The sequence below is a fragment of the Peromyscus californicus genome, unplaced genomic scaffold, assembly GCF_007827085.1.
Source record: "Peromyscus californicus insignis strain IS unplaced genomic scaffold, ASM782708v3 Scaffold_19__1_contigs__length_69161282, whole genome shotgun sequence".
Taxonomy (NCBI): Eukaryota; Metazoa; Chordata; class Mammalia; order Rodentia; family Cricetidae; genus Peromyscus; species Peromyscus californicus.
In genome coordinates this window covers 24,979,141-25,248,530 of record NW_026294491.1, presented here as the reverse complement: position 1 = coordinate 25,248,530, position 269,390 = coordinate 24,979,141, and the positions used below count along the sequence as shown (strand labels likewise).

Genomic DNA, 269,390 nt, shown 5'->3' with positions numbered 1-269,390 from the left:
CTGTCAGGCCTGGTAAGTCTGGAGACATAGAACACAGAGGATGAAGTCAACCTGTCCTTGCTCTTGGTGACCACAGTACTGTCACAGTACTCCAGAGCAGGTATCAGCGGCTCCCCCCAAGCTTGGTGATCTCTGGGACAGTTACCTGGCTCCCAACCCAAACAGTCACAGGCTGCTATGGCTACCCCGGCAGGCCCTTTGCTCTGTCTCAGGATCCCTCCCATAGTTGACTGAGTTCTGCTGTGTACAGTCCACGTGTAAAGGACACTGGCTTTGAACCAGGAAGACACAGGCCTGGAGAGAGTCTTGGGCTCACCCTCCACATTAACTAATGCGCCTCCCAGTCACCACAGGTCTCCAGCAGTTCTTGCTTCCTGGGACCACCTGGAGGATGAAAGGGGTGCCAGCACTTACTGGTGACATCTGTCACTCTCATTGCCACCAGAGCTCACACTGAGAACCTAGCCCTGAAACTGCCAGAGCAGAAGACATCTCCTGGCTGAGTTCAGAAGCCTGATCCTGTAGCTGGAAGGTTTATTCGGTCCCACCCAGCCCCGAGGCCCCACCTAGCCCCATGGTCCAATAGCCACTTATAAAATAATCATTCAGAGGCTTAATATTATTTATAAACTGTGTGGCCTATGGCAGGCTTCTCGCTAGCTAGCTCTTTCATCTTAAATTAACCCACTTCTATTAATCTATGTTTTGCCACATGGCCGTGGCATTACCAGTCTGCTGGAATCTTGCTTCTCCTTTGGCAGTGGCTGGCGTCTCTCCCCTCTCCTTTCTTCTCTCCCTGTATCTGCTTGGATTTCCCCCCTGCCTCTAAGCTGCCTTGCCATAGGCCAATGCAGCTTTATTTATCAACCAATCAGAGCAATGCATATTCACAGCGTACAGAAAGACATCCCACAGCACGATCTCCCTTGGATTCCAACCTTGGTGCACCCACTAGATCTGTGGGGCTTTGGACTCCTCTGCATGCTGGCCCTGCAAGCCTGTGGGACCCAAGCACATCCCCTAGACCAAAGCACATCCCCCAGACTAGGTAGGTACTGGTAACTGACAGCCTTAGAATCACCAGGATTTACACTCACACCACAACCCACTGGCTAATTCAAATTATTCAAAGTTTAAATTCAAGCATTTTTTTTCTTTTTTTGATGCTGGGGCTGGAGCCCAGGGCCTTGAGTGAGGCAAGGCTCTACTACTGAGGTACAGCCCCCAAACCCTCAGAATGCTTAAAACCAAGACCCAAAGTAAATACTTTCGTCTGGGTGTTTCTTTTTTGTTTTCTTTTTGGTTAGGCTTTTGTTTTTGAGACAGGGTCTGGCTGTCTCCAAGTCCCTGTATTGCTGAGGGTGCCGTTGAAGCCCAGATTCTCTAGCATCTTCTTCCAGATTGCTAAAATTACAGGTGAGTGTCACCACACCTGTTTATTCGGTACTGAGGATGGAGCCTACAGCTCCCGCCATGTTGGCCCTACAGCATGGTTCCTCAAGAACCTTCTCCCTGCCTAGCCCTGAGCACCTGTGGGAGAGACCAACAAGCTGATTGGTCATCTCTAAGCATTTTGTGCCTGCAAGCGAGGGATGGGACCTGAGTCATGCATGGAAAAGCAAGAAGAATGGCCCTGCATCAAGCAAGGATACCCAGCTTCCAAGGCCAGCTTGGGCTGAAGTAGATGCTTGCAACGACCCTGCCGGCTCCAGCAATGTGGGGGTGGTTTGTTGAGTCGTCTGCCCGAAACAGATCTGAGTTTTCAGTCTGTTTCTGCCCTTTCTCTGAGTTACCATTTCCACATCTATAAAGGAGCCATACCTACCCTGGTATCATTCTGAGATTAAGCAAATATAAATCCCTTAATCAACAGGGACCCCAGGTGAAGTTCTGAACAGAAAAATAGTTGTGGTTATCCTCAGCACTAGAGGGTTCTCTGACATGTGATTCACCCTCCTCCCCTCCAGTGTTCCCTAGCCAGAACTTATTCCAAACCCCTTCAGAACATGCAAAATTGCCTGGCCCCTGCTGCCGTGAGGCAGGATTCCAAGTGGCTTTCTGCTGGGCCTCAGTGAGAATCCCCAGGCTCTGGACACTGGGAATAATGGGCACAGGGAGGGGCCACGCCCCTGCAGCAGAGAGACCATCCATCCCTGAATAAACCGCTGTCACCCGTTCCCTCCCACCCATTCTCTCCCCTAAATAATCCAGCTCTGTTGCCTGGTTGTCTCCAAGCAGCCCCGTCCAGGCTTCCAAGGATGTCTCATAATGGCAGTGCCATTTATGAAGATACCACAGGGGAAGTAGGGAACAGGAGGAGGTCACAGGATCCAGGGGGGCCTGACATAGCCTCCCAGGAGCCTCTTGTGACAGAGTCCCTGTCCCTAGAAACAGAACTCCTGGGGGTGGTGACATCTCCCTAAGTCAAAGGCAGGATGAATGACTGCTTGCCCAAAAAATGCCAGGGAGGTAGAGGGCCACCGACTTACTGGGAAGGTCCTGAACATTGGGAACTTGAGACATGCAGGAACCCAGACAGAAGCTTAAGAGGGTCACCTGGGTTCGGCCCCCTGCCACCTAGCCTCATTACCAACACTGGGGGCTGGTTATTCCAGCAGGGCTCCGAGCCTCGAAGAACCCCAGTGCTAGAAGACGGCAGCCATAAGGGGTTAGACGAGACCCTGTCATACCCTTCGTCAGTGTGTGTCCAAATGACACAGGGAGAGACCCTCGGCCCTCACACTTCCATGCAGAAATGGGCCCAAAGCTGTGCTCCTGTGCCTGCAAATTGCCCATGAGCGAGGCTGGTCATAGTATTTTCAGTGGTGTAAGTTTGGAAAATGAAAGGTTCTATGGACAGAGAGCTGATGGGCTGGCTAACTGGAGCATGGAACATTTTATTTTATTTTATTTTATTATTATTTTATGTGCATGAGTGTTTTGTCTGCATGTGTGTCTGTGCACCATGGACATGCCTGGTGCCAGAAGAGGCCAGAAAAGGACCCTGAGTGCCCTGAAACTGGAGTTACAGGCAGTTGTGAACCACCATGTGGGTGCTGGAAATGGATCTTGGGTCCTCTGGAAGAGCAGTCTATGCTCTTAACCACTGAGTGATCTCTCCAGCCCAGCTATTTTATTTTTTAAGGGGTGTGTGTGTGTGTGTGTGTGTGTGTGTGTGTGTGTGTGTGTGTGCCTGTATTCAGGTATCTGAGGAGGCCAGAAGAGGGTATCAGATCCCCAGGAGCAGAGTTACAGGAGGCTGTGAGCCACCTGATATGGGTTCAGGAACCGAACTCTGGAAGAGCAAAAAGAACTCTTAAGCACTGAGCCTTCTCCAGCCCACACACAACTATTTTAGAACAGGAGACAGATGGATGTAGGCTGAGAGGGGAGTATCTCTAGAGTGGGAATGAGGCCTGGAAGTGGACAGGGACGAGGACAGCCAGGGTGGTGTGGGCTGTGGTGGTGGCATCCTGGAAATCAGTTAAGGTCTTGTCTCTAGAGGGACTGATCCCAACTACAGGTCATGCCCAGCTCACCCAGGCAGCTAAACACACAGACCAGAGACTGGAATGAGCTTGGAAATACTGTATCCAGGGATAAGGGCCAGGAGGGAACAGATACTATGCAACACCACTGATGGACAGTATCACGGGTGTAGATAGACTGCCCCTGTGGGGGGGGGGGGGGGGCGCTGGGCATTCACCTAACATATGTATGTGTGTGTATGTATGTGTGTGTGTTTTATTTTTAAATTAATTAAATCAGTCTCTCACCTTGTTGCTCAGCCTGGTCTTAAACTCCTGTATGAAAATTATCTTCTTGCTTTAGCCTCCCAAATACTGAGACTACAGTCATATACCACCATGTCCAGCCCCATAATTTTTATTTTTTTTATTATTTTTTAGTTCTGTTTATGTATTTTTATTTTGGGGGGCGGGGACAGAGTTTCTCTGTGTAACAGCCCTGGCTGTCCTGAAACTCAATTCGTAGACCAGGCTGGCCTTGAACTCATAGAGATCTGACTGCTTTTGCCTCTGCCTCCTGAGTGCTGGGATTAAAGGTGTACGCCAAGGTCAGCCTTTGGAAGGCTCTAGAAGTGGATGCCATGACAGCTTAGCCCTAGAAGGGGAGCTGCGTGTGGGGCCAGGGTCAGGATTTGCTGCTACCATCCTTTCATGCAGATGGATTATTTTTACCTCATGCATTTATGCCAAATTCTAATTATTAAGTCATTTTAAATTTTGATCATTTCCATATATGCACAAATACAAAGCAACATAACTAATTCTCCAGCCCATTGTCCAAATATGATACTATCAAGCTTTCACCTCTGAGTGCTGGAGAGATGCTCAGTGGTTAAGAGTACTACTGCTCAAAAGACCCAGATTTGATTCCCAGCACCCACATGATAGCTCACAACTGCCTGTAACCCCATGCCTAGGGGACACTTTCTTCTGACCTCCTACACACACACAGTGCACAGATATACACTCAGGCACATACACATTCCCATAAAAAATAAAATATATTTTTTCAATTTCATCTCTGAGCTGGAGAGATGGCTCAATGATTAAGAGCACTGACTGCTCTTCCAGAGGTCCTGAGTTCAATTCCCAGCAACCACGTGGTGTCTCACAACCATCTATAATGAGACCTGGTGCCCTATTCTGGCGTGCAGGCATACATGCAGACAAAACACTGTATACATAGTAAATAAATAAATCTTTAAAAAAAAAAAAAAAAAGAGCACTGGCTGCTCTTCCTGAGTTCAATTCCCAGCAACCACATGGTGGCTCACAACCATCTAGAGTGGGATCTGATGCATTCTTCTGGCATTACATGCATTTAGAGCATATATATATACACATACAAACAAAAATTTCATCTCTTAGCTGGGCATGATGGCACCAATCTAATCCGAGCACTTGGGGAGGCAGAGACAGGTGGATTTCTGAATTCAACTCCATGTTGATCTACAGTGAGAGTTCCAGGACTACGTATGTATGTATGTATGTAATTTCATCTTTCATGATTTCTTCGCAATCTTTCTTTTTCACTTCCTATTGGTTTGAAGTGTGTATGTGTGTGTGTTTTGTTGTTTAGGTTTTTTGGGTTTTATTTTTGTTTTTGTTTTGTTTCTGTTTTGTCTGTTTGCTTGTTTGTTTGTTTGTTTTTGGAGTCAGCTCAAGCTTGCAGCAATCCGCTTGTCCCCGTCCCCCACCCCCCCAGCCTAGTGCTAGGATTACAGACTTGCACCGCCACACCCAGTTCCCACTGGGGTTTCTATTGGAATGTTTGAAAGCAACCACAGACCTCACACCAGCTCACAGACCCCACATCAGACTGTGAGGGATGTGACACACACCATTCCAGAAGCAAAGTGTAAAAAGAACAGCCACCGTGTCCCACTAGACCTGACCTTGACCCTGGACTAAGTTCCCTAGAGTAGCATCGCCTGCCCTCTTCTTGACTGTTCCCAGAAACTCACTACCAGAAATCTCAATCTCTTCCTCTCTCTCTCTCTCTCTCTCTCTCTCTCTCTCTCTCTCTCTCTCTCTCTCCCTCTCCCTTTCTCTCTCCCTCTCTCCCTTCTTCCCTCCTTTTGAGACAGAGTCTCATGCAGCCCAAACCAACCCTTGAACTCCTGATCCCCCTGCCTCCACCTCCCAAGTGCTGGGATTATAGACGTGCCCCAGTACACCTGGCTCGCCCAAGTCAATGTCTTCAGTCCAGTGGCTGGCAGCGATGTTTTTGAAGAGACGCCCCGATGCTTCCTGCTGCTTTGCCAGCTTGCAGACACCTAGCAGAGGCAGTGACAACTCCCAGGCTGTTCCTCCCTCCAACAACCTCAGATGTACTGCAGTCCCCTACATTCGCACTCACTGGACTCAGGGCTCTGTTGGAAAGCAGACCTTCCTCCATAGGCACTCAAAATCCTGCAGGAAGGCTCCAGCAGGAGCAGGCACCAGACTATTCTTCCCAGGTCCTCAGTCATTAGCAGAAGCCATGGACGACACCTTTCCAGGGTGGGTGGGGACGATGTTGACTGTTTGGGAACCCCTGGGCCAAAGGACATTGAGCCCTCTTCTGGCTATCCCCAGCTAACACAATTTAGTTACAGCACCCCCACCCCCACCCCAGTGTGTTAGTCAGAATTCACCGACAGGGATACTGGGCTGCCCTGGCCAAGGCTCAGAGAGCTTCCCAGGTCTGAACCAGCTTGGCTTATGATTGCACCTCCCCGCACCTCCAGCAGGGAGCAGGAACTGTGAAGCAAGGCCAGATACCCTGGAGCAGGTTAGTTTACCTCCCAAACCTCAGTTTCCTTGTCTACTCAAAGAAGAGAATGGAATTCCTGCCTCATGGGGCCCCCCGTGAAGGACCGTGGGGAAATGTGGCACAGTGAGCTCCCGTGCCTCTGCCCTCTCCTCTACCTGCCCCCAACACACAGCCTACTATACCCTGTCCCCTCTTCATCCGTGACGGTCCTGGGCAGGGGCTCCTCTAGGGACAATGTCAGGGGAGGGAGCTCCATGGCTGGGTTCCAGAGGAACAGAGTCCATCCTGCCTTCCTTTCCTGTCAAGCAATCAGCCCTCCTCCACTGAGGGGAAAATGGGGCCAGGCTTGAAAGAGCCGTGATCAGGCTTCTAGAGACCCAAGTTCCAGCCCAATCCCTACCTCCCTGGGACTAGACTGGGCAGATTAGGGGACCCAGCCTCAGTCTGCTCATCTGTACAATGGGCAGAATCATTCTTGCCTTGTGCTCTTCTCAGCTCCATCTGTGAAGGGGGGGGGTAGATGCCTACTTGGTGGCAGGTGACAAACTTCAGGTGACTTAGAGGCATTGTTGGAATGGGCCCATGGGTCCACTTCCATGGAACCTTGGGCCAAGAGGACAGTTGGAGAGGATCTCCCCACCTCACCCCAGAACTCCCAGACCCCGCCTTGAGACGCTGCTCCTTCCTTCCCTGGGTGGCAGATCTACTTCATAGTGGCCATTTCCATCCTAAGGCCGACTCTGTTACTGCCTTCATTATCCAAATGCATAAATTGAGATAATGGGCAGTTGAGGAATTTGCCCCGCATCCCCCAGTCCACCGGTGCCCTTGTGTTCAGCCACACAAATGCTGCCTGATTGGATTCCTCTTAGTGGCTAGAGCTGCCCTTGAAGGCAGTCAGTCCTCTTTGCTGCAGGACTGAGGTGTCAGGGTGTCCTTCATCCTTCCTCTCAATGAATCTGACAGCCACTTCCAGCTGGCACTATCTGTCTATCTATCTATCTGCCTATCTGTCTGTCTGTCTGTCTGTCTGTCTATCTGTCTATCTATCCATCTATCTGTCTATCTATCTATCTATCTGTCTATCTATCTATCTGTCTATCTGTCTGTCTGTCTGTCTATCTGTCTATCTATCTATCATCTATCTATCATCTATCTATCTATCATCTATCTATCTATCTATCTATCTATCTATCTATCTATCTAACACACACACCATCACCATCACCACTACCATCACCACTATCACCACACCACACCACACCACACCACACACACACACCACACCACCATCACCATGAGCACCAGGACTCTAAATAGTTTAGCTTTCAAATATTTGAGAAATACCATGCCATATCCGCCCTCCACCCCCAGACTCTGGCCCAGCTAAACACCCTAGCTTTCAAAGGCTGTGGGAACCTTGGAAACACAAGAGTTCTGAGTTCTTTCTCTACCTCCCCTGTGGGATTCTTTCCCAAGATGGTCAAGAAAGGAGTCTTTGTCTCTCCACCCATTCCCTCCCACACCCCTGGAAGCTGACTCTTGGCTCTAACTTCGCACCTAACTGGCACCTTAAGAAATTGTGGTCCGATCCTGAGCCCCCTTCACCTGCCTCCCAGCCTGTCACCTGTTACCTGGCCCCCGACTTCTGCTTTGGGGAGGGTGCAGCAGTGGTTTGCTGCAGGTGGGAAGCCTAGGCGTGCTGCTGTCTGAGGTCCCATGGGAGGGACAAGCCAGGCCAGGAGGGAGGGATGGAACCCCAGCAGGTCCGAGAGCTTCCTGCTCTGGGGCCTTGTAGACATGTAAAGGGAAAGTAAGTTCTCTCGCCTCCTCTCCCAGGCTACCTCCCCGCCCTGCAAAGCCTCGCCACGTTATCACATAACGCCTATGGAGTTTCCATTGGCGAGGATGGTAGGCTTCTGGACAATGGTCACCAAGGAGCCTTAGAAATGCAGTGAGTGCTATTGTATGAATCAGTTAAAAATACTGGAAGGCCTGGAGGGACGATTCAGCAGTTAGGAAGCATTGCCTACTCTTCCAGAGGACCTGGGCTCAATTTCCAGCACCCACATAGCAGTTAACAATCATCTGTAACTCCACTCTCGGGGACCTGATGCCTTCTTCTATCCTTCAAGCACACTAGGCACACACCCGGTGTCCACAGGGACCAGAAGAGGACATCAGATGCCCTGGGACTGGAATTAGAGACAGTTAGGAGCTGCCATGTGGGTGCTGGGAATTGAACCCAGGTCCTCTGGAAGAGCAGCCGGCCCTCTTAACTGCTGAGCCGTCTCCCCAGCCCCGTGGTATGTATAGTCTACGTGTACATGTGGTTGGCCAGTTTGAGCAAAGCACTCAGGACCTAGTTCATACAAAGCATGTACTCTGGGAAGAGCAAGATGGCTCAGAAGGTAAGTGTGCTTGCTGCCAAGCCTGGCGACCTGAGTTCCATTCCTGGGACCCACAGTAGAGGAAGAAAACCAACTCCCACAGAGTGCCTCTGATCCCCATATGTGCACATGTGTGCACGTGCACACACACACACACACACACACACACACACACACACAAATAAAATTTATAAATTAAAAATAAGAAAGCGTTCAGCCAGGTATGGTGGTGCACACCTTTAATCCCAGTGCTAAGGAGGCAGAGGCAGGCGGATCTCTGAGTTCAAGACTAGCCTGGTCTACAAAGTGAGTTCCAGGACAGCCAGGGCTACACGGAGAAATCCTGTCTCAACCCCTCACCCCGCCAAAAAAAAAAAAAATTTCATTCTGTCACTGAGCTACACCTCCAGCCTGTTGCACATCTTTTACCACAATTTGAAACAAACAAACACAAAAGACAACTCACAAAATGGGAGAAAATAATTTAAAAACAAAAACAACCCAACAAACACACAAAAGTCGGCCTCCCCCCCAAGAGGCCCCAGGGGTCCTGAGGTCTGGCTCTGAGTCTGGCGGACCAGCAGAGGTGGAGACCCCACACAGCGTGGGAAAGTTCTCCAGCTGCTCTCTTCCAGCTGCTCCCATAGCAACCCAGGGGCCAGGGGCAGACCATGGAAACCGAGAAACCCTAATCTCGGCACCAGCGCAGAGACCAGCCCTAGACTGTAGGGATGGTACGGAGAGCAGGCCTCAAAGCTGGTACCAGGGCCCCAGGGCTGCCCTCGGCAGGAAAGTGGGTCTGGCGGGATTCCAGCACACCTAGACCTTATCTCCTACTCTCTCCAGTCCCGCAGGCGCCCCATCCTACAGGGTCCACCTCGAACCAACCCTTCTGGCTTCTAACGCCAGGCATGTGGTCCTCAGTCCCTCCTTTGGATGCAGGGTGATATTGTGAAGGGCTGCGTGGGCTGGAGTCTGACAGGGGACTGTGGCCTGTGACTCTGCTTCTCACACTCAGTCCCTCATCTGTAGAAAGGGCACAGTGATGCCTGTTTTGAGTTACGTTGAAGATCACAGCAGATGAGTTAAGTTAATGGAGGTCAACATAGAGTACATGTCCATTAGATGGTCTTTCTCTTCCATTTCCAATCTAGGATCCAGTGGAGCCAACAGTACCCCCCTCCCCTCAGCCACTAACTCTCTGGGTAACTGGGGTGAACCCAGAGCCTTCTCATGGGCCTCAGTTTCTCCCACTGTAAAATGCATGCAACTATCCGATGCTTCAACCACCTAAAGCAAAGGCCAGCCTGGGTTGCACGAGACCCTGTCTCAAAAAAACCCAAGGCTGGGCATGAAGGTGCATACCTTTAGTACCAGCACTCAGGTGGCAGAGGCAGGTGGATCCCTGTGAATTGGAGGCCAACCTGGTCTACACAGCAAATTCCAAGACAGCCAGAGCTACACAGTGAGACCTTGTCTCCAAAAAAATCAAAGATAAATTTAAAAAATAATAATAATAAAGTTGTTGAACAGCTGCATCTGAGGCGTCGTGGAAATGTAAAATCACAGACTGGCGATAGCCAGGTGCCAGGTGCCAGATGTGGAAGAGACTCCACCGCAGTGGCTTGCTAGGATCAAGACTTTGAGAAAGGCCACCCATGGGTAAGGATGACGCTGGCTAAGGTGGCACCAGTGAACCTCAGGGGTGCTGGAATGTTCTTCGGAGTGTTCCAGGCAGGGGACTTCACAGGCCGGGAGCCTATAGCTGTAAAACTCAGGGAGCTAGAACGCTAAGATTCTATTCGTGCATTCAGCGCCCCCTGGTGGTCCAGGCCTGTCATCCCATCTACTCTCCAGGATGAGGCAGAAGGCCAGCCTGGGCTACAGAGTGAGTGGGAGGCTCAGCCTAGGCACCTTGGTGAGACTTTCCTCCTCAAAATAAACAGTAGAAAGAAGACTTGCCATACAGCTCAGTAGAGCAGCGTGTCTAGCATGTAGGAGGCCCCAGGTTCACTCAGACCCTAGTAACAGACCGGCTCTCTCCAGTCTCCTTCCCTCCCTCCCCTGCCTATGCATCATTTTGTCACCCCATTACCCACTAAGTATCATTTCTTTAAACCAGACAAGTGGGTCCCTCCCTCCAGGCCTTTGCACTCACAAGTCTTTCTTCCTAGAACGCCCTTCCTTCAGACCCCTCTTCATTTTAGTGAGGTGTTTGCTTAAATGTCCCTTCCTTAAAGAGGTCTTTCCTGCCCCTCAGTCCCTCTCTATTGCATCACGCTCTGGACCCCCAGTTGTTGCCCAGGATTATCCCCATCTGATGGGCTTCCCTGTTCTCTGTCTCTCGAGAAGGATGTGAACTTGTGAGCAAAACTTGACCATCCACGTTTCAGCATGCTTCCACACAGAGCTGATGCTACTAAAGAAACATTGTGGACGAGAAGCTCGTCACCAGAGTGCCATCAGAACTGCAGTCTCCTCAGGATGACCAGAAGGAGTTTAATTTTTGTCGTGTCTCCCCCTTCCCCCGCCACCGCCGCCCAAAATAAACATTCAAGAGAGGCCTACTACGTGCCTGGACAATCTAAAGCCTTGAGGGGTGCACCACGGGGCAGGGGAGGAAAGGGCGAGGGACCTTGCCCAGGATATACTCAGGGCTGGCTCCATCTCTGAGTTCCTAGGGTCAATGCCCCATTGTGGGCTCTGGGGTGAGGAGAGGCAGCTGGGCAGCAGGAGGCTGGACCTTGGCAGGAACCCACCCCCTCTAAAATACTAGAGAGCTCCAGCCAAGGCCAGGCACCTGTTGCCGGGGCAACTGTCCCAAGTCAATGGGCACTGGATTCGAGAGGTACAGGGCCGGGAGGTGACAGGCATCTACCATGCCCCCTTTCCTTGTGAGGGAGGCTCCTTGGTCCATCTAAGCTGCAGGCCACAGAGCTGGGTGTTGTGTATTTTGTGTGCTTGTTTTGTTCTGTTTGAAACGGCACCTCTTATGGATCAGTCTGGCTTCCAACTTGCTATGTGGCCAAGGGTGGCTTTGAACTCCCGATTCTCCTGTCTCTGCCTCCCAAGTACTGAGATTCCAGGATGTCTTGCTCAGTTTGTTTTTGCACCATTGTGTGTTTTCATGTGTGTGCATTTACCATATACAACCGTGTGCAATGGTAGCCAGTACAACAGCGGGCAGCTTCTCCTGGAGATCGGTTGGGGGTCCCAGTAGGGGGAAGGATTGTGTGATAACAAAAGACCTCCTTCACTGAGCATTGACTATGTCCATAGGTCACCCTCCATTCTTTTCAGGTATTTTGTTTTGTTTCATTGAAATAAGAGTCTTGTTATGCTTCCCAGGCTGGCCTTGAACTCACGGCATCCCTCTTGCCTTAGTGCTGGAATTCCAGGTACGAGCCACCACACCTGGCTGCCATGAATTTCTTCATCCCGTGTCACATGAGCCCTCGGACACATGTGCGGCTTCCATTTCACCGAAGAGGAAAACAAAAGAGGCCAAGGGAGAAACTTCCCGGAAGTCTCCTAACTAGGAAACTGTGGAGCCAAAATTAGAACCGAGGCAGCGGGACTCCAAAGCCTGAGCTCAGCACCAGGAGCTGTGTGTCTCTGCTGCTCATGTGGCCAGAACTCTGCACAGTAGCAGGGAAGATGGACACTGGGGACAGTGGCATAGGTTTCCCGGTCTCTGTTAGAGATGTACAGAAATAACCCCAAGGGAAGTCCCAAGAAGCAGGAATGCAGGGGGCTGTCCAGGGCAGGGGGGTAGAAAGGCTCCGCACCTGCCATTGGGCTCTCGGTTGGACCCAGGCCTGGGGGAGGACTGTTCTCTGCTAAGGACTAATGTGAGGACCAGGCCTGGGAAGCCACCTGCCAGACCACCTCAGTGGCCAGCTCCTCTCCTCTACGAAGAGTATCCCCGGGCCCACTATGAGCCTGGCACCTAAGCACAGGGGATTCTGAACTACACAGAGTGCCCTCGTGAGACCTGTGACATCGTATACTTAAGGCATGAGGGCTATTTGGCACAAGGGAAGGTAGAGGCAGGAGAATTGCCGTGAGCTCGGGGCAAGACCAGAGGTCACGATGTAGGGAAGCTTGCTGACTTGAAAGGGATGGAAGCCTGATGTACAGCCAAGTCGGGTCAGAACCAACTTGGAAACAGTTCCCCATCACCCAAGCCAGGGAAGCCTTGGGTAGATTCAGACAGGAGAATAAAACGGAGTGGATAGTAACTCTCAGGAGGGAGATGGACAGTGTGAGGAGGCAACGCCATCAGCAATTTGGCAATGAAGGGAAAATGTAGCAGCTAGCAGGGGGGGTCCGAGGGTCAGGGTGTAGAGCAGGGGGTGGTGCCAGGGCATAGTGGCGTGTCCAACAACGTGGCTGTGGGGTCAGAGGAAGTTGTAGGAAGACTTGGGCAAAGCTTTTCTAGAACTTCCTTTGGTTCCTTCCACATGCACCCCAGTTTCTGGCGTCACTCACGGAGCATCTACCCCTGCCTCAGATGAGGGAAACAGTGCCTCAGAGAGAGGCCGAAGTCACATGTCCTCTTTGCTCAAATCTGCTCCCTGCCAGACTGTTTACAACAAGGCTCCGAAGCCAAGGATTATGCCAAGATCCCAAGAGTTGAGTCCCTTGGCAGGATCTGCTCAGCCTTCCTTCCCCTACCTGGTCTTCAATATCCAGCCCAGAAATTCCCAGAGGACAAAGAAAGACCACTCCACAGGAAACAGTGCTCTGATGTGACATTTCATTTCCATTTGGTCAACATCCGTCAGAAAAGATTACATAAAACATGCCCCCCCCCCCACACACACAAAAGCAGTTTGTTAGTTTTAAATTACACATACTCTGTGTACCGTGACGGAATCTCCAGCTGTCCCATGCCCAGGATATGAACTGTCCTTTTGTCCAGAGTATCCACACAGTATTGCTAACCTTCCCTTGAGCTACCTAGCAGCCATTTCAGGTCAACTCTCATCACTGCAGTGCTGGTGTTCATGTGACTGTTGGTAGCCGTTTCCTTTTTGAGACAGGGTCTCATTATGTATCCCTGGCTGGCCTGCAGCTTGTAGGGGGCCCTCAGCCCTTTGCCTCTCAAGGCAGGGATGGTAGGCATGTAATCAGCTCCGTGGTGCGCGCGTGTGTGTGTGTGTGTGTGTGTGTGTGTGTGTGTGTGTGTGTGTGTGTGTTGACAGTCTCACTAGCTCAAGCTAGCCTCAAACTCACTATCATCCTGCCTCAGCCTCCTGGGTACTGGGCTTATAGGCACGCGCCACCACAGCTAGCTTAAGTAACACTCATCCAGCGGAGGAGGGTGTTGGCTCATGTCTCTAATCCCAGCACTAGGGATGCTGGATCAGGGGGGTCGCCATCTAGACTACACAGTGAAGTGTGTACCTCTCCAGAAACCAACCAAGCAACCACAAAACCAAAATAAATAAGTAAATAAGGGTCAGGTAATACTTATTTTACTTAAGGCAATTAACATCCTATTTTGTCATTTTTAAAATTTTTTTTTAAATATTTTGTCTTAGGAATTGCTTACTGTGCCTAATTTATACATTTTTGTTTATTTTATTTTTGTTTGTTTGTTTGTTTTGAGACAGAGTCTCACTGGCCTGGAACTTGCTATGTAGACCAGTCTAGCCTGGAACTCAGAGGTCTGCCTGCTCTGCCTTCTGAGTGCTGGGTTGAAAGGTGTGCATCACCACGCATGCCTTAATTTACAATTTTTTTTTAAATGTATTGTTATTATTTTGTGTATACGGGTATACCGCCTGAATGCAGTGCCCTTGGGGGCCAGAAGAGGGCATTAGCTCCTCGGAGACTATTTATGGCATGCTATCACCTATCCCACACTGCTCTCGAAGTTGCCGTGTAGTGGAGGATGACCTTAAACTTTGGATAACTTCTGCCTCCACCTCGTGAGTGCTGGGATCCCAGGAGTGTGCCACCACACCCAGTTTTTCATTTAGTGACCTTGGGCAGGAACGGAAGCAGTGGGATCCTCGGTGTTTTCACCTGTGAAATGGGAATAAGCAACTGTTAGTTTCTGCCGCAGCCACAGTAGCAGCAGCCGCCGCTTGCATGCGTGCATGCGTGCGTGCTTCTGCCGCCGAAGCAGTTAAACTACCTCGGCACCTGTCGCCAGGGGCCTTTCCACCCTCAGCTGTGCGCCATGTGCACCCCTTAAAAGTGCCCGCCAGGCGCAGCTCGCTCACTCTCTTGCCTCTCTTCTTCCTCGTCTCTTCCCTGTTCCGTCTCTCTGTCTGTCTGCCTGCCTCTCTCATGTCCCCAAATCCATCACAGCCTTTCGCTCTTTCCCTCTCCCTCTCCCCCAGTAATCTTCTTACACTCACTCTGTTGCACGTGCGGTGTGTTTTCTTAGTGGCCCACCTTAGCTGGGCCTGCCGGAAGGTACCCACTTCGCCTTTCTTTTTTTATCCTTTCAAGTACACCTCCAGAGAGCATGCCTTCCTTTCGCCAGGGTCAGGATGAAAAAGAGGCACGTGTCCCAAGCATCTGATGTAGCTGGCTTCATTGTTGGAGAGAATTTCATTGAGGTATGGGTCCCACACGTCTGACAGCGGGGGGCTTCATTGTTGTTGTATGAGTTTGACAACGTATAGTAACTGGCCCAGAGCTCACTCTGTAGACCAGGCTGGCCTTGAACTCGCAGAGATCCTCCTGCCTCTGCTTCCTGAGTGCTGGGTTTAAAGATGTGCACCACCACATCTGGCTTCTGACAAGCTCTTCTTTAGTCACGCTTGGAAAGGATGCAGGTTCGGCATAGCTCCATCTCACCCTAATCCCCAAATACCCAGAAGCAGATACAAGCCCTAGAATAAAGGACTCCTAGCGAGGTTGGGGTGAGAATAGATTCTCACTTCCAGGGAAGCTGTTAGCTGTTCTCAAAAGTACTTCCTGCCCCATCCAGAGTCTCTGGCTAATCGCATTAGCTCTCCTGGGTTTTCCTGCCTTCTCAGCCTGGTATGTGCACCTCTCCCATGATGCCTTTGAAGTCCGGGACCCTTTGATGTGAGTGGATGTGAGTGGGGGGATGCGGCTGCCTGGAGATCCTGGGACCCTTGTGGTCAGTGGCCCACAGAGCAAGGGTTCTGCGAGCCTGAGCTGCAGGTGTCCCCTCCCTGCCTGAGGTGAGCCAGTGTGGGCTTTGGAGTCGGGGAGCTGAACGCTAGAGCTCGCCGCCCACGTGACCTCTGCTCAGTTACCCAGCCTCTGAGCCTCCCACCCTTCCCTTTCAAAAGAGGACTAGAGAGAGAGAGAGAGACAGAGACAGAGACAGAGACAGAGACAGAGACAGAGAGAGACAGACAGAGAGAGACAGACAGACAGAGAGAGACAGAGACAGAGAGAGAGAGACAGACAGAGAGAGAGAGACAGAGAGAGAGAGAGAGAGAGAGAACAGGCTTCCATCTCACCTGGTCAAGAGCAAGACTCTCTGAAAGACAGACAAATCTTCCTGGGTTTCTGGCAGCCCCGAAATGAGACCACCTTCCAAAGAACTTAGAGAACTAAGCTTTAATCAAAATATTCTCTTAACCATAGTTTTCCTTCAGAATTATAAACAAACATACGAAGAGCATCATTCTGATTATTTCCATTTCTGACACTTAGTTTCAGGTACTTGTTTGTTTAATTTTATCTGTTCTTTTTTTTTTTTTTGCTTTTGAGAGTCCTAGATGTCCTGGGACTTGCTGTGTAAACCAGGCTGGCCTGGAACTTGTGGTGAACCCCTGCCTCTGTTTCCCAAGGGCTGGAATCATAGGCATGAGCTATTGTGTCGTCCAGCTGTATTGATTTCTTTGTTTGTTTTGTTGTTGTTGTTGTTGTTGTTTTGGTCTGTTTTGGGATAGCATCTTGCCATGTAGCCCTGGCTGGCCTCAAACTTGCAGCAATCCTCCTGCCTCTACCTCCCAAGCTGTCTTCTGACTACCACGCTTGCTCGTACCTTAGCACCCACTTGTCTTAACACATATACACACAAACATAAATAATTTAAAAACAAAATTACTGGACTGGGGTGGTAGCTCAGTGGTAATGTGCTTCAGTAGTACTTGTGAGACACTTGTTCAATCCCCAGGACCAGCTTTTTTAAAAAAAAGTCAGCTAGGCCATGGTGGTGCACCTTTAATCCCAGCACTCAGGAGACAGAGGCAGGAGGATCTCGGTGAGTTCAAGGCCAGCCTAGTTTATGAATCAAGTTCCAGGATAGCCAGGACTTTTGCACAGAGAAACCCTGTCTCAAAAAAAAAAAAAAAAAATCGATAGTAGCTGGAGCGATGGTTCAGCGGTCAAGAATACTGGCTTGGTGCTCTCCCAGAGGACTTGGTTCCTGGCCCAGCACCCATGCCAGACAGCTCACACAGCAGTCTATAATTCTATCCCAAGGGATCTGCTGCAGGCACCTGAACACACATGAACATACCCACATACAGACTCACACATTCACATAAAGAAGTAAAAATGAAACAGATCTTTTCTTTTTAATGTGTTTGACTGGGTTTTCTTGTGAACCACATGCATCCCCAGTGTCCATAGAGACCAGAAGAGGGTATCCGATTCTCTGGAACTGGAGTTATGGATGGTTGTGAGCCACCATATGGATGCTGGGAACCAAATCCGAGTCCTCTGGAAGAGCCAGGGCTCTTAACCACTGAGTCATTTCCCAGCCCCCAGAATGAAATAAATCTTTTGAAAATTTTCAGTAAAGCATTACAGGATGACTTTGTAAGTCTCTATTGTTTATTATTTTGAAGTTATTAAGGATTAAACAAATGCTTATAAAAGTAAAAGGTATTCCCCTGACTCTGATTGCCAGTACAGATTTTTTGTTTTTGTTTTTATTTTTTTAAGACAAAGTCTTGCTATATAGCTCTAGCTGGGCATGATGACATGTGCCTTTAATCCCAGCACTCTGGCAGGCAGGAGAAGGTGGATCTCTGTGAGTTTGAGGATAATCTGCTCTAGGTAGTGAGTTCCAGGACAACCAGAGCTATATAGTGAGACTCAATCTCAAAATAAATAAAATGGCCGGGCGGTGGTGGCGCATGCCTTTAATCCCAGCACTCGGGAGGCAGAGCCAGGCGGATCTCTGTGAGTTCGAGGCCAGCCTGGTCTCCAAAGCGAGTTCCAGGAAAGGCGCAAAGCTACACAGAGAAACCCTGTCTCGAAAAACCAAAATAAATAAATAAATAAATAAATAAATAAATAAATAAATAAATAAATAAATAATAAATAAATAAATAATAAATAAATAAATAAAAAATGAATGAATGAATAAATAAACAAACAAACAAACAAACAAACAGGGTCTTGCTACATAGCTCTGAGTGGCCTGGAACTCCCTACATAGTGCAGGCTAGGCTTGAACTCATGACAATCCTCCTGCCTCAGTCTCCTGAGTGCTGAGATTTTGGGCACGGGCCACCATATGGCTCTGTCTTTTCTCTTTCTGTTTGTTTTTCAGTTTGGGTTTTGAGACAAGGTCTTGTGTGGCTCAGACTAGCCCCAATCTTACTGTGTCACAAAGGATGACCTCCAATTCCCAATCCTCCAGCCTCCACTTTGAATCGCTGGAGCTGTAGGTATGGGTCACCACGCCTGGCTTGCCTTTGTTCTTAGTAAGTGCCCTCACTGATCATTGTCCTAAAGCAGTTTGAGGGACAGTCAGCACCTCTGCACCTAAGAAAACAGTTCTGATGTTATGACATCCCCAACAGAGACACACAGACACCGGAGAGACGGGGGAGGAAAGCGTTTCTCAGCCCAGGGCTCAGAGCTGAATTCTCAGCCTGCACCTCACCTTCAGCACTGTGACTTCCTCTCAGGGACAACGCGAGGCGGGAGGCAGGAGACAGAGGCTGTGGGAATCTCGGTAGCTCCAGGATGGGAGGAGAAGCCAGCCTCCTGGTGGTCTTCGTGTTTGTTTCACAAAACCTTCCCACTCCCCGGGGGTTCCCAGGCCAAGGGAGCCTTCACCTCCTGACCCTGTGGGAAGCACTCAGCTGGGCTCCTACTGGAGAGGGCCCAGGATGAGGCTTTGCAGGGCCCTGGGGCTAGACCAGCTCAATCCAGTCTCACATCAGCCCAGTTCAGGACACAGCTGCTACCAGGCTCCTGAGAGGCGGGCGCCGAATGAACTGGTGCATGTAGACGGCACAGTCATGGGCCATGAGTCCAGATACTGGCACGTCAAGACAGATGTCCCCTGCCGTGTGCCTAGAAGAGTGAGGAAGACTCAGACCAGAGGGAAGTGGTGACCTGGGGCTCCTGCCCTTTTGGCAGCCACAGCCCAGTCTTTAACCCTTCCCACTTGTATCCCCACCCCCACCCTCACCCTCAGCACAGGTATTGGGTAACATATATGCAATCAACAAACACATGCTGATTTCTTATGTGTAACAGAAATAGGCCAGGGGCCCTACTGATGAACCTGCCTTATAGCTCTAGGATGAGGCTGGGGGCCGAGGAGGGGACAGCTAAAAACAAATGAATGGCAAGCTATAAAATGAATTCATCTCTGCTGTGGAAGACGATGAAGAGAAGGCTACCATACAGGAGGTTCCTCAGCTGGAGTGAATGAGGAAAGGCCTCCTTGGGACTGTGTGGGGACATGCCAGCACCTGGCCTGCGTTTACAACTCGGGAGGACTTAGGGCCCATCCCAGCATTACCACCCATTAGGTATACTCTTCCTTAAGTGAGCTGTTCAGTCTTTTGAGCCTCAGTTTCTCTGTCTGTAATGTGGAAGTCAACAGCCCATCACTTCCTAGGACTAATCGGAGGTGTCCACACTTAGCATGCTTCTAGTTCACCCAATCAGGGCCATGTACATACAACCTAAGTGCTAATCACCATGAGGGACAGTGAGTAGTGCCATGGGTCATCCAGACCCTCCTGAGTCTGTACTTCCTGATTCCAGGTCTTTCTCAAATCTAATGTGCATCAAAGTTTATAAGTCATTTGACTTTTTTTTTTTTTTAAGATTTTTATTTATTTATTTATGTTGCTTTTTCTTTGGAGACAGGGTTCCTTTGGGTAGCCCTGGCTGTCCTGAAACTCGCTCTGGAGACCAGGCTGGACTCGAACTCACAGAGATCACCTGCCTCTGCCTCCCGAGTGCTGGGATTAAGATGTGCACCACCGCCCGGCTTATTTTTAATTTTATATGATGTGTATGCACATGTGTTTGCGTGCAGATCTGTGCGGGTGAGTGCAGTACCCTTGGAAGCCAGAAGAGTCAGGCAGATCCCTGGAGCTGGAATCACAGGGAAGCTACCTGATGTGGGTGCTTGGAACTGAACTTGGGGCCACCGTAAAAGCAACGCATGCCATTAACCACTGAGCCATCTCTCCAGCCCCAAGTCCTTTGTCTTGAGGGCCAAGCAAATAGGTTTAACAGGTTAGGAAGGGAAGGGACCTGGGCACACTGACAAAACAGACCTAGCTGCACGAAGTCAGCTCTAGGGACTGTTTGCCATGGTGAAATGAGGGCCCAGATCCTCCCATTTCTCCGATGAAGCGAGACAGAAATCGACCTTCTGCCAAACAGCAATAATTTTCAGCCGGATGCCATGGCTCACACCTAGAATCTCAGCACCTGAGGAGTTGAGGCAGGGGGATTGTGGAGGAGCTACAACCCCAGGCACACAGTGAGTTCCAGAGCAGCATGCTTTGTATTTATAGTCCCAGGCCCTGTCTCAGAAAGGAAAAGGAAGAGAGGAAGGACTTTCTACTGCTAATGACTTAAGAAAAACATTTTGAAACAGGACTGGAAAGTGGCAGAGATGGCTCTTGGCCAACTGGCTTCGGGCACAGTGTGCCATCCCCACTCACCGAGTGCCAGGCTCTCAAGTACTTACCTCCTAAACAGAGACAGGTGGGGACCAGTTCTGAAGGACAGGGTGTGTGTGGGTGGGGGCAGTGAGGGATAGTGACCCTGGAGCTGGATTCTGAGGAACAAATAATGAATTTATATATTTTACTTATCAGATGGGGTTTTTTGTTTTTTGTTTGTTTGTTTGGTTGGTTTTTTTTTTTTTTTTTGAGGCAGAATCTTGCTAGGTTTCTCAGGCTAGCTTTGAGCTCATAACAATCCTCCTGTTTCCATCTCCCAAGTACCGAAATTATGTGTGTGAACCTTCACACCTATTTATTCAACTAACTCTAATAAAGGCAGGATTTAGCAGAGCCTAGGCTGGTTTCAAACTCCCTTTGTAAGCTGAGGATGACCTTGAACTTGATTCTCCTACTTCTACCTCCTGAGTGTTGGGATTATACCAAACCGGGTCTATGTGGTCGTGGGTTTCACGTATGACAGGCAGACTCTTAGCCAGCTGAGCTGGATCCCCAGCCCTACTTCTTAATTTTGACAAGAGGTCTCTCTGTGTTACCGGGCTTGTCTCTTACCTGTGGGCTCAGATCACCTGCCGCCTTTGCCAGCCTTCTAAGTATAACTTCTTCCACTACTGCTTGGAGCCCCCTCTCACCAGATAAGAGCAATGTTTTGTGTAAATAAAGAGGCAAAAGGATTTCTGGGGGAAAAAAAAAAATAAAACCAAAAGACAAAGACGCTGTGAAAGTCAGGGAAGGACAGGTGTTCCTGAGGGGCTGCAGCACATTCAGGGAGAGGTGTGGGGGTGGGGGGCGCCGGAGGGGAGGACTGTGAGCTACAGGCTGGAGAGAAGGAGCTGTCAATACCTCAAGAACACAGAGAGCCACCTGAGCCCTGCAGAGGCCTAGATGGGACCTCTCAGCTCTGTCGGTCTCCCAGAGCAGTGGTATAGGGAACAGATGCGTGGGACATACTGAAAGGGAAGAAACAATGTTGGGGCCCCCTCCCCCTCCCCTCCCCCCACCCGCTGCCATTCATGGAGTTCCTTTAATTCAGTCACTGAAAGTAAGGAATGGGCTGGGGGCTACAGAAGGGAATCAAAAATTGTCCTGCTTCTCGAGAACTCCATCTGGTGGCTGTCCTGGATACATGGACAGCTGCTGAACAATCCTCGCTTTACTCCTTTATTTGTTAATTTTTTATCTGTATTTTATGTATGAGTGCTCTGCATGTATACCTGCACGCCAGAAGAAGGCATCAGATCCTATTACAGATGGTTGTGAGCCACCATGTGGTTGCTGGGAACCGAACTCAGGACCTCTGGAAGAGCAGCCGGTGCTCTTAACCCGTGTCATCTCTCCAGCCCATTACTCATTTATTTTTGAGATAGGGTCTTACTATGTAGACCTGGCAGGTCTGGGACTCAGATCCGCCTGCGTCAGCCTCCTGAACGCTGGGATTAAAGGCGCCTGCCACATGCTTGCTGGACGATACTTTATTTTAGGAGCTTTACGGTATAGCTGGAGACTGTATAGAGAAGAGGATTCCCATCCCACCCCCAGTATTGAGGGGAACCTGGGGCCTTACCCATGCTAAGCAAGCACTCTACTATTGATCCACATCCCCAACCCTTTTCTCATTTTAAATTTTGAGACACGGTCTCTCACTAAGTTGCCCAGGCAGGCCTTGAACTCATGGTCCTCTAGCAATTGGTGTTACAAGCTTTAAGCCCCAACTCCTGGAGGGGACTTTCAATCTGTGTTGGTAGATGAGTTGGGGTTGACTGAGGAGATGTACTGGAAACACCAGAAAGGGGGGGTTCTGGGGCCTTGCTTTCTAGGTCTGAACCCACTGAAGCAGCTGGCAAACATGGTCATTGAACGCTAGAAGCTGCCCCAGCCACTGGAGCGATGCAAGATGGCCGACGATCTCCACCTTCACAGAGAACTCGGTATTGAGTTCTTCCCCTGCGGCCTCAATGTGCTAGTACATACAGTTGTTGAGAAGTAGCCATGAAGAGTTCTAGGCTCTCCCAGGTACCAAAATCTACAGAGGCTCATCTCTTATGTCAAATAGCACAATGTCTACATATAAGCTATATACCTTCCCAGACACTCTTTTTCTTTTTTTGACAAAGCCTCATGTAGCCCAGGCTGGCCCTGAACTATGTAGCCGAGGATGGCCTTGAGCTTCTGATCCTCCTGCTTCTGCCCCCCAAGTGCTGGGATTACAGGTGTGTACCACCACACCAAGTTTCTGGGGATGGAACCTAGGGCATGCTAGGAAAGCACTGGGTAAACTGAGCTATACGCCCAGCCCTTCCCACACACTTTAGATTATCTTCCAGTAATTTACAAGATTTGGAAAAGATGGGCAAATCATTATTATACTCTATATAATGATAAATTGGTTTTCCTAGAATATTTTCTTAGCCAAAATGGTTGAATCGACAGATTAAGAACCTGCAGACACAGAGGGGCCAAGTGTGTATGAAGGTAGCCACGTAGGCCGAGTGGGGTGGGGCACACCTTTAATTCCAGAACTCTGGAGGTGGAGGCAGGTGGATCTCTGTGAGTCCGAGGCCAGCCTGGGGTAGAAGATTTCCAGGCCAGCGGGGCTACATGATGAGACCCTGTCTCAAAACAAAACAACAACAGCGACGTGGCAGGCAGGAAAAGCTCACTCATGGTTCTGTTGTTGTTATGTCCCTGCAATCCCAGCACTTGGGAGATGGAGGCAGGAGAATCAGGAATCCAAGGCCAACCTCAGCTACATAGTGAGTTTGAACCCAGCCTGGGGTAGAAGAGGCTTTGTCTCAAAAACCAAAACCAGGCCAGGAGAGTGGCTCAGGGGTTAAGAGCACTGGATGCTCTTCCGGAGGACTTGGGTTCGATCCCCAGCACCCATGTGGCAGCTCACAACTGTCAGTAACTCCAATTCCAAGGGCTCCTACTCCCTTTTTGGGCCTCTGAAGACACCAGGCACACATGTGGTACACAGATATATAAGCAGGCAAAACATCTATTGTAACACAAAATCTAAAGGTCCTATAATAAAAAACCCAGAGCCAGATATTGGGGTAAATGCTTCAAGATCCAGAGAGACAAAGGAACAAGCCACTGCCACGTCTCACCTCTCCAACTCCACAAATCCTCTGACTGAATGTCTGTGAGTCCTCAGCTGAAAGGGGTCCAGCCAAAAAGCTTTAGTTCCTGTCTCCTCATGCCTTATATACCTTTCTCTGCCCAGCCATATTACTTCCTTCCCGGTACTGGGATTAAAGGTGTGTGCCACCACTGCCTGGCTCTGTTTGTCTCCTAGACTAAATCAATCTCATGTAGTCCAAGGTGGCTTTGAACTCACAGACAGATCTCTGCCTCCCGAGTACTAGGATTAAAAGTATATGCCACCACTGCCTGGCCTCTATGTTTAATCTAGTGACTTGTTCTGTTCCCTGATCTTCAGACAGATTTTATTAGGGTACACAATATATCACCATAACCTATACTCATAAAATAAAAATAAATCTTAAAGCCTCGCAGTGGTGGCCCATGCTTTTAATCCCAGCACTTGGGAGGCAGAGGCAGGCGGATCTCAGTGAGTTTGAGGCCCGCCTGGTTGACAAACCAAGTTCCAGGACAGCCAAGACTGTTACACAGAGAAACCCTGTCTCAAAAAACCAACCAAATAAATAAATAAATAAATAAAAATTTTTTTAAAGTAATAATGTATAGTAAACATGTCTTTGACTTCCTAAGAATCATGTCTGAGTTAACAGGCTATGAACTCATGGGATGATCAAACTTATTCAATGAATTGCCAAATGCTACACACACCATGTTTATCTGCATTTACTATCTTTGGCACTATTTAGACATTATTATTTATCTTCATTTTATAGTCAGGCAGGCAGAAGCATCAAAATGGATCTGGCGAGATAGCTCAGCAGATAAAGGAACTTGTTGCCAAGCCTGAAGACCAGAAGCCATATGAAAAAATGAGAGAAAAGACAGTCCCAAGTTGCCCTTTGACCTCCACCTACATGCCAGGGCACATGTATGATCCATACACAAACACGAATAAATAAATCAGTGCTTTGTTTTTTAAAAGAGTAAACAATTAAGCCGGGTGCTGGTGGTGCACACCTTTAATCCCAGCATTTGGGAGGCAGAGGTGGGCGGATCTCCGAGTTTGAAGCCAGCCTGGTCTACTGTGTGAGTTTCAGGACAGCCAGGGTTACACTGAGAAACCCTGTCTGGAAAAACAAAACAAAGAAAGAAAGATAGTAAACAATTGACTCAGTACACTGAGGTGGTGAGAGAAGAACCCAGATTTGCTTTCTCAAGCCTGACTTCAAGGGCCTAGAACAATCACATGCCCCACGCTGGTGTTCAAGTCAGGAGACAGCAAGAGCAGCCTGCTGGAAGCCTCTGCCACCTCAAGAGACTTTGCCCGCCCCCCGCCCCCCAGCAGCTGTGTGACCTCGGAGGTTATCATTCAGGTCAGACTGTCTGGGGAAGTGAGAAAGTGTCACCCTCCGCCTTTCAGGAAACAACCCTGGGACTAACTAATGCCCTTAATTAAGGGAGAAGGGTGGCTTGATGGCTGGCCTGTGTCCTGAAGAGGCTGCAAAGACTTGGGTCCTCTTCCCGAGGAGGAGCGAGAGAATGCTGGAGATGGACAAGCTTTGTCAGACAGTCCAGGGAGAAACCCCAGATCCCCAGGCAGCTGGGGGCCAATACACACAAGAAATGAGCTCTGTCTGCAGCCCCGGTCACATGAGGGCAAGGCTTGGGAAGCCTAAAAAAAACCTTTTACTACAAGACACATGTGCACAACTGTATTAGTCAGGGGTCTCGAGAGTCACAGAACTTATGGAATGAATCTATCTATCTATCTATCTATCTATCTATCTATCTATCTATCTATCATCTATCCATATTTGGGAATATATTTATACGGAAATTTATTGCAATGATTTTTAGCAATAGCTATGGTGAATGAGAAGTCCAAGAATCTAGCAGCTGCTCAGTCCCACGAGGCTGGAATGGATGCACTAGCAAGGCAACAAGGTGAGTGCAAGCAGGTGAAGGAAGAACCCTTCCTTCCTCCATTGTCCTTACATAGGCTTCCAACAGAAGGTGTGGCCTAAACTAAAGGTGTGCCTTCCAGCCTCAAGATCTGGATCAAAGGCATGTTGTCTTCTGGCCTCAAGATCCAGATCACAAAGTGTGCCCTCCATTCCTGGATTATAGTTCATTCCAGATATAATCAAGTTGACAACCAAGAACAGTCATCACACAACTGTTTTTTTTTTTTTTTTTTTTTTTTGACACAGGGTCTCATTTAGTTTAGTTACTACGTAGCTAAAGCTAACTTTGAGCTGCAGATTTTCCTGACTCCATCTCCTGGGATTATCAGTATTGCCTGTGTTTTCTTTTTTTCCCCCCTTTAATTTATTTATTTTTTTAAAATATGGCTGGGGGTGGTAGTGCACAAACTTAGGAGGCAGAGGCAGGTGGATCTCTGTGAGTCTGAGGACAACCTGGTCTGTGTAGTGAGTTCCAGGACAGCCAGGACTACACAGAGAAACCCTCTCTCGAAAAACGAGAGAGAGAGAGAGAGAGAGAGAGAGAGAGAGAGAGAGAGAGAGAGAGAGAGAGAGAGGAAGGGAGGGGGATTTATAAACAACTTTTAAAACATTTCCTTACATATTTATGTGCTAGAGGACAACCTTCAGGTGTCAATCTCCCTTCACTGTATGAGTTACAGGAATCGAACTCAGGTCACCCGGTTAGGCAGCAAGTGCTTGTTCCCACTGAGCCATCTCGCCAGCTCTTTCTTCTCCTTCTCCTCCTTTTCTCACCTCTTTTATGGGAAAGCACCAAGAATTAAAGCATGGATGCGGGGTGACGGGCAGACCTGCCTCTCCTGCTGGCTGTTCCTCGGGTATCTTGGGGCCAGCATATCACCTTCTCCTGGGGAACTTCCACTTCGCCGTACAGTCCTGTCTTGGACATGGGGCAGATAATGAAATCCAAGGAAACTTAGCCGAATGCCCAATGCACACGATTCTCAATAATTAGCCATTGCTGTTATCATTAACTTCAACTCGATTGTTTGTTTGTTTATTTCAAGACAAGGTTTCTCTGCAGCCTTGGCTGTCCTGGAACTCTCTCTTGTAGACCAGGCTGGCCTCTAACTCACAGAAATCCGCCTTCCTCTCCCTCCCGAGTGCTGGGAGTAAAGGCATAGGCCACCACCACCCGGAACTTAACATTCTTATATTTCCTATGTGCCACATAGTGCAAGAGACACAGGATGCCAAGAGCTTAAGAGAAACTTCTAACTTAGCACCGAAGGTAGAAAAACCATAAAATTAGGGGCTGGAGAGATGGCTCAGCCATTAAGAGCACTGACTGCTCTTCCAGAGGACCCGGGTTCAATTCCCAGCAACCACATGGCAGCTCACAACTGTCTGTAACTCCAGTTTCAGGAGACCCGACAAGCTCACACACGCAGGCAAAACGCCAATGCACATAAAATGAAAATAAATTAATTAAAAAGAAAAAGAAAAACCATAAAATCATCTTCTTGACTCTTGGTACATAAATTTACCCTTAGCCACCTGAATCCTAGTAGTCCAGACTCCAGCGGTCACGGGTTCTAGAATTCTCATTTCTTCAGCACCCCTCTGCATTGCCTTACTTGGTTCTCATATTTTTGTTAGTCAGGATCTCACTATGTAGCCTTGCTGGCCTGGCATTCCAGCTGGAACTCACTGAGAGAACTTGCTATGTAGATCAGACTGGCCTCGAACTCACTGAGATCCTCCTACCTCAGAGATATTCCTGCCTCTACCTCTCAGAGTGTTGGGATTAAAAGCACCTCCCCCCATGCCTAGCAATCTGTCATTGTTTAATTTCTATCTGCTAGGATCCAGGTGCTGTCCACCTCTGGGGAGGGGTCTGCTGCAAAGGGCAGGAGCTCCTAACTCCCACCAAGTAACATTGATCAGGAACACCGATACCCATCCCGATGTATAATCCTTTCAACAGGGTTCAGAGCCTTTCAAGCACTTAGTTTTAAGTGCTTAGGAGATCTCTCCAGCTGTTTTATTTGGGACACAGCCTACAAACTGTAACCTGGCCCACCCAGGTTTCCAAAAAGCCTTCAGATAAGAACCACTGGGGAGATTGTTGAATATGCAGATCACCACACCCTCTCTCCCAATTCTAATTCTGAAGTCTAGAGGGAAGTGTGGAGCCCAGGATTTAACAAACAGCCCAGGAGACTGGCATCCGAGGGCAAGTCCAGACATGGTGCTCAGCACTATGGGTCTGCAGCTGGGACTAGAGGGGAAGCTCAGTTCCTATGGGTCCACCTAGCAGGCATGAAGTCATAGGTTCAATCCCACTACCAGGACACCTGCAATGTAAGCTGAGTACTTAGGAGGTGGAGGCAAGAGGATCAAATTTTAAGGTCATCCTCAGCTACAAAACGAGTTCAAGGCTAGCCTGGGCTACAAGAAACCCTGTTGGGGGAAAAGAAAAATGCTTGGGCCAAGCTATGATATTGAGTGGGAGGTCAGGATAAACCAGCTGGTGTGCAGGTCACCAGGACCTGTGGTAGCCTGCAACCTGAGGCTCCTTCTAGCTCCTACAAGATCATGCAGGTCACCAGGACCTGTGGTAGCCTGCAACCTGAGGCTCCTTCCAGCTCCTACAAGATCATGCAGGTCTGCAGGCCCCAGGGAGCCTCCGTTCCCTTTAACATCTGCTCACATCTCAGGCTGTGCAAAGTACCCAGCACATAGTAGGTGTTCAGTAAATGTTAGCCAGCTGCTAATGTGCTAGTTGTAGGCTTGAAAAGGACGGGGTGGGGGTGGGGAGCAGCTAAAGAGAAAGCCAGCAATAGTCGAGGAAAACAGGGGGCGGACTTCGGGACAGGAATTTACATTTCTTTAAAAGGTAATTCCAATCCTGCCTTGCCTTTTGAGAACACAAAGCCTAGGATCTTTCCAATCCCAAAATTCTCTTCTTAAGGACTCCATCCCTATGAAACAATCATTTGTACAGTGTGAAAAAAATGTTCATCCTCTTAACATAAATAACACCCCTTATGAATGTGACATTTTTATTATACTGAGTACCACACAAACAAATACGACTGATTTGAGAGTTCCTTGATTGAGAAAATAAAAGTCGTTTAATTCCGTCTGGGCAGACAAGGTCAGCATCAGGCCTCAGGGAGATGGAGCAGTCGTCTTGAGAGTAACTAAGGGCCCTGCCACTCTTGGCAGGAGATGCAGCCAGCAGGCCCCAGTTTTTCCCCCACTTTTGGAAAACTCTGGTAGCAAGCAGGGAAGGGCCTGTCACCACCCAAAACACCTGGGTGAGCTCTAGCTGGGCCTCCCTCTGCTCCCCAGGAGGGCGCTTTGGTATTTGAAGCTGACATTCGTCACCAAGGCGCTTCCTCTAGATCTCACCTTCGTTCTCCCAAATTCCCCATACCCAGTACCTGCCAAGGAAGGCTGCACCCCAAGCAGGTCTGGTGCTACCCAAGAACAGAGGATCGCCCCCTCCACCCCAGCACTCCCTACGTGATTTTGGATGAGCTGAAAAAGAGAGGATCACCAGGGGTCCAGGAGAGGAAGAGTAAGGAAGCCATTGTTGTGGTTCTGGGCTTGAAACCGGGGCTCCAACACACCTCCAGCTCAGCGGAGCACCATTCACAACAGGTTAACAGCCTGCTGGCTCAGCAGTAAGACTTTCTGAGGTAGAGGTGGCAAGGTGCGGGGGCAGCCCAGACTCAGTCTCTGTATCCAAGCCCCCCACCCCAATTTATCAGTCACATCTCATCACATCACACCTTCCCCCGGCAGGGGCTCCCCTGCCCTGCCCCGCCAGGGGAGTTCTAGGTTCTTAAAGGCCTCTCAGGAGGGAGGAAGGGAGGGGGCGGGGCGGCGGTGGCTGAGATATAAGGGACCCAGGCGCGGTTTGCGGGTCCATCTAGCCCACCATGAGTGCCCACTGCCTCCCTATCCTTCTTCTCCATGCCTGGTGGGCTCTACTCCAGCCGCGCGCCGCGACGGTGGCCGCCTTTCCTCTGTGGACACGGGGTCAGCCCTCGTCACCATCCTCTCTCGCATACATGCTGAGCCTCTACCGAGACCCGCTGCCTCGGGCGGACATCATCCGCAGCCTCCAGGCGCAAGGTAGGCTGCAAGCCTGGCCTCACCAGCACCCAAGGGCGCATGGCCCGGGAGGCGCGCGGTGGCTGCGGCGGGGACTGGGTACCAAGGGGTCATCCAGAGTCTGGTCTTTTTTTTTTTTTTTTTTTTTTTTTCTCGAGACAGGGTTTCTCTGTGTAGTTTTGATGCCTGTCCTGGATCTCCTCGCTCTGTAGACCAGGCTGGCCTCAAACTCACAGAGATCTGCCTGGCTCTGCCTCCCCAGTGCTGGGATTAAAGGCGTGCGCCACCACCGCCCGGCCAGAGTCTGGTCTTAACGATGTTTCCGAGTAGGCAGGCTCAGGGGACAGCGCTGGTGGCCGGGTTGAAGAGGAACCCAGCGCCCCGGGACCACCGCCTTTCGGGTTCTAGCTTAGGTGGCAGAGTGAGGGGGTAGGGCGAGGTCCCGATCGCGCCACTGAGCATCTGGGAGCCTCAGTTTGCCCATCTGTAATTTAGAAATCGTAGGACCTCCTTCATAGACTTATGGAGAGGACTAGGTGACATCACCGCCCCCAGAAACGCTCTGCACGAACCAGACATACACTAAAACAGGCCGTTACTGAGTTTTGTCCCGGCTGCCGCAAATGCCACCAGGAACTAGGGCTCAAGGATCCGCAATTAGGGATCGGGTGCCGGAAGTCCAGAACTCAGGTAGCTCTCGTTGCTGGGCGGTGTCAGGTGTCCTGGGTGACCCCGGGCTCAAAAACCTGTGTGGATGGAGGTGTGCGTGTGTGTAGTTCGCCCAGTGACCTGAGTGTCGCTCACCAGAGTAGACCGACAGGTGGGTGCCCAGGAGAGGGAGTCCAGATTCGGAACTCCTTTCCCGGGCGCAATCCACATCCCGCCGCCTAGGCAGCTTGGCCAGCCCGGGCCTCTGTCCTGCGGGGCCAGACGGCCCTCCGCGGGACCCGGACGCAATCCACATCTGCTAATCCGGTCTGACCCGTCGCCCGCCGGCCCTCGCGACCTGGAGGCGGAGCCCCTAGTCCTTGCCTGCGGCGTCTGGGGTGAGACTGCCGGTGACCCTTTCCTGAAGGGTCATCTAAGGACGAGGGACCAGGGCACCCTGAAGGGCGAGGCAATGGGAAATTGGTGGAGTGCTCCGCCCCTCCGCCTAGGGTGGGACGGAGGCAAAGCGGGAAAAACACACCTTTCCAGTTCACTTCCCTTTTAGAAAGTTCTTGAAGGTTTATGTAAGTGATCTGGGATTCAGGAAAACTACTCGGGTTCATCCAATTCTGTTTTCGCACTTTTTTCGAACTTTTTGTTCGCTTTTGGAAAGTCTAAAGCATTTTAACTATTAGCCAGTGGTATCAACTGCCTCCATTTCAGCGAAAGGCTCTGCCTGGAGGGACTCTAGGGGAGAGCGGCATTCCAGGTCACTTCTTCCCTCATGAGTCAGTATGTAACCTGCCCCGTCATAGCGGTATTGGGGTCTGTCAGCTGGAATCTAAGGGCTTGTCTGTACCTCACTTGTGCGGTTTATGCATGTGCAAAAATGGCAGTACCAGTGGGGGTGGGAAGACAGTTCTTGTAAAGCCTTGGCATACGGGAAGCAGAAAATGGCAAGGAGTTCTGATAGCCCCTTGCCTCCCTGGCTGAGGACTGGGACAAGCAAATGGCCTGAGTTGCAACTTTTCCCTTCAGAATCGGAGGTGGCTAACCGGACTAACGATTCTCGCCAGATCCGCATTCAGCACACAAGTGGGTTTCAGGGTGGCCGAGAGCCCCTGCCTCATGACCGCCCCATTCACACTGACAGCATCGGTTGTGTAATGAGTTCGAGCTACATCTGGAGGACCCTCTCCCCCAGGGAACCCTAGGGGTGGCTTAGGAGGAAGGCGTTTCTTCCTGCCCTGCCCGCACACTGGGCATCACAGTTACTAGCGACTTCGTCTCCATGCACTTCATTCCTAAATCTTCTATGGCACACAACATCACGTCTTTCTACTAAGAAGGCAACAGGGGCCCAGAGAAGGAAAACCACCTGCCCAAAGTCAAAGTGGAACCATGAGGGGAACTCTTCAAGTCATGGCGGCCTCAGGCTGCTGCTCTTAGCAGGAGCACCTGCTCTGAGAGATCATTCGCAGACACTTAAGATCAAAGTTTCGGATCACACCCAGGCTGCTACTACAGGAAGCAGGAGTGACTAGAGGCCCCCACCTAGCTCCCAGGGTCAGTGCTGGCTGGGGAAGAAGAGTCTCCTGATGTTGCTAATGAGGAGGGAAAGTGGAAATTAAATAAAAAAGGCAGCTAGAGATGGGTGGGGAGAAGCCCGCCAGAGGCAGAAGCTGGAAATTTCCTTGGGCAACTCACCTCACCTAAATCCCATTGTTCTCTGACTGCCCAGGGTGTGTTGAAGCTAGCTGGCTAGAACAGGGATTTCAAGCTTACTCCCTTCCTTCCTTTCGTCCCTCCTCCTCCTCCTTTTCCCTGGCCACCCCCGCCCCCACCTGCACCCCACAGTCTCAAGCCCAGGATGGCCCTGAACGCTCAATGAAGTTGAGGATGACCTTGAACTTTTGATTCTCCAATTGTACTCCGGAGGGCAGAGATTGCGGGTTAGCGGCACCACACCCAGTTTACCAGGGCTGGGGATCAAATCCGGGTCTTTGTACTTTCTAGGCAAGTGCTCAAGCAACTGAGCTACATCCCCAGCCCTTTGGTTACTTTTCAAGATAGAATCTTACACAAGCCCTTGTACCTACCTCCAAGGCCTCCATTTTCCTTCATCTCTAAAATGGACTATCTCTGAGTGCACACACACACACATACACGCACACACACACACACACACATACATACATATATGGCAGCTTAACTTGTAGTCCTAGCACTTGAGAGACTGAGACAGAGGATGGCCCAGAGTTCCAGGCCAGTCTAGGATAAATATCAGGTTCCAAGACTGACTGCCTGAGTTAGTATGAAACTCCATCTCAGAAAAAAACAAAATAAATAAAACCGATTCCATGGTTTTGCAAGCCGACAGGGGTGGGTGAGGGCCAGAGATGGGTGACAGACAGCCTACCCAGCTTGTGGTTGACAGAACTCCCTCTTACCCCGTTTCCTTCCCTGACTTCTCCCCCAGATGTGGAAGTGAGTGGGCAGAACTGGACCTTCGCTTTTGACTTCTCTTTTCTGAGCCAAGAAGAGGATCTGGCATGGGCGGAGCTCCGGTTGCAAGTGCCGGGCCCTGTGGACCTCCCCACCGAGGGCCCACTCACCATTGAAATTTTCCACCAGGCAAAGCTGGACCCAGAGCAGGACCCAAGCGACTGCCTGGAGCGAGTTCGGATGGAGCGGTTCACGATCACCCGGTCTCAGGTGACTTTTTCCTCAGATAGCACTGTCCTGGAGGTGACCAGGCCACTCTCCAAGTGGCTAAAGGACCCCAGGGCACTGGAGAAGCAGATATCCAGTCTGAAAGGAAAGTGCTGGCGTCAGCCCCACATCCCACCCGTCTCTGTCACCAGCGCCAACGTGCTCATGCTCTACTCCAACCGGCCTCAGGAGCAGAGGCAGCTGGGTGGCGCCACTTTGCTCTGGGAAGCTGAAAGTTCCTGGCGGGCCCAGGAGGGACAGCTGTCTGAAGAGAGGGGCCGATGGGCCAGAAGGCACCGGAGACATCACTTGCCAGACAGAAGTCAGCTGTGTAGGAGGGTCAAGTTCCAGGTGGACTTCAACCTGATTGGCTGGGGTTCCTGGATCATCTACCCCAAACAGTACAACGCCTATCGCTGTGAGGGCGAGTGTCCTAACCCTGTGGGGGAGGAGTTTCACCCTACCAACCACGCCTACATCCAGGTACGATGCCCGATGCCCGGAATGGAACAGGTTGCTAGACAGGGGATGGGGCTCAAGGTCTGCCATGAGACAACTGGGTGTGGTCACTAAAGCACCTCCAAACGTTTGCTCCTGTGAGGATGCAGAGATGGCTTGGGGTTACCCCCCCCCACACACACACACATGCACGAACCAAGCTAACCTCAAACTCATTACATGGCCCAGGATGGCCTCGAACTCCTGATCCCCTAGCCTTGACTCCCCTAGTGCTGGGAGTACAGGTATACACCACCACGCCCAGTTATTACAATATGGGGGATCAAACCCAGGACCTCGTGCATGCTAGGCAAACACTCTACCAACTAAGCTGCGTCCTCAGCTTTTCCTTGTTCCTATAATTAGGTGATGGGAATAGAAGGATCTCTGCTCCTTCAGCTCTGACATTCTGGGGAAGGACGTTCAAAATTGGACTTTGGGACTAAACGAGCCTTCCTACTCCTGCTCATTGCTTGTGTGACAATAAGCTGCTGCTTCTCCAAAGCCTGTCTGTTTCAAGGCCAGCAGCATATTTCACAGGCATGGAGTGGGGGTTCATGAGTTGGTTGCACACGCAGCATTCTATTATTTATGAAAAGAATTTTCTAGTTTGGTACCAGATGCTGATTTTTCACTTTAGTCAGAAATACTAAGTCTGCCTTTGCCCCAGTGGTCCGAACTGACTGACCCTCCTTCCTGTCTTCCAGAGCCTGCTGAAACGCTACCAGCCCCACCGGGTCCCTTCCACATGCTGTGCCCCTGTGAAGACCAAGCCACTGAGCATGCTCTATGTGGACAATGGTAGGGTGCTCCTGGAGCACCACAAGGACATGATTGTGGAGGAGTGTGGGTGCCTCTGACAGAGCCAGGGGAGTGCTGAATCAGCTTGCCCTCCACAATGCTGAACTCCGGGGAGACCCCATAGTGTCTATCGGGGAGCAGAAATGGAAGGGCTCTGCCAGCCAGAGCGGAAGAGGAAGGCCTGCCCCCTGTGCATACGGGGCTCTGAGACCTGCCAGGCCAGAGGCTACTGCAGGGAGGCAGGAATGGGGGCTGGCTGGGCTCCCTGGAAATAGGGGTTATGAACTGAGCGAGTGCTTTTTAAACTTTGAAGCCCTTGAAATGGTGTGCAAAGGCTGGGGTATATATATGTATTTATTTTTGAGGCCATCTGTAGCTTTCCTGTATTCTTAAAAGCGGTCTGTGACCCACTGTCCCTCCCTAAAGATCAGTATAATTTTATTAGATTAAAACTAGCCATTTGAGCCGGGCGGTGGTGGCGCACGCCTTTAATCCCAGCACTCGGGAGGCAGAGCCAGGCGGATCTCTGTGAGTTCGAGGCCAGCCTGGGCTACCAAGTGAGTTCCAGGAGAGGCACAAAGCTACACAGAGAAACCCTGTCTCGAAAAACCAAAAAAAAAAAAAAAAAAAAAAAAAAACAAAAAAAAAAAAACTAGCCATTTGGCTCTCCCTGCTTCAAGCTGGGCTGGGGAACCCCACAACTTTCTGGCTGGGGCTAATGTAGTGGCCTTCCTCAGCGGCTCCCTGATCTCTGCTAATGAATTGCCTAAACAATAAAGCCACTGTCCAGCTCTCCCAGGGCCAGCGGGTGCCTTTGACCAGAGAGGTGGGCACTTGTCCAAGAGGGCCTGGCCAAGGTGGACTATATAGAAGCCAGAGCCATCAGATGTCTGCTTGGCAGACATAACCCAAGTCTATTAAAAGTCAGTAACAATTCACTTCAGGCTTTCAAGGTGTGTTTTGGGGTCCTGAGGTTCCAATCCAGCAGGGGATGGGGGTTGTGGTCATAGCTTTCGCAGGGAGGCTGTGTGATGTGGGAGAACATTCACTGCCTGGCCTCTTCTTGTGAAAAGAAGCGGCGGAGCCGGATTCATTTGTAGGAAGTACTCCTGAGGGCTAGGGAGTGATTGTGATTCAGTGGCAGCTACTTGCTTAGTATATGAAAGACTCAGGGCTAAACCCCCGCATAACAAAGCTGGGCCTGGTGGAGCACACCTTTATAGTGCAAAGGCAAGAAGAGCTCTGTGAACTCAAAGCCAGCCTGGTCTACAGGTGAGCTCCAGGACAGTCAGACTCCACAGGGAGCCCCTGTCTCAAAAACAATTAAAGCCAGCATGAAAGGGAGGACCATGGGTCTCCAACTAGACTGTCCTCTGGGCCTTCTCCCTTCTCTGCGCCTTTAAGCCTTAAAGTATAAGACTTGCTAAGCACTTGGGGGGGGGGGCGGCGCTAACTCCTGATTCTGCATAGCACAAGGAAGCTCAGCTTTCTCTCTTTTCTTTCCTTTTTTTTTTTTTTTTTAAAGATTCATTAATTTATTATGTATACAGTATTCTGTCTGCATGTGTCCCTGCAGGCCAGAAGAGGGCACCAGATCTCATTACAGATGGTTCTGAGCCACCATGTGGTTGCTAGGAATTGAACTCAGGAGCTCTGGAAGAGCAGTCCGTGCTCTTAACCACTGAGCCATCTCTCCAGCCCCCTTCCTTTCTTATGTATACAACATTCTGCCTCCAAGTAGTATGCCTGCATGCCACAAGAGGGCACCAGATCTCATAGATGGTGTGAGCCACCATGTGGTTGCTGGGAATTGAACTCAGGACCTCTGAAAGAGCAGTCGGTGCTCTTAACCTCTGAGCCCTCTCTCCAGCTCCTGAAGCTCAGCTATCTAAAGAAAGTTCTATCACAACCCCCGGCCCCAAACAAAAACAAACAAACAAAACCTTCAATCCCAGCCCTGGGGAGGCAGACACAGGCGAATCTCTGAGTTCCAGACCAGCCTGGTCTACAAAGTGAGTTCCAGGATAGCCAGGGCTATTACACAGAAAAATCCAGTCGGGGGTGAGGGAATGCGTGTGGGAGTGGGGAGTAAATTCCACCACTAAAATATCTGAGCAGCTGCTTGTTCTTTTGGCTGGGGGATGGGGCTTTGGGGGACACACAAGTCCACAGGAGCTCTCCCCTCCCCCTTGCTCCCCGGGATGCCCATCCACTTTGCTCCAGCTTTGGCTCAATCAAGGCAGTTAGACTGGTCCAAGCAGGGACTGGGTTGGCGACAACCTAGCCTGGGCTCGACAAAGCTGAAGGCCCAGGACTCAGCAGCAGAGATGGGTCTAAGCAAGCTCCAAGCTGAGCAGTTCAGTCACCAGGGTTCTGCGCTGGGGTTTGAGTCGGGATCTTGCTTTTTAGCCCCGACAGGCCTCAAACTCAAGGCAATCCTCCTGCTTCAGATTCTCAAATGTTAGGATCACTCACCTCTACCACCATGCCAAGCCAAATTTTACTTTCGAAAACAGCCTTATGAGGTCCACTTGTCCCAACTGCTTTCCTAAGTGTTACCCCAGAAAGGCCACACGGACGTCACAGCAGTGCTGAGAGATTGAGGGCACCTGGATGGCACCTAGAGGACTAGGCTAACCCAGCTTAGACCAAAGGCTTCATCTCCAGGACACAAGCCCACCATGGAGCTGAAGTTCTTGGAATGAAGTGGCGTCTTGGGGCTTTAGGAAGCAGGTGCCTGTCGTTCTTACACAGCCAGACAGCAGGGCCAGCAGAGCCAAAGGCCAAGCTATTTGTGGCTCCAGCTTGTGGGAGTGTTTACAGTTGGCTGTTTGTGAAGTTGTGACAACGCTCCCTGGTGACATGTCCTGCCTATGTCAAACTAGGGATGTGGGCACAAAGTGATCAACTACATGTACTGGTCATGCCCGTCATGTTAGCTGCAGGACCACTGTGCTGCCCTGGCTGGGGGTATCTGGGTACCAGTGTCTAACAACAGCTCTGGATCTGGTCCATGGGTTGGCAGGATGCCTTGGACTGCCTGCCTCTGAGAACTGTCCTGAATGTGAGGCTTTAATAGTTATTTGCTCTCAAGGCAAAGGTCTGGTGTTCCACAACTGCAAAGCAGAAACAGTTGCTACCTACCTACCTACACACACACACCACACCCCCGTCACTTGACAAGCAGGTGGGTCTGGCAGTAGCAGAGATAGGACAGTATGGAGAAGAGGGGCACACAGCTGTGACCCTCTGCACCACAACCTGAGTTTATCTCCACCTTAAGAATCCTTTCACAGCAGGAAGATCCCATCCCTCCATCCCCAGGAAAGGCTCTGCAGGTTATCCCAGCTCCAATGTCCCTTTAGCCCTAGGTCCATACAGTTGCATCTGCTCTAACCCACACCTGCACGAGGGTCTCCACAGGCTGGTGAATCAAACACAGCTGAGCTTCCTGTTGTTTTGAGAGGGTCCCACAGTATAGCCCATGCTGGTCTGGAACTCAACAGTAATCCTGCCTCAGCCTAGCAAGTGACGTGTACCACCTGAGTTCTTTTACAAGAACTGGCTGTACCAGCATTAGGCACAGATTGTTCTGGTCTTACAACCACCTATAAAATGATTTCTTCACCCTGATAAGAGATCGGAGGTTGAGAGATCTAAGAATCTTCCCACGGAACTGAGGCTGCCCCACCCAAGGTCCAGCACCAAACCTCTACTCTATACACTGTCTTGATAAGGTAAGCCTCATTTTCTCTGTGAACCTGTCCACAGCCACTGAAAGAACTAAGCCAAGCCAGGCTCATGCAGCACAGCGTAGAGCAGTGGTTCTCAACCTGAGGGTTGAGTGGATCAGATAGCATGCATATCAGCTATTTACAGTTCATAACAGCAGTAAAACCGCCGTTATGAAAGTGATGAAATCATTTTACGGTTGGGTCACCACAACGTGAAGAACTGTATTAGAGATACAGCATTAGGAAAGTTGAGAACCACTGGCCTAGAACAAGACACATATGCCAGGGCAGCCCTCTCACAGCAGGGAGAGGCCATCAAGCTCCTGTGTTTACACTTACAGGAACAGAATGACAGTGAGCCATTAGATCATTAGCTGATTCCACAGAAAGCAGCTGGCCTATTCTGCCTGGCTCCTCCAGGCAGAGACTTGCCAAATGTGAATAACCCACAACAGTACCCTGGAAACTGGTGTGTGTGTGTGTGTATAGCCCAGACTGGCCTTTAACTTTGTTTTTCAAGACAGGGCTTCTCTGTGTAATAGCCCTGACTGTCCTGGAACTCTTTGTAGAACAGACTGGCCTTGAACTCACAGAGATCCACCTGCCTCTGCCTACCAAGTGCTGGGACTAAAGGCATGCACCACCACTGCTCAGCTTGGCCTCCAACTTTTAGCAATCTTTCTGCCTCTGCCTCCTGAGCACTGGGGTTACAGGTGGGAACCAAGCATGATATCGGAATTAAAAAATAAATAAAGAAAAGAAAAGAAGAAAAGCTAGGTGGTGACGGGCACACCTTTAATCCTAGCATGTGGGAGGCTGAGGCTTGTGGATCTCTTTGCATTCAAGGCCAGTCTGGTCTATATGAGAAGTTCTAGGTCATTTAAGAGCTACACAGTGAGACTGTCTCAAAAACAAAAAATTTAACATAGCAAGTTTAGGATGGCCAGTCGGTGGTGGCACACGCCTTTCATCCCTGCACTCAGGAGGCAGAGCTAGGCCGATCTCTGTGAGTTCAAGGCCAGCCTGGTCTACAGAGTGAGATCCAGGACAGCCAGGACTACACAGTGAAACCCTGTCTCGAGAGAAGGAAAAAAAACAAAGTTCAGGCCGGCTCCGTGGTAGAGTGTGCCCGTAGCAAGACAAAACATCACCAAGTCAATATTCAAGGTCTTTATTTAACTGTAACAGCAACCGTTGGTGGGAATTTTTCCCTAGTTCCAAACACCTGCTAGCTTGGCAGGACATAAGAAGACAAACTGGTCATGGACTCCCACAGGACTGTCTTAGGGTTGCATGGAACCTCCCACTAACCATGGCTGACAGTGAATGAAGGGAGGGGAGGGGACAGCACACCAGGGGGACAAAGTGAAGGACCAAGGAAAGAGTCCATTCCACATGGTTAAGACTGCAGCAGGGAACAGGGGCGGGTCTATCCGCAAGCACAGATTCTGAAAACGGACAACAGGGAATCGGAGTCCTTGGGGCTCTTCAAGTTGCCTTCTTTAAGGCTTACTGGAGCTGGCCCAGGTGCCATGACGTGGGGCAAAGGCTTGGCGTGAGCCAGTGTGGTCCCGCTGGCCCTTACCTCCTGCTGGTGTCCCCACTGTCCTACCCTCCAGTCAGAACCCCCAGGCCTGGGTTGGGCAGTTCTTAAGACTGAAATGGAAAGGAAGGGGGTATAGAGGCAAAAATGGGCATTCTGTGCTGGATTCATGGAATTCTCTAAGTTTGCAATGCCCTGGATTTGGGTCTGAAGCCCTGGCAGGAGCTCCTTTGGCAGTATCTGCACAGCCAAGTGTCTAGCAAGCATTCAGCCTCTGTCACCCTTCCACCGCCGAAAGGTAAACTGGAGTTTCTATCGGCTGGGAACTGTTTCAGCTCAGTAGACTCTTCTACTGGGCACACAGGATGGCCACTAGGGCTGCAGGAAGAACTGAGCAGAGACCACAGACCACCCCAAGACTTTGAGAGTTAAGCTCTGCCAATAGGCAGCAGCAGCTTCCAGGACCTGCCTAAGAGACAGCTACAGTTTCAGAGGGTGGGGAAGGGTCTTGATTGATCAACTGGAAAAACGAGGACCTGTCAGTCATCCTTACAGACTTCAGTCAAGTTTCCGTGAGCGAGCTTCAACAAAGTTCACCACTGACGTGGAGACCCATCCCCAAAGCCAGAAGCACGCCTGAGTGGTAAGCACAGGACCACCTCAACTACAGGAACCTGAATCCCGCCCCTAAAAGCTGAGAGGCAAGGAGACGGAGGTAACCGTGCCCTACTCAAAAGTTCAGACAGAACCCTCCACCCCAGGAAGAAATGATATGCCTCCACTACAAATCCCACCTTCCATGGTAAGGATGGGTCAGTGATTGGGTTTTCGCAGATTAATAAATAGCTGCCGTGGGCATGGAGTCCAGAAAACACACTAAAGAACTTGAACTACAGAAGACAGTGGTGCCTTTCCTCTAGAGGGACTGAAAAGGGTTACACCACACACACACCCACCTCAAGCAGCTAGCACCCAAGATGGAGATGGGAAGGAGGTTCCATCCCCGATATGTGGCTGCCAACACCTGAGCCTTGTACACTCGTGCCCCAACTCACAGTGGCAGTCTGTACAAGCAGGCCGGGTGGACTTTCAGTGGAAGCCAACTGAACTGCCAAGGTCTGAGAGGCCCAGGGAGACAGTAACACGAAGCTCCCATGCCCCACCCTCCTCAGATCAGAAGGAAACTCACCACCGGTACCTGAAGTACATACTGAAGCAAGCATGGCTACAGGAAAGAGACGCTAGAGAAGACAGAGCACCAGTTCAAACAAGAGCCTCCATCTAAGGACGGGAGAAAGGCTGGCGGGAACGAGTAGCCACTCCACGAGCCCCGAGGCTCGGGTGAGCTACCGCTTAAGCTTCCCCCACAGGTGAAAACAAGACTGCCTCTTTTCAAGAGCACACTTGTAGCCAAGTGCCCAGGAGGCGGCAGGTTACCCTGCATGCTGCACTGACAAGGCAATCAAGTTCATAGACACGCGCATTCTCAGGTGCTCCTGGCTTATGGAGAAGCTGCTCCGGGTAGGTGGGCGGGACACCTTGACCAATGCACGGACTCAGTCAGGGGGACCTGGCTTCGAAACCACCACTAGGAACCTGACCTACTTTCTGTTCTGCAGCTCTAGAGCCTAACATCTAGAGCCCTTTGCGTCCTCTGACAAGCCCTGCTCCAGTTAAGAAAGCCTGTGTGGCTGCACAGGAAGGCCCCCAGTCCCTTTTGTCAACTCTTGGCTAAAGGAAGACAGAAGTGGTACATGATGCTTAAAGAGGCCACCGCAGAACCTTGCAAAAGCAAGCATTCTTGAGAAGACAGGCAGACAGACAAGGATGCAACGGATCTGGGAATCTTCATTTCCTGCAGCCTCTCTTAAGACACATAGGCAGCTTTGGGGAAAGAGAAGTCTGTCTTTTACCCCAGTTTGGTCCTACCTTAGGGGCTGTTTGGAAGGCAATGTGCACCCAGCTTATGGCTGTGAGTATCCCCACCTTCCCGAGAACTGTTTTCCTCCTGTTAGGGTATGGTGGTTTAAAGGCACTGCGACTTTCTTCTTACCCACCTCTTCCTTCTCTGGGATCAGTCACTCAGGAGGAAGGCAGATGCTAGGGCAGGATGGCTACAGACCCATGTGGGGAGTGACCAAGGACGGCTCCCTGCTGACAACCACAAAAACAAAGTATGGAAGTGGGATTCTCCAGCTCCAGAGGAGAGCAGCCCCCAACCTAGTTCAGAGACAGTGAAACACTGAGCTGCAGGCGATCTGTTACACAGCAACAGACGACTCAGACAGGCAGGACAGACTCTTGCAGGTGATGTTACACAGCAATCGATAACTCAGACAGGCAGGACAGACTCTCGCCTAGAAGTCAGCTTTTCCACTCCAGTGCCCCGTAGAAGGCAAGGAAACGCCTATTTTAGCAGAACACAAGGGCTGGGAACTCGGAAGGAAGGGCACTGCCGGTGTGTCTCCTGCTATGGAGGTTCTTCCTCATGTAGGTTGATTGTCCCAAGTGCAGAAACACATCCTTCATAGAAACAGCACAGATGGTTACTATGATTTCAATAAGTCTCACTCACGTGGGAGGCTGGCAGATTAGGACTCTATGTCCTCCATTTGGGGCTCCAGCTGTGAGGCTTTTTGACCACCCAGAGGTGAAGCCCCACAGGGCCCTGCTTACTAGAAAATGGCTCATGAGGCACGGCACAAAGATGGCATCTGTTGGGAGCTTATTTCTTGTCTTGTGCAAGTCTCCTACAATGCTGATTTATGCTGATTTACGGGGGTCAAAGAACGAGCAATGGCGGCCTTCATACAAGGCCTGCACCAAGCAGTGAGGGGTCCCGGCAGAGGACATAAGGCTGAGAGGCTCCTGCACCACGCAGGTGACACTCCAAGGAATACGAGACATGTCTTCTGATTGAGGGGGATGACAAGAAAAGGGGAAGTGTCTTGATCCTACTCAATTCCCATGTCTCAACTCCCTCCCCAGGTGTGAGTCCAGGAAGGCACTCTGCTGCAGGAAGCGGATCTTCTTCTGAACACTCACACCTCCTCCCTTCAGCTGGAGTGAGTCCAGAGTGCCCTCACCAGTGTGCAAGGACCATGAGCCTTGCTCCCGAAGAATGAAGCTCCAGGGTCCTGAGCAAGCTGCTTATACAAGCCAATGGCAGCACAACTTAAGTTTTCCCAAGACTCCATAAAATGAAAGTTGGAGTTTAATTAAAAACACAACAGATACATTTAACAAAGAAATAAAACTCTTCTGATTATCAACTTGGAGACTCCAAGAATCCCCAAACATTGGAGACCCAGCTTATTCCTGAGACAGCGACCGTCACAGAGGGTTGCAGTCCGAGCTATTCACATTGTGTAGCAGAAACTAGAACCAAGTTCTGCAGATGTCCTTCCTTCCTTTTTCCTAAAGTCTTCACAAAACAGGGTCTTTCCATGGTTCAAAGGAAAAACACACAGCTTTCTTTCCCAGCCAACGGGGGATCTGAAATCTTACTAAGAGGGCTTAGACAGGCATTCAATACAACCAGAAACAACCAGGACACCAGTGGCCTGCTTCCCTGTCTTTCTTTAGGACGCATCAGCCTGTCTGGGGGCGGGGGTGGGGATGGGGAGCCTCTCTCCTGGGATCTCCACATGGGTCCACAGTACCAGGAGAGCAGGACGGGAGGAGCAAGAGAGCAAAAAGGTAAAAGAAAGGATGAAGTTTTCGTCAACAACTCATAGCAAGGCAGACTGGTCCAGTTTCACAAACCACCCACTCTACACTCCAACAGCCCCCCAAACTTGAGAGCACAGGGAAGCGCTCAGAAGGAACTATGAGAGACAAAGGACAGTGAAGACAGCAGACTTGCCTAGGAACATTTTTTTTTTAATAACCTTCCTAATACTGGAAGATGTTTTTGTTAAAAAAGTTGCAGTTCAAAATTGTACTGAAAACTTATCTAAAAATAGGTCTGTAGTCATCTTAAAAATAAAAGGTCCCTCCTCTGATAAGAGAAGAGACAGATATTCTCAGATACCAACATGGGAGGTATCTTTGACGCAGATTTGGAAAATGCCCGGTGGATGAACCAGAAGGAGAGTGAGGGAACAGGGAAGGAGAGAAGAGGAGGGGGAGAAGGAAGGATGGACTAGGATGAGGAGGGTATAGAAGTGGGGAGGAATGCATTTTTTTAGCCCATACTCCTCTCTTGGCAGCCAAGCACAAAGCAGACTCAAAGGAGGGGGGAACGTACAGGGGCGGGAAGGGTCAACTTTAAACTCAAAATATAATAAACTGCAGGACAGCAACGCTGCTAAGGTCTACCAGGTTTAAACCGTGACTGCTGAGGCTGGCCACAGTTGGGCATTCTCAGGCAGACCGCTATGACCGGCTGTCCCCAGCAGGCGGGGGCCAAAGCACTTCAAATGACTGCTTGGGAGCAGACAGAAGTCACGGGTGTCTCAGCGAGAAGACGACTCTGCCTGCACGGTGCAGATAGGAAGAATGGCAGACACAAAGACCAGCTGATCACCCAGGGGTCTCTCCAAGAAGAGGGCTTAAAAATACCCGTGCCAATGAATTAGGTAAAGGGCTGGGGAGATGAGCCATCACGCTCAGGACAGAAGCCTTCCTCCCAGAGGAAAGGGAGGCTGATGCCACATGCCCCCAAAATGCAGTCGGGGGGTGCAGGAGGTATAGAGCTGTGCTCCACTACTGAGGACAAACATCTCCCGGGACAGGACAAGCAGCTCATTTTGTCTGACCATCCCCCAACGGTTTAAAGATTTCACATCCAGCACTGAACCACCAATGGGAGACTGCACAGGAGCAATGGGCACCCAACCTCCTTCCCTCTCCAGACACCCCGAGCAGAGGTGCTTCGGAGAGAGTCCCTGGACGTGGGGCAATCTGAAGGGGGCAGGAAGACTCTTGGGAAATGACCAGGGAAGCTACAGGGATTGCTTTCCTCTATGGACCAACCGCTCAGCTCCAGACTAATCAAGGGCTTTCATCCTAACCTTAACTGGGCAGGGGCAGGGGAGATGTGGTCAGACTGAGCTGGTCTCCCATCATTTGGCACCCAGAGGGAGGGGACGGGGAAGTGCTGCTTCTCGGTTCACTGCGTTCCTACTGGCCCGGTCAGGTCACAGGGGCTGCTGCCCCCGCAGCCTCCTTCGACTCTGCTGCGCTCAGATGTCCATCTCAAACTGCGCCTCATCCCCTGGTTAGAAGGAAACAAATGAGAAGTTCAGTACAAAAAGAAATGGCAAAGCTGTTTTCAACGTCCTTCTCTACCTGCAAAGGGCAAAACTAATCCAAACTGTCCCACTCTCTGTGACCTCACAATACCTGCCTGAGTGTAATGCTAGCCCTCAAATTCAATCTTTCCATTTGAGGTGAGCCTGGCCTGCACAGCGGGACCCTGTCTTAGCAAACCCCATGTATTTTGTTCTGGCTGACTGAGCTCATCTGGGGGTGGGGGTGGACAGGAGAGTGGCACTCCAGGAAAGGTCCTGGTCACTCCAGTGGGCACTCTCCTGGAGGTTTGACCTGACCCCTGCAGTGGGGATGACAGCTCACCCCCAGAATCCAGGCACTCGGAAGCTGAGGCAGGGAGAGCGCTGCAAGTCTGAGGCCAATCTGGGCTTTATGGTGAATTCTTTTAGCCTTGGCTAAGAACGAGATCTTGTTTCCCCACCCCCCAAAAAAAGCCAACGAACAAACAAAACCCTCAGTTGGACCTGCAGAGAACATGAAGCCCAAAGCCTGAGGTGAGCGCAAGGCCACCTCACCTCTTCCTGCTCTGAAGGAGCCGGCAGCCTCCTAACAGTCGTTCTATTCAGAAAGCAGGTCTGGTGCTTTTCTGTTTTTTTGTTTTGTTTTTTTTTTTTTTTTTGAGACAGGAGTTCTCTGTGTAGCTTTGGCTGTCTTGGAGTTGCTCTGTAGACCAGGCTGGCCTTGAACTCAGAGATCCACCTGGGATTAAAGGTGTATGCCACCACCACCTGGTCGGGTTTATTTTCTGAGGTTGATGGAAACAGTGGCCTAAGATTCTGTTTTGGGGTGTATGTGTGCATGTGAACACTTGTTCATGCAAGGAGGTCTCAGGGGCAGCATGTCTGCAACTGTGTCTATATGAGGGTGATCCCTACCTATAGGAGGGTAATTGAAGACTCCTGCACCTATGTAGCCCTGGCTGGCCTCCAACTCACAGAGATCTGCCTGTCTCTGCCTCCCGAGTGCTGGGACTGAAGACATAAACCACTCCATCTGGCTCCCATCCTCTGATCTGTTTTTCCCCAAGCAACTAGGTGAAAACAGACAGCATTTTAGTAGCTGTCTAGGAGAGGAAACATCAGCCACATAACCGAACTCAGCTGTGCTTTGGAAGCCACACTTCCTAGTCTACAGTAAAGTGACAATCCACCCCAGAGCCGCTCCCAGCCCAGCCCCTCACCAACTGCATGCTTCCTGTCATGATTGTTCAGGTTGTTCAAGTTGTTCACTTCTACTTTGGAGTCTTCAATTAAGGTGCCAGGGCTGGTGACTCCAGGGATATTGGGCAGATGGCAAGGCGGGGTCTGTGCCATGGGAGAATTGCGACGATCCAACAGAAACTTTCGGTCATAAATGATTCGTGTTCCTAAAACACAGGGTTGAAGAGTTTCAGATAAATTAAGGCACCACCAATGCAATGACTACTGAGGCTGGCAACTTGTGTGGCTGTCCTCTAGAGGACACACAGGCAGACCGCTGTGACCGGCTGTACCCACCAGGTAGAGGCCAAAGCACTGGCACTTCAAATGACTGCTCTGGGAGCAGACAAAAGTCATGGGTGTCTCAGAGTGAAGAAGACTGCCGGCATGATGCAGACAAGAATGGCAGACTGGCAAACACCACCCGGAATCCCTTCAAATGCCACCTAATCCTTAAAGATGTCAATTCAGCCAAGAGGAGAGTCTACCCTCTCCCCGTGACCAGGGTGAGGTGCTCTGCCCCAGAAAACTCCTGTTGGTTCTTCAACACTCAGCTCCAATGTACTCCCTGTAGGAAGCCGCCCCTCCTCCCCTTCACCCACATCACTCAACACATCCCCTTGTACAGGACTCCTGCTTACACACAACGTGCCTGTCCACAGACTTCAAGCTCTGCATGCTAGCTGTGTCTTATTTGTTTACAACCGATATCCAAACATTCCAATTTTCAAAACTAATTTCTTCCCTGGCCCCCTTCTTTTCTTTCTCCTCCCCTTCAAGAAATTTAACCTGGGCTGGGGTTTTAGACCTCAATCTTGCTTCAGCCACTTACCTACTAAACCAACAACTCCCAAACAGTTTATTTTTATGTTACATGCATTGGTATTTTGCCTGAATATATGTCTGTGTGAGGGTGTTGGACCCCTGGAACTGGAGTTACAGACAGTTGTGAGCTGCCATGTGGGTGCTGGGAATTGAACCCGGGGCCTCTGAAGAGCAGCCAATGCTCTTAACCACTGATCCATCTCTCCAGCCCCTATCACAATAAATTTCTTAATGAAAGAATAAGCGAATATAAACAAGTATATGAAAAAGTAGATAACCACCGTCTATTGAAGACTACCCAAAGAAGCTTGGAGGCTGACCTCCTCCCTAGAGAGACAGAACACCGTATTTCTTCAAACATGGACCTAAGGATGCCTTAGTAGATAGAGGCACTTGCTCCAAGCTGACCAGGCTTGGTGGAAGGAGATGGGTGACTCCCAAAGTTGGCCTTTTTAAAAACAAGATTTATTCTTGTTAATTTACCTGAGTATTTGACCAGTATGTATGTGTGTGGACTGATGTACTGAGAGGCCAGGAAGCAGTTTCCCCTGCAACTGCAGTTACTGATGGATGAGCCACCATGTGGGTGCTGGGGGCAGACCCAGCTTCCAGTGCTCTTAAACACTGAGCCCATCTCTCCAGCCCCCCAAAATGTCCTTTGACCTCTGCACACACTGTGGCAAATAGAAGCCCATGACACACACATTAAACAAACAGAGAGACGCACACCCCCCACCCCCAACACTGCTTCCAGTCAGAGTCAGCTGAGGTTTTGTCAACTAGAGTATGCGTTACTTGGAAGAATCAGGAAAGCCTGTTGCTTACAAGCTCTCTTACAAGCACAGTGCTTCTAACCTGTGAACTTGAGACTCGGCAGGGGACTGCTAAGAGTTCCAGGCCAATCTGGACTGTAGCATGAGACTCTACCTCAATGTCCCCTGCTAAGGGAAAAAAGAAAAGAAATGCACACCTGAAGCTGGAGAGATGGCTCAGCGGTTAAGAGCATTGGCTGCTCTTCCAGAGGTCCTGAGTTCAATTCCCAGCAACCACATGGCGGCTCACAGCCATGTATAGTGGAATATGATGCCCTCTTCTGGCGTGCAGGCATACATGCAGAGCTCTCATAAACATAAAATAAATACATCTTTAAAAAAAAAAAAAAGGTACATAACATCACCAAATCTTCACAGAAACAGAAATCAAAACCACAAGAAGAGCCACCGTATACCTGGCGGAATGGCCATTATCAAAACCCCAAGAGGTAAGTGCTGACCAGGATAAGGAAAGGGCTATAGTGATGGTGCAGTGTATAGGGCACAGGCACTCTGCTAAATGGGATGGATGGATGGATTCCCAGAAATGAAAAACACCATTTCTATGGAGTCTACCAATCCCACCTGGGGTATAGCTCCAAGGAAATGAAACTGGCGACGCAAAGACAGAGTTACTCACAATGGCAAGTTCACTGTCTGTCAGAAGAGTGGGGGGAGGGGCAGAACGGCTCCGAGCATGAGGTCAACCTGGGCTATAGCAGTGAGACCTTGTTTCAAAAAGCCAATAAAACAAGCCAGGTGTAGTGGCTCATGCTTTTAATCCCAGCACTTGGGAGGCAAAACAATAAACAAATAAACAAAGCAAGCCAGCAGACTAAAAAGACAACAACAAAAACAGGACAGGGAGAGGTAAAATCCTTCATCCCCTGCTTCAAAAAGAAACTCGAGTCATAAGTGACAGACATCTGAATTATGAGCACTAGGGCATTCTAGATAGAAGACTTAGTATGACCATGAAGTTGAGAGCAGCTGACATGGGACCTATCTGTCACCCCTGCACCCAGCATGGTTACATGCCGAGTTTGATGCCAGCTAGGAATACATCAAACGCAGCAGTAAGAGCAACAGACCCTCAGGCCCAATTCAGGCACGCTGTGCAGCTGACATCGCCACCCCACTTCACAGTGCCACGGTTGGCCATGCTGCTCCAGGTTCCTCTCAGCTGTTCCCGGGATACAATACCACAGACGGGTGGACTGACAGGGAGGGCAGGCGGGAGAGAAGCGAGCTTGCAGCATCCCTTCTTATGAGGATGCTAATCTCACCACTGGAGCCCAACCCCTCATGGTCTCACCTGTACTAAAGCTCGCCTCCATTTAGTCTAATCATACGCGCACCAGAGCTTCTACACTGGACTGTGGTCATAACGTAGTCTTTCCTAGTCATCCCACCTTGATACTTCTAACCTGTTTGGAAATCCATGATCTGCTTATTACCATGCTATGTAGATTAGGGGCCAAAGGCTGAAAGGGGGCACAATGGCCTTTTGTAACAAAGGGGAAGAGCTTTAGTGGACTGACTCTACACATTTGTCTGACACCCCTGTTTTTGATAACATTTATGGGATAAGTAATGTTCTAATTCATATGTACATTATATAATTATATGTATATTATATACTTAGCACATCTACCTTAAACTTTTGTCATTTTCTTTTGTTTTTTGAAGTTATTTATGTGTATGAATGTTTTGTCTACCTGTATGTATGTGCACATGTGTGTGCTTATAAATGGTTGTGAGTCACCACGTGGGTGCTAGGTATCGAACTTGGGTCCTCTGCAAGAACAGCCAAGTGCTCTTAACTGCTGAGCCATCTCTCTAGCCCCATACTGTTGTTTTTAGACAGAGTCTCCCTATGCAGCCCTGCTGGCCTTGAACTTGGTATCCTCCTGCCTCAGTCTTCTAAATGCTGGGACTGTAGCACTCTATACCCAGCAGAAATGTTTTGTTTTGTTTTTTTCATGACAGTATCTATGTATGTACATGAAGAGGCATGTATGTATCACAGTGTGCACATGGTTGTCAGAGGACCACTTTCAGGAATCTGGTCTGTTCTCTCCTACCATGTGGGTCTCAGGGATTGAACTCAGGTCACCAGGTTTGGCAGAGAGCACCAAGATTTTGACAGTGCATTAAAGTGCTGTCTTTTAACTAGTTACACAATAATCTAATGTGCTGTTATAATTGAATTTATACATTACACGATAGTATCCTCTCTTTTCAGAGGTTTTGCTGTGTTTTCAAAGTGGTAGGCAGAGAATTAAAGATTTCTGAAGTTTCAAGTAACTTTCATTACAATGGCATAGTTTCAATTATTTTATCACCAGTTACTACTGATCTCTTGCTGTGCCTAACTTACAAATGAGGCTCATCACAGGGACAGAGAGAGGAAATGGGCAGCCAGGGCCTACTGCTACCTGTAGTCTCGAGCACCTGGAGGATGTTCGGAAACCCACCCCCATGGTCAGGGGAGATGCCAGTAATGTGCATAGCACATTTGTTAATCTCTTCATCAGCTGACGGACATGTGGCTGCTGCAATGCCTTGACTATTAGGAACAACACTATTTAAGATCTAGATATCCATGTAGGTTATAGTGTGGACAGCCATTCCCTGGAGCATGTCCCCATATGGAATGGCTATGTCACATGCTAACTGTCTGAGGAACTGCTGTTTTCCAATTCACATCAGACTTCACACTCCTGTCAGCAGTGTGAGGCTCCAATTTCACACAATGCAATTCACACTGCTACGTCCCTAACTGACATGAAGTGATTTCCCCCTGTACTGACTTACATTCTCTGATGGCTAATTATGCAGGCTTTGCTCTTCACAAGCTTACTGGCTTTTCCAATATACATCACCTTTGGAGAAAGGTGTCAGGATCTCTGACCTTTCACTGTGTTTTAATTATCCTCTCAACACACACACACACACACACACACACACACACACACACACACACACACACACACACACACAGCTGAGGACTGAACCCACAGACCTGCATATCTGAGGCAAGTGCTCTACCACTGAAATCTCCAGCATTATTTTTTACAGTCTGGAAATAGTCTGGATATACATAATTTGTAATTTTTTTCTGCGTATGTATTTTCTCCCTTGATGGTTTTCTCTCTTCTCCCCTCTCCCTCCCTCCCCCAGTCCTGAGGATTGAACCCAGGGGCATGCGTTAAGTGATGTCATTCTTCGAAGCATTAAAAGAAAACAATTTTTTTAAATCCCGGCTGGCCTAGAACTTGCAGCAACCCTCCCTCCCTCACACACACACACACACACACACACACACACACACACACACACACACACAGGAGTTCTAAATGTGCCGCCACTTCAGGCCATAGTGTTTCACTGTGATGAGATCCAATATGTTGGTTGTTACTGATTGTGTTTTTCATGCCAAACCTAAGAAATTACTTAATCCAAGGTTATGAGGTCTGTTACCTGTTCCTCTAGGAACTATAGCTGTGAATTGTAGGTCCAAATTCCTTTTCTGTGTGTGGACACACAGCACTGTCTGCTGAAAAGAGGTTCAATCTGAATTCCTATGGCACCTCTACTGAAGGTGTGTGTGTGTGTGTGTGTGTGTGTGTGTGTGTGTGTGTGTGTGTGTGTAGTTCCCAGTGCACAAGTTTTGACATTTGACTAATTCTACTCAGTTGTACCTACTGAGCCAAATTATTACCTTTCCAGACCAATTTATTGAATTTTGAGTCACTGCAGGTTAAAGAATCTACTAATTTGGGATGGGCAGTGGTGGCACACACCTTTAATCCCAGCACTTGGGAGGCAGAGGCAGGCGGTTCTCTGTGAGTTCGAGGCCAGCCTGGTCTAGAGTGAGTTCCAGGACAGCCAGAGCTACACAGTGAAACCCTATTTCAAAAGACAAACAAACAAACAAAAAATTACTATTTGGTAGTTACATCCCACATGAGACCCCAAAAATAGCAACAGCAATCAACATGTTAGTGATTAACAAGCACCTGACCATTCCAAAGAACCAAACTATTCAAAGAAATGTTAATTACCAGGAAAAATTCCTTTAATTCCTAAATGGATATCTGTGCTTACAGTAAAGAATCAAAGACTATTAAAAATTAAAATATTCCACTGGGCAGTGGTGGTGCACACCTTTAATCCTAGCACTCGGGAGGCAGAGCCAGGCAGATTTCTGTGAGTTGGAAGCCAGCCTGGTCTACGGAGTGAGATCCAGGACAGGCACCAAAACTACACAGAGAAACCCTGTCTCGAGAAAAAACAAACAAACAAAATATTCCAGTCCTTGATAGGAATGAACTTGTAGACATACTTTTTTGTTTTTTTGGGAAACAGGGTCTCCTCCTGTAGCTCAGGCTGGCCTTGAACTCCCAGCAATCTGCCTCTCACCCTTAGGAGAGCAGTGTATGGACTGCAGATGAACTGGTAGAGAGTACTTGCCTAGCATGTGTGAGGCTCTGAGTTTGAACTCCAGCACAACAGAAACACACAGAGAAAGGCACTCATGTTCCTATCTATACAGAAAAGGCCTAACAGGGCCAGGGCAGCAGAGAGCCTGAGAAAGGGGTCCTTCAAACACTGAACTGAAACGGTGGGGGTTAGGGAGTGAAGTCCGAAGGACCTGAAGGCATGGTCACAGCCCTCATACAGTGCTGGAAAGCAGGCAGGCAGGCAAATTGAATTTAAAAAGAGATAAGAGCCAACCAGATGGTTCAGTGGGTAAAAGCACTTGGTGCACCAACCTGAAGCCCGGGAGTTCAATCCCTGGATCCCACAGTAGGAGAACTGACTTGGCAAGCAACCGTGGCAGTCTATAGGTATTCTTTTTACATTTTATTTTTAGCCAGGCAGTGGTGGCATCTTTAATCCCAGCAGAGGCAGGCAGATCTTGAGGTCAGCCTGGTCTATAAAGTGAGTTCCAAGACAGCCAGAGCTGTTACCCGGAGAAACTCTGTCTCAAAAAACCAAAGCTGGAGTTACAGGAAGCTGTAGGGGCCTGATGTGGGTGCTGGCAACCAAACTCCAGTTCTCTCCAAGAGCAGTACATGCTCTGAACCACTGAGCCCTCCCTCCAGCCCTGACATATCTTTAGCTAAGTTCTGTGGCTAATAATCCAAAGAAAACTAAAAGCTGCCGAAGCCAGAGGCTCCCCCAGGAGACTGGTGGTGGCCAAACTACATTTACTTTGCTTAGCCACTAAATCCCTGAAGTACTAACAAAACCAAAAATGAGACTTTTTTTTTTTTTTTTGGTTTTTCGAGACAGGGTTTCTCTGTGTAGCTTTGCGCCTTTCCTGGAACTCGCTTTGGAGACCAGGCTGGCCTCGAACTCACAGAGATCCACCTGGCTCTGCCTCCCGAGTGCTGGGATTAAAGGCGTGCGCCACCACCGCCCGGCCAAAATGAGACTATTTTATGACAACTAAAGGCATAACTGGAGTTTGAGGCCTTCTATCAGAATGTGACTATACGTTATGCAGAATGGAGACCTCCGAAGTTCTGTGGATGATCTATCAAATCCTTTAAGTCCATGCCCCAGTAACAGGGAGCAAAGGTTATCAAATGCAAGTACTCAAGGATGGACCCCATCTGATCACTGCTTGGCCATAGAGGAATGGCTGTGTCCTACCAGGAAGGTCCATTGTTGGGGAGACCTTGAAAAGCAGCTAACAGAAGCCCTCTTTACAGACAAAGATATCAACCTAAATCATATGACCCAGGAGACACGGGACAACACAATTAAGCCAGGCACTCGGGCAAATCAGGCAAAGTCTGGGCTGCATAATGAGTTGAATCAGGTGTTCTTTAATGCTAATAACGGGGGCTGGGGATGTAGCTCAGTTGGTAGAAAACTTGCCTAGCATGCACAAAGCCTCAGTGCAATCGCTGCATAAACATAAACAGGGCATGGTAGTACATGCCTGTAATCCTAGCACTCAGGAAGTTGAGGCAGGATCTTAAATTCAAGGTCATCAACGGCTACTTAGTTCTGGCCAGACTAGGCTATAAGAAACCTTGTCTCAAATTAAAAAGAAAAAACAAAACCAGCTAATACTAAGTCCAAAATGTTGCATGACCTTGAAATCCAACCGACCCCATCTATTAAGTCTCTGGAAATCTGAGTCAAAATGAAGCATCCCCACTACTGTTTGGATTTGAACACTCACCTGGAAATTTCACTCCACAGAAATACCTGAAAGAAAGTACAGGGTGGTTCTCTCAGGCTGCTGACTGCATCCTGGATCAAGTCTCTGGATCAAATCTCACGTCCTATGCTGTCAAATCTTGGTAATGCTAATGATTAACTACCCATCATTGCAAGTGGTGTGGGGAAACCACAAATTCAACTGAGGCTCCCAACCCAACTATTTCCTTCTCAAGTTCACTTCTTTTGGCACTTCTAAAAACAACCTGTACCTATTATCACCCTCCACTTTTCTTCACAATGAGGAGTGTGGACTTATCCCCTGAATACACCCACCTATGCTACTGTAACCTGCTGCTTATTTGAAAAGTTTTATGAGTCGAGCATGATCGATGGTGGCACAAAAATTTAATCAAGCAGGATCAAGCAGGATCTTTTTGAGTTTCAGGCCAGTATGGTCTACATAGCTAGTTTCAGACCAGCCAGGGACATATTGAGACTCTGCCTCAAAATCCAGACACAAGAGCCACTTCATTTCAATGCAGAAGTAGCACAAGACCTAAGAGCTCCTAACATCTAAGTTGCAAACGAGCCCGCCACGCTTCCTGCTAAATATCTGAATCCACAGAACAACATCTACCCTCTATACAGTCAGCATGCCCACTATAAACAGAAAGACACTGCCAAAGGAATTAAAATGGAATGAGATGTTATTACCTTCATTCCAAAACCTGGCAAAGACCACACAAGAAAAACAGACTAACGTCCCTCCTAAGTAAACAAAAGTCCTCAACCAGAACCAACATATTCAGCAACATCTAAAGAGGATTATTACCAGAACCCAGGGAGATTTAGCTGACTTGACTTCTAAAAAGTCAATTAATAGAATGTATCCTTTCTTTTTTGTCTGTTTTTGGAGACAGGGTTTCTCTGTGTAACAGCCTGGCTGTCCTGGAATTCTTTGTCGATCAGGCTGGCTTCAATCTATCTGCCTCTTGTTCTCAAGTGCTGGAATTAAAGGTGTGCACATCACCACCAGGCTATGAATATATCTTGCATTCTTTCATGATGATTATATCCAAAAAACTAGGAAGAGAGGTGCACTTCTTCAACTTCTAGTAAACGGCACCTGTAAGAACCCACAGCTAAGACTTTACTTAATGGTGAAGACTGTCTGTTTCTCCCCAAAGATCAGCGTGCCACATCACCATAATAAAGGATCTACCCAGGAGGATTGGTCAAGAAAACCAGCCTGGCAGTGGTGGCACACACCTTTAATCCCAGCACTCGGGAGGCAGAGGCAGGCGGATCTCTGGGAGTTCGAGGCCAGCCTGGTCTACAGAGTGAGTTCCAGGACAGCCAGGGCTACACAGATAGAAACACCCTGTCTCAAAAAGCCAAATAAAGAAAGAAAGAAAACCAAATAAGCATCCAGATAAGGATGGAGACCTTCATCTGACCTTCATAAGGAAGCCACAGGATCAGAAATGTACTTCCCAGGTTCTTTTTGCCCGTTGAGAGTTTCACCTCAATCTACTCCATGAAATGAACAGATTCTATTTGTCACGGCATCTGTCGCAGAAATCTACATGATCATTTATTGAAATGGAAACATGCAAAGAATTCTGAGCGTTTGGTTTCAAGCTGTGGCCTAGGAATCACGATGAGGTGGTCTTTAAAAACTAGGCTATTGGCCAGGGCTGGTGACAAAGACCTGAAATCCCAACTACCTTGGTGGCTGAGTCAAGGGAGAAAGAAAGCTCAAAAGTCAGCCTGGGCTAAAGAGTGCCTTCAAGGCTGACCTGGATAACTTAGCAAGATCCTGTCTCAAAACAAAATGAAGTACCTCCCACCACCACCCCAAAAGGTAACAACCTAGACAGAAAGTCATCAAAGAACTCTAAAAAATTGTGGTAAGGATACTGAAGTGTAGCTCTCCATGATTGATGGCTTCTGTGGAGGGTGTGGGTGGGGAAGAACTCAGTTTTCTTTAAGGGGCTGGCCACTGGGAGTGTAGCAATGCTCCAGTGAGTGTACGTGAAACAAAGTGGATTTTCTTCTTCTTTTCTGGGAGGAGGTTGTTACCTGGGTGGACTGGGAGGACTGGGAAGTAACTGTGATTGGGATACATAATGTGAAATTCCCAAATAATGAATAAAAATATTATGTTAGTGGGGGGAAGAAAAGAACCTTAAAAAAAAAATCAAAAGGTCAATTAGTGAGCTCCATTCAGTGAGAGACCAAAACTAAGGCAGAGCACATCAAAAGAACAGTGATGCAGGCATACACATACACATACACACACACACACACACACACACACAAAACCAAACTAGGAACATGCAGGATGGACAGCTGTTGACAGCTGATAAAAACCAAACTAGGCCTTTGCTTCATTGTTTGTGATCTACCAACCCCAGACCACAAGTGCTGGAGTTACAAGAAAGCACCACTGCATGAAAGCTTTTAAGGAGCTTCAAAAAACAAAGGAAGGTCAGGTACGGCAGCACATACCTTTAATTCCAGCACTCAGGAGGCAAGGGCAGGAACATCTCTGAGTTTGAGGCCAGCCTAGAATATTTAGTGAGCTCCAGGCCAGCCAGGGCTACATAACAAGACCTTGCCTCAAAAACAAAAAAACAAACAAAAAACAAGCCCTGCAACTCACCAACAAACTCACCAAGGGCCCCAGGCCCCTTCCCTCCTCCTGCTGGCTCACCAGATGGAGCACTTCCCACACAAAACTGTCCTGTCTCACCTGGAACTCTTCACATATACAAAGCACTAAGCCTACAGAATCCACAAGCGCACAACATCCCTGTGAAACTAACTGCCTGTAAGATTCCAGTTCTGGGGCTGGAGAGATGGCTCAGTGGTTAAGAGCACTGACTGCTCTTCCAGAGGTCCTGAGTTCAATTCCTAGCAACCACCCATAATGAAATCTGGTGCCCTCTTCCGGCCTGCAAGGACACATGTAGGCAGAACACTGTATATATAATAAATTAAAAAAAAAAGATTCCAGTTCTGGAAAGGTCTCTGCTGAGGGGCAGGTGTCAGTTTCTTGATTCCCTCTGAGGGATGGTGGACGGAGGAGGGGCTGTCCTGCATCAGGAACAGCGACACTACCTTCCCTGTCACCTCTCATCTGATCTGCTCCTCTCTCAGTGCTGCCTTGACAAGAAATGACCTCAGCCCTCCCTCACCAGGCTTGCAAAGCCAGTCCCTCCAAAAGCTGAAGGACAGAGACCCTGGCAGAATGCATTCTCAGTGAATGAAAGTGTTCGGCACATAATCAGGGGATCTGAGTTCAGATGCCCAGCACCCATGTAAAAGCTGAGTTTGGCTCTGGGTGGCCTGTATTCCCAGGTCGAGCGAATGTGTGTGTGTGTGTTGGGGGGGGGGGGGGCAGGGTTGCTGGAACCTGCTGGCTAGAACCTCTAGGTTCAGCGAACCCAGGCTCAGTGACAGACCCTGTCTAAAGGATGAGTAAGCAAGCAGTGTTTTCCTCGGCCTCTGCATGGGTCCACAGGGGCACACAAGAAACAGGAGAGAACGGAATGAAGTTAAAGAAAGACATTGTTGGCTCAGAACAAACAGGCCAAAGTCACCGAGACACTAGACCATAGCTCATTCCTCCAAGAAAGGATCAACTGAGAAAGCAGGTTCCCCCAATATATCTTCAAGCCTTCTCATTTATTTCCATTCTTCCAACAGCCCACAGGTAACTCTACCCTAGGAGACCAATAGCAGCAGAAAGGCAGGAGACGGCTGGCAGAGAAGACACAGAGAACACACAGATTTCAGGCCATAGTGATTAGTGGCCCTCTGCCGCTCCTGTGTGCAGTGTTCTTTTCTATACCTGAGAGTGTGACAAGGAGAGGAGCAAAGAGGAGGCTAAAATAGGTCACTCTACTTCTGCTCATTCCGAGCATTTGTCTCTCAGGAAGACTGTGGAGAAAGACACTGCTAGCTAACATTCCAGAGGTAGAAATGTCTTCAAAGGCCTGCCAACTTCCTTTCCCAGGAAGGTAAGCATCTAAGATGGCAGAGGGAGAACCTGGGTAATGCTAAGACTACTGAATGTGACATTAATTGGCTATACAGTACTAATAAGTTCATTTCTTTGGGTCTCAGAGTTGTTCAAGTCTAAAGTGAACAACTCACTAGGGTCCTCCAGCTAACAGGACTGGTATATTAGAAAGCTCAACTACTGGAACAAGCTCCCCTTCCATGAAGGCAGCAGCAGCTGCTTCGACTGGAAGAAGCGACTACCACCCATTGCTCCGTAGACAGGAGAACACGCAACAAGCTTTCCTGTCCCTCAGTAATGAGCAGAATCCCCTTGTATCAGCAAAAGCCACTCAAGATGTCACAGCAAGTGTGCTTTTAGCTCAGCTCTCATTTTCAAACCACAGAGGGGTGTTTTAAGAAACCCTCCAGCTAGGCTTGCTTACTCTGGGTCTCCCAACAAATGAAGGGTTCTTGCCCCACCAAGGCCAATCTTACAGGGCAAATAGAATGGGATCCTGCAATGGTCCCCAAGGGTGTGGCACTTCAGATTTCCAGAAGCTTGAGGCAGGAAACCCACTCCCTTCCCTTCTCACTGAGCAGAAATCCCCAATGCAAGCCTGCTGTTTTCAGGTCTCAAGTATGTAAGTCGGCCATTTGACTATATTGTTCCAAGTCTTACCGGCAGCCTCCATCCCTTCTAAATGGATGTGAAGCCCACGAAGAGCAAGGACTACACTCAACACTTTCTTTTTTGAAGACAGACTGTCATGTAGCTCAGGTTGGCCTAACTCCTTCTGGCCTAAGTTGGCTGTGATCTTGATCCTGTCTCCTCGTCGAGAGTGCTGGCTTTACAGGCCTGCACCACCTGCCTAGGTCAGCTGTCCTTGTTTCCTGCAAAGTGCTGACCACAAAACTCACTAGAGACCTTATCTACCATGGAGATAAGATAACAAAGGAAGAGGAAGAGAGAGAAAGCAGCAGAGGGCAGAATTTTCCAAAGCAGGAGGCAGCAGGATAGCTCAGAGGTAAAGGTGCTCACCACACAAGCCTGATGACCTGAATTTGATCCCAGAGACCCCAGTGGAAGGAGAGATCAAAAGTTGCTCTCGCTCTGCATCACCACTGCATGCCTTTAATCCCAGCAATCGGAGGCAGAGGCAGGTCGATCTCTGTGAGTTTGAGGCCAGAATGGTCTACAGAGAGTTCCAGGACATCCAGGGCTACACAGAGAAACCCGTCTCAAAAAACAAAACAAAACAAAAAAGTTGCTCTCTGACCTTCACTGGCAAGCCAACCCCCCCCCCCCCAAGTAATAAAGGTTTTGGGTTTTTTGTTTTTGTTTTTAAATGAGTATGTGTCTATGAGACGTATGCCATGTGTGCACATGCCAGCGAAGGCCAGATGAGGTATGAGATCTCCGGAAGCTGGAGTTACAGGCAGCCCAGTGTGGAAGCTGGGAAGTGAACTCAGGTTCTCTTCAAGATTGGCAGGCACACTCTTAACTGCTGAGCCCTCTCTCTAGCCCCACTAAAGACCACCACAAAAATCATTCCAGCCAGGCAATGGTGGCACATGCCTTTAATCCCAGCACTTGGGAGGCAGAGAGGCAGGCAGATTTTGGTTGAGTTCATGGTTAGCCTGGTCTACAAATCCAAGTTCTAGGATGGCTAGAGCTGAAACAGAGAAACCCTGTCTTGAGCGCCGCCCCCACATCATTCTAAAAGGGAAAAAGTCAATAAGCATTGTATACCTAAACACCACTGAGCTAACTGCTATAAAAGACTGCTTAGCCAGTCATGGTGGCGCATACTTTTAATCCCAGCATTAGAGGCAGAGGCAGGTGGATTGCTGCTGAGTTTGAAGCTGGCGTGGTCTATCAGCCAGAGTTATACAATGAGACCCTGTCTCAAAAAATAAAAGTGCAGGGGTGGGGGGTGGGGTGGGGAGTGGGGGTGGGGTTCAGCTCCAATCTCTATAGTGCTATCTCCTTACAAACAGGAAGCAAACCCTCCTGCATCCAATTCCAAAGACTGCCAGGCGTAGCGGCCATCAACGAGACAGAGGCAGGCGAATCTGAGCTCCAGGCCAGCCAGGGATATATGGTGAGACCCTGTCCCCAAACAAACAAATAACCCTGTGCAGAAGCTCTGGAGACGCAGGCTGAGTGGTGACTGTTGTGGATGGGCAGATGAATGAGTACTTCCGGCAGACCTTCCCAAGCAGTTCAGAACTAATCCAAACTGCGAGACAGCTTCTGTCTTTAAAGCACGGCTTAAAGACTATGTGCCTTTTCTTTTGAAGGCACAGCAGCTTGGTGTTTGAAATATGACCACAGGGCTTTCCCTGTCTGGATCTTCCCTCAGTACAGCAAGATTAACATACAGCTAAAAGTATGGTGCCTCCCCAAGTAAATTAGAGCTAAATGCACCTGTCACTGCGACATGTGCTCTGAACTGCGAGAAGCATACATTTTACTGACCAATACCACAAAGAACTCTGGAGTAAATTACAGCGCTCTCTCCACCACCTTGGAAAGAATCTTTTTGTTTTGTTCTGTTCTGGAAACAGGTTCTTACTATGCAGTCTTGGCTGTCCTGGAAACCATTATGTAGAATGGGCTAGCTTTGAACTCAAGAGATCAACCTGCCTCTGTCTGCCAAGTGCTGGCCGCTAATCTCTGTTTCTTAAAAGTTATCAGTTCAATTTAAGACAATTCCATCTGGGGCTGACCAAGACCTTTCCTGATTTTTGGTTCCACCGGTGTGGAGGGACACACACCAATAATCCCAGCCCTCGGGAGGCTAAGGCAAGATCATGGGTTTGAGGTCAGCCTGGATCACATAGAGGTCCAAGGTAGGATGAACCATATGGTGAAACACTGTCATTTAAAAAAAGAAGAAAAGAAAAGAAAAACAAAAACCTGCTGGTCTTGAATAGACTAAATCAGGAAGGTTTCTTCAGCAACGTAAGCCATTGCCCCCTCACCAGGAGTTCCACTGTTGACAGTCTTACTCACTCTTAAACCTGGCTATCCCTAAGGAATGACTTCCTCTGTCTGGTCATTTTGAAGGTCTTTCAGGGCATTCATCCCTTTCTCTAGACTGACTGGCCTGGCTGGATCCTCTGCCAGCCTTTCTCCTAAATTTGTTTGCTTTGCTCCCGCCCCTCTTCCTTGTCTGGCTGTTTTTTTTTTTTTTTAGAGACAGGGTCTGACACTGTAGCACAGGCTGTCCTGGAACTCACTGTGTAGAGCCGGGGGTGGCCTTAAATTGCAAGTCTCCTGCCTCTTCTTCCCAGAATAATAGGACCACAGCCCCAAACTACCACACACACAGTCTCTGGATCACTATGTCTTGGTGTTGGCAAGGCGGTCCCTTACTCTGTGCCTTCCTATTGCACAAGAGCCCAGGAGGGCCAGGCACAATTGCAAGTGATTGGCTGGAGTGAACTTGGGAGCCCTGCCCCATGGTCAAGACTACCAACCAAATTGTCACCCGCTAGTCAAAGCCCTGGGTCACCAAAAGAAGGCAAAGTTCTGAGATTAGAAAAGGAAAGCCAGTTCCCTTCATTACCGCCCTGAAGATCCCTTTCCAAGCTCCTCCCTCTAGAGAACTGCCCAGAAAGGGGACAAACAACCTTTGCGCTTCCTTCTCCCGTGACCAATTCAGCATGTGTCACCTCTTCTCTAGTGTTGCTGGTAAACAGTTCTCGGCCATCTTTTGAAAAGCAACCCCAGGACTGCCTCCCTCCACAAGCCCCTTCCCTAGGATCAGGCAACCTAAGCCGACTAGTGTGTGCTGTCTGGCAAAGCCCCCTTCCACAATCTCAAAGCCGCTCCCCCAAAAGCTCTGGGCTTGAAAGCTGACAGCGCCTCTACCAGAGCCAACATCTTCTGGGCTACTACTACAGGAGGCGTTTCACCCCCCCAGTTCTCCCAACCTGGGGCTCCCCAGACCTGTGATGACTCCTCCAACAAAACAAACAATTCTGTCAAAGGAGGATAACACTGGGCGAGGCATGCACAGTGCATGCCAGCCTCGTCCCGTGGCTCTAAGCACGGCCCGATAAGTCATCGTACCGTTCCGCGCCGGATCCCCCTGTCCGACTTCCCTCCCCCCAAACCCATAGGGCAGCTCCAGAGATGAGCCCCGCCTCGCAGAGTGCACGGTCTGCAGCACACAGCCCGAGCAGGCGGACCTGCCCGGGAAAGGATGAGAGGAAGCTGTAGGTCGAGCATACAGCGCCACGCGCCAGCCGCGATGGCGGGCAGGCCCGGACGGCTCACCTCCCGGCGTGGTGGAGAACAGAGTCCCCCCGGGCGTGGTACAGTAGTCCTGAGGTAGCTGCGCGGCGTCGCTGATGGCCACGGTACGCGTGGGGATGGCGCGGCTCTGGCTGGGCTGGTGGCCGCCGCCTGCCGACGCGGACATGGCTCAGGCGCGGGCTCGCGGCTTTGTGCAGCGGCGGCGGCGGCGGGGCCCGGGAGGCTCTGGCTCCTCGAGCGGGCGGAAGAGCGCGCTCGGCTCTCAACTCGGCCGGCTCTCGCTCGGTCGTCCCGCTGCGCTCCCGCTCCCGCCGCCGCCGCCGCCGCTGCCCGGTCCTCCGGCCTCCGCCCGCAGCCTCAGCAGCAGCACAGCAGCAGCGGCAGCAGCGGCAACGGTGACTACCGGAAGCGAGCGAAGGCGGGAGCAAGAGGGAGGGGAGGGCAATATGGATGCCGGACGTGACGTTGGCAGAGGCGTGCCGTGTGGGGGGGGGGCGGGACCTGAGGGCGGGGCTGAGCCCACGAAGGGCTGGAGCCAGAGTGTGATCCCGGAAATCCGAAAACAGGAAGTGGGCGGGAAGGGCGGGGCCTTCAGGGCGTGCGGGGCGGGGCTTGGAGGGGCGGGACTGAGCGCGGTGGAGCCGAATCGAGGTGAAGCTGAGTGTGGGTGGCGAACGCAGGCGAGGAAAGCTTTTGTTTGTGGTGTGGTGTGTAGGGGTCAACTAACAGTACTTTCCGGCTACCTACTTCAGTTTCCCATCTATATGTAATAATTAAAAGTATAATTCGGGGGAAGCGGTCCCCCGCGGATGGTTCCGCGTATAAAGAATGGCGTTTGCCACCAAGCCTGCCGACCTGAGTTCCATCCCCAGAAACCACTAGGTGGAAAGGTGGGTCGGGAGGGACCGACTCCTGCAAGCTGTTCTCTGACCTCCTCTAGCCGCAGGACGCAACCGGTGGGCACACACACATATATAAATAAATGAATGAATGAATGAATGAATGACACACAAATAAATAAATAAATGTAATAAGAAGTGTTCTTAAAAGTATAATTTTAGTTTTAATTGTTCGTTATTAAAGGCAATGCGTGCATGATGAACTAAGGGTTAAAAATAAACAGCTAGAGAAATGGCTCAGCGTTTAAGAGCAGCAAAACCACCAGGGTTCAGTTCCTAGCTCAGAACTATCCATGACTGCAGTTCCGGGTACCCGACCTCCTCTTCCGACCTCTGCAACACCAGGCACACACACATCTAAGGCACGCACATACATGCAGACAAAGCATTCATACAATGAAACAGAAGCCGAGCTTAAGGCCCATCTATGCTACATAGCTAGTTTGAGGCCAGCCAGGGATCCAAGAGACTGTCTGAAAAAGTAATGAAAAATGGGGTGTGAGGAGATGGGTCCACCTGTAAGATTGCTTACTGTGCAAACATCAGGACTTCAGTTCAAACCCCATCATCCACATTTAAAAAAAAAAAAAATTTTTAAGGCCAGACGTGAGCCTGGCAGTGATGGTACATGTCTTTAATTCTAGCACTCAGGAGGCAGAGGCAGGCAGATCTATGAGTTCCAGGACAGCCTCGTCTACAGATCGAGTCCCAGGACAGTCAGGACTATATAGTGAAACCCTGGCTCAAAAAAAAAAAAAAAAAAGAGAAGGCTAGACATGAAGTAGCTCTTATGCTGTGGAGAGCAGAGGCCAGGGTTACAGCTGGGGCTTGCAGGTTTCCATCCTAGCTCAAAGCTCAATGAGACCCTGTCTCAACATGTCCTGGTAAGTTTTTTATGAACTTGACACAAGCTAGAGTCATCTGGGATAGGGAACCTCAATTGAGAAGGTGTCTTCATCAGATTGGGGCCTGTAGACAATCCTGTGAGGCATTTCTTGATTAATGATTTATACGGGAGGGCCCAGACCACGGTGGGCAGTGCCACCCCATTCATGTTGTCCTAGATGATGTAAGAAAGGAGGCCACGAGAGCCAGGGAGAACAAGCCAGTAGGCAGCACTACTCCACGGCCTCTGTTTCACTTCCTGCTTCCAGTTCCTGCCTTGAATTCCTGCGGTGACTTTCATTTATGACGGACTATAAACTTTAAGGCAAAATAAACCATTTCCTCCTCAAGTTGCCTTTGGTCATGACCTTTATTACAGCGATAAAAAGCGAAGTAATACACAAAGCAGCAAGGGGAGAACGGTGAACCCCAGAATCCTCCTTTCAGCTCTGAGCCCAAGGAAACATGTATGCACATAACACACACATACATAGACACACGCACACCCTCTCTTTGTTAGGGTTTCTTGTGGAATATTATTTCAGCAGGCAAAGATGTGTTGCATTTGTTCATGCTGCATTTGTTTAATTATGTAAAGATGTGTTGCATTTGTTTCACCTTGCCTGCCTAAGGCGCCTGATGGGTCTAATAAAGAGCTGAACGGACAACAACTAGGCAGGGGAGGGATAGGCAGGGCTGACGGGCAGAGAGAATAAATAGGAGGAGAACTCTAGAAAGAGAGAGAAGAAAGACGAGAGAAGGAGGAGAGAAGGAGAGAGACACCTGGGGCCCCATGCAGCTGCCAGCCAGCCAGACACAAGAAGCAATAAAAGTAAGATATACAGAAGGAAAGAAAAGTAAAAAGCCCTGAGGCAAAACGTAGATAAAGAAAACAGGCTAATTTAAGTTAAAAGAGGTAGCCAGAAAAAGAGCCTAAGCTACGCTGAGCATTTATAACCAATAAGAAGTCTATGTGTCATGATTTGGGAGCTGGCTGGTGGCCTAAAGGAAAGAGCCTGATACATTTTGGCATTCCAACATGAGGCCTGAATTTCCACATAGGGCCTGAGAAAGCTAAAAAAGAAAGAAAGAAAGAAAGAAAGAAAGAAAGAAAGAAAGAAAGAAAGAAAGAAAGAAAGAAAGAAAAAGAAAGAAAGAGAAGGATACAGTTCCTTTAAGAAGCTCTGCCACAAGAGCCGGAGTGGTGGTGGTGCACACCTTTAATCCCAGCACTTGGGAGACAGAGGCAGGCAGATCTCTGTGAGTTCCAGGTCAACCTGGTCTACAGAGAAAGTTCCAGGACAACCAGGACTGTTTCCACAGAGAAACTCTGTCTGGAAAAACCTAAAAGAAGGAGGAGGAGGAGGAGGGGGAGAAGGAGGGGAAGGAGGAGGAGGCAGAGGAGGAGGAGGAGGAGGAGGAGGAGGAGGAGGAGGAGGAGGAGGAGAAGAAGAAGAAGAAGAAGAAGAAGAAGAAGAAGAAGAAGAAGAAGAAGAAGAAAGAGGAAGCTCTGTCATATAGCAGAGCACTCAAACAGCTAGTACGTTAAGTAGAAACAAAAAGCTAAATAAAAATGCCTGCCATGGTGTGGGACACCCACTTTTTAGAGCTGAGGGGTTGAAGGCAGTTCATGGTCACACACTTCTGGACTGGGCCTGTAAGCTTAAGGCTCAGCTCTTACAGACCCAAGCAGGGTGGAGTCAGCTGCCAAAGCTGCATCAGAGGACCCAAGTGCTGTGGGATGGTCTGTATGTCAAATTGCTCTGATTGGTCAATAAATAAAACACTGATTAAGCCGGGCGGTGGTGGCACACGCCTTTAATCCCAGCACTCGGGAGGCAGAGCCAGGCAGATCTCTGTGAGTTCGAGGCCAGCCTGGTCTCCAAAGCGAGTTCCAGGAAAGGCGCAAAGCTACACAGAGAAACCCTGTCTCGAAAAACCAAAAACAAAAAAAACAAAAAATAAGTAAATGAATAAAATACTGATTGGCCAGTGGCCAGGCAGGAAGTATAGGCAGGACTAACAGAGAGGAGAATTGAGAGAACAGGAAGTGGAAGGCTGAGTGAAGGAGACACTGCCAGCCGCCACCATGACAAGCAGCATGTGAAGATGCCGGTAAGCCATGAGCTACGTGGCAAGGTATAGATTTCTAGAAATGAATTAATATAAGATATAAGAACAGTTAGCAAGAAGCCTGCTACAGCCATACAGTCTGTAAGCAATATAAGTCTCTGTGTGTTTACTTGATTGGGTCTGAGCTGCTGTGGGACTGGCGGGTTAGAGAGATTTGTCCTGACTGTGGGCCAGGCAGGACCAGAAAAACTCTAGTTACAAATGGTAGCTTAGCAGTTTAAGATTTTGCTCATGCAGACAGAAAAGGCTAGAGATATGCAGTAAAGACATATCCAGACAGAAATAAACCTCTAAATAGCTTACAGTGTGTTTAAAAATGTGCATAGGCAGCGGGCAGCGGCAGTGCATGCCTTTAATCCCAGCACTCCAGAGGCAGAGCCAGGCAGATCTCTGTGAGTTTAAGGCTAGCCTGCTCTACAGAGTGAGATCCAGGACAGGCACCAAAACTACACAGAGAAACTCTGTCTCAAAAAACAAAACAAAACAAAAATGTGCATAAGCTTAAGAAAGAAAAGAAAATGGGTATACAAGTCATAGAAAAAAGTAAATAGTTTATTAATAATAATAATAATAATAATAATAATAAATAAGCCACATAGAGATGGAAATGCACAGGGAGTCTGGATCCTGTACGGTATTGTGTTGTCTTTGAAATTTTTTTGTTTTTGTTTTTCGAGACAGGGTTTCTCTGTAAAGCTTTGGTGCCTGTCCTGGATCTCGCTGTGTAGACCAGGCTAGCCTCAAACTTAAACAGAGATCCTCCTGGCTCTGCTTCCCAAATGCTGGGATTAAAGGAATGTGCCACCACCACCACCCGGCTTTTTGAATTTTTTTTTTTTTAATTGCTGACAAGCAAACAACAGCTACTGGGAGACATGAAATTGTGAAAAAGTCCTGGGGAATTACACCAGCCTGTGTACTTTAGGAATGCCTTAACTTTAAAATGGAAGTAAAAAGTGTACTGCTTTGGGGAAGAGGTTATGCTTTTGTTTTCACAGGAAATGAAAGGGTATGGATTTATTTAAGGTTGATAGAGATCAGGATTGATTGGGGAAGATCTGAGCTACAGATAGAAAGAAATAAACCCAGAAAAACTATGAGACAAGTGATGTATATTTTACCTGCTTAAACATAAAACACACACACAAATCATCTTTGGCTGGCTTGTGTGTAATGGACATTTCATACTTGTGTTAATGCAGATGTGTATGTTACCTTTGAAAGTTTGTGTGTTTTTAGAGCAAGGGATCCAGACACCGATGAAAACAGGTGGCCCAGGTGATCCGGCTTCTCAGAGTTCTGCATCCAGAATGGCTTCAAGGCTGCTGGCTGAGATGGTCTAGCCTCACAGACTATTCTAGCCAGGACTACAGATAAGCCTTGCACTTTCCCATTGCACAGAGACTGGACAACAAACGTTATAGCTAATTTCCTTAGGACTTGACCTCTTTCTCCATTTTCTCAGGTTCACTAAAGATGCCTTTGTCCACAGACAACAGGAAGCAGTCTAGAGAGCACAATGCCCACATTCCCAAGAAGTGGAGTGGTTGGTTTTGGTCATTTGATGGGTTATGAATGTTTATCATCATTTAGTGGGGATATAAGAATATAGGATAAAAGACAACTATTAAAATAAAATATTTTGCATTGGTATAGATTTTGGTATATTGATACAAACTTAAAGTTATTTTTGTTATACTGTATATATGTTTCTACTCTTGTTTGGGGTATTGTGCTTATGCAGCTCATTTAAGAATGTAATTTATAATTAAGAAATGCAGCCAGGCAGTGGTGGTGCACGCCTTTCATCCCAGCACTCTGGAGGCAGAGCCAGGTGGATCTTTGTGAGTTCAAGGCCAGCCTGGTCTACAGAGCGAGATCCAGGACAGGTACCAAAGCTACACAGAGAAACCCTGTCTCAACAAAACAAAACAAAACAAAACAAAACAAAAAAAGAAATGCAGGTTAGTGGTCATCTATAATAATCAAACTTACAGTCATGTTAGGTATGTTTTCAAGGTTAAATAAATATATTTTAGATAGATAGATGGTCTTCAAACACTTCAAAGACCTATAGAATATGGTGTTTGATAACCCAAGGCTTTTCATGACAGTGAGGCATGTCTGCTCCTGGCAGTACCAATTTACATCAGAGAAGATGTTTGAACAAACTCCATATGGCTAAATTAGTCACTGGGCAAAGAAACTAATCTTGCCTTGACTGCTGACAGTATGCTGTACAAACTGGACAAGCAGGACAGAAAGGAAAAAGACTATCAAACTTTCCCAAAACAGGCAGGACAGTCCTTCAAAATTTCTGCTTCATGGAAAAGTCTGCCAGATATTCAAGGCCTGTAGGTCAAAGATTGGATGCCCCAACACTGCAGAGGAACCTTGGGTGACTGTCCGGGCAGCCAGATGTCTGTCATTTCTATAGTTTTGGAAGTGGCTTTCACTGCACTTCCTGTTCACTCAGGTAGTAGTATATCCTTCTGTGATCTTTAATGGAGTTGAAGATGAGATAGATATAGTTTTCCTTAGTTATGATAGAAAGTAAATTAGATACAGAGCTATAGACTCATCAAGATAGAATAAATAATAGAGCGATTTCTCCAAATTTGCCAAGTGCAAATGGACTGGATATTGTAAATGTAATCCTTATCTGATAATTCTTTTTGTTATATGTAGCTTTGCTATGTTAAAATTGAAACCCTTCCTTTTTAGACAAAAAGGGGGAAATGTTGTAGAATATTATTTTACAGTTTCTATTGCTGTGAAGAGACACCATGTCCATGGCAACTCTCGTAAAAGAAAACATTTAATTGGGTGGCTTACAGTTTCAGAGATGTAGTCCATTATCGTCATGGCAGGACATGGCAGCTGGGAGTATGGCAGTGTGCAGGCAGACATGGTGCTAGAGAAGGAGCTGAGGGTGGAGGAGGTTCATCTTGATCCCAAAGGCAACAGGAAGTGATCTGAGTGTCACACTGAGCAAAGCTTGAGCAAAGGAGATCTCAAAGCCCACCCCTATGATGACACACTTCCGCCGACAAGACCACACCTACTCCAACAAAGCCACACCTCCAAATAATGCCACACCCTATGAGCTTATGGGTGTTCATTACATTCAAATGAGCATACGCCCCAAAACCAAAGTAAAGAAAAGACAAAAGGGGGAGGGGGGCTAGTAGGAATGTAACTCAGTGGGTGGTGTTTGCCTACCAGGTGTGAAGACCTGGGCTCAGTCTCCAGTACTACGTCAAATTGGGTTTGGTGGCACACAACTGTAATCTCAGCACTAGGGAGGTAGAGGAAGGAGGATTCGAAGTTCAGAGTCATTCTTTTTTTTTTTTTTTTTTTTCTTTTCGTTTTTCGAGACAGGGTTTCTCTGTGTAGCTTTGCGCCTTTCCTGGGACTCACTTGGTAGTCCAGGCTGGCCTCGAACTCACAGAGATCCACCTGGCTCTGCCTCCCGAGTGCTGGGATTAAAGGCGTGCGCCACCACCGCCCGGCTCAGAGTCATTCTTAACTGCATAGTGAGTCTGAGGCTAGCCTGACATACAGGAAACCTTATCTCCTTATCTCAAAACTAATAAATTATAGAGAATCCCCTAGAGCTTTTTTTTTTTGTGGTTTTTTTGAGACAAGGTTTCTCTGTGTAGTTTTGGTGCCTATCCTGGATCTCGCTCTGTAGAGCAGGCTGGCCTCAAACTCACAGAGATCCACCTGGCTCTGCCTCCCGAGTGCTGGGATTAAAGGCGTGCACCACCGCTGCCTGGCTCAAATATCTTTTCACTTTTGCCAGTTTCTAACACGCCTATTAAGGCTTTCTTACTTGGCGCTTGGGATTCTTTTTTTTTTTTTGGCCCCAAAGCTTTTGTTAGTGCGGATTACCAGTATTGCTAATTACTATATGGCAAATTAAAACCGTGATGGCTTTAACATTACTATTAATGCATTAAACAATAACCCGTTATATGCTGTTTCACAGCAATTAGAGTCATTGGAGCTGTAATTTTATTTTTTTTTTCAAGACAGGGTTTTTCTGTGTTGCCCTGGCTCTCCTGGAACTCACTCTGTAGACTGGGCTAGCAGAATTCTGCCTTTTGTTTCTGGTGTCAGTGACTGAACCATTTCATGTTCCCTCCAGCGGAGTATAAAGCTTTTATTTCTAGGTTCTTTGCTAACACCGATTCTGCCTATCTTTCGATTTTAGCCACCCTAGACAGCAAAGTGACAGCTCATTGAACTTTTAATTTGTGTTTCTGTAATGGTTAGTTATGAATGTTGTGCGTCTCTGTATTCCTATTAGCTATTATTCTCTTTGGAAAAAGGTCTGTACAAATCACTTGTCCATTCTTCGTTTGAGTTATTGGACTTGGTGAATCTTAAAAGCTCTTTATATATTCAGAACCTTGAGGCTTCACCAGACAGAGAGAACACTTAAATTTTTTCTTCTCAGACTGTAGAGCTTTGAGTGAGGGCCTGCTTCAGGGTGAGGTTTTCTGTAGGGTAATCAAATCCAAGCCATCCACTTCTCTGGGGACCATAAATGACACTATCTATAGGTATTATAACTTTTGTTGTGTGTGTATGAGTTTGTGGCATATGTGAGGGTGGGGGTGTATGCACGTGCATGTGGAAGTCAGAGGTTGATAACAGTGTCTTCCTGGCCAATCTCCGTTTCTTTGACATTTTCTTTTATATTTTGGGTTTTTTTTTTTTAAGACAGCATTTTTCTGTGTAGCCCTGGCTGTCCTGGAACTCGCTCTGTAGACCAGGCTGCAACTTATAGATCTGCCTGCCTCTGCCTCCCAAATGCTGGGATTAAAGTATGTACCACCTCCATTTCTTTATGTGTGTGTGTGTGTGTGTGTGTGTGTGTGTGTGTGTGTGTGTATGAATGTTTTGCCAATACACTTCATGCATGCCTGGTGCACTCAGTGGCCAGGAGAAAGCACTGGATCCAATGGGACTGGACTTACAGACAGTGGACTTACAGATAGTGGTAAACCACTGTCTGCCCACTGGGAATCGAACCCCAGTCTTCTGCAAAAGCAGCCAGTGCTCTTAACTGCCAACCCATCTTTTCAGCACCTCATCTGATTTTTTGAGACAGGGTCTCTTACTGAACCCGAAATTTGCTGACTCAGGTAGACTGCCTAGCCAGTAAATCCTAGGGCACCTCCTGCCTTTACCTCCCCAGAAATGGGATTATAAGTGTCTGACATTTTTCATGGGTTCTGGGGATTTGAACTCAGGTCTTTGAGCTTGCACAGTAAACACTTTACTGACTAAGTCATTTTCTCAGACCCAGGTGCTTTTTCTTTTGCTTACCATTTCCTCCAGGAAGGATCTCCAGTCTCCTGTCTGGGCAGCTGGGGCCGAGTACCAGAGCTTTCAAGCCACGCTGGAGTTGGACCAGGGAAGAGGACCCTCGCCATTCTGAATGGGGACTTTCATAGACCCTTTGCTTAGAGTGTAGCTTCCCCAGGGCACAGCTAAGACTCCAAAGACACATGTGTCTCCTAGGCTAATTGTAACTATTGCTTAGTCTCTGTCGAGGGAAACCTCCTAGCCCTTGTGGCTCTGGGGATGGAGCGATGCCTCTGGGAAAGATGACAAGAAAAGTCCGCTCCTCTCGGCCACCCTAGCCACACAGGACAGCTCCTCTTCCTCTCTCCGGAGCCCTACCTTGCTCTCCTGACTACAGACACACCTGCAGGGGGTAGGGTGTGGCTCAGTGGTGGAGGGCTTTGCTTACTAGCGTGAACTAGGCTGCCCTGAGATTTCACCCATATACACACACACACACACTCTCTCTCTCTCTCTCTCTCTCTCTCTCTCTCACACACACACACACACACACACACACACACACACACACACACACACACGCTGGGCATCAAGCCTGGGACCTGGGCAATGCTAGATAGGGCCTCTCCCACCTACCCACACCCAGTCCTGATACCTAGTTCTTGAAATGGTATGTCTTCTCCCCTTCCTCCCTTTTTTTCTTTTCTTTTTCGTTTGTTGTTGTTTGTTTGACTGTAACTTTTTAAAAGATTTACTTATTTATTATGTATACAGTGTTTTATATATATATATATATATATGTTATACATAATATACATGTATATAGGTGTTCGAGTCAGAAGAGGGCGCCAGATCTCATTACAGATGGTTGTGAGCCACCTTGTGGTTGCTGGGAATTGAACTCAGGACCTCTGGAAGAGTGGACAGTACTTTTAATGTCTGAGCCATCTCTCCAGCCCACATCCCACCCCTGTTTGACGGTAACTTTAAGATGAGTCTTTCGGTGGTAGAGGCACAGGCCTTTAATCCTAGCACTCCCTTGCTGCCCGGTCTACAGAGTGAGTTCCAGGACAGCCAGAGCTACATAATAAAACCCTGTGTCTTGGACGTTTGAAATGTTATTCATATAACTAAAGTTTTGTTAACTGGAAGTGGCTGAGTTGTCCCCAAGGTAGTGGTTTGACAGTTTGGCCTCTGCAAACTCACCCCTTCACACATACTTGCTCCCCTGTCCCCTCTGTGTCTGGCTTCCTGAGGGCAGAGGAGAATCAGCCGCCCACACCAGATCTGTATCACTGAAGGATGATGGTCCCTCATCCTGGAAAACACTTTTCCCCTTTACAAAGCACTTTTGCAATCATTATCTCAGGAGCCACAGTCTGGTGATGGAGGCAGACTGTTTGCTATTTTTATCTGTCCTTCGCAGGGGGAGAAACTGAGGCTCAAAGAACCTAACTGGCTTCTCAGAGGGGTGCAGGGATGGCCTGGTGGAGCTGGACCAGGAGCTCTGTTCCCATCAGATCCTGATGCTCCCATCAGATGGACCTCTGCACTCCCTCCCCCTGCACTCTCCCCTGCACTCTCTCCCCCTGCACTCTCTCCCCCTGCACTCTCTCCCCCTGCACTCTCTCCCCCTGTACTCTCTCCCCCTGCACTCTCTCCCCCTGCACTCTCCCCCTGCACTCTCCCCCTGCACTCTCTCCTCCTGCACTCTCTCCTCCTGTACTCCCATCCCCTGCACTCTCCCCTGCACTCTCCCCTACACTCTCCCCCTGTACTCTCTCCCCTGCACTCTCCCCCTGCACTCTCTCCCCCTGCACCCCCCTGCACTCCCCCTCTGCCCCTGGCCTGTCTGCTGCTGGACTGCAGTCTTAGGGGGATCATGGTGTCCTGAGCATCCGTCCCTCCCCAGCACTCCTGCAGAACTCACTGGCCTTGAGCAGAGGCCAAGAGCTACTGAGAAGTTGATCCTGATGTCACTGTGTCCAGGCACTGAGGGGCTGCATGGCTTTCAGGATCATTGCTGACACCCCAGGGGCTGCCTAGTTTTCTGTTTCTTGTTTCTTTTTTGGTTTTTCAAGACAGGTTTCTCTGTGTAGCCCCGGCTGTCCTGGAACTCGCTCTGTAGCCCAGGCTGGCCTGGAACTCGCTCTGTAGCCCAGGCTGGCCTGGAACTCACAGAGATCTATCTGAGCCATCACCGCCCAACTGCTGGCTAGTTTTTATGTCAACTTGACACAGGCTAGACTCCTTTTGGAAGAGGAAGCCTCCATTGAAAAAAATGTCCCCACCATCTTGGTCTGTGGGCAAGTCTGCAGTGTATTTTTCTTCAGCAGTGATTGATATGGGAGGGCCCAGTGGTGTCGCCCCTGGACAGGAGCTCCTGGCTGATTAAGAAGGCAAGCTGTCGTCAGGTGTGGTGGACCCCGAGGCAAAGGCAGGGTCTCTGTGAGTTCAAGGCCAGCCTGGTCTACAGAACTAGTTCCAGGACAGCCGGGACTGTTACACAGAGAAACTCTTTCTGGGGGGGAGTGGGGGGGAGGCTGAGCAAGCCCTGAAGAGTTGGCCAGTAAGCAGCACTCCTCCACAGCCTCCATCAGCTCCAGCCTCCATCTTCTTATCTTTAGTTCCTGTCCCGGCTTCCCTTCAGGATGGACTCCAAGCTGTAGGATGAAGTAGACACTTTCCTCCCCAAGGTCCGTTTGATCATGGTGTTTTAGCACAGCAATGGAAACCCTAACCAGGACACCCGCCTGCCTTCCCTAGGAGGAATTAACATTCCTATTTTACCAACGAGGAAGCGGCTCCAAGTTAGTAGCTTGCCAACATGACCTGGCCCCTCTAAAAAATTTCTCGTGCTTGTGTGTGTGTGTGTGTGTGTGTGTGTGTGTGTGTGTGTGTAGGCTAGAAGTCAGTGTTGGGGGGCCTCTTTCTCAAAATTGATCTCTACCTTTTTTAAATTTTTATTTTGTTGCTGTTTCTGTTGGAAATTTTTATTTTCTTTATTGTTACTATTAGTGCATGTATGTGTGTGCGCATTCAAATCCCACAGCGTGCACGGAGAAGTCAGAAGATAACTTCGTAGAGTTATTTTTTCCTCTTCCACCCTCCTGTGAGTTCTGGGGTTGAGCTCAGGTCACCAAAACTCCTGGCAAGTACCTTTAGCAGCTGAGCCATCTCGCCAGCCCCTTCGTTCACCCTCAGGGAACCCAGAGCTTCCTGATTCGGCATGGCTAGCTGGCCAAGGAGACCCAGGGACTCTCCTGTCTCCACTTCTCTGGTGCTGGGATTCCAAGGCTGCACCACCAGACCAAGCTTTTTATGTGGGTTCTGAGAGATCAAACTCAGGTCTTAAACTTGGAATTCAAATGCTATTTGTTTATTTATTTATTTATTTTCTGTACATTAGTGTTGTCTTAGTTAGGGCTTTTATTGCTGTGAAGAGACACCATGACCACCGCAACTCTTTTTTTTTTTTTTTAAAGAATATTTTTTAAACTTTATTTTATGTGCATTGGTGTGAAGGTGTCAGATCCCCTGGAACTGGAGTTACAGACAGTTGTGAGCTGCCATGTGGGTGCTGGGAATTGAACCCGGATCCTCTGGAAGAGCAGCCAGTGCTCTTAACCACTGGGCCATCTCTCCAGCACCCCACCCCCCCAGCAACTCTTATTAAAGAAAACATTGAATTGGGGTGGCTAGCTTACAGTTTCAGAGGTTCAGTCCATTATCATCATAAGGGCCAGCATGGCGGTGGCGTGCAGGCAGACATGGTGGCGGAGCTGAGAATGCTACATCTTGACCAGAAGGCAGCAGGAAGTCGACTGACTGTCACACTCGTGAAGCTTGAGAAAAGAGACCTCAAAGACTGTTCCCACAGTGACACACTCCCTCCAGCAAGGCCACACCTCCCAATAGTGCCACTCCCTTTGGGGCCATTGTTTTTCAAACCGCCACAGATGTTTTGTCCTCATGCATGTCTATGTGAGGGTGTCAGTTCCCCTGGAACAAGAGGTACAGACAGTTGTGAGCTGCCATTGGTTGCCGGGAATCGAACCTGGGTCCTCTGGAAGAGCAACCCAGTGCTCTTAACCACTCAGCCATCTCTCCAACCCATCAAATGCTTTATTGACTGCATCACCTCTCCAGCCCTAAAAATGTCCCACAGTTGTTGGGAATGGTTCATGGTGCCCAGGTGCTGGCTCTCCCCACCAGCTTGTGATATATATAACTATGAGCTGCGAGCCTGGAGTCTGAAAATCCTGGGGAGGAGAACCCCTTCCTCATGGAGCACACTTCTGAGAGTTTATATCAGGGCCAGCCAAGGTTTGACTGACAGGGATGGTCCTCAGGCCTCCAACAGATCCAGGAAGTTTCTAGAAGGTACCAAAGCTGGAGAGGAGTAGGCAGAACGAACCTCTCTGTCTCTCTGTCCCGCTTGGCCACAGGAAGCCATGCTTTCCTCCCAGCAGTCACCCCTTTGGAGGCCTTGGCGGACGATGCTCACTCTCTCTCATGACAGACTTCAGAAAATGGGGTTAGAGACCGGGAAGGTGGCCCATTCGGTAAAATGCCCGCCATGCGACCATGAGGACCTGAGTTCAGATTCTACACACCTCTGTAAGAGCCAAGTTGGCTCTAATTCCAGCACCGAGGAGGTGCAGAGACAGAAGGATCCCTGGAGCTAGCTAGACCACTGGTCAAGCCAGGTGGTGGGCTCCAGGTCCAGGGAGAGACTCAGCCTCAAAAACTATCATGGAGGGGCTGGAGAGGTGGAGGGGCTGGAGGGATGGAGGGGCTGGAGGGATGGAGGGGCTGGAGGGATGGAGGGGCTGGAGGGATGGAGGGACTGGAGGGGCTGGAGAGATGGAGGGGCTGGAGAGATGGAGGGGATGGAGGGATGGAGGGGATGGAGGGGATGGAGGAGATGGAGGGGCTGGAGAGATGGAGGGGATGGAGGGATGGAGGGATGGAGAGATGGAGGGGATGGAGAGATGGAGGGGATGGAGAGATGGAGGGGATGGAGAGATGGAGGGGATGGAGGGATGGAGGGATGGAGGGGATGGAGAGATGGAGGGGATGGAGAGATGGAGGGGATGGAGAGATGGAGGGGATGGAGAGATGGAGGGGATGGAGGGAGGGAGGGGATGGAGGAGATGGAGAGATGGAGGGGCTGGAGGGATGGAGGGGATGGAGGGGATGGAGGGATGGAGGGGCTGGAGGGATGGAGGGGCTGGAGGGATGGAGGGGATGGAGGGGATGGAGGGATGGAGGGGATGGAGAGATGGAGGGGCTGGAGGGATGGAGGGGATGGAGGGATGGAGGGGCTGGAGGGATGGAGGGGATGGAGAGATGGAGGGGATGGAGAGATGGAGGGGATGGAGAGATGGCTCAGCAATTAGGAGCACTTGCTGCTCTTCCAGAGGACCTGAGTTCGGTTTCCAGGACCTGTGTCAGGGAGCTCACAACAACATATAACTCCGCTCCTGGGGATTAACCCTCTTCTGGGCTCTGCTGGCACACACACACACACACACACACACACACACACACACACACACACACACAATTTAAAAAATTGTAGCATCTTTGGCCTCCTCCATGCACACATATCCCCCCCCCCCACTCACACGTATGCCCATCCCCACATGAGCATGTACAGTGTACATACATGGAAAGAAGGAAGGCAGGCAGGCAGCGGAGAAGGAAAGGGTACAGCTTGCTTAAGGTTACATAGTCCTGGTAAAGGGGGCTCTTGAAGTCAGTTTTGAATCTGCTGGCTACAAGTCAACCTGTCCTGTCTTTCTTCGTCTCCATCCCGACATTCACTAGAGGGTTCTACAGACCCAACTCTGATTCTCCAGATCAACAGAAGCCCCGGGTCTGCAGGGTGAGTGCAAGGTTAGAGCCAACAGCAGCCACACTGCATCTGGTGGAATGTGCTGGATATGAGAGATTCAGCTCCAACTAGAGAAAGCACAGTTGGACTGGAAATGCACAGTCATCCAAATAGTGAGTATTGGGCCACACCCTGCTCCCGCCTCAGCCCACAGGCAGGGCACACTGTGTACCCAGCCTTCTAGCCAAGGCCGGTGCTTGCCAAGTTGAGGCAAGGGTTGCTATCCCCAGGAACTTATGCCATCTCCTGGGTGGATCTCAAGGTTGTCAAGGAGAATTCTGTGTGGGTGGGCATAGTGGGACTCGCAGCAGAAGACAGACCAGATTGTCAGGGATCTGGTTCTTGGAGCAGGGTGTGGACAAGCCACCTGGCTTTTTATTGATCCGTCAAGTAATTTATTCTCATGTTTCCCCCTCGGTGCCTACTGCAGCCCCGGCTCCAGGTTCAGTGCTGAATCAAGCTTACTCTCACAGAACTCCCAGCTGGCCGTGGGGCCCACCTGCCTTGGCATCAACTCCTCGTCTTCTGGATGGTTCTGGATGGGGCCATTCACCTCTGGTGTCCGTGACTGTCAATGTATGTCGGATTGTGTCACCCCTCTCTCTCTTCCGTAGCTCTCCATTCCTCTTGGAAGTTTTGAGAAGCCCTGTGGAGGTGCTGGAGAAATGACTCAGCAGTGAAGAGTGCTTGTTGCTCACATCACGGATCCGGGTTTGATGCTCAGCACCCATGTGACAGTTCACAACTCTCTGTAACTCCAGTTTCAAAGGATCAGATGCCCTCTTCTGGCCTCCCTGGATACTGCATGCATGTGATGCACGGACATGCAGGCAAAACATCAGTACACATAAAATAAATCTTAAGAATAAAAGAGAGAGAGAGAGAGAGAGAGAGAGAGAGAGAGAGAGAGAGAGAGAGAGAGAGAGAGAGAGAGAGAGAGACCAGCGGAGTGTCCTTCTCATTCACCCTGCTCCCTCTCACTTTCTTCCTGTTTCTGATTGCCATGGTTCCTCCTGTCCCAGGGCCTTTGCACATACCTCTCTTTTCCTGATTGTTGCTTTATGGCAAACAGATATCAATCGAGGTGAAGCTCATGATCCCTCCCCCTGATGTTACACCCTTCGTGTGGGTGGGACCCCAGGCTTCCTCCTAACCAATTGAATGCAGCAAAAGTGCAGGAGGCCATTCCTGTCCATGAGGTACGTTAGACCTTTTCTGTGGTCAGTCTGCACTCTGCTTATCGGGGTGCATAGATGTTTCCTTTATATCTTCCCTAGAAAACTCACACCAGCAGCTCAGGAGCAGAGCATTTACCTAGAAATGCTGTAGTCCCAGGTCGGGGTCCAGTCCCCGCCTCCCCGGTCTCTGGCTTGGAAGAAGGATGCTGCAGGTTGAATAGAGTTGTAGCACTGGCCTTGCGTCCTGGCTGGAGTAGGACACCACTTGGCTGTTCTATGTGCCAGACTGCAGCAAAGAGGCTGCCCGTCCCACTACTGGACACCCTCTCCCAAGCCCCGCCCCTCACCACCACCACCACCACCACCACCACCACCACCACCACCACCACCACCACCACCACCACCACCACCACCACCACCACCACTACCACCACCACCACCACCACCCGGGTGTTCTTACAAAAAACACCTCACCTGGTCTGAGTCTGGAGTCACCTCTGCTACTTTAACACCAGGGGGCGCTCTGAATTGGGAGTTTTCAGAGAAACAGCTGCTCTGAATGGCCCGTGGTCCTGCAAGTCACCGGGATAAACTCATACAATCTCACAAGGTTTGAATGATCAGAATATTTCTTTGAGCTGTACCTTCCTCATTGAGGGGCAAATAGATCTCTCTGTCTCTGTCTGTCTCTCCTTCCCTCCCTTTCTGTTTCTGTCTCTGTCTCTGAAAAGAATTCACAGAGCCCCGACTAGCTTCTAACTCCCCCTGTGGCTCAGGCAGGCCTTTACCTCCAGGTCCCCTGGCATCCACCTCCTCAGTGCTAAGAACACTATGGCTGCGGCCGGTTTCCTTGTTTGTTGTTTTCTGTTTTGGAGACAGGGTCTTACCGGAGCACAGAAAATTGTCCTGGAAATTCCCAGTCCTGCCTCAGCTTTTCGAGCACTGGAATTTTAGGTGTGAGCCATCAAGCCCAGCTGAACAAATGTTTTTTGTTTTTAATGTTTCCTCAGGGGGGGAAAAAAATCATGAAACAAGTTCAGCGGCAGAGCACTTACCTAGCAGGGACATGGCTCTGAGTTCGATGGTGGTGTGTGTGGCATGAACCCAGCAGCAAGACGCTTGACTCCGTGAGTCCTTCATCCACAGAGACGTAGAATTCTGCCAGCACCCGGAGTGATCGTGGAAATCATCCCTGCTCAGTCGGGCCTCCATGTGAGCGCTCAGCCCTGACTCACACCTTCCCCGAAGCCTTGCAGAGGACCCTCTGTGCAGAAATAGCTGGAGGGTAACTGCTCTGTGTTAAACTGCTAACTGTATCGTCCTCTCACCTTCAGAGAGCCGTGTGAACTTGGCGCTGTGCCCGACAGGCAGCTCAGGAAATGCTCCTCTTTCTCCCCTGTTCCTACCCCAGTCGGAGTCCTTCCGAGGACAGCGCCAAGGTCCAGTGTTTCCTGGCAAGCTCTCGGGGCACAGGGGCCTCTCCCCAACGTGACCAGTTCTGATTGTATCACTGTTTATCCACCCTCTGCCCTGTCACCAAAAGTAGATCCTGTGAGAGTAAGCCATGTGCCCTCTGCACTGCTGGGGCCCAGCACAGTGCCTGGCATGTGTGGCTACTCACCTTCTCTTTTGTTCTTTTAAAATTACACTTTTCTTTCTATCTATCTATCTATCTATCTATCTATCTATCTATCTATCTATCTATCTATCAATCATCTATCTATCTATCCATCTATCCATCATCTATCCATCCATCTATACATATCTATCTATCTATCCATCTATCCATCCATCCATATCTATCTATCTATCTATCTATCTATCTATCTATCTATCTATCAATCATCTATCTATCTATTCTGGCATGTGTGGCATCCATTCACTATCTATCTATCTATCTATCTATCTATCTATCTATCTATCCATCCATCTATTCACCATCTATCCATCCATCATCTATCCATCATCTATCTATCTATCTATCTATCTATCTATCTATCTATCTATCTATCTATCTATCTATCTGGAAGGAGGTGTACATGCCACGGTAAATATGTGAAGTCCAAAGGACAACTGTTTTGAGTCAGTTCTCTCCTTCTACCCTGTGGGTCCAAGGATCAAATTCAGGTTTGGCAGTAAGAACCTACTGAGCCATTTCATCCACCCCAATTACCTCCTTTTGTTTTGTTTTGAGACAGGGTCTCACCGGGTATACCTGGCTGGCTTGGGGACTCCCTATGTAGATCAGGTTGGCTTCAACTCACAGAAATCCACCCACCTCTGCCTCCAGAGTGCTAGGATTAAAGGTGCATGCCCCCCACACCTGGCCTAACAGCTGCTTTTGAGTAGATATGTGTTCATCACGCAAGGCATTCTGGGAGAGATGTGGGGGTGGTGATTGACTGGGGGTGGCAGTTCCGAGGTTAGAGGCTCAAATGGTCTGAGGAGAGGCTAGACCACCGCATCCTCAAATTTGCTTTTACCGTGGCACAGGTGAATAAGCCGAGTGTGCTTGGAGATGCGCACTGGTCGTGAGAATATACTTTGGTAGAGCAGTGCTCCTAAGCCACCTCCCGGGCTTGGCGGGAGCGTGCTTCCATCGGAAGGTCCAGGCCTTTTCCTCTCACACAGGAACATCTTGTCTTTGGATCTTCAGGCAATACACTTGGGAATCCTCTCATTATTGTGCCTGCAAAGTCAGAGGTTGGAAAACGTGGAGGGAGAAGGCAGGGTGCGGGGAGGAGGAGATAGTTCCTGTGTGGCCATCTTAATGAAGGCCCATGGAGTCAGACCGGGGGCCTATACCTGAATCCTAGCTACTGGAAATGTTGTGGCTAGAGGCTGACTGAAGCCCAGAAGTTCCAGCCAACCTAGGCAAGAGGGAGAACCCATAGAAAAAGCGGGGAAAAAGGTCCAGAAAATGCCTGTATATTAGAGAGTTCAACGCATGGGTGGCGTGGACTGGCCCATGTCTCTTCAGAACTCTTCTTTGTGTGTGTTTGGTTGGTATGTGGGTGCACTGGTGTGCACACATGTGGTGGCCACAGGTCAACCCCCCTGTGGGTTTCCTCAGCCCCCTCCCCCACCTTTCTAGCGTGAAGGCCTTTTCAACATCCTGGAGCTCACCGATTTGGTGAGGCTGCCTAACCAATAAATCCCAATGATCTTTCTGCCTCTGCCTCCCCAGTGTTGGAATTCTAGGCCTGAGCCATGAATTCTAGGTGTCTTAGTTAGGGTTCTATTTCTATGAAGAGACACCATGAACATGGCAACTCTTATAAAGGAAAACATTATTTTAAATGATTTATTTATTTTTATTTTCTGTACATTGGTGTTTTGCCTGCATGGATGTCTGTGTGAGGGTGTCAGATCTTGGAATTATGGACAGTTGTGAGTTGCCCTGTGGATGCTGGGAATTGAACCCGGGTCCCTTGGAAGAGCAGCCAGTGCTCCCAACTCCTAGCTATCTCTCCAGCCCCATAAAGAAAAATGTTTAATTGAGGCTAGTTTATGGTTTTAGGGGTTTAATCTTTTATCATCATGGCAGGACACAAGGCAGCCTGCAGGCAGGACATGGTGCTGGAGAAGGAGCTGAGAGTTCTACATCTTGATCTGTAGGCAGCAGAAGGAATCTGTGTGTCACACTGGATGTAGCTTAAGCATATAAAACCTCAAGCTGGGTGGTGGTGGTGGTGGTGGTCGTCGTGCACGCCTTTAATCCCAGCACTCGGGAGGCAGAAGCAGGCAGATCTCTGTGAGTTGGAGTCCAGCCTGGTCTACAAAAGTGAGATCCAGGACAGGCTCCAAAGCTACACAGAGAAACCCTGTCTTGAAAACAAACAAACAAACAAACAACCCCCGCAAAAAACCTCAAAGCCCACCCCCACATTGACACACTTCCTCCAACAAAGCCACACCTCCTAATAGTGCCACTCCCTGTGGGCCAAACATTCAAACATATGAGTCTATGGAGGCCATTCCTATTCAAAGCACCACACTAAGCATTAACACGCTCGACTCCTTGAGATTCTTATGCTGAAGTCTAGTCTGGTGTCTTTGGAGAAATCTATAGGGATGTGATCATGGACAAATGGACTCCTAGGGAAAGACTCTAGTTGAAGGCAGGTGCTCTGAGATCAGGAAGATGCCAGACTTCTCTGCTCCAGGTAAGGACACAGCCAGAATGCAGCTTGGCTACAGCCAGGAAGAGGGCTTCCACCAGGGCCTCCATCAGCTCGAACTGACCATGGTCTTTCAGGCCCCCGAACTGTGAGAAAATGACTCCTACTGTCTAACTCACAGTCTGTGGTTTTTGTTATGACCGCCAAGTAGACGATGACAGGAATGTCCAAAATCTCTATTTTACCAACACTTTTGTCCGTTTGTTTCCTGAGACAAACTCATGCTGTAGTCCAGGTTGGTGTGGAGCTTACTATATAGACCAGATTGGCTTGAACTCATAACAATCATTATTCCTCTCTCTCAGTGCTGGAATTATAAGCGTGAGCCGCCATGTGCATGCTGGGGAAGTGAACCCTGGTTCTCTGGAAGAACATATATGTAGCTAGAGTTTTTCTATTTGCCCACAGTCAGGACAAATCTCTCTCACCTGCCAGTCCCACAGCCGCTCAGACCCGACCAAGTAAACACAGAGACTTATATTGCTTACAAACTGTATGGCCGTGGCAGGCTTCTTGCTAACTGTTCTTACAGCTTAAATTAATCCATTTCCATTAATCTATACCTTGTCACATGGCTCATGGCTTACCGGTATCTTCACATGCTGTTTGTCATCGTGGCGGCTGGCAGTGTCTCTCTGACTCAGCCTTCCACTTCCCAGCTTTATTCTCCTCCTTGTCCCGCCTATACTTCCTGCCTAGCCAATGGCCAATCAGTGTTTTATTTATTGACCAATCAGAGCAACACATTTGCCATACAGAACATCCCACAGCACATACATGGTCTTTTTGTTGGTTGGTTGGTTGGTTGGTTTGGTTTTTGGTTTTTGAACACAGGGTTTCTCTGTGTAGCCCTGCCTGTCCTGGAACTCACTTTGTAAACCAGGCTGGCCTTGAACTCACAGAGATCTGCCCGCTTCTGCCTCCCAAGTGCTGGGATTAAAGGTGTGCACCACCATGCCTTGCATCCAGTGTTCTTAACCTCTGAGCCATCTCTCCAGCTCCCACTTGTTAGAGTTCTTGCCTCCAAAAAAATGAGAGAGAGAGAAAGAGAGGGAGGGAGGGAGGGAGGGAGGGAGGGAGGGAGGGAGAGAGAGAGAGAGAGCGAGCAATGTGAGGTGCAGACCTTTATCAGGTAACAGTAGCCCTGGCCGATTCTCTGGTGTTTGATGACCCCACCCCACCAGGAGGTTTTAAGTCCACCGAGTTCTCTGAGCCCGCGTGTGCAACTCAGGCTCACCGCTGGGTGGCGCTAATACAGCAAAAATCAGGAAGGCGGCCGGCTGGGAGGGGGAAACAAACGGTTTTCAATGGTCCGTTTTGTTTTTGTTTGTGTGTTTGTTGTTTGTTTTGTATGAGTAAATCGAGTGAATCTCAATTCATTTATTTATTTTGAAACAAGATCTTTCTCCATAGCTCTGGCTGTCCTATCTAGAACTAAGGCATGCGCCACCACCCCAGGCTGAATCTTAATTTCTATGGTAATTGAGAGGGGAGACCAACCGCTTCTGCTCAGGTTTGGGTGCTGGGGGGGGGGGGGGGGGGGGGGGCGGGGGAGGGCGGAACACACACACACACACACACACACACACACACACACACACACACACACACACACACACACACACACACACACAACGGGACCTCTCACCAGGATGAACTCTTTGGAAGATGGATAAGAGAAGCGGCCTCGGCTGTCGGCAGTGGCATCAAACCCTGCCCGTTGGGAGTCAGCCCCAGGTGGAGGGGCACACCCGGAGGCCCAGGGCGGGAGGGGCACTTCACATCTTGCTCCCGTCAAACATAGTTTTCTTTCAGCAGGTGCGAGATAATGGCATCCTGGGAAGAGAGGAGAATGGGAAAGGAAAAACGTTAAGGTTTCTCCCACACAGGACGGCACAGGGAGCGGCTTAGCGACAGAAAGTCATTGCCCCTCCCTGCTGCGCGCGAGCAATGAAGATCCCGAGGTCAGGCAGGACTGGTTTTTTTCCTGAGGGCTGCCCGGGAACAGTCTGTCAGACCCGTTGCCTTGGTTTGTAAATGGCCACTTTGCCTGTGACCTCACTTGACCTCCTTTCTATGCATGTCTGTCTGCACACGAGTTTGACCTTTTTATGAAGACACAAGTCACATTGGATTAGAGCCTACCCTAACAACCTTAATTATCGGGGGCTGGAGAGATGGCTCAGAGGTTAAGAGCACTGGCTGCTCTTCCAGAGGACCTGAGTTCAATTCCCAGCACCCACATGGTGACTCACAACCATCTATAGTGAGATCGGGTGCCTCTTCTGGCATAAAGTCAATAGAGCACTCATATACATAAAAAAAGCCTTAGTTTTAACTTGATTACCTCTGTAAACAATCTATCTTGAGGTCACAATCTGAGGTGGGGGAGGTGAGGACCCCAACATCTCCTTCCCTCACTTCCTCTCTCCCTTGCTACCCTTATGGTGCTGGCTGGGGTGAACCCAGGGCTCTGCACAGCATGTTAGGCAAGTACCCTACCACCATGCTCCCTGACACTGTTTTGAGACAGGATCTTGCTAAGTTACTCAGGCTGGTCTTGAACTTTAGATTATCACCTCAGCCTCCTGAATAGCTGAATTACAAGTCTGTGCCATTAGGTCTAATGTTTTTTTCTTTTTTCTTTTTTTCCTTTTAGATGAGGTTTCAGCGAGTTGCTCAGGCTTGCTTCATATTCTTGTGTGTGTACATGTGTGTGCATGTGTGTGCATGTGTGTGCATGTGTGTGCGTGTGGAGGCCAGAGCTAACACTGGATGTATTGATCAATTGCTTCCCACCTTTTCCTTTTTTTTTCTTTACACCATGTAGCCCTGGCTGTCCTGGAACTCACTCTGTAGACCAGGTTGAACTGAAACTCAGAGATCCACCTGCTTCTGCCTCCCAGGTTCTGGGATTAAAGGCATAGGCCACCACCGCCTGGCTGCCATCTTTTTTATTTATTTATTTATTTATTTATTTATTTATTTATTTATTTATTTATTTATTTATTTATTTATTTATTTATTTATGCAACGGGGTAACAACCTTCTTGGTGAACCTTACCATCTGATGTCTAGACTGCCTAACAAGCAGGCTCCAGGAATCTTTCTGTCTCTGTACCCAGCTTTTTTTGGGGGGGTAGGGGGGACAGGGTCTCACTATGTAGCTCTGGGTGACCTGGAGCTCACAGGGAGCCTCCTGCTTCTGCTTTCCAAGTGCTGGGATTAAAGGCGACTGCCAGCATGCCGGGCTCGGCAGTGTTCTATGTTTCAGGTCTTATTTTCACTTTGGAATATTTGCACACAGAGAGTGATGGCACCCGAATCTACATTGATTTTCTTGAAAAAAAAAATATCTCCATTATTATTATTTTGTGTACCTTCATTTTGACTATGACCTCTCACATGAGGAATTTTTCCACTTGTGGGGTCATGTTGGTGCTCAGAAAGTTCTGGAATTTGTCTCATTTCAGATTTTGAATTTTCCGGTTGGGGACACACTGCTTGTGTTCCTGTTCCTACAGCCCCTATAACGAATTGACACAAACCAGATAGTTATTTACTTTTACTTTTTGATTTGGGGATGGGGTCGAGGGAGGGGGACCCTGCAGGTGGTCATGGCAGGCAGGGAAGTAAACCTTGAAGAGGTGAGAACAAAAATTCGGTTCAGACTGACTTTGTCAACCTCGTTCAAGACTTTAGGGGTCTGATCCCAGGCGGTTTATTCCCAACAAATTTAAACACAGTATGTGGGGCTGGAGATTTAGCTCAGTGGTAGAGCACTTGCCTAGCAAGCGCAAGGCCCTGAGTTCGGTCCTCAGCTCTGGAAAAAAAAAAAAGACAAAAAAAAAATAATAACAAAACACAGTATGATTTGGGAAAAAAAGTTTCCTGGGGGGCTGGAGAGATGGCTCAGAGGTTAAAAGCACTGGCTGCTCTTCCAGAGGTCCTGAGTTCAATTCCCAGCAACCACATGGTGGCTCACAACCATCAAAAGTGAGATCTGGTGCCCTCTTCTGACACACAGGCATACTGTATACATAATAAATAAATAAATAAATAAATAAATAAATAAATAAATAAATAAATAAATAAATAAATAAATAAATCTTTAAAAAAAAGTTTCCTGGTATAATACAATCCCTGGTGCACAAGGAAGTGTAATTACATTGAAACTCCACTCAGGGTACATGTTATTTCTTCTAATGAGATGGGTTCTAGAGATTGACCACCTGTGCTAACTTAAGGGCCTAAAGAAGGGTCCAGCCAGGTCTCAGTCATACAGATAGCATAGTGGTCATTTGGGTCATTTGAGCTATTAGCCACCTCTGGTCCTGGTTGTAGGAGCTTAGGGAGCCCCTGGCTGTAAGGATCATTTAGATTACTAGCCACCTTTGGTCCTGGTTGTAGGAGCTTGATATGGCCTGGTCCAACAGATAACACAGATCACCAGGTTGTTAATCATTTCCAATTCCCAGCTTTCTGGACTGAAGAACAGGTTTTTCATCTTTCCCATTGGAAAGACAATCCCGGTGCTTAACATTCTTGGTTTCTCTGGAGATCTGTGGGCATGAGGCCCTTCGTGCTGTGCTCCCAACATCTGGGTATGTTGCCTAGTTTGTTCTTGAACTCATAGGCTCAACTGTATCAGCCCCCCTGTGCCCAGCTGGGTAGTTCAGAACAACAGATATTTATTCTCTCACAGCTCTGGCATCTAAAGGTTGGAAATGAACTTGACAGGATCTGCTTCCTCTGGGAGGATCCGAGGCCTGAGAATCTGTTCTCGCTTGTTGCTAGCTTCTGGTCCACCAACTATCCCTGCATCCCTGCCTTCCAGGAGCATCTCTCCATTTCCATCATCCTATGGTGCGCTGTACATGCCCCGCCTCCCCTTGTAGGCCACCAGTCACACTCCAGTGTGACCTTAGCTTTACTAATGATATCTACAATGACCCTGTCTTCTTCAATAAGGCCATGTTCTGAGGTACTGGGGGTTAGGAGATTTTTTTTTCTTTTTCATTTCACTTTTTTTTTTTTTTTTTTTTGGTTTTTTGAGACAGGGTTTCTCTGTGTAGTTTTGGTGCCTTTCCTAGATCTTGCTCTGTAGACCAGGCTGGCCTCAAACTTAGAGATCTGCCTGGCTCTGCCTCCCAAGTGCTGGGATTAAAGGCATGCACCACCACCGCCCGGCTCATTTTTTTCTTATCTTATTTAGAATGATCTTATGTAGCCCAGGCTGGTTTGATCTGACTAGGTAGCTGTCTTAGTTAGGCTTTTATTGCTATGGAAAGATACCATGATCTTTTAATGTTTTTCTTTTAATGTTCATTGGTGTTTTTCCTGCATGTGTGTCTATGTGAGAGTGTCGATCCTCTGGAACTGTAGTTACAGGCAGTTGTGAGCTGCCTTGTGGGTGCTGGGAATTGAACCCGAGTCCTCTGGAAGAGCAGTCAGTGCTCATAACCGCTGAGCCATCTCTCCAGCCCCTATGATGGCAACTCTTATAATGGAAAACATTTTTTAAATTTTTATTTTTTTGTTTATTCATCTATTTATTTACATCCTGGCCACAGCCTTCCCCATCCTCCCTGCCCAGTCCCTTCCTCCCTCCCCCCCCCCCTTCCCCAAATCCTCTACTTTTCCATCTCCATCCAGGAAAGGACAGGTCTCCCATGAGTATCAATAAAACATGGCATATCAAGTTGCAGTAAGACTAAGCACCTCCCCATGTGTTAAGGCTGGGCAAGGTGACCCAGTATAAAGAGTAGGATCCCAAAAGTCAGCAAAAGAGTCAGAGAAAGTCCCTGTTCCCACTGTTAGGAGTCCCACAAGAGGGCCAAGCTACACAATTGTAATATGTAAGCCGAGGGCCTAGGTCAGTCCCGTGCAGGCTGCCTGGTTGTCTGTTCAGTCTCTGTGAGCCCCTGTGAGCCCAGGCAAACTTGCTATCTCCTGTGACCAGATTGGTGCCTGGCCTAATTGTCATCAGAGAGGCGCCATCCACCAACTGATGGAGGCAGATGCAGAGACCCGCAGCCGAACATGAGGTGGAATTTGTGAATCCTGCGGAGTTGGAGAAAGGAGTGTTGGAGCCAAAGGGGTCAAGGACACCATGGAAAGGCTCACACAAAGGAAAACATTTAATTCTGGCTGGCTTATAGTTTGCTGGAGAAGGAGCTGAAAGTTCTATATCTTGATCCACAGGCAGCAGAAGGAAAAACTGTCACACTAGCTAGACTTGAGCTTATAAGACCTCAAAGCCCACTTCCACAAAGACACACTTCCTTCAACAAGGCCACACCTACTCCAACAAGGCCATACCTCCTAATAGTGCCACTGTGTATGGGCCAAGCATTCAAACATCTTGAGTCAATGGGGGCCATACCTATTCAAACCACCACAGTAGCTGGGGGTGATCTTGACTTTCTGATCTTCCTGCCTCCCCCTTCTGGGTGCTGGGATTCCACTGGCATGCCTGGTTTTTGAGGTGCTGGGGACCAAACCCAGGGTTCCTGAAAGCGCAGGCACTCTATCAGTTGAGCGACACTCCCAGCTCCAAGAATTAGAATTAATATATCTTTTAGGGGGACATAAACCCTAAGGCCCTAAGGAATATGCTGTACTGCCAAAGCCTCCTCAGTGGACGAATTCAATATTCATTCTCCAGACCTCCCCATAGTGTGTGTGTGTGTGTGTGTGTGTGTTTTAGAGGAGGAGATGATCTCTTCTTGTCTTCCCCTATTCCCTGGAAAGGGTATGTGGCAGTGTCAGGCAGCTATGTAAACATTAGCAGGCCTGGAAGACATTGGGACTGACTCCTTCATACTCAACAGTTTGGAAAACCAAGGACTGAAATTGCAGGATTCTATTGGCTGGTCAGAGGGATGAGACCTGAGTGGATGAGACCTGAGTCCTCTGGCTCTGGGAGATGTGACAACCAGAACTGTCTGGAAGGTGATTAATAGACCTGGCTCTGGAAATCCTAAGCCTCATATGGTCCCTGTCTAACAAAGTTGAGCGCATGTAGCGGTGTGCCCGAGATTCTATCTCAAGGCGGAATGTGAGGACCGATAGCAGGAGCTGTTCTCCGATCTCCACTTATGTATGCATGTGCCTGCACTCACAGGTGACCCACACACAGACACACAGACAGGACAAATTCCCTCCGGAAAAATGACCTGTTCTGGAGACTTCAGAAACAGCATAAGGCCTGCCTAAAGAGTAGACAGGAGAGTGGTCCTTGGGGCCATTGTTTACTCTCACGCCTTAGGAGTGTGCTCTGCTCCATTAGGCAATAAAGGCATCACTAAGCAGTGTGTCTTGTCTCTTTTCACGGAGATCTCAAGAATGAGGAAGTAGAGGAGACTCCAAACCAAGAGCCCAGGGCAGGTACATCCCTAAAGGAAGACGTTGTATAACAAGTTTATGGCTGACTCTGGTAGGGAGGAGCCTAGTGAATCTGGTTGGTTTCAGGGACTTCCTGAAGCTATTTTGAGTTATTATTCTTCCTGTTTAAGGAGGTTCCTGAAACCGTTTTGAATTGCTTATTGCTTAAGGTGATGCCTGCAGGATGGGGTGTTTTTGGAAGCAGTGGCACAATGGAGGTCTGTGGATGCCTAGTCTAGGCACCGTGAAGAAAAGTTACCGAGAAGAACTGCATCTTCAGCTAATCTGATTTACTGATTAGAACTTTGGTGATACAGAGAGGTTGGAATGTTGCAAATCCCGAGTCAGATTATTTTGAGGCATCTTTATGCTGCTTAACAACTACAGCTTGCCCTGCTCTCTACCTGGCCTAACAGCTTTGTAACCATTCTATAAATCATTTAGAATGCATGAACAGACCTCTAGTTTCCAATCAACCAAAGGGCTAATTGCCTTCAGACTAGCATCTGAGGCCTATAGCTGAGATCCCCCCCCCCTTGGCTGTAGCCTGTTTATTTGAGATCCTCACCAATATATGCGAAAAGTGCCTTGATTTATGACTTTCTTTGTTCTGTTGCTATCAAACCTTCATCAAGAGGCTGGAGCAATGGCTCATCAGTGAAGAGTATTTACTGCTCATACAGAGGATCAGTTCCCAGCATGGACATGGCTCACAGTTTTCTGTAACTCTAATTTCAGGGGATGATCATCCCCTCTCTTTCTGGCCTCTGAGGGTACCAGACACACAAGTGGTACACAGATACACATGCAGGCAAATATGCACAAATCTTTTTTTTTTTTTTTTTTCGAGACAGGGTTTCTCTGTGTAGCTTTGCGCCTTTTCCTGGAACTCACTTGGTAGTCCAGGCTGGCCTCGAACTCACAGAGATCCGCCTGGATCTGCCTCCCGAGTGCTGGGATTAAAGGCGTGCGCCACCACCGCCCGGCAAATATGCACAAATCTTAAAAACAAAACAAAAACGAAACAATACACAACTTCGTCGAACTGTTACCACATTGGAACATGGAATAACCTACATCTGTGTTCTAGGGCTAGGGCCACTCATATTTGGCTCCAGGATAAACCATCTCTGATCCCCTTGGAGGTGAGAGTCTTGTTTTTGCATCGCAGCAGCGCGCTGCACGCAACAATGCTCACAAGGACCCCGCGAAGCAGGTATTTATATAGACATTAATTCCATGTTTTCTGGGCTTTGGAGAGATGAAGTTACTATGAGGCCTCAACTGGAGTTTCTTTATGTTTTTCAAAGTTCCCTGATCTGCTGAACTTGGCCCCATCTGGAGAAAACCTAGACTGGAGCAGCACCCTCAAGATGTAGGTGCAGACATCCGCCTCCAGCGCTCTGGCTCGGGCTGACTCTACACAAAGCGGTTCCTCCCTAGGTTCCTGAGCGCGCAGAAAGAACTGAGCGCTGATTGGTTCGCGCAGCCGGAGCTCAGGCCTCGCCCCGCCCCAGTTATCATCCTGGCACCGCTATTGGCTGAGCGGTCGTGCGCACAGCGCTGGCTGCCCCTTGGGCGCCGCCCCTCGAGCTCCGCCCCTTGGGCTCAGAACTTGCACCGGGTACCGGCGGCCGCCGAGGGAGCGTGACTGCTGGGCGCAGGGCTTAGGACGCATTGTCGCCGTAAGTGCTGCCTCAAGCGGCCCACAGGCTCCGCGCCGCGCCAGAGTAACGGTGGCCAGAGGCCGAGCGTGGCAGGGGCTGGGGAAGAAGGGAAAGCAGGGTCCCAGGCTTGGCCGCGTCCTTTCCCCTCCCCCAGGACACCTGGTAGCACTGAGCGGCGGCTCGGGCAGTGTCCGGGGTCGTGGACTCGCCAGCCCGAGATCGCTCGGGGGAGTGGGAGGCTCGTGGTTAGCGCTCCCGGACAGCCCGGCTTCCGTTTCCCCAGGGAGACGCCCGTGCCCACGGGGAGAGGCAGCTGCGCATGTCGCTCCGGGAGTGTACCTCTCCGCCCCTGGCAGCGTGGGACGCCCCCGGCCGGTGTGATCACCAGAGTCCCCTGGTCTGTTTGCTTTATTTGCCCCCGTCCCCGCCTGCCAGACCAGCGCGGGGCTGGAGACCAGCAGCCACTGGCAGCGGGCACGCGGTCTGGGGGAATCCTGCCTTTGGCCACTGCGTACAGTCATGGGCAGATACAGTCTGAGGATGCTCACGCGGGGCTCCCCAAACCCCAAGACTCAGAAACTAGGCGCCGACACGTCCGGCTCACTGCCCAGCGGGCTGTTTCCCCTGAGTGGGAAAGTGGGTCAGCTCTGTTCTGGTCCCGAGTGCACCTTTGGGACAGCTGGGGTGCGAACAAGCCCCTTGCCCCTCCCCTCCCCTCACCAGCTCTCGGCCTTGGCAGGGTCCCGAAGCCTGGCTGGAGCCAGCGGTGGGGCAGCTCGCGCGCATGGCTGCAGAGGCTCCGGTTGCCCCGCAGAGCGGCTGCCAGGCTCTAAAGTTCCCAGTTGACCACAACAGTAACTAAATATAGGACCATCTGGTGCGTCCGGAGTGTCGCAGTGGTTTCTTTTGCAGAGATCTCAGGGCGGCAGATAAGGTGGTAAAGTTCTGGCCCTTAAGGGGGCTGGGTCGGAGCTGTCTATGGTCAAGGTTTAAGTACCCCAGCCCCCAGTTTGGAATCTAGGTGAGACCGGTTTCCGATCTGGCATAGGAATCGCGCAGCGCTCACATTCATAGCTCCGTCAAAGCAGAACAGCACACCCACCTTCAATTTATTGTGTGAAAACTTCCGGTCTACCCGTGTTTGCTCACCTATTGATTGGTCATGCCTTGATGTGGGAAGCCCTTAATGGCTTGCAAAGCCCTTGCTCAGAAGTGATTTATCAAGTCAATTAGTTTTCCTAACAGCTCCATTGAGGAAGGGTGATGTTTCCATCTTACAACTGGGGCTGCCCCACAGCATTGAGAACTTTCCTGAAGAATTCTGCTTGGATTAGTGGTGCCCCTCAGAGGACTGCCTTCTAGGAAAGTCTCCAGAGATCTGAAACAGACTGCAGGCCTTCTCCTCTCTGGCACGTCTTTGTCTACCTGTTGTTGGCACCCTGTGGTTCCTCCCTCTGGGTCATGCCACAGGCCTCCATGCCCCCCCCCCCCCCCCCCCCCCCAGGCTATCACTGTACTGTACTGGCCCAAAACTGGCTCATTCTGCCTGCCAGTGGGAAGCTTGTTCCATCAGGCATGTCCAGCCTGTGGCCTGTGGGCCCAGTGCGTCCCAGGAGAGCTATGAATGCAGCTCAATACACATGTAGATGACAGGGCCGTGTTGCGGTGTCAGAAGGTGGGGACACCTCTAGCCTGTCCTGTCTTTGTCTCTTTATTGTCCAGGGTTGGTTTTGTAGATGGTGACCAGAAGATTGCAAATTTAAACATGTCCCCGGGCTGTATTGCAGACTCGGAGAAGGGACAGGTGAGCAGGTGGGCAGGGATTATTCTGTCTGTCCAAGCACCGTGGACTTTGATTTCTTTGGTCATTTCTTCCTCCTCCTTTTTCCTCTGGTTTTCTTTTCTCCTCCTTCCTTCCTTTATTTATTTTTTTTGAGACAGGGTCTTGCTCTGTAGCCCAGACTGGCCTGGGACTCAAAATCCTCCAGCCTTGGCTTTCCTCGGGCTGGGGTTATAGATACACGTCACCGTGTCCAGCTTCCTTGAAAGTTTCCAAGTCTCCCCATCCCCCACGCGGCGGCTGCGATGGATAGCCCTGGTTATACTGAAACAGCCCAGGCCCCTGTGGGCCGATAGCTCCTGTTTCTTCCTGACTCTGCTGCCATCACTTTTACTCCAAGGGTTGACCAGATCTCTGCTTCCCGAAGCCCAGAACTGAGACCTGTGGGGCTGGCCTGGGGCCCCTGGTTTGTGCTGGCTCCAGAGGGATGCCGAGTGCCTTGATTGTTCAGATAGTGCTGATGTGCAGATTGTGAATGGGCTCAAAACTGTTTATATAGACTGCAGAGGGGGCAGCCTACAGCCCTGCCCGCCTTGGCTTTGTCAGTTGTCTGTTTCTCTTTTTAAAACATTGAAAAGAAAAAAAAAAAAAAAAGCACAACAACTATGTGTCCCATCCCATCCCTCCTACTCCCCACCCAGTACTGGGATTAAAACCAGGGCTACGAGAAGAGTCTAAGTTGCCCTTGAACTTGCTCTGTAGTCCAGGCAGGTCTTGAACTTGTGATTCTCTCTGTTCAGCCTACTGAGTAGCTGGTATTACAGGCCTGTGCCACCAGACCCAGCAAGGACAAATGTGTTTTTCTCATCCTCCTCCCCAGCCTTTCTCTTTGAGCTTCTATTAGATACTAAATAAATCCGTTTGGTCCAGGCTTTGGGGCCAAAGGAGCCACTAAGTGCACTTGGATAGTTTTCTCGGTGCCTCTTGGTGGGGCCAGGAGTCCACTTCAGCCCTCTCAAGTTTGTTCTCCCTCAGCTCTGGAGCCCTGCTACCCTGTCTTGGTCCTTGTCCAGAATGTGACCTGCCGTCTCTCCGTCACACAGTTCTGCCTGCTCTGTCCTCTGGCTTGGAAGAGGTGCCCAGCTGGATTGGTGGAGCACTTCTCGCTTGTGGTGAAGAGTCTTTAGGTGCCATATGAATGGCTGCTTGGCCAGCGGTGAGCGTGGTGAATGTAGGCAGCTGATGTTTTAGGCAATGGTTTTAGATTTCCTAGGACGTATCTATGCTGCACCCAGAGCATCCTTGAAATAAGGGAATCCTTCTTCCTAGTAAGTTGGTTTGACACCCAGACTTTATATGTTGTTCCTGTTCATGCTTTCTGGTCCTCTCTGACCCACACTGTGGGGTGTCTGAGTTTCTACTCCTGGTGGTTTGCCCAGGGACTTCTTTCATCGATAACCTACAGCTGTATCTCCACCTGGTGACAGCTGATAGAATTGCAGGCATAGGGGCTGATTGACAGCCTAGTATATTCTGGGTAGCACAGGCCCTGGGCATCTGGCAATTTTTCTTTCCATCTTTTGTTTTGAGTCCAGAATTGTCCCGGGGCTGTTCTTTAGAAATTTCATCTTCAAAAAAAAAATAATAATCACAAGTTAGAGCTAAATCCTGTCATTTTTTTCTTTTATTCTTATGCCCTGTATACCTAACATATATAATGATTATTGATCATGAGTGTTGGAGAGGGGAAGGAGAGAAGATGGTACGCAGGAAGAGCCCCAGGCTAAGAATCAGGAGGCTTGGGGGTCTCTGTGTCCATCTAGCCTGTTGGCCTCCCTTCCTTGATCCTCAGTTTCCCTGTTTGTGAAGGAGTTAGGGTAAGTGATGTCAGGGCTCAGTGGGTAAAGCACTTGCTGCCACACCTGATGACCTGAGTTTGATCTAAGACCCTACCGTGGGGAAACCACGTTCTTGAAAGGTGTCCTCTTACCTTCAAATGTGTCCTACAGCACACCTGAGCCTGCACACACACACGCGCACACACACACACACACACACACACACACACGAGAGAGAGAGAGAGAGAGAGAGAGAGAGAGAGAGAGAGAGAGAGAGAGAGAGAGAGAGAGAAGTAAAATTAAGGGCTGGAGAGATGGCTCAGGGTTAAGCATACTGGCTGCTCTCCCAGAGGACCCGGGTTCAATTCCCAGCACCCACATGGCAGCTCCCAACGGTCTGTAACTCCAGTGCCGGGGATCCAACACCTTTACACAGACATGAATTTGGACACATCGCCAATGCATATAAAATAAAATTAAATAAGTAAAATTTAAAAAGTAAAGACAAATACGTCAGTTCGATTTTGGCAACGCTAATTCAGGCCTAGAGGTTTGGAGTAGGCGGCTACATGTTGAAAGTGGTGGGGTCCCGTTTGTCACCAGCCTCCCTTCCCTCCACTGTCACTCACTGGCCCGTGCTGTGCAGGCTGTTTAGGTGTGCGCACTTAGGACCCTTTTCACCTATTGGAAGAGTCACTTGACCTGTGTTCTGATTTGAAATCCAAGTGGTGTGTGTGGACCGTCACCACTGGAGGTACTTCCCGAGCATCTGTATTGGTGAGTGTACGAAGAGAAGCATAGGGTGGATGTGCTCACAGGCCAGTGGAGGGTGGGGGAAGGGAGCAATGTGGGAAGAGAGATTTCTCTTTTTTTCTGTTTTTGTTTGTTTGTTTGTTTGTTTTGTTTCTTTTTTTTGAGACAGGGTCTCTTTATGATGTAGCTCTGGCTGTCCTGGGTCTCACTATGTAGACCGGACCAGGTAGGTAGGCCCCGAACTCCCCAGTGCTGGGATTAAAGGTGCGTGCCACCACGCCCAGCTGGAGAGAGAAATTTTGACGCTCACAAACAGCCCTGTGAGTGACCTGTGCTTAGTCATTTAAGTACCACTGAAGCTCAGAGGGAGGAGCCGCTGCTGAGGCTGGGACAGTCAGGGGACACTTTCTGGGAGTGGAGCGATGGGACCTGTACTCATTCCTCAAGGATGAGTTCTGCCGAGGTGTTTGCTCAGAGTCCTGTGGGTCATACATAAAAAACTCAGCACTGGTGTCGCACCTGCCCATGTCCTCTCGGATCCTCTCAGCTGGCTTTCGTGGAGTGTTTATGAGTCCCGGGCTCTGAGTGAGGCAGGCTCACGTGCTTTGTGGGATCATGTGCACTCATCCAGAGGTGTTACTAGGCTCCCCTCCCCCTCCCCCTGGCCCCCCCTCCCCGCCCCCACACTTCCCAGTCACTCGGTGGCCGAGTTGGACTTGGGGTCTTTCCCATCATCAGTGTGTTCTGCCCTTCCTGGGTCAGCCTCTTGGTGGGACACACGCCATCGATCTCTTGAGTGAGGGATGGGCTTGACCTTACCTGCCCTGCGTGGTCAGCTCTGAACACTGTCTCCATCTCTCTTCTTCCACCTCTGGCCTCTGACTAGGGTGGGTTTGCTGGAGTGACTGTTGAATTCAGGGCCAGGAGAGATGAAGAAGAGGGTCTTTGACATTGACTCTGAGTTCCTTCCTCCTTGTGGTGAGGTAGGTGACTTCTGTGAAGAAGTGTGGTGCTACCCAGACCTGATTATGACCCCCTTGCCTTGAGCTTGTCCCCATACCTAGTCATTGTGCTTTGGTTTCTTTCTCGGTAATAACGGGTTTGGGAGACATTTTTATGACTTTTTTCATTTCCTTATTAATTAATTAGTTAATTAATTAACATGAGACAAGGTCTCATGTAGCCCATGCTGGCTTTTCACTTATGTAGCCAAGCATGACCTTGAAATTTCAATCTCAAATTCCCGAGTGCTGGGACTACAGGTGTGTCCCACCATGCCTGGTGTGTGTGGTGCTGGGGATCGAACCCAGGGCTTTTGTGACTGCTTGGTAAGCATTTTACCAGATAAGCTACACTCCTAGCCTGTTTTTCCAATGCCTTGTCATTTGCTTTTCTTCCTTTCCTTCTTTCTTCCTTCCTTCCTTCCTTCCTTCCTTCCTTCCTTTCTTTCTTTCTTTCTTTCTTTCTTTCTGTATGTATGTATGTAGTATTTCATCCGAATGTATGTATGTGCATTACATACATATCTGGTGCCTGGTGCCTTCAGAAGCCAAAAGAGTATGGTTGTGAGCTACCATGAGGGTCCTGGGACTTGGATCCAGGTCTTGTGGAAGAGTAGACAGTGCTGTTAACCTCTGAGCCATCTCTCCAGCCCCCACCCTTCTTTAAGTATCTTCTCCCCAGGGTTCCAGTGTAAGACGAATTGCTAAATGGTCTTATTGATAAAAAAAAAAACAAAAAAACAAAAAACCAGAACCAGGTATTGTTGTGAAAGCTGAAAAACCAGAGAAACAGCCAGGCGTAGGTGGCGCACACCTTTAATCCCAGCACTCGGGAGGCAGAGGCAGGTGGATCTCTGTGAGTTTGAGGCCAACCTGGTCTAGAGTGAGTTCTAGGACAGGCACAAAGCTACACAGAGAAACCCTGTCTCAAACCCCCCCCCCAAAAAAAAAAATCAGAGAAACAGAATACGCTACAGCCAACCTCACCTCACCAACTCCTCAGCTGATCCTGTTTCCTCAGACTGAAGGCCTCTGAGTCTTCACTTCCTCACTGGAATAGATCTCAGCTGTACTGCTGTTAAAAAGCCTCTAGTTCCTGGTCCTCACGCCTTATATACCTTTCTGCTTCCTGCCATCACTTCCTGGGATTAAGAGCATGGGTCCTTCCCAAGCAATGACATTAGATCTCATGAGATCTCAAGTGCTGGGATTAAAGGTGTGTGCCACCACGTCTGGCTCTGTTCCCGGTGTGGCCTTGAACTCACAGACATCCGGATTGATCTCTGCCTCCCGAGTGATAGGATTAAAGGAGTGTGCTACAACTGTCTGGCTTCTATGTCTGATTTAGTGGCTGTTCTGTTCTCTGACCCCCAGATAAGTTTATTAGGGTGCACAATAAATCAACCACAATCCAGTTTCCCTTCTCACATCCAGTGCATCCTCTTTCCTTGCAGATAAACTCTGCAGCAAGTTTGAGGACTGAGTGCTGACACTGTCACCTTCCTCTGTTCTGGCATAGAGGCGGGGGATCCCTGGAGACCACCCACCCGCCGACTCTTAGGCCCATTTGCCCCGGTACTGCACTTCCTGCCATGTAGCCAGAATCTGGAAATGGGGCAGCGTGCCGGGCAGCTGGCCTAGTTATGTGGATTGAGCCCTGGCCAGGAGGGCCAGAATAGACAGGTGCCTTTCCCCAGCAGTTAGCTGGACCTGGCCTCTTCCCCAGCAACCCGCCCTACCTGTTGAGTCACAGGCCATCTGAGTCCTCACCCCTGCCTGGCCGCTGGGTCAAGCTCTGTGTATGGTGAGGTCACACGTGTTGTTCCTCCCAGGAGAGTGGTAAGGCCCAGCTGCCCTCACCCTCTGGGTGGTGGATCAGAGCAGCTCCTGCAGAGGCTAAGCTGGATGTGGCCTGGGCTTTGGAGGAGGTGAGTGGCCTGGGGACTCCTTCCTTGTAGCTTCTTAAGGGCCTGGGTCCTTAGGGCGGAGAGTACTGGTCATGGGACCCTGGCTGGCAGGTGGGTGTTTCATGGTCCTGTGTCTTCTTCCCCAGGCACAGACCCCTTTGTGAGCAGCAGACCAGCCTGGAGGCTGGGAGCCGGACACCCACGTCTGCATGCTGAGGAAGATGGGCGAGGCCGTGGCCAGAGTCGCGAGGAAGGTCAACGAGACGGTCGAAAGCAGCTCAGACACCCTGGGTAAGTGAGGCCCGGCTCTGCTGCCCTGTGACTTGCTTGTGAATTCAGAGACGGCCCATAAAGGAGAAGAAGGGGGCCATCAGTGCGTGGCCAGAAGGACAAGCGCTTCTTGGAACTTCTACTACAGTTGTGACTAGTGTGGCTGGTGTGTGTGTCTCCCTGTAGACCTGGTTCTTATGTTGGGTCCTGGCCAAAGAAATTGGAAGAGTGCTGAGCTGTGGATCCTGACTGCTTGGATGTCAGTGAGCTTAGTGTGTGTGTGTGTGTGTGTGTGTGTGTGTGTGTGTGTGTGTGTGTGCGCGTGTGCGCGCGCGCGCTCCATCAAACTGCCTCAAAACATCAAACTGGCCACGCTCGAGTCACCCCATGTACAGGCCCCATGCCGGGCGCCTCCTGAGTGTTATATGGCTGAACTGTCGCGGTCTCCCTGTGGTGAACAATACTTGCCAGTCATGTCTAGTCTGTGTGAGCTTTTGGGCTCACCCAGCTGGAAGATAGCTTCACGCTCTGCTGTTGTGACATGTATTTTTTTTTTTTAAATTTGAACGGATAATAGCATTTTAGCCTTTTATTTACCCTGAGACTCCTAAGTATTTAAGCAAGCCATCCATCTAGTCAAATTCTGAAGATGTGAATGACAGGAGGAGCCAGGGAGACTGAACTATTAGGTCTGTGTATGCATGAGTTTGTGTGTGCCTTTGTGAGCATGAATGATTCATGTGTTCTGCATACACATGAGTGTGTGTGTATGTGTGTAACTCACAGGAGTATCAGTGCCACTGAAGAGACATAGGCGTGTTGGCACATTGTAGGAACCCAGAGGGCTAGAGCACGGCCCTGTCTTGGGGATGACAGTGCATATGGCTTGGATGGGCTTTGTCTGTGGAGAGGAATTTTTCCAGGCATGTGGGGGTTTGTGTGCACACGTGTGTGTCTGCATGTGTCTGTGTAACAAGGAAGCCTTTTGGTGGTGGTTATTGCTTGAGTAGAGACCCCCAGCTGTGAGCTCCCCTTCAGGTGTTGTCTGGAATGCAGGCTCTGAGCCAGAAGGTGACATCCCAGGGATTAGAGAGACAGTCAGCCTTCAGATACGCTTCGGTCACTGCCTCTTCCAGGAAGCCTTCAGTTTTATCCCATCCACCCTTCCTCCCTCCCTCCCTCCTCTGTAGTAACCCATTTGGCATTTCCAGAAGGCAGGAACACTGTGTTTTTTCTTTTTTCTCCATGTATCTCTGGCTGAAGTGGAATGCTATGTATGCAGATCAAACCGGCCTCGAACTCACAGAGATCCGCCTGTCTCTGCCTCCTTAGTGCTGGTATTAAAGGCGTGCGCCACCATGCGCGGTTGACCCTGTGGTCTTCTGCACCCTCTCCCTGAACCTAGTATGGCACTTGGCACTGTGTTGGCATGTGGCGGGTTCACTAAGCTGAGCCAAAGAGGGAGAGGTTGTCAGGCAATGGGAAGGTTTCTGCTTGGCTTTGGAGGGGGAGCCTTGGGGATAGCCGCTAACGGTGGCCCCTCAGTAGAGCTCTGGAGTCTGACCCCCAGCATACAAGACCCTCTGCCAGGCTTCAGGCTGTCGGGTCCTGGATGTGAATCCCGACTCTGCCATGGACTAGCTTGGCATCTTAGCAGGTCACCGACCCTGTCTGAGCCTTGATTTCTTCATCTATAAAGTAGGGATGGTAGTTGTGTCCTTCTCTCAGGGTGGTTAGGGACAATTACATCTGTCACTTGCTTGGCATGCAGGGAGCTCAGTCATTGGCAGCTATTATTTTTAATTTTTTTCTCATACCCAAAGGCTGTTGAGGTAGAGGCTAAGTCCTCGTTGGCACAAACGACCTCCACAGGTGCCAATCAGCCCGGTCACACAGTTCAGTACGAGGTGGCATGTCTATAAGGTGGCAGGGGTTATGGGACCCAGGCAGCGCCTTCTCATCCGGATCCGGATCCAGATCCAGATCCGGTGAGCACAGTGGTTAGTGATAGTGCTCAGGAGGGAGAGCCAGAAAGGGAGACCTGAACTCTGACGCCGGCAGCTTCCTGGTGGAAGAGGCGGCTGTGAGGAGGCAGGAGGAAGGGACCGGATGTGGCCACGTTAGGAGGGGCCCTTGTTGAGTTAGAGCTGATTCTTTAGCTTTCAGGAGGTGTTGTTAAGGGGTGATACCCCCCAACTGTGTGAAATCTGGAGCTCCCAAAACCAGAGATTGCAAATGCATGTGTCCCAGTGGTCAGGTGCAGAACTCAGCAAGTGGGGTCTGCCTGGGTGACTCGTGTGGGATGGTTAGGGTAGAACATGGCATACCAACTTCTGCACCAGCCAGGGTCCATGCCCACTGAGGATCCCAAGGCAGGCTTCCAGCCACCCTACCAGACTACCACAGCGCCTGGGATTAGAACCCCTGCTGAGGGTACCAGAGCCGAGACCCTCCCTGTACCACACAGCCTTAGGGTAGGGTGGTAGCTGGTGATTGCCAAGATCCTGGGTGCAGCAAAGGCCCAGTCAGTGTGGGAGAGCCTTCAGCCTTGGAAGTCCTGCTGAAGCTGGAGACTTTCCTGTGGTGGGATTGAGCCTTTAAAGTCGCAGTTGGGTTGTACAGGCCTTTTTACCCCTTTAGTGACCATAGAAGCAAAATGTGAGACCTGGCCGTTCTGAGCTCCTCACAGGTCTGCCTTTTGGAAAGTGACCTGACCAGACCAAGCTCAAACAGTCTGAAGGAGCCACGGGCTTTAAGAAGACTGCACATATTGAGCACCTACTGTGTGTTACCTGTCTGAAAAAAAAAAAAAACCAACACAAAACAAGGTCTAGGTTAGATGGCTTAGTATGTAAAGATGCTCACCACCAAGTCCAAAGACCCAAGTTCAATCCCCAGGACCCATGCAGTGGAAGGAAAGAACCAACTCCTACAGGTTGTCCTTGGACCTCTCCATGGGTCTTGTGACACTTGGGCACATGCACACACACACAAGCTTGTGGTTTCAGATCTTTGAGGAATTTTTTTTTTCAGTGCAGAGCTAAAGAAAGATAAGACAGATATTTTAAAAAAAAAAAAAAAAAAAAAAGGAGCTTTTGCCCTAGCTCACCCTTTTACTGAAGGTAACGTACATCAAACACCCCAGCTTCCGGCAGGGACAGCTTGGTACCTTGACAGGCCCAGAGCGGCCATCCTCCCACCTAGGGGTGATGGGATGTCAGTTCTGCCTTTCCAGGTCCTCTGCTCACCAGGCACCCGTGCGAGCACTTTGCCTGTCCTGACTCATTTAATTGTCACGAGAACTTGATGATGTCAGTATCCTGTTGTAAAGATGAGGAAACAGACGTGAAGTTTTTTGTTTTTCTTTTTCCTTTGGTTTGGTTTTTTGAGACAGGGTTTCTGGCTTTCCCGGATCTCAGCTCTGTAGACCAGGCTGGCCTCGAACTCACTGAGATCCACCTCCCTCTGCCTCCTGATTGCTGGGATTAAAGGTGTGAGCCTAGACATGAGTATTTTTAATGTCTTCTTTCTAGCGTACTGCTGCATAACGGTAACCAACTTGTGCCCTCTGTAAGGTTGATTTTTAATTTTGTGACAAGGTGTCACTGTGTACCCCAAACTCATTACATAGCTTAGGCTGGCTTTGACCTCACTGTGTAGCCCAAGCTGGCCTTGAACTTACGGTGACCTTCTTACTCAGTCTCCCGAGTGCTAGGAGTAAATGCAAACATGTATCATATCACATCATGTTGTAGGAGTTTTACAGAGCTGGAGCTGGAAAGAGTATGCAGGTGACTTGCTGGTGACCCAGGTGGGTAGGGGTGAAACCACAGCTCACCCAGCCCTGTGTGGTTCAGACCCTGGCGGGACAAACACCCTGATGCCCCTGTGGGGACGCAGGACATGAAGAGATGGGCTGAGAGCCAAGCCGCCGCCGGAGGCTACCCTGCCCCAGACTGTCTCCTCTCCTGCCTCAGAAACACCACTGTGAGCCTGCCTTTTCCTTTCCTTCCGTTCTTTTTGAGGCAGGGTCTCACTGTGTGGTCCTGGCTGGCCTGGAACTTGCTCCATAGACCAGGCTGACCTTGAATTCACGGAGCTCCTCTTGCCTCATGCTTCTGCCTCCCAAAGTGCACCACCATACTTGGCTTGCATTTTTAATTATGTGTACTTACGCACACGTGAATGCAGATACCCTCATAAGCCAGAGGAGAGCAGTGGATCCTCTGGAGCTGGAGTTACAGATGGTTGTCCTCTGAAGGAGCAGCCAGTGCTCTGAGCTGCTGAGCCATCCCTCCAGCCCCTATCCCTGGCTCTTTTAATTTTTGTTTTGTGATAGTCTCATTGAGTGGTCTAGCCTGGTCCTGAACTTGGAACTCTTCTGCTTCAGTCTCCCATGAGAGTGGGATTCCAAACAGGCAAACCCACGCCCAGCTGAGCTTGGCTGCCTTTCCTCAGTAGAGCCTGTGTGACACTCATCCTGGCTCGTGAGAATCCATCCGTACCTAGCTTCTCTCCTCCCCTGAGTAGGGATATGTGGTACAGGTGTGCCATCTGATTACCTGTTCCCGGGCCAGAGGACATGTGGATGGTTTCTACGTTTCCCACATTGTTAATGAGCCCATCAACGCTGTCATGAAGGGGTTTGTGCGAGTCAGTGCTGGGAACAGTGGCTGGGCTGTGTGTGGTCAGTGGGGTTTAACCGTGGAACAGCCCCTCTTGTGCCCAGAGCTCTGGTCCCTGCCTATATTCTCCGGCACGCAGTACGGTTTTCAGTTTAGGACGGTCTTTTAGGGGGAAGACAGCATCTGTTGTTGCTTTCTTTACAGTTCTTTGATGACAAATGATGTTGACAATCTTTTCATGTACCTCTTTGCCCCGTCTGTCTTTGATGAAATCTGTGTTCCAACCCTTTACTACCATTTTAAAGAAATGAGTTTTCTCATTAAGTTTTGAAAATTCGTGTGTGTGTGTGTGTGTGTGTGTGTATCTGATACATATATATGTATGTATACAGATATATATATTTTTTTCTTTGAGGGGTGTCTATGTAGCCCTGGCTATTTTGGAACTCAAAAGAGAATCTTCTGCCTTCTGAGTGCTAGGACTAAAGGCATGTGCCACCCTGCCCGGATCTATAAATATGTATTTTTAAAATGTTATATTTATGACTTATTTATTGGGTGGGGCACACAGATGCCATGGTGTGTATGTAGAGGTCAGAGAACTTTCGGGAGTCGGTTCTCTTCTCCCACCATGTGGGTCCTGGGGTTGGAATTCAGCTCGTCAGGTTTGGTGGTAAGAGGCTTTACCTGCTGAGCCATCTCGTTGGTACCCAGCTCTTTGTGTATTCTGGATCCAAGTTCTAGTTCACTTTTTTTTTTTTTAAGTTTGAGTCAGAGTCAGGCTATGTAGTCCAGGCTGGACTCCAGCGCCATCTCCTGCCTCAGCCTCCTAAGTGCTGGGGTCCTACGTATTCTCCATCATATCTTGCCAGATGTGTTTTGCTAACTCGGTTTCTAGGCTCTGCCTCGTCTTTCAGCCTTCTGACAGTGTCTTTTGAGAAACAGATACTTTTAAAGTAGCATACAAAGCAGTAGTCTTTGTTATGTTACTTTTTTTTTTTTTTTCTCTCGTAGCTGAGGACTGAACCCAGGGCCTTGTGCTTGTTAGGCAAGCACTTTACCACTGAGCTAAATCCCCAACCTGTGAAACAGATACTTTAAATCTTGATGAAGTCCAGTTTATCATTTTTTTTTCTTCTGAACAGTACTCTTGGTGGTGCATATAAGATAGCTTTGCTAAACTCAAGCCTGCCTGTCCTTCTCTTGGAACTGTCTGGAAGCTGGGCAAATCTGTGGGTTCATGGGCCCCATGTCTGTGAAAGTGCAAGGTCCTCCCAAAGCAGCACTTGGACGGGAGGCTTGTGTGAGTCCCTTCTACCTTGAATTTCTAAGGTCTGGCCGGGTTCGTTGCCTGGCAGGCCTCTGAATATGGATGAGGGGTCAAAGAGAGAGACTGAGCACCGTTGGGAGAGGCCACCACATCCTAGGATGGGAGCTGTGACATAGGTAGGTGACCGAGGCTAGGGAGAGAAGAGATGTAGCCTCCCCTTCCCTTGTCCCAGGCTCACCGCGGTCCCTCCCCGGCTCTTAGCCACGCTCTGCTGTGCTTACCAGCAGATGGCACCCTGTCACCAACTGGCAGATGGCACCCTGTCACCAGCCGGCCTGGCTGTTGCAGGGTGTCAGTTTTACCACCTGACAAAAAGTCCTCTCCCCAGCTGGCTCGCTCTCTGTAATGTATAATTGTCTGATCCCTGTAGGGACCACATGATCTGGAAGCCCTTCCTTCTTCCCTTCCTCCCTCCTTCCCTTTCTCTTTTTTTTGGTTTTGTTTTATTTTGAGACAGGGTCCCAGTGTGTAGTTCTTACCTCTGGCTGGCCTGGAACTCCCTATGTAGTCCAGACAGGCCTCAAATTTACAGAGGTTTTCATGCCTCTGCCTAAGTGCTAGGATTAAAGCTGAGTGCTACCCAGCCCAACAGAAACCCCTTCCTTCTTTTCTTCCCTCCTCCCTCCCTCCCTCCCTCCCTCCTCCTTTCTTTCTTTCTCTATATTTTATGCGCATTGGTGTTTTGCCTGCATGTATGTCTGTGTGAGGGTGTCAGATCTTGGAGTTACAGTTGTGAGCTGCCATGTAGGTGCTGGGAATTGAACTCAGATCTTCCGGAAGAGCGACTCAGTGCTCTTAACTGCTGGGCCATCTCTCCAGGTCCGAAACCCCTTTCTTTTATGACAGTGTGCACTTGTATGAGTCTCACTGAATCTGAAATCTCTACTGGCTCTTTCCCAACAAATATACACTGAACACCGACTGTATGCTTAGCAGAACCAGCTGCTCCAGGGGTGTCGGCGTGGAAACTGAGGCAGGTCTCTCTCCACGTTCCTCTCTCCCTCTCTGTACACACACACTTAGGATAAGGGAAGCAGCCAGGACTAAAGCAGGAATGACCCTCTCCGTCGTGGCTGGGTGCTAGCCCGGCCTTAGTTGAGATTTGTTAACCTACTGTCCCTGGAGCAACCTGTGAGTTTAGGGGTGGTATGTTTCACTGTAGTGTTTCTAGCCTGGGGAGTCCCCAGAGTCTGCCAGGTCCAGTCTTTCTGAGGGTACGAGGGTAGGGACAGGCTCCCGAGGCATCCCTCAGACTCCCATCTCTGCTCACCGAGAAAGCCAAAGCCCTTCTCCTGCTTTCTTGGCTCCTGCATTGGGTGGGGCTGGGTGCTGTCCATCCACTGCAGAGCGTCCAGCTGCTCTCCCCAGAGACCCTGAGTTCCTGTGTGATGAGAGCCTCCTCCTGGCTTTGCCTCTGTATGATGCGATGTGGAGGGGGTGTGAGACGCTCCCTATCTAAACTGCCGTTTCTAGACAGTCTCTCCAGATTGCAGGGTTTGGGAAACCAAGCTTGAGCTTTCCTCCAGGCCTAGAGAGAGCTTTTTCCCTTCCGGAGCTCAGGACCTCTTGAAAGCTTTGTATCCTGGAGCGGGCTCCCTCAGTCTCACACTGGTGACCTCTGAGCCGACCATTTCTCTGGAGCGTGGCTACCCCGTGCACATAGTGTTCAGCACCCTCCCTAGCCCCATCCCAGAGATGCCAATGTTCCAGTCCAGTCAGCCGCCTCTGATAGATCACCACAGCCCAGGTGGCTTAAAAGCAGCAGAAATTTGGTCCGAGGGCTCAGTGGGCAGGATGCTGGCCGTGTAAGCATGGGACCTGAGTCTGGATCCATAGAACCCAAACAAAGCCAGATGCTGTAGCACAAGATGGAGGCAGAGATAAACCTGAGAGCACTGGCATAGGCAGTGGTAGAGAAGAAGAAACCCTGTTTCCAACAAGGCGGAAGGCAGGGACTGACACCCACGATTTTCTCACTTGGGTGTTTGAGACCAATCTCAGGTCCTTTCCAGAACAGTGTACACTCTTAACTGAGGTCCTTTCCAGAACAGTACACACTCTTTTTTTTTTTTTTTTTGGTTTTTCAAGACAGGGTTTCTCTGTGTAGCTTTGCGCCTTTCCTGGATCTTGCGCTGTAGACCAGGCTGGCCTAGAACTCACAGAGATCCGCCTGCCTCTGCCTCCCGAGTGCTGGGATTAAAGGCGTGTGCCACCACCGCCCAGCCAACAGTGCACACTCTTAACTGAGGTCCTTTCCAGAACAGTGCACACTCTTAACTGAGGTCCTTTCCAGAACAGTGCACACTCTTAACTGAGGTCCTTTCCAGAACAGTGTACACTCTTAACTGAGGTCCTTTCCAGAACAGTGCACACTCTTAACTGAGGTCCTTTCCAGAACAGTGCACACTCTTAACTGAGGTCCTTTCCAGAACAGTGCACACTCTTAACTGAGGTCCTTTCCAGAACAGTGCATACTCTTAACTGAGGTCCTTTCCAGAACAGTGTACACTCTTAACTGAGGTCCTTTCCAGGACAATGTACGCTCTTAACTGAGGTCCTTTCCAGAACAGTGCACACTCTTAACTGAGGTCCTTTCCAGAACAGTGCACACTCTTAACTGAGGTCCTTTCCAGGACAGTGCACACTCTTAACTGAGGTCCTTTCCAGGACAGTGCACACTCTTAACTGAGGTCCTTTCCAGGACAGTGCACACTCTTAACTGAGGTCCTTTCCAGAACAGTGCACACTCTTAACTGAGGTCCTTTCCAGAACAGTGCACACTCTTAACTGAGGTCCTTTCCAGAACAGTGCACACTCTTAACTGAGGTCCTTTCCAGGACAGTGCACACTCTTAACTGAGGTCCTTTCCAGAACGGTGCATACTCTTAACTGAGGTCCTTTCCAGAACAGTGCACACTCTTAACTAAGGTCCTTTCCAGGACAGTGCACACTCTTAACTGAGGTCCTTTCCAGGACAGTGCACACTCTTAACTGAGGTCCTTTCCAGGACAGTGCACACTCTTAACTGAGGTCCTTTCCAGGACAGTGCACGCTCTTAACTGAGGTCCTTTCCAGAACAGTGCACACTCTTAACTGAGGTCCTTTCCAGAACAGTGCACGCTCTTAACTGAGGTCCTTTCCAGAACAGTGCACACTCTTAACTGAGGTCCTTTCCAGAACAGTGCATACTCTTAACTGAGGTCCTTTCCAGAACAGTGTACGCTCTTAACTGAGGTCCTTTCCAGGACAATGTACGCTCTTAACTGAGGTCCTTTCCAGAACAGTGCACACTCTTAACTGATGTCCTTTCCAGAACAGTGCACACTCTTAACTGAGGTCCTTTCCAGAACAGTGCACGCTCTTAACTGAGGTCCTTTCCAGAACAGTGCACACTCTTAACTGAGGTCCTTTCCAGAACAGTGCACACTCTTAACTGAGGTCCTTTCCAGAACAGTGCACACTCTTAACTGAGGTCCTTTCCAGAACAGTGCACACTCTTAACTGAGGTCCTTTCCAGAACAGTGTACACTCTTAACTGAGGTCCTTTCCAGAACAGTGCACACTCTTAACTGAGGTCCTTTCCAGAACAGTGCACACTCTTAACTGAGGTCCTTTCCAGAACAGTGCACACTCTTAACTGAGGTCCTTTCCAGAACAGTGCACACTCTTAACTGAGGTCCTTTCCAGGACAGTGCACACTCTTAACTGAGGTCCTTTCCAGGACAGTGTACACTCTTAACTGAGGTCCTTTCCAGGACAGTGCACACTCTTAACTGAGGTCCTTTCCAGAACAGTGTACGCTCTTAACTGAGGTCCTTTCCAGAACAGTGTGCACTCTTAACTGCTAGCCGTCTGTGCAGCCTCCTGCACGTGGATTTTTTTTTTTTTTTTTTTTAGGTTTTTCGAGACAGGGTTTCTCTGTGCAGCTTTGCGCCTTTCCTGGATCTCGCTCATCTAGACCAGGCTGGCCTTGAACTCACAAAGATCCGCCTGCCTCTGCCTCCCAAGTGCTGGGATTAAAGGCGTGCGCCACCACCGCCCGGCTTGTGCGTGGATTTTTAAAGGAAGGTTACTTACTTATTTGTGTGTGTGAATGTATGTGCAAGTGTGTATTTGAGTGTATGCACGTGCAGGCCCCAAGCGGATGTTGAGTGGGATGTGGGTGCTGGGATCTGAACTGCGGTCCCCATTGATTGTGCAGCGGCCATTCTTAACCGAGCAGTCTCTCCAGCGCTGTGTGCGTGGATTTTCCACACATCCGTCTCTGATTCTGTCGCTTCACTGCTCGGGATCTTCCTCGCGGCCCTGTAGATGTTTGTTCTGTGCGTCACTGTGTTGTACTTCACGGCACACATGTGCCCCAGGGTGTTCACCCACACCACTGTAAATGGGTTCAGGGCTGCCCAGCAGTTCTTTTTTGTTTGTTTGTTTGAGACAGGGTTTCTCTGTGTAGCTTTGGAGCCTGTCCTGGATCTCACTCTGTAGACCAGGCTGGCCTCACACTCACAGAGATCTGCCTGCCTCTGCCTCCTGAGTGCTCAGATCAAAGGCGTGCACCACCACCTCCCCACCCCAGCAGTTCTTACATGCATGTAATTTTGTAAGGAGAGACCCAGGCTGTAGGCATCCTTTCTAGGTAGTATGGATCTTTAGGACAGATATCATTCAGGCTGGCTTGGGTACTGGCTGGTTGTAGCACTGGCAGAGAGGAAGAGCCAGTAGGTGGGACATATCCCGGGTACCTATGGCCCCTTTCATCCCTCTTAGGATAGGCCTGTTGATGGCAAGAGGAGTCCTGAGGCTTGAGCCTGGTCTCACTCAGGGTTTCTGTTGCTGTGATGAAACACCATGACCAAAAAGCAAGTTGGGGAGGAAAGGGTTTATCAGGCTTACACTTCAGCATTGCTGTTCATCACTGAAGGAAGTCAGGACAGAAACTCAAACAGGGCAGGGACCTGGAGGCAGGAGCTGATACAGAGGCCATGAAAGGGTGCTGCTTACTGGCTTGCTTCCCATGGCTTGATCAGCCCACCTTCTTATAGAACCCAGGTCCAGCAGCCTAGGGATGGCACCACCCACCATGGGCTGGGCCCTTCCCTATGGATCACTAATTGTGAAAATGCCAGATAGCTGGATCTCAAGGAGGCATTTCCTCAGCGGAGGCTCCTTCCTCTGATGACTCTATTGCTTGTGTCGAGTTGACACACGAAACCACCCAGTACAAGCCTTTAGCTCAGCCCTGACCTTGCGAGGTGACCTTGGCAGTCACTTCCCAACTCTGGCCTCGACTTGTGTCAGTTATACAGGTGCTGGGGAGCCAGCCCACTCGGCAAGGTGCTTCGGACATGTACAGTCTCTGGCCCGGGAGTCTGAGAAAGCAGGCTTGTGTGGGCTGGCCGTGGCTGCAGTGGCTGTCAATAAGCCTCGGAGAGTCTGAGGCTGGTGTCCCTGACAGGATGTGCCAGTGTAGAGAGAGCAGCGTAGGTGGAATCCTGGTAGGATGCGAGAGTATAACTCAGAAGCAAATAACTGGCTTGAAAAGCAAAATCAATAGAATCGGAGAAACAGCAGCTTTACCACCAGCAAATTGGCCTGGCGCCGACGCCTGCTGGGCTTCAGTGCAGGACCCAAGCTTGGGGCGGCTCTTGTTTCACAGGCCAGTGATTAGCGTCAGTCCTCCTGGGTCCTGTGGAGCTTCTGAACTGATGTCAAGCGCAGCCGAGGCCCAGAACCGTGGGTTCAAAGTCCAGGCAGTGGGAGGCAGGAGAGGGCTGGGGAGCTTCCAGAACACCTTGTCTTCTGTCCTTGGTGTAGTGTTTCTTTGTGCCCAGGTGGTCATGGAGCCCGCCTAGACCCCTCAGCCTCAGGTGCAGAGACCTGGGACAGGGAAGGAGCCGCTCTGATACCTGCGGTACCGAGTGTGGACTTGCTCTAAGGTCTAGCTGTGACCTTCGCACCTGGAGAAATACTTAAATCAGGCAGATGGTCAATAAAACAGCAGCAGATGTGCTGGGATGTCGTTCATTTCAGAGAGCGTTTGCCTAGTAAATCAAGCCTAGTGGGATATTCTTACAGTCCCAGCACTTGAGAAGGAGAGGCGGGAGGAACATCCTCGGCTATCTAGTAAACACAAGGCTAGCCTGGGCTACATGAGACCCTGACTCAAAAAAAACAACAAAAGCCCACTAACAAAACAAAACACAGATGCCAGCCATTGTACTACTCCTCTGTAATCCCAGCACTCTGGAGGTAGAGATCATGAGTTCCAGGCTGCATATGAGACCTGTCCTAAAAAACAACCCTCTACCCCACCCCACCCGGGAAGAAGACAGAAATCAAAATCCAAGCACAGTGAGAAGCTGTGGGTAATCCCTAGGCCTCGAGTGCTAGCTCCAAAGCAGGGGAGGGTAGGTAGTGGGAAGCCAGGCTCTCCCACCCGGCCCTCTGGCCCCAGCCCCTTCCTCTCTAGCACAGTGTTTTGTGGGACCAGAAGAGCATGAGGCTCTTGGGGTCAGACTGGCTGGCTGTGGGATTGCTGGGACAGAGAGCGGTCAGCTGGAGTCCTAGGCTGCCCCAGTTCATGGCAGTGGTGAGAAAGGCCCCAAAGCTCTGTGGCTCGGCCCCAGAACTCTCCCTCCCTTGGACTTGTAGATCCTTTTGGAGGTCCAAAAGCGTCAGTGAATGAGCCTCATTCTCCCTGTTCTGACATCACTGAGGACTGAGGACCTCAGACATCCATACTGTCAGATTCTAGGAATAGAGGTCAGTGCCCCAGGGACTGGCTGCCTGGCTCCCTGGCTCCAGCTCTGTCCCATGTTACCCGGTCAGAGAACTCGTCCCAAGCCAGTGCCTGCGCTGGAGACATGAATAAAGCCTCATTCACTTGCTCTCCTCCCCTCCCTCCTCCCTCCTCCCATCCCTCTGCTGTGGAGGTGGCTTAGGGGTGAGAGTTGGACCCTCCCTGGCTTGTGTCAAGGGAAGCAGGTGGATGGTGGGGGTCCCTCTACAGCAAGAACACTAGGGCCCAGCTAGGGCAGTGATTTATGGAAATGCTGCAATCCGTGCAGATAGGGCGCCAGATGGAGAGATGGCCCTGTGGGTTGTACAGTCCGTGCAGAGGAGGGGGTGAATGGCATATGGATGAGCTCTGCTTTTACACACACAGGACGCCAGCTGTGCATCTGCCCTGTGGGCTTTGCACAGAAGCTACTGAACCTTAAAAGGTGAGTCAGGTGCAGGTGCAGGCAGGGGGCCCGCGTACAAGGTGTCCTGGGTAAAGGTGGGAGGTCCCTTCCAGGAAGGGCAGGGCCACACAGAAGGGTAGAGGAGCCAGTTAGGAGGTGAAGTGGTATGCCCATTGTAAATAGTTGTGCATTGAGGCCCTACCTCACACAGGGCCAGGATCTAAAGAGCCTGAAGGTGGAAAAGTCACTTAGAATCAAAATGACCCGTAAATAGGAATGCACGTCCGCTTACTGTCTTCCATGGACCAGGCTGTCTCAGCTGCTGGACATCCCTCCCATCTCATCCTTAACTCTGCGATCTGATTAACCATAAAAGGTACCTGTTAAGCCTCCCAACTCCTTATGTCGCTGAGGAGGATCTTGAACTTCTGGTCCTCCTGGCTCTGCCTCCAGAGTGCTTGGATTACAGGCTTGCACACTATGCTCAGTTTGGTTTTCTACATCCTGAGTGGACACCGACCAACTGGGTGACATTCCAGCCTCTAATGCCGTGTTACAGAGGAGAAAACAGAGGCCTGGGGGCACTGAGCCGCTTCCCCAGGCCTACCTCCCAGGAGGGGATGGGGCGGGGGATTTAAACCCAGCCAGAGTTCTCTCCAGGGTGGAGCACACATTGTTACCTCTGAGGAGACTGTTGATCCTGTGTTTGGAAGCACTTTAGTTTATGGCCAGCATGCCCATGTCGTAGGGAAATATGTGTCTTCACTGTCAGAGTGACACACTGCTTTTGAAATCAGTTAAATGAGTGCGTGAGCTGCCTCTGCTTCCTCCGATCTGGGTGGTGACAGAGGTCCCTGATGACTTCTCAGCAAGAGAGCTGCATGACCTGCTTAGGTCTAGACAGGTCACTGCTGGGTGTAGGGCACACGTGAAACCACCTTAGGGAACCCAGGGAAGAAGCAGCTTGGCACCTTTGTGGGTGATGAGAAGACAGTCAGGTGTGCTGTGTGGAACCTGGTTACACTTTAACAAACAGGGAAGCCGGGTGGTGGTGGCGGCGGCGGCGGCGGCGGCGGCGGCGGCGGCGGCGGCGGCGGCGGCGGCGGCGGCGGCGGCGGCGGCGGCGGCGCACGCCTTTAATCTTGCACTCGGGAGGCAGAGCCAGGCGGATCTCAGTGAGTTCGAGGCCAGCCTGGTCTACAGTGCAAGATCCAGGACAGGCACCAAGAAAAAACTACACAGAGAAACCCTGTCTAGAAAAAAAAAATAAAAGAGCGGGGGTGGGGGGAACCCTGTCTCAAAAAATTCCCCCTAATGCCCCCCCAAAAAGCAAGGAAGCCTAGTTTATTTGGAGTTGGTAATGTGGGAAATTTGGGGACCTTGTGGGACACCATGGAGAGGCTCACAGCAAGGAATTGGACAGATGGCTCGGCCAGCTGGCACTGGGGATTTCTGCAGAAGAGCTACTGCTCCAGGAGCCCACCCCACCTTAGATTGCTCCCTCCCTCAATCCCATAGACCTGTGCAATTCTTTGAAATTGCAGGGCTAATGATGCAGCTTCAGATAGTACGTGTTAGTGGAAGAGTGAAAACACCTAGCCTCAGAAATCGGCAAATAGATAATTTCACAGTATCAAAAGCTCCTGTTGCTCAGGCACGAAAATGTTAGCCTTGGGCAGGCAACTTAATGAGGAGGCTGAGGAGTATATTAAAACCAAATATTTCCACAAATGTTCGTGCGACTCTGGCTGTTAAGGTGGGAGGGATGGAGGGTCAGGTTGGAGTGGACTGGCCAGGCCAGCAGTTCTGGAATCAAGCCTCCTCTGGGCTCTAAATGTGATCTTGCACGTGCCAGAAGCGATCTTTTTTTTCTCGATAAAGTCGAGAAATTGTGATCGCTCACAGAGATGGTGCTGTCCAGACTCATTATCCCGAACGATGGGGGTGAATTTAGGACCCTTTGAATTGTCCTGCCTTGGCTGACTGGATTGCCAAGATGCATATTTCTGTCACGCTCTGCTTTCTCTGGGAGGTTTCTTTGTCAAGTCCTCCCTTCAGAGCAGTATCTCACCATGTGCTGTGTCTATGGCCATCGCTGTGCAGGCACTGGAGGAAAGACCTGGTTAAGGAGCCCTGCAGGTGCCCCGTTAGACTGCTGCACTAGCTTATTCCTGTGCTGAGGCTCGACTCGCCCCTACCTCTGTGGTCTGCTGTCCTAACATACCCTTCTGTTTCCCGAGGACAGTTAGAGCTGACCGCCCTCTCAGGTCTGTGACTCTGCTTACTGTGCTGGAGCGTGAGCGAGCGCCTCGCAGGCAGCAGTTGGGTCTAGCTTACCATCGTGTCCTTAGACAATGTTAACACAGTGGCTGTCTGGGAGAGACTTCTCGAATGAATGAATGAATGAATGAATGAATGAATGAATGAATGGGTCAGATGAATTAATGATAGCTTTCGACAGGTGGTACTTTTGCATCACACAAAGAGAGCCAGATATGTGGTATATCTCTCTAATTCCAGCACTCAGGAGGCTGGGGCAGGAAGGTTGCCAGTTCAAGGCCAGCCTGGGTTATATAGAGAGCTATCTCAAAAACAATCTTCCCAAAGCCCCCCAAAATTGGAGGTGTAGCTCAGCAGATAGTTGCCTAGCATGTTTCAGGCCTTGGGTTCAAATTCTAGCACTCCAAAAAAGAAAAAGTAAGTAGGGGTTGGTTTTGACTCTCATAGCCAGCAAATCTGGTGTTGGGATTTGAACTTGAGTCTGTTGGCCTCCAGTGCGCTCCTTTAACATACTACCTGCCTCAGTGGGACCCAGTTCTTACTGAAGGGCTCCAGCAGGCCTGAGCATGACAAATGGTGCCAACAGTTTTTGCCTTACCCTTCTCCATTCCCTCTACCTTGCTAAAAACCATTAGATTACATTCTTAAAGCTAGCAACCCAGGTCTAGTCCCTTATTTGGTCACTTCCTCCTCCTGAGGCCGACTACCAAGGTCCAGCTATCAAAGTATTGAAGTTCAGCAATCAAAAGCCCCCTTTGGCTCACAGGGTTTCCCCTTTCCCTTTATAAACTGTCATTTGCCTATGGACCATGCCTATCTCCTCTACCCAGAGACAGTCCTTTGTCCTTCCAGATCCTGGCACATGCTAGGTAACTGGGTACCAGGGTGGAGAGATGGCTCAGTGGTTAAGAGCACATGCTGCCTTCCGAGGGCATGTGCATTCATGTGCACAAACCTGTACACATACATATATATATATATGTATATATATACATACATACATACATCCGAATAAAAATCAAATAAATCTTTGAAAAGAAGCTGGTCTAGCAGCATACACCTATAATCCCAGGGGCTGGTGGGTTGTGGGGAGACAGGTTCATTGAGGGGGTCACTGTCCAGTCAGTCTAGCAAATTGAACTTCAGATTCAGTGAGTCCAGTGATGTTCAATCAGTTTTGCAGACAATGATGTCTGTAAAAATAAAGTACAGTGTGATAGAGGAAGAGACATAGGGGCATGTGTGCACACGCGTGCGCACACACACGCACGCACGCACAGTAAGAGTCTCAAGGGGAGGGACATTGACCTTCGTTGAGAACATGAGCATTTATAGACAGAGAGCTAGAGATGAGAACTAAAGAGTGACCTGCCCATGTTCCCTTGTGAAGAGTAGCTGCAGATCAGGATTTGGGTCCCCAAATTCTGTAGGGCCATGAGCCTCAAGAGGAAGACATTCCACCCATTTTTCCCTACTTAAGGTGTGACTCTGAGAAAAAAATCTCAATTCCTCTGGCCTTAGCTTCTTCATCTGCAGAGGAGATGCCAGGAATCCCTCTCTTGGAGGTGGTCGTCAGGTTTAGCCCAGTGATGTTCAGTCAGCGCTGACTGCTGTGCCCTTGTGGCTTCTGCCCTGACCAGCTGAGGACCCCACAGAGCTGTGGGTGTCTAAGTTGTCAGCAGCATCATGGCTGCTCTTCTGACTCCTCACTGGCTGGGATGAGTCACTGACTAAATTAAGATAATGGATGTCTCAAGTCAGAACCTGTGTGTCATTCATGTATTCTGTATTTGCAAAAAAGAAACTTTATTTTTAAGTGAATATTGGTGTTTTTTCTTCTTAAAATAGCAGACCAGCTTGTCAGCAATGAAAAGGGTTTCTTTTTTTAAATGATGTTTACATGAATTCTTTGAGAATTTTTATACAGTGTCTTTTGTTGTATTTATTCCCTTCCCTCAGCGCCTCCCAGACCTTCCCCCACTTTCCTGCCCACCAACTTCATATTCTCTCTTCCTACTTCTCTCTCAAGCCCATCAAGTCTAGTTTGTGTTTGTGTTGGCTGACTGATCCTGGGTATGGGGTCTGCCCTGTAGCGTGACCAGTAAAGCAGGTGTCACATCATTGAAGAAAACTGGCTCTTCTTCCAGCAGCAATCAGATGCCAGTCGCCCCTCAGCTAGGGGTGAAACGCCATACTCACCTCCCTTCCTTTATGCTGGGATTTGGTCTGGTTTGGGCTTTATGCAAGTCTTATGCACGCTGTCACAATCACTGTGAGCTCTTATATCTATCCACCCTATTATGTCCAGAAAACACTGTTTCCTTGAGTAGCCTTTTGGGGAGGGTTATAATTATAGATGTTCCATTTAGGGCTGGGCACTCCAAAGTCTCTTGCTGTCTGCATGCTGGCCAGCTGCTGGTTTCTGTGTTAACTGCCATTTATTGCAAGAAGGAACTTCTCTGATAAGGCTTGAGAGATGCACCGACCTATGGATATAGCAATATGTGCCAATTAGGTGACAGCAGCCTGGAGGATATATAGCAATATGTCGTTTTTAATAGTATGTCCATTAAGCAGAATAGTAGCATTAGGTTCACGCCTGAGGCCATGACCTGTCTAGCCACAGGTTTTTGGCCTGGTTGACAGTGGCAGGTATAAGTTCTGCCTCGTGGAGCTGGGTTAGAAAGTGGTTGGTTACTTCAATAATAGTTGTACCATTGTTGCACCAACCGGCATATCTTGCTCGCAGGGTTCATAGTGAGATGAGACTGATGATTACCTTTCTCCCCTGGTTGTGTACGTAGCACCTTCCAGCCCTGTGAGAGCTAGCCAGTATGGGTGAAGCTTCCAGGTGAGTACCAGTTAGATTTCTCCATGTTCTATGTATGACTCCAGTATCTGATATCTTCGGCAACAGGGTCTTCTTACCATTGAGTTCTGCAGGGTAATTAAGCATTGGCAATAGCTTGTATTGTTTGGGGCGGTTGTATGGGATCCCACTGGCCAACAACTGAAAAAGAAATAACCCATTCCTGGCAATGGGGTTTTTATTAGGTAGTGTATGATTTCTTATTGGAGTATTGTCTCTCACTATAGGGTAACTGCATTTAAACTCTTTGTATATGTATATATTTTAGTGGTAGGTTTCTATGGCTTTTTCTTCTTAAAAATTTTAAAAAATGTTTACTTTTATGTGCGTGTGTTTGGCTTGCATGTATATATGTGTACCACATGTGTGCTTAGTGCCCATAGAGGTCAGAAGGCAATGGATTTCCTGGAACTAGAGTCAGGATTGTAGTGAGCTATCTTATGGGTGCTGGGAGTCGAACTTGGGTCCTCCACAAGAGCAGCAAGTGCTCTAAACCACTGAACCATCTCTCTAGCCCTCCATATGGCTTTTTAGAAAAGATCTTCAGTGTTTATCATCCCTCCCCATATTCCTTCCTCTACCCTGCCCTCTTATTTTCCACCTCATTTAATCCTTCCAGCTTCTCCTTTATCCCTTATAACATCATATTCTATGTCCCCTTCCTTGAAACATCCCCTCCCCCATGGCCCCTGACCTCTGTGAGTTCCAAGTGAAACACACTGTATTAGTCAGGGTTCTCTAGAGTCACAGAACTTACAGAATGAATCTCTATCTGTCATCTATCTATCTATCTATCTGTCTGTCTGTCTGTCTGTCTATCTATCTATCTATCTATCTGAGACTTTATTGGAATGACTTACAGGCTGCAGTCCAACAATGGCTAGTTATGAATGGAAAGTTCAAGAATCTAGTAGCTGCTCAGTCCCACAAGCCTGGGTGTCTCAGCTGGTCTGCTGGGATCTCAAAGAAGGAAATGAATGTGCTGAGGTGAGGGCAAGCAGGTGAAGAACACCCCTTCCTTCTTCCATTGTCCTTATATAGGCTTCCAACAGAAGCTATGGCCCAGATGAAAGGTGTGCCTTCCAGCCTCAAGGTCTGGATTAAAGGCATGTGTCATCCAGCCGCAAGATCTGGATCAAAGGCATGTTGTCTTCCTGCCTCAAGATCAGGATCACAGTTGTGCCCTCCATTTCTGAATTATAGTTCATTCCAGATATAGTTGACTTGACAACCAGGAATAGCCATCACAATCCACCACTTGTCAACTTGACACACAATCATATATCCTTAGGTCATGATTAATTTCCAAATGAGAAACAATAACCAGGTCATAATAATGCCTAAACATAACTATCTCACGTACAATCACAAATGCACTATATATTTAACCAGGACATAATTACGCCTAAGATGATATAGCTACCCCTTGAACAAACAGAAACGCATTATAAATTTAGAATAGTTGTAATGTTCTTGGGAGACAGCCTTCTAGTATCTCAAACTTACATATGATAACTACCGATACTCTCTTCCCCACCCTCAGGAAGCAACTTCAGCAGGCCTTGGCTCTTTTCCTGGAGGAGTGACCCAGACCTTCATTCCTAGTGGGTCTGTGCCCTTTGTCATCCTGCCTGGATTAGGCTGTTGTAGCTTCCCACTGACTTTAATCACAGGACATAGTAGCACCAAGAGACGCCCTAAAGGGTCTCCTGCATTCCAGACAGAATCCTTCTTCCCTCCATTGTGGAGAGGCAGTCCAGTTTCCCCATGGTAATCTGGATCAGTCACCCCTCCTAACACTGTTACTCCCTTCTTAACCTGTTGGGTTAAGGGCATTAGAAGTCCAAACTGACCAGGGGGAAGTCCGAGCTTCCAGTTCAATGGAAAGTTTGTTGTGGCTCCTGGCAGGAGCCCTCCCTTCTCTGGAACTAACACTTCTAGGCCAGCAAAACTTAAAGCCACAGGAACAGGAAGCAAAACTTTCCTAGTGGGTCACTGGAAGTGATAGTGAGTGGAACTGTTCCCTTTTCTACCCCTTGATTCCTGGACCTGTGGATCCTGACTATGGGAGAAACTGTACCATATATTGGACACGGATTTGAAGCATGTACCACCTTCTGGAGAACCCAGCTCCAGTCCTCCAGGCTGCTGTCAACTAGTTGGCACTGTAACTGTGTCTTCAAAAGAACATTCCATCTTTCTATCAGGCCAGCTGCTTCAGGCTGGTGGGGAACAAGGGAAGACTGGTGGATTCCATGATCGTGGGCCCACTTTTGCAAATCTCTGACTGTGAAGTGAGTTCCCTGGCCAAAAGCCATACTGTGTAGAACACCATATCAGTGGATCAGGCAATCTGTTAGTCCAAGAACGGTGGTTTTGGCAGAAGCATTACGTGCAGGAAAGGTAAATCCATAACCAGAATACGTGTCTACTCCAGTAAGGACAAAGTGTTGTCCTTTCCATGGAGAAAGTGGTCCAGTGTAGTCAAGCTGCCACCAGGTTGCTGGCTGATCACCCGGGGGAATGGTGCCATGTCTGGAGCCCAGTGTTGGTCTCTGCTGTTGGCAGATCTGGCACGCAGCAGCAGCTATAGCCAGTCTTGGTGAGCAGAAGTCCATGTTGTTGAGCCCATGCATAACCCGCCTCTGCCACCATGGCCACTTTGTTCATGGGCCCATTGGGCATTGACAGGAATGTCTGAGGAAAGAGGCTGACTGTCCACGGAGTGGGCCATCAAATCTACTTTGTTATTCAACTGCTCCTCAGCTGACGTCACCTTTTGGTGAGCATTTACATGGGACGCATGTATCTTTACATCCTTTGCCCATTTAGAGAGATCTGTTCACATACTTCTTCCTGAGATATCTTTCTCCTCAATTTTCCATTCATACTCCTTCCAAGTCCCTGACTATCCAGCCAATCCATTGGCTATAGCCCATGAATCAGTGAACAGTTGTATATCGGGCCATCTCTCCTGCCACACAGACTGTATGACCCTGTGTACTGCTCGAAGTTCTGCCCATTGTGAAGATTTCCCTTTGCTAGTATCTTTCAGGGTTGTCCCAGAAAGAGGTTGTAATGCTACAGCTGTCTACTTCTGGGTGGTGCCTGCATGATGTATAGAACCATCAGTAAACCAGACCCTAGTCATCTCCTCCTCAGTCAACCGATCATAGGGCACACCCCATGAGGGTATAGGTGCATGCTTGGCAGCAGACGACATTGTAACAAGAGTAGAAACCATAAGCATTTGGGCAACTTCTTCATGTAGCTTGCTAGTGCCTTCAGGACCTGCTCAGGCCTGTTGTATATACCACTTCCATTTGATAATAGATTGCTGCTGTGCATGTCCTACTTTATGATTTGGTGGGTCTGATAACACCCAGCTCATGATGAGCAATTCAAGTTCCATGGTGACCTGGTGGCTCATTGTCAAACACTGAGTTTCCACTAAGGCCCAAGAGCTGTCTTTCAAAGGGAAAGTAGTCTGCAGATGATGGCAGAGCCTTGCTCCAAAATCCCAAAGGTCTCTTCTGTGATTCCCCTATAGGGGCTGCCAAAGGCTGCAGACAGCATCCCTATCTGCCACTGACACCTCCAGTACCATCGGGTCTGCTGGATCATATGGTCCATGCGGTAGAGCAGCCTGGACAGCAGCCTGGACCTGTTGAAGAGCCTTCCCCTGTTCCAGGCCCCACTCAAAGCTAGCAGCTTTCTGAGTCACCTGGTATATGGGCCGGAGTAACACACTCAAATAGGGAATGTACTGTCTTCAAAATCCAAGAAGGCCCACTCAACATTGTGCTACCTTCTTGGTGGTGGGAGGGACCAGAAGCAATAACTTATCCTTCGCCTTAGAAGGAAGCCCCACACCACTGGACTCCTAAGAATTTCCCTGAAGTAGGTCCTTGAATTTTGGTTGGATTTATTTCCCATCCTCTGACACATATGTATGTTACCAATGAGTTCAAAGTGGTTGCTGCCTCCTGCTCATTTGGTCCCATAAGCATAATGTTATCAATATAGTGTACCCGTGTAATATTTTCTGGAAGAGACAGATGATCAAGATCCCTTCTAAGTTATGACACACGGCAGGAAAGTTAATATATCCCTGAGGCAAAACTGTAAAGGTATACTGCTGGCCTTGCCAGCTGAAGGCAAATTGCTCTGGTGGTCCTTATGGACAGACAGGTACTGAGAAAAAGGCATTTGCTAAATTAATAGCTGCATACCATGTACCAAGAGATGTGTTAATTTGCTCAGGTAAGGACACCAACCACATCTGGTACAGCAGCTGCAACTGGAGTTGTACCTGATTGAGTTTCCAACAGTCAACTATCATTCTCCACCATCCATCTGTCTTCTGCACTGGCCAGATAAGAGAGTTGATGGGAAATGTTTTGGGAACCACCACCCCTGCATCTTTCAAGTCCTTGGTGGTGGCACTAATTTCCACAGTTCCCCCAGGGATGCAATGCTGCTTTTGATTCACTATTTTCCTTGGTAGAGGCAATTCTTTTTTTTTTTTTTAAATTATGTACACAGAAGAGGGCACCAGATCTCATTACAGATGGTTGTGAGCCACCATGTGGGTGCTGGGAATTGAACTCAGGACCTCTGGAAGAGTAGTCAGTGCTCTTAACCTCTGAGCCACCTCTCCAGCCCTGGTAGAGGCAATTCTAAAGGCCTCCATTCAGCCTTTCCAACCATAATAACCCTCACTCCACAGGTCAGGAAACCAATGTGAGAATTCTGCCAACTTATAAGTATATCTATCCCAATTATCCATTCTGGAACTGGGAAAATAACCACAGGATGAGTTCAGGGACTCACTGGACCTGCTGTGAGTTGTACATCAGCGAAAACTCCATTAATCACCTGGCTTCCATAAACCCCTACTTTAACTGGAGGCCACAATGTTTCTTGGGATCTCCTGGAATCAGTGTCAGTTCAGAACTAGGATCCAACAGACCCTGGAAAGGCTTACTGTTTCCTGTCCCTCAGTGAACAGTTAGCTTTGTCAAAGGCCTCAGGTCCCTCTGGAGAAGAACTGGAGAAAGGCTAACTGCATAACTTTTAGGTATCTTATCAAGGTCCTTCCCCCAGGGGAACCTGGCCACCCCTTCATTCAAGAGGTTCTGGGTCTGCAAACCGGCTCAAGTCTGGAAATTGATTCACTGGCTGAGGTTGCCTTTTCCATTATCCAATGCATCCTTTCTTTGGTTAGTTTGAGAATTTTTCTGCTTATACAGATCAAACAGAAATGCAGTAGGCTTATCTATTTCATACCTGGAAACATCATGATTAGCCAGTACTAAAGCTCCGTATGAGTCATGCCACCATGAAATTCACCTTGCCTGCGCTGACCATTACGGGTTAGGCCATTGTGAACGTTGTTTTCTCTGTTTTACCCATCATGATAACTACGATCACCTTGATTCAATGCTGCCACCTGGCCCTTGCAGCCTCGGCCCAATTAGACCCATTACATTTAATTCATCCATTTGAGCAGCAGCATCTCCAACCCTAAGGTCTGGGGCAAGGAAAAGGGTGACAACAGAACTCTTCCAGTATACGAGTACCCCTCACCACTTTGCATCTTATAGGATTCGTAAAGGTCGTGTCTTCTGGGCCTTCCCATTGTGGGGGATCAGGTTTTACACAGCATATCCACTCTAGCATTGCACTTTCCCTGCGCCTTAAAAATCCCTCCCTCAACTCTAAACCGAGGCATCTCCAACTCCTTTTCAGTAGGCCATCTTTTGATAAACGTTCCAGCCAACTATTCAAACAAGCTTTTCACACCTTTTTTTAAAAAAAAAAAACAAAAAAAAACTGAGCAAGCTTCCTTATTAAACCTAGAATCTCTGCTCAGAGGGCCCATATCAATAAACTCAGCCTGATCTAATTTTATGTTCCTTCCACCATTATCCCACCCCCCCTTTTTTTTAGGATTTATTTATTTATTATGTATATGGTGTTCTGCGTGCATGTCTGCCTGTACACCAGAAGGGGGCACCAGATCTCATTACAGGTTGTGAGCTACCATGTGGTGGCTGGGAATTGAACTCAGGACCTCTGGAAGAGCAGCCAGTGTTCTTAACCTCTGAGCCATCTCTCCAGCCACAGTCCCACACCCTTAAGATCCATCCCCACACATATTCCCTAGACTTTTGCTTGAATGAATTAGCAAAATCATTGAGCTCCTCCTTAGTAGTGTGGCACGCTTCCCCATGGACCACACTTTCTGCCTCCCCTCTAGGGGCCGGCTTTGCCTTGAGCCTGGTTATAGGTCTAGAGGCAACTGAGGGACATCGGTATTGTCTTGCTGGCATTTCCTCCAGAAACAGTCTTGCTGTTCCGCAGACACTGATGGATTAATTCCCTCCGTGAAAAGGTGGAAAGGGCAATATTTCAAGGGGTGGGGCTAAGGGTATTACTTCCTCAGGTGAGATGAAACCCTTGAGAATCTGAGGGTTCCAAGGTCTCAGCTTCAGTAGGGTCCTTCCACACATCCCCATCCCAAGTTACAGGATTTCATTCTTTACCAGTTAACGCCCTTACTTTATCTGCCGACACCCTCTGAGGCTGAGACTTGAATTTTCGCCATAACTCAGACATCCTTGTAACGGTGGCTTCGGCTTGATTTTCTGAGCTCTGTGTTGTTGGAGAGCAGCTTCTCTTCCAGGGCACACTTGGAAACCTCTAGACTATTTATTCGCACCCGGAGCTGGTCGGTCGCTTTTCTCACCGAGCTTATTGTCGTTGGATTCTGGAGTTGGTTACTTTTATCATGGAGCTCATTCCTGCCCTTTAGCAGTTTATCCAGAGAGATGGAGAACAACCAACCAGCAGCATCGTTTTCCCTATTTTCCCCCAAGCTGTCAAAAGTTTCAAATGTAATGTCATGAAATCCAGTGCCACTCACTGCTGATGAATCAAGATAACCAAAGGCTTTTATCTCTTTAAGTTTCAAATATAGTTTATACCATGGGCTTTCAGTACTCTCCGAGCTCCCAGGAGAATGACTGGAGAGATTTCAGTAGCTGGAGGTGCTGGTGAATTTGAAGATGCAGGCAAATTAAGAAGCCTATTCCAGATACTTAGAAGATTCATCCTCATAATTCTGTTTCCCTAGAACCACTCTGGTACCAAAATCTGTATTAGTCAAGGTTCTCTCGAGTCACAGAACTTATGGGATGAATCTCTCTATCTCTCATATATATATATATATATATATATATATATATATATATATAAATTTATTGGAATGACCTACAGGCTGCAGTCCAACAATGGCTAGTTATGAATGGAAAGTTCAAGAATCTAGTAGCTGCTCAGTCCCACAAGGCTGGGTGTCTCAGCTGGTCTGCTGGGATCTCGAAGAAGGAAATGAATGTGCTGAGGTGAGGGCAAGCAGGTGAAGAACACCCCTCCCTTCTTCCATTGTCTTTATATAGGCTTCCAGCAGAAGCTATGGCCCAGATGAAAGGTGTGCCTTCCAGCCTCAAGATCCTGAGCAAAGGCTTGTTGTCTTCCTGCCTTAAGATCCGTATCACAGTTGTGCCCTCCATTTCTGGGTTATAATTCATTCCAGATATAGTCAAGTTGACAACCAGGAATAACCATCACACACATATTATTTATGTGTTTTATATAGATAGATGTTTTATCTACATGTACATCCACATATCAGAAGAGGGTATCCTATCCCATGGGGCTACAGTTATAGATGGTTGTGAGCTGCCATGTGGATGCTGGGAGTTGAACTCAGGACCTATGGAAAAACAGCTAGTGTTCTTAACTGCTGAGCCATCTCTCCAGCCCAATATCTAAAATTTATAAGCTAATATCACATATGAGAGAAAACGTGATATTTGCCTTTCTATGTATGCCTGATTATTTCAGTCAGGATGATTATTTCCAGCAAAGAATAAGGATTTTTTTTTTTCTCCAAAAGTCCCATATCCCAGGGCCGGGGAGATGACTCTGTAGGTAAAGGGCCTCCTGCTTTGCAGGCATGAGGACCCAAGTTCAATGCCCAGAGCTCTACTAAAATGCTGGGTGTGGTGGCAGTTGGCTTGTAACCCTAGTGTTAGGGAGGCAGAGACAGGCAGATGCCTGAGCACACTGGCCAGCCAGCCTAGCTGAATTAATGAGCACCAGGTTCAGGGAGAGACTCTGCTTCAAAATATAAGGTAGAGAACAATTGAGGAAGGCATACCCTCCCCACTTTAACACCCAGGAGGTGGGGGCAGGAGGATGAATATGGAGGCCTGCCTGAGCTATCTCACAAGAGACCCTGTTTCAAAAACAAAAGGGGGCAGGAAGATGGCTCAGTGGATAAGGCTTGCTCAGATCCCCAGAACCCGTTTAATGTTGAGCAGATGTGGCCACTTGTAATTCTAGCGCTCAAGGGAAGGAGACTGTATGGGGGTGGGGTGGAGAGGGGGAGACATGTTCTTTGGAGTAAACTAGCTATCTTAGACTAGTCAGAATTGGTGAGCTCCCAGGTCAGCTGGAGACCCTGCCTTGGGAGATGAAGTGGAGGACAACAGAGGAAGACACATAATATCAACTTTGAACTTCCACTTTTCCGCGAGCACACACACACACACACACACACACACACACACACACACCCATACATACATGAGCATGCACACACACATATATACCCATATACACATGAGCACACATTCACACATGCATGCATACACTACACAGGCAAGAAAAAGAAATAAAAGGAGCCGGGCGATGGTGGCGCACGCCTTTAATCCCAGCACTCGGGAGGCAGAGCCAGGCGGATCTCTGTGAGTTCGAGGCCAGCCTGGACTACCAAGTGAGTTCCAGGAAAGGCGCAAAGCTACACAGAGAAACCCTGTCTCGAAAGACCAAAAAAAAAAAAAAAAAAAGAAATAAAAGGAAAGAAAAAAGAAACCAAACCAACAACAAATGAAGACCACCACCAGTATACACATGTACGTAAACACACACACACACACACACACACACACACACACACACACACACACACACACGTGTACATGCACACATGCACACACACCTGCATCTCTTCATTTCATAGCAGTGAATCCTGTTTATTGTATGCAGACTGCCTGGAAGGCACTGTGCCAATCACCTTCTGTCAAATACATTTCTTTCCATGCCTATAAATTGGTAGTTTTTAGTATAATTACAGGATTGTAAAGCCATTACCACTGTCTAATTCTAAAACATTTTCATTACCCTAAATATGAGCTTTTTACCCATTAGCTGCAGGCCCACATGTCTCTGCCCTATCTTCTGCTCACCACTAATCTGCTTTCTGTCTCCAGAGACTGGCCTTTTCTGGACATTTCATGTATATGGGACCATATATTGTTTATACTTTTGTGACTGGCTTCTTTCATCTCTTAAAATATTTTCAAGGTTCAGCCACGTTGTAGCCTGTGTTGGAATTCTGTCCATTTTTATGGATGAATATTTTTCCATTGCATGGATATACCATAATTCTTTTCTCTGTTCCTCCATGGCTGGGCACTTGGGTGCTTTCCACTTTCAGGCTGTTGTGAATGGTTCAGCTGTGGACATTCACAGACAGGTTTTTGTATGGCTCACGTCCTCACTGTATTGAAGAGGTGTCTGAGATAGTTAAAACTCTGTCCCAGGTGCCACAGCCAGAAAGAGTTGGCCTAGAAAAGCTTTGATTTGGACCTGAGGAGATCTTTCTTCTTGGGTCTCTGTCTTTGCTGCTGTCTGCAGAGAGCATCCTGATGGGTAAGAAGCCCTTTGTCTGGATCTACAGCCAAGCGTCAGCCTTTGAGATAAACAACAGCAGTCACCTTGCTTCCTAGTGAGGAAGGAGCTTTGCATTGGTTGGTGCCTTAGTTAGGATTTCTATTGCTGTGAAGAGACACCATGACCATGGCAACTCTTATAAAAGAAAGTATTTAATTGGGGTGACTTACAGTTTCAGAAGTTTAGTCCATTATCATCATGGCGGGACATGGTGGTATTGCAGGCAGACATGGTGCTGGAGAAGGAGCTGAGAGTTCTACATCTTGATCTACAAGCAATAGGAAATGAACTGTCCCACACTGAGCATAACTTGCAAAGGAGACCTCAAAGCCCACTCCCACAATAGCACACTTCCTCCTACAAGGCCACACCTACTCCAAAAAAGCCACACCTCTTAATGGTACCACTCCCTTTGGGGGCCATTTTCTTTCAAACCACCACATTCTACTCCCTGGCTCCCAGAGGCTTGTATTCACATCATAATGCAAAAATGCATTCAGTCCAACTTTATAATCTCCATAGTCTATAACAGTCTCAAACTTATAAAGTCTCTCCTGAGATTCATGCAATTTTTAAACAGTAATCCCCTATAAAATCAAAATCAAAAAGCAGATCACATACTTCCAACATATAATAGCACAGGATATACACTACCATTCCAAAACATAGAGAAAGGAACATAATGAGGAAAAATACTGGACCAAAGCAAGACCAAAAACCAGCTGGGCAAACTTCAAACTCTGCATCACTATGTCTGATGTCAAAACGCTCTTCAGATTTCCAAACTCCTTTCAGCTTTGTTGACTGCAACACACTTCTTTCTCTTGGGCAGGTTCCACTCCCTGTTAGCAGCTCTCCTTGACAGGTATCCCACAGCTCTGGCATCTCCACATCTTGGGGTCTCCAAGGCAATCCAAGCTTCAGCATCACAGTTTCATGCAATGGCCTCTCTAGGTTTCCATTAAGGGACACACCCCTGACACATGTCTGGCCTCAGCAGCTTTCCTTAGTTGCAGAGGCAAATTCCACAGCCCCTTTCTTCTATCCTTAAAGCCATGTGGCTGAAGCTGCTGAGTTCTGATGCTTGCTGTGGCTGAAACATGGCTTCCTCATTCAATTAAATCGTCACCAGCTGTCTGTTTTCCATGGTTTCCTTTACTTCCTAAGCTTGGCTGTCCTGGAACTTGATCTGTAGACCAGCTGGCCTTAAATTTAGAGATCCGACTTCCTCTGCCTCTTAAGTGATGGGATTAAGGGCGTGCACCACCACACCCAGCTGTAAACTGTTCTTTAATTCCTTTTCACAAGTTGGAATTTAGCTGAGTGGGGTCTTGCCCTGAGGTCACTACTCCCTTGAGTCCATTTCTTAATCTCCTTGAACACAGGACTTACCTCCATTCTACCTCCTGGTGCTCCTTTTCTCTGCAAATTATACATTTTGTATTTTTCCTTGCTCAGCTTGCTCCTTTTCATTATAAATCTTCATTAGAATTAACACTAGTAACTACACAACAGAGTCTGTACTAGGCTGTTTGAGATTTCCTTAGCTAATGCACTTAATCCAAAACTCTTTACATTAGCCTCAGGCAGACTTTTGGGACAAGGGCAAAAAGCAGCCACATTCTTCACCAAAATATCACAAGAACTATCTCTAGGTAATATACTAAAATTCTTCTCCTCTGAAACCTCTTGAGTCAGGCCCCCACAGTTCATCAAATCTCACTCAGCACCACAGTCTTCCATACTCCTACTTGTATGGTCTATTAAACAGCACTTAAAGCATCCAACTGCTTTTCTGATCCACAGCCCCAAGGTCCATATTCCTTCAAACAAAAGCATGGCTAGGCCTATCATAGCAATACCCCAGTCTCTGGTCTCAACTTCTCTCTTAGTCAGGGTTTCTATTGCTGTGACGCGACACCATGACTATGGCAACTCTCACAAAGGAAAATATTTTATTCGGGTGCTTTACAGTTTCAGAAGTCTAGCCCATTATTATCATGGTAGGACATGGCAGCATGCAGGCAGACATGGTGCTGGAGAAGGAGTTGAGAGTTCCACATCTTGATCCACAGGCAACAGGAAGTGAACTGTCTACCACACAAGTGCACTATCTTCTTGAGCAAAGGAGATCCCAAAGCCCACCCCCGTGATGGCACACTTCCTCCTACAAGGCCACACCTCCTCCAACAAAACCACACCTCCTAATACTGCCACTACTCCCTTTGGGGGCCATTTTCTTTCGAAACCTCACAGTTAGTGAGAAAGCACTCCTGAGATTCAGGAAGCCTGTGCCTAGCGCTTGTCATGCAAAGGGCGTCAGTACAACTCTGGGCTGATGACTGTTCCACAGTGATGCTCTGAACTTTGCCCTGGAGATTCCAACCACACCTTCACTCTTCCACCTACCCAGCCTTCTTGGCACTGAAGGAAACACCTTCCCCAGGACGATGCTGTTAGTGTTACTTTTTTTTTTTTTTTTTTTTTTTTTTTTGGTTTTTCAAGACATAGTTTCTCTGTGTAACAGCTCAGGCTGGCCTCGAACTCACAGAGATCTGCCTGCCTCTGCCTCCTGAGTGCTGGGATTAAAGGCATGTGAGACACTGCCCAGCTGCTGCTTTTCTACTTCTTTTTCTTCTTAATTAAAATTATATTCTGTAAATTTAGATTTATTTATTTGTTTTTGAGGCAGGGTCTCACTAGGTAGCCCTGGCTGTCTTGGAACTCACTATGTAGACCAGGCTGGTCTTGAACTCACAGAGATCCACCTGCCTCTGCCTCTGAGTACTGGGATCAAAGGTGTGCACCACTACATTTAGGTTAGGTTTATTATTTTTATTTTATGTATGAGTGTCTTGCCAGCATGTATGTATGTGTTCCATTTGCATGCCTAGTGCTCTTGGAGGTCAGAAGAGAGTTGGGTCCATTGGAACTGGAATTACAGATGGTTGTGAGGTGCCATGTGGATGCAGGGAACCAAATCTGGGTCCTCTGCAAGAACAATAGCTGAGCCATCTCCCCAGGGCCTGGAATATATGTATCAACCAAGGATCAAGAGTATAAGCAATCTTGACTATATATGGAGTTTGAGGCCAGCCTGGGCTACATGTGACTCTAATTGAAAAAAAGAAATCTTAGGCCATGTGAGTCATTATTTTGTTACTTTTTTTTTTAACCCTTTCAAGACTATCTTCTGACCATGGCAGTACTGTATAGACTAATGGACTTTATGGAAAGACCCCAGGCTTGGGTTGGGCCACTCTGGCCTCAGGTCCCAGCTCTGTGCTCTCCAGCTGTGTGACACAGAGGCTGCTTGTCACATCTCCAGTAGCATATGTGTTCTAGCATGACTAAGCATGGACAGGGCAGCCTTTGCGTAGTAGAATCATGGAGTTATACAATGGTTGGCCTGGGTGACACCCCCAGGTCACATAATCCAAACCCCATTTGGGGCTGGTGGCTCAGCCGCTAAAGGCCCTTGCTGCCAAACCTGACATCCTGAGTTGAGTCCCTGAAACCCACGTAGTGGAAGGAGAGAACTGTCTCCGAAAGTTGTCCTCTGGCCTCCATACATGCATGTGGTACGTTCTCTGGCCCATGTGCACACACATCCAGACCCCTTTTATAGATGAGATGCCAAGACTCAAGGAGATCTCTGAAGCTCCATGGCCGACAGTAGAGACACCAGCAGGAAAGCATAGGCCTCCTGAGTGCCAAGTTCAGGGCCGTCTTCATGCCAAGGGCCATGCATGGCTCTTTGAGAGGTAGAAACGGAACCACGTTAGGAGAAAAGAATAAGGAGATGGTGTCTCTGTCTTGAAATGGTCTGGTGTAGAGGCTCACATGAGACCAGAAATTTCCATGACTAAAGCCAAAGTCCATCCACCAGCACGGAGGAGCCAACACTCTGCTGTCTTTTCGGGGGATGCTGCTTGGGTGGGAGCGTGCAGGCCTAGCATGTACAAGGTCTTGAGTTTGATCCCCAGCACTGCATAGAACGAGTGTGGTGGTATACTCCTGAACCCTAGCACCAGAGGCAGGAAGGTCAGAAGTTCAAGATCAGCCTCAGCTAAACCCTGTCTCCCCCCCCACCCCCCACCCCCCACCCCCCAAAAAAACCCCAAAAAGGCATCAGTCTAACCACGCTCTTAGCATCTGCCAGGGTAAAGTCACCACAGCTGGAAGGAGACCCGTTCTCTGTGAGTCTCAAACTGGGCACCAGACACCCCTGAAAGCATAGGTGCCTGGACTCCGTCCCCTGTCGGCCTGGGGAGGGGCCTGGGAATTTGCCCTGCTAACAAGTTCTGGGGTGACAGCGTGGGTCTGGGGACCCCACTTTGAAACTTGGTTCTCGCCACAGTCCTTGGACCTGCTTAGTAGAAATACAGACTCCCAGGCCTCAACCACTGTCCTGCGGCTTCTGTGTCTGTGCATGAATGCAGTGCTGCGGCGACCCTGCCCTGCGGCGACCCTGCCCTGCGGCGACCCTGCCTGCTGCGACCCTGCCCTGCGGCGACCCTGCCCTGCAGCGACCCTGCTCCTCCAATTCAAGAGGCAATGGTGTCACTAAGTTCATACTGGCTGCATGGTTAAATCATCCAGGAACTTTAATTCAATTAATTAATTAATTAATTAATTAATTAATTAATTAATTTATGAGACAGGGTCTCTCTGGCTATCCCTATCTTGCCTAGAACTCACTATGGAGACCATGTTGGTCTTGAACTCACAAAGAGCCACCTGCCTCTGCTTCTGAGTATTGGGATTAAAAGTGTTTACTACCACATCTGCCTGCCTCCCTCCCTCCTTCCCTCCCCTCCTTTAGTGTGTCTGTCTGTGTGTTTGTCTGTGTATCTGTCTGTTGTGGTGTATCTGTGTATCTGTCTGTTGTGATATGTCTGTGTGTCTGTTGTGGTATGTCTTTGTGTTTGTTGTGGTATGTCTGTGTGTCTGTCTTTTGTAGTATGTCTGTGTGTCTGTTGTAGTTTGTCTGTGTGTCTGTTGTGGTGTGTCTGTGTGTCTGTGTTGTGGTATGTCTGTGTGTCTGTCTTTTGTAGTATGTCTGTGTGTCTGTCTGTTGTAGTTTGTCTGTGTGTCTGTCTGTTGTGGTGTGTCTGTGTGTCTGTCTTTTGTAGTATGTCTGTCTGTTGTAGTTTGTCTGTGTGTCTGTCTGTTGTGGTGTGTCTGTGTGTCTGTGTTGTGGTATGTCTGTGTGTCTGTCTTTTGTAGTATGTCTGTGTGTCTGTCTGTTGTGGTATGTCTGTGTGTCTGTTCATCTGTTGTGGCATGTCTGTGTCTGTTGGTTGTGATGTGTGTGTGTGTGTGTGTGTCTGTCTGTCTGTCTATGTCTGTTGTGGTGTGTGTGTGCATGTGCAGGTCAGAGGAAAAGCTTAGCGTCACTCCCCAAGAACTGTCAACTTTTTGGTTTTTTTGAGTCAGGGTCCTCTCATAGACCTGGACCTGGAACTTACTGAGTGGGCTGGCCAGACCAGCCAGCAAACCTCAAGGATGTGCCTTCCTCCACTTCCCCATTGCTGGGAGGACAGGCAGGGGCCACCATGATGCCTGGCTCTTTTTCCAAGGTGTTTTCTGGGGACTGAACTCAGGTCCTTGCAAGGCAAGCCTTTTACCCACTGAGCTCTCTCCGTGGACCTTATTTTACTTTTTAAATATTAGTGTGCGTGTGTGTACGTGCGTGCATGTGTAGGTCAGAGGACAAGTCAGTTCTTTCCTTCTGCCATATAAGTCTTGGGGATTGAACTCACATCATCGGGCTTGGCAGCAGGCCCCTTAACTTGATGAGCCATCTGGATGACCTGTGAATTTTGTTTGTTTGTTTAATAAGTCATGTGACTTGAACAAGCATTTCCTCTTCTGTTTAGGGATAAGTAAGCACACTGCTGTTCTGACAGAGAGGAGTTGGTGGTGACTGTGGTGATATCAGGCCCAGAGCACAGCGTGGCGCTCAGCTTCAGTGATCCATGGCAGCAGTTAATGTTAGACAGAGCCCTGCAGGAGAGGAGCCAAAGTCAGGGCTGGGCGGCTTCTGCCTGGCTGAGAGGAGCCTCGGGAACCATGGCAATGCTTCTGCCTGGAGAAAAGTTTCTGATTTTCTCATTTTCCAGGGAACCAGCAGCAGGTGGAAGGGGAGGGGGCAGGGGTCTAGTAAGTATGCAGCTTCAGTTTTGCAAGATACAAGCATTCTAGAGATTGTTTACCCAGCACATGCCCTTCCTCAAGGCCACTGAACAGCAAGCTCGAACATGATTACATTGGTTTAAAACAAAAAGATTTTTTTTTAGAGTGCAGTTTTAAGTTAGTAGCAAAATAGAGGAGGAATTGGAGTTGCCACAAACCCTTCTCCCCTCAGCCTCCTTCCTGATTCACATCACCAGCCAGCGTGGTCCATTGGTCGGTTACCTTTCTTATTGCTGTGCGAAATACCTACCAGGAGTGCTCAAGAAGAGAGGCTTTCCTTAGTCATGTCTGAGGATACAGTCCATCACGGCAGCATGAGCTTGAGGCTGCTGATCACATTGTATCCACAGCCACGAAGCAGAAAGAGAGGAACACTGGTCCAAAGCTTGCTTTTTGTCTCTTTATTCAGCCCAGGACCCCAGGCCTTGGTTAAGGGTGGGCCTTCCCACCTTACTTAACCTAGTCTACAGACGCTCTCACAGACTCGCCCAGAGCTTTTTCTCCTAGGTGAGTGGAAATCCTGTCAAGCAGGTCGCCTTAACCATCACAGCTGTTACGTGGTTAACTGCTGACCCTGCATCCCATGGCATCTTTATGTCCCCGGTGGTTCACTCGAGAAACTGTGCATTCTCTAGGTTTGAGCAAATGTGTGACGGTGTGCATTTACCATGGCAATGCCAGGCAGTGTGTTCCCTGCTCTAAACACCCTCTGTGCTCTCCACCCCCACCCCAGCCCCAAACTCTGAAACAGCTGCAACTCTGAAAATTGTTTTTTTCATATTTATTTATTTATTTATTCATTTATTTATTTTTCTATTATCAGCTTGATACAGTATAAATTCTTATCCTAATAGTGAAATGTTTCATTGAGGCTTGCCCAGTAATTGAGTAAAACCAAAACTTATTATAAGCCACAGTCATCCTAGGGTCCCCCCTGTTATATAACCTCCCTGGTTCTGTGGGATGCAGTCTGATTGTTCTTTGCTTTATATCTAGAATCCACTTATGAGTGAGTACATACCATGTTTGTCCTTCTGGGTCTGGGTTACCTCACTCAGGATGATATTTTCTAGTTCCATCCATTTGCCTGCAAATTTCATGCTGTCATTGTTTTTCTCTGCTGAGTAGTATTCCATTGTGTATATGCACCACATTTTCTTAATCCATTTTTCAGTTGACGGGCATCTAGGTTGTTTCTAGGTTCTGGCTATTACAAATAGTGCTGCTGTGAACATAGTTGAGCATGTATCTTTGTGGTATGATTGAGCATTCCTTGGGTATATGCCCAAGAGTGATGTGGCTGGGTCTTGAGGTAGATCGATTCCCAATTTTCTGAGAAACCGCCATACTGATTTCCACAGTGGTTGTACAAGTTTGCATTCCCACCAGCAGTGGAGGAGTGTTCCCTTTGCTCTGCATCCTCTCCAACATAGACTGTCATTAGGGTTTTTGATCATAGCCATTCTGACAGGTGTAAGGTGGTATCTCAGAGTCGTTTTGATTTGAGAAAATTGGTTCTTTTTAAATTTTTTATTTCCTTTTTAGTTAAAAAAAATAATTTATTGGTGTGGTGTGGAGGTCAGAGAGGACAACTTTCAGGAGTCAGGCCTCTCTTCTTGCCCCTTGTTGAGAAGCACTGTCTTTTTTCCGGTTTTTTGAGACTGGGTCTCGTGTAGCCCAGGAGGGATTCATATTCACTGTGTAGCTGAAGATGACCTTGAACCTCTGCTTTTCCTGCCTCTGCCTACTGAGAGCTGGAATTGTGCACCACTGCACCTAGCTTATGCATGCTGGGGATTGAACCCAGGGCTTCCTGCATCTTAGGCAAGCAGTCTACCAACTCAGCTGTCTTTCCCAGTGCATGCTCTGCTCAGCACACGCGACTTTTTTTATTTTATGTGTGTCTGTGTTTTGCCATGGGTGTTGGGTCCCCTGGAACTGGAATTGCAGACAGTTGTGAGCTGCCATGTGGGTTCTGGGACTTGAACCAGGGTCCTCTGGAAGAGCAGTCAGTGCTCCTAACCACTGAGCCATCATCTCTCCAGCCCCGCACGCCCCACTTGTAGCTGGCCACTCCGCCTGCTTCTTGGACTTTGTTTACTGGGACCTGTTTCTGCCCACCGTTATGTATCAGCAGGTGCTCACTGGAATGAATATGTTGGCTAGCCTTTCGTAAAGCACCGGGGCCTTTGGAATAGAAGGCTCCTTTATTAACACTAAGCACTGTTTTGATTAGAGGTTTGGGGTGTGCGTTTCAGCCTTCTTGCAGTACATGTAATTACACGGATAATTATGCCTGATGTTCATCGGTACGGTCTTACAAGGACCTGCTTCTCTCTTGAAGCTCAGGTAGGTGCAACTGGGAGTGCTGGGGAGAGCATTGAAGTCCAGGTGTGCTCCAGGACTGATGGAGGGGCCCAGGGTTGACCCTGGTCGTTCATGACCTACCTGCCTCCCCGGCTCCTTGGTAGAGATCTGTGGATAAGTGCCACCAGGTAGCTCAGGATTTGAACAGGGCTCCTTCATCTCTGAGCATCTATGGGGCAAGGTGAAGCCTGGGGAACCAGAGAAGGCTGACCCGGAAGGTGGCGGTCTCTTGGAGAGAGTCCTTGGGGCCTTGGGTCATGCTGTTCTCCTGGGTTGCTGTTCTCCTTTTCTCTCTGAACCAGTCTCCATCAATTAGCCTGAATTTAGGGTGACTCAGCATCCCAGTGTGAGAGGATGTGCGACTCTCCATAGTAATATTGGGGAAGTCTTGAGCAAATGGCTCTGTTGGTTGCCCTGCTCAAATCTCTGGTCTGGAATCTCCATGCTGATTGATTAGCCCCTTTGTCTTACCGGAGTGATAGTGGATGATCTTCCTGGCAACCCCACCCTAATCTTCTTCCCATTGAGGGAAACTCACAGATGCTTATGGGAACTGAGCTCATGCATCACAGCACAAGTGCTCAGTGCTATCGGCAGCACGTGTCTCACCGGGTTGAACGGGACCTTTGAGCTCAGCCGCTCAGCCCCCATCTGCTAGAGGAACCCTCTCTGCTGACCTTGGCCTGGGCCTCATATTACGGGGTTTGTCCTTCCTCACTTCCTTTATGACCCGGTGAACTCTTAACCCATCCTGTCTCATTTGAGGCCCCCTGGAGCATGGGATCCTCTTCTTTTCTAAAAACTTCAAATTACATTTTTATTTATTAATTTTGTGTTGGAGAGGGGTGCACATGCTGCATTGTGTATATGAAAGCCAGAGGACAACTCTCCCAGGAGTTGATTTTCCCTTTCCAACATGTGGGTCCTGGAGACTGAACTTGGGTCATCTGCTCTGGTGGCTGGTGCCTTTACCGGGTGAGCCATTTCCTCAGCCAAAAGTATTACCAGAGCACTCTTGACTCAGTGTTTGCAGGATTTCTTCTTTCTTTCTGCTACTAGAAATTAAACTAGTACTTCGTGCATGCTGATCAAGTACTCTACCACTGAGCTGCATTCCCCAGGATTAGAACCCCCTCCTGAGGATGCCATTCTATCTGCAGCCTACATTGGCCCTTTCCTGGTTGAAGACCCTTTAACTTGTTCTTAATTGTGCCTGATGACCATCCACATCCTGGCCATATCTTCTGGAACCAGTGCCATGCGTTCCCATAACCAAAGACCCAGCGTTGAATTTGGCTTAGCTTATGGGGACCTTTAATTCCTCACAAAACCATGGTCAGCATAGAGTGTGCTCAGCCTCTAAATTAAGACTTCAGAAAAACTCCAGGAGAGCAGAAAGCCGGGGAAGCCTGCGGGCCTTTCCTCAGACGTGCTGAGCCTTGGGATCATATGCTTTGAACTGGAGAAGCCTCCAGGAGTTGGTAGCCACAGCTACAGTTTCCCAATGGGAATTGGGAAATTAATTCCTTTCTGTCTGCCTGACCTAGAGGTGGGTGCCTGGGCATAGCCTTGACTGAAGCAGGTGGTATAGCAGAGCGCTTGGAATGCAGACTTCCTGGGCCAGCAAGGTGGCTTAGCTGGTAAAGGCATTAAGCCTGATGGGCCTAAGTTTGGTCCCCAGAACCCCTGTGGTGGAACAAAAGAACCAACTCCCACAAATTGTCCTTTGACCTCCACACAGGTACCCAATTCCCCTCAAATATAAATGTAATAAGCCAGGCATGGCATTTTTAATCCCAGCACTTGAGCAGAGTGTGGAGGCCCAGAGGCAAGTAGCTTTCTGTGAGTTTGAGGCCAGCCTGGTCAACATAGGGGGTTGCAGGCCAGCCAGAGCTACATAGAGAGACCTTGTTAAAAAAAACAAAAAACAAACAAACAAACAAACAACCATGCACACAAGATAAATGTACTAAAATATTTAAAAAAGAAAATGGATAGAGACTTTGTCTGCCTAACCTGAGTCCAGATTCCCTACCCCCAACTCCTAGCTCAGCACCTGTCCCCAAAAGGAACAGAGGACAGTGAACGGGACATTCATGTGTTTGTATGTGTGTGTGGGGGTGTGGTCCTGGTGATTGAACCATGTAAGGCAAGCACTCTCCCACCAAGCTACTCCCTAGCCCTGGAAAAAGTCACTTATTTGTGGTTTCCTTGTGTGGAAGGGGTTGGCATATGTGAAGAAATAAAGTGATATTACTTACGGCCATACAGTCACCATCCCTAAAACCATAAGCTCCCAGAATGTTGCTTCTCATGTACTGATGGGAAGGTTTGTTCCAGGATGGCTGAGTCCCTGGATAGTCACGTTCTTGTCCTGAGAACATGACTTCTTCCCTCAGCAGGGATGATGCTCAGCGCTGGTAGTGGCTGGTCATACAGCTGGAATGAGGCGTGTTTGCCTCAGGTCCAGTGGACCTGTTGAAGGAATACTCGGCGACCTCTGCTGTCAGTGGCAGCCAGAGTGCCCTGACTAGGTACCCTACGCCTCTGGTAGGCAGTTTGGGGTTATAGGATGCATGGAACAGATGGAGTCCCTGGGAACAATGGTAACAAAATCACAGGGCGGGGACAAGATAGGGTGCCACTAGATGAAGGCCTGGCGCTTAGATGAGCCTCAATGGCCAATGGAGGGTAGATGAGAGAAGCAGGTGTTGGGGTGACATCCCTAGCCCTTGGCATACTTGCAGGGTCAGGATGGGTGGCCCAGTGACTTCTATCAGTTGGCCACAGGAAGCTTCAGAGACTTTGTCTGTGGCTTAAAGCAGACTGGAAGAGTGGAGTGAGAGAGAATGTTCTTCCCTTCCTGTTGGTTAATTGTCTTGTCCCCGAGAATTAATGGACCCACAACAAAAGGAAACGAGGATTTCGGATTTCGTCTGTGTAGGAGTGACAGCTAGAAGGTGAAGAGGAAGCTCTCCGGGGGCTGCAGCAGCTGACAGGGAGCTGCTTTGCCAGTAAATAGTGACAGCTTTGAGCTCCCCCAGACTGTGGGGCGCTGGCTGACTGAGAGGGAATAGAGTGAAAGAGACACACGCTCTCGGTGGCCTTGGGTTGCCAGCTAAGTGTGAGTCACCAGCCGCTTGCCATCAGGAAGCTGGAGAGCGGGTATGAGCCTCCTGGCTGAGAGCCAGAATCAGCCAGTTGTTTGAAAACAGGAACAGGTCTCTCAAAAAGACTGTGCCCAAGGATTGATAGGTTCAGGTGGGCTGTGACTGGCTGGCCTTTTGCAAAGGATGTGAAAAAATGAAAATCAAATCCTTGGATCAGTGGCCCAAACTGGAGTGAATTCTCATTTATGGCTGCTGCTTACCCCTTTTGATGTTGTAGAAGAAGTAGAGAAATTGAATTGAAGAAGGTGGGTAGACACCCCCATCTCTACCCCAGCACCCATGTGCATCCCCTACCTCTTTCCAAATCTGTGCCTGAATGCCAGCTCTGATTGTTGGAATTCCTGGCCACTCCCCCAGTACATGACCGCACATGCGCTGTCCAGTAGCCAAGCAAGAGGCTTCGTCATCCCAGGGCCTTATGTCCTACATAGTCTATGCTCTGTGTGATCACATTATTTGCGCACAGTGTGACCACGTAATCTATGCGCATGTGTGGAGTAGCTACGTAAGCCCATATGTGCGAGTGCAGGAGGAACCTATAAAAAAAGCGGGTTCTGCCGGGCGGTGGTGGCGCACGCTTTTAATCCCAGCACTCGGGAGGCAGAGGCAGGTGGATCTTTGTGAGTTCAAGGCCAGCCTGGTCTACAGAGCGAGATCCAGGAAAAGGCGCAAAGCTACACAGAGAAACCCTGTCTCAAAAAACCAAAAAAACAAACAAACAAACAAAAAAAAAGCGGGTTCCATCTATCCCTCCTCTCTCTCCTTGCACAATCTTCCATAGGCCTAAGCACATGCCCTCTGTTCCCTTCCCTTAATAAACTCTTACAGTGGGTTTCATTGTGCCTCGTGGCTTTTCTCGCACGGCAACAGCGACACTTAATGAATAACATTGCGCCGCTTAATAACTAACACTCATCACAACTGGGGCCCTCGTATCATTTTCAGTGAGAAAATACCTGACATAAATACGTACATGGAGGACTGACTTATTTGGGTGATGGCTTCAGAGCATCCTGATGGCGGAGACATGGCAGAGCCGCTGATTCTGGGAACGGGGAGAGGGGAGGACTGAGAGATGAGCTAGTAGCTTTCTCCTTTCCCTTGGATTCCGTCCACGCATCCAGCCCTGGGCTCGAGCTGCCCACATCGGAACATGTCTTCCCCTCATGGATCCTCTTTGGGATCTCCGCCAACACGTCAGATGTGATGCACTCAGGTGTGTTTACTAGTTCTAGGCACCTAGCAAGCCCATCAGGTGACGGTCAAGATCGACCGTAACAATGGTAGGATGTTGGGGTCTACCTGGTGACTTTCTCTGGGGAGACATGAAAGAAGTGTCTGCTCACTCCAGAAAGGACACTGACTGGAGATCAAAGGAATGATTTTTGCTCAAGGCCACCTTAGTGAAATCGTGAGTGTATCAGGATGGCTTGCAGGAGCGTGGATGACTCAAAGGCAGCTGTGTCTCCAGAATGCCCACCCCAGCTTGCAGGCATCTCCATTGAAGTCTCCTCTCCCTGCAGCTTTTACTGCTTATATAACCTTGGAGAGGACCTTTGTCAATCTTGTAACTTTTTGAGCTTCCTTTTAAAAAAATTACACATTTTTTTAATTACCTTTTTTATTTGTTTGTTTTCAAGACAGGGTTTCTCTGTATAGTCCTGGCTGTCCTGGAACTCACTCTGTAGACCAGGCTGGCCTTGAACTCAGAGATCTGCCTGCCTCTGCCTCCCAAGTGCTGGGATTAAAGGTGTGCGCCACCACCGCCCAGTCCATTACATTCGTTCATTTGTGTGTGTCTGTGTAGGTGCATGTGCGTCACAGCATATGTATGGAGACCGGGACAATGTGCAGGGACTGATTCTCTCCTTCCACCAGGTCAAACTCAGCATCAAACTAGGTTGTCAGACATGGCAGCAAAAGCCTTTACCTGCTGAGCCATCTTGACAAGGTTATTTATATGAGCATCTGAACCTCAGGTTTCCTGAGTTTGCTGAGTCTTACCAGCCTGCTCCCTTCCTCCAGGAGGAGATATTTCAGTGTGGAGGGAATAGCTACACAGTAGAATGTTCTGGGAATGTACAGGCATGAGGAGCGGGATGTGGGCTGGCCATTTCTGGGCTGATCTGCTCAGGGTGACAGGCAGCTTTGAAGCGCCTTGGAAATAACTTGAATGGCTTTGTGTCTCTTCTTTGATTGTGATCATTTCCCTCACTTTGGGGATCAATTGTATGTCGCAGTAGCGCCCGCGCTACCACCACCACCCGTTCACCATGTCCGAGCGAGGGGCTGTGGATTAAAAAATAGAGACAAGAGACAGCGGGTCATTCGCCCCAGCAGAATGCCGAATGCCGTTTATTGAAAGAGGGAGGAAACCTTAAATACAGGCTTACAGCACAATGGGAGAACCCCGGAGGGCAGAAGTTCGCTGCCACGATGTTCTACATTCTTGCATCTAAGCTGTTTACACCAAATGCAGGATGCACAAACAAAGAACCTCTGGTGAATGTTCAGGAAGAAGGAAACCTGCAGGGAATCATCGTAGGGAGGACATCTGGTCCAGGTCGGCAAGCAAGGCAGCAGCTACCCAAATTGGGGGGCCAGGGCCCTACAAGTGTACAGTCCTTCACCGGTGCCAGACACTGAAAACCCTGCCTGCCTCACAGCTGCTGCCTGGGTCCTGCTGTACTATTCCTGACTATCTGTTGTGGGTCTGCTTTTCCCTGTTCCTTTTATCCTTCTTACTTTACATTTCATGAAAAAGAGAAAGATTATGGGGTGGGGAGATGCTCAGCAGGTCCAAGTGTTTGCTGTGCAGGCCAAGGACCTGAGTTCGATTCCCAGCACTCACATAAAAGCCAGACATAGTGTCAGTGACCCTAATGTGGAGGGTAGAGATAGGCAGATCGCCGGGGCTCACTGGCTAGCCATTCTGTCCAAAACAGTGACCACTGCGATTCACTGAGAGACCCTGTCTCAACAAATAAGGTGAAGAGGGATTGAGGAAGACACCTGGCATTGATCTCTGGCCTCTACACGTGCACACTCACCCACATGCACATATATATATATCACATACACACACAGTATTACGATATGGTAAGTGTGGTGGTTTGAGTAAACATGGCTCCCCTAGGCTCATGTATTTAAATGCTTTGTCACCAGGGAGAGGCACTATTTGAAAGGATTAGAAGGATTAGGAGGTGTGGCCTTGTTGGAAGAAGTATGTCACTTGGGATGGGGCTTTGAGGTTTCAAAACCCCAGGCCAGGCCCAGGTTCTCTCTCTGCCTGTGGATCAGGATGTAGTCTCAGCTACTACTCTGGTGCCTGCCTGCAAGCTGCCATGCTCCCTGCCATGATGATACTGGACTAAACCTCTGAAACTGTGCACAAGCCCCCAGTTAAATGCTTTCTTTTATTTATAAGAGTTGTCTCAGTCATGTGTCTCTTCACAGCAACAGAACAGTGACTAAGACATTAACAAATTACCAAATTACATTTAAAAAAAAATCTGGGCTGGGTGTTGGTGGCGCAAGCCTTTAATCCCAGCACTCGGGAGACAGAGGCAGGATCTCTGTGAGTTCGAGGCCAGCCTGGGCTACAGAGTGAATTCCAGGAAAGGCGCAAAGCTACACAGAGAAACCCTGTCTTAAAAAACCAAAAAAAAAAAAAAAAAAAAAAAAAAAAACACAAAAAAAAAAGAAAGAAAGAAAAAGAAAAAAAAATCTGGGGGCTGGAGAGATGGCTCAGAGGTTAAGAGCACTGGCTGCTCTTCCAGAGGTACCAAGTTCAATTCCCAGCAACCACATGGTGGCTCACAACCATCTGCAATGAGATTTGGTGCCCTCTTCTGACCTGCAGGTATACAAAATAAATACATAAATAAATGAATCTTTAAAAAAAAAAATCTGTCAAATGGTACAGAAGTGGAATCCCCTCTACACCCTGGGCACTGTGTTATGTGCCTGTAATCTTTGCACTTGGGAGATAGAGGCAAGAGCTTAGGGAGTTCAAGGCCAACTTCAGTCACATAGCAAGTTCAAGGTCATCCTGGGATACATGAGACCCCATTTCAAAAAATAATTTTGTAAAGTTTAATGTTTATAGACATATTTATAAACAGTTGCTTCAGATAGAAGACTGTTCCACAGAACCCAGGTGGAGATCTTAGGACAACTTGGCAAGAATTACTTCTTTCTTTCTACCCTTGCATAGGTTCTAGGCTCAAATTCAGGCCATCAGGCTTGTATTGCAATCTCCTTTACCCACTGGGCCATCTTGCTGGCCCTGGTGCCCTGTTTCTGAGGCCCAACAGCTCTGTTTGCCACCAGCACCCAGTGCCTAAGCCTGGGTTCCTCTCTATAGAATGGCATGTCAAAGTGATCCCAGGGCCTAATTCCTGGACCTGCAAACAGATGGAGAATGCCAGTAATAATGGTGGCATCAGAAGATAGAAACCCACAAGCACATCATGCTTATACTTAACCAAAGGTGTAAGAAACTGGCTGTTGTGTGACAAATGCCTTCCCCAGGGAGACACAACACATGTTTACTCACCCCAGATAGGGAACTCATGACAGATCAAAGTACAGATACCCCCAGAGTCCAACTTGGTGAACCAATGCGTTTTCCTGGGGTGACTCACAGGAGTGTGGTTTGGAGGGTTACCTATAGGGAGCAGAAATGACTCAAAGACAGATGTATCACCAAGACCTACCCTACCATGGGTGACACACAACTCACAGAAGCTGGGAAACCTGGAGCACACTGCACAGCCTACAGGCAGCTCAGCAGGTTGGAGAGTGTTCTTTCTAGGTGACTCTGGTCTACACCTCTTTCAGGCCACTCTGCTGGTTTCTGCTTCCTCCAGGGAGCTGGTCTGGTCTCAGTCTTCTTTGCTTGTCTGAGAGTCTCTTTTGCAGGTGAGCAGAGCTTTTTCTGAGAAGGACTTTCATCTTTTATTGCTTACTCTGGTAGGGAGGGGCTTCGTGAATCTGCTTGGTTTCAGGGACTTCCTGAAGCTCTTTTGAGTTTTTTACCTTCCAGCTTAAGCGGCTTCCGGGAAGGGTGGAATGTTTCAATCTCAGAGGAAACTGTTACACAGTTACACAAGCAAAGACAGATCCAAAGTCGATCAAGGCTGCGCGGTGACGCATGCCTTTAATCCCAGCACTCGGGAGGCAGAGCCAGGCGGATCTCTGTGAGTTCGAGGCCAGCCTGGGCTACCAAGTGAGTTCCAGGAAAGGCTCAAAGCTACACAGAGAAACCCTGTCTCGAAAAACCAAAAAAAAAAAAACAAAAAAAAAAAAAAACCCAAAGTCGATCAATTCCACTCCTGGTTTCCACAATCAACAAATTTCCCTGAGAGTGCCATTTTTGTAATCCTATCCAATGGCTCTGTTCTCTCTGGTGGCATATACCAGTGTATGTTTTTGGATATGGTAATGGGCACTTCCCATAACTCCACGGTGGCACTGTATAAAAGTGGCTCATTATAAGTCATTCTGTCTGCCTTAGCATTAATGCCATCTTCCTGGATGCTCTTATTCAAGTCATTCAAGTCTTCCTGAATAGGATTTCTAGTCTGCTCCAATTGAGAATGCCACCTAGATGGCGGGATGGAGGCTAAACACCACCAATTTCAGACACTGCGGAGGAGTGATTACCCAGACTGCCCCAGGATGATTCAGGCAGGCCTTGTTTTTTTCTGCCTTGTTTAGTCTTACTGATGAGAAAGTGACTGCCTAGTTTATTTTCAAATTTGCCAGGTATTTTTCCCAGTGTAAGTTCATTTTGTGATCATGTATTTTTCTGTCCTCAAAGTATCACTGTATATACCTGCATTTGACAAATTGTTTTGTATAAATACAATAGTAATATTTTACTTATGTAAAATAAGCACTGTGATTGTTTATGGTAACAAACAACCAAATACTCTGAAATAATTGCTGTTAGCACTCTGGTTATTTTTCTTCAGATTGTCTTTCCCAAGCCTGTATATTTTTTATCTGGTTGAAACTATTGTGTACACAGAATTTTTTTTTTTTTTTTGAGACACCACCTTGCTGTGTTATCCTGATGGCTAGGCTCAAATGGTCTCCCAAGTAGTTGAGATTACAGGCACACGCCTTCACATTCAGCTTAATGTTAATATCTTGTTTAAAAACAAAATTGCCGATCTTGGGGCTCGAGATGTAGGTAGAGTCCTGCCTAGCACATATGAAACCCTGGGTTCCATCCCTGGCATAGCATAAAACCAGGCATGGTGGCACCAATCTGCAGAGACAGGAGGATCAGAAATGCAAGATCATGCTCAACTATACAGTGAGGTAGAGGTCAGCCCTGAACTAAAAAAGAAACAGCAAATATCTAACCTCTATAATGTGAACTATAAAATTTGGAAAGCGTGGTGTGAACTATGACGTTGGGAAAGTGTGAACTATTAAATGCGAAAGTTACCAACAGGCGTGGGTTGACAGTTCCCGATGAAGGAGCTTTACCAGGCTTTCAGTGAACGCCCTCCAGCACGCCAAACACAGTAACAAAAGATGTGAGCAGGGTGCTCCATGGGGGAGATAAAGATGGTTAATAGACTATGAAACGTAATTAGTCTCATTACCCAAAGCATTGCAGATTAGACCCAGGAAGACCGTTTCCCTCGGTCATAATGCTAGGTATGTTTTTTTTTTTTTTTTTTTTTTTTTTTTTTTTTTTTTGGTTTTTCGAGACAGGGTTTCTCTGTGTAGCTTTGCGCCTTTCCTGGAACTCACTCTGTAGCTCAGGCTGGCCTTGAACTCACAGAGATCCGCCTGGCTCTGCCTCCCGAGTGCTGGGATTAAAGGCGTGCGCCACCACCGCCCGGCCCAATGCTAGGTATGTTTTTAAAGCCTGCTGCTGCTGTTCAGTAGATTTATAAAGCAACAATGTTCCGGAGAGCAGCTTGCCATCCATGTGAGGGCATGTGTATTTGTTTATGACTCACATTTTCCCTTTGTAACTGTCTTATGTTCTATTTATTGATTAGTCTTAATTTCTCTTTATACTATTGTCTTAAGCATTTTCATTTTCTATTTTTTTTCCTTTGAGACAGGGTTTCTCTGTGTAGTTTTGGTGCCTGTCCTGGATCTCGCTCTGTAGACCAGGCTGGCCTCGAACTCACAGGGATCCGCCTGCCTCTGCCTCCCGAGTGCTGGGATTAAAGGTGTGCGCCACCATTGCCCGGCTCATTTTCTTTATCTTATTTATAGACTCTTGCATAATCCATTGTTTGCCTTATTTTCTTTAAAAGATTTATTTTTCTTGTTTGCCTTTGTTTTTCTGAGACAAGAGGTTTTTTGTGTAACCCTGGCTAGCCTTGAACTCACTCTGTAGACCAGACTGGCCTCAAACTCACAAAGATCCACCTGCTTCTGCCTCCCAAGTGCTGGGATTTAAAACTGTGCGCCACCACCGCCTGGCTTTTTTTTCTTTTTTTTTTTTTTTTTTTTAATATTCAGTGGTCTATCTTTTATGCAGTTTCTGCCCCACCCCTTGTCCCTGTCCCTGTCTTAATATGCTCCCTAGGTTCCAAAAGATACCCTTCATCTAAGAGGTTACATAGATATTATCTCCGATTAGTTCTGATTTTTCTGGTGAAGATAATCTTAGGTGAGTCTTTTTTTGTTTTCCCCAAGCTATTAAGTGAGGGAGCTGCTGAGCTCTTCCTTGGTTTATTTGTGAGGCTTCCATTAGCATTATTCAATTACAACGTGTTTTCTTCTGTGCGAAACCTTCTGGGCTCAACATTTTCTTTTCATGGTGTTTGTCCTTTGGCCTCTCTTAATCAGTGTGACTTCTGAAGTGACTGTTACCCTGCATTATTTTTCAGATCATTCTGTTTACTCAGTGAGAGATGGGATTTGGGTAGAAAACAAAGCAGACATTCTATTGAAATTTTTCTCTAAAAAAAGGCATCATGGAGCTGGGTAGTGAAGGTTCAGACCTTTAATCCCAGCACTTGGGAGGCAGAGGCAGGTGGATATCTTTTGAGGTCAGCCTAGTCTACATAGTGAGTTCCAGGACAGCCAGGGCTACGTAGAGAAACCGTGTCTCGAAAACTAACAAACAAAAGACAACACAGACTGGAAAAATGGCCCAGTGAATGGTTAAGAGCCCTTACTGCTCGTTCAGAGGACCAGAGTTCAATTACCAACACACAGGTGGGATGGATCACAACCGTCTGTAACTCCAGCTTCAGTGGATCCGACCCCCACTACTGCTCTCCTTGGGCACCTGCACATCCATGCATGTACATACACAAAGACACACACATATGCATACCTTAGAAGTCAAATAAAATCTCTTTTTAAAACGCAACATCATTTAATATTTTTTTTCTTGTTATCAACGAACATCCTGTTTGTCTTCACATATAAACCTAAAAATATCTGAAAACAGACACATAAAGGTATTAATAAAACCTAGGATTAAGCGGTCTCAGTGGCATTGCATGAGACTCTGGCTGGAGGAACAGCTGCTTAGGGCAGCACGAGGCTTCATGGAGCAGGTGACATCTGACTAGGACTTGGAACGAAAGTAGAGATTCCGTGGGATGGTGGCTTGAGAAGGGCTTCAATTATTATGTGAGGAGTAATCATGATTAGTATATGGTCATTTCCACGTGCCTTGTGTTATTTTTGCTATTAGGAATAGGACCTTTAAAAGTCACATCCTTCCACTGGGAATACGGCACAGTGGTAGAGCACCTGCCTTAGCCAGCCCAAGGCCCCAGGTTCAACTCCCAGTGCCGCATAAAAGACAAACAACAAGGAATGAGAATCCATATATTTTATTGCTGGCACATGGGATTATTTATTATTTATTATTATGCGTATTTATTCTGGAACCGTCTGCAAATGCGTGGCCACCTACGAGAGCCAGGCTTCTGTGGAGAAGAGATGGGATAGTGCTACCACAGTCAGTGAAAGCCCCAAGGGCTCAGAAAGCAATGATCAGCACCAAGGAAGCTCTGGAATGATTCCCAGAAGAGATCTGGAGGGAGCCAGCCTTGAAGTATAGAGAGGGTTTAAACAGTGAGGAGGGAAGGTAGAGGTGTGTGGGTGTGGGGTGGGTAGCACTGTAACACAATAGCCATTTATCTGCTGGGCCCTTTGTGAGTTGAGACTTTTATCACAGCTCCTCTTCCTGGCAGCTGCCAGTCCAATACCACTGTTGTTGTTTTCTATAATAGATGGGGAAACTGAGGCTCAGGGATCTTAAGTAACCGGGGAGAGGAGAACTGGATAGCCTAAAAGCATAGCCTCTGCCCTTCATGTGTCTCTCTGTGTGCATGCATGCAGTTTTATGGAGACGTAGTTCATCCATGTGAAGTGACCCACCCGAGGCTGGGCATGTGGCTAAGTAGGCCGAGTGTTTGCCCGGCATGTGCAAAGCACTGGGTTCGATCCCCAACACCTTGTAAAACTGGATGTGGTAAGGCACACCTGTATCCCCAGCCCTTAGGAGGTGGAGGCAGGAGGATCAGAGTCATCCTTGGCCACATGGTGAGTCTGAGGCTGGCCTACTCTGCGGCATGAGACACTGAAGACGAAGGAAGGGAAGAGAGAGGAAATCCTTTCAGTGGTTTTCATCGTATCCAAGGAGCTATAAAATCGCTGCCATGGTCCAATTTTAGCACATTTCGCAGAAAGAGAACACAAAGCCGCCCCTTCCTCACCACTCCCCGCTCCTCTCCCCTGCAGCCCCTTGCCCTCTGGCAGCTGTTGCTTTCTGTCTGAGTGGATTTGCCTCTTCTGCGCATTTCATGTACGTGGGGTCAGGCTGATGGGTGGTGCTGATGACCGGCTTCTTTGGCTCAGCACTGTGGTTGTTTTTTATTTTTTTATTTTTTTTCTTTCCCCAAGACAGGGTTTCTCTGTGTAGTTTTGGTGCCTGTCCTGGATCTCGCGCTGTAGCCCAGGCTGGCCTCGAACTCGCAGAGATCCGCCTGGCTCTGCCTCCCGAGTGCTGGGATTAAAGGCGTGCGCCACCACCACCCAGCCAGCACCGTGGTTTTTTTTTTTTTTCATGATTCTTCCATATTATGGTATTTCTCTGTGGGCAGCGGGGCATGTTCTTATGTACATATGCATGTCTGTGCATGTATGTTGTTTCTTGGTTACCATCCATTCCCCCCCACCCTCCGTTTTTGAGATGGGGTCATTCCCTGGCCTTTAACTCAGGAGTAGGTTAGGTTGGTTGGCCAGTGAGTCCCAGGCTAAGCCTGTCTCTACCTCCCCAGAACCGGGATCATACACGCACACCACCGTCACCAGAACTGCCTTTTTTCCCTCCTCCCTTGTGGGTTCTGGGGATCACATGCAGGCCCTTGTACTTGCGAGGTAAGCACTTTACCAACCACGCCACCTCCCCAGCCTCTATGGCATTTTTTTCTTTTTTTTTTTTTTTTTTTTTTTTTTTTTGGTTTTTTTTTTTTTTTTTTTTTTTTTTTTTTTTGGTTTTTCGAGACAGGGTTTCTCTGTGTAGCTTTGAGCCTTTCCTGGAACTCACTTGGTAGCCCAGGCTGGCCTCGAACTCACAGAGATCCGCCTGGCTCTGCCTCCCAAGTGCTGGGATTAAAGGCGTGCGCCACCACCGCCCGGCTGGCATTTTTTTCTTATTGCTGAGCAGTACTGCTTTTTATGGGCAGGTCACCCATTTCTCAGTGAGTGGCCAGCCCAACCGTGTCATTCTGTTTTCAGGCCTTTCGAGCCAAGCTGCCGAAGACACCTGCATGTCCTGTGTTTTCTGCCTGGAAACGCTGGCCTTTGTGTCTCCTGGGTGTCTATGTGGGCAGGGTGGCAGCCCTCAGTCCTGTAATGACTTTGCGGTTAGCCCCCGGGGAAGTGCGAGCCTGTGGCTTCTCTGCTTCTTTGATACAGACCCGGGAAAGATGGGCAAACCACAGAGTCTGAGCATTGTGTGTGTCCAAAGCAAGTGATTGTGAAGTGCTCTCCAAGAGGCTGCCTCGTTGTCAGATCTTTGATTCCGAGGGAATTGGCTCTGTAAGGGAAGGGCCTGAACCCTGCTGCCCGGAATGACATTATTATTGTGACTTCAAGGTCTTGTCTCTTGGATTCCAGCTGTGGTAATAGAGATGGAGACAAAACCCAAGGTTCTGAGTGTGAAGGAAGTGTCCTTCAAGTGAGGCGTAATGGGACAGGCCAGAGGGCACAGACGCTGGAGGGGGAGGTGGGTTTGGTCCGTGTGGGTCTGAGGCTGGCTCCTGGGAAGCTGTGACTCATGGCTCTGATCTGTCCTTGTCTTTTTTGTTGCAGACTTGGCCGACTGCAAGCTCGTTTCTTTCCCCATCTGCATCTACAAGGTCCTGAGGAACGTCTCCGACCAGATCCACCTCATCACACTGGCTAACAATGAACTCAAGTCCCTCACCAGCAAGTTCATGACCACCTTCAGTCAGCTTCGAGGTAGGCCAGGGGTTAGCTCAGACAAGGAGTGTGTGACCAGCCCCAGACGTTCAGGGTCTCACCCCCTCTGGAGAATGTCCCCAGAGCTAGTCCTGGACCAACCAACCAGACTCGTAAAAACATTCCCTAGGGTATAGGCTTTGAAGACCTGGAAGTCTCTGGGTCAAATTCTGTTTCCAGCTGACTGAAAATAAGATGGACAGAGCCGGGTGTGGTGGCGCACGCCTTTAATCCCAGGAGGTAGAGAGTCAGGCGGACCTTTGTGAGTTCGAGACCAGCCTGGTCTACAGAGTGAGTTTCTGGACAGCCAGGACTGTTGCACAGGGAAACTGTGTCTCAAAAGAAGATTGACTGAAGACAAGTCCTGGCTTGACTCTTCCGTTCTGAGCAGACCAGCGAGCCGAGGAGACGTGAATGACTGATTATTCCCTTCTCGTCCCCAGCGTTGTTCTTTCCTTCTTTCATGTTGCTTTTCTCAGGGCAGCCGTGACAAGTGCCAGCAATGCTGGCTTATCTCTGGCACACACCGAGTGAGTGGATATGGTCCTTGGAGGGTGCTAGGCAGGAGGCCAGCAGGTGGGCATTTTGGATCTTTTGAAGCGGTGTTTCTGGGTAGCTTAGCAGGATGTGCGGTGGTGCTCACTCCCTCCATCTTTCTGCCTCGTGGAGCAGGACTGGATGGAAGGCGGGAGAGCGGCAAAAGGCGCAGGATGCCTGAATAAGGTGGATCCTGCTTCCTAGGGCTCTCTGTCTGCCAGGGATATGAAAAGGGTCTGTGATTCTGTTTAGAGAAACAGACACAAAATACTGGTCCTGTATGAAGAACAAGCAAGTGTATCTCAGATCCCTGATTTCGGCTGGTCAGATGTACTGACTGGTTCTGTATGTCAACTTGACACAAGCTAGATGTTATGCCCAGATCATGACCCCAAAGAGACCACAGAAGACCATAGGTGTCCAGAATGCAACAGCAAGGTTTATTCTGTAGATACAAGTCTAGACAGGGAACCCATTCCTACACCCAATAGAGTGAGGCAGGGAGGAGTTGCTCTTTCTTTGTGTGGCTAGCTTTTTAAAGGCAAAAACCACAAGCCCTTCAGGGGAGTTGGGGGGGGGCGGTTTGCACGGGTGCAACTTGGATTGGTTTATTTTTATCTCTGTTCTCTTTTAATTGGGTGAGGGTATGTAACCTTTGAATTTACTGGTTGGGGGTTACAATTATCACTTTGGGGGCAGTCCGGCACAAGTCCCAGGCTTTGTCCTTGAGCTGCCATGGGGGCTGGCTGGCCTAGCACATACTGACTGTGAGGGCTGGCTCAGTGGTCCAGGCTCTGTCCTTGAGCTGCCATGGGGGCTGGCTGGCCTAGCACGTCATGCACATAACTCTAAGATGGTGAGGGGCCCCAGACAGTAAACATCTGGCTGAACTTTGAGCAGTCAGAGTACATGCAGAAAGGGAGCTACTGCAAGGACTATGTCTTTGGTTCATGGCCCTCCCAGAAACTGCTTGCTCAAGTCTCAGGAAACTGAAATTGAGGCCTGATCTCTGAGAGAAGACTGAGCAGCCTGTTATGGCGTCTGCTTGGTCCTTTCACTAGAGTCTTCAGAGAGGAAGGAGCCTCAGCTGAGGAAATGCCTCCTTGAGATCCAGCTGTAAGGCGTTTTCTCAATTAGTGATCAATGGGGGAGGGCCCAGCCCATGGTGGGTGGTGCCATCCCCGGGCTGCTGGTCCTGGGTTCTATAAGAAGGTGATCTGAGCAAGCCGCGGGGAGCCAGCCAGTAAGCAGCACCCCTCCATGGCCTCTGCATCAGCTCCTGCCTCCAGGATCCTGCCCTGTTTGAGTTCCTGTCCTTGACTTCCTTCAGTGATGAACAGCAATGCTGAAGTGTAAGCCAAATACTCCGCCCCTCACCAAGTTACCTTTTGGTCATGGTGTTTCGTTGCAGCAGTAGAAACCCTAAGACAGCAGGCTTCCTCAGCGAGCTGTGGAGACCAGAAGGCAGAGACAGGTATGAATGGGCAAAGCTTGGTCCAGCAAATAGGAAGAACTGTGTGGTGGCTCAGGGGGGAGCAGGCGAGAACCTGGCGAGGCCAGCCTCGCTGTGCACACAGATGAGCACCGAGACAGGGTTAGTCTAGGTGGCTGCTTCTCAGAAGTCACAGAGCTCAAACAGCTGTATTTGAAAAGTTCCAGTGGCCTGTGCTGGGGAGTGGGAGGGGCCTGGGCAGGGCTCGGTTCCTCAGAGGCACCCGTGTGTACTTTTTAACCTGGCTGGTTTCTCTCTTCAGTCCTTTTCTGGCATCTGCCTCTGCGTAGGTGAGGTGGGTCCTCGTAGCCAGCAGGCTCCTCAGACTGTTAGTTCATGTCCCCTGATGTAATCAGAACCATCCTAGGAACTTCTCTGTACTCACTGTCATCCCAAGACCAGATGAATTGGGCCCCCTGAGTGTGAGCTTAGGCCTTGGCATTAATATATACTCAGGCCATTCTGAAGTGCTGACAGCCAAAGGCGAGACCCACAGTTCCAGGCTCATCAGCACAAGGGCCTAAGAGACTAGCAAATGAGTAAGGAGTGACTTGCATTGAGCATGTGGCAGTAAGGAGTAATGGGGACTTACCCACTTACCACTGGTGTGTCCCTCAGCTGTGTGTGCCATCAGAGAAGATGGACTGGTGATGTCCATTCTGATCATTTATTTGATATGCATTGGTGTTTTTGCCTTCATGTATGTCTGTGTGAGGGTGCTGAATCCCTGGACCTGGAGTCACCGACAGTTGAAAGATACCATGTGGGTGCTAGGAATCGAACCTGGGTCCCCCAGAAGAGCAGTCAGTCCTCTGAACCGCTGAGCCATCCCTCCAGTCCCCAGTTTGGTTTTCTTGAGACAGCGTCTCAAGGCTGACCTCAAACTCACTATGGAACCTTGAACTTGTGATGCTCCTGCGTCCGCCTCCCAAGCACTAGGACTGTAGTCATGCAGTACCATGGCTGGCTGCGGATGATCATTTAACCGAAGCTGGAAGTTAGCAGCGTGTGAGGATTTCTCCAGGTTTTATGTAACGTGAAAGCCAGTCTGGTGCATTTGCAATGTAGACTTAGTTTGTAAAATATTGGCATGGCCTCTAGTCTCCTACTTCATGGAAGGAGATGGAGGATCAAGGAGGAAGGACTTGGTTAAGTAAGACCCAGAGCAGAACCTCCAGGGCTTGCCCCAAGTGGGCTACCTCACAGGGTACCTGTATTAGCTCAAAGGTCTTGTAATATTTTGACAAGGTCTCATGTAGCCCAGGCTGACCCAACTCTATTTAGTTGGAGGTGACCTTTAACCTTATGATCCTTCTGCCTCCATCTTCTAAGTGTTGGGATTATATGTCCATCTTCTGTGGTGTTGGGGGTCAAACCCAGGGCTTCCTCATGCTGGGTAAGCACTCTGCCAGTGGAGCCACATCCTCAGGCCTGCGTGTTTGCTTTCTAGAGAGATAGGTAGTGGGGGCTGTCAGAGTCCCAGGAAGAGCAGCTGGGTTAAGGTTTCCTTGGGCAGAGGAGAGATCCTGTGTACTTTCTTATGCTCAGTCCCTCTCTTAAGCACATGCCGTCTTCCGGACCTGAGTCTGGAGGTGGGGAAACCATGGCAGCCAGTCAACCAGGTGCCTCCTTGAAGGAGCCCTGAGTTGCAGGATGCTCCTTCTTACCCTGCACCCTGAGAGCTGGGGCACCGGCGAGGAACAATGCAGGAGGGTAGACTGCTGGGCAGAAGAACCGATACTTCTCTAGAGCAGTATGGGCGTTGAGGGCTGGAGGAAGAGCTTCCAGAGGCCCCTCACCAGCGGCTTGGGGGACATGCTGCTCAGGGCTCCGCCAACACCTGCGCACTCACTCACTCCAGTACCATTGGCTCAGAACCTATTGAAGGATGCTGTTTGAACTCTTTTTCTCTGCCCCTACCAGCTCCTGACTCCTCTATCTATCCCGCAGCTTGCGCTTTCAAAGAGAAGGGCAGATCAGCTAATTGGATTTCACACAGTGGATTGTAGGCTGTGGTTGCCAGGAGCCGAAGGTGAGGGGGTTGAGTGGGAGAGCGCTGGAGCCAAGGCCCATTCAGCTCCTAGGAAGTTCTGAGCCCAAGTCTTTGCTGTGATTTCAACAGAAGATAGACACACACACGTGCACACATATGCACACGCTCACCCCGAGCTTTATGAGCGTGGAGGAGGAGGAGGAGGTGTCAGCATTTAAAAGACCATTTTGTGTCTTCTTCTGGGCTCTTGACGGAGCAACTGCTGGGCCACGTGTCCCCTGCCTGCCTCACAGGCTCTCAAGGCCGAGAACTCTCTGCCTCAGACTCGTGGCTTCCCACGGTTGGACCATCTTTGGTTCTCCCTCTCTGTGTCTCTCACTCATTTTTATGAAGTGAAAAGGCAGGACATGGTCTACAGTGGCTTGCCTAGCATGTCCGAGGCCCTAGGTTCACCCTTCTAGCACTGCCTAAACCCGTGATGACACGCACCCGTGATCCCAGCACTCCAGGGGTAGAGGCAAGAGGATCAGAAGTTCAAAGTCATCTTCTGCTCCCTAGCCAGTTGGAGGCCAGCCTGAGATACATCGTGTCTTAAAAGAAACAAAACCAGCCAGGCGGTGGTGGCGCACGCCTTTAATCCCAGAACTCGGGAGGCAGAGCCAGGCGGATCTCTGTGAGTTCGAGGCCAGCCTGGACTACCAAGTGAGTTCCAGGAAAGGCGCAAAGCTACACAGAGAAACCCTGTCTCGAAAAACCAAAAAAAAAAAAAAAAAGAAACAAAACCAAACAGCAAGACCTGAGTGAGTGAAGGGCCTAGATAGAATCGGTGTGAGTGGCAGATGGGCCTGTGGAAAGTGATCTCAGTGTCTGGGTACGGCTCTCCTGTATCCCCGTCTCCTATCTTGCTCTCTGGTCACTCAGCTCTTTTGATTGAGTGTGTCCTGGACCTGCTAGGTGAGAGGAGTGGAGACACACCTAAGAAATAAATATTGTGTGCCACCTCCCCACAGTTGAGACACTGGGAGGCCCCTGCCCTTGGCACCCGCTGTAGAGCAGGAAGCCAACCCCGTCATGTGCACTTGGCAGAGGCTCCAGAGTGGACAGGGGACGACGGGGATGCTTCATAGTGGAACAAAAGCAAGGGGTTTGGGTCCGAGCAACCGCTTGGGCAACTGCTAGTGGCTTGCTAAAAGCAGGCATCCTTGGGGATGGATGACTAGAGTTGGGTACAGATAGCTTTAGCTTTCTCCTTGTGGTCCATAGTTGGATATGGAGACAAGACTCAGGGAAGCTCACCCAGGTGTGATAGCTCAAGACTGTAATTCAAAAACTTGAGAGGTAGAGGCAGAAAGACCCAGGAGTTCAAAGCCAGCCTTAGCTACAGAGTGAGTTTGAGGCCAGCCTGGGCTAAACGAGATTCTATCTTAACTCAGTATCCACTCTGCCCCCCAAAATTAGAGAAGCTGTGGGTTATTGAGTACTGGCCTTGTAGAGCCAGGGGTGATGGTTTGGCTTGTCTGTTGTTACAGACAACAGTTTCTATGATGTCTGACTTAAGTGAGCAAGTGTCTTAGCTGGGATTTCTGTTGCCTCGACAAAATGCCATGACCGAAAAGCAAGTTGGGGAGGAAAGGGTTTATTGGGCTTACACTTCCACATTGTAGTTATATCACAGAAGGAAGCCAGAACAGGAGCTCAAACAGGGCAGGAACCTGGAGGCAGGAGCTGATGCAGAGGCCATGGAGGGGTGCTGCTCACTGGCTTGCACATCATGACTTTCTCAGCCTACTTACAGAAACCAGGACCACCAGTCGAGGGATGGCATCACCCACGATGGGCTGGGACTTCCCCCATTAACACTGATTAAGAAAATGCCTTGCCCGGGCAGCAATGGTGCACGCCTTTAATCCCATCACTCAGGAGGCAGAGCCAGGCAGATCTCTGTGAGTTTGAGGCCAGCCTGGTCTACAGAGTGAGATCCAGGACAGGCACCAAAACTACACAGAGAAACCCTGTCTCAGGGAGAAAAAAAAAAAAAAGAAAAAGAAAATGCCTTACAGCCAGATCTTATAGCCAGATCTTATAGAGGCATTTTCTCAATTAAGATTCCCTGCTTTCAGAATAACTGTAGTTCATGTGTCAAGTTGACATAAGACTAGCCAACATAGCAAGCCACTGGGTTAGTGGCTCCAGATAACTGGTTGGCTTCCTGGGCTACAGGTTGTAGATCAGTATTCTATTTGATACTGGGTTTCACTGTTGTCAGTAAATTCAGTCTTTCACGAGCCAGGCATGGTAGTGCACACCTGTAATCCCAGCATTAGGGAGATGGAGGCAGGAAGACTAGGAGTTCAAGATCATTCTTAATTGCATAGAAAGCTGAAGGCTAACCTGGGCTACATGAGACCTTATCTTAAAAAAAATAAAACACAATCTCTCACACCTCCACCTTACCCAACCCAGTAGATGCTCCCAAGCCCTGTCCAAGCAAATAAATAGTACAGGAACCCCAATTCACTGGGCACTCAGTTCTCCTGGCTCTGAGCCTATAGATGTTTCTTTTTTAAATTTAATTTTATTATTTTATGTATATGAGTGTTTAGCCAGTATAAATGTCTGGTGCCCAAAGAGGCCAAAAGAGGGTATTGGATCCTTTGGAACTGGAGTTACAGACAGTTGTGAGCTGCCACGTGGGTGCTGAGAATCAAACCCAGGTCCTCTGGAAGAGCAGCCAGTGCTCTTAACCCTGAGCCGTCTCTCCAGCTCCCCCTCCTCTGCCTGTGATTTGTCACTGTAACACCAGTATCATCTGGGAACAAGAAGACTTAGAGCTAGATAGAAATAGCCCTCGAGGTCTTCACCGTTTCACAGGGGAAGCAGCAACATGGAAACTTCAGGAGTTGTCTGCTGAGGGGTTGCTTGTGGAGGACTCAGAGACATGGGTGGGAACTCAGGAAGCTCCAGAGGAGCAACTTAAAGTGGCCATTGTAAGATGAGGAGGAGGCGTTTGCCCAATAAATAAGGGGGAGTTTCTATGGCCGCCTTCAAGAGAGGAAAGGTGTGTTTGGAGAATGACTGCAAAAATGATGCAAGACCAAATGGTCCAGAGCAGAGGGATGAAGCGTGTCATCAGGGACTGGCCAGAGGGAGCTGTGTGCTTAAACCGCAACATTTGAGAGGGGACCTGGCAAGATGAATTGGGGTAAGAAAAGGCAGTGTGGGACATCAAAGACAGGAGAAGAATAATGAGTCCAAGTATAAAGCCAGCAGATGCAGGAAACAGGACCAGCCTTGAAGACCCAGCCCCCAGCTAATCTTCAGTCAGGTCCTAAGGGAGCCTCTGAGGTGATGAATTTCCTCTCCACAGGCAGGGCAGTGGGGCTTGGGCTGACTAAAAGTGTGTCGTTGTGGACAATGTTGAGCCGGGAGGTTTGGGCTATCTGGTCAACCAGCGTGGGTGCCTCTGTGGAGACTAAGCTAACCCAAAGGCCCTGCTGTGAGAAAAAAAAAAAAAAGGTTTGGTAGAGCTGGGCTTAGGGACAAGGCTCTTGATTAAGTATTATGAGAGTGGGGTGAGGTGACACCTGATCCTTAGGGTGTGGAGTTGAAATGGCTTATGATTTCCAGTGATGGACTAATTTGCTAGCTTAAGATGGAGTCTTATGTAACCCAGGCTGACCTCAAACTCTATAGACATCCAAAGGTGGCCTTCAACTTCTAATCTCCTGCCTCCATTTTCCCTGTGCTGATTTGACAGGTGTGTACCACTGTACCCAGCTGTGATGAGTGTCTCTTTCTGTGTCCTTCCCTAAGTGCGTGTTCTCTGAGCCCTTGCTGACAGGAAGATGCCAGGTAGCCAGCCGTCCTGGGACACTGTACTGTGTGTACTCCTGTTCCGGTTGCAGGCATCCTGCGGGGTCTATCTGTTAAGGACTTCTCAGCTCACCAGGCTGTCATTGTTCTCACTACAGGGGCCTCCAGGCAGCTAGAGAAAATTAGTTTACTTCGTTGCCTCAGCCAACCAGATAGGTTCGTGAGAGCTTCAAGATCCTTTCCTCCTGGCAGGCCACCTGGTATGAGAGGGCTGCACTGTCCTGCTCCTGGGGCAGGAGGAGGCTTAGGAGGCTTTGGGGGACTGGGACAATGCGTAAAGTGTCCTAGGATAGCTTATTTGCTATTGTTCTGGGAAAAGGAGGCTGGGGTGGATTCTCTTGGTCATGATAAATCTCGTTAGCCGAGAACGGGTGGAACCATCCTCACATAGGTCATCAGGTGGCAGGACCAAGTGTGACTGAGGTTGCAGGACACTGGGCCTTCACTTCATGCTCTCCCTTTGCCCTTTGCATTTACCTTTCCTTAGCTCAGGCCCCTTAGCTGACAGAAAGAAAAAGGCAAGAATGTCGAAAGGTTCTGAGCAAGGTTCTTGCCAGACACAGAAGCAGTGCTGTGGTGGGCTGTCAACATCTTAGCTGTTCACAGATCTACTGTTGGGACACACATTTTCTGTTTCTTCAGCATAAGATCCTGATTAGAGTCGGAACCCAGGAGGGCCCATCTCCCCTGAGGGTCCAGAGGGGCAACCCCCATTGCTGTCCCTAGGAATTCTACCAGGAATGGTGGAGGTGACAGGGGTGTGGTGGCCTCACAGCTTATGCTTTCTGTCCTCGTGGGTGTCGGATCCCCAGGGTTACCTGGTTGAAAGCAACAGAATACAAGTCTAAGTGTTGGTGACAACTGTTTTGGGGGCAGCAAGGCATTCTGCCAGAAACCAACAGACCCATAGAGCTGGAAGAAATCAGTTCAGGTCCCCTTGGAGGGGACCTGGTGGCAGCCTGCTACTCAAGCAGGGGGCCACCTCCTCTATCCTGCACCTTGACACCCTTGCTCTCTGTCTACCTAGCCAGGGCGAGCGTGCTAGTACACACGGGGTGAGGCACACCGAGACCACTGGAACAGGATGACTGAATTAGCTGTGTCCTCTGGCTCAGTTCCCAAGCTCACATTTTCCAAACCCCGAGCGACGAGGGACTTTGCATTTCCCTTTCCCCCCAAACTCTCTGTATAGATTTCCTTTGCTGCTGTGCTGCGGGGGGCCCTCTGCCCCTCCCTCCCCTGCACCCCATCCATTTCTCTGCTGGTTGTTCACATCCCCCCCACCCCTGCACAGCTCCACCACATCACTGGAAAGAATGAGTCCTGTCTGCTTGTTTATTTTTGAATAGACAATACGCACACACAATGCAGTGGTCCAGTTAAAAGGAATAATAGAGAGAAATAAGTCTCTCTCCTCCCCCAGACATCCAGTTCCCTGGCCAGCAGCAGCTGTCGCCGCCAGCTCTAGAGATGCTGCTGGCCTGTGAAATAGAAATGCATCTCATATTAGTGACATTTACAGCATCCCATCGATTGCAGGCATTGTTGTGAGCCCTTTCCAGGTATAAATTTATGAAAAATTTTACAGCCCTCTCCCCTTTTCCCTTCCCTTCTTTTCTGCCTCCTTCTCTCCCTCTCATTGTGTTTCTAGCTCTCTCTATCCTCTTTTCCTTTTCTCAGAGAGTGCAAGGAATTTGCCCAAGGTCACACAGCAAGAGGGTGGGCTGAGACCATTCACTAGAAAAGGATACATGTACCATTTTTACATCATAGTTTTGTTTGACTTAGAGGTTGATGTTGGTCCAGTTAGGGATGTAGTTCAGTTGGTAGAATGTTTGGGTGGTGTGCACAAAACCCCGGATTTGATCCCCAACACTGCCTAAAACCCTCATGTAGCACTATGTAGCACTTGGGAAATAGAGGCACAAAGATCAAAAGTTCAAGGTCATTCTCTGCTGCCTGGGAGGTTTGAGGTTAGCCTGAGCTGTATGAATTAGGAACAGTAAGAACAAAACTGCCTTACTAGGCTTTTATGGGGGCAGAATAGTCAGCACTTCCTTTTAGTCACAGGCCCTCTTATTGTCCCCCATAATTTGGGGTGTGTTTTCTGGAAGCTTGGCTTTGTTTCCTTTCCAGCTATTACCCTGGGGAAACCTTCTGTGCTCTACCCAGCACCACACATGGCCCCTTGGAAGCACTTAACCGCCACACTGACATCTGGCTCTTCCACGGGGCAGGCAAAGCTGTTTAGTAATGCAGGGTCAGAGCCTCCTTGCTGGCTGAGCCTTGGTCTGCAGGTATGTGGAGCTGGCACATTCCTTTATAGAGAAGCTGCACTATCACTCTGAGGCCAGCCTTGCATGTCCCCTAACAGAATCGACTGGTTTTCTCTTTCTTCCTCGGGTTAATCCCAGGAGACCCTGGCAGCTGTCCAAGGTAGACCGGACTTTGAAAGTGGCGAGATGAGATCGGAAGGGTGCATTTGGCAAACATTGGAAACCACAGAAGGAAATGTTGCTGCTAGGGCTGCTCTCAGCAGGACACCTCCAGAATGGGATGCAACGGAGTCTTCTCCCAAAGCCCTTTTTGTCTTTGGATTCCCAACTTGTTCAGCTCTGAACCCTGGCCCCTCAGACAGTCCTTCAGACCTGAGCCCCTCAGCCACGAAACTCCGGGCAGAAGACCTGGGTGCTGTTGACCCTGGGGTGAAGAGCAGAGTCAGGCCTGGCTGTTGGCCATGGCCATGTGGAAGGGCAGCACAGTCACAGGGCAAGTGGCTAAGGCTGTTTCCTGTGACACAGGAACAGTAGGGAAAAAAACACAGGAGCCCAGAGCAGGCCGTTCGGAAGATGAAACAGAGCCGTGGGCAGCCTTCTGGCCCCCATTGGTCTCTCTAAGCCTCTCCTCTAGGCCCGTCTGTTTTGTGTTATCCTATGAAAACACCTAAGCTGAGTAATTTCCAAAGTAAAGAGGCTTGGCTCCCAATTCAGGCAGCTGCATGGTTTGAACAATAGGACTCCAGTGTCCTGACTAGGATACCTGGCTTCATCACAATGTGGCTAAGAGGCAGAGAGGGAACTAGCCATGTGCAAAGGGAGTTGGTGCATTGGGTGGCTTCAATTTAAAATGACTCACACTCTTGAGAACTATTCCACCCTGCAAAAAGGGCATGAATCCCTTGATTCACAGTACCCCCATGATAAACGCACTTGGTTCCCCCCCAACACACACCTTTTTTTGGAGACAGGGTCTCTCTGTGTAGCCCCCCCTGGCTGGCCTGGAACTCACTATGTAGACCAATTCTCAGACTCACAGAGATCTGCCTGACAAAGTGCTGGGATTAAAGACGTGTGCTGCCACACCCGGCCCATTGGCCGCTCGTCTTCAAGTTCCACTACCCCTGCACCCTCCTTCTCCCAGGGTCAGGCTTCCGGCACAAGCACACTGGGGGACACACTCAAACCCAATCTGAACCGTGGTGATCCGGTGAGGTTGGGGATGATGCGTGGAGCGCTTAGTAGCCATCATCAATGTGACTGGATTCAGAATCACCATGGAAACACACCTCTAGGTATGTCTGGGAAGGTGTTTTCAGAGGTTTCACTGAGGAAAGGAGACCCACCCCGAATGTGGGTGGCACCATCTCTGATTCCAGATGGAATGAAAAAGGAAAGAGCCGGCTAAGACCGGCTTTAATTTCTTTCTGGTTTCTGATCAGGAACACAATGTGACCATTCGCCTCACGTCCTGCCTCCCCATCTTCTCTGCCCTGATGCCCTGTTCCCTCAAACTGTGAGCCACCAGTACCCTTCCCTAAGTTGCTCTTATCAGCTGTCCTGCCACAGTGACAGAAAAGTACCCAGTGCACCTGGGTAGGCACATGAACGTTTTGATGAGCTGTGGCTCTGGTTTAGAGCGGCAGTCACGTTGAGAGGCTTACTGCGTCTGTAGGGAGACTGCAGCCAGTCAGTCACAGAAATAAGCCTCTACAGGAGAAACTTCAATGGGACCTGAACTGCAGAGATTTAAGCCGGCAGAGATGAGGAGCCTGAGGTCCAGGCTGTCTGTCTAACCCACCTGCAGGCAGAAGCTCTGGATCCCTGGATCCGTGGTCAAGATCTATGTTATAGAAACAGGTGCTTGGTGCAAATACTAGCGACAAGTTGTCTGGAGCCATTGAACTTCCCAAGTCTCACTCATCTCTCTTGCGAACTATGTTCGTGATGCTGGTGTTGAGCTTGTGGGACCATTGCAGGAGCTGACAGAGGCCATGCAGGGAAGGCAGTTAACACAGTACAGGCTCTCCAAAGGTGCTTGGTGGCAGTCCTTAGCAGTTTAGAGAGTTGATGGCTTTGGGCATGCAAGATTCCAGATGGACCATCAAAGCTAGATGGGTGAGTCTGCAGATGGTGCAGAGAGGCTGTGGGATGAGGCCTCTGAGACCTTCAGAGACAAGAGATACCGAGCCAAGAGGAGATGGATGGATGGATGGATGGATGGATGGACGGATGGATAGATGGATGGACGGACGGACAGACACATAGATACATATGTACCTACCTACCTACCTACACACACACACACATACACACACACACACACACACACACATGCACACACACATACACACATATACACATACAGACATAGAGGGATACAGACACAGATAAATACAGATATAGAAACATATAAAATATAGACACAGACATACAGGAACATAATAGCTATGTAGATACATAGAGAAATAGACACATAAACCAATACATGCATCAATAACCACACACACGCATACTTACATACAGGCAGATACACACATAGAGAGATGTGGATACATGTTCTGGCTCCAGGGCAAGCTCCTTTCAGAAGGCTGCCTTGTAATTTGCCTTTAGGGACACACACTTCTAATATTTCTGAGCAACGCTGGGACTGTGATAAGACTCAGGCCTGAATTGGTTTGATAAAGTCCATCTTTTTTCCCTTAATAACAATTGTGATTGTTTCGGGAAATTAGAAGTAACAGTGAGAGAGAGAGAGAGAGAGAGAGAGAGAGAGAGAGAGAGAGAGAGAGAGAGAGAGAGACTCTCCTAGCCTCTGCAGCATGTGCAGCGCTTGTCCTGCTGAGGTGTGTGTCTGTGTCTGTGTCTGTCTGTCTGTCTCCAGCCATCCATCTTGAGGACTGAGGCAGCAGCAGGTCTGAGACCCCTCAGGTGGACATAACTGTGTGTGGGTGATATCATGGCTGTTTTCACTAATTATTGCAAACACCTGCTCCCATGTGACTTGGGACGTGGTTAGACTCGCTTGGCTCTCTTCCCAGATGCCATTAGGGATACAGAAAAGGAGGTGGCCCATGGCTCCAGCAGTTCCAAGACTGTTTTTCATTCTGTGACTAGGTCTGTAAGCATGCCCGCACCACCATACAATACCTAATCCTCCCCGGGATTCGCTCCTCCCTTCTCTCCACTCACAGATTTTATCTGTAAGGCTTTTAATGGATGTCTATGCCCCATGCCAGGGAGAGAGGCCCCTCTGCACTTCCTCCCATGGTGCAGTGAGTGCTGTACACCATGGGGCCCACAAACACAAACTCTAGAGCCAGATATCCTGGGGTTCAAAGTCAGTCTGGGTGTGGTGCTGCACACCTTTAATCCCAGCACTTGGGAGGCCGAGGTAGGTGGATCTCTGTGAGTTTGAGGCCAGCCTGGTCTACAGAGTGAGTTCCAGGCCAACTTCTAAGTGGCCTGTTAGGCTTTGCAGGCAGTGGCAGAAAATGCAGCTGCACAGCATGTTTCTGGAAAGTGGGAGCTTTGGGAAACACACTGAAAAGAATTTGAGCAGCCGGAGAAAATGGGCTCATCCCCACCTGCTCCTCAGAGACTCCAGGGCATCCCTGCTGTGAGTGACCGCTCTACCTCCCTCTCTGCTGTATTCTGCCTAGAGCATGGAGTCTTCATCCGGCAGCAGTGTTCAGTGGGACGTGAACAACCCAGTACTTAGAAAACAATAATAGTTTTTCTTTTCTTTTCTTTTTGATAAAGGAACAAATCAATTTCAGGAAGAACTGTGAGGTATTCGGAACAGGAACTTTGCAGGATTGTAAGGGTGATGCTGAAATCCGTTCACCTGTTCATTTGTTTACCTGCCCAGTATTCTCGGGTGCTCACTGTATACTGGACTGTTTGGGTATTCTTGAGTGTTCCCTCTGGACTGCACTGTTGGGGACACTTTTGTAGGGCAGCTTCCATTCTCACAGCAGGAGGCAAAGTGCTGACAAGCAAGTGCACTTAGGAAATGGGGGTCTCTGGAGGCAGGTACTGAAGGGAAAGGCCAGTGACCAGGGGAGGGAGTCCCGCTTTAGATGAGAGGATGCTTGAGTGAAGACACAAGATCGCATGAGGCAGCGGGGCTTGCACACAACAGTCGAGACCATTTTAGAAAACAGGAAGTGGGGAAGTGAAGGCTGCCCTTAACATCAGCACTTGGAAGCCGAGACTAGAGGACCACGCAGAGTTTGAGGCTAGCCTGGCTTGCATAGCGAGTTCTAGGCAGGCAGGACAACAGGGTGAAGCCACGCCCCCACGTGTGGGGTGTGGGGTGCTAGGTTGGTAGTCCAGTTGTAAAGTATTTGCCTAGCATTCGCAAAGTTCTTGAGTTTGATCCCTGATACCAAATGTACATGAGGGGTGGTGAACACCTGTAATGCTAACAAATGGGAGGTTGAGGCAGGAGAATCAGGAGATCACGGTCATGCTCAGCTAACTAAGGAATTTGAAGCCAACCCTAGCTGCATGAGACCCTATTGCCCCAGAAGAAGGGAAGGAGGAGGAAAAGGGAAGGAATGAAAGAAGGAAGAAAGGAGTTAATGAATGAATGATTCAATCAATCAAACTATGAGGGCCCCAAGGCAGCAACCTGCTCAGCATGAGGAAATGCTGTTTGGCCAAGGCACATAGGCTAGATGTCTGGCATTGCTCCCAACACTGTAACTAATAACCATTATCCAGATGCAGGGTTTGGGGGTTCTTATGAGACATGGGATTCCAGATGCTTGCACTCAGCGATCTTCCTGCCTGAGCCTCCTGGTTACTTGAATGACAGCTATGTACCACCGTGACATAGGGGTGTTTTATGATTCAGACATGGTTATTCATAGGCCTAGCTGCTAAAGGGGTCGATCTTTGGTTGCATGGAACAGGCCTTGGATTTGGTCATGGGATCTTGGGTTCAGGATGTTACCAAAGACAGAACACTGGGAGGCACCACCTGACATCCCCTCCCATCACTCATTCGGTCCTTACTGAGTGACCACATAAGCCTGGAAGGAGGCTGGACGTAGAAATGAAGAGCCACATGCAGTTCCTGTCTTAGCACAACCGAGCAGGGGATTTACAGTGTGTCTAGAATGGTGCGTGCGTGCATGTATGTGTGTGTTTGCATGTATGTACAGAGGCCCTGCATAAAGGGGACACGGTTCTGAGCCCTTGCTGTGACAAACCCTAAGATGAGCTGTAGGGACCGCAGAGCAGGCCATCAACCCTGGTCCACATCACAGGAGCCCTGTGAGAACATGGAGCGCAGAGGAAGGGGCTGGGCTGGCTACAGAGATGGAGTGCTAGACCCTTGTCCCGGGGGAAGTACTGTAAGATAAATAGAAGGCTTTCTCTGGCTGCCTCTCACAGAGCTTGCCATGCTGCTTTTCATTTTGCCACTTAGCACCAAGGAAAAAATAAAGACTTAGGAAGTGAGTTATGCAATTCATCTTAATGTCACACAAAACCTGTTTGAAGTGCAATTACAGGGGCAGTTAGCTCACACGCAAAACCCTGGAATTAGACAACCTGTGTTTTACTGCTGGCTTCCAGGGGTGCTGTGAGTGGGCCAAAGAGACCAGACTCCAGCCAGGCTCAGTCTGGTTAAAAGGAAAAAAGAGAAGCAGGCTGTCCCTCATCCCATCCCTGCCCAGGACCACCCACGAAGCCAGGTTGCCAGCATGTGCACGTTCAGGCCTGATGTCAGCTGTTCAGCTCTTAGCAGATGCTAGACTGCCACGCTTCACACTGGCCAGGTGTCCCCTTCACTGAGAGCCCCCAACTTTACCCCTGGGCATCGAGACCTGCTTGGTACCTGGGGCAGGGATGGCCCAGAGTGTCAGTCCTGCCAAGATGCAGTCTCCAACTGGCCACCCACACCAGGTACACTACAGTACTGCAGTCCAAGGTCCCTGGGCAGGGGTGGATGAGGGACAGCCACCGTGTTCCAGCCTGAGACAACACGGGATACACAGGCCTGACTCTGGTGTTCCCTACCGGAGGTGGAGGGCTGCATAAGTCTGAGCGAGGCCTAATGCAGGCCCGAAGGAGAGGGAAGGGGGCCTACAGACAGCTCAGAGATGGAGGCAGGCCTACATGTAAACTCAGACGTCACAAAATGATGCAGAAAGTGATGAAGACTTTCAAGATGGTACATGGGGGCCAGCCATGGTGGGACACTCCTGTAATCCCAGAACCTGGGAGGCTGAGGCAGTAAGATTTTGAGTTTGAGGTCAGCTGAGGCTGTATGATGAAACCGTCTCAAAAACAAACAGAAAATACCGCATATGGGCACTCCGCTCCAAAGGGATCGGACAGCATTGGTCACATGTCCACAAAGTTGGTGCTGGGTAGAAGAAGAGCTGAGGGACGTGATGTGACATTTCGGGGTCTCCATTTCCTTTGGGTCAGAGTTGGGGCCCTTGTATCATACAGAAGCAGGTTAGTGTACGGTCACATGTGGATGGTCTTGCTCCCCGAATGGCCTGTCTCCACTCCAGAAACAGAACAGACCCTGTTCCATCCATCTCCTGGTGCTTTTCCCGTGTGAACTACATAGTTCTCCACATCCCCGTGAGGCAGGCGCCTACCAGCTGCTGTCTCAGGAGAGGAAGCTGGGATCTAAGGGGGCAAAATGACTAAGTCGGCCAGGGTTTACACTCCAGCAGCAGCTACCAATCCCTGTCACAGCGCAGTGTCCTACCCTCCACCCTCTTTGTCCTGGCCCTGTCTTGGTGTTTGCCCCTTCCTATACGAGGGCCCCTGTGGGAGCCTCCTCTCTCCTTCTGTCCTGCTCGGCACCGTATTTTATTGAACTGTGTTTCTGACTATAGCCACGCAGTTAACATCTGCCTTGTGCTTCTGTTGTGTTTGTTGAATAGAATGAAAGGAAGAGGCATATATGAAATGGACAGAGCTAAACAGATCGCCACAAAATAGAAGCCTCTCCTTCTGTGACAGCCTCCACCCTCCCCTGCCCCCAAGAAACAGTGTAGATAGGAAGCCGTTGAAGGGAACTCTTAAAAATTGAAATAGCTCTTCACAGTTGATGACTTCTGGCGGGAATGCAGGCAGAGAACTCAATTTTCTTTAAGGGGCAGGCCACTGGGAGTTTGACCATGTTCCAGTATATGAGCCACACAAATTGGACTTGGTGGTTTTTTTTTCTTTTTTTCCTTCTTCTTTTGTTTTAGGGAGGTCACAAGGGTCAGGGGTACACCTGGGAGGCTTGGGAAGTGAATGTGTGATGAGGTGTATTTATTATGTGAAGTTTCTAAATAATCAATAGAAACATTAAAACAAATAGAAGCCTCTCAGGTTAGCCAAGGTGTAGAACATTCCCAGTGTCTTCCAAGGTCCCCTCCAATCACTAGCATCCCTGCCTCCCTTAAATGAAGTTGCTTCCTGTTGTCTATGCTCATTATTTCCTTACTTTTCTTTACTGTTACTGTAACAGTAAAGAGTCCTTTTCTCTACTAGTTAAAGAATTCAAAGGCTGGAAAAATCTCAAGTGTGGCATGTAGCAGTAGGGAAATTCTCAAAACACAACAGACAGGGCATCCCCCACCCTTCCTTCCTTCCTTCCTTCCTTCCTTCCTTCCTTCCTTCCTTCCTTCCTTCCTTCCTTCCTTGTTGTTGAGACAGGGTCTCTCTATGTAGCTCTGGCTGACCTTGAACTCACTCTGCAGACCAGACTGACCTTGAACTCACAGAGATCCACTTGCCTCTGCTGGGATTAAAGGCGTGCACCACCATGTCTGGCCCAGGAGCCTTTTTCTTGAGGCTTTTCACCTTCAGCTTCCGCCCTGGTCTGTCTCTCAGTGCTGTCAGGGCCTCCTAATGAGGGTCCTTTCCACAGGCCACTGGTCAGCCTCACAGTGACCACTCCGGGGGAGGAGCCTACCTACATCTGGTGGTAGCGGCTGGGTGAGGAACAAGGACATGTGACAGAACTTGGCTGCTCCAGCAGTCCCGGAGCAAAGAGGGCCTTGAAGAAAGGTCGTGACCCTTCTGGTACATATCCCGACACATCCCACAAGGCCTGTCTAAGGGAGCTATCACACCTAGACCTTTGGGTCCCAGCTTCTGTCAGGAGAGCCTCCCACAGAGCCCAAGTGAAGGTACCTCTGCTGGAATAATGGCAGAAGGCCCTGGGCAGTGGTGGGGGGCAAACAGACCTGGAGCCATCCTCTTGGGCCTTCCTATGTGGCAGGGTCATCCTCACTGTCCTCCCGGCCTGAGCACTGGCGGTGCTCCTGGTGGCCTCTGGGCAGACACCCTTCCTTCCCAACTTTCTCTCCTTCCCTCCTGTGGCAGAACTCCACCTGGAAGGGAACTACCTCCATCGCCTCCCCAACGAGGTCAGTGGCCTGCAGCACCTCAAGGCCATCGACCTGTCCCGGAACCAGTTCCAAGACTTCCCGGAGCAGCTGACCACCTTGTCTGAACTGGAGACCATCAACCTGGAGGAGAATGAGATCGTGGGTGAGTGTGACTGCTGCTGTCCAAGGCTCTGCAGAGCGTGGAGCGCTGGGATTTCTTTTGTTTTTTTTTTTTTTTTTTTTTTTTTTTGGTTTTTCGAGACAGGGTTTCTCTGTGTAGCTTTGCGCCTTTCCTGGAACTCGCTTTGGAGACGAGGCTGGCCTCGAACTCACAGAGATCCGCCTGCCTCTGCCTCCCGAGTGCTGGGATTAAAGGCGTACGCCACCACCGCCCGGCGGGATTTCTTTTTTGTGGGCACAAGGCAGACTTGACGTTGCCAGGCCAAGACACCTGAGCAGACAATGAGCCTGGGACGATAACCACTGCACAGCCCTGCCACCTGCCAGGTGCTAGCTCAGACACTCACTTCCATCAGGAGCCTGAGCTTTCCCCATAGCCCAGTCCTGAACCTCTCAGGACAGTGTGGGCCTCAAGCCCCGTCTCCCTAGCTTTTCACGTACCACCCTAGGCTGTCTCCAGTCCCCTTCAGCCACAAGCCCCTTTACACTGAGCCCTACTTGAATCTTCTGTCTTCACAGCAAGTAACGGGGGGCCGCAAGCCGGTCATGCTTAGAACAGTCACTCAGGGCCCCCACTGTGAGGATACGTCAGGCCAGTGCCTCCTATGCACAGCAGCCCCCAGAGGCTGGGTTCTGCTAAGGTTTAGAGTGTGCCCTCCCTCCTCTCAGTACAGTGCCTGTCTGTCACACCAGGACCTCACAGAACGGAGCGTCCTCTCCAGCTAGGAGCCTGATGTCCCCAGAGAGAGCAGATGCTCACTGGTCCCTCTGTGTCCTCATCTCCCTGGCTTTTAGTTCCACCGGCCCCACCTCACCCTCTCACTGCGTCTCTGTCATTACGGCTGTTCTTCTGGTGGCAGCCACATGACCTCGAGTCCCCTTCAATTCCACTCTGATTTTTTTCCAAGTGTTCTTATGGTCCTTTATGCCACTTAATTAAAGGCAACGGTCTTTGGAGTGGTTTGGGCTGCGGCAGGGGAATGCCTTGTGTGGTAGTCAGTGCCTGTATATCCAGGATGCTGTGGGCAAAGACTTCTGACCTGGCCAGGCTGGGAAGAGGTGAAACCAGCTGACCTTTCCAGTTCTAGGTCTATTGTTTTGTTACTGTTATTTTTTTAATTTTAAATTACATTTATTTATTTATTTATTGTATGTATGTGTTTGTGTGCGCGCGCGTGTGTGTGTGTGTGTGCGCGCGCAGCGCGCGCGCGCGCAGCGCGTTTGTGTGCACTACAGAGTATATGTGGAGGTCAGGAGACAACTTGCAGGAATCAGTTATCTTGTTCTCTCCTTCTACCGTGTGCATTTTGGGGATTGAACTCAGGTCATCAGCCTTGGCAGCAGGTGCCTTCACCAGCGGAACCGTCTCACTCCGCCCCGCCCCCTGCCTCGGCTCTGTTCTCTGACCCATGAGTAAAATGAGCTCCTAAGTGTTACGAGAGTGCATTAGCTTGCATAGAGAGACTGCACAAGAAAAACACGATTGTGAACCTCAGCCCAGTGTCTGTGGTGAGGGTCGTCCCCCCCACTGGCCTCAGAGAAGCCTTTGGCCATGGGCGCTCCCAAGGCCTGGGGTCCCCTAAGCAGTCAGGCCTGACTTGGCTCACTAGTCACTTGGTCCTCTGTATTGTCTCTAAGCAGACAGAGCGTCCCCCGGGTGCCCTATCACCGCGAGGTCTCCCGTCTGTGCCGCCCCAGTCACCCAAGCTACACTGAACTCTCTGTCTCGTATTCCCGGCTCTGCCTTTCACTGGCCCCTCTCTTCCTCTACCTCTGCCTCTTCCTGCAGCTGATCCAAGTGAGCCAGCCATCGGGCAAGGGCTCCTGGGGTCAGCGCCAAGTCCAGAGCTGAGCAGGTGGGCCAGGACAAGGTTCTGGGCAGCTCTCTGAATGAAAGTGATGTGGAGTCAGTGGCCACCTGGTACTGGGGTCGCCTCTGACTACCCCAGAAGGTGGACAGAGATGAGGGAAAAAGAAGTGTCTGCCAAGCTCGAGCGAAGACAATGTCTGTCTGCTGCAGCCCATAAAGTGACTGTCACTAAGTCAGGCAAGACCTAGGGTCCAGACACTTTCATATTCCTCTCCCTCAGAGCAGCGCCACAGCAAGGACAAGCCACATTGGCTCACTGTCACATACACACACACACACACACACACACACACACACACACACACACACACACACCTCTGCCTTTCTAGGGAATGACAATAACAACTTGTCACATGTGCTTACAGCTTAGCAAATCCGTGATGCATATCCTCACTTGTTACGTGGAGACACTGAGGCTCTAAGAGGTCCCCCTAGCCTTTGTGGCCAAGTTCCTACTACACACTTGGCCAGGTAAAGGGACCTCAGTGCCTAGGCTGTTTCCTAGTCAGTTTAAGCCCAGTCCGAGGCCAGTGCTGGGGAATACGGAGATGGGTGGGGAGGGAGCTGTCCCTATCCAGCAAAGACCCCTGGTTGTCCCCAAGCAGCAGCTGCTCTAGCCGTGTCCAGTTAACCTCAGGTAGTCATCCGACTGCTGCAGGAGACTTGATCATTCTCATCTAGAGAGAGGGAATGGACCGAGGCAGCCATCATACCCTGCTGAGTTGCCCCAATTCTCCCTGGTCCCTTCTAGTTACCCAGTGGCTGTTCTGCTTCCAAATCAACGGGAAGGACATACCACATCCTTCATAGCCCTTCTGGAGTGAGACAAGCCCCAGAGTAGGAGGGGAGCTGTCACCAGTGAACACAAGGACCATTCGTCCTTCAGTGGGAAGAGCTTTCTTTGTGCTGTCCGCCAGCTTCACTTCACCTCCCACAGGACAGTAATTATAGTCAGAGCTTGGGACATCTTCAAAGTGACTTATTTCCCCTTAGAACTTTAAAGCGGTGTTGGATAAAATAAAGCCAAATTTTTTATGAGAAATGTCTTTTTAAAAAACCTTTTGCCATGGGATTTTTATTACATTTATTTATTCATTTTAGGGGGGTTGGGGCATAAGCCCCAGTGCATATGAAGAGGTCACGGAACAATTTGCAGAAGTTGGTTCTCTCGTGCCTGGCACAGTGGCGCACGCCTTTAATCCCAGCACTTGGGAGGCAGAGGCAGGCGGATCTCTGTGAGTTAGAGGCCAGCCTGGTTTAACATAGTGAGTTCCAGGACAGCCAGGGCTGTATAAAGAGAGAGCTTGTCTCAAAAAAAAAAAAAAAGGAAAAGGAAGAAGGAAAAGAGAGAGAGGAGAAAGAAAGAGAGAAAGGAAGGAAGGAAGAAAGAAAGAAGGAAAGGAAGGAAGGAAGGAAGAAAGAGAAAAGAAGTTGAGTCTCTCTTCCACCCTATGGGTCCTGGAGATCAAACCCAGGTTATTAGGTTTGGTGGCAAGCATCTTCACCCTCTGAACCATCTCGTCCACCCCAGAAATAGCTTTGAGATTTCTGAGTTACTGTAAAACTTATTTTTACTCAGCAAACAGAGAGAGCTCTGAACCAGCTGTAAGTTTTTGGAGGGACATCTCCACCCCGACCCCTGAAGGACTTCCCCTCACCAGGCCTCCTCTCCGGGCCCTGGAAGACTACCATTTGTAGCACCCCTGGTCAGTTCACCCACCCTGTTCTTCCAGCTAGTGCTGCCCTCTGACCCCACTCCACCCTTTGGGCTGTTCCGGGGTGAGAGGAAGAGTTGGGGGTGGCATTTCATGGAGAGAAGGTGTCCTGGGCCCTCTGCAGGGCATGCTGATTGGGAGGGAGAGGGACACTCGGTTTGCTTTCTGAGGCCCACACGGGGGGCCACATGTCCTTGGTGTCTTCTGGTGGTGAGTGTCCTCGGGTGTCGTGGCTAGGAGGCGTGTGTCTGCACTGGCTATGCAGACAGTCTCTGGGCTGTGACCCTGCTTCTCTGTGCTCTCCCCTCTGTTACAGCCACCTGCCCGGCTACCCCCTGGGCACTGCACACAGCGTCTGCAGCTCACTGGCTGGAAAGCACAACCACAACACAGAGCAGGGATTCGGAGGCCTCAAAATGCCTCTAAAGTCCCCAAGACCAAGTCGGGCTGATCATTTCAGTTGCAGGCTGTGATCCACTGGAGAGCTATAATGGTAAATTTGTGGGTTGAGACCAGCAATCTTTTTAATAGAGTAGAAAATATCAGGGTACACACCTCATGAAACACGGTCAGTTGTTACTTTGTGACTTTTAATTTTAATTTTACTGCGTGTGTACACTCAGGTGTCTATTTGGGGTCATGGTGAAAGATTATGTTCCTTGCCCTGGTCATAATAAAAACCACCAGGGCTGTTAAGATGTAATGTGCTTGCCACCCAAGCTGGCGAGAACCCGAGTTTACCTGGGAACCTACATAAAAGTAGAAGGAGAGGACCATCTTGACAAAATTTTTCTTGAAGCCGAGCATAGTGGCACATGCCTTTAGTCTCAGCATTTGGGAGGCAGAGGAAGGCGCGTTTAGAGCCAGCCTGGTCTACATAGTGAGTTCCAGGACAACCAGGGATGTGTAGAGAGACCCTATCTAAAAACAAGCAAACAGCAACAACAAAAAGTTGTCCTTTGGCTTCTTGGCACACATACACATAATACTAATAAATAAAATCTTAACTAATAATAGTAATAGCAACAACTACCCAAAGACACTTCAGTGAGTTCTACAGAGAATGGAACCTCTGTTCTCAGCCAACTTGGCCATCAGACCCCACCCTCCAGTCAATGTCCCCGGCTGTAACCTACAACCTTGTCCTCTGTTATCCTCTGACCCCATCCTGGTCTGTGTTCTTAGTCTAGAGGACCTCTCATGTCTTAGTGCCCTCTCTGCCATTGGCTGGATTCCCCAGAGTCTAAACGCCTGGTTCAGTTGGGCAGGAAGCGGAGCAGGTGGAGGGCTGTCTCCCTCTCTCCCTCCCCTGCCCCCTGGGAAGCTTTCTGGATTTCGGGGAGCATGGTTGTTTGTTCTGGTGGGGTGGGTGTTTGTGACTTAAGAGTATTTGTTCAATGCCAGGCATGGTGGCGCATACCTTTAATCCCAGCACTTGGGAGGCAGAAGCAGGTGAATCTGTGAGTTCGAGGCCAGCCTGGGTTACAGAGTGAGGTCCAGGACAGCCAGGGGTGTTACACAGAGAAACCCTGTCTCAAAAAACAAACAAACAAAGAGTATTTGTCCAAACAGTAATCAACTGAAAGTCAGTGGGGTATGAGATGGTCCCTCTATTTTCCAAACCAGAAGGTAGTAGTCGCCTCTCCAGATCCATAGGCACGGGTGCCAGGACACCATGTTACCAGCCCCGCAGAGATGATCAAGTCCCTTGCAGAGAGTGGAAAGTCTTAGTACAACTTACACGTGGCCTCCAGTGCACTCAGAGTCGGCTCTCAATGGAACACCTAAGTGAGTATAAATGCTGAGTGAATGGCTGTGACCCCACATTGTTTAGAGGATAACGACAAGACAATTCTGCACATGCACATCACAAACATGTTGGTTGTTTTTTTTTTTCCCTGACTGATTTTGGCCTGTGGCCAGTTGGATTATGGATTGACAGATATACAGGTAGGGGAAGACCCTGTGGAGGCTTGCTAAGTATTTATGAACGAAACTGCTGGAGGAAATAGTCTCTGGAGAGGCAGGGCCTTCTTGTCCTGACCTCAAGGCTTGCTGGTATTAGTGTGGACAAATACCAACTCTACTGCTTGAAAGGACCTAGCCACCAGGGGAGGGTGGGCATGCTGGGGTCCAGAATGCAGAGGACTCTAGAAGCAAGTGACTGTCCATGTGCTTTTAGGAAGGGACTCCCAGAATGTCCCAGAGAGGGCTTCTGAGGAGGTGAAGTGTTCAGTCCGACTGTGAGCAGTGACGCGGGTTGGTGCCAGGGTGTCCCATGAGGATGAGTCAGCTTTCCCATCTCGGGAACCTACCCGTGGATCGTGGATGTGGATGAGAGGGAGCACAGCAGCATTAGCTTCTCACTTAGTGAGCATTTGCTGCTGCCTAGCAATTGAGTGCTGGACTGCGTGGGGGTGAGGAGGAAATCACACGTTCCAACAATTTCATTTTGCTAAGCAGGAGGCTCCTAGTTAAGTTAGAATTTGGCTCTCCACAACTGTCAATTCTGTTGTTGTTTTGCACCCACACTGTTCCAGAGAGCAAAGGATCATAGGAAAAAATCTGTTCTTGTTGAAGGCTTGGTAAATAGCCAGACATGATGGCATGCCCGTTAATTCCAGCACTTGAGAGGTAGACATAACATCAGGCCAGCCTGAACTACAGGAGACCCTGTCTCCATTCCTTCACAAAAAGAATGGAATTTAACAAGTAAGAGCTGGGACTCCAGCTTCGTGGCAGAGTGTTTGCCTGGTGTGTGAGGCCTGGATTCAGGGTCCAGTCCCTCAGGGCTGCAGGTACCTTCACCTGAGGTGCTAGCTGGTTTTTATGTCAACTTGACACAAGCTGGAGTCACCTGAGCGGAGGAAACCTTAACTGAGAAATCGCCTCCATAAGATCTGGCTTGTTAGGCATTTCCTTTCTTTTTTTTTTTTCTTTTCTCCTATTGGAAGATAGATTCTTTTCTCATATAATATATCCTGATTATAGTTCCCCTCCCTCTACTTTCTTCTTACTTTATTTAGATCTTCATTATCCCTCTATCCTGTCTTTAAACCACTGCCGAGCATTTATTCTTGAATATATCCAGACCTTCCCTTCTCCAGTGCCTCATTCTGACCCTGGGAGAGCAGTGGAACCCACGACAGAAGCACTACATGCTCTGGTGTGTCCTTTAATCCCAGCACTCGGGAGGCAGAGACAGGCGGATCTCTGTGAGTTCGGGGCCAGCCTGGGCTACCAAGTGGTTTTTCAAGACAGGCTTTCTCTGTGTAGCTTTGTGCCTTTCCTGGATCTCACTCTGTAGCCCAGGTGGGGCCTAATTTACTCTTTTGAAACCAATTCTTAAGTTTTGATCCCTGCCTCAGCCTCCCTGTATAATCCCAGTGCTGGAATTACAGGCATGCATCGTCACATCTAGCCATAGCATTTTATAAAGTGTCAAGTTCCTCCATGACTTTTTAGTGGATTGTCACCCATCTAATTGTGCATTTAAAGGGGTCCTTTCAGTCCTGGCTGGTGAATGATAGCTCCTGGTCATAAACCTCGTTCCCACTACATATCCCACCGGTTACCCCAGACCCCTGTGTGGAAAAATGCATAAAGCAGAGACCACCAAGGGCTCTTCAGGTCAAAGGGGGGCTGTGGGAACCTGGGATGTTTACAGAAGCATCCTAGGCTGTAGCAGTTGTGGTAGGCTGGACCACCATCAGCCACCCTTAGGTCAGCACTGGACGGGTGAGGAGAGGGAGGTGCTCCAGATAACTTGGTGCCTCCCATCATCAGGATGGGCAGAACTGCTGGGTACCAACTTGTCTCTGCCTGGTGGTAGAACCCTTGCTTAGCATGTATGAGCCCCTAGGATTCAATCCCTGGTCCTGGGGGAAGCAAAGTACACGTATGAAGATGGAGAACAAGAGGCCACATGACAGCTGGTTGAACTCAAGCCCTTCTGCTAGGCCCTGTGTGGGCGGTGGGTGACGGTTGCGATGGGCGGGGCCCCGGGACTCCGAGACAGAACCCCACCCCCTACTATTGCTACTGCGTTGATTGCCAAACCTAACTGCCAGTGTTCAAGGAAACGTAGATTTTATTTCCAGGTTTGTTCAATGTGTGGGTGTCACCATTTCCTCCGGTGACTAGAACAATGGATTAAATGAGTTCTTTGTGTCTAGCTGACAGGCAGGAAGCTGTCTGTGCCAAAGTGGAGGCAGTGGCCTGTAAGGTAATACAAGGTCAAACAAAGGCTTATAGAATGTAACCACGGTGTCTTATTTACTTTCCTATTGCTGTGGAGAGACACCATGATCAAGGCAACTTATAAAAGAAAACATTTACTGGGGCTCAGGATTCCAGAGGGCTAGAGTTCTTGATCATCACAGCCAGGAGCATGGCAGCAGGCAGGCGGACGAGGTACTGGAGCAGTAGCTGAGAGCTTACATCCTGATCCACAAAGCGTGAGACGGAGAAGAAGAGCCAACTAGAATGGTGTGGGCTTTTGAAACCCCAAATCCCACACCTACAGACACACTTCCTCCAACAAGGCCACACCTCCTAACCCTTCCCAAAGGTCCACCAACTGAGGACCAACCATTCAATATATGAGCCTGCTGGGCTTATTATCACCCAAACCACCCCACATGGACTGTAGAGTGGGGCCCAATCTCAATGAGTTGTCCAAGGTCACCCAGTGACATTGCCCTAGCTGAACATTAGAGTCAGTACAGAATGGCAGTCGGCTACCGTCTGTGGGCATGAGGGTCCCTTCTCCTTCCCTCACCACACATACCTAAGGGATGGAAAGCCAGGGAGATCAGTGCAGTGCTTCCCTTGCAAGCATGAGGACCTAAGTTCAATCCCCAGAACTCACAGAAGAAAGTCAGCGGGGCATGGGCAGGTGAGATGGCTCCTGGGGTCGAGGCCCTCGGTGCCAGGCCTGATGACCTGAAGGAGATCACCAGATCACTTCCATCAGCACAGCGGAAGGAGAAAACCAACTGCCGTACGTTGTCCTCTGGTCTCCACCCTCACGTACGGGTGCCCACACGCACACACACGTGTATACACACACACAAAATCAAGTTGGACATGTTGCTGTGCGTGTCATCCCAGCATTGGGGAGGTGGAGACAGGCAGGTCTCAGGCACTAGCCAGCCTGGCTGTAGTGCCAGTGGCCATGTCAGAGGAGCAACAGGTGGTGATTGACTTCGGGGTGTCATCCCACCTGGAGGAAAATCCCTGATGGGTGAATCTCGGATTAGGCGAGGCCCTGGGACCGCAGACGCCAGAAAGTCTTTTGCTTCTGCTGTGCCTTTACATGTTGGCTGCTGCCATCTTTCTCTGGTATCTGGCATGGTGTGAATGGGTGTGGGGAGATCCTTTCCCACTGCCTGTAATGTAGTGTGTTTACCTCGTGGATATATTCTGTTCTACTGGGCACTTTTACCTGTGGTCTGTTATGAAGATGATTTCTTCCTAAGCCGTACCGTCTAATTAATAATAATAATGTTAATTTAAATAGAGTTTTGAGGATAAAAAATAAAACAAGGAAGTGTCACACAGCTAGAGCATACGAGTTTCTATTGAGGAGCCGTATAGACTGTGGCTTAGGTCAATGATTAAGAAAAACAATTGCCGGGCGGTGGTGGCGCACGCCTTTAATCCCAGCACTCGGGAGGCAGAGCCAGGCGGATCTCTGTGAGTTCGAGGCCAGCCTGGGCTACCAAGTGAGATCCAGGAAAGGCGCAAAGCTACACAGAGAAACCCTGTCTCAAAAAACCAAAAAAAAAAAAAAAAAAAAAAAGAAAAGAAAAAAGAAAAACAATTGAAGGGTTGGGGATTTAGCTCAGTGGTAGAACGCTTGCCTAGCAAGTACAAGGCCCTGGATTCAGTCCTCAGCTCCAGGGGGAAAAAAAGAAAAAAAAAAAAAGACAATTGAGTCCCAGTAGCCCAGCTGGCTTAAATTCTTTTAACCTTATTGTTGGGACATGTGTTCACAGGTTTCAGAGTGCATAATAGCTGAAACAAAGCTTTGAAAATAACTTAAAGTTGGACTAAGATGTTTTCATCAAATAGCTTTGAGGTGAAAAACCCAAGAAGATAATTTAAAACTTTAGAAAGGCCCATAGTTGAATGCAGAACTCTTTAAGTTCAGGTAACAAGAACAAAGCAGCCCAATTATCATTGGTTGACGTGCCTTTCTTTCTAGGATTGGTTGATGACCAAAGGTGATGATTAATTCCTTATACCCATTTTAGCCCTCAATCTCCCGATATAAAAAAACTATTGATGAGTGGGTATGCACTGTAAAGATTTACAGTAGAGCTGCCTGATTCTTTTTCATATATAAAAGTTTAGGTTTGTGATTCCTTTAAGATTCCTTATAATATTACCTTTCAAGATAAGTAATAAAGTAATTGGCCCTTTCTTTGTAACTGCAAAACGCAGCCTGCCAGTAAAAGACCTGACTGAGAATACCTTGCTTGCTCACATGGTTAATCTATAACAAGTTACTTGGTTATGAATGTAATGTGGGTTCTTAGGATAATTTGGTTTTCACCTGTAATACATAAAGTATTTAGTCATGTAAAGGATATGAAAAACATGCTGGCTTTTTTTTTTTTACTGTTTATTTTGTATTCATTCACTTGAAAAACAGAACGTAACCTCATTGTAATTTTTATATAGTCTGAAAGATTTTGCTGGGGTATGTAAGCTGTAAGGGAAAGAATAAAGAGAGTTAAAGTGGACTAAAAGGAAAACATCAGGAATGGCAATGTTAGAAGGAACTGGAAGGGAAACATCAAGAATGAGAGAAGGAAATCACCAGGAAAAGGATAGAGAATGCAAAAGAAGAAGAAAGAAAAGGTCTGAAGGAACCCATCAAGTCAGTGTGTGAGTGTCTTTTTCCCTCACCCTCTTAGGTAGAAAAGTCTAGTTTGCATCGAAGCCTTGGATTCTTTTGGAGCCCTGGGATGTCTGGAGGCTGCTCCTCCAGGCGGTGATACTGTAGTTGGTTTTTTTGTTTGTTTTTAAGTCTTAGGGGGCCCACCACCCAGCTCTCAAATAAATACCTGGAGACTTATTCTTACTTATGAATGCCCAACCTTAGCTTGGCTGGTTTCTGGCCAGCTTTTCTAACTTAAATTATCCCATTTCTCTTTAACTATGTTTTGTCTCTGAGCTTTTTATACCTTTCTTTATGTTATATGTCTTTCTTTCCCTCTTACTCCATGGCTGGTTGTGTGACTGGGTAGCTGGCCCCTGACATCCTCCTCCCTCTCTCCTCCTATTCTCTTTGCCTGGCAGCCCCGCCTATCCCTCTCCTGCCTAGCTATTGGCCATTCAGCTCTTTATTAGGCCAATCAGGTGACTTAGGCAGGCACAGTAACACAACTTCACAGAGTTAGATAAATGCAACATATAGGAATGCAGTACATCTTTGCATCATTAAACAAATACTCCACAGCATATACAAAGGTAACACATCTTAAACTAATATTCCACAACATCTGGCATATTTGATGAGCTTCAGGCCAGTTAGAGATCCTGTTTCAAAAACTTAAGGTAGACAGCACCTAAAGAATACGACCAGAGACTGTCCTCTGCCCTCCATATGTGCACATGTATACCCAAACACACCTACAATTGAAAAACAGTGAGGATTGGAGATGGTCTCTTAGCATTTGAGAAGAGAGAGTGGCCATGGTGCCTGCTTTCAACCCTGGCAAAGATTTGGCCAGGCGGGGACCCTTGATCTAGCGTGTCTGAGGGGGCAAAGCCAAACTTTGGCCCTTCCCTCTTACTCTTGCATCTCCAAGCCTGCCTCAGGGAAATGGAGCTGTCTTCCTGGGTGTGGGGTCTGGAATTGTCCTTGGTTTGTTTTCCAGACTCAGTCCTGCCTGGTGGCTGTGCAGGAGCATCCCGGGACCTGGGAAGGACAGTCTGCCCTCCCAGGTGGCCATGACCTGTGTGCACAGGAGGCTCATTCCTCTCGTCAGCCTGGCATCCGCAAAGCTGTGTATTGTTTCTGTGGGCATCAAACGCTTGGTACAGGCATGGATTGTGCCAACAAGAGATAACTAGACAGACAGTTCAGAGAGCACCCGCTGGCCACAGCTGTGGAGTCGCCAAACAGGATTCAGCAGCAGTTAGTACAAAGAAGTCCTGGTTCTCAGGCCCCAGGGCAGAGAAGAGCCTGTTGGCAGGCCTGACCCAGCACAGGGCCAACCACAAGGAACCAGCAAGGCCATGCCTAGGCAAAATATCTTTCATATACTTAAAGTCTCTGCCCAAATGTCACCGTCTGTGCTGGCCACTGTGTGGTGAAGCCTTGATGAACAGAAACCCCCAGTTATCCGGGACACTGTTGGCACAAAAAAAAACAAAAAAAACCAGTTATCCAGGACACGGGCACATCTCTAACAGTCTTGAACACTTGTTTAAACTGTAATTAAGGCTTGCACCAGGCCAGGAGTGTCCCTCATTTGGTAGAGTGCTTGCCTGGTTTGTACAAAGCCCTGGGTTCAATCCCCAGCACCACATAAACTAGGTGTTGTGACACCCACCCATGGTCCCAGCACTTGGGAAGTGGAGGCAGGAGGATCAGCAATTCCAGGTTATCTTTGGTTATGGAGTGAGTTCCTCATGCTCTATTTACTTACCTCCCGCTCTTGGCTCGGCCTAGAGTGCTGGGGGACTGTGTGATGGTCTAGGTCTTTAAGCACAGCCTTGCAAGGATGTCTCCCCAGGGCAGAAGCAGCTTGTTGGAGTCCCAGACATGGGTCTGGACGGGGCATGTTAACTATGTGCGAGGCACCGAGCTGAAACACAAAGGAAAACAAATCTCTCCATTCCTGTGGGGCTCCTGGCATCATGGGTTCCTAGTAGCTGCTATTGACTGATTCTCCACTTCATGCTTAAATGTTTTATCCGAGAACTTTTCAAGGGTGCTCTCTTTTAATCCCCACTACACTCTTGTGGAACAAAGTGATGGCCACGCCATCTGGACAGAGCAAGGGTTCCAACCCAAGCTCCCTCGTATCGCTCCTGCCAGCGCTTGGCACAAGAATAGGGGAGTTTTCCACAGGTTTTGGAACTGAGAGCCCTGGGAAAGCTGTGGTTCAAGCACAGAACTGTGGCTGAGAGGAAACTCCGGTGGTGGTGGAGAGTATGCAATGCAATCTCCTGAGGTACATCCTGCCTGCTCGGGCTTGCTCAGTCCCACACAGGGAGGCAGCAGGGCAGCATCCCAAGCTGGACACACCCCATGAGTGTCTTCAGCAACTTCTCATGAATCCTCATGGAGGGAAGAGGTGGCTGCCACACTAGCCGCCATTCATACCATCCGGTGAACTTTTGAACACATCCAAGTCCAAGTCATATCCTACACCAATTAAATTAGACTCTCTGGTGGTAGAGTTCTGATTCGTGACTTTTTAAAACTCTCTAAATGAGGCTGAGAAGATTGCTCGGTGGATAAAGCATTTGCCCAGCAAGTGTGAGGGCCTGAATTCCAAGCATCAGAACCCACAAAAAGCCAGGCACAGTTGTGCAGCACATCTGTAATCCCGGCACATCTGCAAAGAGATGGGAGGTGGAGACAGGAGAATCACAGAAGCTCATTTACTGGTGCATGTGTGTGTGTGTGTGTGTGTGTGTGTGTGTATGTGTGTGTGTGTGTGCGCACACACACACACACACACACACACACACACACACACACAATTAAATAAATAAATGCTCCAAATGATGCCAGTGTTCAGGCAAGACTGGAGCTGACCTAGACCAGAACCTTCCATCAATAAGCACCCTTCTGCCCTAGACATAGGGTCTTTTCTACTTAGAAACACATGTAAACCCAGACAAAACCTCATGTCAGCCCCCAGAAAAGCTGTAACTGCCCACCCCAAAACCTCTGGGGAGATGTGTCGTTCAGAACAAGAACAATAGCCCAGTAGTCCTGGAAGCTGACATTCTGCTGGAGTGCAGCTGAGTTGAGCTCTGTGACATGTATCTTCTTCCACAGCTCCTGGGACCCCAGGCATGGTGCTGTGCTCTCCCCTCCCCAGCCCCCAAACCCCCTGCCTTGGTTACTGCTCTCCTTTGCAGCCTGTCTTCCCATCCACCATCCTAGGCATCTGGCTTCTGACGCCCCCCCCATTCCCCCCCCCCCCTGCATGAACTTCCAGCCCTCCAATGAGAGGCCACCAGCTCCAAGGGAGGGAGTGGCAAGATACTAGAGACAGAAATTGCCCTGCTTTCTGAGACTCTCCCTAAGAGCATCTAAGGCAGAGCCCTGGAGGGTTGGGGCTGGCCGGAGGGGGGAGAGCGGGCCAGTTTGGGAGTGAAGAGAGCTGCTAGCCGATGATTTGAGTTCATCATTCCCCTGTCTCTGGAGGCCAGCTGTTATTTCTAAGGAGAACTGTTGTGATCAGACTTGATTGCGTGTCAGACCTGAGTACAGAGACACCTGAAGGAAAGGCCACGTGACTAGTGGCCTTCTGCACTTGCCCGATGATCACACCAGCCTGTGGTGAGGAGGGGGAGATAGAAGCCAGGGCTTTCCTGTTTTTCTTCCTTTCTGGCTCATACTTGTGACAGGTTGTGTCTGTGCGGGGCTAGGAGTGTTCTAGGTTTACAGACCCTTTGAAAACTGCAGGCTTCCTTCCAGTGTTCTCAAAAGGGTTGCCTACCACACGCCCCTCAGTAACTCTCTCCTCCCTGGAAAACAGTTTGTGGTCCTCTTAATGTCCCTGTGGCCCCACCCAACAGACTCTGAGGTAGATGAGAGGTTTTAAAACCAGGCACAGGGTGGCATGTGGTACATTCCTGTAACCCCAGCCTTTGGAAAACGGAAGCCTTAGGGGGTTTTAGGTCATTGTCAACTACCCAGTAAGCCTGAGGCAAGCATGAGCTACCCGAGACCCTCTCAAAGTACACACAGGGACTGGAGAAATGGCTCAGTCAGGAAAGTGGTTTCTTTGCATGCATGAGAACCTGAGTTCAGATCCCCAGTGCCCATCTAAGAAGCCGTGCATGGTCGTCCTGGTTGCTTTCCGTTGCTGTGATAAACACCCTGACCAAAAGCAACTGGGAAGGAAAGGGTTTATTTTAGCTAACAAGTTACATTTGTCATAGAGGGAAGCCAGAGCAAGGCTCATGGGAGGAGTCGGAAGCAGAAACCAAGGAGAAAACAGCTCAGGACTACCCGCCTAGGCATGGTGCCTCCCACAGTGGGCGGGACCCTCCGTCATCAATAATAAATCAAGAGGATGCTCCACAGACATGCCCACAGGCCAGCCTAATAGAAGTGATTCCCCCAAGCAAGGTTTCCTCTCTCCAGGTCTGTCAAGTTGACAACCAACATTAGCGACCACATGGTGTTGCCTACCCATAATCCCAGCTCTGAGGAAGCAGAGATGGCTACCCTGAGGCTCACTGGCCAGCCTGCCTAGCTAAATGAATGACCTTCAGGTTTGGTGAGCGACCCTCTGTCTAAACATAAGGTGAGAGCCATAGAGCAAGACATCTGATGTCGACCTCTGACCTCTACATGCATGTGCACGCACACACATATATATGAACTCATACATACCACGGGCCTGGTGGTATACAATTTCCTGAGCAAGGCTTAAGCAAGAGGATCTTGTTTTCAAGGCTGGCTTGTATGGCCTGTACTGGCCAAATTCACCATGTAGCCGTGTGTGTGAGGTTGACTGGGAGACTGGGTCTTAAGCCCTGGTCTCTTTAGTAGTGGATTTAGAACTCCACATCTTACATAGCCTCCCCAAAGACTGGAGCTCAATGTGAGGGATTGACTGAGGCCAGCTTTGTGCTTCTCCTAGAAGGCAGGGGCTATTCTATTTCTGTTGGCTTCCTGCCCGGAGCGTTGGGAAGATGGGAGAGGCTTAGTCACTCCCCCATCTGGCTTCCATCGAACCACTAGCACAGTCTAAGGAACATGAGTGTGGCCCAGATACATCTCTGTTCTAGGCACCATTCCCTGTCCCTGCTGGGTCACCTGAGTTTATCTGCTCGTCTATGGCGTTTTCTGGGCTCCACATCCTTGATCTTACTTGGTTTGGTTTCTAGGCACCAGGAGCTGCTGTGATGCTGAGGTGTGCAGCTAGGCCCCACTTCTGGCCAGCCTGGATTGCCAGGAATCTAAAGTCATTGAGGATACACTAGCCTCTAATTAACTCTGCTGGGAACTCACCACCCCTCACCACTTCCCTGGGCCCAGTTCAAGGGGTCCGGGGGAGGTCACAGAGATGAAAAACATTGCTCGGAGAGATGGTATTTATCATCTTGCCTCTCAGCTGGTCCCACTGCATCACACAACTATCAGTCAATAGTGCTAATGACCAGCAAAATGAAGTGAAGCTGACTTCAGGGCAGTGATGTCTGTAAATTCTACCCACTTGAGTGCTGCCGTGTTTGATTACCCAAGGCTCTCATCGATAGACAGAGCCTAAGAAGGCCCTCTACACTTTGAGGAGCACCAGGGAGAGCAGGGCATTTGTCCTGATTTAGGTCTTTCTCTGCAAGGTTTGTTAAGTCTTTGGCTACAGGCCCCTCCTAGGACACAGGGCTTTGCAAAAGAAGCTTGTGGCCAACCCCCTTCCGTACACTAGTGGACCATGAGAAATGTAAGAGACTCAGTCTCTCAGGTTTTTGCTCAGTATGTATCCCAGGCTGGCCTCAAAGTCCTGATCCTCCTCCTGCCTCAGACCTTCCCTTCTTTTGTGACAGATAGGGTCCCGTGTAGCCTAGAGTGGCCTTACCAAAGGTGACCTTAAACTTCTGATCCTCCTGCCTCCACCTCCAAAATGCTAAAGTTACGGATGCATACCACCGCACCTGAGCTAGTTATGCAGTGTTGGGATAGACCTTGGGGTTTCCTGCATGCCAAGCGAGTCCTCTATCAGCTGCATTCCTAGCCCCTGCCGGAGCCTCTTGAGTGCTGGGATTACAAGTGTACGCCTCCACACCTGGATACTTGAAGGAATTTTGCTTTGGTTTCATGAGCGGATTCTAGAACTTTATATCATACATCCTATAGGTATGACTGAAGGAGACAGAGCTGCCCCAGAATGCCTCGTTAAACCCGTAGTATCTCAGGTGCCGAGATGTGGAATCGAGGCTGAACGTCTGGCAGAAGCAAGAGCAAGGGGTTGTGCATTCCTATGCTGGAGTCCTATGTCAAAAAGTTAAGAGGGGCTGCAGAGATGGCTCAGCGGTTAAGAGCATTGGCTGCTCTTGCAGAGGACCCAGGTTCAATTCCTAGCACCCACATAGTAGCTAAACCATCTATAACTCCAATTCCAGGGTATCTGATACTGTTCTCTGGCCTCTGCAGACACCTGGCACACACATGGTGCACAGACATGCACAAAGCATCTGCACACATAAAATTAAGATAATTTTCTAAAGTGAAAGGAAGCAGGGTACAGTGGTGCGTGCCTGTAATCCCAGCACTTGAGAGGTGATGGAAAGAGGATTAGGAATCCAAGGTCAGCTCTGGCTACATAGAGAGTTTGGGGCCAGCCTAGGCTACCTGAGACCTGGTTGCAAAACAAAAGCAGGAACCTGGAAACATGGCTCATTGCTTAAGAGCACATGTTACTTTTCCAGGAGACCTGAGTTTGGTTCCTATGGTTCCTAGCATCCACATCATGCTGCTCATAGCTGCCAGGAATTCCAACTCCAGGAGATCTGTTTCCGTCTTCTGGCCTCCACAAGCACACACACACTCATGCAGGTATGCACATACTTCTTTAAAAAAATCTTTAAAATAAGCCGGTGGTGGTGGCTCATGCCTTTAACCCCAGCACTTGGGAGGCAGAAGCAGGCGGATCTCTGTGAGTACGAGGCCAGCCTGGTCTACAAAGCGAGTTCCAGGACAGGTTCCAAAGCTACACAGAGAAACCCTGTCTCGAAAAAAAACAAGACAAAACAAAAAAATCTTTAAAATGCCCAGTGGTGGTGCATGCCTTTAATCCCAGCTCTCCAGAGGCAGGGGCAAGTGGATGGATCTCTGAGTTTGAGGCCAGCCTGGTCTACAGAGAGAGTTCTAGGACAGCCAGGGCTACACAGAGAAACCTTGTCTTGAAACACAACAACAAAAAACAAACAAAAAGATCTTTAAAACAACAAAAAAAAAATGTTGTGAGAGTTTGAAAGGGGATCAAGGGACAGGTAGGAGGTAGTCTTTGGGCTGCGATTAAGGAGCAGAATTCGGGGTGGGGGTGGGGATCCCCAGCCCAGAGGGAAAGTGGAGGCCAAAGTGGGAAGACCTTTTTCTGTTGTTAGTGGTATGCTGGCACACGCTGTGACTCAGGGAAGCGCAGTTGACATGGACACAGTTGGTGTCCTCATCAGAAAGACACAAATCACTTTATGTCCTCTCCATCCTGTATCCATCTCGGCCTCTCGATTCAGGGAGCATAAATGATCTTCCTGACACCCCATCCTGAGACGCTTGCAAGGCTCTGTGGGCTTGTCATCTGCTAGTTAGACTGCTCCAGCATGTCAGCCCTGCCAGCCTTGCTGTGGTCTGCCGCTGCACAGCTCCTTCCTCTGAGATGCTTCTGTCACGTCTGTGGTTAATCAGTGGAGAGAGAGGCAGCCCCTCTGTGCTTCACCATGGAGATTCGGGGAGCAGGCTCAGGCAGCGGAGAGCCCGGCCAGGCTTGGAGGTAGATGTGGAAGAAGCAGGAACGGAGGTAGCCGGCCTCCCACTGGGTCGAGTCCCCAGCTACCCTCCTTAGTGTAGCACCCAGCAATCTGTAGCAGTGCATCACAGGGACAGCAGCCACCACACAGACCACTGGCCATCGTGGCAGAGGGACGGGGGAGTCATGAAGTCCAAGATGGAGCCACTACTCAGTCCAGTCCCCTCTAGAGAAACTGAGGCAAGAGCTGCAGTCTCCAGTGACAGAAGGAGAGATGGGATGGTCTCACAGGTCCAAGCCCCTTCTCTGAAGCGGAAGTGCTGTGACAGTCAGGGTTACAAGGCCCAAGCAGCCCCGCCCATCATGATTACCTTCCGGAACAGGGACAGCCAGAGAAAGCAGGCTAGTGTCTTGGCCCCGACCCCCCAGGTGGGTGTTAGGATCCTCCGGATGTAAGCACTCTCACAGGAGCCCCCACCTTGCCAGAACCATCTTAGTCCCCGTCAACAATGACGGCAGTTGACAGTTTAATAGTTCATTTGTGAGACCCCTTTGAAAGACCAGGACTGTTTAATTATATGCACACCTCTTTCCCTTACTCCAATTCTTCCTTTTTTTTTTTTTTAAACCTGAAGTTCCAATCGGTACCCTGAAGATGGAGTTGGTGTCACTTTGTCTCTGGGGACCCCAGGGTCCCTTTGGCATGCTCTTGATCAGATGGTTAAGGGAGTTTTAAAACGGATGGAGGCAGTTAGGGCAGCTTCGTCTTGGCCCTCTCTCCACCTTAGCTTTACCCTCCCAGCATGGCTGTTGAGCTGGAGGTGGGACTCAAAGAGAATAAGGGAGAGTTTACTCAGGAACCAAATATGGGTGAGCATGGCCTGAGAATGCCATTTCTGGTAACCTCAAATTCCATGTTCCCACATGGTAATGGTGTGAAGTTTTTATAGTAACAAAACAGAGTTGTAATAAATTATTTTTCAAACGCTTTGGTGGAAACATTGAGGGATGTGGGTCTCAGGAAATTAGGGATGAAAGGTGCTATAAGCCTCGAATGCTGTCTGATACACTTCAGCCCTTGGGTTGGTGGGAGCTAGGGTCTGTCTGTATATTTCAAAGGATTTACATTTATCATGAAGATGTTAGGTCACATACAGAGGAGGGCACTTAGTGGCTGTTAAGAGGGTAACCAATGGCCCAGGATAATTTGGCTCTGGACTCATTCTAAACTCTGCACCATCACTGAAGTTCTGATTGGTCAACCTGCAGAAGATTCAGGGAGAAGTGAGGCTCTTTTCTGGAACTTCCTTCATAGCATCCAGTTACATCTGTCTTGAAAAATCAATGGTGATCTAAAATTTAAGTTAGAGAACATTTAGATAAAAGCTTGACAAACTAGCTGGGCGGTGGTGGCGCACGTCTTTAATCCCAGCACTCGGGAGGCAGAGGCAGGTGGATCTCTGTGAGTTCGAGGCCAGCCTGGTCTACAGAGTGAGTTGCAGGACAGCCAGGACTACACAGAGAAACCCTGTCTTGAAAAAAAAAAAAAAAAAAAAAGCTTGACACACCGACATAAGTAATTATTTTTAACAAATGTTACTAAGAATAGAGCAGTAACACCACTTTTTAAGATTATTTTAGCCGGGCGGTGGTGGCGCACGCCTTTAATCCCAGCACTCGGGAGGCAGAGCCAGGCGGATCTCTGAGTTTGAGGCCAGCCTGGTCTCCAAAGCGAGTTCCAGGAAAGGCGCAAAGCTACACAGAGAAACCCTGTCTCGAAAAAACAAAAAAACAAAAAAACAAAAAAAAAAAAAAAAGATTATTTTAATTTTGTGTATAGGAGTGTTTCACCTGACTTCTGTCCAGTATTGAGTGTAGTGCCCTTGAGACAGAAAAGAGTGCTAGGTTCCCCTGGGACTGGAGTTGCAGATAGTTTGAGTAGCCATGTAGGTGCTGTGGGAATTGAACCTGGGTCCTCTAGAAGACCATCTTAACACTGAACCATCTCTCCAGCCCCAGTAACTCCATATGTGAATGAAAATCCAAGGAATGGTAGAAAATGTGGACGTAACATAGATAAAATGTGTTAATAATTCTGGAAACATTTTTACTTTTAACTAAGAAATTAACTAGTTTGTTAGATTTGCTTAAGTTTTGTGAATTCAGAGGGATTTGAACTAAGGTCACAAGCTGGCTTACTTAAAGACCTGCTTGAATCCAAGTCTTTTTGTTTGTTTGTTTGTTTGTTTTCTGAGACAAGGTTTCTCTGTGTAGCTTTGCGCCTTTCCTGGAACTCGCTTTGTAGACCAGGCTGGCCTCGAACTCACAGAGATCCGCCTGCCTCTGCCTCCCGAGTGCTGTGATTAAAGGCATACGCCACCACCGCCCGGCTGAATCCAAGTCTTTTAGGAGAATTTTTATCGTGTATTTAAAGATGACACAGAAATAAATATACTGACAAACCAAGATAATACAACTGTTACGTTAAGACTTCATTGTGGGGAAGCTGTAGAGATGGCTCAGTGGTTAAGAGCACTGGCTGCCCTTCCAGAGGACCCGGGTTCAAAACAATAATCCTCTCTCTTTTGTGGGGTAAGCTATAAGTTGCCATGGCCCGAGAACCTCAATGGCCAGAAGAGGAGGACGTTTCTGCTTAGTGCTGTCCCCAAGGGAAGTCAGAGATGGCCGCTACAGGAGACAAACTCCCGAAGCAGATGGGGAAGGTTCCCAGAGGAGGCTGGGTCCCTGGCCCATCAGGATGCCGGCAAGTGTGAACTGGAGGAGGAAGGCCCTCTGCAGACACCAGGGCTGAGGGAGTTGCATAAGGACCATTCTGTGGTGGGGATAGGCGCACTGGTGAAGGAATTCCTCCCGAGGTCAGAGTAGGAAAAGAGAGCAGGTTTATTTAGTATACTGCAGAGACATCAGAAGCCATGGAGGTAACAGAAGAAGGACCAGCATGTATGATGGAACACGCGTCTCTGTTTCTGTGGTGTCCTCATTCAGATAGGGTGAGCCTCTGGGAAGGAGGACAGCTCAGACCCATCGGTGTGTGTTCCTAGGTGGTTAGGGTGAACCACCTTGTGTGCAGGTTCCCTGGCCAGTGACTCCCACCATGAGGATGAGGGCAACCTGGACTGATAGTTGTTGGGTCCTGGGCAGTTTAAGTGAGTCATTTTGTATGTAATTTCCTGTCGTGACTCCTCAGCACATAGATGAGGGCAGCTCTGGGGATGGCTGTAGCTAGTCTTGTTTGGCCTGGCCATTCTGTTCAGTTCTGCTGTTTGAGTGGAACAGAGCAGGGCCTTTTCTGTTTGGGGTGTGCTTTCTAGGCCAGGCTCAGGGGAGACCCATTGGCTTTCTGGTCCCCCAGTCAAAGTCCCTCTACAGCTAGTCCATCTTTTTTTTAATTGTTGTTGTTTTGGTTTGAGTTTTTAAAGACGGGGTTTCTCTGTACAGCCCTGGCTTGTCCTGGATCTCACTCTGTAGCCCAGGCTGGCCTCGAACTCAGATCTGCCTGCCTCTGCCTCCCAAGTGCTGGGATTAAAGGCGAGCGCCGCCACCACTGGGCTGCAGCTTCTCCCTCTTTAATCTTGCAATTAGTTACTTGGCCGTACATCTGAAGGCCAGCTCTTTGGGATTGTGTTCCCAAAAAGACTTTCATCATAGCGTTTGAAATCTATCGGTGTTAAAAATCTTCCATTCCCTACCCGATTGGTGTTAGTAATCATCATGCTGAAACTCCAATCATTCCCTGCAAGTGGATGGCTGCAGAAGGCCCCTTTGTTCCCTTTCCCCTGCTTAGCATCCCCTCCCCCCCCCCATCAGTTCTTCCCGGTGCTGATTAAAACTCCACTCTCCGCTTTCACTTTATCTCTTTAATTGGCATATCGGATGGGATGACCAGCCCAGCGTGTTGGGACCTCGGACGGCAGGGATTTTTACCCTACCATGCCAATGACATCTGGGCCTTGATTTCCCTCTGTGCCCCATGGAAGTTAATATCAGTGAAATGACTCGACCTCATTAAGCCAAATGCAAGGGGTTTCCTGATTCTTAGTGATGGGGCCGAGGGGTTGTGTTGTCTGGCTGCCTCCTGAGCTGCTGCTGTCTGGGAAGTTGAGCCCAGGAGTGAGCCTCTGTCGTCTCCCCACCCCCCCACCCCCCCCACCCCCACCCCGTCAGCCCCACAGCCAATCAGGGGCAGCCAGGAGCTTTCCAGGCTGCTGCAGGTGTTCAGAGGAAGCACAAGGAAGTGGGTGGACGCTGGCAGATGTCGACCACTTTGCTCCTGGGGGATAGGTCTGTTCGGTGTTACCCGCATCCTGGGGGTCTGCTAGAGATCGCCCCTGTCCTTCAACCTGAGATAGTTCCTGATTGCCGGGCAGGTGGTGACACTCCCACATCTGTCTTGTGGATCTGGGTTCCACTGTGCAAGCTGTACACTGAAGCCCCAGTGAGGCCCTGATCTAATAATAGATGGCCCTCGCTCAGGGAGCTTAGCGGCCCATCTTCCTGAAGTCCAAGAGTGGATGGACCTCCCTTTTCTTTCTTTCTTTCTTTTTTTTTTTAAATATTGTTTTGATTTTTTAAAATTTACTTATTTTTATTTTATGCGCATTGGTGTTTTGCCATGGGTGTCGAGTCCCCTGGAACCGGAGTTACAGACACTTGTGAGCTGCCATGTGGGTTCTGGGAATTGAACCTGGGTCCTCTGGAAGAGTAGTCAGTGCTCTTTACCACTGAGCCATCTCTCCAGCCCGAACCTCCCTTTTCGAAAGCCTTCCACCTGAAGATGTGGCTGCCCGTGTGTGGCTCCTCTCTGATTAAGCCTCCCCAGCTGTGGCGGGTGGCACTAGCCAGGCTGGAAGGCTACCTGGGAGATGGCACGAAGGACACTTGCCAGCCAGCCTGCCACCGTCCATCGCCCTGTTTTATCACCTAGCTGAGTGCCCCTCCCCACAAGTCTTGAGCCTCTCTGGACTTCATCCTACACAGAGGACAGAGATAATCATGGTACTTGGGGGCTGGAGAGAGAGTTCAGCAGCTAAGATGGTGTACTGCGTTTGGAGAAGACTTGGATTTTGGTTCCCAGCTGTTAATATTAGGTGACTCACAATACCTATAACTCCAGGCACTCTTCTAGTCTCCCCAAGCATGTACACATGAGAATGTGCACACACAAATAAAAATAAAATAAATCTTTGTAAAAATGAATGATGCCGGCCAGTGGTGGCACACGCCTTTAATCCCAGCACTCAGGAGGCAGAGGCAGGTGGATCTCTGTAAGTTCAAGGCCAGCCTGGTCTACATAGTGAGTTCCAGGACAGCCAGGACTGTTTCACAGAGCAACCTTGTCAAAAAAAACAAAAAACAAAAAACCAACGAATGGTACTCAGCTCATTCTGTTATAGAAAATGTTAAGTTCAAGATGCTAATAGTTCATGTAGATCATAAATTAGCAAGCCCTCAATACATACTACCTACAACTCTGTGCTCCATTGGTAGAGAGTTTACTTAGCATGCATCAAGCCCTGGGTTCCATCCCCAGCACCACATTAACTGGAAATGGTGGAGCAGGTTTGCAATGCCAGCTTATTAGGGGGTAGAGAGGAAATGGTCAGAAATTCAGAGTCATCCACCTTCAATACAGAGTCCCTGTGTAACAATGAAAACAAGTAATAACACCCGAAAATGCTATCAACAATAAAATGACCCAGCACAGAGGTCCTAGAGGCCCCAGTCACTGTAGCGTCCCCACTGGGCTTAACAGCTCTGGGGAGAAGAGGCCCCTAGGATGCCCCCTAGGCATGGAGCCACCTCCTTATTCAGGCACAGAGTCTCTGGGTCACTTTCTCCAACCCCCATGCCTACAGTAGCCTGCCCCTTGTAGAAGATGCTTTGGAGCAGGCAGCCCCATACCTGGTCCCTGCCCTGCTTCTCCGTAACCAAATGTCCTTGGGCTGGGCTTTCCTGGCTTCGGACTCCCCATCTGTGAAGTGGGCAGAGGAGCCCCTGAGCTGCCCTGACTTCCTCGGTTTTGTAAGCTCTGGTACATGCACGGGGCAAGCCTGGCCAGAGCTGGTGATTTCTCTGTTTTCATCCTAGCAATGAAGCCTGCAGGGGAGGGCAGTCATCTGCGCTTTGGTAGTCTTTACTGTCCACCATCCTCAGAGGACTCGAGGTGTGAGTCAGGAGGGAGAACAAGGGACCTTGCTGAAGGTCTGGGGTGTATCTCTAGGGTGTAAGCCTCCATTGAAAGCCTTGGGGAGACCGGTTGACCAGAGCTAGGGTCCAGGAACTATCAGAGGCAGCTACATACACAACCTTTGATGGAGCCATTGACTCTTCTCCTGGTAGGCAGCTGAAGGCATTCTCAGACTAGCCTTTAAGGACAGATGATGCAGCCTATGTGTCCATCACTGGCAGAGTACAAGGGCAGATGTAGAGCGGACCAGAGCATGGCATGCTTGGCTGAAGTTCAAAGCAGGTGATTATATATGTACAGGGCCTTGTAAATGGATCCCACAACATGCTTTAACATATCCCCAAATGTTGGGCGCTTGCCAGCGCACACAGCCAGGGCCAGGGGCAGAAGTGCAAGACAGAACACTTGGCTAGTCTGCTCGGTTCCCAGCACTACAAAATACAAAAACAAAAGCCATCAGGAGCCAGGTTGAAGGGGCTCCCGCAGGGCAAATGCGGAACAAATTGAGCAACAAATTAATTAAACACAACAGTCAGAAATCAGTAGAAGCATAGAAGTCCCTGTTAAACAGATGGGCAGCCAAGAAGGGCAGCCTGTGTTATGCAGGGCAGTGCTAATTGACTTCAGGCATTCGGTCTACAGCCATCGTGAAGGTGGATGCCGCAAGGACCATCCGTGGACGTCAAGGCCATGGCAGTGGGTGGGAAATATTGAGGAGGCGACTCTGCTTGCCTGCTCTTAAAGTGTGTCCCCACAGAGTTCTTGTATTTGCAAATGAGACTAAAACAAAAACAGCAGTAATTATATGGTGGAAGAATCCAGCACCACACTGACAGAGTGATCACAACAGCCTTCAAGATGACTGTGCACCTGCCAGGAGCACACCGCCTGTGCAGGCTTGCCACGGAGGAGCTGCCTTCCCACGGAACGGTGGGGCTGAGGAAAGTAAGACCTGGGGCAGGACTAGAAATTATTATGGAGGAAAGCTGGGCTGTCTGTGGGCTTGCTGATGCCGTGTTTCTTTGCATTTTGTTCTGTTTTTATTTTTTGTGCTTATATTTATTTTTGTTTTTTTTAAGGGGGGGTTCCTGGGTTTTTTGTTTTGTTCTGTTTTGTTTTTTGAGACAGGGTCTCTTCTCTATGTAGTTCTGACTGTCTAGGAACTCCAAGTGCCCTGGGTGTGTTTTGAGAAAGGTCCTATTATCTTTGGATAAATTGAATGGGTGATCATTTGAAACTTGATTTCCACATTCTACACATTGACATTTGAGACCCCTGCTTGAGCATCCAGGGCACTCCCACAGGCATGTGACACAGGGGACATGGTGTGGGGAGTCCTGATGACGTCAGACCTTGAGCCAGGGTAGCCCTGAAGGGCTGTTGTCCCGTCCAGGATCTCAGCAGCACTGGTCTACAGGTGGGATGCCCGGTATATATATATGTATATATATACTTTAGGGACTCCTCGAGGGCACAGGGAACCAGGTAATGGGACAGGGAATGCTGCCGCCGCCATTAATGAGAATCCCACGTGTCGCCATGTGCCACCTCATTCATCAGTTCACACACACAATATGTTTTGTCCTTTCTTTTTTTTATTATATTCTGTTTTATTTGTTTTGAGCATGGAGGTCAGGACCGTTTACAGGAGTGGGTTCTTTCCTTCCCTTGTGTGGTCCCAGGGATGGAATTCAGATCCTTGGACTTGCAGCAAGTGCCTTTACCTGCTGAGTCATCTTGCCACCCTCCCCTCTCTGCCTTTTTTGAGACAAAAGTCTCATGTAGCCCAGGCTAGCCTTGGACTCCCTATGTAGCTGAAGATGGTCTTGAATTTTCTGATTCTCCTGCGGCTAGCTCCCAGGTGTTGAGATTATAGGTGTGTGTCACCTGGTTGGTCCCTTTCTGGGGACTGAACCCATACTTTGTGCAAGCTAGGCAAGCAACATACCAACTGTCTTCTGTCCCCAGCCTCTACACGGGCTTTTTTTTTCCTCAACCACTGTATGGCAATGTATCCCACGCCACACATCCCCTTCAGTGTGTAAACACATTGAAAGTGTACAGTTCAGTGGGCTTCGGCATGACGCGTTCCTAACTTAAAACAGTGAGCTACGGGCGCTGGCGAGATAGATGGCTCTTACTCCCAAGCCTGACCCCCTGAATACAGTCTCAGAGGCCTGCAGAGTGAAAGGAGAGACCCATCCGGGAAGCTTGTCCTCCAACCTCCACACACGCCCACGGGCACTCACTCACACACCCACATGCGTATGTCCTCACACACAAATAAATAAATGTAAAAAGTTGTGATACTGTAAGTGACCTAAAAATCTTGCCATTTTAACTATATACTCAGTGTACCGCTTGGTGGCATTGGCTGCTCTTTATAATACCGTGCAGCCATCTCCACCATCCATTTCCAAGCTGGACGACTCCCCCGACCCCTTCTTCCAGCTTCTGGGAGCCTCCCTCTGCCATCTCCATGAGCTTTGTTCTAGATGCCAGGTGGAGCTGCTATGCCTACCATTCATCAGCACGGTGTTTTCCAAGTTGATTCATGCTGAAGCGTGTATCCGAATTTTGCTCCTTTTATGGCTGAGTGCTATTCCCTTACATTCATATACTCTATTTATCCCTCGGTGGATATTAGGCTATGGTGAATAATTCTCCTGTTCTCTCCATGTAACAGGAGTTGAGCACCTCTCTTTAATCCTTTTAAGTCTGCGTAAGAGTAAAATTGTGGCTTACACGGTGATTCTCTTACTGAGATGCCCGATCTAATCCCCTCCCCGCCCCACATAACTCCCTGATCATTTTGAAACAAGGTCTTGTGTAGCCCAGGCTACCCTCAGACTTACTGCGTAGTCGAGGTGATCCTCTAGCCTCTGCTTTCCAAGTGCTGGCATTATAAAGCTGTTTTTCCACATGTGGCTGGTGAGCCCCTGATGATCCCTCCCCCCCCCAGGGATGGGACCCCTGAGCTGAGCCCATACATGGTAACCCGAGAGCAGCAAGCCCATGCCGGCTCTGTATGCTCTCAGGTCTTCCTGCTTTCCCAGCCTGCTTGCTCGCACCCCTCTAACCTGTCCCCTCTCTTCCCAACAGATGTGCCTGTGGAGAAGCTGGCCACCATGCCAGCTCTGCGTGTCATCAACCTGCGTCTCAACCCACTGAGCGCCGAGGTGCGCGTCATTGCCCCGCCACTCATCAAGTTTGATATGCTCATGTCTCCAGAGGATGCACGGGCCCCTCTGCCTTAGGACACCCTCCTTGTGCTCACCTAACAAGGGACAAAGGCTACTGGCCTGCCATCCTGAGAGGAGGGAAGCCTGTGGGAAGGCCAGGCATGGGGAGCGGGGGTGGGTGGGCCAGACAGCATACCGTGGGAGGGACGCAGCTAAGCCAAGGTAGGTAGCTTAGCACTCTAGTGAGCCCTGGTGAGAGCCCCAGAGGGAGAAGGCTAGGTGAGGCTAGAGCCTGGGCTCAGGCCACTCACAGCTGCTCTGCTGACTTAGGTAGGCTTCTCTCGCCAAGCTTTGTTACTCGGAAGGAGGAATAGTAGTGGAGAGTCTTTCCTGCCTGGGTTCTGCCTCCACATCGTCAGACACCCTCCAAGCTGGTGGATGAGCCTTTCATGGGCGTTTTATGGACCTTATGATCTGAAGCCTTATTCTAGAAGAGGCCACCTCCGACTATTTGCCGCCTTCTGAGGACCGAACGCAGTCCTTCTGAAAGACACCCTTCATGGTGCCATGTCCTGGCCATCAGAGTACCTGGACTGGTTGGAGCCTGAACTAGGAGTCTGGATGCCCAGACCCTGTGGCTGGGTCCTGTGGCAGGAGAGTTTATGATGAGGAACCCATAGACATCTGGCCGGGCTACAGAGGGGCAGCTCCAAGGAGCTCATTCTTCCATGTACGAGACAAGCGGAGGAAGTTCTATGCATGCTGCTCTGTCCCTTCCTGATAATGGGCGGATGTGGCCAGACATCATCCCCAGGGCCACAGGAGAGGTGGCCCAGAGAAGACAAAGCCATCTGCGCCTGTGACTCTGACCTGAGGTCCTTAGGTGACCTCCTTTACCGTGGCCTCCCTCTGGCAGCAACCTGGTTGCCTTGCCTTACCCTGGTCCAGGACCACCAACCTCAAGGCTATCACCATAATCACCGATAACCTGACATCTCCAGGACCTTTGCCTGTGGCCTAGGGGGTAGCCAGAGAGTAGGGCGTCCAGCTATCCCAGTGTACTCAAAACTGTGGAGTTTCCCAGGAGCTGGCTGGGCCCTTGCTCCCCGGTAAAGCCTATATTTGGGGACATCCCTGAACCCCTCCATCTCCATGTGTCCGCCTCCTCGCCTGAGCAAGCAGGCCTATCAGCTGCCCTGGCCCTGGCTGGTCTATACCTTTGTGTAGGTCTGTGAAAGCCACGGAGGTCCAGGACACAGGCAGGGCTGGGCCACTTTGTCTCTAGGGTTTGGCAGCTTAGAACTAACACCGCTGTTCAGAACAGAAAACCCGTCACAGAGTTTGTCTGAGTCCCTGCCCTCTCCCAGTGCTCCTGGCTCTTGGTAAGGATGCCACAGGGGCATTGCTGGTATCACTGAGGACTATGTATCCCAAGGCTAGTCAGCCAGATGAGGAGGTGGACTCGGGGACCAAATAAGGGCTGGGTGCAGTCCAGACTGGATTGGCTTCTCCTACCCTGTGTCCCTGAGTTGGGGATTTCACCTTATTGAAGAAGAAGAAGCGGGGCTTCTCTAGGATGTAAGAAGCATCCCATGGTTGGGCCAGCCTGGCAACTCCACGTGTCGACAGGCTAACACCAGTGTACTGGAAATGCAGCCTTGGTGGTGTGCACCTGTCATTGGAGCGAGCACCTGGGAGGCTAAGACTCTAAGAATGGTAGGTGTGAGGCCAGTCTGTACTGCATAGCGAGAGTCTATCCCAACACAACAGAGTAAGAAAGAGAAAAGCATGTCTGGCATGGTGGTGCCCACTTTCAACCCCAGCCCTCAGAAAGTAGAAGCACAAGAGTCAGGAGTTCCAGGCCAGCCTCGGCCGAGAATAAAGAGTCCCTGGGCTATGTGAGACCCTGTCTCAGTAAAATAAAAGGGAAACTAAAATGCAGGTTCTCAGGCCTCACACCAGCTTTCTGAGTCAGAGTTATGTCTTAACAAGCGCCGTAGCCGGTTCCTTCAGAAGTGTCACAGTGTGAGAATCAGTTGAGGGCCTGGGTGACCTGGGCATGTTCTCATAGTGCAGAGTGAAGGTCTCACCCCCCCCTACACACACACACACACACACACACACACTCCCATGGATCTGAGTACATGCTCGGCCTCCCACTAACTCAGCACTAGGAGACCCTTGCGTCTTAGATCACTCGACGATGGTGATGGTTGGGGTGTCCTGTCTTCCCACCCCACCTCTCTGGTTCATCCCTGCATACCAGTGCTCCTGGAAGTTGTTCTCTGCGCTGCCCAGACATTATGGTCTGGCCTTTCTGGGCAAGCTTGGTCAGAAACCTCCAAATCCAGGCTCACAGTGTGAGGAAACCCTTCGCTTCAGTCTGCAATAAAGGATGGATGTGTTAGTCTCATCTGCCTGGGGAGTGTTTGGTTTTTAGTTTCTTTTTTTTTTTTTTTCTTTCCCAGTGCGTATGTGGTATTTGATTCATTTTCCCAGCACAGACTCGGGATCGGGGCTGGTTGTCACCTGCCCGCCTTTGAAGGAGACTGCCTCTCTGGTGGGAAGCTTGAGTTACAGAGTTTGGCTCTCTAAGTAACAGCTGCTGTGGTCATTAGATCAGCTGGGCCTGCCTTTAAGAGTCCATCAGAGCCGGGCGGTGGTGGCGCACGCCTTTAATCCCAGCACTCGGGAGGCAGAGCCAGGCGGATCTCTGTGAGTTCGAGGCCAGCCTGGTCTCCAAAGCGAGTTCCAGGAAAGGCGCAAAGCTACACAGAGAAACCCTGTCTCGAAAAACCAAAAAAAAAAAAAAAAAAAAAAAAAAAAAGAGTCCATCAGGAGTGAGCTGTGGACTGTGGGTGTTCCGTCAGACCTGGGCCTGCCTTTAAGAGTCCATCAGGAGTGAGCTGTGGACTGTGGGCGTTCCGTCAGACCTGGGCCTGCCTTTAAGAGTCCATCAGGAGTGAGCCGTGGACTGTGAATGTTCTCTCAGAACTGGGCTTGCCTGCACGAGTCCATCAGGAGTGAGCTGTGGACTGTGGGCGTTCCCTCAGAGAAGGAGTTGATAGGGAACATCATTAGACCTGAGATGGCCAGTCCCAGCCATTTGTATGCAAATCTATAGGCTAGGGAATGTTAACTGAGAAGCTCCCTCTATAGGGCTACGGGGGAAGTCATTATCTATGCCGGGTGACTTTCCAGTGAGGCTTTTTGAGGGGTCACCCACACTCCTATAAGCACCCCTCACCCATGCTCTGTAAAGAAACCCAATAAACTCATTGCTTCCCCAGATTTAACTTTGGTGGAATCATACTTTGGCATGTCGTTGGGATCTTACAAGCAGGAAGGTAGACATTGTTTACATCTCCCCCAGGGGAGGAATTCTCAGAACCACAAGGTAGAGGAAGCTGCATTGAACCCTGGTGGTGGTGGTGGTGGTGGTGGTGGTGGTGGTGGTGGTGGTGGTGGTGGTGGTGGTGGTGGTGGTGGTGGAGGTGGTGGTGGTGGTGGTGGTGGTGGTGGTGGTGGTGGTGGTGGTGGAGGTGGTGGTGGTGGTGGTGGTGATGGTAGTGGTGGTGGTGGAGGTGGTGGTGGTGGACGCACTTTTCATCCCAGGCAAAGGCAGGCAGATCTCTTTTGTGTTCCAGGCCAGCCTGGGCTAGAATGAGTTCCAGGACAGCCAGGGAAACCCTGTTTCAGGGAAAAAAAAAAAAAAAAAAAAAAAAAAAAGGAAGGGGAGGGGGGAGAGATGGCTCAGTGGCTAAGAGCACTGACTGCTTTTCCAGAGGATCTGGGTTCAATTCCTAGCACCCACATGGCAGCTCACAACTGTCTGTAACTCCTGACACCCTCACACAGACACACATGCAGGTAAAATGCCAACGCACCCAAAAGTAAATCAAAGAAAGCTGCATTGGGGTAAGCACATGGAACAGACAGCCCTTGGACCTGGAGAAGGCTGTTTCTGGAGAAGGCTGATCAGCCCGTGCCCCGCTTGCCCCTCACTAGTTCCAGACATTGCACCCCTTGTTACTCATCCCTCCAGGTCCCTGGTTGTCTGAGCAGAGTCTTGGACTGGGAGATCGGGATACTGATTAAAAGTCCAGCGGCTCTACTCACCCCCAAATGCAGCCGCAGAGGCTCAGGTTTGGCTGGTGCTGTCCAAACAAACCCTTCCGGTAGTTTTGATCTTCCAGCTAGAGAACTGATGTTCTGAGGTCAGGCTTTTCTTTTCTTTTTTTTTTTTTAAGTTGAATTGGCCAACTTTAATTTACTTGGAATTGTAAAACCAGATGTACTACAGCCTTTATTGAATATATACAGAGCACTCAGTAGGTACCAGGCACATTATGGCTGTTAACATGTTTATCCCTTGGTGCTATCTTAGCAGCTCTTGCGATTTCTAGAAATCCCTGCCTCTCTCCAAGCCTTGGTTCCCGGCTGCAAAATGAAGGGGCCATGCTAGGAGATTGCCAGGGAGCTTTCTGGAATCACACAATCGCCGTTGCTTGGATTCTAATCAGACCTTTTCTGTCAACTGCCACTTTTTAGGACTTCATTCAGCCAGAGACCTATGAGCAGACAGACAGAGCCTCACTTGCTGTTCCTGTAGGAGTTGCCTCTGAGGGGGCTGAGACTTGGGGTTTTCCATGCAGATGGGAAGCCTTGGTCAAGACGGTGATTACAGTGCAATTCAAGATGGGTGGTCTGGACATGTGCTGGACTGTGGTGGCGCATGCCTTTAATCCCAGCACTTGGGAGGCAGAGGCAGGTGGATCTCCAAGTTCAAGGCCAGCCTGGTCTATAGAGCAAGTTCCAGGATAGCCAGGACTACACAGAGAAACTCTGTCTCAAAAAAAAAAAAAAAAAAAAAAAAAAGATGGGACCTTGACAGCCAGCTGGAGCTCCTGCTATTCCACGTGAGCAAAACCAGAGTCCTGGATCTCTGTGAGTTCGAGGCCAGCCTGGTCTACAGAGTGAGATCCAGGACAGGCACCAAAAGTACACAGAGAAACCCTGTCTCGAAAAACAGCAAACAAACAAACAAACAAAATCTCTTTCTAAGAATCAGAATCCCAGGCCTGAACTGCCAGACAGACAGACTCTGGAAATATGTCCCATGCACCTTAAAGAGTTCCTGCTAACCACCCACAAAGCATCCAGAGGATCCTTCTAGATGCTACGAATCCTGAATGGCTCTCCCCTTCCTTTAGGGGAACTCAAGGGCTTACAAGGGTATTTAGAGCATCATCTACCATCTGTCAACTTCTTTAATGGACCACTAAGACGCACACACACACACCCCTGCCGCCACCCCCCCACCCCCCACCCCCCACCCCGCCGCCGCCACCAACTCCCAAGTGTTTGTTTATCCATAGAGCTTATCACCTACTGTGTAACCAGTGAGCATTTATCTATGCCCATGATCTACACTTCCTGTTCCCAGAGTCCCCCAAAGACCACCAAGAGACTGAATCTGATGCAGAGGCAAAGAGTCTTTACTTCGAGTTAACTCGGGGGTTCTCCATCTGTCCGTCTGACACAGCAGCAGAGCAGGAGAGACTCTGAGTAGCAACGGGGTAGGGTTTTTAAAGCAAGGGGTGGGGACTACAGACTACATGGGAACAGACACAGGGTTGATTTATTCGAGTGGCAATCATGTTAGTAACTTTTAATTGGCTAGGGTTAGTTGGGGTTTACAGTTATCCATTTTGGGGCAGGCCTGGACAAGTCCCAGGCTTTGTCCTTGAGCTGTCATGGGGGCTGGCTGGCCTAGCACATTCACATTGGCCCATGCACGTAGCTCTAAGTTGGTGAGGGGTCCCAGACAGTAAACAACTGGCTGAACCTTGAGCAGTCAGAGTACGTGCAGAAAGGGAGCTACTGCAAGGACTATGTCTTTTGTTCATGGCCCTTCCTGAAACTGCTTGCTCAAGTCTCAGGAAACTGAAACTGAGGCCTGATCTCTGAGAGAAGACTGAGCAGCCTGTTATGGCGTCTGCTTGGTCTTTTCAACACTCATGAGAATCTTGGTCTTGGTTTCCACGCCTTTCCCTCCCTCCCATCCCTTGAGCAATGCCTGGCACACATACAGCACCTATCTATCCACCAGTGGCTGAACAGGGGCATGGTAATGAATCTCAATGTTTGAGAATTGGGATTTTGAGAGAATTGCTCACAGCCAGCCCCTGCCAGCTCAAGGTCAGGCTCCACATTAAAGTTCCATGTATCTTACCAGAGATGTTGGCTTGAGCATCAGGCAGTCCTCTTTGCACTGGCCTTCCCAGACCCTCACAAACCATAATGGTGTGTCTGGGTTTTGTCCTAAGTGGAGTGGCCAAGAGTCTGCATGCACAGCCCAAGAGATGATGGGCAGCCCCCCACACCCCAGCATTGTGCTCTCTGCCTGAGATCTCACCGTCAGGAGATGGTTGCTTCCCACCAAGCATCACCCTCCCCTGTTCCCCCAGTTCCACCCTGTCAGGATTGACAGAGTTCAGGGACTAGACCCTTGCCACTTAAAGTGTGGTCCTCAGCCAGCAGCATCAGGAGAGAGGGGTGTGTGTGTGTGTGTGTGTGTGTGTGTGTGTGTGTGTGTGTGTGTAATAAATGTGGTACAGCATGTGCTTAGCATGTTCAAGAGCCTGGATTCCAATCCCAACACACAGGCACACACACACAAAAACACAGTATGTTCCTTCTGAGAATTTGCCTTCCACCTGTGTGTGACATGTGGAATGTTCCATGAGGCTATAATAGCCAGCTTGAAGGACTCCCCCCCTTCTTCCTCTCCTCTCTCCTCCCCTCCCTCTTCTCCAGCCTCCTCCTCCTCTCCCTCCCCTTCTCATCCCTCCTTTAGTTGGTGGTCAACCACCATTGCCAACTTCAGTGGATCTGCAGTCACCAGCAGACACACGTCTGGGCATGCCCACAAGGATGCTTCCAGAGAGACCTCCTCCGAAATGGTGGGACATGGTACCCTGGGCTGGAACCCCAGGCTGAAAGCAGCTGAGCAGCCACATTCATTTCTGTTCTCTGTGACTACAGACACAGCGTGACCTTACATTCTTCCAGCCTCCCCCACTGTGATGGCCTCGACCAACTGGGAGCCCAAAGAAACACTTCCTTGAGATGCTTTTGGTCAGTTACTTAGTCACAGCATCAAGAAAAGTAATTAAACTCTCCCTCCTCCCTCCTCTTCCTCCCTTTCTCCCTCCTCCCTCCCCCTTCCTCTCCCTCCTCCTTTTCTCCCTCCTCCCTCCCCCTTCCTCTCCCCTCCTCCTTTTCTCCCTCCTCCCTCCCCCTTCCTCTTCCTTCCTCTCTTTCTCCCTCCTCCCTCTCCCTTCTCCCCTCCTCCCTTCCCCTCCTTCCTCCTCCCTCTTTTTCCCCCCTCTTTTCTTCACCCTCCTCCCCCCTTCCTCCCTTTCCCCCCACTCCTCTTCCCCCTCCTCATCTTCCTTCTGTTTTTTTTTTTGGTTTGGGTATAGGGTCTTTGTAGCCCAGGTTGCCCCGAAATTCATGGTAGTCCTCCTGCCTTAGACTCCTAAGTGCTGGGATTATCGGCAGGAACCCCACTATGTTGGGCTGGGGTTCTCTTATTATATATGCAAATCAAAAAATGTACATTAATTTCCTAAGATTGGTACCCATCAGAGTAACCAAAGGGTTAGAGAGATGGTTTGGCAATTCAGAGTGCTGGCTACCCTTCCAGAGGACTCGAGTTGAATTTCCAGGCCCCACGTAACAGCCCCAAACCATCTGTAACTCCTGTCCCGGGGGGGATCCTACCCCCTCTTCCAGCTTCTACAGGCACCCGCTCTATGGGACACAGACATGCATGAAGACAAAACACCCATACACATGAATAAATGATTCTTTTTAAGTTCAAGCTCAAGGAGTTTGAGGTCAGTCTGGACTACATGAGATCTTGCCTCAAAAACAAAATTAAGCCGGGCGGTGGTGGCGCACGCCTTTAATCCCAGCACTCGGGAGGCAGAGGCAGGCGGATCTCTGTGAGTTCGAGGCCAGCCTGGGCTACCAAGTGAGTTCCAGGAAAGGCGCAAAGCTACACAGAGAAACCCTGTCTCAAAAAGCCAAAAAAAAAAAAAAAAAAAAAAAATTAAACTTATGGGGCTGGAGAGATGGCTCAGGGGTTAAGAGCACTGACTGCTCTTTCCAGAGGTCCTGAGTTCAGTTTCCCAGCACCCACATGGTGGCTCACAACCACCTATAATGGTGCCCTCTTCTGGCCTGCAGGGACACATGCAGGCAGAACACTGTATACCTATAAATGAGTAAGAATAAATTTAATGTAATGTAATTTAAAAATAAGGTAAAATAAAGACACCGTATATCTGTGACTTGTCAAGTTTCCAGTTCCTGTCAATTCAGTTGCCACCACAACAGGTAAGGTAGTTACAATGTGTGCTGCATTGTCTAGAAGTGACAAGTCAATGCATGCCTGTGACCTCAGCACACAGGAGGGTGACAACCAGCTCTGGCTGTCCTAGAACTCACTCTGTAGCCCAGGCTGGCCTCGAACTCACAGAGAGCCACCTGCCTCTGCCTCCCGAGTGCTGGGATTAAAGGCGTGCACCACCACCGCCTGGCAAAGGATGACAACTTTAAGGCTAGTCTCAGCTATAGAAATGAAGCCAAGGGACAGGCCTGGAGATGGTGGAGCAGGTGGCCAAAGTCACATACCATGGGGGATGCTCCCAGTTGGAAGAGGAACTCGTTTCCCAGCCCAGATCTTTTGATGGTAGTCTGTATCACTGGAATTAGTGTCCAGGTCAGGGGCTTACAGAAGAAGCCTGTGAACTCCCTCTCCCCTGCCATCCCAGAGAGCTGTCTTGGTCCTCTAAAGCCTACAATGCCCTAGAGATGTATCTGAGTCCTCCTCAGCTCAGTGCCCTCCCCAGAAGCCCTCACTGTCACAATCTAGAGTGTGTGCCCCACCCAGCCTGAGAACAGGATTTCTCCAGGTGTCTCTGATCCCTCAGCAGACTCTGTATACCTAGGCTCAAGGATGGGGGCTGTGAAGATGAGGTGCTCCCTCTTACCCAAACCCTCACATTGTAGAGATAGGAACACTGAATTCCTGAGAGAGGATGTGCTGGAAGCCAGTGTGAAAGCCGGATAAAGGAGAATGCCCAGGTTTCTGGCTGCCTGTTTAGGTTCTGAGGACTTCTTTAGGCTTTTCTGTCTCTCTTGGTGGCAGCCATTCAGCTCTGCAGCTGGATGGAGTCAGCCATCTGAGCCCTCCATTGTCATTTATAAATGCAGAGAATGGCGCTGACCTGCTTCCTTGGGGAGAGCTGGCTAATAAGCATTTTAAGGCTTTTAGAGTGAAATGCTCCTCAGAGGCTGTTTCCAGGCTCTGGGAAAAAAATCCCACTCCTGCCTGGACTGTACTTAGCCTCTCTGCTGCTACCTTGGCCTCACTGTGCAAGGGAAGCCTCCCTCCTCCATCAAACAAATACTACAGAAGTCCCTCCTCCCTCAAACAAATACTACAGAAGTCTACAGGGTGGAGTCTGATTCCCAGGGGACGCATTCTCACCATCCAGAGAGATCCCTATCCCCTACCCTAAGGATTCTGAGCCTTTTCAAAAAGGGCAGCTAACCAGGTAGCCTCCTTTGCACCAAAGGCCCCTGTGCATTTCCAGCCAGGGAGAGAGACTTGAGTCTCCCACTGGAGATGCCTGGCATCCCCTCCACAAGAGAGCTGCCCCTCAGGACACTCTTTGGCTTCATGCCAGCTCTTTTCCTGGGCAATTACCAACTCTGCTGGGCATCTCAGAACACGCTTCCAACCCTGCTTAGAGAGCAGGAGTACACACGCCAAAACAGCCCAGACTTTGTGTGGTCCATCAGTACCAGTGAGGGTCTTCAACTGGACGGAGGTTGGATTAGACAGCACATGCAGAGACAAGGGGTCTCTGCCCTGAGAGGATGATACATAATGAGTATGGGTCCCTCCATCCTAACCCCAACTGACTATATTTGAAGATAGGGCCTGTGGACCCTATTGATTAAGGATAGTGTCCTGATTCCCTAGGGATGAAATCAGTATAAAAGACACATCTGAAGCTGGGCAATGGTGGTTTAATCCCAGTGCTTGGGAGGCAGAGGCAGAGGCAGGTGGATCTCTGTGAGTTCAAGGCCAGCCTGGTCTACAGAGCAAGTTCCAGGACAGCTAGGGCTGTTTCACAGAGAAACCCTGTCTCAAAAAACCAAAAACTAAAAACCAAAAAAAAAATTTTTTTAAATTAAAAAATAAGAGAAGCCGGGCGGTGGTGGCACACGCCTTTAATCCCAGCACTCGGGAGGCAGAGGCAGGCGGATCTCTGTGAGTTCGAGGCCAGCCTGGGCTACCAAGTGAGTTCCAGGAAAAGGCACAAAGCTACACAGAGAAACCCTGTCTCGAAAAACCAAATAAATAAATAAATAAATAAATAAATAAATAAATAAATAAAATTAAAAAAAATAAGAGAGAGGGAGAGAGAGGGAGAGAGAGATCTGTAATCTCAGCACTTGAGAGGCTTGAGGTAGGTGCAGGTGGATCTTAAACTTGAGGCTAGCCTGGGCTACACAGTGGGATTTTTTTTTTTTTGTCTCAAAAACAAAGAAGAAAATTTAAAAGAGCTGGGGATATAGCTCAGTTGGTAGAGTACTTGCCTAACGGGAAGCCCTGGGTTCCATCTGCAACAGGACATAGACCAGGTACAGTAGCACACACCTATAATCCCAGCACTAGGGAGATGGAAGAAGGATTAGAAACTCAGGGTTTCATATTGAGGTAGGTCCTCAAGGCTTCATAGTGAGGTCCAGGCCAACTGGGTTACATGAGATCTTGTCTCAAAACAATAAATAAATAAAATTAAAAACAAAACAAAAAACCCACAAAAATATCTCCCCGCCCCATTTTTTTTTTTTTTTTTTGAGACAGGGTTTCTCTGTGTAACAGCCCTGGAACTCATTTTGTAGACCAGGCTGGCCCTGAACTCACAGAGATCCGCCTGCCTCTGCCTCCTGAATGCACCACCATGTCCAGCTTAAGAAAGCTCCTTTTAACACACACACACACACACACACACACACACACACACACACACACACACACACGAAGGGGGAGTGGAGAGGCAGCCAGGTGTGTGTGTGTGTGTGTGTGTGTGTGTGTGTGTGTGTGTGTGTGTGTACAGTGAGAAGACAGTGACAGAGTCCTGAGAAGTGGGGAAGACTAACCCCAGGGGATGCCTGATGCTTTATCTTGGATTTACCAGCTTCCGGAACCTTATGGACTACATTTCCATTGTGAAGCTCTCCAGCCTGTGGCATTCTGTTATGAGAGTGTGTGGAGAGGACTGGGGGGGGGGGGGGACCTCAGAGCAGCTGGGAAGACAGGCACAGAGAGGGACAAGGACAGCAATGTTACCAGGCAGTGGTTCTCCTGCTGTGTGCTGGAATTGCCAGGGAGCTTCACACACCTCTCCTCTCCTCGCCGCCACCCCAGACTTTCCAATTTAATTGGGATAGGTGTCATCCGAGGGAGGAGAAGGTGGGTGTTAAAATCTTCTGGTGGCTCCAAAGTTCAGGGCAAGTTTAGGAACCACCAGCCTAAGAGCTGTTGGAGAGCTGAGAGCAGTGGGTGGGGCAAGGGATGGTTGATGGGCAGGTGAGAAAGGTAGACCGGAATACCAGGCAGGGTGCACAGCCAGAGGAATGGAGAGGAGCTAGATGCTCAGTGAGAGGATGCTCAGGGATGCATCTCAGTGATGGGCTAGAGGTGGAGGCGTGGAAGGGACCGGGACATAAAACGAGGTTTCCATCAGCCGGTACCTGCAAGCCTCAGGGAGATGAGAGCAGGATGGGACACAGTGGCACTCACCATTTCAAAGGATCAAGGGAGTTCATCTGGTGAGTCACCCACAGGCAAGGACATCTTTTGTTGTTTTAGAGGCTGGGTTTCACTTTGTAGCCCAGGCTGTCTTGGAACTTGCTATGTAGACCAGGCTGGCCTCAAACTCAGTTTGTCTGCCCCCCGAAGTGCTGGGATTTAAAAGGGTGTGCTCCACCACTCCCAGCCTATTGCTGATACTATTGTCCTCACCCTCCCCCCCGCCCCCTTGTGATTCTAATGCAGAAATGGATTGAGTGTCAGTCTCTAGATATTTCAGAAGTCATAAAAGAAAACAAAACCTGGACTCCTGATAAAGGAAGGAGTGGTCATTCACTTTCTTTGGTCTAGAACCCGGGGATCTTCATCCACGCGGCAGAAGTGCAATGTTGTCTGCTGGGGCCTGGGGATGGCCAGGGGAGTGCTCTCCAGTCCAGTAAGGGGGACATTAATTGAGTATCTACTATATGCTGGGCAGAAACGTGCACATACATCTGCTTCCCTCAGAACCACTTCACAGATGCAGAAACTCAGGCTCAGTGCAGATAAGACACTTGCCCAAGCGTACTCCTCTGGTGAGTGCCTGGTCCAGGAGATTCGGAACCCAGGGTCGTCCATCAGACATCTTGTTCCCGTTCACTAGGAAGAGCTCGCTCACCGGCTTCTCTCCGGAGGTCCCTCCTGTGTAGTGACAGCGACCTCGTAGCCTCTTCAGGAGAGTCAGAGTCCTGGACATCATGGTGGGTGAGTGCGGACCAGGCTGGTTCTCCAGCCACGTAGAGTGGGGACAGAGGGCTGGTGTGTGTCCGCCAGGGCTGCGGCGGGCACCGCCCGCACTTTGGAGGGTGCGGGTCCTGGGGAGAGTTCCGAGCGGGAGGTGCACGGGGCGCCCTCGCCCGGCCGCACAGGTGTGCCGGGTGCCATGGAGACGGCGCCGCGCCAGCCCCCTCCTTCCCTGAGACCCGCGAGGCGCGGGGCGGGCGGCCGGCAGAGTCCGGCGGCGGACCGCAGCGCTGCGAGGGCGCTGCACCCCGAACCCCAAGGGAGTGAGCGCCCCCTGCCCGCCTGCGAGCGACCCGGTGAAGCGGGGACGAGGGTAGGCCACCCAGACCCCTGGTGCCTCTCTGCCCCAGCCCATCCGCCCGAAGGTGCCCACCTCCACTGAAAAGTGTCCCGGAGCAGACAGTATGGAGGGTGAGTGTCACTAGGGTCGGGAGTCAGGGTGGGATAGGCTACTGACCCGGGGACAGTGGTTGGGGGGCGGCCAGGGAGAAGAGACACTGTACCTTGGCAGCCAGAGACAGACACTAATGTGTGCGTGTCAGAGAGAGAGAGAGAGACAGACAGACAGACAAAGAGATACACACACACACACACACACACACACACACACACACACACACACACACACACACACACAAAGATGCAAAGACCGTGAGAGAAGGATAGAAACAGATCTGAGGGTGCCTCTGTGTTCATGGGGTTGGGAGGGGGAAAGATTTGCGTATGTGTGTGTATGTGTGTGAGAGAGACAGAAAGACAAGAGACAGGGAACCAGAGACACCGAGAGGGAGACAGACACAGAGATACGGGGAAGATGATGGCAGAGTGATGTGTGGGTGCCTCTATGTCCAGGGTGCGTGTGTGTGAAGGGGTGGGAGGCCCCCCGTGTCTGTGGGTGCGTGCGCACACCATCTCTAATCCCTAAACAGGAGCTCTTTTGTGACCAGGTGAGGATAGTTGAGGTACTACCTGTAGGGAACTGTTGTCACCAACTTAGCTGGCTGCTGGGCTCGGGAGAGGGATAGACTCCTAGAGGAGGTGGCCTCCATGATTCCCCTAGGAAAGGACCCAAACTCAGAGCCTAGGAGGAATAATAGCCCGAAGCTTAGTGTGCTGGCTTCAGCCATATCAGGTGAGGGTCCAGCCTCCCATCTCCGTCCATGTGGACAAAGGGAGTTATATTTAGATAAAGAAACTAGAGGACTGAGGGCTGGTCCACTGACTTGCTGGGTGTTTCTGAGATGGTGCCCAAGCCTTTCTGTACCAGCTGGTGGATAGAAGAACTAACACGCAATAGGACTTCATAGGGGTGGGGTGGGGTGGGGGTTGTGAAGATAGATTGAGACAGGGTGCATTGAACATATTCATACCAGTAAGTGAAAGCTGTTGAAAGCTCTGGGGTTCCAGTGAGTAATTGCAGGGGTCACTATGGGGAATAAAAAGGGGATTTTACAGGCAATCATGGGAGGTGCGCTGACAGCTTGCCAAGGAGCTGGGAAAAAGATGCAGGAGGAATGTGTAACCCGGGATGGAGTTGGAAGATCCCTAGAATCTGTAAGAAGGACGGTTAGCAAAGTGCCGAAAACCCCAGAGCGCAGAAGCACAAACAGAGCAAAGAGTGCTGGGAAGAGGCCAGATCTGCTCAGGGCTGGGAGCTTTGGGGCTTCTGACTGAGCTGAGTAGAAGAAAAAACCCCGAGGGGTGTGATGGACAGAAAGCATTGAGCAACCTGCAGCCAGTGAGCTCACCCTTCAAAACCTGGACACATGGCATCCCAGGGAGCCAGAGGCAGTTGCAGATAGGATCGTTGCTGAAGAGGAAATGACAGCAAATGAAAGGGGAGAAAAAAAAAAAGTCCTGAAGATAGGCACCTGTCCTGATTTTCAAAAAAAGGTGGAAAGATAATCTCTGAAACCCACTAAACTGCTCAAATGCAATGCTGGCCTCTTAGGATGCCAGAGGAAAATCACTGAACGCATAGTGAACATTTGAGAGACGAGAAAGCAAGAGCGTTTTGCAGAGGAAGCCGTTCTGCACACCTCCAAAGTCTGCGTGTGTTTGCCTAGACACGATAAACTAAATAAATTAAGTCAAAGATAAGAGGCACCTGCAGTGATGTCATTAACGAAGGCACTTAGGGGCTGGGGGTGGGGCTAACTGGCGCAAGAGGCTGTGAGTTCAGTCCCTAGCATGGGGAGGTGGGGAGACAGACTGTGCTTAGGATTGTGTTTGTTGACATGGAAATGTGTCCATCATCTACTGTGGATTGATTATGTTATGCGAGTTTATATTATAAACACGTTAAACGAGTATTAAAAAGCAGAGTTTAGAGTGCATGCAGAATAATCCCCCTATGCAAAGTTACATAGTTTTATTACTGGATCTATCTATCTATCTATCTATCTATCTATCTATCTATCTATCTATCTATCTCCATCATCTATCTGTGAATGAAATTCGTATACAGTGAGAGTCATTATCATCTTCTTTGGATTCCCTTCTTAGCGGCATCCCCTAAGACAAGGATTTAGGATCAGAGAGTTTATTTGGGAGTGGCCTCGGGGAAGCAGAGGTGAGGCGTGGGGAGACAGCAGAAAGAAAAGGAGATGGGGCAGAGGCCAGTTGGTAGATCTTGCTTGTCTAGTGTGAAGGAAGCTCTGGGCTCTATCCTCCAACAACTCATGAGCTGGGCTTGCTAGTAAATACCTGTAATCCCAGCATTTGGAAAGCAGAAGCTACATAGCAAGTTCAAGGCCAGCCTGGGCTAAATGAGAAGGGGCCCTAGCTGCTGCTTGCCCCTCTCTACTGGTTGAAGGTTATTCTACTCTGTAAGTTCTGGGTTGTTCCTGCTATGGCTTCAAAAAGCAAAATAGAGAGACCCTAGGTGTAGACAGAATGGGGCATTGGAAATATGAGAACCCCATTGTCCCAGCTGACACCTCTGGGCTAAGGGGATATGGCGTAAAAGCAATCAAATGCATTATCCCAGCAGGTGTATCCCAGGGTGTTCCCCGTTCAGTGACGGTCCCTCTGTCTTCTGTGGTGCTCGGAACCGTGTATGTCTTTAAGAACTAAAAACAGAACAACAAGAACACTTTCAGAGCGGGGGCTGGGACTCAGCAGTCAAGCCCTTGCCTGGCCTGCCTCAGGCTCAAGGCTTGAGCTCCAGTTCAGCAAAACAAACACAAATTTCCAGGGGGCAGGGGGAGAAAATAATCTAGTGTTCATTAGGAGCTTGTGTAAGAGCAAATCACAGCAAATTTCCTGTCTTGGGAGGCAAACAGATGGATTACAGCGGTGTTGCATGAACTGAGGAGAAGTCTAGAGGACTATCATCGAGGGGTGTCATTAAAGCCTTGAGAGCAGTTTCTGGGTCCCCAAGAGGGGGAAAAAGAGGCATGCTTCCCACATCTGTAGCTAGAAGCCCAAACAGCCATAAGGCCCAGTGGGAAAGGGGCTTATGGCACAAGGCCGAGCACCCGAGTTCAGACCCTCATCACCCACATAAAAGCTAAGTGCAGAGGTATGAGGTTATGTGCCTGTAACCTCAGCGCTACGAGGAGGGAGGAAGAAGCAGATCCTGGAGGCTTGCTGGCCCATAGATCAGAAATGGCGAGCTCTGGGTTCAGTGCAAGACCTGTCTGAAAAAATGACGGTGGAAGCCAGGTGTGGTGGTGCATGCCTTTAATCACAGCACTCGGGAGATGGAAACAAGCAGATCTCTATGAGGTCCTCGAGTTCCAGTCCAGCCTGATCTACATAGCAAGTTCCAAGCCTGCCAAGGCTACATCATGAGATTCTGTCTCAAAAATAAAAGGAAATTGGTAGATAGAGGAAGATACCAAAGTTGAACTCTGACCTCCCCAGGTTTGATTCCTGGCTAGACTGTAGAGAATTTTTTAAAAAATGTATTGTGTAGGTGTGTGCATCATGGCTGTATTTGGAGGTCAGAGGACAACAAGTCAGTTCTCATTTTCCTTTTTTTTTTTTTTTTTCTTTCCCGCTGAGACAGGCTCTTTCTATCTAGTCCTGGCTGTCCTAAAACTTGCTAGGTAGAACTTGCTTGGCTTCAAACTCACAGAGATCTGCCTCTATCCCCCTCACCCCAAGTGCTTAGGATTAAAGGTGGGGACTGCCACACTCAGCTATCCCTGTTCACTTTGACCTGGCTTCTGGAGATCAACTCAGGTTGCCAGACTTGTATGCAAGTGCCTTTCCCTGCTGAGCCAGCTTGCACGCCCCAGAGCTGGGATTCTTGAGTAGCCGGATCAGAACTATGACCTGGAGGGGACTCTGAGGTCTCAGAAGCTTCCTCCTAACCCCTGAAGACAGACACTTCATTCTGCAGAGCCCCAGCCTCATTCCTGGTGCCGCTGGTACAAGATGAAGGCTGAGTTGGAAGAGAGACTGCATCCCACCCTGACTCCGCAGACGCAGTAGCTTTCTCCTAGGAGCCCCTGGCACCCTTCATAGCTAGCCTGAGTGAGTTGAGGCACTGAGCATGTAGCATCCATGAGGCCCTGGGTTCAGTCCCTAGCACTGAATAAAACTGGGCTTCATGGCACACACCTATGATCCCAGCTCTCGAAGCAGAAAGATCAGAAGTTCAAGGTCATTCTTGGCTATATACAGAGTTTGAGGCCAACTTGGGCCACATGAGACTCTGTCAGAGAGAGACTGAGAGACAGAATATATTTCTGCCCAGCCAGGTATGTTGGCTCCAAAACAAACAACAAACAAACGACTCCAAAAGGTCCTGGCTCTGAGAGCCTGGAGGGTCCCGGGGAAGCAGCCGTTCAGTGCTGAGTGAGGGAACATGGTTAGTTTCTACCAGTTCTACTTAAACGACACGAACATGAAAGACACAAGCTCCGGCAAAGCCTTTTGCTGCTCTCATTAGCAACCGAAATTGCATGGAGAGTGATGCACTTTCAGATTTCAGGGTTGATTTCTTTTGAAATGCAAATGTCTCAGAGACTCAGCCTGGAGAACCGTCCTGAGCCATTTCCTCATCCAGGGAACAAGTTTATCAAAGTATTTTTTAAAAAAATATTTATTTTGGGTTTTCATGAGACAAGATTTTTCTGCGTAGACCATGGCTGTCCTGGAACTCATTCTGTAGACCAGGCTGGCTTTGAACTCCACCTGCCTCTGCCTCCCAAGGATTGAGACTAAAAGGCATGTGCCACCACTCGCCCTGCTCTTTTTTTTTTTTTTTAATTAAAAACTAAAAACTTATGTGTGTCTCTGTGTGGCTATGTACATATGAGGGCAGATTACCAACCCCCCCACGCCAAAAGAGGGTGGTATCAGACCCCCCCCCCCAACTGCAGCTCCAGGCAGTTAGTTGTAAGCCCCACCCCCAACCCCAGGTAGGTGCTGGGAACCTGACTCAGGTTCTTATGCTGCTGCCCCCTGCTGAGCCGTCTCTCCAGCTCCGTCAAAGTCTTTCCTAAACAAGACCCTGCTGAGAAATGAGAGACAAGAAACCCACTGGGGACCGGGACACAGAAGCTCTGGGTGCGGACACGTGGTAAGGAAGTGTTACGGAAGAATGGATCCCAAAGAACTAGGTTTTCCTTCTTGGCTTCTTAGCTGAGCCCAGAATGGCTCTGGTTCTGCCTCTGACCATTGTATCTTCCTGCTTCAGGCAGTGCTGTCTTTGTTCTGTGACAAGGTTGCCCTCAAACTTACTACGTAGCTGAGGATGACTTTGAACTCTGGATCCTCCTGCCTTTACCTGCCCCTTTGCCTTGAGCGATGTTTTACTTGATCCTTGTGGCATTCATGATGTCAGACATGCACCGGCATTCGGAAGTCCAGGCCCTCTCCTAATTACTCAAAGAGCCCTAATGGGACACTTGAGGGCTTTAGAGGTGGCCTGATGGACTCAAAGAGGATGGGACACTATGGGAGGTAACAGAGCCGGGGGTGGGGGTGGGGAGGGGGCGCTCAGACTTGAAGCATGTCCCCCACGAATCCTGAGGTCAAGTAGGGGCAGAATCCCTGTACTGTTCCTCCACCCTGTGCTCTGAGAGCAAGTCTCCTTGTCTTTGAGCTTTGATTTTCCTGTGAAATGAAAAGAATTCTTCCCTGGTCAGAGGTAGCTGGATAATGCATAAGACACATGTTTAAAACTGGCAAGGTGATGCACACCTCTAATTCCAGCCCTTGGAATGTGGAGGTAAGAAGACCAAGAAAGAGCAGCCTAGGCTGCATGAGACCACCCCTTCCCTTTCTGAAAGGGCCAATAACCATGAAAAGAACAGAAAGCAGAGCCCGTGTAGGGCAGCTAAAGCAGTGCTTGGAGGAAAATTCATTACCCTCAGAACTGGGGACCATTCATTCACCATCTCTGTGTTCTAGGTCACACACTAGATAGTGGTGGCCTTTGAAGCTGAGTGAGGCATGGCAGCTGCCTCTAAGATGTGTCCAGTGTTGAGGAAAGAAAGAATCTTCTATCTGTAGCAGCACTAGGAAGTGGAATAGGGTGAGCAGTGTGGTATTGAGGGATTGAGCTGGCTGACCCGGAAGAAGTAGCCATCAGCCTGGACAGGAAACTATAGATATACAGGAAACTATAGACAGACAGGAAGCTATAGACAGACAGGAAACTACAGAGCATGTTCAGCCTGGCCCTGAGCAAGCCAAAGGATGGCAGGTCTCCATCCCCTTTAAGTCTGTTCCACTTCTGCTTACCTTTTTAAAAAGGTTTTCTTTTTATTTTTTAATTGTATGTGAGTATCTGCATGTATGTATACTATGTGTGTGCCTGGTGCCCATGGAACCCAGAAGCAGGCAACGGATGCCCTAGAACTGGAGTTACAGATGGTTGTGAACCAGTATGTGGGTGATGAGAACCAAACCCAGATCCTCTCCAAGAGCAGCAAGTGCTCTTAACCACTGAGACACCCATCTTTCTCAAGTTTGCAATCCCTTTCAAGGGGCTGAGGGGATGTGCTCAATATGTGAGATAAGAGCGATTCCGTTTCCGGGAGAAGTAAAGGACGTGAAGGGAGGTGTTTCTGAATACAGGTGTTGATGGTGAAAGGGCAAACACACACCAGAGAGTTGCTGGGAGAGAGAGAGAGAGAGAGAGAGAGAGAGAGAGAGAGAGAGAGAGAGATGGAAACGCCCCGTGTAGCCGGGCAGTGGTGGTGCACATCTTTAATCCCAGCCCTCGGGAGGCAGGGGCAGGCAGATCTCTGTGAGTTCAAGGCCAGCCTGGTCTACAGAGTGAGATCGAGGACAGCCAGGGCTACACACACACACACACACACACACACACACACGAGAGAGAGAGAGAGAGAGAGAGAGAGAGAGAGAGAGAGAGAGAGAGAGAGAGGAAGGAAGAAAGAGAAACAAAGAAAAGGTGGGGATTTTAGCCAGAGAAGCAGCAGGTGAGGAAGAATTGCCTGATGGCTCTGCAAAGCCCATTTCAGATGGAGCGGGTTCCTTATTCACTTCGGCCACTAGATGGGGACTGGGCTCTGGGAAGGTGCGTGTCTAGGGAACTCAGGGAAGCCCTATTATTCACTGGAGGGGGCAGGTGCCCTAGAATGATAGTGGCTTTGCTATGGGGAAGGGCATGATTTGGGGGCCTCGGGACTCGAAGGCACTTAAGGACCATTTGTTTACGAGTCCTTGTTACACCTGCAGTATCGAGGGACTGGGCTTGGGGCAGGCATGGCCGAATCACTCCCATCTTGGGTGGTTTCCCTCCACCAGGATGGATGTGTCTTCATCTTCAACAGGGGTTGGTCAGCTGGAGGGGGCGGGGCCTGATCTCCCCAGGTGGTTGATGGGGTCTAACTACTGCAGGCCTGGTCCAACAAGGAGATAAAAGGGCTTGCTTGGGGCTAAAGAGGGGGCTCAGTGTAAGAGCAGTGGCTGCTCTGGCTTACAATCATCCACAACGGTCGGGGGAGGGTGCCCTCTTCTGGCCTCCGCAGGCACCAGGCACTCAAGTGGTGCACAGACACACAGGCACACACATTTCGTATGGTACTCCAGTCATCTGCTCAGGTTTGTCAACTCCAAGGATTTCTGAAGGCTCACTTGCTTTTACTTACTGCCTTAGTTAGGGCTTCTGTTGCTGTGAAGAGACACCATAACCATGGCAACTCCTATAAAGGAAAACGTTTCATTGGGTCTGGCTTACAGTTTCAAAAGTTGAGTCTATTATCATCATGGCAGGACATGGCAGCATGCAGGCAGACATGGTGCTGGAGAAGGAGCTGAGAGTCCTACATCTTGATCTGTAGGTAACAGGAAGTGAACTTTCACACTGGGCAGGGCTTGAGCATATATGAGACCTTAAAGTTGGTGCCCACAGTGACACACTTCCTCCAACAAGGCCACACCTCCTAATAGTGCCACTCCCTAAGGGCCAAGCATTCAAACACATGAGTCTATGGCGGGGGGGGGGGGGGGGGGGGGGGGCATACCTATTTGAACCACCACATTCCACTCCCTGACCCCCATATGCTTGTAGCCATAACATAATGCAAAACGCGTTTAGTCTAACTTCTAAAGTCCCCATAGTTTATCACAGTCTCAACAATGTTTAAAAGTCCAAAGTTCAAAATTTCTTCTGAGATTCATCCAATCTCTTAACTGTAATCCCCTATAAAATAATAAAAAAAACAGATCACGTATTTCCAACATATAATGGCATGAGATGTACATTACTGTTCAAAAAAATAGGGAAAGGAACATAGTGAGGAAATACTAGACCAAAGCAAGACCAAAAACTATCTGGGAAAACTCCAAACTCTGCATCTCCATGTCTGATGTCAAAATGCTCTTTGTATCTCCAATTCAGCTTATTGACTGCAACACACTTCTTTCTCTTGAGCTGGTTCCACTCCCTGTTAGCAGCTTTCCTCGGCAGGTATCCCATGACTCTGGCATGTCCAACATCTTGGGGTCTCTAAGGCAATCCAGGCTTCACCTTCATAGCTTCAAGCAATGGCCTCTCTGGGCCTCCATGCAGGGATACCCCTGCCACGTGCCTGGCCTCAGTGGCTTTCCCTAGTCTCAGAGGGAGACTCCATAACCCCTTTCTTGTATCCTTGACTCTAAAGCCAGAACCATGTGGCCAAAGCTGCCAAGTTTTGCTGCTGGCTAGGAACATGGCCCCCTTGTTCAATTACATCTTCACCAGCTTTCGGTTTACCATGGTTTCCTTCACTGTCTAAGCTTAGCTGTCCTGAAACTTGCTCTGTAGATCAGGCTGGCCTCAAACTCAGACATCTGCTGGCCTCTGCCTTCTGAGTACTGGGGTTAAAGGTGTGCCATGACACTTGGACCTAAGATATTCTTTAATTCCTTTTCACAAGTTGGAAGCTTAGAGCTGGGTGGGGTCTTGCCCTGAGGTCACTACTCCCTTTATCCCATTTCTTAATTTGTTTATCTCCTTGAACACAGGACTTACCTCTAGTCTACCTCCTGGTGCTCCTTTCCTCCTCAAATTGTACACTTTGTTTATTCCTTTTCATTATAAATCTTCATTAGAGTGAACACTAGTAACCACATGACAGAGCCTATACTAGGCTGTTTTGAGATTTCCTTTGCCAGTGCAATTAATCCAAAACTCTTCACTTTAGCCTCAGGCAGACTTTTTGGACAAGGGTAAAAAGTAGCCACATTCTTCACCAAAATATCACAAGAATGAGCTCTAGGCAACATAATAAAATTCTTCTCTGAAACCTCCTGAGCCAGCACCCCACAGTTTTTCGTTCTCAGCACCACTGTCTTCCATGCTCCTACTAGTACGGCCCGTTAAGCAGCACTTAAAGCATTCTACTGCTTTCCTAAACCACAGTCCCATAGTCTGTACTACTCCAAACAAAAAGCATGGTCAGGCCTACCACAGCAATACACGAGTCCCTGGTACCAACTTCTGTCTTAGGGTTAGGGTTTCTGTTGCTGTGAAGAGACACCACAACCAAGGCAACTCTTATAAAGGAAAACTTTTAATTGAGGCTGGCTTACAGTACAGAGGTTTAGTCCATTATCATCATGGTGGCATGCAGGCAGACATGGTGCTGGAGAAGTTCTACATCTTGATCCTTAGGGAGCAGAAGAAGCAACTGTGAACCACACTGGGTATAGCTTAAGCATATGAGACCTCAAAACCCGCCCCCACAGTGACCCACTTCCTCCAACAAGGCTACACCTACTCAACAAGGCCACACCTCCTCATAGTGTCACTCCCTATGGGCCAAGCATTCAAACCCCTCAGAGGCCCAGGATGATCAACTTAAGTCCCCTTATATTAACCAAGATGCCGAGGTTGCAAGCAACAGATGCTGGTGCCAACTTGACCAACCAGAAACTTCTAGGAAGGGGGCTGAATGGTCATCCAGTGGACAGGAAAGCTGAGTTACTAGGACCCACAATCAGAACCAAAGCAAACGAACTCTCATTGGCTGTCATTTGTCTAGGCATGGGTGCAGACTTCTGATTGACAGTCCCCCCAAATGCTGCATGCAGGAAGAAGGGCTGGAGCCTCAAGGGAAAACTCACCATGCTCCAGGAAGGGGGCGGGGTAATGGATATAGAGTGGTTGGCACCCTCCCGTGCTCACTGTTCCCCTGAAAGTGTGTGCTCTGTTTAGAGAGGATCCAACACATTCAAAGACCATAATTGCCTTCTGGACAGGAATCATTTCATGCCAAAACAAGAGAAAGCCTTTTCAGAAGTGCATCCAAGTACATCAAAGACTTTGGGGACCCACCCCCAAGTGTTAAAGTCTCACTAAAGCTTGGTGCTCGAGGGCAGAAATGGCACAAGTCAGTGGCTCTCAAATCACAAGGGACTCATCAGAGGAGCTTTTAAAGAAAGTATTCCCAAATGCCACCTCCAGACCCAAGGCGGGCGAGGTGATGTAGAGGAAATGCCTCCTTAAAATCAAGGTGATTGTGGTGTGAGTTGGAGAGCCAACGACATCATCCATATTTTATCCCATGTTTCCATTTCCCTGTGATCAGAAGAGTCAAAATCAAGAGTTAGAATGAAGGAAACCAAAAAATCACCTGAAGAAACGCCACCCCCCAATGGACAAATACTGTCATTCAAAAAAAAAATCATCTGCATTTCTCATACACACATTTTATATGGGATTAAAATAGTGCATGTTTATACTGTTTTGTGACCACCAGAACTCGAGGTCAATATTTTCCCTATGCTACTAGACCTCCTTCTAAACACCATGATAACCCCCTCTTCCTGAAGTGGAGTGGCAGGTCTGGGAACCAGTCACTTGTTGAGGCTGGTGCCCCGCCCCTGCAACACACTCCAACCTCTCCACCCACCGCACCGCTGTCTTTGCCAATCTGACTGATGCAAAGGTTACACTGAGTTCTCTTTTAAAGGGCACCTCTCACATTGCCAATGAGTTTGAACTTTTTGTTTCAAGTGGTTATTAGCCATCTGTCCTGTGCTGTGCTCCGTGACTTTGGCAGCCCCTAGTGTGGCGTTCCTCAGGGGTTCCGGTGCCCGGGTTCACCGATAGGCTCCCAGAGGTGATATTGAATGGATCTGGGGCTGAACTCCCTTGTGTTACCAGGACACACCGGAAGGTACCACCAATGATGGTTAGGAAGGCTCTGAACTCCGGGGCACACTTAGACTGGGGCTGGGCTGGGCTCCTTCTTTGGACTTTGCTTCTTGTTCACAGGTCTTTTGCTGCTACTTGGCTGCCATCAGAGGACCCGGCATCAAGTGAACTTGACCTCTGACCTCTGTCTAGTGTAGTAAGAGGGATCGGGTTCCTAGAAGTAACATGATCTACCCTAGGCCGTGGCCAGGAAATGCTTTCTTTTTTTTTTCTTTTTTTGTTTGCTTGTTTTGTTTTGACAGTGCCGGGGATTGAACCCAGGCCCTGTACATGATAAGCAAGTACTCTACCATCGAATCATACCCCTCTCTAATGCTTTAAAATTTCAAACAGATGGCTGGGACCCAGTGACAGAGCACTGGTCTAGCAAGCATGAGGCCCCAGGTTCAATTCTCAGTGCTGCAAAATAGCAAATAAAATAAGGACTGGGGAGATGGCAACAGGTGAAGCGCTTTCTACAAGCATGAGGGGGACCTGAGTCACACCCACCCCCAGAACCTACATGAAAAAGCCAGGGGCTGTGGCATGCACCTGTCACCATCTCAGTGCTGGCGAGCCAAAGACAGGAGGATCCCAGGCCTTGCTGGGCTGCCAGTCCAGCCAAATTGGCAAGCTCCAGGTTCAGCGAGAGTAGATAGCAGTCGATGAAGACACCTGGCATTGACCTCTGGCCTGCAAACTCATATACATACATATGTGAGTGCGCGCACACACACATGTGGACACATCCACACCTAACAAAGAACAGAGAGGAAGACCGGAGAGATGGCTCAGTGCTTCAGAGCACTGGATGCTCTTGCAGAGGACCCTGGTTCAGTTCCCAACACCTACATGGTGGGTCACAACCATCTGTAACTCCAGCTCCAGGGGATCTGGCACCCTCCTCTGGCCTCCTCAGGCACCAGGCACATACTTGGTATGCATAAATACATGCAGGCAAAACACTCTCACACACAAAATAAAAATAATTTTTTTTCTTGGGATGAAAAATGAATAACAAAACAGTTTGTTGATCCGTGCCCCCTCCCCGCCTGCACCAGGCTTTCTGGTTCTCTGGGTCAGGGATAAGGCCTGAGACTCCCTGAGGAGTTCCATGTGATGCCGGTAGTTAACAACCACACTTTGAGAGACTCTGTGCTCTGACCGCTTTAGTCCAGCTTTTGCTGGTGCAGGTGTGACCTCCTACGCCAATCAGGGTACCCTAGAGGCAGCCATCATTACATCCTGAGGCTTCTGGGAAACTCATCCAACTGGGGAATGTAATTGGGTTCAGCGGATGAAAAGTTCACAGGATGTAATCATAAGGGCAGCTGCCAGGTCCCAGAAAGGCTGAGTGGGGAGTGTTAATGAGGTTCTGGCTGCTGGCATGGGACTCAGACTGATGGAGGTATGAGGGCTCTGGGTCAGGGGAAATAGACAGGAATAGGAAGGTTTTCTTCTGGGATTATTCAGTGCTGGGAGCTGGGCTAAGTCTCGGGATGGATGCCCAGGTGTTTAGACATTAGAGATGGACAAGGTCACTCCAAGACACTTCGAGGGGACAGACTGGATAATGAGCTCATTTGAGGGCTGAGCAAAGGGAGTATGGGAAGCAGGCTAGGATCCAGCCTGAAACGTTTCTGGCAATTTCCTCTACCTATTTATCCACCCTGTTATTACTGGTTGTTTATTGAACCATTTACTATGACCAGGCGCTAACAAGATACCAGAGACACTTCCCAACCAGACAGGGAAGCACACGCCAATCCAGGAGATAACTCTTAAGCACAGGAGGGGGAAAGACAGTGAACCTTAATAAATCATTGGCGGATTCACATACAAGACCCAAATGAGGGGTACGACTGGGGCGCCTGTTCTAAATGGAGTCATCAGGCTCAGCTTCTCCAGGAAGACATCAGAGTTGAGATGGGGAGGAGGAGAAGAGCAAAGGCCCTGGGGTCGGAAAACGCAAGGGGATGTGCAAGTGTCCAGAACTTCATGGGCAAAGGAGAAGTGGAGCTATTCAAGACCGTGGAGAGGTCAGCAGGGGTCAGAGCCTGCTGGGTGTTGAAGGATGAGTTAAGGAGAGCCGAACCTAGTGGTACAGGCATGGGATGTGGGGGCAGGAAGATCCAGAGTTCAAGGCTAAGGGATAGAGAGATAGACGGCTCAGTGGTTAAGAGCACTTACTAGCCAGGCAGTGGTGGCGCACGCCTTTAATCCCAGCACTTGGGAGGCAGAGCCAGGCAGATCTCTGTGAGTTCGAGGCCAGCCTGGTCTACAGAGCGAGATCCAGGACAGCCAGGGCTACAGAGAGAAGCCCTGGAGAGAGAGAGAGGGAGAGAGGGGGGAGAGAGAGAGAGAGAGAGAGAGAGAGAGAGAGAGAGAGAGAGAGAGAGCTCACTTACTGCTCTTGCAGAAGATGCATGTTAGATTCCTAGCACCCACGTGGCAGCTCACAACCATCTGTAATTGACACCTTCTTCTGGCATCAGGGCCAACTGTATGCATATGCTACACAGACATAAATGCAGCCAAAACACTCATATACATAAAACAAAAATAACAAATAAGTCTTAAAAAAAAAACAGTTCAAGGCCGGTCTCAGCTACATGGTGAGTCCATGGTCATCGTGGGTGTTTAGAAAGGGATCCACTGAGGCCACCAGGCTCCCCAGACACACCTGGGCATCACAGCTTTAGCTTGAACTGCAGATTACAAGAACTCCGTTGCACAGAGAGTGGAGCTTAAGAAACAATACCGTGAGGGGGCAGTCTGCACCATCCAGCCCGCAGGAAACCCCACAGACAAGCCACATGATCTTCAGCACAAATGAGTTGCGGGGACTGGTGGTTGGTGAAGGGACAGGAAACCTGTGACCTGAGAGGCTGAGGAGTGACATCACCTAAGTGTGGTAGAAGGGGGAGTCGGTGTGTGTGTGTGTGTGTGTGTGTGTGTGTGTGTGTGTGTGTGTGAACATACATACTACGGCATGTCAATGGAGGTCAGAGGACACCTTGTGGGAGTCGGTTTTCTTCTCCAGGAGGGTTCCAGGGGTCAAACTCAGGCCATCAGGCTTGACAGCAGGCACCTTACCTGTCGGGCCATCTCCATGGCCCGGTTTGGTTTGGTTTTGTGAAAAGGGTTCATGTCGTCCAGGCTGGCCTCAAACTCAACGTGTTTCCAAGGATGACCTTGGACCTCTCATCCGGCCTCTGGAGGTATAGGTTTATGGGTGTCCCACACCTGGCTTGTGCGCTGCTGGGCTTTTTGGATGTTCATCAAGTACTCTACTAACTGAGCTCCCTGTCCAACTCCTGGATCTCCAGGCGGTGGTGGCGCACGCCTTTAATCCCAGCACTCGGGAGGCAGAGCCAGGCGGATCTCTGTGAGTTCGAGGCCAGCCTGGGCTACCAAGTGAGTTCCAGGAGAGGCGCAAAGCTACACAGAGAAACCCTGTCTCGAAAAACCAAAAAAAAAAAAAAGAAAAAAAAAAAAAATTAGATGTCGGGGGCTCTGGGTTTTAGAGCGGTGGCCACGACCGTGTAGAGGGTGATAGAGATTTACAATACGCCCCCATGTCCCGCAGACCTAGATACTTCCGCCTAGCCATTTCCGGGTCAAAATAGCCATTTCCGGGTCAAAACGTCTTGCGTGGCCAGGAACCCGTGGCTTTGCGTGGTTGCGTAACCATGTGATCTACGCACGCGCATGCGTGGAGTAGCCACATGAGCCTGTGTGCGCAGGCGCGGGCCCAGCCTTTATAAGCCGGCGCCATATTCCCGGCGCCATCTCTTTAATCACGTGTGTTTCCACAGGCCTGTCACGTCTGTCTCTCTTTCCTATCTTAATAAAACTCTTGTTAGGGGATTCTGTCGTGTTTCGTGACATTTCCTCCTCGCGGGGTAAGAGCGCCGCCAAATCACTAACAGAGGGAGCTCAGGGTTTCTGTTGGAAGATTCAGGAGGAGAAGCGGCGTCACCAAGGGCTGTCCGTCATGTTCTCTTTCAACATGTTTGACCACCGGATTCCCCGGGTCTTCCAGAACCGCGCCTCTACGCAGTACCGCCGCTTCTCCGTGTCTATGCTAGCGGGGCTTAATGGCAGGTCAGAGGTGGAGAAAGGAGGGAAGATAATTATGCCGCCCTCAGCCCTCGATCAGCTCAGCCGGCTCAGCATTACCTATCCTATGCTGTTTAAACTGACCAATAAGAATTCAGACCGAATGACACACTGTGGTGCACTGGAGTTTGTTGCCGATGAAGGCATCTGTTACCCTCCCCCGCTGGGTGATGCAGAATTTGCTGTTGGAAGAGGGGGGCCTGGTTCAGGTGGAGAGTGTCAACCTTCAAGTGGCTACCTACTCTAAGTTCCAGCCTCAGAGCCCGGACTTCCTGGATATCACCAGCCCTAAAGCAGTATTAGAAAATGCATTGAGAGACTTTGCCTGTCTGACCACTGGAGATGTGATTGCTATCAACTACAATGACAAGATCTATGAACTGCGGGGTGATGGAGACCAAACCTGACAAGGCTGTGTCCATTATTGAATGTGACATGAGTGTGGATTTTGATGCTCCCTTGGGCTACAAAGAACCAGAAAGACCAGTACAGCATGAGGAGTCAATAGAAGGAGAAGCTGACCACAGTGGCTATGCTGGAGAAGTGGGCTTCCTTCCGTGCCTTCTCTGGTTCTGGGAATAGACTGGATGGAAAGAAGAAAGGGGTTGAGCCCAGTCCCTCCCCCGTCAAGCCTGGAGACATTAAAAGAGGGATTCCTAATTACGAATTTAAGCTTGGTAAGATCACTTTCATCAGAAATTCACGTCCATTGGTCAAAAAGGTTGAAGAGAATGAAGCTGGGGGCAGATTTGTTGCTTTCTCTGGAGAAGGACAGTCGCTGTGGAAGAAGGGGAGAAAGCCTTAAATCCAAAGCTGTTGGCTGGCTGGAAAATAAAGACCGTTTGCAACACACTGGCTTCTGGTTACTGTCTCTGACAAGTTCAGAGAATGCTCTCTTACGTAGGGTTTGTTTAGAGTTACCTGCGAAACAGCGGAACTGGAGGTTGTGCGCTTAACCTGGGGAAGAGAAATCGCTCTCAGGTCCCATAGGTGGCGGCCTCCTCTACTTCATGCATTCTGCTCCAGGGCTCCCCCAGGCCTTGCAGACCACTTCCCCTTCCTGCCTTGCTCTTCCTTCCCAGGTCAGTACAGGGCAGTGTCTTCAGCAGATTACGGCTACTCAGGCCAGGAGCTGAGTACCTGACAAAGATGGTCTCTACCTTTATTTATAGTCTTCAGAAGGGATCCCATCCAGATAAATTCATCCTCATTTTGATCTGCTGGCTGTCACTGAATTCCATGGGGAAGCCAGATATGGAAGTTAGAATGAATAAATGCTGAAGTTATGCCCCCCCATTGCAATTTTATTTATTACCCAAAGTTCTGATAGTTTGTCTGTTTTTCAAGTACTAGGATTGAATTAAAACCTCATGAATATTAAGCATGCCACACACTCTGCCACTGGGGTTCACCCACACCCCATTTTCTTACTGTTTTATTGTCTTCACATCTGCACTTTGTATGATGTAAGATCTTTTGACATACTGATCTAATTATTTAAAATTTGTTCCTTCAGAATAATTCTTATTCAAGAATTAAATAAACTGATTAAAACTCAAAACAAAAAAATTAGCTGTCTTTTTTTTTTTTAAAGATAGAAAACTATTTTTCAGTTGGGAAATTTTCATTTCAGTTTCAAAATGTTGGTTAATACTTGCTTCAGAATAAGTGAAGAAGAGAGTCAGTGGTTGTTGAAGGTGGACAGTATTCACGTGGGAGTCCTTGTTAACCATTCCATCCCTAATGGTTCATTAAACTTTATACTCTCACGTATATTCCCTGGGACAGTCTCTTATGTATATGTCTGATGTGTTTATATTATAGTAAAGGGGTTTGAGTGCCCTTAGAGTGCTTGAAAGTGTGGGAATGTGCTGTTCCCTCTCAGTTCTTTCTCCGTCAGCAGACCCTCACCCCTGCCACACCCTCCTACAGTCTCCACTGGTCCCTGCAGCCCTGATGGTACCAGCTCAGTAGCCTGCTGCTCCCAGGTGTCTCCAGCCCCCAAGTGCTCTCCCCCCACCCCCCGGCCCTCCTGGGTGCCTCCTAGCCAGTGGCTGAGCTCTGGGCTCCACGGAAAGATCCCTCAGAGACACCTCATCCTCCAGAATGGGCCCCATTCAGTCCCAGGGGAAGACACAATGAACATTTTTGAGACAACACCATGACTCACCACAACTAATGACTTCCCAGAAGAGCTATGGTTGGACACTGGGCTGCTCCCTCCAAAGCAGGACTAGAAAAACATATACTCAGCCTGCTCCTGATGAGAAACCTGTGGCACAGGGCACCTCCATGCATACTTAACTCCAGGGCTGGCAAGAACAGGATGCTATAGCTGTCTGCTATGGCAGGGTTGTTGGTGCAAAGAGAAAGAACAGGTTGCTACTATTGCCCGGAAGAGGAGTGTCTTGGTCCATTTTTCTATTTCTCTACCAAAGTATTTAAGATTGAATACTTTATAAAGAATAGAAGTTAGTTTAGCTCATGGGTCTGGAAGCCGAGAAGTCCAAAAGCATGGCTTATCTGGTCAGGCAGGACCCTTACCTTGCATCCTAACACGGTGAGGGCCTTGCATGGCAAACTAGAGCAAGCACGGGGCTGGAGAGAGGCTCCAGCCATTAAGAGCACTTGCTGCTCTTGCAGAGGATGGGAGTTCAGTTCCCAGCACCTGTGTCTAACAGCTCACCCATACCTCTTGTCCCAGGAGATCTGGTGCCCTCTTCTGGCCTTCAAGGGTATATACACACACACACACACACACACACACACACACACACACATACACACACACCAGCCGGGCGGTGGTGGCGCACACCTTTAATCCCAGCACTTGGGAGGCAGAGCCAGGCGGATCTCTGTGAGTTCGAGGCCAGCCTGGGCTACCAAGTGAGTCCCAGGAAAGGCGCAAAGCTACACAGAGAAACCCTGTCTCGAAAAACCAAAAAAAAACAAAATATATATATATATATATATATATATATATATATATATATATATATATATATAGCAAGCACACTATCTCAGGACTCTTCTCATCTTGTGAAACCGTCAATGATGTCACAAGGGCCCTGCCCTATAACCCCGTGTAATTCTGACACTCTCTCAAAAGCCCCACTTCCAAAGACCACTGACCCATGATTTGGGGGAATTAAAGTATCTAGACACGAGGGTACATTGAAAGCACCATCAGGAGTGGTTCCCACAGGACAGGAGCTGTGTCTGCTGACAGCACTGGACCAGGCCAGAAGGAAGCCAGGAAACAAATCCTGACTCTTCTCTTGCCTTCCCACCTCCTTCAGGGCCTCCCATTGGCTGAGTCTAACCAGAAGCTGGTGGGATGGGGTTCTTTAGGAGTTAGACTCATGGACCTGGGGATAGTGTGTACTTGCCTAACATGCCCGGTACTTGCCTAACATGCCCGGTACTTGCTCGGTCGATAGTGTGCTTGCTTAACGTGTACTAAGCCCTTGGTTCTCTCATATAAACTGGGCATGCTGACACACATAGTCTCAGCACTCAGGAGGTAGAGGCAGGAGCGTGAGAAGTTCAAGGTCATCCTTGGCTCCATGGGTAAGACCTTGTCACCCCACGCACGAAGAGAGGTCTTCTGAGGCCCCAAAGATGAAGTGAAGGCAGGTGGAAGGCGCTGATGGAGAAAGACCAACATGGTTGGAGAATGAGTCTTGGGCAGTGTGGGTGCGAGTTGGGGATAATTGGAAGGCCTTGGTCAGAGGCTTGAGGATGGCTCAATGATCAAGAGCACTTGTTACTCTTACAGAGAATCTGGTCTGGTTCCTAGTACCCACACTGTGACTCACAACCATCCTCAACTCCAGTTTAGGGGATCTGATGCCTTCTAACTTCCACAGACACCAGGTACACACACGGCACACGCACATGTGTGCAGGCAAAACACTCATAAAATAAATCTAAAAGTTAAAAAAAATAATAAAATCCTTGATCTGTGTGTCCAGTTGTCCTTGGAATAGTGAGGACAGTAATGAGCAGGCTTAGGGTCTGCCACACGGGACACAAAGAAACGTGAATTTTTCCTTTCTTTTCTTTGAAGGTCTCATTTGGCTGAGGTCAGTCTCACACTCTCTAGGTAGACGAGGGTGACCTTGACCTTCTGATCCTCTGGCCGCCACCTCCCAAATGCTTGAATCAAAGGCATGTGCCACTACACCCCCTTTATGTGGGACTGGGGGATCAACCCAGGGCTTCCTGCGTGTGAGGCGAAGCACTCTGAGTTACGTCCCCATCCAAGGGTCGCCTTTCAGTGGTGAAGTCAGCCATCCCTTCTTGGCTTAGGTCCTGACTCTTGTCTTTCTTCGGTCCTAGACGAGCCCGCCCAGCCTCCCAATGGCAGCTGGCCCTTGAGTCGGAATGGGAGTGATGCCGAGGCTGCTCTGACCGCCAACCTCACCTTCTCCTCCTACTACCAACACTCCTCCCCAGTGGCAGCCATGTTCATTGCGGCCTATGTGCTCATCTTCCTCCTCTGCATGGTGGGCAACACCCTCGTCTGCTTCATCGTGCTCAAGAACCGGCACATGCGCACCGTCACCAACATGTTCATCCTCAACCTGGCTGTCAGTGACCTGCTGGTGGGCATTTTCTGCATGCCCACCACCCTTGTGGACAACCTCATCACTGGTAAGTATGACCAAGAGGTAGCAGGAAGGCCCTCCCCTTACCCTTCCACTTTCTAGCTGAAGGCTGAAGCGGAAGCTGGGAAGACAGGGGTCACTGAGATGGCCTCTTGGCCAAAGGGCCATGTCTCAGACTCTGACAGAGTTGTGGATGAGGGACCGGCCTAGGAACAACAGGTCTAATAGGTTAATCATCTTCTTTGTGCCAGGCATGATGTTACATATGGTTTGTGCCTTATCTTAATTAATCCCCATAATAATCCAGCCAAGCGTGCTTTGTTATTATCCTCATTTTTACGGATGAGGAAATGTGCCCAGAGCACAGTTAAGGGACTGGTTTGAAATTACATAGCGTGTCAGTGTCGAGGCCAATGTTCTCACACCCCTCTGTCTAATCAGATCCCCTTTGGCCCTTGGAGAGAGCTCTCGTGGGCAGAACTAGAGGTGGGAGGAGCAGGAGGTGGGCGACTTTCTTCTGCAGGAAGACCTGGAAATCCACTCCTTTCACCTGCTCTCCCACAGAAGAAGGTCCTGTCCTGTAGTTAATGAACTCCCAGTGGCTAGGGACCTCCAAGTAGGGACTGGCTGGCCACTGAGCAGGGATTGCGTAGGAGGTCTTTAAATCAAACTAGACCATCCGCCCCTACATCCCCACAGTGTCTGAATGTCACACACTCTTCTCCGGTGATCAGACTTTCTTGACGTAATATCAGAGTCTTTGAGGCTCCAGGCAGGGAGTGACCAGTTTACCAGCTGTGGAGCCCCCTAAAGGTCTGAGTGGGAAGATTACCCAGCTCTTAGGGTTGCCTGAAGTTCCCAGAGGCTCCTACTTGGTCTGCATTATAAGCTCTCCTTATAGTGGCTTTCCTGACCCAGCCCCCAGGGAGGGGGAGCCTGAGTTTTTCAGGTTCCTGAACCCTAAAGGGAACTCATGGAGAGTCTTCTGGCTGTGTGCCTGGTGGAGGCTTTACTCACTGTGGAGCCCCTATCCCTGCAGAGATGCCAAACACAAACTATATCCTTCTTCTAGCACCCACGGACAGTCTAGCCCACTCTAGTCCACCAGTCTCAAAAGGGTATGTACTGTGTGATTACTTATATGACGTTTTCAAAAGTCAAACTGTATTTTCTGTCTCTAGAGAAAGCAGATCAACAGAATCAAGGAATGGGGGTGGAGGGTCCAATGATGAAGGAATGAGTGGGAGCTTCCTGGGGTAATACACGACTTCCGTATCTTGAATGTGATGGGCTGCATGACTGCATGTGTTCATCAAGCTTGTGGACCTGTATGCCAAAAACATTGGGTTTTGTTGTCAGTTGAAAATAATGGCAATGACCGGGTGGTGGTGGCGCACGCCTTTAATCCCAGCACTCGGGAGGCAGAGGCAGGCAGATCTTTGCAAGTTCGAGGCCAGCCTGGTCTACAGAGCGAGTTCCAGGAAAGGGGCAAAGCTACACAGAGAAACCCTGTCTCAAAAAACAAAACAAAACAAAAAAGAAGAAGAAAATAATGGCAATGTAAAACATGCTCATATTTATAGTCCATTTCTAAGTGTGGAAAAACATGATGGGTCAGCAAGATGGCTGAGCAGGAAAGAGTGCTTGTTGTCATGTTGGACACCCAAGTTTCATCCCTAAGATCCACGTGGTGGAAGGAATGAATCTATTGCAAGTTGTCCTCTGACTTCCATACGTGAACTGTGCATACACACACACACACACACACACACACACACACACACACACACACACACACACACGTGGAGGAGAGATGGCTGAGTGGTGAAGAGTATGTGTGGCTCTCCAGAGGACCTGAGTTGAGTTCTTAGCACCCATATTGGTTAGCTTACAACTGTCTGTAACTCCAGCTCCAGGAGATCTAACACCTCTGGCCTCCACATGTACCTGCACTCATGTACACACAACTAAACACAGATACACACATATGCCAATAAATAAAAATAAGACAAATCTTTTTTTTTAAAAAAAGCCATGACAAAAACTGGCAATATTGGTGGCTTCCCTGAAGAACTCTGAGTCCAGAGGTGCCTTTAAATGTGTTTTGCCTAGTCTAGAAGTTTTTATTTTATTAAAAAAATTACATTATTTTATGTGTATGGTGTTTTGCTTGCGTGTATATATGTGCATCCCATGTGTCCCTCGTGCCTGCGGAGGCTAGAAGAAGGTATCAGATCCCCTTGAACTAGAGTGGCAGATGGTTCTGAGCCACCACGGGGGAGCTGAACACAGGTCCACCAGATCAACGAGTGCTCCTCACCACGGAGCCGTCTCTCCAGCCCCTTGAAACAGTTTGAGACCTAAAGGGAAAGGGCAGAGCTGGCGTCGAATCCTTGCGTGTGTTTCACATTCCCCAACAACCACAGGAGAAAATCAAGGCCGGGAGAAAGCTTCCGAGTACTGTGAACCCATCGGTAGAGTTTTCTCGACTTCCACTAGTTTCCCGTACACGTCATTTTCTAGGAGTTGGAACCATAATTCTGAGAAACACAACCTGAACGCTCAAATCTTGAGTGGTGGCGCCAGGTGTGAAGATCTGTGCGGTGGTTTGAAAGAAAACGGCCCCTAAAGGGAGTGGCACTATTAGGAGGTGTGGCTTTGTTGGAGTAGGTGTGGGCTTGTTGGAGGAAGAGTGTCACCGTGGGGGTGGGCTTTGAGGTCTCCTACGCTCAAGTTATTCCCAGGTCTATTTCTCAGGCCACTTCCTGTTGCTTGCAAAATGGAGGACTCTCAGGTACTTCCCCAGCACCGTGTCTGCCTCCATACCACTACGATGATAATGGACTGAACCTCTGAACTGTAAGCGAGGCGCCCCAATTATGTGTTTTCCTTTGTAAGGGTTGCCGTGGTCATGGTGTCCCTTCACAGCAATAGAAAACCCGACTAAAACAATCTGTAATCCCAGAACTCAAGAAGTTGAGACAGGAGGATCACTTGTTTGAGGTCAGCCTGGAGCACACAGTGAAACCACACCTCAAACAGAAAATAAACATCCACCGCAAAGCATCGCCATAACAGCAACAAAACAGACCACTCCAAAGGCCACTTTAACAATAAAATAGGCAAGAATAGCACATATTTTTGCAAGCATAAGCACTCAGGTATACAAATGCCCAAATAGCGTTTGTGAGGATATAACAGCTCTGGGTAGGTAGGCTTTGTTCATAATGGGTCCAAAGTGGTGCTTGGTAATTGTGTGCACCCCACTTTGTAACTGTAGGCACCTGGAATCCCATGGCTATCTTAGTCACTGTTCTCGCTGGGAAGAGGCATTGTGACCAAGGCAACTCTTATGAAAAAAGGCATTTAATTGGGGGCTTGCTTACAGTTTCAGAGGTTTAGTCCATTATCATCACGGCAGGGAGCATGGCAACACCACATGGTACTGGAGAAGTAGCTAAGAGCTACATCCTGATCCATAGGCCAAGAGAAGAAAACTGAGCCAGCATGGGCTTATTAAAACCTCAGGGCCCACCCCAGTGACACACTTCCTCCAACAAGGCCACACATAGTAATCTTTCTAATCCTTTCAAAGGGTTCCTCACCCTGGAATAGGGGGAGAGTATTCAAACCACCACATTGGCAGAACACTCAAGTCTTTTGGGGGGCTAGGGTGAATGCCAGACCTCAACTCTGTAATTCAAGCTAGCCTAGACCTGGCTATGTGATCAGGCTGGTCTGGCATGTGTGATTCTCCCAACTCTTCTCTCTGAGTTCTGGGATGCAGCTGTGTGCTACCACATCTGGCTCTTAAGATGTTTGACAGGCTCAATCACAGGCCACCACTATATAGAATCTATATTAAAAACAGTGGCTCCAAGAGGGAAGATCTTGAGAAATCTTATTTCTTACAAATGCAGACATAAAAAAGACATCTTAAGGGCTTGAGGGCTCAGCGGTTAAGAGCAGTGACTGCTCTTCCAGAGGATCTGGGTTCAATTCCTAGCACCCACATGGCAGCTCACAACCATCTGTAATTCTAGTTTCAGGGGACCTGACATCCATGGCAAAGCACCAATGCACATTTGAAAAAGGAAAAAAGGGATCTTGAAGTTGAGTGGTGGTAGCACACATCTTTAATCTCAGCACTCTGGAGGCAGAGACAGGCAGATCTCTATTAGTTTGAGGCCATCTTGGTCTACAGAGTGAGTTCCAGGACAGAGAAAGCCTGTCTTGAAAAACTAAAAAGAAAGAAAGAAAAGAAAGAAGGAAGGAAGAGAGGTAAGGAGGTAGGGATTGGTTGGAGCTGGAAAGATGGCTCAGCAGTTAAGAGTTAAGATCCCCTTGTAGAGGACCCAGGTTCAATTCCCGGCACCCACATGGAGGTGGCTCACAATCACCTGTAACTCCAGTTCCGGGGGCTCTAACACCCTCTTCTGGCTTCTGCAGGTACTACATGCATACAGTACACATATATGCAGGCGAAACACTCATGCATAAATAAAAAGATTTCTTTCAAAAAAAGTTTGACGATGTAAAACAGTGAGGAGGAAAACTTTAAAAAGCAAAAAATTTCAACACATGAAAAGGAGTGAGTCGGGGATCGATTATAGGCGGCTACACAGAGGTCATGCCTTAGGGCTGGCCACGCCCACCATCGTCAGCTCTCTGCTGATGTCTTGGATTGCAGTGAATGAGTTGTTGCTTATATTCTGTAAGGGCGTGGCTCTCCGTGGAGAAGGCGACTCTTCCTCTCTTTCACAGCAGTCACTCCCTGGTGTTTCTTTTATTTTTAATTTTTAAAGGGATATTTGTTTGTTGCTTTGAGAAGCATAGGAGTACATGGCACACGCATGTAGAAGTCAGAGGACAACTCTGGAGTCTATCTCCGGCAGGTCAGAGAAACTGGAAGGAGATGTGGAGTTGACGGCTACACACACACACACAGGAGACAGGCTTTTGAGGGAGGCAAAACTTAATTCTCTTTTTATTTTTCTCTTATCCCTTTTTATACCACCTAAGACAAAAATTTCTATGAAAGAAGAAATTACCTCACAACCACAAGTTACAAATTTTCCAAAAACAAATTAAAATCTTTACACAAGAAGAAATCACATTATGATCACACGTTATGTGTTTTTCTTAGAAGTCCACGTGTAGTTGAACATTTTCCTTTGAATTATTTTTCCCACCATAACATCTTCACCCCAAAGCAATGATTCTTTTATTATTGATTAACGAAGTTCTAAGCAAGCCGAGCGTATTTCAGCCAGTTCCTTTGTACCGGCAGGCAGCTGTTTGAGGTTTCAGGGTAGCAAATTCTACTCCTTATTCTGTTCTACAAAACTTTACTCAAGTAGTCCAGCTACCCATCTATTTTTTCTTCTTTACATACAATAGGGTCATTTAATTTCCTTTCATGACTTTGTTTTTTCAGGGTGCACACCGAAACCCGTGATGAATTCTGTGAGCTGCAGGACCAAGGAACTCAGACCTAATCCTGGGGGCAGGGACATAATTTGATCATCTTTGATCATCATCCCGTTTTTCCACGGGCAGAATCCATGGGTCCTTGTTTTCATTTTCCATCCATGTGAGAGCAAGTCTCACGTCTCTAAGGGTCATTGCTCTATAAAAATCTTCTTCATGCCGGGCGGTGGTGGCGCACGCCTTTAATCCCAGCACTCGGGAGGCAGAGCCAGGCGGATCTCTGTGAGTTCGAGGCCAGCCTGGGCTACCAAGTGAGTTCCAGGAAAGGCGCAAAGCTACACAGAGAAACCCTGTCTCGAAAAACCAAAAAAAAAAAAAAAAAAAAAAAAAAAAATCTTCTTCATTATGATCTGCATGTAAATTGCCCGGTGAGGAGTGGGATTTTCCCATGAAACAGTCGTACTATACTAGATACAGTGGCATTGTCCCACTCAATACTTACATCATGCCCAATAGCAGCAAGCAGGAGAAGGCACAGAAGAAGCAAGAGGCGTTCTGGAGAGGAACTCCCTGGGGCTTTGCCTCTCCAGGATTCACCTGCCCGCCCATCCGCCCGCTGTAGCTGTGCTAACCGGTGGCCGTACTCCATAAACTCCAATGCCAACTGCAGTTCCTCTGATGTGGCCACCGACAGGCAACTTATGGCGGGTGGTGTAGATTCTCTTCTTCCACTGTGTGGGGCCTGGGAATCGAACTCAGGCTGTCACGCTTGGTGGCGAGCACTCTTAACCACTGAGCAATACTCCCAGTTCTTTTTTGTTGTCTTTGAGAAAAAGGTCTTATTTAGCCTGAGGCGACCTTGAATGCCTAGGGTGATCTTGAACTTCTCCACCTCCCGAGTGCTGTAATTACAGGCCCATGTCCTTTGCTCTCACGCATGTTTCTAGTGGTAGACCTTCCTCACCTTACCCACTCAGGCTTATACTCTCTTCTGAAAACATCCTTAATGTCACAACCAAAATAACATTTTCCAGGGTTCCAGGTACTCTGCCTGCCTTCCTGACATGATGCAAGTGTCCTGGGACAGCCTGGGCACGCTGCTGTGTCTTTCCCAGAGCCTGGCTTGACACCTCCATTCTATAGCATTTTTCCCCCTCCACGGAGTTTGAGGTTTTCCATTTGGGTTTTTAGGTTCAGTATTTAGGGGTTTAATATTTCTGGAATGTTGCTTTGGAGCATTTAGACTCAATCTTTTTTTTTTTTTTTTTTTTTTTTTTTTTTGGTTTTTCGAGACAGGGTTTCTCTGTGTAGCTTTGCGCCTTTTCCTGGAACTCACTTGGTAGTCCAGGCTGGCCTCGAACTCACAGAGATCCGCCTGGCTCTGCCTCCCGAGTGCTGGGATTAAAGGCGTGCGCCACCACCGCCCGGCTTAGACTCAATCTTTATGGTGTTCTGGATTAAGACTAGCACCACTAGTCTAGCCCAAAGTCGGACCCAGGGTCTCACGCTGCTTTTCATTATTTCTTTCCTTCCTTCCCTCCTTCCTCCTCCAGCCTCCGTACTGGAGGCTGGAATTAGGTGTCACTCATCCTAGGCAGGTACTTTATCACTAAACTACATCCTCAACCTCTTTTTTTTTTTTTTTCAAGATAGGGTTTTTCTGTAACAGCCCTGGCTGTCTTGGAACTCACTCTGTAGATCAGACTGGTCCTTGAACTCACAGAAATCCACCTGCCTCTGCCTCCAGAGTGCTGGGATTAAAGGCATGCACCACCATCACCCGGCATTAATCTATTTGTGTGTGTGTGTGTGTGTGTGTGTGTGTGTGTGTGTGTGTGTGTGTGTGTACCCATAAGTGTAGGTGCCCATGGATGTCAGTCAAATCCCACAGTCCTGGACTTATAGGTGGTTGTGAACTGCCATGTGGGTGCTGGGAACTGAACTCCAGTCCTCTGTAAGAGCAGCAAGTGCTCTTAACGACCGAGCCATCTCTCCAAACCCCCAGCCTCTCTAAAATTTTTACTCTTGCATGTGTATGCATATGCATGCATGTATGAATACATTTTCTCATATATGTGTAAGTGTGTGTGCATAGGTATGGAGGCCAGACATTGACATCTTCCTGCTTCAGCCACCTGAGTTGCTGGGATTACAAGTCTGTGCCACCAGGCCCAGCTCTTTGAATTGTGTTCTTAGCTGCCACCGATCTGTCACAGGTGCTGGGTCTGACATCAAAGAGTTTGGAAAATGCTGATCCATTGTTTGCAGTATGGGTTTCCCTGCTGTTTCCTCTGATGCCATGACCCATACAGCTTGGCTCCTCGGACCCTTCAGTGGGTGTGTTGAGGTGACTAGGACAGCTGTGAAGCGAACATTTCCCCTTTTCTTTAAAGGATGGATATAGACAGTAAAGCTGGGGTCACGTGTGGTTCTCTAGCACTACAGATGTAACCCAGAACCTCATTGTGGTGTTCATTAGGGTCTGCACAGGGAGAGGGATTAGCTAGTCTCATTAGGGGAGCAGTCTCAGGCTATAAACACCCAGGAGGAGGAAGTCGCTAGTCTTTTCATACATTGGTCAATTGTTCATAAACATTCATGCTCTGGAGCCAGGCAGTGGTGGCGTATGCCTTTAAGTACCAGTACTTGGGAGGCAGAGGTAGGCGGATCTCTGAGTTCGAGGCCAGCCTGGTGTACAGAGCTACTTCCAAGACAGCCAGGGTTACACAAAGAAACTCTGTCTTGAAGAACAAAAAATTCATACTTTGACTCCCGAGGAATGCTCTGCCATTCCTCTTGAGCCTGGCTCATATGGGTAGGGGCTTTGCTGATGTCCCAGAGGTCCAAGCTCTGGCGCCTTGAACTGGCTGTGCCCATGTTAACAATGCACATTCACTCAGAACTTCTGGTGCTTCCCCTGCTCCCTACACCTTGGTTAGTTTCAGTGTCACCGCCGTTCAGGCAAGAGCAGCATGGACATGTGAGAAGGCACACAAGAGCGGTGCTTCTTGCTTGATTCCGTAGGTAACTGCTGCCTCTCGGCTGTAAAGTCACTACTTCCCCTCTCTTAATTATGAAGTACCCTGCAGGGGATTCTCCGAGACTATGCAAATGCCACAGCTCATTATGTTTTTGCACTAACTTCACAGGGACTTTACAGTTGCTGCCCACAACAGTGCTTCTTGTCCGTTTGCTATTAATGACATTTTAATCCTCTGTGCTTACTAATTGGATCTCTGCTTCGTGGCTTTTAATCCAACACTACTGTTTATTTTGTTGCTTAAACTGCTCTGGGTCTGGCTATTGGAAGCTTCTGTGTCCTTCCCATATGCTACCATGACGTTTAGAGTATTTCCTTCCTTCCTAGCTCCACAGAATGTTCTGGATCACCTCATGTTTTCTTTGCATCAGCCCTGAAATTAACTAGTTCTTCAAAAACCCTTGTTTCCTTTGATTAGAGTATATTTATTTTTATTTTATGCATATGAGTGTTTTGCTTGCATCTATACACATGTACCACATGCATGCCTGGTGCCCACAGAGGTCAGAAGAGGACATCAGATCTCCTGGAACGAGAGAGTTATGGATGGTTGTGAGCCACTGTATGGGTGCTGAGGACTGAACCAGAGTCCTCTACAAGAGCAGCAAGTGGTCTTAGCCGCTGAGCCATCTCCCCATGCCAAGGAATACAATATTTAAAAACAAAGGTCTGACTTCCAGACCTTTGGGGTATCTTGATTTGAGACTCTCAGAAGCAACAGAGTTGTGAAATGCATGCGTATTGCCACAGAGTTCTTTGGCTCATGTCTTTTTTTTTTTTTTTTTTTAAAGTCAGGGTCTCACCATATAGCCCTTGCTGGCCTGGAACTCACTACGCATTTGCCTGCATTTCAGAAACTGTGGTACATCCTAATACTTCAGATTCTAGTCCAACATCAGAAAATTTATTTTAACAATACCTCATTCTTTATTTGTAGCTTTGTTCTCAGTGGGGAAAAAAAATCTGTGTTTAAGCTGGATGGTGGTAGAGCACATCTTTAATCCCAGCGCTGGGGAGGCAGAAGCAGGCAGATCTCTATGAGTTCAATGCCAGCCTGGTCTACAGAGTGAGTTCCAGGACAGTCAGAGTTACACAGCAAAACCCTGTCTTGGGAAAAACAAAAATCTGTGTTTATCTATATTGTGTTCACTTATTTGGTCGACTTTAGTATCCATATGTATGATAATAATATATAGGCTGTGGATATATGATGATGATGATAATAATAATAATAATAATAATAATAATAATAATAAGATAATAATAGCAGGGCTAATGTGAGGAAAGAATGGCCTCCTTCCCGGCCTGGACAGTAGGATGGGCGGTGGTAGGGCTAGATGAACCTAAAGGTCATAGAGACAATCAGTTGTCAACATAAAAGCCATCTTCCTAAAGGCAGTGTCCACATTGGTATGGAATGATTGGCTCCTCAGTCACGGTGGTAGAGAACTATCGACCCCTCATAGCACAAGGAGAAATGAGCCATGTTTGGGGGGGTGGAGCTTGGCTTATCTAGCTGGTGATCTGCATTGTGTTGGATAAGCATCTTTCACCCCGTGGGGACCTCTGTCATTACAGGTTGGCCTTTTGACAACGCCACATGCAAGATGAGCGGCTTGGTGCAGGGCATGTCTGTGTCCGCCTCTGTTTTCACGCTGGTGGCCATCGCCGTGGAAAGGTGAGAAATTTTCCCTGGGTAACTTGGGCCTGGTACTGAGAGAGCACATGCCTTTGGCACTGGACTAGCTGGGAGGCCACAGAGAAGGCCTGCTGAGGGTGCCACCCCTTCCCTTTCTGGAAGGCAGAGGCCACTCCTGACATGGCCCCATAGTCATTTCTGGAGCTGGAGGCAGTCTGCATCCTGGGCATCAGGAATCCTACCTCTCCTTTGTTTGAGCCCTGGGAACCAGAGCTTGAGGAGGCTGTCTGCGGATGGGCTTAGTGGAGCTGGAATAGAAGAGTTTCTTTTTTTTCCTGTATCCCATCTCCTACTTGCTGGTTCCTGGAAATCCTGGCCTTATTCAATCTGTATGTCCATCACTTCCGGTCACTCAGCCTCAGCCTCCCGCAATCTAGATTAAGCGTGGTTTTGTACATGCGGCCGGGGCTGGAGCCCTGGGTCAGTGAGGCTCTGGATCAGTGAGTGCTTAAGCTTTTCTTCCCACAACACACAGTTGTGACCCTACCCCAGCTCCTCACTAAGTCTCTGCCTCCCCCCCCCCCCCCCCCCCCGCCCCGGGACTAGGAGGTAGGCAGAACAGCTGGTGATGGCGTTTGTCCTCATCACTGTCCCACTATGTGATGTTGGGTCACTCATTCAGCTACTTTGGGAAGAATTTTATCGGTAAAATGGTAAATGCCCTAACAAGAGGCTGGAGGCTTCAAACAACTTTGTTTGAAAAGTTCACGGACAGTTCTTAGCCCCCGGTCCAAACACCAGCTGCTAACAAGATTTCTTCCACATACACACTGTAATGAGTCATTTTCTGTCCTGACAGCCAGCTCCCAAATAATGACGTGAAGACTTGTTAATTATGAAAGCTAGGCCTATAGCTTAGGCTTGTTCCTAACTAGCTCCTATAACTTAAATTAACCCATGTATATTAATTTGCATTCTATCACGTGGCGTTACCTCTCTTCTATTTTTCACCTCCTGTTTCCTTCCCAGGTCTTATGGCGTCTCCTGTGCGCCTAGATTCCTCCTCTTCTTCCTTTCTCTCCCTGGAAATCCCACCTATGCCTCCTGTCTAGCTATTGGTTGTTCAGCTTTTTATTACACCAATCACAGCAATACACCTCACACAGTATACAAATATTCCACAACAACCCACATCTTCCTCCTGGTCTCTCTCTCCAACACCAGTCCTTTTCAGCTCTGCCCCTTCTAGAATCTCATGTTCCCATCTCCTTCCCACCTCTGCCCCGCATCAAACTCCATTTTTTTGTTGATTTTGTTAGGTTGGCCTTGAACTCACATGTGGTTGAGGATGACCCTGAACTCCTGATCCTCCTCACTCTACCTGCCTACTCCTAGGCTTATATGCCATCATGCTCCATTTTCCTTGCTGCTGGGATTAAGCTCAGGGCTTTGTGCATGCTAGGTAAGGACCCTACATGCCCAGCCCCAAACCCCTCCCCTGTCAGGGCATGATGAAGCTGGGTCCCCCTTTCTACAAGGCCACTAAATAATTGGGTTATGTGAGAAGTTCTCTCCTCCCCTAACTTTTTTTTTCATGTCTTTTTAGTTGTGAGTCTCATTTTTTAACGGCTGAGCCATCTCTTGAGCCCCCAACCTTTGTTTTTTTGTGTTGTTGTTTATTTGTTTGTTTTGTTTTGTTTGTTTGTTTGTTTGTTTTTTGGTTTTTTTTCGAGACAGGGTTTCTCTGTGTAGCTTTGCGCCTTTCCTGGAACTCACTTGGTAGTCCAGGCTGGCCTCGAACTCACAGAGATCCGCCTGGCTCTGCCTCCCGAGTGCTGGGATTAAAGGCGTGCGCCACCACTGCCCGGCTTGTTTTGTTTTTTTAGTCACTGGTGAATGACATGAAAACATAAAACCCCTCACAGTCACACTTACAATTTATCAAGCTCCACCTCCTCCAGGAAACCTTCCCAAATGATCCTAGGAGTTTCCTCCACCTAGTGATTGCCATTGAGTTCATAACAGTACTTACGGGCTTCAGGAGTCAACTGTTCTCTGGAGAGTTCCCTAGTGTCTGATGCTCTGAAGCCAGAAGGCCAAGGTCGTTCCGGGTGAGGCAGTGAGGCTTGACTCGGCTGTGGGAAAGGAGATAAGTGCTTTCAGGTTGAGAGGGTGGAGTAGGTAGGACACAGGTGAATGAAGAAGAAAGGGCCTCTGGACAGCAGTGACTATCATGCCTGTGTTCTAAGCAGGTTCTGTCCCTAAAGAGCCGTGTGGACTTGTAAGAGAGCCAACCTCCTCCCTTCCACTCAAACAACTGAGCCCGACACCCGCAGTCTTCAGCAGGGGTGTTTCTGTTTTCTGGCACAGATGGATGAGGGGAGGCATTCTAGGAAGGAGACAATCCTCCTTTTTCTTGCTGGTTTTTTTTTTTTTTTTTTGCTTGTTTGTTTTGAGACAAAGTGTCTATCAAGTAGCCCATCTTAAACTCTAGTCAAGAATGATCTTGAACTCCTGATCCTCTTTCCTCTGTTGTCCAAGTAGTTTTTGGGTTTGGTTTTTCCTTAGTCTTAAGCATTCAGAATGCCTCCAGAGTGGGGTGGTCTCAGCCCATCCTCATCACCCCATAGAGGAGGGTTGATTATGGGCCCCATTTTTTATTTTTGTTTTTGTTTGTTTGGTGTGTGTGTGTGTGTGTGTGTGTGTGTGTGTGTGTGTGTGTGGATTTTTTAGAGACAGAGATTTTCTGTGTAGCCCTGGCTGTCCTGGAACTCACTCTGCAGACCAGGTTGACCTCAAACTCAGAGATCTGCCTGCCTCTACTTCCCGAGTGCTGGGATTAAAGGCATGTACCACCACTGCCAGGCTATGGGCCCCGTTTTTTAAGATAAGGAAACCGAGGTCCAGAAAGGTCTTTGAGCAACTGATTCTTCTAGTCGTCCACTCCTGTATTGATGTAAATCCATTCTAAGACACTTGTTGGACACCCACTTTCAAGTGCATACCTAAACCCACTCTAGGACACTTGTTGGACACCCACTTTCAAGTGCATACCTAAACCCACTCTAGGACACTTGTTGGACACCCACTTTCAAGTGCATACCTAAACCCACTCTAGGACACTTGTTGGACACCCACTTTCAAGTGCATACCTAAACCCACTCTAGGACACTTGTTGGACACCCACTTTCAAGTGCACGCAGTTGAGCAACAGCCTTTGAGCCTATCACCTCCTTCACCTCTGCCAGCAACTCCCAACCCAGGCTACTCAGAAAAGAAGATGCTAAAACCCCATAACTCCTTCCCAGAATAATCACAGTGGAGAGGGTTTTCTTTTTTTATATATATATATATTCCAGGAGAGTCCATGCAAAGTGAAGGTGTTACAGCTACTGGTCTAAGTGGCAGAGGGGAATGGACAAATTGGGGGTCCCCGGTGGGTCCTTTTCTTTGTCCTAGTTGCTTCACGCCTTGGAGAACCTTGCCTCGGGTAAATTAAGGGTGTAAGGTGAAAGCAGGGTGGAAGGATTAGCAGTTCAAGGTCACCCTCTGTCACATGGGGCGTTTGAGGCCAGTCCAGGCTGGAAACCCTGTCTCACAAATGATAAACAAACACCCAGGGGTTTAACAAGAGTTATCGCTGAGCGGATCTAACAAGGAAAGTCACGCTACACACTCGTGACTGTTGTAGCTGGGCTGTTACGACCCAAGAGGAGACCAGGATGAGCGCTTTATGAATCTGAAGTTTATATTGAGCCACACAGACCTCGCTCGGGGCCTCGAACTGAGTGAGCCGCGGGTTTATAAAGGTGAAAACCACAAGTTTGGTACATCCCGTTGATGTTGCTGTGATGGCTGTTAGCAGGCAGGACAGAATATGAACTTTGAAGGAGAACAGGGCACCGTTGGGTCACCATGGTATTTCTGTTGGATCGGGGAACCGAAAACCTCGAGGTTTCGGGAGCAGAACAATGCAGGTTAGCAAAAGTCCTGTAAGTCCTGTACGTACTCACAGGCTGGCCTCAGTTGTAGCTCCAGATCCCGTCAGGATTTAGCAAATATGTTTTCCTCACTTCAGTATAATGGTTGAGATGACCCAGCATTGGCCTGCCGCCGCGGACCCGCTCAGCTCCTTGGGTTTTCAGGGGAACACATAAACAGCTAGAAATTACATTTGTTACATTTGTGTCGCGCTGGTGCAGTGACTCAGTGGGTAGGGGTGGTTCCACCAAGCCTGTTGACCCGAGTTCAGTCCCTAAGACCACATGGTGGACGGAGAGAACTGACTGCTGCAAGTTGTCTTTTGTGTGGAGAGGGAAAGGGTAAGGAGACAGGGAGAGGGAGAACTGAGCTCTAAATAAATGTTTTTAAAAAGCGTTTGTGTATTTACCTAGTCAGGCTTCCCAAGCACAGAATGTTCACCACAGACTGGCTGCGATGCCTGCTACCAGCTAACCCCTCCAGAAATAAAGATCCAAACCTCTAGGGGGAAGCTGTTCCCTTCCTCCTCACCTAATAATCCAGCCTGGGCTCCAGAACAATTTCACTCAGTGAGTTGCCACCCTCGCAAATGACAAACCAATTTACTTGTAAATTAACCTGATTAGCGCCTGAGCTGTCACCGGATGCTTCCTTAAGTGTGGTGATGAATGTCAGGTATCTGCCAGCAGCACCGGATGCTGCCTCAAGAACGGTGATGAAAGTCAGGTGTCCTCTTCCAGCAGCCCCCAACCAGGTCAGCTCTGGCCCGCTGGGCCTCGCCTCCGGAGACCCTTCCAAACCCCTCTGCCTCTCCTCCTCCCCCACCCCCCACCCCCGGGCTGCAGGTTCCGCTGCATCGTGCACCCTTTTCGCGAGAAGCTGACTCTCCGGAAGGCGCTGCTCACCATCGCAGTGATCTGGGCGCTGGCGCTGCTCATCATGTGCCCCTCGGCGGTCACGCTGACCGTCACGCGCGAGGAGCATCACTTCATGCTGGACGCTCGCAACCGCTCCTACCCGCTCTACTCGTGCTGGGAGGCCTGGCCGGAGAAGGGCATGCGGAAGGTCTACACCGCTGTGCTCTTTGCGCACATCTACCTGGCGCCACTGGCGCTCATCGTGGTGATGTACGCGCGCATCGCGCGCAAGCTGTGCCAGGCCCCGGGTCCAGCGCGCGACGCGGAGGAGGCGGTGGCCGAGGGTGGCCGCGCGTCGCGCCGCAGGGCCCGCGTGGTGCACATGCTGGTCATGGTGGCGCTCTTCTTCACCTTGTCCTGGCTGCCGCTCTGGGTGCTGCTGCTGCTCATCGACTACGGGCAGCTGAGCGCGCCGCAGCTGCACCTGCTGTCCGTCTACGCCTTCCCCCTGGCACACTGGCTGGCCTTCTTCCACAGCAGCGCCAACCCCATCATCTACGGCTACTTCAACGAGAACTTCCGCCGCGGCTTCCAGGCTGCCTTCCGTGCACAGCTCTGCCGGCCACCCTGGGGAGCCCACAGGCAAGCCTACTCCGAGCGGCCCGGCCGCCTCCTGCGCCGGCGGGTGGTGGTGGACGTGCAGCCCAGCGACTCGGGCCTGCCATCCGAGTCTGGCCCCAGCAGCGGGGTCCCGGGGCCTGGCCGCCTGCCGTTGCGCAATGGGCGTGTGGCCAACCAGGATGGGCCCCAGGGAGGACCTGGCTGCAACCATGTGCCCCTCACCATCCCAGCCTGGAACATCTGAGCTGGTCCAGAGAGAGCAGGTCCAGTGGGCCTTTGGCCGTGACCCTGACCGTGATGCCTGGACACAACAGCAGTATTAGCAGAGGGTGTCACGATGTCATTGATAAAAAATGAGACAGTGGGTAGCCGCGCTGATGGCAAATGAGAAGAGGAAACTTCCAACCTTCCAAACACCCTCTGCTCTGGAGCCATATTTGGATGAGTCTGTCTCGTCAAAACCTCAGAACCCTTCTCCTCAGAGGCACTGAGGCTCAGGGAGAGGTGGCAAGGTTTGGAAATCCCACTTGACCCAGACTCCAGTGTGTCTCTGTGGTATCCACATTTCCAGTGGTCTCCTCCCCAAGGCCTTCTGAGGAAAATGTGTGGCCTTATCTAGGTAGCTGGGTAGAAGAGGTGACCTCTGTGCTTACACAGAGACCTGGGATGGAGTCCCCTGTGTTGTGTTGCTGAAACAGCTCCCCTTGGCCCTTTCTGGGAAAAAGTCCGTGCTCTCCTCCTGCCTGCGACTCCAGTGTGTTTTATTCTAAGAAGTGTCCAAGTCCATTCCCACTTCAGGATGTCACAACTGAGCAGCGGGAAGAAGAGCCCTGGGGAGCCTGTTTAAATTGCAGGACACTCTGGGTTGAGCCTAAGAGAGGCTCCCCTCCTCCACCCCACCACCCAGAGCCAGGGAGAGCTTCCAACAGGACCAACAGCCCACGGGCAGCAGGCAAGGGGAAGAGGAAGACAGCTCAGTGCCCATTCTCCCCTCTGGGACTCTTGCTGGGCCTGATGCTTTTCTCCTGGCCTTTCTTCCTTGCCTAACGGGAAGGAGAAGTTGGTCGATCGGGGTGGGGGGAGCCCCTGAATGACAACTACAAACCCTTCCATAATATGTGACTCACGAACCCCAAAAGCAAAGGAGACCAGGAGAGCCCGCATGCACCCCAGCTCTCATCCAGTGTGCTTGCGATCACCTTGACAGGGTGATGCTTTTCCCCAGGAGCTAAGGAAATGGGTTGCCTCTGCTGATTTCTCCTACAACTTCAATAATCTGCACTTAACCAGACACTTTCCCCTCACCTCCATTACCACAGTTGCTAGAAATTTAAGGGATAAAAAAAAAGGAAACATTTCCAGGATCCGGGGCTCTGAGATCTTAACACACACTGACTGGCCATTCACTGTTCCCAGGTCCATCATAAGCAATTGGCACAGTGGCGGAAGAAACTACCTCACGGTTGTACATGTTCAAGCTTGTCTCTGGACACTGGCATCTGAGTCATTGAATGTTCTTGCCATTTCACAGAGTGACTGAGGCCCAGTAGGGTCAGGGTCACAGGGCCACAGACAACAGCGTTTGGATAGGCAGGCTTGTCTTTGGGCAGCCTGAATCATATCCTGCCTTTCAGAGAAGGTGGACATGGCAGGATCTCCGGAGAGCTAGAAGCTCCCTGCCTGATGATGAAAGGGAACACCCATGGAATGAATCCAGATTGGAGCAGGGAGACGTCTCCATTGTGTTTGCCCTGTGACTTCTGGCCAGAGCTGTTCTGAATAAAAATTTATAACTGTATGCTTAGGAGGCTGCCAAGCTCCCTCATGACGCTGCCTGGTCCAGGAGTCTGGGAATGGTGGGTGAAGGCAGATAAGGTGTGGTGGCCTGAGCTGACTCTCTGCATTCTTTTGTTGTTGTTTTGAAGACAGGGTATCTCTGTATAACAGCTCTGGCTGTTCTGGAACTCACTTTGTAGACCAGGCTGGCCTTGAACTCAGAGATCCGCCTGCCTCTGCCTCCTGTGGGCTGAGATTAAAGGCGTGAGCTGCCACCACCACCACCAGGCCGCTCTACACTCTGGCTGGTGTTGTATTAGTGTCACATGAACGACACAGTGGCCTGAGAATTGCTGGCTGTTTACTGGGAAGACTTGTGACTCTAGGCTCTAAAAATAGGCCAGACCAAGGGCCATGTCAACTCTGTCCCTGGGGCCCCTGGGAGCTGTGTGAGTTGCAGTCGGCTCTCTGCCCTGGGATGTTTCTCTGTCAGCATGGCCTCCCAGAGACAAAAATCACAGCCTCTCCTCAGCGATCGTGTCCACCAAGGCCTCTGCTTTATTTTCCCCAGACTCCCTGCTTTGAGGGTCCATGGCTGCCCCCAACAGCATGGTGTTCCATTGTTCTTGTCATTGCCTGGGTAAGAGCAGAGGCAGCACCTGCCTGCCCCACAGGACGTGGTCCATGTGCTAACAGGCACAACTTGATGTTACAGAAAAGCCGGCAGGGTGTGCATGCACGGAGCTTGTTCGTTTGTGCACGTGTTAAAATACACCCGGTGTAAAGCTTTCCCCAGCGCACAGTCCAGTGGCGTTGAGCAGTCATGCTGCGGTGGAACTGTCCGCTCTTTGCAGCACTGTATTATCCTAAATGGAAACTGTGTACCCATTGACACCAACTCCCCATCCCTGCTTTGCCCAGCTCCTAAGTAGCCACCATTCCTTCTCTCTGAACTTGACATTTCTGTGGTTCCCTACAAGTGAAACCACTCAGTGTTTTTCCTTTTGGGACCTTTACGTCACATAACACCTTTCAAGGGTCATCCCTGTTGTCACGTGGGTCAGAATTTCCTTCCTTGTGCGGCCAGCTACTATTCCATTATATGTCTGTCTGGCATCTTGCTTCTCCATCAGTGTGTTCTTGTTGCTGCCCCAGCTATTACATGTATGCATGGGGAGGGTGTTAGGTAATGAAACGAGGTCCTGAACATAGTGTGAGCCCCAAGGACAGAGACCCCAACACTTCTCTCAACCTGTCATTTCTCAGTGACAGAGCAGAGGACAGCTGAGATCTCTCTCTCCCTGTGCTCAACCCAGCTGCATTGAGCTTCCTTCCTCTGTGTTCCTTCTTGGCTAGAGTAGGGAAAATTGTATGTTCTGTTCACAGGATGTTTGTATGACCTTGTTTATAGGTTGTAGCTTTGTCGGTCTCATGAGAGCTCTGTGTCCTGACAGACACTTGACACACGAGTGAATCTTGTGTGACTTTAGTACACTCAAGGATGACCTCTCTGGAGCAGCCATGTTCCATCTGAGACCTGTTAGGTCTCCTGAGGTGACTGGCCCTTTCATGGGTGGAAAGTTTGGAGATGAACAGAGCCTGTGATGGGGAAGAGAGCCAGAGGCCTGTGGACATGGAGAACCCTACCCAGAGGGGCTCTTTGGAGGGACGCCGTGTCCTTCAGTACCTTGTGCCACAAGAGTCTCCAAGCAGATCTCAATGGATGAATGGGCTCTTGACTTCCCCAAGACCACGCGAGCACACCTGACCAATGTGAGCAAAGGCGGTGTCCACCGGGGCCCACAAACCACAGACTGGCCAGCCTCGGGCCGCCAACTTTCTCTAGGGGCCTGGAGGATTCATGGGTTGACTTGGGTTGGAATGGGAGGTGGAACCGGCAAAGGAAGCCAGGAGCCCCCTATCATTAACCTACTGTGCATTCATCCCGAGTCCAGGTGCGAGCCAAGTCCGGGGCTGGAAGGATAAAGCATCGCTATTCGGTTCTGGACCTCTTTGTATCCTTTTCCTTAGCTCACCTCTCAGAAGTGCCACTGAGAAAAGATAGATGAGAAAGAGGTGACCAGCAGCTTCATCACAAGCAAACAATGTTGAAGCAAAACAGATTCCTTGTTGAGTAACCCAATTATTGTTGGCTGCTTCTTTCTTTACAAACACGCCCCTGCATAAGCGTGGTGGAAATTTCACAAAACATAGATAAGCAAAGGAAAGGGGCAAAGTGCTTCAACTGTATGGGAGACTCACATTTGGTTTGTGAGCATAGATATGCACATATTTAAATTTTTGCAGCACCCTTATGGAGGGATAACATATGCTAAAATTCACCCTTCTGCTGTGAACACTTGATGGGTCTCAGCAATTGTATATTTGTTTCACCAAAGATGCTTCATCCTTCCAAAATGCTCCCTAATGTCAATGTATGCCCTTCTCCTCCGATCCCAGAAAACCAGCCATCTGGTTTCAGAATGTGGTGTATACAGTGTATGTGGACCTCGTTTTGAGTGTGTCTGCTTTCATTTGGCAGGATGACGTTGAGGTTTGCTCACATCATGGCATTTCTTAGATTGTTCCTTTTTGTTGTGGAGTAGTACTCCATTGTGGTGTGTGTAGTGACACAGTCTATCTGTTCATCAGATGACTGTCATTTGGATTGTTGACTATCATGAGGGGCGCTGTGGCGATAATTCCTATACAAGCCCTTCCCTGCGCACGTTTTCAGTTCTCTTGGTGAATAGGGAGTGAAGGTGCTGGGCTGTGCAGTAAGTATACACTTCTGTCTGCTAGCAGTGGTACACTATTATTTTCTGTCCTCATCAACAGTGTTCATGAGTCGCCATTGTTCTGTGTTTTTGCCAACACTTAAGATTATTGTTCTTTTTAAAGTTCTCCTGATGACTGGTGATGTTGGGTATCTTTTTATGTGCCTACTGACAATCCTTATAGCTTTTATTTTAACCAACTACTTGTATAAGTTCCTTGTTGTAACAAAATACCTGACCAATAAGAAGTATTATTAAGATGGGTCGGGACAAGACCTGGAGAGAAGGAGAGCTCAGGGACTAAGAGGGCTTGCTGCTCTCTGGAGGACGTGAGTTTGGGTTTCAGCACTCACGTTAGGTGGTAGCTCTTTTTTATCTATCTATCTATCTATCTATCTATCTATCTATCTATCTATCTATCTATCTATTATGTACACAGAAGAGGGCGCCAGATCTCATTACAGATGGTTGTGAGCCACATGTGGGTGCTGGGAATTGAACTCAGGACCTCTGGAAGAGCAGTCAGTGTTCTTAACCTCCAAGCCATCTCTCCAGCCCCAGGTGGTAGCTCTTGTAACTGCAGTCCCAGAGGACCCAACGCCCTCTTCAGACCTCGATGGGAACCATAGGTACATACACACATGTACATACATAAAGCAAAATAAATTATTATTTTTTTTTTAAAGATTTATTTATTATGTATACAGTTCTGCCTGAACATATCCCTGCAGGCCAGAAGAGGGCGCCAGATCTCATTACAGATGGTTGTGAGCCACCATGTGGTTGCTGGGAATTGAACTCAGGACCTTTGGAAGAACAAGCAGTGCTCTTAACCTCTGAGCCATCTCTCCAGCCCAAAATAAATTATTTTTAAAACTGGGGGGGGGAGGGGGGAGGGACCTGACCAAGGCAGCTAAAGGAAAGGAAAGGATGTCCTGGCTCACAGTTTGCAGATGTAGTTCAAGTATGGTGGGGAGGTGTGGCAGAGGAGTGGTCCAGCTGTGGTGACAGACTGTGAGGCTGCTGGTCACATTGCATTTGCAGCCGGGAAACAGAGCAAAGGTGAGTGCTGGTGTGTGGCTCGCATTCTCCTTTCCCCTTTTTATTTAGTCTGAGACCCCAGTCTGTGGATGGTGCCACCTCCATGTGGGCTGGGTCCTTCCTCCTCAGTTCAATCTCTCTGGAAACATCCTCACAGGCACTCCTAGAGGTGTGTCTACCAGGTGATTCCAGATCTAGTCAGGTTGACAAAGAAGGTTAATCTTCACAATTATTATTATCTTGGTTTCTAAGACACCCATTTCACTAGGTAGCCGAGGCTGGCCTTGAACTCACTAAATTGCACAGGCTGGGATTCCAGGCCTATCATCAAGAATAGCTTTATTCAGCCTCAAATTCTAGCACTCAGGAGGCAGAGGCAGGTGGATCTCTGTGAGTTTGAGGCCAGCCTGGTCTATATAGTGAATTCCAGGCCAGCCAAGGCTATATATATAGTGAGACCATGTCTAAAATAAAATAAATGAGTTTATGCAAAATAAAAGGCTATTTTTTTTTTGGGGGGGGGGGAGGCGTTGGAAATGGCCTCTCCAAGGATTTTTTTTTTTTTTTTTTTTTTGGTTTTTCGAGACAGGGTTTCTCTGTGTAGCTTTGCGCCTTCCCTGGATCTCGCTTTCTAGACCAGGCTGGCCTCAAACTCACAAAGATCCGCCTGCCTCTGCCTCCCGAGTGCTGGGATTAAAGGCGTGCGCCAACACCTCCCGGCGGCGGAGGTAACATTTGAAAAGAGATCTGAATTGAGAGAAGCTAGGTGGCCCAGCATGGAAAGACAGAGCCAGCCAGAGCAAGCAGCATGTGGGAAGGCCATGAGACAGGAGAGGGGTAGAAGAATATGGGGCTCACATATAGCAAAATGCCACTGACTCTTAGCAGTTACATTTCTGGTCAACTCAAAACATTTCTTCAGTGCCGGTTAAATTGCAGGCATGGGCCAGTGAGAAGGCTTGCTGGGTAAAAGGGTTTGTTACACACATCCAATGACCTGAGTTCAATTCCTGCCATAGAAGGAGATGAGTGATTCCACAAAGTTGTCCTCTGACCTCCACAAGTACACTGTTGTACACATGCACCTAAACACACACACACACACACACACACACACACACACACACACACACACACACACACCATGCATGCCCACATGCCTGCCTGCATGCTAGACATGGTACCAAGTGTCCTTTGTCTGTTGTTCTGACAATGGAACACAAGCCGAGACTCAAGTCCTGGTCTTTTCTCCCCCTGGTTGCAGTGACCTATCTTTCCCACATTTGAGAAACTGAGGTCTAGAACTAAGCCAAGAAGCTTGATGGAGGTTTCCTATCATCCTAAAAATAAACCTAGCCAGCCACAGGCTCCGGGCTGCTGCTTTGGTCCCAGGCCACATTTCCATCACATTCAAAGGCTTCCAAAGATCTGAGATGGAAGGAACTTCAGCAGCCCGAGGTACAAATACAGCCTGATCCAACACCACAGCAAGCCCCCGGGGGAGTCCCAGCTCCCTTGCCCTGTGGGCACGGAAGGAACGAAGTCTCCTGGCCTGGCTGTCACATCCTGTCCTGCTGTTTGTGTTCCCTTGCTAACTGCCGTGGCCTGGTCTTCGAATCTGGCCACCAACAAATGTTGCTGTTGTCATGTACAAGCAACAAAATAAATATAGGTGGAAAAACCCAAGCTGAGTGATTTGGAGAAGGGAGTTTATCTGTGGCACGGCCAGTGGAAGCATTAAATCATCTTGTGTTTGAGGGGTGTTTGCTGCCCGCTCCCCTCGGGTCCCCTCCTGTCTTCCCTTCTGTGCAGAGGTCGGAGCAGCCAAACACTGAGAAGCCTTCATTGCTGTTCTGGCTCCCGGGGAAGGACCCCGTGTTCGTCCGGTGGTCCTTGAAGCCCTCACGCAATCGGCATAATCACCTCCTTTATGTTCTCCTTCCCAGGTCTTTGGAAAAGGACCCTGGTGCCTCTGCCATCATCTGCAGAAAATAACCTCGTTGTGAGAGGGTTTGAGGGCCTTGTGTTTTCAGTTCCATGCCACCGGTGGTTTCTCCTTTTGTGTCTTCATCATGGAAGAAAAAAGTTTTCAGGCCAAACAGCCAGCCCCTTCAAGAAGATGGCGAATAGGCGATGGTCCCTCTAAGACAACCGCAGGACGCCCGTTTTGACGGGACCGAAGTGAGTGGTGTGGAGGTGTGGACATTGCTGCACAGTCCACATAGCACCTAAGAGGAGAAGCCCAAAGAAAACGGCAGACTTTGTAGACTGCCGTCCAGTGGGTTTATTTATTTATTTTTTTAATTTTTCTTTTTAAGATTAGAAAAAGGGGGGAGGGGCAGGGGGTGGTGATACACACATTTAATCCCAGCACCTAGGAGACCGAGGCAGGCAATTTAAAAGTATATGTATGTGTTGTCTGTGGAGAGTGTGGACATGTGAGTACAGCTGCTCACTGATGCCAGAAGAAGCTACTGGATTTCCTGGAGCTGCTGGAGGGGGTGCTGGGAACTGAACTTGAGTCCAATGCAAGAATAATAGGTACTCTTAGCCGGACGGTGGTGGCACAAGCCTTTAATTTCAGAACTCCAGAGGCAGAGGCAGGCGGATCTCTGTGAGTTCGAGGCCAGCCTGGTCTACAGAGCGAGTTCCAGGACAGCCAAGGCTACACAGAGAAACCCTGTCTCAAACAAACAAAAACAAACAAACAAGAGTAGTAGGCAATAAACTGTAGAGCTGCCTCTCCAGCCTGTCTTTTAAACAGGGTCCCATTTAGTCTAGGCTTGTCTGAAACTTGCTATATAGCTGAGGATGACTTGAACCCCTGATCCTCCTGCCTCCACCTCCCCAACAATGGGATGGTGAGTGAGCACCACCACTCCTGACTTCAGGCAAAGTTTTGTTTTTAAATACTTTAAATACTTTTCCTTTTATTATTTATGTATATAAGTGTCTTGTGAGTATACCATGTATGTGTGGGTGATGGGGGAGGCCGGAAGAGGAAGTGGGATCCACATCCCAACAGCTGGAGTTAGTGACAGTTGTGAACCTCCTGATGTGGGTTACTAGGAATTGAACTCGGGTCCTCTGGAAGAAGAGCAGGTGTTCTTAACCACTGAGCCCCTAGGCAATGTTTTAAATAATCTTTGCAGTATTCATGGTGTCTAATGATATAACAGGAACACCAGGAAGTCAAGACCTTCTTGAAATCAAGAAGCCTTAACCAGACGTTAGAGTTCTTGAAAGGGGATCTAATGTACCCAGAGAGGATGGGAAACTGTGGGAGACGGCAGAGCCAGAGCAAGGCTCAAACTCAGAACGTGCCCCCTAGCTCATTTGAAGGACCATGAATCCTAAGGTCATGCAGAACCCAGGACTGAATCCCTACGCCACCATGTATTCTGAGAACACATTTCCTTGCCTTTGATATTTGACTGTGCCACCACACCTGGCTAGCAGGAGTTCTTCACACTACACCAAATCACCTGAGTAATTACCTATTCATGAGAAGACAGGTGTAGTGGTTTGAATGAGACTGGCCCCCAAAGGCTCATGTATTTGAAAGCTTAGTCACAAGTTAGTGGAACTGTTTGGGAAGGATTAGAAGGGGTGGCCTTGTTGGAGGAAGTTTGTCACTGGGAGTGGGCTTTGAGGTTGCAAAAGCCCGTGCCAAGTTCAGTCTCTCTCTCTCTCTCTCTCTCTCTCTCTCTCTCTCTCTCTCTCTCTCTCTCTCTCTCTCTCTCTCTCTTACTCGGTGTGTGTGTCTCTCTCTCTGCCTGCTGCCTGGAGATCAGGATGTAAAACTCTCAGCTTCTGCTCCAGCTCCATGTCCTTCTGCTTCCCACCATGATGATCATGGACTAAACCTCTAAAACTAAAAGCAAGCTCCCAGTTAAATGCTTTTCTTTGTAAGAGTCGCCTTGGCCATGGTGTCTCTTCACAGCAATAGAACAATAACTAAGACAACAGGACAGCTTAGATAAAAATTCTAGCAGGGTCCATTCAAAACAGTACCTGTTGAGTATTGGGGGAGGGATCATAAACTTCCCTACTTTCCAGTGGCAAAGGCAGAAGAGGAAAAAAAAAATCACAGTATGGTACAATCCTTCCTGTAGTGGGGTCCCGTATGATTGGTCAAAGAGGTTAGGGGACAGCTTGAGGGGTATCAGAAATGGATTCCCAGAAAGGGTCTAAAATTAGTCTAAAGGGCTGAGCTGGGGGAGCGCATGGAGAGGAGGGTGTGGAGCAGGGGGTGAAAGTTCACAGCGGCGACAGCGGACGGTGGACTGTGGTGATGGAGCTCACAGTCACTCGAGGAGGAGGCATCTGCAGGATCCAGATGAGAACTAAGGAGATGGCTGAGGTGGTGGGAATGAGGAAGGGAAGTACAAGAGGCCTGGGAGAGATGGATTCAGTATGCCCTGAACTGGCCAGCTGGGGAGGGTGGCATTGGCAGTATTTTCAGTCACCCGTGACAGGAGCCAAAGGCTTAGTGGACTAAGGGAGCATGCAATTCTAATGCGTCCGACTGGCTGATGTATGGATCCAAGAAGTCAGGCTGTGTCCACACCTCTGCCGTCTGCGGTACCCATGTCACCCTGGCTGTTAGAACACAAGCCTACCCCTTTGAAGACAGTGGTCACTTTTGAAAGACCACGTCCTACAGCCTGGCGATCTCAGGACATGTCTCCCCGCAGCTCTCCACGGGACAAAGAATTACAAAGCTATCTGTGTGGTGGCCTGGCAGTTGACTCTCTGCTCTATGGTCCTAACACATACCTGGCTCCTCTGTGCTTCCTGTCACATATACTAAATCATGTGATGAGAAACTTCCTGCCAGCCTCCCCCACCCCAACTCAGACAACTCCGCTATTTCCTGTGTTAGGGAGGTGCCTTGAGGATTTGCTCTGAAGAAGCTTCTCTGGCTCTTCCTAGGACCCCTCTCTTATTCTTGCTCTTTTTTTTTTTTTTTTTTTTTTTTTTTTTTTTTTTGATTTTTCGAGACAGGGTTTCTCTGTGTAGCTTTGCGCCTTTCCTGGAACTCACTTGGTAGCCCAGGCTGGCCTCGAACTCACAGAGATCCGCCGACCTCTGCCTCCCGAGTGCTGGGATTAAAGGCGTGCGCCACCACCGCCCGGCCTATTCTCGCTCTTAATGAAGCTCTTCTCCAGGTTTTAAAGGTTAACCCTCTCCTTCCCTTGAAGGCCATTTTGTCGTCTTTTGTATATTGTAACCTTTTCTGACTAATACTTTCTTCCTCCCACCTCAAGGCCGAGCCATGGCCGGGAGGACTTTTAATAAACTTCATGTCTGAAGGGAACTGTTTGTCATCTTTCTTTTCCTAGAATGACCCCTGCTCCTTAATTATTAGTTTGTCATATTTAGCAACAGTCATGTCAGAAGCATGTATTTGCTCGTGTGCGCGCAGAGAGAGAGAGAGAGAGAGAGAGAGAGAGAGAAAGAGAGAGAGAGAGAAAGAGAGGCAGGCAGAGCAAATGAATGTAAACACGTCCCTCTTGTCACGACTTTCCCGAAGAGCGGGAAGCAGCCTGGCCTCGTTGGTCCTGATGGAGCTGGGTACCCATTCTGAAGCCAACCTCTCATCAAGGGAATGACATGATATATATTCCTTTCTAGAAGAGGCCCTCCCTTCTTCACCTTTGGGTCATGGTCAATCAAGGATGGGAGAACAGGACTGATTTAGCCAAACCAAGGCTCCTCCTGGAGTCCTCCGTCACACCCAGCCTCTGAACTGTTCATCTGGGGAAGGGGGAGGCAAGCTGTGGAGAAGACACATGAGCATCCCCAGGGCTCCTTCACTTTGCATCTTCACTGTCGATGTTCCTGACGTTACCCACAGGCTCCTCTTCTCCAGGGTGAAAGGTCGTGGTTAGTAAAATTCCACAGCCACGCCCAAGTGAAAAAGAGAAGACCTCTTCCAGCCTGGCTCCCACGGAAGCAAGAGAAGCTTTCCCAGAAGCCTCTCTCCCAACTCCCTTTATATCGCTTTGAGTCACATAACCACAACCAAACCAGACATTAGCAAGAGGAACAGGGACATCGTGATTAAACTAGACTAATCAGGACTGTCCCCTGGGGTTGGCACCGACTTCCCAGAAGCACAAGGATGTGTGTGCGGGGGCAGGTGGATGCAGGCAGGGCTGAAGACCAACAGTCCTGTTGGAAGGAGAGGGGAACGGTGAATGGGTGTTGGATAGGGCTACTGGGATGAACCCAGAGGAACCCCCAGGTCCGCTGCATGAGCAGGTACAGCCTTGCCAGGATTTAAAGGAGAGATGGTGAGTGCACTCTTAGACTTATTAACAATGAGATGCTCATGAGCCCCCCAACAGGGAAGCCAGCTGTGTACAGGGGTGACTGTCCCCTTCTAGAAACCGCTGCAGCTTCCAACTCGCACATCCCCTGGTTTAGCTCCTTCCCTCTCAAGCACTCCTCCGATCCCTCCGTGGACACCGCTTCTCATGGCCTTCCAGAATTCAGGGGCTCGTCAGGACTCCGTCCCCTGCCCTCTGCCCTGCTCATTCTGTGCTGGTCCTCTAGGTCAGTGGTTCCCAACCTGTGGGCAGTGACCCCTTTGGGGGTAAAATGCCCCTTTCACAGCGGTCACCTAAGACCATCAGGAAACACAGATATTTATATTGCGATTCATAACAGTAGCAAAATTACAGTTATGAAGTAGCAACGGAAAGGGCTTTGTGGCTGGGGGTCAGCACCACATGAGGGACTGTATTAAAGAGTCGTGGCATTAGGAAGGGTGAGAACCTCTGGTCTAGGTGGCCTTACCTTCTTCAGCTCCCACTACCAAGGCAATGGCTCCAGCCTTTCTCTTCTGAGTTCCAGACCCATTTCTAACTGTCCAGCTTGGGACTTTGGCCGTCCACACGCTTTGCTCGCTATAAAACCCTGGCCGTAGTCACTGGTAATCCTGGATAATTTTCCGTTTTATACTAATGGACTATATATAAAAAGGCAACTTGAAGTTGCCTTGTCTGGCTCTATTGCTGTCTGGAGCGTGCTGTGTCTCTTGTATGCTCCCCTGTATTTATGGGAGTACGTGTGTACGTGAGCATGTATGTATGAGAGGTGGGGAGAGCTACCCATGTAGAATGGCTTTCTTGGACCCAGTGTGGTGCCTGTGACTTTTTAAATCTCCTTAGTTGGAAGGCAGAGAGGCAGGCGGACCTCTAAGAGTTTTAGGCCGGCCTAGTCTACATGGTAAATGTCAGGCCAACTCTGTCTCAAACAACAACAAACATAGCTTTCTCAAGGGCCTGCCAAAAGTCTCCACGGTTGTGTTGTTTCCCGGCATTCACACTTGTGCCTGTGACAGCAGTGTGCGTTCGTCAGTGTCCTGCAGTATCTCCTGCACGTGAATATACTTCTCTGCTCCTTTGACATTGAATCTGATTGTGTGAATGGAAAGTGGGCAGTTGTCAATATGGCGGGAAGCATTAAGAGTCACTGTGTACCTGCTTGTGGAGGCGCACGCCTTTAATCCCAGCACTATGGAGGCAGAGGCAGGTGGAGCTCTATGAATTTGGGGCCAACTAAGGCTACAAAGTGAGACTCTGTATACATATACATACATATATACAAAAATATTACAATATATATACAATATATACAATCTATACACTATATATTGTATATATTACACTATAATATACATATATGTGTATGACATATGCACTTGTATATGTTTTATATATGTATATGTATATATTCGTATACATAATATATTCAATTACATATTGTAAAATATACAATTATATGTTATAATACATGTGTATAATATATATAATGTATTATATATTACAATATACACAATATAATATATGCAAATATATTTTGTAATTTGTATATATTTTGTATATGTAATATATTTTGTATATAATATGTCTTTTGTGTATATAATATATATTTAGTGCATATAATATATGCACAATGTAATAATTATACTTATATGTACTCTGAGAGAAAGATGAGCACTTTGGTTTCTGCAACAGTCAAGAGTATGGTGAGTTTAGTGGGAGGAAAACTGTCTGTTACAAGAACAGCGTATCTCTTATAACATATCCTTAAAAACAGACTAATATGGGCTGTGGACGTAGCTTGGTTGCTGAAGAGTTTGTCTAACATGCACAAAGCCCTCCATGCTGCAAACCAAAACACAAATGGGAGTGGTGGTGCACATCTGTGATCTTGTTCCTTGAGAGCGGTGGTGCACATCTGTGACCTCATCACTTGAGAGCGGTGGTGCACATCTGTGACCTCATCGCTTGAGAGTGGTGGTGCACATCTGTGATCTCATCCCTTGAGAGCGGTGGTGCACATCTGTGATCTCGTCCCTTGAGAGTGGTAGTGCACATCTGTGATCTCGTCCCTTGAGAGCGGTGGTGCACATCTGTGATCTCATTGCTTAAAAGCGGTGGTGCACATCTGTGATCTCATCGCTTGAGAGCGGTGGTGCACATCTGTGATCTCATCGCTTGAGAGCGGTGGTGCACATCTGTGATCTCGTCCCTTGAGAGCGGTGGTGCACATCTGTGATCTCGTCCCTTGAGAGCGGTGGTGCACATCTGTGATCTCGTCCCTTGAGAAATGGAGTGGGAGGAGCAGAATTTCAAAGTCCTTCTCTGACACGTAATGAATTCACAGCCAGCCTGGGTTCCAGGAGATCTTGGTTCCAGAAAACTTTAAATTAATTTTTTTAAAGGGACAAAATAAAATAGACTGATTGAGTAACAGTATCAGGAACAAAACATTGCGTCATTCGTTTTGGGACCTGCTGGTGAGTCCTTCAGTCACTTGGAAATCCGATTCATCACCACGTTGCGTTCAAATGAAGGCAAGGCTATTTTACTACTACGTCTTAGCTGCTTTTAGATCTGCATGTGACAAGAATTATTTATTTATTTTTGACACAGTATCTCTTTATATAGCCCTGGCTGGCCTAGGACTCACAGAGATCTGCCTGCCTCTCCCTCCTGAGTGCTGGGATTAGAGTCATGGGCCACCATACTGGACAGGATTCTTTCTATAAGCAAGAAATGAGCTTGAAAAAGAACTGGGGATGGGAAGAGAGAGAATCCCGGGGTCTGTGGTCAAGAGATTGAACTGTTGCTTGTCTATGACAAAGAAAGACTGGAAATTGAGAAATGCATTGAGTAAGGAAACTGAGTAAGCAGCATGAATGACTAGGTAAAAGTTAGTCTTGGGACAGACCCATGGAGAAAATAATTTAGGAAATTTAGATCTTTCCTTAGTAATTATGTCTGGAGAGAACGGAATTACAGATACGATGGCTGGCAAGTGGGGCTGCCTGGAACCACGGAGGCTATCTATCCACGGTCTCAAGAGTGTTGCACAATTGACAGGCACTGGCCTGGGTGAAAGGGCACCATGGCTGTTGAAAAACAAGCTTTGTGTTCTCAAGTCTGTGGGCAGGAAAAAGGCTAACAACAACTCAGCTCCCAAGGATTTTCCAGAGACAGTCAGGGTGCATGGTTGAAATAAAAAGACCCTTCAGGATGGGAAAGCCAAGAGCCTTGAAAAAAAATGATACCAGGGGGCAGCTGAGGGGAGACAGATTGATCGATGCTTCCTACACCCCACACAACTACAAGCCCCAGATTCAGGGGTGGTTGGGTGCCACCTCCTCCTTCAGTATATGAAGGTCAGTGTATTCTGAGTGTTGTTTGTTTGTTTATGAGACTAGGTCTTATGTAGCTCAGGCTGGCCTCAGCTCAGGAAGTAGCAGAGGATAACCTTGAACTTCTGATCCCCCTGCTTCTACTTCCTAAGTGCTGGGAGGTGCTGGCCTATAGGCATGCACTACCAAGTCTGGCACTCAATCTTTGTTCAAAAACTGCACATTAGGACTAGATAGAGTACAGAGCACTTGCTGGTTCCTACGTTCATAAGTTTCAGGGTTAGAGAAACATATTTGCATATGGTGCTCGTAGCCAGAGCTGTTGCAAATTCACTCTCGGGGGTAAGGGGGAGATGAATATATGTGGTTAAGAATTTAATGATAGAAAATACTACTGTACCCAGTATCTGCTTCTTTCTTTGCATACATGCTTGCCTATGTGTAGTACCCCTTTAAGAACCAAATTTCCACACACACTGACATCAGACAACATCACAGGGCTTTGTTGATAACATAGAAGCAGAAACGACATAATATGTACATATATAAAAATGTTTACATATAAATGGTATATGTTAGAGAGATTGCATACACACACACACACACACACACACACACACACACACACACACCATTTTCTTATTTTTTTAAACATTTTTAATGATTTCTTTATTCTTCTTTTGTGCGCATTGGTGTTTGGCCTGCATGTATGTCTGTGTGAGGGTGTCAGATCTTGGAGTTACAGACAGTTGTGCATTGCTGTTGTGACTGGGAATTGAGCCCAGGTCCTCTGGAAGAGCAACCAGTGCTCTCAACCTCTAAGCCACCTCTCCAGTGCAACCTCCCACCCCTTATTATTGTTTTGACCCTCCTACCTCAGCCTCCCCAGGGCTGGGATTACAATCTTGCTATATATACATATATATATATATAATCTTGTATACACGTATATGTACATGTGTATTAGCAAAAGCTTGAGACAGTTGTGCTGAGGTTTTAGGCTCTCATTATTCATCATGGTATCTTCCAGGCTTATGCATGCTGTACCATGTGTCAGGATTTCGCTTTTGTCTGGGCCATCAGTCTGTTTTAGTCGAGATACTTTCGATTTTACGAAACAGAAATCCTCAAATGAACTCAAGTTTTACCATTAAAACTGCAAGGAATTTATTATGTAATGGAATGAGCCATTCAGAGGCCAAGCAGAGCCAGGGCTGGTTAAGTCAGCAGCTCCAAGACATCATCGTGAGACTTGGGTTGGTGTCCCATCATTGTTGTTGATCTCTTCGTATTGGCTTGGCTCCCAGGCTGACGTCTCATGGGACTCTGCAGCGTTAGCCACTTGTACTCATCAGTTTTTGCTGGATTATGCTATGACAATAACCCCCAGATCTCTGTGGCTAGAAACAAGCATTTAGAAGTATATATGCCTTTTAAGATAAGGAAAGATGTTAGCAATCTCCCATTCATTCCAGTAAACAGAACTGTGCAATATTTACAAGTTACTGTGGTTGTTAGGGTCAGAGCCAGGGTTCTGAATTTAAGAGACAAAGTAATACTTAGTAAAAGACAAAGGAGCCAGGCGTGGTGGAGCACACCTTTAATCCCAGTACTCTGGAGGCAGAGGCAGATGGACCTCTGAATTCCAGGCTAGCCTGGTGTACATAGCAAGTTCTAGGCCAGCCAGGGCTACATGATGAGACCCTGTGTCACCTGTCCCCTACCCCTCTAACCCCGCTCCCCCCCCCAAAAAAAAAAGAAAGAATGAATGAATGAAGAAAAAGGAGATTTATTCAATGTTACCACACTGGAGAGAGGAAGAGGACTCTGCCCCTCCCCCAGTCCATCTTCTGGATCCTGACATCACTCGGGTTTAAGTAGAAGGCAAGAAGCATGTACAGCTAAACAGTCCTGGTCAAAGTGTAGTCCTGCCCATCATCAGTAGCTCTGCTCCGACCAAGGCACTCTGACAAGTTCCCAGAACCGTACGACACCTGTTTCCCAGGGACAAGATCCCCCGGCTGTACCAGGCTTCAGGCTCTTCTTCTCTCAGCATGCCACCCTGGGGGAATTCCAGATTTGGAGGGCCATCATTTTAAAGTCTGATAAGCAACAGGCAGGACACAAATGTCTCTTTAGACTATCTCCATTCCTCCTGGGACAGTTGCATGGCTTGAAAAGAAGAATCCGCTGGCAACTATGACTCACTTAGCTCATTTTCAACTCCTTCCTTGAAGGTGGAGGAGAGGCTGGGTGCCCTGAAGCCAACCTGCACAGGGAACAGTCCTCAGTGTGATCTAGTAGGAAAGGGGAGATAAGGCTTCCGGCACCCTCCGTTTCCACCAACCATCCAAGCTCTAAGCTCCTTACAGAATTTCTTCTTTTTTGGATTGAAAGGGTGTCACACTATAGCCCAGGCTGGCCTCAAACTCACTCTGTAGCCCAGGTTCTGCCTATGCCTCCTGAATTCAGGGACAGAATTTCTTTTTAAAGCAATTCAGAGTCAGGCCTGGTAGAGCAGGCTTGTTATCACAGCTGTTCCGGAGCCAGGGGCCAGATGATGGAAAGGTCAAGGCCTGCCTTAGCTACAAAATGAGTGGAAGGTTTGAAGGGCTCTAGTGGGCCTGAACATGGCAAACATGGTTCTGGCTTCTTGCCCTCCTCCATCCCCTCTTCCTTGCTAAACTGTTAGATTACATTCTAGCCACTAAGAACTGTTCGTTTTTAAGCCACTTCCTTCACCTGAGGAAGGCAGGTCCAGCTATCAAAGCATTGAAGTCCGGCAATCAAAAGTCTCCTTTTGGCTGTCCTAATTAGCATACCAAATCAAAACAAACCAACTCATCCTAACACAGGGGTTCCCTTTTCCCTTCATAAACCACCATTTGCCTATAGGCCACATCTGTCTCCTCTCTATCCAGAGGCAGTCTTTTGTCCCTCTAGGACAAATATCCCTTGTTCCTTTTCCTTTCTCCCCTGTCCTCTGTCTCTGCTCTTTGTCTCTTATTCCCTGCCCTTTGTCCCTCTGGGGCACATAAATCTCTTTTGCATAAACGGAAGTTTCTATCCCGCCAGCAACTCCCAAACATCTGGCAGCTGCTTCCCTAATTACCACACAGAGGCTTATATTAATTATAAATGCTTGGCCAGGCCAGTAGCTCAGGCTTATTATTAACTAGCTCTTACACTTAAATTAACTCATAATTCTTATCTATGTTTAGCCACGTGGCTCGGTAATTTTTCTCAGTATGACATTCTCATCTTGCCTTCTCTGAGTCTGGCCAGCAAGTCTCTGACTCCACCTTCCCTCTTCCCACCATCCTTAGTTTGGTTGCCCCACCTACACTTCCTGCCTGGTTACTGGCCAATCAGCATTTCATTAAACCAATTCAAGTGACAAATCTTTACAGTGTACAAGAGAATTATTCCACAGCATTTCCCCCTTTTTGTCCAATTAAAAAGGAAGGTTCTAACTTTAACATAGTAAGATTATATACAACAAAAAGTTATCAAATAAGAATTACAGTTACAACATTTAGTCTGTTTACATTTGACAAAATCAGAGGAAACATTTAATTATCCATCCTATCTTGGTGAGTCCAAAGTTCTATATCAAATTAACCTTTTATCATAATTAAAGAAAATTAAAACTATTTAGTCTTCAACTCCAAAGACCTCAAAAGGGTGAAATAGTACCTAATGACAGGGACATCAGACTGTCTGGACAGTCACCCAAGGTTTCGCTGCAATTTGGGGGCATCCACCTTTGGCTTACAAGCCTAGAATATCTGACAGACCTTTTTCAGAAGCAGGAAAATTTGAAGAACTGTCCTACCCTGTCTTGGCAAAATTCGGCAGTCACTTTTCCTCGTGCCCTGCTTGTGCAGAATGGACAGCCTGCTTACTGCCAGCAGTCGAGGCAAGGGCAGTCTCTTGCCCCAATAGGCCAGTTTTGCCAAAGAAAACAAACTCCATATGTAGTGTCTTCGGTGCCCATCATCTTCTCTGGAATAGATTGATGCTGCCAGGAGCAGACATGTCTCACATCAAAAGAATTCTAAGTTGTTAAATCCTTTTTTTTTTTTTTTTTGAGGCAGGGTTTCTCTCTGTAATTTTGGTACCTGTCCTGGATCTTGGTCTGTAGACCAGGCTGGCCTCGAACTCACAGAGATCGGCCTGGCTCTGCCTCCTGAGTGCTGGGATTAAAGGCGTGTACCACTGCCACCTGGCTTACTTTCTCAGGTTTTATGTGGAAATTCTTGCCAAACATTTGGGCACCATATGTAAATGGAAGTTTCTGTCCTCCCAAAAACTCCCAAATACCTAGCAGCTGCTTCCCAAATTACCACACAGGGGCTTATATTAATTACAAATGCTTGGCTGGTAGCTCAGACTTATTACTAACTAGTTCTTACACTTAAATTAACTCATAATTCTTATCTATGTTTAGCCACATGGCTTGGTACCTTTTCTCAATACAACATTCTCATCTAGCTTCCTCTGCATCTGGCTGGTGAATCTCTGACTCCACCTTCCCTCTTCCTATCATCCTTAGTTTGGTTGCCCCACCTATAATTCCTGCCTGGCTACTGGCCAATCAGTGTTTTTTATTAAAGCAATTCGAGTGACAAATCTTTACAGTGTACAAGAGGATTATCCCACAGCACCTTTGTGCTGAGAACTTGGTCTTGGTGTCCTCTGCAATACCGGTTCTTTCAAGGTCAGTCTGGGTAACTTAGTAAGACCCTATCTCAAGATAAAAAGTAAGAAGATACTGGGTCCTGGAATTGCGCAAATAACAGAGAGCAGACTGCCGAAGTCTATGAACCAGAAGCAACTTTACCAAAAAACACCATGGGAAATAAAAAAAACCAAAAACTTCTAACTAGTTAGGACCACAGAGTTATTCAGCTCTGTGACCCCAATGAGGGGCTATAAGCATCTTTTTATAGCCAAAGGTGATACACAGGGCAGAGAGTGCATGCTGGGATTTACGGCCTCTTGGGAATGCATTCCTAGGGTGAGGGTCTACAGCTCCTATGGAGTGCACTCTTGGTGTCATGATTTACAACCCCTGATTACAGGGTGTTAGTTCAAGATGTTTATGTAGTCTGGATCTGTTCTGCTTCCCCAGTATGTAGGGCAAAGGGTCAGGCAGCTTGTTTTAAGGCCATTATGAGGCTATAGGCATACAATTTTTCATATTCTTGGGCTCTTCAAAAAGGGTTGGGGATAAAACTTGGTGGTAAAACTCTTGTCTAGCATGAATGAAGCCCTAGATTCTGTTACCAGAACTACAAAAACAAATAAAAACTAAATAACCCCAATTTGGATCAGGTAATTTTCCCCACTAAAAACCTCTCATAGATGATGACTACTCTTCTTCTTGCCTATGTGAGTGTGCCTGTGCCTGTGTGTGTGTTTGTGTGTGTGTGTGTTTGTGTGTCTGTGTATGTGTGCCTGTGTGAATGTGCCTATGTATATCTGTGTGCATGTGTACCTGTGTGCATGTGTCTGTGTGTATGACTGTGTGTCTCTGTGTACACGTGTTCTTCTCTGTGTGTGTGTGCCTGTGTGTTTGTCTGTGTGTGTCTGTGTATATGCCTATGTGTATCTGTGTGTGCTTGTGTGTGTGTGTTTGTGTGTGTGTGTTTGGAGGTCAGAGTTTGATGTCAGGTGTTTTCCTCAATTACTTTTCCATCCTTATTTTTTGAGATACAGTCTCTTGACAAACCCAGACATCACTGATTTCTCTAGATGGGTTGGCTACCAAGCCTCAGGCATCCTCTAGTCTTTGCCTCCCAGCACTTAGATTACTGGTACATGCCCCACACCTGACTTTTTATTATAGGTGCTGGGGATCCGAACTCAGGTCCTCTTGCTTGTGTGCTAAGAACTGCACTGACTGATACACCTCTCTACCTCCTGCTTTTTTCTTTTGACAAGGTCTGGTATACCCCAGGCTGTCTTCCTGCTTCAAACCTGCTATAAAACAAGAATGACCTTGAATTCCTTATCCTTCTGTCTCCATCTCCTGAGTGCTAAGATTATAGGCATATGCTTCCAAGCCTGGTTTTATGTGGTCCTGGGGACTGAACCCCAGGCTTTATTGTATTCTAGGCAAGCACTCTACCAATTGAGCTCTATCTCCAACCTAATTTTATAAATTAAAAGAAAAATCATTATTTTTATCTTATAGGTATGGATGTTTTGTCTGCATGTATGTCTGTGCTTGTGTGCGTGAGGCCCATTGAGGCCTTAAGAGGGTATCAAATCCCTTGAAATTATAGCGACAGATGGTTGTGAGCCAGCATGGGGGTGCTGGTAATTGAACCTGTATCCTCTGGAAGAACCTGTGCTCTTATCTACTGAGCCATCTCCCCGGCCCCCAGCCTAGCTTTGTAAAGAAGTATATTTATTTTCCAGTAGAAGGCAGAGGTAGGCAGATCTCTGAGTTCCGGGCTAGCTTGACCTACAGAGCAAGTTTTAGGATAGCCAGAGAGACACAGGGAAACCTTGTCTGGAAAAAGAAAAAAAAAAAAATGTGTATGAGTGATTGACCTGCATATACATATGTATACTCACTGCATGGGTCCTGGTAACCCCAGAGGCCATAACACGGCACTAGATTCCCTGGAACTAGAGGTACAGAAGGTTGTAAGCTTCCTGTGAATGTTGGGAACTGAACCCCGGGTCCTCTGCAAGAGCACAGAAAGAATGCTTTAACTGCTGAGACATCTTGCACCCCTCCAGCTCAGTGTTTTCAGACAGGGTCTTACTGGAGAGTCTAGGCTGGTGTTGAACTTGTCATCCTCCTGTCTCAGTCCCCCAAGGGCTGAGATTACCTGAGCATGCCATCAAGCCTGGCTGAAGAAGGTCCTTAAGGCCTGTGGGGCTCATTAAACTTGCTGGCTAGGGAAAGTTACAATGCACAGGGCTGGGCGTTTTACTATACTGAGTACTGATTGGCTCTCTGAGTATCTTTAATGGATCAGAGACAAGAGAGTTAAGTCCAGAGGTCAGGGAGACTAAATTACCTCACCTGGCTCTGAGGGAAAGTGCATGTAGGCTATTATTATTATTGTGTCATTTCTGTCCATTCAGTCAGAGATGAAATTCAGCGTTTTTCCAAGAAAACTGATTTCATCTGCTCAAAGACAAAAAAAAAAAAAAAAAAAAAAAAGACAGAGGGACTCAATTCAAGGTGCAGCCCTTAACATATTCCCAGACCGGGTCCTGCTTATTATTATTATGTGCAGAGATTCCTGTCTTTGTGCCTACACTGTATTACCGACTAGGCCATCACTCTCCTATATATGTTTGTTTCTGCCTACAAGTGCTGAAACAGTGTGGTGTTGTGTTCAAAAGTAAGTGAGTCCCAGCCCTCTGAAAATTAATGGGTGTCAGCAGGGTGAGCAATCGGGTGGAGGGGCAGGGAGGGACACAAACGAATGAGAAATTTATATTTATCTTTTTTTTTTTTTTTTGAGACAAGGTCTCATGTAGTCCAAACTGACCAAGGATGACCTTGAGCTCATGATCCTCCCTGCCTCTACTTCCCAAGTGCTGGGGCTACGTGTATACACAACCATGCCAAATTAATTTTACTAGGTTTTTACTTAATACTTGGTTTATACATTACATTTTATATAACAGACATTGTTTTGAAAATAGTTTAAAGGAAACTGCCTTTAAAATACTTAGCTAAGCTGGGCGGTGGTGGCACATACCTTTAATCGCAGTACTCCAGAGTCAGAAGCAGGTGGATTTCTGTGAGTTCAAGGCCAGCCGGGTCTACAGAATGAGTTCCAAGACATCCAGGACTACAGAGAGAAACCCGTCTCAAAAACCAAAACCAAAACCAACCAAACAAAAAACCCAACAACAACAAAAACCCCAAACCAAACAAACAACCATAATTAAACAATATTTTAAAAAGAAATTTTGCCTATCATTTCTTAAAGTAAAATTAGCTATTTTTTTAAAATGTGGATAATTTCCTGGGCTATAATTAGATTTGTCTTACTTTGAGACAGTCTCATAGTAAAGCATGGGGTGGCCTGGAACTCACTATGTAGCTCAGGCTGGTCTTGAAGTTGTGGCAATCCTCCTGCCTCAGCATCTTGAGTTCTGGGGTTAAAGATGTGAGCCACCATACCAGGCTTATAATTATCTATCTATCCATCCATCCATCCATCCATCCACATATTTTTAACCTTAAGAGGACTGGGACATTTAGTGATTTTCATAGCCTCACACTTTGAGGGATGGTGTCTGGCCTGAGGTGGTGCAACAGAAGTAGGAAAACAAGATCCAATAATCTCCTCCTGAGAGAAACGTCCTCCAGGGGTTCCGAGTGCACTCCCGGGCCTTCCCAGCGCCTCAAGCTCAAGTCCCAGTGGATGTGGGGAGAGAAAAATCTGCAGCCGCTGGGGAGGGCAGGAATAATCGGCTTCGGACTGGCCCAGGCAGAACCTACCAGAAGAGAAACTGAGTCAGGGAGATTCGTAAGAGCAAATTTGCCCCGTGTCAACGGCTGTTAAAAGGGAAGAGCGGGCACTTCG

At 49.0% G+C, this 269,390-nt stretch overlaps 4 protein-coding genes and 1 pseudogene across 4 annotated transcripts; 4 read left to right on the top strand and 1 right to left on the bottom strand.

The window, feature by feature from the left end:
* Window positions 1-25,917: 25,917 nt before the first annotated feature.
* Window positions 25,918-34,908, top strand: Nodal (nodal growth differentiation factor). Its single transcript, XM_052744892.1, has 3 exons — window positions 25,918-29,757; window positions 32,864-33,579; window positions 34,302-34,908. The coding sequence occupies exons 1-3, from the start codon at window positions 29,562-29,564 to the stop codon at window positions 34,452-34,454; spliced, it is 1,065 nt and encodes a 354-aa protein (XP_052600852.1). The 5' UTR covers window positions 25,918-29,561; the 3' UTR covers window positions 34,455-34,908.
* A 4,376-nt stretch (window positions 34,909-39,284) lies between these two features.
* Window positions 39,285-62,664, bottom strand: Eif4ebp2 (eukaryotic translation initiation factor 4E binding protein 2). Its single transcript, XM_052744891.1, has 3 exons — window positions 62,259-62,664; window positions 46,127-46,312; window positions 39,285-44,890 (listed from the first exon to the last, which is right to left on the bottom strand). Exons 1-3 carry the CDS (start codon window positions 62,401-62,403, stop codon window positions 44,859-44,861), a joined length of 363 nt encoding a protein of 120 aa, XP_052600851.1. The 5' UTR covers window positions 62,404-62,664; the 3' UTR covers window positions 39,285-44,858.
* A 29,022-nt stretch (window positions 62,665-91,686) lies between these two features.
* Window positions 91,687-199,388, top strand: Lrrc20 (leucine rich repeat containing 20). The gene is made up of 5 exons (XM_052744890.1): window positions 91,687-91,799; window positions 99,207-99,351; window positions 150,471-150,620; window positions 169,141-169,308; window positions 196,896-199,388. The coding sequence occupies exons 2-5, from the start codon at window positions 99,270-99,272 to the stop codon at window positions 197,048-197,050; spliced, it is 555 nt and encodes a 184-aa protein (XP_052600850.1). The 5' UTR covers window positions 91,687-91,799; window positions 99,207-99,269; the 3' UTR covers window positions 197,051-199,388.
* A 10,453-nt stretch (window positions 199,389-209,841) lies between these two features.
* Window positions 209,842-251,644, top strand: Npffr1 (neuropeptide FF receptor 1). The gene is made up of 4 exons (XM_052744888.1): window positions 209,842-210,068; window positions 229,723-230,037; window positions 240,040-240,139; window positions 244,927-251,644. Exons 1-4 carry the CDS (start codon window positions 210,062-210,064, stop codon window positions 245,801-245,803), a joined length of 1,299 nt encoding a protein of 432 aa, XP_052600848.1. The 5' UTR covers window positions 209,842-210,061; the 3' UTR covers window positions 245,804-251,644.
* Window positions 225,257-226,234, top strand: LOC128114700 (ubiquitin recognition factor in ER-associated degradation protein 1-like; annotated as a pseudogene).
* Window positions 251,645-269,390: the final 17,746 nt, after the last annotated feature.

Bases quoted from the DNA above. Each gene is read 5' to 3' on its own strand.
- Eif4ebp2 (XM_052744891.1), bottom strand. From the start codon at position 62,403: ATGTCCGCGTCGGCAGGCGGCGGCCACCAGCCCAGCCAGAGCCGCGCC. The intron at 46,313-62,258 runs GTGAGCCGTCCG...CCTGTGTTTTAG, and splicing joins GTTCTCCACCACGCCGGGAG to GAACACGAATCATTTATGAC. The intron at 44,891-46,126 runs GTGAGGGGCTGG...CCTTCTAACCAG, and splicing joins TGACAGGAAGCATGCAGTTG to GGGATGAGGCGCAGTTTGAG.
- Lrrc20 (XM_052744890.1), top strand. From the start codon at position 99,270: ATGCTGAGGAAGATGGGCGAGGCCGTGGCCAGAGTCGCGAGGAAGGTC. The intron at 150,621-169,140 runs GTAGGCCAGGGG...CTCCTGTGGCAG, and splicing joins CACCTTCAGTCAGCTTCGAG to AACTCCACCTGGAAGGGAAC. The intron at 169,309-196,895 runs GTGAGTGTGACT...TCTTCCCAACAG, and splicing joins GGAGGAGAATGAGATCGTGG to ATGTGCCTGTGGAGAAGCTG.
- Nodal (XM_052744892.1), top strand. From the start codon at position 29,562: ATGAGTGCCCACTGCCTCCCTATCCTTCTTCTCCATGCCTGGTGGGCT. The intron at 29,758-32,863 runs GTAGGCTGCAAG...CTTCTCCCCCAG, and splicing joins CCGCAGCCTCCAGGCGCAAG to ATGTGGAAGTGAGTGGGCAG. The intron at 33,580-34,301 runs GTACGATGCCCG...CCTGTCTTCCAG, and splicing joins CCAACCACGCCTACATCCAG to AGCCTGCTGAAACGCTACCA.
- Npffr1 (XM_052744888.1), top strand. The intron at 230,038-240,039 runs GTAAGTATGACC...CTGTCATTACAG, and splicing joins TGTGGACAACCTCATCACTG to GTTGGCCTTTTGACAACGCC. The intron at 240,140-244,926 runs GTGAGAAATTTT...CCCGGGCTGCAG, and splicing joins GTGGCCATCGCCGTGGAAAG to GTTCCGCTGCATCGTGCACC.